The sequence below is a fragment of the Anastrepha obliqua genome, chromosome 4 (genome assembly GCF_027943255.1).
Source record: "Anastrepha obliqua isolate idAnaObli1 chromosome 4, idAnaObli1_1.0, whole genome shotgun sequence".
NCBI classification, from domain to species: Eukaryota; Metazoa; Arthropoda; class Insecta; order Diptera; family Tephritidae; genus Anastrepha; species Anastrepha obliqua.
The window spans coordinates 24,504,799-24,761,911 of record NC_072895.1 but is presented as its reverse complement, the minus strand read 5'-3'; the positions used below and the strand labels follow the sequence as shown (position 1 = coordinate 24,761,911).

The 257,113-nt window shown below is 38.0% G+C and overlaps 1 protein-coding gene across 9 annotated transcripts; it reads left to right on the top strand.

Moving 5' to 3' along the window:
* The first annotated feature begins 131,999 nt into the window (after positions 1-131,999).
* Positions 132,000-254,884, top strand: LOC129246023 (uncharacterized). Of its 9 annotated transcripts, XM_054884517.1 has the most exons (29): positions 132,000-132,117; positions 132,522-133,144; positions 154,269-154,425; positions 157,187-157,353; positions 158,195-158,230; positions 184,980-185,162; positions 185,237-185,380; positions 187,076-187,209; positions 187,282-187,462; positions 187,541-187,855; positions 191,973-192,287; positions 195,713-196,357; positions 196,427-196,609; positions 196,682-196,819; positions 196,890-197,072; positions 224,205-224,336; positions 224,716-225,039; positions 225,111-225,299; positions 229,016-229,153; positions 233,281-233,493; positions 234,063-234,245; positions 238,980-239,111; positions 239,412-239,567; positions 247,044-247,200; positions 249,535-249,701; positions 249,922-250,078; positions 254,035-254,201; positions 254,273-254,455; positions 254,561-254,884. In XM_054884517.1, the coding sequence occupies exons 2-29, from the start codon at positions 132,922-132,924 to the stop codon at positions 254,746-254,748; spliced, it is 5,490 nt and encodes a 1,829-aa protein (XP_054740492.1). In that variant the 5' UTR covers positions 132,000-132,117; positions 132,522-132,921; the 3' UTR covers positions 254,749-254,884. The 9 variants fall into 9 exon arrangements, with proteins under 9 accessions (XP_054740492.1, XP_054740494.1, XP_054740493.1 ...); XM_054884519.1 differs by lacking the exon at positions 233,281-233,493; XM_054884518.1 differs by lacking the exon at positions 239,412-239,567.
* The last annotated feature ends 2,229 nt before the right edge of the window (positions 254,885-257,113 follow it).

Below are 257,113 nucleotides of genomic sequence, written 5' to 3'. Positions count from 1 at the left end.
GCCATAATGCAACGAAAGAAGCTCGAGGAAAAAATGTGCGAAAAATAAACTTTCTCTTTCAACCATCGCAGTTATATTAATTTTTGAAGAAATTTTTTTTCACTAGCTCATACTGAAACTATATTCATAAGGAGTAAAATGCCATTTGAATTTTTCCTTTCAGACAACGTGGAGCTGAGTTATCGTGGCGGCCAGCGACCAGGAATTTTCATTGAAATTTCACCTCGAGCGTTGTCAAAGCCACAATTTTCCAGAAAATCGACCAAAAATTGAAGTTGATTTTATATAATGCATAATAAATATGGCTGTAAATTTTCGAAAAGATTCAACTGATAGTTTTACCAATAAAAATTCGTAAAACAACCATATTTTTTGGCGTTTGAAATGGGAATCCCCCTTAACTCAACAATAAGACCCAAATATTTCCCTTTACCTTGGGAAGTTTCTGAAATTCTGAAACTTCAGTTTCTGAAATGCCATAACCCAGCGTAAGATTCTAAAAACATAAGTCGGAAGGCCAAGGATTAGTTTCGCGCAAAAAAAATTGAGTTTATGGAATGGCCAGTTCAGTCACCCGATCTCAAACCTGTAGAAAATCTGTGGGCGGACTTAAAAAGAGCGGTACACAATGTCAAACCGAAAAAACGAATAAACGAATAACAGTCAACAATTTATGGAAATTGTTAAAGATGCATGGCTGAAGATTATGAAGCAGCGATGTGAGCAATTGGTGGACTCAATGACCCGCAGTTTAGTTAGATAGATAGATATAATATTTTATGAGGTTTGCACTTCAATCGTATGGTCTTCTGTGCTCTCTACTCATTACAGTACCTCATCCAGACACAGTTCCTTTATTAAACTCTGGATAGAGCTGGGTTGAATTGAGCGCATGTGACTTTCTTCTGGCTGCAGTTGGCCAAGATGTCTCAACCTTCTTCGCGCTATAGCGCTGCATTCCAGGAGAAGGCTCATTTGAGTCTCCGGAGAATGGTCGCTGAACCGATAGGAGTCCTTAGACCAAATCCCAATCATTTGCAGATGACAGCTTAGTCTACAATGGCCTGTGAAAATGCCCGTGAGCATTCTCAGTATATCCTTGGGGAGGGTTATGAGTTTATTAAACCTCTTTTGGTTGTACCCTCCCAGTAAGAATTCCTCCTATCGTAGCCCCATAGTATGGTGCTACCTAATCTCCTTTAGTCTTAGCTCCGCACTAATAAAATACTCCTTGATGGTGTGTTGTCCCATAGGAAAGAAAGGCTCGGGCCCCATTAAAGACGAGGCAGCAGTCTCTCTCGCCAATGCGTCCGCTATTTCATTCCAGTTATTCCCTGTGTGCTGGAACCGAAATTAGCCGGATGCGATTGTGCGTTTTTAGTAGATTCTATTTCTCGATACACTGAAGCATCAGTGCGGTCATTGAGTACTTGATCTCACAGGACGTTAGGGACGGACATGAGTGCCGTCTGACTGTCGCTCAGAATGGCAATGCGCTCATTCCGGAAATTTCCGTCAAAGTTTATCTCTGCACATAGACAGATGGCATACATCTCCAAGATTTTTGGACCTTTGCACGTTGGCGGGGACGAATATCGCAGGCGATGTAACAATGAGCTGTATGAGCTTTACGACGACATAGACATAGCACAGCGAATAAAGATTCAGCGGCTATTCGAATGGATACAAATACGGATATGGCTCTGAAAGTATTCAATGTTTGTTCAAGTGGTTTAAAACTGTTTTATGGTTGATCTTTAGTTCTTGGATGAAGCTACGATTACTAATATTCCGATCAACTTCGATTATTTCTGTGATTTTATCGATATTTTCGACATTTTCTTGAACATCAAAAATGTCCTAACGGAATCGACGAAACCAAAAATTCCCTTCTTTTGCCGTTATAGTATCATCACCAGAAATACCATTCATAATTTCAGCGGACTGGCCTGATCGATACTTTACGAGATATTGATCACTACAGCCATCCATCCAGAAAATAATGGACATTTTTTCCCCCAAACTAATATTTCAAAATAGGTAGGTAGGTGAAATGGTTGAAGTGCCAGTCTCCCCAAGTAGCACTAAAGCGCCGTTTTGATACCATTACGAGACCTCCAACGGGCAGATATCTACAGCCAGCCAGGGCTGTTGATATAATAGAGAAGATTGATGGGATTTAGGTTGGCGCACTGCCCTAGGCTGTCGAAGAAACGAGCACCCAGTGACCTTAATCGTCTAGCTGCTAAACCCGAACATTTATATTGCTTCTGCAATGGGGGTTAAATGGTAACTCTATCTTTTCCGTGTATGTGCCGATCGTCCAGTGACCGGTAAATACTTTCTAAACTCTGCGTTTACTGTACTGGGGCCAAAGGGTTTTCGAAATAGCACATGAAGAAATGGAGCTCCATCTTTTCTGCGCTTTCCTGAGAAATAATTTGTGGAGTTTCCCTTTAACAACTATCAGGGGGATGCCAATGACCGCGTAGGAGGTCTCTGAGGCCAATTCAGTCCCCTTCTTGCCAAGCTCATCAGCAATTTCATTTCACTCTATGTTCCTATGTCCTGGAACCCAGATCAGAGAAATGTTACCTGCACACCCAAGAGATTTGATCTCCTCCGTACAGGAGTTTACTAATTTCTTTCTGCACCATGGCGTCGTCAGAGCCTTGATCGTGCTTTGACAATCGGAGAAAATGTTCATATCTCCCTCGCTCCCGCGTTCCCTAAGTATTTTGCCAGCTAGCAGGGTCGCAAAGCCGTCTGCTTGAAAAACACTAGCAGTATTCGGCAGTTTAGAGGAGATGGATAAATTGGCTGATTTAGAGAAAATCCCTGCTCCGACTCCCGATTCCATCTTGGAACCGTCAGTGAAGACAGAGGTGCAAACTTTGGTGCAGATTTTCGCCTCGATCCAATCCTGCCTATTTGGAAAGATTGCCCTAGCACGACCCTCAAAATAATAAATAATAAATTCAAAATAATAATAAAAACTTTCTAATCACTTCAGAGATTAAAATTCTTTTGAAAAAATCGAATAGTTTTTTGGTACTCCTATTTTCGTATTTGCGACTGTATATAAAATATGAAGCTAACATTTTACAGAATGCGAGTATAAAAGTTTACAAAAACAAAGTACACTTACCGTACAAAGTTCACTATTGAGATTGAAGACTGTTGCCTTTGGTTAAGTTGTGCTTCCTTTTCCTCACTCGATTTCAGTTTGCAAGAATATTTATCATAAATCAGTTGCCTTTGCTTCGAATCGCTTACAATAAATTTGTTTTCAATTTCGTTTTCACTTTCACTTTTACTTTTACTTTCACTGTTATTTCTATTATTATTATTATTATGATTACAACAACAATTAATTTGATTACAATCACAGTACACTAAATTAGCAATAACAATTTTGAATGTCGCTGGTGTGGAGAAGAAGCCCCCAATTAATTCACCATAAGCGCATAAATCTTCAGTTATTTTCAACTCACTAACACTATCGAAATGGTGTTTATTAATCAAAATTTCTTGATTGCTATTGGCGATTCTTAAACGCGGATCACGTGGTGTATAGTGTAGAAATACTTTGTTCGATTTACTGCCGTTATTGTAGGTACGGTGATTGTTCGACGAGAAGGAGTTCTTATTGAACAGACGCAATGCAACAAGAGCGGCCACCGTGATGTTGTTTTTGCTATTTATTGATGGTAATATTGGAGTGGAGGTCGCCTCGCTGCTGTTGGTGATTTGTGAGGTGGTGATTTTTGTTCTTGTTGATGATGCTGATGCTAATGTTTTGGTTGTTGTTGGTTTTGAAAAAATGGCTAATATTGTTAATTGATTATTATTATTATTGCTATTGTTATTGTTGTTGTTTTTATTGTTATGTAGTTGTTCTATTTGTTTGCTGCCTATCAACACTGTTCTAATAGCTTTCAGCGCTTTTGTTGTTGCTATTTCTGTTAATGCTATTATTTGTTCGATTAGTACTGCAGTTGTTGTTATTAGTATTTTTGTTGGCTTGCGAAGTGATTTTAACCGAATGTCATTCATTAAGAACGCTAACTTTAATGTCACAGCGTAGAGGAGGAAATGATAGGAGCGATGAATAAATCGACCGATAAAAAAAATAAGTACAAGTGCGCACAAGGACACCGATGATGACGACGACGACGACGATGCCACTAAAGAAGACTCGACAAATAATTTGCGACAATGTTGCTTGGAGCTAAACGCTGCAGCTGTTACGGTTTCTTCTGTTTCTATACGGCTAATAATTGGCGCTATTACTGCTACAAATATTATTAATGTTGCTGTTGCTGCTGCTACTACTACAGTTTCTGCTTGCAGTTGAGGTTTGACGATTTTCGTTTTGAATTTAGTTGCACTTTTGCAATGCGGCGTCGTCCACTTCAACAACGTCTTTGGCAGAATTACGAGCACCGATGGAATCCACATGCGGCAAGTAGATTTTTCTAGGCTCTGCGTATTGACAAAAAAAAAATATTTCTCCACTAATGGTTTTATGCAACGATAGTGTTTTTTATAGTTTATAGAGCGCTCTGTTTTTCTTGCAAAAAAAAAAAAAACTTAGAGAAAAAAATATAAAAAAAAAATTCTCAAAGAAAAAAAAACTAAATTATTTCAACTTCTCTCTTCAGTGTCAAGGAGTAAAACTTTGGTAGCGCTAGATCATGCGATTTCACTACTGATTGAGGGCAATACGCCCTATATTTTGTTGTTGTTGTTGTTCTCAGTTCACCACGAATAATTGGTGTATGTCAAATAAGCCGACGATCTCGCTGCGGCGCATACATTGTGATAAGTGAGATTTACTCTAACAGCCAAGAGAAATGGTTAAATATTGTTGGTGGTGGTGACGGCGGCGGCGACGACGTCGATTAATATGAGTCAATGACAAATTGTGAGCAACTGCTGCACTTCTGCTTGTTTGTGTGCTGTTGTGACTGACTGCGACTGTAGTGGCTTGGTGCTGCTACTCTCTCTCTGTTGTTGTTTCAAGACAAATCTGATCACTTCTGCTTGTCTGTGTGCTGTGGTGGTTTACTGCTGCTTCTCTCTCTATTGATGTCTCCAGACAAATCTGTTCACTTGAGGTTTCGTGATGGCGAACTGTAAAGAAACAAAAACCAAAGATAGTTAAAGATTAGATGTATGAACTTCAGATTTAAAAAACTAAAAAAAGACACTTAAACTACTTTTCGAAAGTAAGTATTATAGAAAAACATGGGTACAGTTGTGGATATAAAAATGGGAACAGCGTACATTTGCATTGCTTTGGGGCTTACCAGGTATGAAATTCGACAGGTTGGCTACTTTTAAGCAGAATTATCAAACGTACAAAATCTTTAATTTCTATCAGAGAAATAAGTGAAAATTCATTGTGCTCGCATATTTAAGTCCCATTGTCTTTTGACAATATTCAAATAATTTTTTGTTGTTAATTTTTTTGCGTGAATTTTTGAAAATTTTTCTTAATACGATGCAGCGAATCTTCTTCCATATGTTAAATCGCACTTCTCATGTTTCCCTCGTATATAACCTCCCAATGTACTCAGCTATCCTGAACCCAGTGTGGACATATGGCATACAACTCTGGGCCACCGCAGCTAACTGAAACGTCGAAATACTCCAAAGATTCCAATCGAAAACTAACAGAATGATTACAAATACCCAAATTTACTGTGATCTCAAAGTTCCCAAATTCAAAGCAAATGCGTGCTTTCCATGCAAGTCTCGTAGGGTGTCTTAGTTTTAAGTATAAATATTCTTAAATGTTAGTAAAGAAATTGCAATACATGGATAACATAAAAAAATGTATTTTAATTTTAATATTTAAATTTTTGTTTTAATTAAAGTATAGTTCATTCTCCCACAAAACTAAAATGAATCGAAGTTTCAAAGTTTGTGCAAGTACAAAAAAAAAATTCAATTAAAAAAAATGTATATGTTATATAAAGAGTCGTAAGTGCCGGCTTATCAAGCTGACCTCGTAGTTACAAAGCATTTCAACGCCAACAACAAGAATAAATATTGTGCTCTAAGTAGAGTGCCACTTATAACTGAAGACCACAGAACGTGACGTGAACTCAAGGTAAACTGATATCGAAGTGGATCTAGAATACATACAAATGTGTGAATGTATATGTGACTCTATGCATGCAAGCGCGGCTGAATATTTATTTTGACAGCTACCCTGCAGGGCAATCCACTGATAAGCGCTTCTAGTGCATTCAGAATCATTACTGCCCTTCTATACCTGCGATTGCCGATTGCCTACGAAACAGTCAAGATAAAGAGATAATATTTTCGTGAGCATTTCAGCGGATACCGTTTCATTTTAAATATGTCGTCGAGCAAAGTACTTCGTTGCCTTAATGCAATCAAAGCATTGCAAGACATTTAGACTCGAAAAATGCATGGATCCAAATATCCAAGGAGCTAAATACAGACATCGAGGTAGTGAAGCGCAAAATTAAGCCTGTGCGGAAGGCGTATGCTGCAGAAAAATTTATTCGACAAGGTGAACAATTTTTAACTCGAAAATTATTGCAAATATTACAAAAAAAAAACGAAAAAAAACAATAAATAAAAAATAGTAGAAAATATTTAATATCTAAATGCTGCTAATCTGCGAATTGCACTGTTTCCCGCTTCATCGACTTCAAAGTCAATTTAACGAATTAGCTGTCTAACTTGATATGGTAAACTTTTTTCCATGAACGGCCTACACAAGCGATACATTTCTTACGCCCTTACCAGGTACCGAAGCTACCATTTCAGATTCCTTCTCTTTTCTATATACGCAACTTTTGAATTTTATACGATGTGACCCAGGGTAAATTCATAAAAGTTGGTGTTATTAGAACTGCTGATTTTGGTTTTTGTTTCGCCCAGTTGGACTGAATGTCAAAGCGATTTGTTTTGTTTACAATCTGATTCAAATTCAGGGTATTACTTTTTGATTTTCTTTTCACAAGTAATTCGCCATAGACGCAATCAGCTGATTCTGACATGCAAACCCCCAAATTACTAAAGCAAAATACACGCAAATTTTGTTTTTGTATTGCTGCTATCACCTCGAATGAATTCATCTTTATGATGCTCTTGGAAGAGGGGTATAGAATACGTACAAAACTTCATGGTGAAAATAATTTTAGAGGTGTGATATTTAGCAGACCGTTATTCGACTCTGAGCGATTTTGACAGAATCAGCTGATGGGTTGACGTCAAGAAAAAATAATACAGAAATAGATTGCGCCTTCTGAATTCGGTGTATCGTCAAGCTTCATGAATAAACAAACAAAAGGAAGCGGCATTAGTTGTTTGTGAAGAGGAAGAGTAGGCGAAAGTAATGGAAACAACCAAACGCAAAAAATTATACTCTCATAGGTTAAGTTCGGTTGAAGCGGTTGTCCACTGTGGGACATACTCAGGCTCATGGCCCACTGCGATGCATTTTCAGTGGTTATGTGACCGACTGCATCCTCCAGCCTTCGACGTTCTTGTGTTTTCAACGCCATCTTCGGCGGCATCTCCATATCTGCATGTGGGATGTTCGCATTTTTCAATTTTGAATAGGTATTTCAGAAAATACCCTTGCCCCGAAAGAATTTGGGTTCTATGAAAAAATTGACTTCACCAAAGTCCCTGTTGTTCCATGTGGCGATGCCTTTTATAAGCCTAACCGTCCATCTGCCACGTGCTTCGTTAAAATCCAATCTTAGCGTTTCATCCCTTATTTCGTGCGCTGAAGGTTTCCTAACTCTTTCTTCCATTCGCTCTCAATTTAATACCCATAGGTTTTACCCTTCAAAAGCTAGAAGGTCTATCGGTATTGAAACGCTTATTACTTGAACAGCTGTGCGGTAGGTGGACACAACCCTCAGGGCTGCCGTCCGTTGTACCGAGGCCAAGAGCTTGCATCGATGCTTTAGCGCATTTGCCCACAGTTCACAGTGCCTGTATAAGAGCACGCAGAGCGTTTGTGTCGGACCCCCTATGCTTGCCATCAGTCTACTGAGTAAGGATTTCAGCTCAATTCTTTTCTCTGCTGCTTGCTTTATTTGGGCCCAGAAGGTCCGTCTTGAGTCCAGTCTTAGACGTCAGACTTGTCAAAATCGCGAAAAATACAGTAACTGTTTTGGCAAGGAGGCACAAATGCCATTGCCCTCCAGAAACCCCAGAAAAACAGATGGTAGAAGTTTAGGGGGCGGTGCGGGGCTTTGACGTGACGCCACCAAGACTTCGGAAAGAACAGGGGATTGAGGGGGCAGTTGAGAAACCTTAACCCCTTAACGAAAGAGGCTGTTGTCAGAGCTGCTACACCTTCTTGGCGTGACTGGTACATTGCCAGATCTGTGGGGAATGAAGCCGCCATTCGATTTGCCATCGATTCTTTTGGCGGCAACAAGTCCCCCGGACCAGATGGCATTTATCCCGCCATGCTGGAGGAAGGCATAGAGTCAGTGACTGCAGTCCTGAAGAAACTCTTCACTGCATGCCTGGCACTGGCTTATATACCACGCTCGTGGAGTATGGTGAGGGTCGCTTTCATCCCTAAGGTTGGGAGAGATGACTACACCAGCCCCAAAAGCTTTAGACCTTTTAGCATGACCTCTTACATGCTGAACAGTCTCGACCGGCTAGTGGAGTTGCATATGCGTCAGAGGTCGCTGAAGGTTCACCCACTCTCTCCATTTCAGCATGCCTATCAAAGCGGAAAATCCTGCGAGCCGGCACTGCAAAACCTTGTTGCAAGGATAGAGCGGGCCATCGACAGGAGCGACTACGCTATGGGCATGTTTTTGGATATAGAGGGGGCTTTTGATAATGCACCTTTCGACAGTATGTGCAGCTCTGCCAGTAGACATGGTGTAGACCGGGTGCTGGTGAATTGGATTCGTTCAATGCTAGCCCAACTGCCTACTGCTTTGGAAAGACGCCACCTTCAGTATCCAATTCGACTTGCTACCACATTAGAATTCGTCTTGATGATACTTTGGAAGAGAAAGTATGGAATAATTACAAATACACTGTGGATCCTAAGTTCTGAATGCAGTTTGTGGCAAAAATATTTGAAATTTTTAGTATTTATAAGTAAATTCTTAAGCACTGTCCGATGTTGTAGGCTGTGTCATACTTTGAAAAGAGATATAACTAAGTAATCGCAATCGGTAGGGACGTGGTTGGCTATTCGTGAAGTATTACCGAGTACTAGTTTTGAAGTAGAAATTTCAGTGCAAGTTTTCCTTGCAGGGAATGCATGAATGTGAGTAGTTCAATGTGTAGGTATGTGCTTTTAGTATGCATGAACGTGCTTACATATACATACACATTTGTAAAGTATGCACATCAATGCGGTTTAAGAAATTAGGTTGTTGATTTATTTTAATTAATATTTACAAATACACAGAAAATGATGCTGCATTTTTACATGGGAACTATACTTGTAAACATACGCATGTGTATGCGTGAGCCAGTTTGACTTATGATATTTCCGAATTAAAATCGACCAGGCAAATGATGAGCTCGAAAATCGTTTATGCACAAATTTCAAGATTTTCCCGCTGCTGGCGACGTAATCAGAGGTTGGGTTAAGAAATTTGTATTTGTACGAATTTAGTCTTAAGATTTGGCTCAAGAAGGACAGCTTGAAATAAATAAATTGCGCATGGGTTGCATTATGGGCCAGAAGCTCCTTAAAAGTGGCGAAAATACCGACCTATTGGTAAATTTTAATGAAACTTCGCATGGAAGGGTTTCGAGGTCGCGGACTAAGAATCTGAAGTTAGTTTTTCAAAATTTCCAACAGCGAATAATCCGATGACTCTACAGATCGCATAGAAATCACTGATTTCCATGGTGATTAGTATTGAGAAGGTGAGCTCTATAATATACCGTAATTTAGCTCTGAGCGAATCTGACAGAATCAGCTGATGGGCTGACATCAATTGGGATGTGTTTACAAAAAAACTGCCATTGTGTTGGTCATCATCATCATCATTACTTCGTCTCCGTTGCGGAGCGTACGACCAAAGTAAAATTTTTCCATTTTGTACGATTCCCGGATATATTTTTCATTTGCTGCCAAGGCATTGTTTTGTCCACGGCTTTGTATTCCTCTTCGATGCAGCGTCACCAGTCACCAAGAGCCCCTGGGTCTGCCTCTTCTGCACTGTCCTTGGGGTTTCCAGTCCAGCGGTTGTTTGCTGATTTCAGTGCCACCTTTCCGTAGGGTATGGCCAAGCCATCTTCATTTACGTTCTCTTATTTCAGTTGCGATTGGTTTTTGATGGCATCGTCGGCGCAATTCGGTGTTAGATATCCAGTTGTCTGGCCACCAGATACGTAGAATGCGTCTCAAGCGATTGTGTTGGTGATATACGAAAAAATAAACAACCAACCAGTGACTCTTCTTACCGTTTGAACAGGGACTAACTGGACGATTGTATGAATACGTACGAAATGATCGTGCAGAATTCGGCTGCCGAATCCCCAAGTGACTGCGAAGACGAAGTTCCCCTCAAAATTTTCTTTTTCACCACAGCTAAAGAGCAAATCTTATAAATCGATTATCCGAGACTGATTTCAAATTTTGAGTTAAAAAAAAAAAAAAATTAACTGTTTAAATGACCTTCAAAAAATTAGTTTTCGTGTTTTATTTGTATCTTGTGAATTTAAGGTCAATTTACCAATCAAAGAACAAATTAAATTCCTGCTATTATTTATTTGTCGATATTTCGACTTTGAGTAGAAGTCATTTTCAGGCACAAAAAATATACATAAACACATATTTTCTTTTTTATATAAATTTTTAATTATAAACATAAACACCACTTATTCTCTTAGCTGTGTTTGGCAGGCTAATTACGAGTATACTATGTGGTTCTATAAGTTTTGCGGTTCGATAAGAAAAACACAAACTCAAGGTTTGAAATTTCACTTTATTATTCAGTGTTTCAACGAGATTCCAATTTATGAGTTCCATCCTTGAAGTGAGAATCTGGAAGGGCTGCAAAATACACTTCTGCAGCTATTATGGGATCATTATTTGATGAAAAACGCTTTCCACGCATGAATTTTTTAGGGCTGGTAACAGATAGAAGTCGCTAGGGGTGAATGCAGTTGATGCTCCAACAATTCGAGCTTTAATTCATGGATTTTAGCATTTTTAGTCAAAATGCTCTTGCGACTCGGTGCTTTGTCCTGTTGAAAAATAATTTTTTTCTTTTGCAAACTGGGTCTTTCTCCACGATTTTTTTTCTTTCAGCTGGTCTAAAAGTTTTCAATACCATTCAGAATTTAATTTTTTACCAGTTTACAAGTAAACCACAAAAAAAAATTGATTTCGCATCCCACAAAACTGGTGCTAACACCTTCTTGGCCGATTTCCGATTTCTGGACACGAACTCTTTTCGGAGCCAAAACACCAGATTCACACCACTTTTAGTCTCTTGTCTTGATTTAGGGTCGTGGCGATATACTCAAGTCTCATCCATAGCGATGAATCGACACACAAAGTCCACTTTATCATTTCGAAAATGCTTAAATTTTGCTGAGAAAGTCGCATTCGAATGTGGTTTTGTTCCATTCTTAGCGAAGGCGACACACAGCATTCTGAAATCCAATACTTTAATCAAAATATTGTTTACACTGCCCAATTAGTTGCTTAGGGCTTCTACTAAATCTCTCACAGTCACTTGGAGATTTTCTATTGCGATTTCCTATATTTTTTCTACGATTTCTAGTGTGGTTGCTGTTTTTGGACATCCTTGACGTGGATCGTCTTCAAGGCTTGTACGACCACGTTCAAAGACAGCTACTAATGGATGCCGAAAAGTTCTTAAACACTTTTAACATTCGTTCATAAATTTCCTTTGTTTTTAAATCTTCCAAAAATAAAAACTCAATCACTGCACGATACTTGATTTTTTTCATTGCAGAAAATACTTTAACACAGATTGAAGAGTGTACCAAATTAAGAAGAAAAATATAGGCTAGTAGCAACGCTATCTCTTATCGAACCACAAATCTTATTAAACCACCTAGTACATTTTCCACCTTCGCTTTGCCCAGTTTCACACAGATCTGTCCAGCCGATTGATTAGTATAAAATTTTTCGTGTTGCTAAGTCAGGTCATCGGATTGATTAGGTACACTAATTTCACTTTTTTTACGTGAAAATATGTCAAGGAGAAAATATATTCTAACCGTGACAATACAATTTATTATACTCTTATATGTATGTACATACATATATTCTGTTTGCAAATTACATATTTATTGAAAATTAAATAACTTAACGAACGCTTGTGAATATTTACGCACGTATATTCTTATCTTTTCACACTGTAGGAACTAGTAATTTTTTTTAATTTTTATTTGAACAAAATTTGTATGGCTGATTAACTATTATATATATACAAGGTGGCGCAAAATTAATGGCCCTATCAGAAATTCATAATTTTGATAGTTTCAGGTTGGCGAAGAAAGATCTCTGTTTACTGCAGCTATTGCCATGTTTTAGTAGTACGCCCAGGTGCCTGAAACACTTCTTCAAAAAAACAATTTTTTTTGATGACGTTGTTGCGCATTTTTTTTCTATATAAAAAACCAAAACACTAAAACAAAAAAATGCTGGCTACAAATTCTGCAATTTTGATAAAAATTTAAAAAAATTTTAAATTTCATAAAAAGTTTTAAATTTCATAAAAATTTCAAATTTTTAAATTTCATAAAAATTTAAAATTTTAATACAAATCTTTTAATTTTTTTAAATTTTCTGTATAGTTAAAAATCTGGCGTCACCACACTCTCTTCCTCAAACGCATTCCATACAACCACATACACGATTTTGGCTCTGGTTGATCTATTGTTGCTTGCTTTTGTACGTTTGTTTGTATTTGTATTTGTATGCTTTGTGATTGCTTGCATGCCGATTCCGATGCCATTTGTTGCCGCTGTTATCGAACATTGAACTTCGATAATGCAGATGTTCAAATGCCAAAAATAAATATTTGAATGACTAATATTCGCCTACAGTCAAACCTACTAATTCTAAGCCAGCTGAATGGTACTTTGTTGTGCAGCGCAACTGGTCTGTTTCCTTTCTTTTTTCAACGTCAGCAACGCAATCGCCGGCCTACACATCAGCTAACAAACTACTAAAAGTTCGTAGTAGACAAAATTCACATCCATACAAATGACAGCAATAGGCCCAGTCTCTACTCCAAAAGCAACCGAATGTTTTACAAATAAAAAAAAGAAAAAAAAAAACTTATGGCGCCATTTAATACATATATGAAACTGATATACGAGTCCACTAAAGTCACTAAGTACGGCACGTGGCTGGAAATAATATTTATCAAAGACGATATCGCCAGGATCACCTTTGCCGGGGACAGTACTAGAGAGTCAGAGTTTGTTTTCTTCTTCTTCTTAATTGGCGCGATAACCGCTTACGCGATTTTGGCCGAGATTAACAAAGCGCGCCAGTCGTTTCTTTCTCGTGCTAACCGGCGCCAATTGGACACACCAAGTGAAGCCAAGTCCTTCTCCACCTGATCTTTCCAACGCAGAGGAGGCCTTCCTCTTCCTCTGCTACCACCAGCTGGTACCGCATCGAATACTTTCAAAGCCGGAGCGTTTGTATCCATTCGGACGACATGACCCAGCCAACGAAGCCGCTGGATCTTTATTCGCTGCGCTATGTCTATGTCGTCGTAAAGCTCATACGTTCATCGTTCCACCGTCTGCGATATTCGCCGTTGCCAACGTGCAAAGGTCCAAAAATCTTACGCAGAATCTTTCTCTCGAACACTCCAAGCGAGAGTTTGTTTTACGGAGAATTAAAAATTTCGAGCGAAGGTGCAATTCATACATATATTAAAAACATTGTATATAAAATGACTTCAAATATAATTCAACTCCACAGTCCGCTTAACTAAAATTTAACGAGGAATTTTTTTTGTAGTACATTTTAACCCTCTACCTCCTACGGAAATGGACAGTTTTTAGCCTTTCTCACAATAATGAAGTTCACTAAAAAGGCTTTCAGAGGTTTAAAGTATGTCACCGAAGTAGAAAATTTTACTGGGGTTCACTGAAGACGAAAAACTTAGACGGGTTACGAAGATGGGTTGCTGAATTTAAACGTGGTCGGCCAAGTCTAAGGTATTCCAGGACCATGGTTCTCCGACATTCGAATTCAAACTCTCACACTTCGGCAAACAAGATGGAACTGTGAACAGTCCAGTAGATGGACAGCGAGACTAATACCCGATTTAAAAAAGTGGGTAAAAAGAAAACAGGTGAAGTTAAGATAGTTTTTGTCCGGAGACGGGTTATTTCACAAGTGTTTGTGGGGAATGGGAAAGGTGAACCTACAAAATTTCACTTATGGAGATACGATGACGTGGAGCGCACCTTCATCAAATGTAAGAGATGGAACACAGAGAGAACAACTCTGCCATGAACGATTGGTGTATCTTTACGTGAAGAAATAATCGAGGAACTGATGAGAGGCGAAGAAAACTGGAATGCCGTCGCAAATATCGTTGAGGATGATATCCGAAAAAAGAGGCAAGAAAGGGAAACTTTTGCTGAAGAGAATTAAGCCTATATTTTTCCAAAACAGGCGATCCTGGAGGAAGGGTGAGTAAGCGGACTTGCCTTCTCAGGACGCCGTCGTAGACGAAGAAGAGGAGAGGATGTTTTTAGTAGTAATGACAGTAAAGAGTGAACAGATTGGAAGGTCTTCTTCCAATAGGTTTTTTTTAGCAAATAACGCGTGACTACTGTCAAAGTAAATACATAATTCTTCCCAGCATTCATTGTTTCATTATGGAAAGACCTACGCCTCAACAACGTAATTCGACGCTCTCTGAAAAGTGTTCGTCGCACGATCATTCCAACTTAGCGATTTTCAGCGATGAAGCCCAGTTTAGGCTTAATGGCTACATCAATAACCAAATTGCCGTATTTGGGCCGAAGAGCAACCCGAATCCCTTCAAGAACAGCCAATATATATTGTATATAATTAGCGCGTACACCCTTTTTGGGTGTTTGGGCGAGCTCCTTCTCCTATTTGTGGTGTGCGTCTTGATGTTGTTCCACAAATGGAGGGACCTACAGTTTTAAGCCGACTTCGAACGGCAGATATTTTTTATGAGGAGCTTTCTCATGGCAGCAATAGACTCGGAAGTTTGCCTTTGCCTGCTGAGGGCCGACCGCTATTAGAAAAATGTTTTTCTTAATTTTGGTGTTTCACCGAGATTCGAACCGACGTTCTCTCTGCCAATTGCGAATGGTAATCACGCACCAACCCATTCGGCTACGGTGGCCGAACAGCCAATACATCCATTGAAAGCAACCGTTTGGTGCGGACAATGGGCTACGGGAATCAACGGACCATATTTCTTCAACGACGAGGCTGGTGCCAACGCAACAGTGAATGGCGGTAGCTATAGCGCCATGATAAACGACTTTTCGATGCAGGAAATGGCATCCCGTGATCTTCTCAATATTTTGTTCCAACAAGTCGGCGCTAATTGCCATACAGCCCGAGAAACAATGGAATTACTGCGTCGTTGTTTCGGTGCGCAATTTATCTCTCGTCTAGGACCTTTGGGCTTTTATTTGTAGGGTTGAGTAAAATCTAAATGCTTTGTGGATAAACCAGCTTCTATTGAGTCATTGAAAGCCAAAATTACTAAATTTATTGAGGAGTAACCGACCGAAGTGCTCCAGCGAGACATTAAAAGCTGGTGTTTACGAATGACTGATTGAAAGAGATCACCGGTTCTACACAAAAATATAAAAAGACTGCTCAATCAATTTGAATTTTCATTGCTTTATTTCAATTTAAACTCCGATATCTTTAAATTGATCACCCTTTATATGGTGCCAAGGCACTTTGTGCCATACCTCACCACCAAAAAAGAAAGAAACTGTTGGTCCCTACATCAAGAGGCACCACAACAAATCGGACGAGGAGCTCGGCCAAGCACAAAATTGATTTGTACACGTCAGTTATTTATTTATTTACTTTTAATCAATTTCATTTTTATTGTAAAATTGAGGGAATAGGGACAACCAAGAAGAAAGATTAATATTCTCTGCCATAAAACACATTTTTTTATAAACTTTTACATGAAACACTCAGTAAACACTTTGCTCCCCGCACCATATCGTGGCTTATCTTTTTAACCCAATTAGTTGTGTTTACTACGAAGTGTATACACATACAGATATGAGCAGACAACAAATGTGTGATTGAAACGCTTGACTGAGTAGCAAAAAGGTGGTAAATTAATTTAGTACATACAAGCGGCGCAAGGCCCCCCCACCACCACGACAGACGGTTCTACGTTACCGGAACGACCCGGACTTATATCCGTTCAAGGGTTGGCACTCTGGCAGTATTTCACGTATATGCACGGGGAATGTTTATGCTGTTACAGCAACAACAACAATCATTACCACACACGAAACCGATGACGGAGTTTATTCGACGGAGTTTTGTGCACTTTTTCCGGCCTTTTTGAAGATTTTAATTGGTAATAGATTTTTGTTTTAATTAAAAAATTTCACCTTTTCTTGCTTACATTTGTATATTTTTCATTGCATTGTTCTTTCACATGCGCCAACGCCTCGAACTATGCTACACTATACACCACGTGACGTTTAAGAACACTTGAATTTTTTAAATTATTTTTACATTTAAAACTATCAATGGCGGCAACCACACCGAAAAGTGTCATACAAAATTTAGCGTATCGCCTGCTTGAATTTCGTAGTTCCGGTTATGCGTAGCCCGCGCGTAAGGTTTTTACGCCCGGCCTGCGCCACTTTCGCCGTTCTGACATGTGCATGTCTTAATGCCCGCTGCCATTCTAAACTAACCGTAAAACAAGACTGAAAGAGCTTAGCTCTTCATTGGATCGGCTAAGCGGCACCGCAATCCGTCTGCCATTCATACAAGCCAATAAAAGTCCATGCGTATCTACGGCAGACTATCTCTATGTGTACCTATGTAACTACCTATACGTGTATGGCTTGTGTGTATATGTGTGTGTCCGAGTATGCTTCAAGATGATAATAATGCCCGCACGTTGACCGATTTGTTGGAGGCAACAACGATGACGTTGTGACAGGGTTACTTAGGCTACAAAGCGATATCTGCGCTGATTCTAGTAATGTTTGTATGTATGAAATTTGTCTTTGTTGTATGTACGAGTATTTCGGGTATGTACGAATGCTTCAGAAGATGCTTCAATGGCAAAACGGGGATATGTAGCTATAATTCGGTTATTCCAAAAGTCTGATCTGCCATCTGAATCTACCGGCTGCATGAGGCGATTGCTCGACTTAGTCGCCACTCAATTCCGCCTGCTAGTAAGTCTTTTCCATATATGTACATAAGTATGCGCATATATAATCATATATGTGCGTATGTGTGTGGGCGGCCGCCGTGGCCGAATGGGTTGGTGCGTGACTACTATGCAGAGAGAGAACGTCGGTTCGAATATCGGTGAAAGATCAAAATATTAAGAAACAGTTTTTTCCGAGTGTATTTCTGCCATGAAAAAGCTCCTCATAAAAATATCTGCCGTTCGGAGTCGCCTTGAAACTGTAGGTCCCTCCATTTGTGGAACAACATCAAGACGCACACCACAAATAGGAGGAGGAGCTCGGCCAAACACCCAAAAATGGTGTACGCGCCAATTATACATGTATATATATATATATGTATGTGTGTGTGCATGTGCGCATGCCTGTATATCTGCTTGTATATTTTGTCATAATCGTTGACACTAATCTAATAAATGTTCTTATCATGCAACGTCACTTTATTGTATTGAGTACTAGGCCATAATTGCTCATTTCATTGTTGACTCGTTTGTTGTTGCTTTGCTGCGTACATCAATTTTTTAAAGTAGTTTTGTATGTACGTAAGTACTTAGACAGTTAAGTTTCTGCGCTTTTTTGTGCTTAGCGCTAATTTTAGTTATCAACAGTTGTTACTATTTTTATTAGCTTCCCTTTCTTTGTGCTGTTTTATATGACTTTGATTGCTGCTTTTGTTGTTGTTGTTGTGGCTAATATTGTCGCAAATACGTTTAACATATAATATTTATGTCACAAAGAAAATATGTTTTAGGGCACTCAAACTGGCATTTGATACTTCTTTTAAGATAGCCTAGCGTCGCACGGTGGGGTATTCGACCATGATTTTGCGAATTAATTCATAAAATTAAATTGAAATATATATAATATATATTAATATATTGAGATTAGACACAATTCTATTTGTATTTATTCTTAGTAAATCTAGCCGTTTTCATTTGGCAGGATTTATACGTGGCGGGTCCCAAACCCAGCGCACAACGAACTGTCCTGGGTTGCTTCGCCTTCTCACATTAGCTCGCTCTCGAACGGGTGGTGTTCGGGAGCTACCCAGAGAATAATTGATCTAAGCCAGGAGGTCGAGTCGTGACGTGGCTCAACCGCATTGACTGGGAAAGGAAAGCGCAAAAACGACAGCAGCAGTTGCTACTGCAGCAACAACAGCGGCAGCAGCAGTAGAAGCAGAAAGATAGAATAAGTATTCAATAGTATTAAGATATTAAATTAATTAGGTAGCAAGACCAGCTAGATTATTTCTTATTTAATGTATTTATACCAGCTAAGTCGGCGGCTTACAAAAGGTTTTAAGACCGGGGCGTTGTCCTGTAAGAACAAAGACGGCGATCTGGTGACTGACGTACAGAGTAATCTTAAATTATGGAGGGAACACTTCTCGAACCTGTTAAACGGTGACAGCTGCGCATGTCATAGAGAATGTGAAGATCCCGATACCCCAATCGTTGACGACGGAATTGTCGTTCCGTTATCCGACCATGACGAGGTGAGAATAGCAATATCACGGCTAAAGAACAACAAAGCCGCGGGCGCCGACGGACTGCCGGCTGAGCTATTCAAACATGCAAGGTGCATGCATCAGCTCCTATGCAGAATATGGTCGGATGAAAGCATGCCTGCCGATTGGAATTTAAGTGTGCTCTGCCCAATCCATAAGAAGGGCGATCCTGCAATTTGTGCCAATTACCGCGGGATTAGTCTTCTAAATATCGCCTATAAGGTTCTAGCGAGCGTATTGTGTGAAAGGCTGAAGCCCACCGTCAACCAACTGATTGGACCTTATCAGTGTGGCTTCAGACCTGGAAAGTCTACCATCGACCAGATATTCACAATACGCCAAATCTTGGAAAATACCCATGAAAGGAGAATCGACACACACCATCTTTTCGTCGACTTCAAAGCTGCATTCGACAGTACGGAAAGGAGTTACCTGTATGCCGCTATGTCTGAATTTGGTATCCCCGCAAAACTAATACGGCTATGTAAGATGACGTTGCTCAACACCAGCAGCGCCGTCAGAATTGGGAAGGACCTCTCCGAGCCGTTTGATACCAAACGAGGTTTCAGACAGGGTGACTCGCTGTCGTGTGACTTCTTTAACCTGATGTTGGAGAGCATCGTACGAGCCGCAGAACTTAATCGCTCAGGCATAATTTTTTATAAGAGCGTACAATTGCTGGCGTATGCCGATGATATTGACATCATCGGCCTTAACAACCGCGCTGTTAGTTCTGCCTTCTCCAAACTGGATAAAGAGGCAAAGCGAATAGGTCTGGTGGTGAACGAGGACAAAACGAAGTACCTCCTGTCTTCAAACAAACAGTCGGCGCACTCGCGTATCGGCACCCACGTCACTGTTGACAGTTATAATTTCGAGGTTGTAAAAGACTTCGTCTATTTAGAAACCAGCATTAACACCGATAACAATGTCAGCCTTGAAATCCAACGTAGAATCTCTCTTGCCAACAAGTGCTACTTTGGACTAAGTAGGCAATTGAGCAGTAAAGTCCTCTCTCGTCGAACAAAACTAACACTCTACAAGACTCTCATCATGCCCGTCCTAACGTATGGCGCAGAAGCTTGGACGATGACAACATCCGATGAAGCGACGCTTGGAGTGTTCGAGAGAAAGATTCTGCGTAAGATTTTTGGACCTTTGCACGTTGGCAACGGCGAATATCGTAGACGATGGAACGATGAGCTGTATGAGCTTTACGACGACATAGACATAGCGCAGCGAATAAAGATTCAGCGGCTTCGTTGGCTGGGTCATGTCGTCCGAATGGATACAAACGCTCCGGCTTTGAAAGTATTCGATGCGGTACCAGCTGGTGGTAGCAGAGGAAGAGGAAGGCCTCATCTGCGTTGGAAAGATCAGGTGGAGAAGGACTTGGCTTCACTTGGTGTGTCCAATTGGCGCCGGTTAGCACGAGAAAGAAACGACTGGCGCGCTTTGTTAATCTCGGCCAAAATCGCGTAAGCGGTTATCGGGCCAATTAAGAAGAAGAAAAATACAAAACAACCTTATAAATATATTGCTAGCAGATGGACAGTGGAGATAAATTGTTTTAGACGACAGACACGACGCTTGAGCCAAACACTCACAACAGTACCAAACTGAAGACAAGACAATAGTTTGAGAGTATCGGACTATTGCATATTCTGCAATGTTTCATTCCCCCCACAACCGCTTTCGAAGACAGTGGGAGGAGTGGATACTGTCGATGGCGTAAAATCTCCATACGCCCACAGGAGCGGAACCTGGACGCAGAAACCTGGTGTGTCAATAGACATAAACGCGGCTCCATCTTGAAGAAATGCTAACGCGGTTCCAGGGAGGAAATCAGCCAAGGAGGAGGAATGTTATAGTGTTGGTCGGAGCATGTCCCACATATCATTGGTGTGACGACGGCACCTTTGATGATGTTTCAGACATTTTGATTTACACCTCCTGATTAAAAAACAAAAAAAAAAGCCAGGAAGTCGTGAGCTGCTTGGACCATATACAGCAAAATCCTGTCCACTTCTAACTGAATGGCAATCAGTGACTTTCCTCCCCATGCGCGCACTTCGACATATGGATGAGATTATATTAGATTTGTGGGGAGTTGGACAAGTTCAAGCACTCAGTCAGGAGATCATTGTACAACACACGGATAGATTTCAAAAGAAAGAATAGAGATAGGAAAGATAAAATATGGGTGGTAAGACGGATAAATTAGTTTCAAGTCACTCTTCTACAAATCTCTTGGATTCATTGATGAATCTCAAGAGATCCGGAAGAGGAAGAGTATGAACTTTATCCATACTCAGTATATCGTAACCCAACGTCCTAAGTGTGATTCTGGAAAACGCCGGACAGCTACAAAGAAAATGCTCTGGACACTGCCTCTCTCTCATTACACGATTGGTCGATATTGGGTCGCCAATGATTCCCATGATAGGCGTATGCTGACCACAGGTGTTTTGCTCTGTGATTACACACACCAGTACTCTCAAGTCTTCTCTACTAAGTTTTAGGAGAAAGGTTGCTAATTTTTTGTTTTGTTCTTTCACAAAGCACTTGGCTACTCGGCAGAAGTTCAACTCAGACCAACGTCTTCTATGGGTAGACCTCAAGAAGTCGTCAATCCATAGTTGAATCGATGCGGAATTGACACCTAGAAAGGATTCATAGCCTAGTGGCATACTTGCAGAGCCTTCATTAGCCGGTCTGTCAGCCAACTCGTTCCCAGGCACCCACAAATACGACAAACTTTGTTGTGTTTTGCAACACTGTTCAGTTTTCGTTCACCGACTAATTTCAAAGAGCAGCGTGGGTTACCAAAGGCCTTTAGTGCAACTTGACTGCTTAGTTTCTAGAGCTAATTCGATTTGCTACGAGATCTAATGGTAATCTGAAGGTTCGTTAGAGGTTCGAGTGTGAATGCATAAGTAGTTCCAGTATTAGTAGGTCATTGATCTATTAGCGCGGTATATAAATTTTATTTTATATATATTTTTGTTCGTGCATTTAGAGTAAAAGTCGGAGAGGGAGCGCGTGAAAGTAGAGAGTAAATTTGTTGGAAAATACTTTTTTTTCTTCAGTTTTACGTCCGCTGCCGCAATTCACATATGAATATGGCTGGCTAATCATATCAGCAAAGAATTATAATCGGAAAAAAATGCGTGCAATTTACACAGATATACGCATGTACACACATACACAAGGCACACAAATTTATAAATTCATATTCGCACATAAAAATCATATTCAGAATGTGGAGGCTCAAGAAAAAGATAGTGGTTAGTCAGATATTTGCGGATTAGACCAATTTAATGCAGGTATGAAGTGGATTTTACTAACACAATTTGGTTATTACACAGGGCAATAAATAGATGGTAAAAAATTTGTGCTCAAGCTGTAAAAATATTAGCTAAGATTATAAAATTATTTTCAGCTTTATTGTATCAGTTTTATTGCAGCAAAAATAAAAGAATTCTTATTTTGAAAGTGGAACACTGTTTATTTTTTCGCATTTTTTTGCATTGCTCGATTTATTCATTTATATAAAGGGTGATCAATTCCTTTAGAGCTATCGGATTTTAAATTGAAATAAAACAATGAAAACTCAAATTTATTGGGCATTCTTCATTATTTTTGAGTAGAACCAGTCATCCCTTTCAATCAGTCATCCGTAAACACCAGCTTTTAATGTCTCGCTGGAGCACTTCGGTCGGTTACTCGTCAATAAATTTAGTAATTTTGGCTTTCAATGATTCAATAGAAGCTGGTTTATCCTCAAAGCATTTAGGCTTTAAATAACCCCACGAATAAAAGCCCAAAGGTGTGATATCACACGATCTTGGTGGCCAATCCACTGGTCCTAGACGAGAGATAAATTGCGCATCGAAACGACGACGCAGTAAATCCATTGCTTCACGGGCTGTATGGCAAGTAGCACCGTCCGCCGTCCTGTTGGAACCAAATGTAGTGGAGATCACGAGCTATAATTTCTGGTACCAAAAAGTCGTTTATCATGGCGCGTTCACCATTCACTACAACATTAGCGCCAGCCTCGTCTTTGAAGAAATATGTGCTCTTGAATGGCTTCGAGTTGCTCTGCTGCCCAAATTCTGCAATTTTACGTATGGACGCAGTCATTAAGCCAAAAATGGAACTCATCGCTGACGGTTATGGACGCCATTAGTTGGCCTGAGCGCGCGATTGTCGTAATGCCGTGGTACGATTTGTAAACGTGGTTGAGGCGTAGATCTTTGCATAATGAAAACTCAATTAATACTGGGAAAAATTATGAATTTAGTTTGATGGAAGTCACGCTTGAAAAAAAACCCTTTTGGAAGAAGTACCTCCAATCTGAACACCCTTTATAAATAAAACAATGTTTTTTTTAACTAGTTTTCTTATAATATTGGGTATCTTACAAAATAAATCGAACAATTTTATATTTTTGCAAAAATAAAAAAAATTTTAAACTTTTCAAATAGTACCTCCAATCTGAACACCCTTTATAAATAAAACAATGTTTTTTTTTAACTAGTTTTCTTATAATATTGGGTATCTTACAAAATAAATCGAAAAATTTTATATTTTTGCAAAAAAAAAAAAATTTTAAACTTTTCAAATATTTTTAAAACTTTTAAGTTGAATGAAAAATGTAGCGAATTTCACAAACATTTCAAATTTGTCAAAAAAAAAATCTTTTGGCAGAAGTACCTCCAATCAGATTACCCTTTATAGGTTAGTTTTAAGAAATGAGTAAACAATGTTTTTTTTCAAAATCGTTTTCTTATAAATCGAAAAATTTCATATATTTGCAAGAAAAAATTTTTTTTAATATTTCTAAAACTTTTAAGTTTAGTGAAAAATGTAGCGGAAGATAGCAAATTTCACTAGCTTTAACCTCGGTTTGAACATTGAACGGGTTCTCTAGATAAAGGGTTTTTTAATAAGAGGTGTTATTTTGATATTCAAAGAAAAATACTATTTTTTACAATAAATGATCGGATGTTCATTTCATTATAAAGAGGAAGGTATGCCGTTAATAGTGGCACGACCACGCTTACAGGACAATATCCTTTTCATGAAATGTTCCAATACCGAATTGCAAAGTGGCTGCCCTATGTCCTCGATAGCCTCACGAATTCCATCTTAGAGGTCTTGAATCGATCCTGGGCTGTTGGTTGTTGGCGTAGACCTTCTTTTTCACGTGGCCCCAAAGAAAAAAGTCACAAGATGTCAAATCACAAGATCTCGGTGGCCAATTGTGATCACCTCTACCTCTTCGAGAGATAACACGGTCCGGAAACTTTTCCCGTAAAAGATCAATGGTTTCGTTGCTTGTGTGGCACGTAGCGCCGTCTTGTTGAAAATAAACGTTGTCTAGATCAATACCATCGAATTGCGCCCACAAAAAACCGTTAATCATCTTTCGAAAGCGCAATCCCTTCACCTGTAACACCTGTTCTTGGAAAACCCTTTATTATAAACTTTTATAATCTAAATTTTTTTCTCTACTCCACGACCATGATTTGGCGATATCTCAAAAACTAAATTTGCTCTAATTTTTTGCCAAAATGTTTAAAATTTTCAAACTCAGCGACCGCTTTTACATTTTAGTTGGATGGTTTGATTCTTGAGTACCAGTGGCCGGTGACACAAGCCACGAACTTCGAGATATCTTCTCTTGAGAGTCTTGTTTATTTGCGGCCATAGTAGCCTAGTTGTTACGCATGTATCTTCATCTTCCCATGGGCTATTGGCTTCTTGAGTAATGTTGTTTTTTATTATTAGTTTACTCGTGGCCATTGGTATTCCAATGGTACTTTGATCACGGAACAGTTGAAGAGCAGTACCTTTTTTGGCGAGCTCATCAGTTCTACAGTTTCCCTCAATATCTCTGTGTCCCGGAACCCAAATAAGGCTGACCTTGAATACGACGCTAATATCATTTAGGGTTGCTCGGCATTCCTATGCAACCTTTGATCTTAGTATAGCCGCATTCATTGATTTAATGGCCGCTTGGCTATCCGAGAATATATTTATAGTCGTTTTTGTTACGGCATGCATATTTAGGTATGTAGTCACTTCTTTTATGGCTAGAACCTCTGCCTGATAGACGCTGCAGTAGTCTGGTAGTCGAACGGATAGTTCCAGTTTTAATTCTTTCGGAAATACTCCATAGCCAACTCTATCGTCTAGCTTGGAACCATCTGTATGAAAATTTAATTCCCCTTTTTCCATGGCCTTGGTGTCTGCCACTCCCTTCTTGACGGTACACTTGTCTTGAGAGCTTTTCGAAGGTACATCTAGGAGTAGAATAGTCTATTTCTTGTTTGTGACTGTTTAGAGTGGCGTGGACAAACAGCCGTTCTTTTCATAGCATCCTAAGGGCCCCGCAGATACAATACAAAGACTGGCCATCCTAGGTACATGTTCCATAGTCTTTTTGATATATTTCTTATCTAAAGCCGGCCACCATATTAGTAGGTTAGAATTGGTCTTATTATCACTGTGTAAAGCCAATGTACAATAAAAGGGGAAATACCCCAACTTAATCCGATTAACCTTTCGCAATAGTAGAGTGATATAGTAGCTTTTCTTACTCTATCTTCGACATTATATTTCCATCTGAGTTTTCTGTCTAATATTAGTCCTAAGTAGTGGGCTTCATCACTAAACGAAAGTGAGTAACGTCGGCGTAGTTATTACTGGAATTCTGTGTTTCCTAGTAAATAAGATGAGTTCAGTGTTGTTAGAGTTGACGCTAAACCCATTTGCTTTTTACCAGTTTTTAAGTGTTTTTGGAAATTTCCCTCCTACTGTTATCACAACATCATCCGCATAGGCTACGATGAGCTGCCCACTTCTCTTCGCTTAGGGTAGCCGCCTTTGCCTTGTACCAAAAACGTGTGTTGTACAGTGCAATAGCCTCCATAGATAGCTTTTTGTGTGCACTAAATTAATGGTATATTGCAATAAACGCCATTTAGAATTCTTAGAATCGATGGCACCTAAAGTAAACGAAGAAGATAATGACTTGCAGATATAAAACAAATGCAAGACAATAAAAACCAAAAATGCTGACATTAAGCAAATAAATTAGCAATGCCTACCCAACTCAACTCAGATAAAGGCAGTGGCGGGAGAAAAAAGGTTGACTGTAAAAGTGCAAAGCCAAAGCCACTAATGTTTTATTGGCCCCTTAGCGCTACAAAAATAATAAATTATGTAAATTATTAGTGCAGACACAGATTGGGGAAATGAGCCCATCGATAAGATGACTATTTTAAAATGCTGACACGAGTTCATTATTTACAATTGGATTATTTTATGTATTTTTTATTTTTATTTTTTCATTAACAATTGGACAAACCTCGTTCAAATTTAGCTCGAAATTAAAGTTTGCGTGGCTTCTAATATAAAAAAATGGGAATATTATGCAGCATAAGCGCGAGAATTTAGTGAATTGTTTTCTGTTTTACTGATAAGTAAGTAAAAAATAAAGTATCTGAAGTATTCCTACAGCAATGTACCTTGGATCGTAGTTAAAACGATTCAATAATGTCGAAAGGAAACGAAGAATGCAAAATACCGGATTATCCTAGACGATGATTTTTAATGCTTTGAAATATTTTTCTGAGTATAAAACAGCAGAAAACGTTCCCAGAAAAAAGAATGCGCGAATGACTACTAGCCAGATTGATAAAATGGTCGTTAGATAGGCAAAACAGGTTCCCAGGAAGAGTGCTGCTGACATCCATCGAGAAATTCTTTTTCACCTGGAAAGCCAATAACGAAAAAAACAGCTGCGCTTCGGTTGGCAGAAGCAGGGCTTTACTGTCGACTGGCGCGGAGGAAGCCATTGGTAACAGCAACGCAACGATAAAGCCGATTTGAGTTTGCTCGAGCGCACATATCCTGGATTCAAAATCAGTGGCGTTATATTTTGCTGTTTAACGATGAAATGCAAATAAATAGAGTTGGTCTGGATGGTAGGAAGTAGGTGCGGCGACCAAATCGTACAGCACTCGACTCCAAATTCGTCTCGTCAATCATAAAAGGGAAGGCTCATTAATGGTGTAGGGCTGTTTTTCGTGGAACGGTATCGGGTCAATTCATCGTAATGAAGGTAAAATGGATACGGTGAAGTAGGTTTAGATACTTTAAAATGGAAAGCCCTCTTATGCGGTATTACCAGTGATTTGGAAATTTCAACAGACAATAATCTGAAGCACATTTCTCGTGTGGCAAAAAAATTTTCGCAGACAATTTGATCATTGTTCTGGATTGACCATCTTAGAGTGCCGACTTATTGTAAATACAATAGAACATGCCGAGACCCCGACCCTATTTGATTTCCGAAAATTCCGGTAATATATTTTAAATACCAAAAAAATTTATACTCCGCTTAAGGGGTTACATGGGTTTCGTCGGGTAAAAAAAGGCCTATTTTCAATATTTTTTTCTATGTAAAAAATTATTTATTTAGTTCAAAGTTTTTTCTGTCTTATAGATACATATTTAAAGAATAATTTCTGAAATTTTCCAAAAAAAAAAATTAAAACTCCTCCATTGTGACGTCATTTCCGGTGACCCCTCGAAAAAAAGGTGCGTCCGCGTTGTCAGCATAATTCCTGACAGGATCATCAAAAATGAAAATGTTTTAGTTAAGACCATAAACTCGTGCTTGAACGAAGGAAAGAAAAAAAAGTAAAAATTAGAATTTTGGAAGACATTTTTCCAAAAAATGAAATTTTCGGTCAAATTTGCTTGACATTTTGTTTTTTTTAAATAGTTGTAATTGCAAAAAAAAAAATCCTTCGGTAAAGCACGAGTAATTTGTATCTCGAACACCTGTGTAAAATTTCATCAAGATCGGTTGAGTAGTTTTCGAGAACATTGGACAAACGACTTTGAAAACACGGTTCCGAGAAAAACGCGTTTAAAGTTTTGAGTAACAATAAAAGTGGCTTGGAGCGCACACCTTCCAAAGGCTGTGTCTCTGAAACTATTATTCGGATCGACTAGAAAATTCAGGATAATATTCTTGAGATGTTGTAGAAATTAATAAGCCAATTTGAACCCACGAAACCCATGTAACCCCTTAATGGCGGGCAACGAACGTTAATTTAAGTGACAGACTCTTGGTTATATTCAAATAATTCCGATCCAATCTCAGTTTTTACATAAATGGTTTTAATTTTTATTATTTATTCGAAATAACTTTTTTTATACTTCAGATTTAAATTTATCGGCGAAAAAAAGCACTGCGATCAAAAAACGATTCTCAATCATCTTCATTCAATGAGATTTACCGAAAAATTCGGAGTGCCTCACGAGCTCAATGAAAAAACCAAGAAAGTCTCCTTCAAGCCGCTTCTCAGCACCTCGCCCGCCATCGAGCAACACGCGGTCATAAACCAAACTTTTTGTACCGAATCGTCATGGGAGATGAGAAATGGTGCCTATACATCAACATGAAGCAAAGAAATGAGTAGGTGGCTCCAGGAGATACGCCGCCGAAACCGAGATTCAAGCAGGATCTTCATCCAAAGAAAATCATGATATGTGTTTGGGGAGACTGGGAGGACATTGTGCACTGGCCAAAGCTCGAAAAGAATGTCACGCTCAACAAGGAGCTCTAAATTGCCCAGATACACCGCGTGAATGAGGCTATTCGACTGAAAAGGCCTGATCGACATGGTCAAACAACACTCACTCTCGGCAACGCCAGGCGCCGCATTGCAAAAGTCGTCAAAGCCGCGCTCCAAGAACTCGAGTGGGACGCCCTTGAGTATCGGCTGTATTCTCCGGACCTTGCACCGACCGAGTACCATCTTTTCCGCTCCCTGAAATGCATTCAAACCATATTAAGGGCGTTACCTTCGATAACAAAAAGGTCCTTAAAAACTGGCTCAACAATTTCTTTGGCATCAGAGCAGGCCATTTTTGACGAAACGGCATCAACAAATTGATCGAGAGGTGGAAAGAGGTTGTAAAGAGCATTGGCGAGCGTTGAATTGATTAACTTATTGATATAATTATTGGTTTTTATTTAAATAAAACTCTTCGGTAAAAACGCTATGAACTTATTCCCCAACCTAATATTTCCACGATTCTCAGTTTCGAGACTTCTTCTCATACTTTTCTCTATTCTTTTTGCTTTATTAGCCAATTTCAATATCCATAGTCAATTTAGAATTTTACATAAATTAAGTTATTTGAACTGGTGCAAACTTTGAGGTTTAGCAAAAAAGACAAAATATTGCATGCAACTTTGTCAAATAGTAATTCCCCACGGTGTCATTTCGCGCCGTCACAACGCCATTAATTTCATGTGTAATGCAGTAACGAATTGCAGCTAAGGTGGAGTGGTGGGCAGATATTCATACATACATACACACATACATGCATGCATATAAACATGCTTGTACATACACTTAAAGTGGTGTCTAGTGTTTGTGCTCTCAGCCGCTTAATATGGTTACATTTTTACAACAACAAAAAAGTATATAAACAAACTTATAAATTGCTTTTGTTTGTCTCTTGTTTTATATTTACTTCAAGCCACGTGAAAACTCGCAAACTCTTAAGCTAACCAACAATACATCCAACGGTTGCGCTACCAGCAACTGCAAGGATAATAATAAACTTCCAAGGACTTTCAGCTACAATGATGCGCATGTCATTGCTGTTGACTAAAGTTGTTGTTTGTGATTGTTCTTTGAGTGACACCCTTTTACACTTGCACAGAAGTTCGCTTTTTGTTAAATATAAATATATACAGTTTGGTTCACTTGAATAGAGGCGCTTAGTTAGCCTACATTATTTGTGCATTAAGGGTACCCGGTGGTCTAGAAATTTAAGAAAATCGATTTTTTGTTTTTTCGATATTTCGAAAGTATGATATCTTAAGAGTATACTGTGAAATTTTCATGCGGAAATTCCCAATATTATAGCTTCTACAGCCCATTAACTAGGTAGAGAGCCTTCCGCGCGCTCCTGCACCTCAAACTTTAAAATCGTTTTTCTCGAAACTACTTTTTTCGGCCTGGTGTTGTCAAAAACAAAAAAAAAACAACTTTCAACCTAATCGTCTGAAATTTTAATGTGTTGTTTACAAACTAAATGGCTATCACTCGTACTAAAATCATATTATTTTAATTACTTCTTTTTTTTTATTCATAAACTAAAAAAACCCGCTTTTTAGAGCGCCAAATTCAAAATCGTGCCATTTTGTCAAATTTGTTTTTTTTTATTCTAGTAGCGGGTCGTAGCTACAGTCATACTGATTAATATTATAATTTTTTTGGTTTTTGTGTTTCAGATAAATAGAGGAGCCAAAATGGACAACACCGTCCAGGTCCAATTTTTCGGGAGGGTCAACTTCAGCGCCATTTTTTAAATTATTAACATTAAAAAATTTTTTTTTTTCATTCTTGTATGTAAAAGAAGTTGAAAAAAAGCCTAAAAAATTTAAATATCGTTTTTCATTTTTTTATTTTTTATTGTAAAAAAAAAAATTCTGAAAATATCTAAAATTTTGAAGCTCTAGACCACCGGGACCTCTTAAAGCTGTGAAAAGGGATTGTGTTTTAAGCATTCATTGTGTTTGGTCGAAAACTTCTTAATTCTAATAAAAAAGGAAAGCAGAAAGGTTTAACAAATGGCGAAAAAGGACAAATCGATATCTTGACCTCAGAGGGACTTTGAAATCGCCCTTCAAATTGCCAAAAAGATTAGTGGAATCCAAACGTTGTGGATCTTTACGTGAAAGAAGTTACCTCCTATGATAAGAACTACAGAGGCAAAACTGCAATGTTTTTGACACCGAAGGATATCCGCAAAACCTTAGGAATGCATCAAATTCCGTTCTTCCAACAGCAAAAATTAAAGAAATGGCAGCAAAGAAAACAAGAAATCCAACGTTCGAAGGGCTATTCTAAAAGAGCCAGAACTGAAGCATAAAAAATATAAAAAAAAGGGGAAAAACACCTTTGAATAAATTTTGCAAAGAACGCAGCCTCGATTTTGCAAGTGGCCTCCTGCTTGGCTTGGAGTTCTTTTTCAAATAACGAACCTGGTTAATGGAATGGAAGCCGCAATGGAATGGAGGCGTATTTAGTGATGAAAAGAAGTTCAATCTGGATGACTCAAATGCATACAATTACCATTTCCATGACTCTAAAAAAGAAGGAAAGGTACTTGGGTCGACATCACATCCGCGCAGGTGGTGTTATGGAATGGGCAGCAACTTCGCACTATGGCGCGTTCGTATTGAAAATTGTAGACCACAAAATGACGGGCAACAGTTTTCAAGCTATATTGGAATCATCTTTTCTCGAGATTCGTGAAACATTTATAGCTATCAATTGGATCTTCCAACAGGCTGATGCAGCTGGGCACACTTTAAGTGTAGTCAAAACTTGGCTTGAGTCACAAAACGTTGAAACTTTAGCATGGCCACCGTTATTTTACAGATGTGAATATTATTGGAAATCAATGGCGATGACTTGCTCGTAAGGTTTATGAGAATGGACGACGATTTGAAGACAAAAATGCTTTCATTCGAATCATTAAAAGGGCCTCTTTTGTGATTTCATTAGACTATCTGGAGAATTTGTGCAAATCCATTTATCAACGTATTTACAAAGTAATTTATAAAAAAGGTGGCAGCACAAACACTTAGGTTTTAAATAATAATTGTAAAAAAAAAACAATTTCATAAATTTGTTATTATTTGTATTACTTTTCCGTATTTGGTTAGTGCCTCTATTCAAGTGAACCCATAAATCAAGCGCAGTATCACAGCTTCTTTTTATTTATTTATTTATTTATTCATTTATTGTCTTTGAATGGATACATTCTAGACTATATTAAGCTAATGTACAATAGTTTAGTAATATAGTTACTAAGAAAAGAACAATTTAAGATGATTGACTAAGATGCCATGTAAAATCAGCACCAGAAGAATTGAAAAACATATAATATTTAAATCTGCACATGCCCTAAGAATCGGAGCATTCACCCCATAGTTGGTTCTCGAGAAGCCAATTTTAAAGGTTCCGTACTGTCGGAGCCTCATATTGGGTATATTAAATTGAATTTTACTTAAGAGGGAAGGACAATCAATAGATCCAGAAATGATACGAATAATAAATGAGCACGATAGAATAGATCGTCTGCTATCAAGTGGTTTTAAGTCAATCAACAAACATCGAGAGCGGTACGATGGTACAGGTTCAGAAAAGTTTAAAGATCGGAGCCCAAAACGAAGAAAAACTTTCTGAACTCTCTCAATCCGATTAGACATACCTATTTGGTACGGTCTCCAAATAACAGCGGCATACTCTAATCTTGATCTAACAAAAGCACAATACAATGTTTTGAGAGTGTGTGGGTTGGTAAATGCAGAACAATTTCGGCGTACGAATGCTAGCAACGCATATGATCGTCTTATGACGTGGTTAACATGGCTAGTGAAATTCAGCTTAGAGTCGAAAATTACGCCCAAGTCTTCAATTTCCTCAACGGATAGCAAAGGTAAGCCAGCAATACTATACGAAGTATGCAAAGTATTGTTTGATTTAGCATATTTTGCGTGATAGCATTTGCTTATATCATATTTAGTGACAACGGTTTAAATAGTACCACTTCCGGACATTGTGCAAGTCGGTTTGCAACTTTTCAGAGTCACTAAAACTGGTAATCATAGCAAATATTTTAAGATCATCAGCATACAACAAGTGTTCAGCAAAAGAAAAGCAAGAACCAATATCGTTAATAAAGAGTATAAAGAGAAGGGGTCCTAGAATACTTCCCTGTGGGATACCAGACGACGCAATAAATGCACGGGATGTCGTATTATCAACGGCTACAACGCAGTGCCTGTTGGACAAATATGATTTGATCCACGATAAAAACGTGGAGTGTATACCCAATGACGCAAGCTTCGACAAGAGTATTCGGTGCGATACTTTATCGAACGCTTTAGAAAAGTCTGTATAAATTGTATCAACTTGACATCTGTTCTGGAAGGCTGAAATGCAGTAATCCTTGAAAATAGACAAATTAGTGGCAGTGGAGCGACTTGCAACGAAACCATGCTGGTTGGTAGATATTAGGCCTTTGACAGCAAAATATAACTTATCATTCATTGTTATCTCAAAAAGTTTTGAGACAGACGAAAGCTTCGAAATCGATCTGTAATTCTAACATCGTTTTTATTTCCACTCTTAAACCAATTTGGACTTATGGAATCCAATTGTGGGGAACGGCCAGCAGTTCCAGTATCGATCTTATACAGAGAGCACAGTCGAAAATTTTAAGAACCATAACTGGAGCGCCGTGGTATATAAGAAACGACAACATCCATAGGGACCTAGATGTACCGATGGTGAAGGAAGTATTCAAAAAAGTTCGTGAAAACTATCAGTTGAAATTGCAAGATCACCCGAACCCGTTCGCACGTCAACTCCTGAGTACGCAACATACGACCAGGCTTCGAAGAAATGACCTACCACCCCGATGAGTAGAGGGCCATTTGATAATTATTTATTGTAGAAAATGAGATAAAATAAAATGTTTCTTTTTAGTTCTAAGATTTGAATACTTATTGTGAGGCCTTTGAAAAGGCAGATTCAATAAACAAATAAAAAGTAAAAAAAAAAAAAAAAAAAAATATAGGCGTAACGAAAGTAAATTTCCAGTCGTCAACAAAGATACCGGAGGACAACGATTTATTAAATATAATTGTAAGAGGCTCAGCGAGACACAAGCAGTTCTTCAGCAAGATTCCCGAAAGGCCATCCGAGTCAGTTTTCGATGTAGGCTTGAGCTTCATAATACCCTTCATGACATCAGTAACAGATAGGCACAATTTCCCAAAATTAAGAGGTGAAAAACTATTAGAGGGCAAACTAGAATCGAAGTCTAAGCCGGGTTCAAAATTAGAGCGAAAAAAATCGGCAAATAAATTGTCAGATTCTATGGCAGAATTTGCATATTTACTATTATAAAAAACATTGTTTGGCACAGTTGAGCAAGACTTTTTCGATTTGATGAATTGCCAAAAGACCTTCGAATCCGATATAATATTGTTTTCGAAATTCAAGATGTAATTTCTATATAAGAACTTGTTCAAACAGTTAAATTCTTTTAAATGGCATGGAAATTTTGAGTAGTGCATTGGGTCTCCAGACCTTTTATACAGTTTGGAAAATTTGTTTTTTAGTTTCTTTAGATGCCTAAGCCGTTTGGTATGCCAAGGTGTCCTATATACTTTCTTATGATAAATAGGAATGTGGTTCAAATACAGCTCAGAAACCTCAGTCTTACAATAAAAAAATGAAAACAAGCTTTACTGATGCGAAATATTTATCCTTGGATGGAATAATTTTTTGATGCATGTTTATTTGTGAGCAAAGTACAGTCTTCATTTGGGTTATTAGAAACGCGTGTGTTACCAGATTAAGACCGGTTGCTTTCTTCCATAAAAATTACTGCCTCTCTTCAAGTGTACCGGACTGTTCGTATGTATATGTTTAAGTATATAAGTATACCTAAGTGCCGACTTCTGTGGTAGTACAAGCAATAACTTGAATATGTTTAACAAAACAAGTGGTAACAAGCCAAACCACTGCATCTGGGCACGTGATCGTCGAGAAGCCACTGCATGCTGAGAGAATGTTAGAGAGAGAGTATCATTGGTGGTATCATTGGCTCTTTTTCCTTGAAGGATTGAAATTGTGGCCGGAAATCGCTGACAAGGATTTGTATTGTACAAATTTTCTTGGATTTCTGTAGGCTGGTGCGCCATGCCACAATCGATCTTTTGAGCGCTTAGTTCGGTAATCGACTCAGCCATCTTAGCAAAATATTTGAAGTTCTTAGACTTTTTGTGGGATGCCGTGAAGGAAAGATTTGAAGTTCTTAGGCCTTTTGTGGAGGGCCGTGAAGGATCTAAGTTGTGTGAATAGCGAGCAAACCGTTCGTAAGATAGAGCCAGAAACCGTCACCAAGCCCAAGACCGAAGCCAGCCGAGGTATAAACTATTAACCCTTTGTACTCAAAGTGTGAGCTCGAGCAGCGCCCGATTAATTTGATGTCTTAAATCGAACGACGCTGCTACGGCACTACGGACTTAGTCGAAAAGGCCCAAAAAGGGACCGTAGTACGCCTGGAGGTAGGCGGGAAATTTCGTATCCTGATAAACATAGGATGCATCTTGGCTAGTTTTTCACAAAATATCACACCAAAACTAGTTACAGAGTCCTCCTAGGGTCCATTGAGTTGCCAGTGCTGTGTATTTCGAAGTCGAATTGTTATTTTATGTAATTCTTAATGCACGTTTTCGCGAGTTTTAGCAAGCCGTTCAGCAGTTTGTCCAATATCCTTCAAGGATGAAAAATATGTTGAACCTAGGCACATCTGTCGCGTAATAGAGAGAGCAGGGCAGTGGCAAAGTTGGTGTTCCAAGGTACCCCTTATATTCGTTTCGTTGCATGTGTCACACGCATCGATCTGGGCTAATCCCACTTTGGCTGCGTGATGTCACACCACAACAGTGTCTCGCCAGTTCTCCAACCAATATTTTGCAGTCTTTCCTAGACAGTGATAAAATAAAGTTTGCAGTTTCGGTATTCCAAGTCCCTGCATTATTTTGGCAGTTTTATAAGAGGTTGACTATTCCCATGTCAACTGCGTTGCCAGAGATAGCTCGCGCAAGCGAAAAAGGCGTCGAGTGCAAAAGACTAATATACTAAAAAATTGGTTTTTTATATGTTCCACCCAGCACCTCCATTTTTGGCTGCTAAGTGAACTTCTATAATACATTTAGAATTTCCAAGAATTCAAATTTAAGACTTCTTTAAGACTGAGTTATAACTAGCTGGGCTTTTGTCTCAGAAGTATATTAAATACTAAAATAAATATTGGGTACGGGAATAAGTTTCCGTTCTTTCTTAGCTAAAGTTCGAGTTGTTTTCACTTGATCCATTCGTTGGGCCAGTTTGCGATGCTCTCGTAAGACGTGAATCGCTCTCCAATAAGGGCTGACTGCATTGATCGAAGGTGCAATGTCTGGCGAGTACGGTGGGTGGGGTATGATTTCCCAATTCAGTCCTTCTAAATATTTCTGGACCAATTTAGCAACGTGTGGCCTGGCGTTGTCATGCAGCGAAATCAGTTTGTCATGTCTGCCGTCTCATCCCGGCCGCTTTTCTTTTTTGAGCTCGGTAACGATCGCCAGTGATGGTTTCAGATGGTTTAAGGGGTTTATAATAGATGACACCCTTCTGGTCCCACCAGATGCTCAATATAACCTTTACAGCGTGAATATTTTTCGATGGACTTGGTTCACTTGGCAGGCTCCGTTTCCGAGCGGCAAATGGTTTTTATGAGCAGCTTCTTCATGGCAGAAATACACTCGGAGGTTTACCATTGCCTGCCCAGCGGCGACCGCTATTAGATAAAAAAAGTACATTGAAGAATTTTTAATGGACTTCCTGTATTATTCTCTGGAATGGAAGGTGGAGCCCCAGTGGAACAAATATTGACTCTCTTTTGCACTAAATGCAATCTTATCTAACCCTGATCAAGGCATAATAATCGCATAACAAAATATAGTTCGCTGTGAAAGAGATTTCCTGGGTCGATTTGGGTTCCATGTAAACTTCGTATCCAAAAAAACCCACAATCAACTAGATTTCATTCTACATCGATTCAAAGAGGCTGTATGATAGCAGAACCTTATATTTCTTGGTGAATAAAATAACTTTGAGTTTGTCAGATTTGATGCTAAGACCCAATACCCTTACAAACAGCGTACATCCACCCCAAGAACTTGGCAATGCTTGCACTGTGTGTGTGCCCACATAGTTTTTAAATTTCGCTACAATTTTCCTACATCAAGCGGGTGCGACTGTGCGTATAAGTGACTTAAAAAATCCGTCGAAATAGGCGCTCCCACGTCGCAGACACTTATTTGCTACACCAAACTTTGTTGCATGCGACTTTTCACGCCACTTGGTAACGAAAACAACAAAAATAGAAACTGCAGCTTCCATTCTCATTTCCGTTTCCTGCCAACTAACATCCGTTCGCCACACTTGCAAATGGAAATTTTCTCCAGCCGCGCTTTTTGCTCCACCAAAACCAACTAAAGCCAGAAAAAGTTTAAGTAACAACACAAACATCACCAACAGCAGTAGATAACTTGAAAGCGTTATGTTGTAGTATTTCATTAAGCCCAAAGCTGTCGAGGCTTAACTGCGAGAACCAAAATGTGATTACCGCTAAAATTGCTTTTTGATTGCACTCAAATTGTTGTTTTTATTTTTGCTTTGTACGAGTGTAAGTGTAGATTATTTTAAGGCAAAAGCAACTAAAAGTGTGAACGAACGTTGTTATAAATTGTGAAAGAATTTCACTGAAGATTTGTCAAAAAAAAAAGTTGAGGAGAAGAAATCTTGCTCGAAAATGGAATTGATTTACTAAAAATAGTTTTTTACATCCTTTCGAGTTTTGATAATTCTTTTCTTGCTGATGTAGCGCATTTTCTCCACATAACGAATGTACGACATATTTTTAAATAATATAGAATTTCTAACCATCTCAAATTTGTACTTTGTTCTATTAAAATTTGATGAGCTTTAAAACTGGGTGTGCAAATTTTTATTTCAAATTCTGATTAGAGGCTTGAAATTTTGTCAATTGTTTCTTAATTCTTGTACAAAGTTTGAAGTATGGCTTAATATGGTCTTCGTTATAGAATGAACTATTCATTTTAGACAAATAATTGTAATTAAAAAATAGATAAATAATCAAAATTTGTTAATAAGTGGAGAAAGATTTTTTTTTGATTTTTTTTAATTATTAATTTTTTCTTTATATTTATGTTGATTTCATCCCAAAAAAACCGTATATTTTTTCACAATTTTTTGTTTTATATGTGTACATAATATACATATGTATGCACGAGCTGTGTTCAAAAAATAAGGTGAATCGTAATTTTTCTCGAAAAATATTTATTTCTATTTTTTTCTATTTTATATCCTTCAAAGTAGTCGCCCTCAGATATAATAGATACACTAATGCCAGCGTTTTTTCAATTCTCGAAGCAATTCTGATATGCACCTTTTGGTACGTCCTGGAGTTCGCGCAGCGATTCAGTTTTCATCTCCTCAAACGTCGCAAAACGGCGTCCTTTTATGGGTCTCTTCAATCTTGGGAACAGGAAAAAGGAGCAGGGGGGCAAATCAGATGAATATGTTAAAATTGGCAAAACCACTGCGTTGTACATCCACAGCACGACTGTGGCTTGATTCCCTATTTTTTACTGAACAGGAGTAAAAGCCTATACTGGTCTTCTTACCCGATTTCCAATGCGTAGCTTCCAATGGAGCTTGAAGTCAAGTATCACTCCAAGATACCTAACTTCCGATCAAAGCGGGAGAACGTGGTTGTTTAATTTGTCAAGTCGAAAGGGTGGAGGTTTATATTTTCTGGTAAATAGCACCAACTCCGTTTTGTCAGAGTTGACTCGGAGGCCACAAGTGGTAGCGCAGCGACTGAGTACAGCCAGTGAGTGACCTTTCCAAAATTTCAGCCATGACTGAGGGAAGCGGTCCCGATATCATCAGGACCAAGTCATCGGCGTATGCTACTTAACCCCTTAACGGCGTCGTTATTTAGCATTATCGGAACTTCGTCAATAGCAAGTAGCCGAAGTAGGGGCGAAAGGCGTCCCCCTGTGAACGAATCTAATGACTTTAGCCCCCTTTGCGGCCGCATTAACTTCCCTGCTGCCCAGCAGGGACGAGATTCAGAGAAAAATAGGTCTTTCCACCTGTAGTCTATCCAACGCAGTGCCAATTGACTCAACTCTGATGTTAATAAAATCACCCTCTATATCTATGAAGGCCGCCAAAGTGAATTGTTTGCCTTCTAGAGATTTTTCCACACATAATTTGGACTCGATGTGCTCTCGGATATGATAATCAATCAATCTTTCAGACACCTTTAGGATAAACGAGGAAAGATTTATAGGCCTAAAGTCCCTGTCTTGGGCATAAAAGCAACCCCCGTTTTTTTCCAGTTGGCGGGGGCGTGATTAAGAGCGATACACGCCAAGTGGATTTCTTGAAGGATAGGAACCACCGAGGTACTTGTTTTTTGAAGCATCGCAGGCAAGATATCGTCAGAATCAGGAGATCTAGGGAAAAAACTATTAATTGCCCACGAGATTCTGTCAGCTGACAGGATAGATTTCAGGGAAACATCGAATAGCCTTACCTGTCGACTCTTAAAGAATAATATCTTAAAAATATTGTGTGAAAATTTGAAGTGCCTGATCGAATGATTTTTTGTCGGTTTAATTGTCGGTTTTTTTCTCGAAAATCTGAACAATATTTTCTGAGGTCTCCATGTTGTTAATTTTGAAAAAAAGCTTCGATCATGCAAAAGAACATTATCTATTAATGAAACTAATTTCTCTTGTCCGATTGATTTTAGATGAATCTCCAAAGACTAGTGTTGATCACCGCAAAAGACTTCTGGAGAAACGGGCTCCACATAATTTTTGAAATTTTGCTTAAGTCAAGTCGAAACATGATGTATTAATGCTAAGTTTTTATTTTTGTAAAATAAAACAACTGACTAGACTAACCAAAAAAAATTATTGAAAATCATAATTTTTTCGGGCCTCTGACTACCCCTAACCCTTTAAGCAAATCTGGATCATCGTTGGCGTTCTCATGCGACGTTGGTTTTTGGTAAAAATTCAGGAAATTTGGAACGAACTTCGCTGCCACACGCTTCATGCCCAACATTTCCGAAAAGAGTGCATGGCTTGAGCCAACCGATATGTCGATATCGTCAGCAACTTCTCTAATTGCGATTCAACGATTCTCCATAACAATTTTCTTCACTTTCTAAACATTTTCATGGGTTGTTGATGTGCCGGGGCGTCCAGAGCGAGCTTCGTCAGCTTGTACCACTTGTAAACATTTGTTTTACTCAGATTTTCTCTCCCTCCCCCTCTCTCACCGTATTTCCCCGCCAACATTTCAAGTGTTTTTGAGCACTTAATTCCATTTTTCACACAAAATTTGATACAACTTCTTTGATCCATTTTTGTCGATAGCAGGAAATCAGCGAGCGCGCAAAACACTTTTCTTATTTATGCCTCTCACAAACAAACTAAAATCATATATTGCTAAAACCGTGAAAATATCTTCGAGACGAGTGTACCAACATAAAAAAAAAAATAATAATCGAAGTAGCCCGCGAAATTTGAAACTTCACCTTATTTTTTGAACACACCTCGTATACCATATGTATCCACCTGACACCAGTGCTATTCAAGAGGTTTGGCTAGCTGTACTCTACTTATACAAACATCCTCGTATGTGCATAAATTTTCCATCGCTTATAGGTATGTAATTGCACCAGTTTTGTTCGGTAATTTTTATTACTTGCAATCAATTACATTTTGCGGTTACACGCTTTGGACGCGTAATTAATCGCTGCCAACAAACACTTAGTATTGAAAACAGTTGCAAATATCATACTAGAAGAGCTTTCGATTTCAATTTATTTAGCTGCTCGAAGTCAAGCCGCATTAGCCACAAAGTTAATTGTTTAGAAGAAAGATGAGAAATAAAGCAACGTTTTTTATTTTATTTTTTTATCACTTTTCTGTAAATCGATTAATTATTTGCTTTTTTGTTTTTCCTACACAATGCAATTCACACTACTCGCACAATGCAACTTATTCTTTTGAGTTGAACACTTTGTTGAAAAGGCAGTCAGAAGGAGGGTGCGATGAGTTAGCTGGAAATAATGTAGCCGCACGTGTAGAAGCTTTACAGCTATACAATTTTTGTGAGCAATCGTACGAGTGCTTGTGCTGAATTTGTATGTAGTTGTGAATCGGCACCTTTCTTTTCTTTTTTCTGTACTTCAATCAATAACTCAATTATGGTACTGCATTCTGATATCAGCCAGCATAGTTAGTACCACACAGGTCTAAATAAAAAATGTTGCACAGTAAAATGTTGTAGCACAATTAAGAAATTATGTATTCATATAAAATGTACTCTCTCGGAAGTGGACTTTTTAGGGACTGAAAAATGTGTCCGCTTACGAGAAAAGGGTAAAAAAAGTTAATAATAATATGTTCTGGGAGGGTTGTCCGCCAAGAGAAACGAATTTTTAAAACTTCTTAAGGATTTGTGGTACTTATAAAAGTATCCGGCTAACACAGGTGTCCATCAGGAAAAAGTGCACTGGATACTGGAAGACTGAAGCCATCTTTTTAATGATTTAGTGCGTTGGAAGTTACATCCTTAGCTGCCTTCTAGTGAAAGCTTGGTGGCATTCGGTTCAGGGAGAGCGAAGTTATTGCGTCTAAAGTGGCAGTATGTTTGTGCCAACGGTACAAAAATTAGTTTCGAACAAAGAGCTAATATCAAATTTTGTTTTAAATTCGGTAAAACGTTTACCAAAGTAGCAATTTCGACGTGAGTGATAAAGATCGCGAAGGGGCACCGAAAAAATTCAAAGATACTGACCCAAAACAATTGTCGCATGTCGAACCCTTGATGATATGTGTAAAGAGTTGGATGTTGAAAGATCAACCTTTGGTAAATGTTTGCACGCGATGGGAATGATCCAGAAAGCAGGTAACTGGGTGCCACATCAATTGAAGGAGAGGGATATCGAGAGACTTTTGGTGACGTGTGAAATGTTTCTTAAACGGCAGAAAAGAAAAGGTCAGCTCCAGGTCCATCGACAGCGAAAAAAAAAATGCAAGCTTCAAAGGTTATGTTGTGCATATGGTGGGATCAGAAGGGTGTCATCTGTTATGAACTCCTTAAACCATCTGAAACCATCACTGGCGATCGTTACCGACTACAGCTAATGCGTTTGAATCCAACTCTCACAGAAAAGGGACCGGAATGTGACGGTAGACATGACAAACTGATTTTGCTGCATGACAACGACAAGCCACACGTTACTAAATCGGTCCAGAAATATTTAGAGGGACTGAATTGGGAAATCGTGCCCCACCCGCCGTATTCACCAGACATTGCACCTTCTGATTACCATCTATTCCGATCAAGGCAGTTCGCCCTTATTGGAGAGCAGTTCACTTCTTACGAGAGCATCGCGAACTGGCTCAATGAATGGATTAAGGCAAAAGAACTCGAATGTTTCGTTAGAGGAATCCGTATGCTAGCTGAAAGATGGAGTGAAGTTGTAGCTTCCAATGGCACATATTTCACATAATATTAGGTATTATTTAATAGTTAAAATAAGGGGAAACTTATGCCCATACCCAATATTTCTGCACGTTTTTCAGAAGTAACTAAAACGACTAATTTCATTTCACTGAGGTTTATTATTGAATCACAATCAAGATTTTGGGTGAAAAGAGCTGTCTGTCAGTAACAAAGTAAAATAAATATGATTTAAAGAAATATCTGCATTTGAATCACCCTGTACCTTTGTTCTTTGCGTGGTACTGCAAGTACATTCGGAGTGCATTCTAGGCTTTCCTTTTATTAGGCTTACTTAACTTGTTGACATCCATGGGAATTCAATCCATAGCCAGCTAGAAGCTGTTGCAAAATGTTCCATTTGAGCATTTGCAAATGCATTCGTTTGGTGTTCAGTCATGAAAAGTAATTTTATCACGCCAGAAAATGCACAAACACACATAATTTGTTCGCCCATTGGCGATGCAAAATTCAATTTCACAGTTGGCTAATTATCGCAATTAAATGAGGTACTTATGTATATACATTAGGGTGGGACCAGTCTGCATAACAAAAAATCGTACTTATACAAGTATAAAATTCACTATATTGGAAAGCTTTCGCCAAAATAGTTTGGAAAAATATTAAGATTTACCTGAGTTGGACCGATTCGAAAGAACTTATAAAAATCGAGTTTTTATAAAAAAATTATAAATATGTAAATAATAATATAAAGTTATAATTTAGTATATAATAATAGTAAACATTTTTTTTTTTTCAAAAAATTACTTCAGATGATAGAACAGCTTAAAAGTTCCTAATAAAAATGTTTAACATAATTAAAATACTGATTTTTGTGAAAAAAATAACTACACGTGAATAGGTTAATTTTTAAAGAAATGAAAAGGATGTGAGAATACTTTGGATTGATATCTTAGAAGTAGAAATCAGCCCAGGTTAAGCAGAGTTATTCAAGTATTCCTCAAACCAATATTAAAAAAAGTCAAAAACAGCATAAACAACTCTCATTATTTTGATTCCGTTGATACAATTTTGAAAAATTTGTATGCAAGCCTTTTAAACTCATTTTATTTTATGTTATTTTTTGTAAAAAAAAAAACATTATATATTTTTTTAAAAAACTAATTTCATCTATAAAATTGTCGGTTTTTGGAGGTATTTTCAAATCAGTACAGCTCACGTAAATCTGAGTATATTTACGAAATATTTAGGCGGAAGTCTTAAAGTGTAGCAGATTTTAGAACGCCGATGAAAAAAGTGCAATTTTTTCGGGTGAATCGGGTGTATTTGTCGTGAGTTAACCTGTAGCGACTGACGTAGCCGAATGGGGGGTGCGTGACTACCATTCGGAATTCAGAGAGAACTCGAATCTCGGTGAAACACCTAAATGAAGGAAAAGTTTTTTCCAATAGCGGTCGCCCCTCGGCAGGCAATGGCAAACCTCCGAGTGTATTTCTGCCATAAAAAATGTCTGCCGTTCGCAGTCAGCTTGAAACTGTGGGTACCTCCATTTGTGGAACAACATTAAGACGCACGCCACAAATAGAAGGAGCAGCTCGTCCAAAATTAAAAAAAAAGAACTGTATTTGTATTGCGATAAAATTTAAATAATTCCGACTCTGTGCTATTAAGAAGACCCGGTGGTCTAGAAATTTCAAAAAAATCGATTTTTTGTTTTTTCGATATATCGAAAGTATAATATCTTAAGAATATACTGTGAAAATTTTATGAGGATTTTATTATTGTCTGGATAGAGAGCTGTCCGAGCCCTCCTGTACCTCAAACTTTAAGCTCATTTATCTCGAAACGACCTTTTTCGGCCTGGTGTTGTAAAAAAAACAAACTATTCAACCGAACCTTCGGAATTTTTAGGGGGGAACACCACTGTGATTTTTCAAAAAACTCGATTTTTTTTGTTTTGCATTTTCTTAAGTGGATATATTCAAAAATATGTAAAAAAAAATTAACTTAAAATCTTGAAAATTGACGAAGTTATACCCATTACAATAAGTGCAGGTAGTGAGTCACAACGGCCAATGAAAACTTTAAACGCGTTTTTTTCAAAACGACTTTTCTGAACACGGTGCCCTCGATTTCTCGAAGACTTATGAACCGAATTTTATTATTTTTTTAATTTTTGTGCATGTCTGGCTACAGTCGTATATAGCCGGGTAAAAAAAGGGTAAAAACATAAACTCATTTTTTAAACCTGCACCATTTTCTAAAAAAAAAGATAAAAACAAACCGCCACGCACGACGATAGCCATTGATGTATACATAGATTAAGCATTTTTTTGGTTTTTTGCTTTCAAATGATTTTTCACCGCTGTATCGTGGCCACCAGGGTGCATCAGCTTTTTATGGTGTCATTGCATTAATATTAATTACAATTGTAATTTTTAATATTTTTTAATACAAATTTGTGTCAGTATAGTTGAATATATGCAAAATAAATTATAATTTGTTCAATCCTAAAATAATTATCCCTACTTATAAAAAAAAATTTATGAAAATCACTAAATTTTGACGCGTTCATAGTGGTGTTCCCCCTTAACATGTTGTTCACAACCTAAATGGCTATCGCCCGTACTAGAATCATATTATTGTTTGAATTATTTCATTTTTTTTTATGTAAAAACTGAAAAAACCCCATTTTTAGAGACTCAAATTCTAAACCGCGCCAGTTTGTCAATTTTTTTGTTTTTATTCTAGTAGCGGGGCATAGCTACAGTCATACTGATTAATAATAATTTTTGGTTTTTGTGTTTCAGATAAATAGAAGAGCCAAAATGGACAACACCGTTCAGGTACCCAATTTTAAGGGAGGGTCAACTTTAGCGCCATTTATTAAATTATTAAAATTTAAAAAAAAAAATAAAAATTTCATTTTTGTATGTAAAAGAAGTTAAAAAAAAGCCTAGAAACTTAAATTTTGTTTTCATTTTTTAATCGTAAACAAAAATTCCTGAAAATACCCTACATTTTCGAGCTCTAGACCACCGGAACCCTTTAATTAATTGGATTAATTATGTATTCATGACTTAAACTTAAACTTACGTCAAATATTCTTTTGCAAAAATATTCTATAACCAAATTTCATGACGAAAAAAATTTATACCACAAATTCAATGCTCATTCATTTGTCGTTTTCAGTACCACAAAACTAGCAGGCCGATTGTAATATGATCATTAACTTATTCGGCGAGTTTTCTTCAATAGAATAAAAAAACTCAAATCGTCTTTTTCGAAGTGGCAATTTTTGTATCTGGAGCAAGACCAAAGTAATCTCATTGGTTCCTTTATATACACGACTAAGATAGGTGCGCAAAAAGTGTTGTTGTAAGTATTATTATGTACTTTTTGACTGATCAGTTCATTTTCAAAGCTTCATTTGGTTTATAGTTCCCCTTCACAAATGCCCAACAAATTATTGTCAAAAAAAATGTTCAATATTTTTTATTGGGACTCTGAAGTCATCCAAAAATAAAAAAAAATATTCAAGGCGCATTCATTAATGGTTGTGGCACTAGATCAACTACAATATTTTGTACGTTTGATTGTCAAAGCAAAGTATAGGCAAAGTACAGGGTGGGCCATATAGCATTTGCTTTTTGAACGACTTATTTTTTGAGAATGGTAACTCAAATGACATGTCAAATGTGTTCATAATTTACTTAAAGGTTTGACATTTACGAAATGGGACGCTATACGCTTGAACAAAATTGGGAAATATTGAAAACCTATTTCCAAAGTGTTGAGTCTTCTTCTCCTTTTCTGATTTTCACATCGGTGGCTACGTCAATAAGCAAAATTGTCGGATTTGGGGCTCAGAAGATACACACGTTACTGTAGAGAAGCAAATGCATCCACAACGAGTCACTATTTGGTGTGGTTTTTGGTCTGGCGGCATCATCGGGCCATTTTTTTTCGAAAATGAGCGAGGAGCCGCGGTTACAATAAATGGCGAGCGTTACCGTAACATGCTCAACGAGTTTTTGCTTCCAAAAATTGAAGAGGATAACATGCACGACATTTGGTTTCAATAGGACGGTGCAACTTGTCACACTGCCAAAGTTATACTCGAACTTTTGGCTACCGTTTTTGAATTCCGATATCAATTGGCCGCCTCGGAGCTGTGATTTAAGCCCATTGGACTATTTTTTGTGGGGAGCCGTTAAGGACAAATGCTATGCGAAGCATTCAGAGACGATTGATTCTTTAAAACACGAAATCGAAGTTGCCATTCATGAAATTGGAGCCCAAAGAATAGAAAATGTGCTTAAAAATTGGGTTGATCGAATGGCCTACTGTAAAGCCAGTCGTGGCAATCATTTGAACGATATTATTTTTCATTCATAAATGACAATGTTCAATCTGCAAAATAAAAAAAAAGTTTGAAAAAATATTGATTAGTTTGTAATGTATTTGCCTAGTTTCACTTTGGGCTGACAGCCATATGGAAAGAAAGAAAAAAATAAATCAGCTGATTTACCGAAACCACCCTTAATAGATGCGCCTTGAAAATATTAAAAAAAAAATTAAGAAACAAATATTTTTATTTGATATTTTTGCATTTTTGGCTTACGAAATTTTTAAATAAATAACAAAATAATATAAAAAATTCAATGTTGATGTTTAATAACTTGTTTATCTTACCTAGAAAATTGCATTACTTATACATAAGGAGTATATACACGACAATTTTCGCTTTGACCGGTATGAAATGTGCTATAAATAACCTCCTGGTATTCAATACAAATATACTCGTATTTTATAAATATAATAAGATAAGAGAATCTCGATTGGGTAAATAAATATCTATGGATTTCAATAATAAATATTTGCTTACCAAATTGCTTCACGAGGTCTAAGCTTGTAGAAAGTAACGATGCTTAACGATGAGCTGCAAAAAAGAGAAAAGAGCAAAGGCAAATTAATAAATACTTTTATATGCATTTAAATTCATCGCTGTGAGCTTTGTTAATTACAGATATAAAAAATTTTCATCTTTGCTATGCAAATGTAATGAATGCAAATGATTTTTATTTCGGGTAATCCCAGCATTGCACCTTAATCAACGGGGTTACATACAAAGTAATAACATTTTGACTCATATTAGAAGAAATAAAGTAGTTTCAATCAGTTTCAAAATCTATTCATCTATAATAAATTGTCTGTAATTTAAGGCCGCAGTAATAAAATTGATTAATTTTTTCCATTGAAAATAATTTACACCATTTATCACATGAGCTATTGCGGTATTAATATAGGACGGTCTTTGAAAAGCAAGTAGAGCGATGTTGTTTTAATATTTGGCATCGTCCTAGAAAATGTTGATTGTTTCCTTCTCATTTAAGGGGGAGCCTAATGTAGAAGCCTCAAAATCGGTAATTTTTTAAACATATTTTTAAAGGTGATAAAATAATTATATTATTTTGAAGCTTTCACACAACTTTATTTAACCTTTCGAGAGTACAAACATTTTTTTTTTCATTTTTCTTTTTCGAAAATGGCGGCTCACTCTAAGAGAAAAAAAGAATCAAAATAGTCGGAATGCTGATGTGTTATTATTTTGTCGCGGGGTGAATCTACTTTCAGGCTAAAGAATATACGTGGGCGATTCAATAAGTACCGGTGTTTGATGACAAAGGACGTTCCTGAGGGAAGTTGATGTTAGCATTGTATGTTGCTATCTATCAGACGACGGCAAAACAAATTTCAGACTGATTGATTGGTTAGTTTGGATTTGGCAGCTATTCGAATAAGACGAGTTTCGTGATTTTCGCTAAGATGGAAAAAGTGCAGCATCGTTCGGTAATACGCGTTTTGTTTTTGGATGGGAAAAAATGCGAGGAGATAAAGGCAAAGTTGGATGCTGTGGACGGGGACGCTTCGCCAACTATGACGACAGTTAGACGTGGATGAACATCCGTTTTTGATGAGAGCGACAGGACGCCCGGCAGACGTGGCTACCGAGGAAATCACTCAAAAAGTCCGCTTTGTGATTTTCGCTGATCGGCGAGCGGAAGTGCGCGAAGTAACAGAGGCCATAGGTGTGTCGACCGGAACGGCAATTAATATTTTATAGGATAAGTTGTCGGCCCGATGGGTGCCGCGATTGCTCATGATGGACAATAATGCGGCTGTTAACTTCGAAGCGGCGTTTGGAGCAGTTTAAGCGAGATCCGAAGGATCCGCACATTCATCTGAAGTTGTCGCCGCCAAACTGCATGAATTGCGTTATGAATTGCTGCTGCGCCCCGCGTATTCACCCGATCTGACTGCCTGCGACTTTTTCTTGTTCCCTAACATGAAAAAATGGCTCGTGGGAAAAAAATTTAGTTCAAACGAGGAAGTCATCGTCGAGATAGAAGCGGTTTTTTGGGGGTTCGGAAAATCCTATTTTTTGGAGGGTTGAAAAAATGGTCGGAGCGTTAAGAGGAGTGTATCTTTCTAAACGGGGACTATGTTGAAAAATAAAAATTTTTTTTTTGAAAAAATGGTGTCTTCATTTCTAACACGGGTACTTATTGAACCCCCTCGTATTTCCTGTGTATAACCAAAATCTAATTTTTAATGCATCTCCATCGATATTTCCTTCGAACTTGAACCAATTAGTGTGGACTCCTATACGAGTACGAGTAAATATTTTTTTGTGGCTAATGCTCGTAGGCGATGCCGCCAATTTGTCGAATAGGAGTCGATTTCTCTGCAAAGTATTTGCACAAAAGTTTCTACTACTACTAAGTATGTATGTAAGTAGATGTGCTAAAAATAATACAGAGTGTGCAAATCGTGATTATGCGCTAAATTTTGTAAGTATGTAAGTATATAGCCAAAAATATGTAAGTGCATACGTCGCACACCCCTTGCAGCAGTTCGTGCTCTGACAATTTCAGTCGTTAGCCATAAATGCGGGAAGTCGGTAATTTTCCATTTGTTTGTTGTTTGTCATTTCCTAGCTTAGGCGCATTTTCACGCTATTTTCACATTTTTGTAATTACAATCAGAAAAAATGGCATTAAAAATACACAAAAAAGTTGTTAGAGGGTGTCAAATTGCTTGTAGTTATCAGGTAGCAATGACATAATTTTTCAGTGCTCAGATTTTAAGTTATACATCCATTTTGTTGCATTGTGGCGCACTCTCCCAGAAATATTTAGTCTGATTAATTAATATTTTTGGAAATTTAAACAAAATGAGTTACGCAAAAAATTAAAAAAAAAACTACATTGGAATTCAATTCGGGTTTCAATTCGAATCTTTAGAAAAAATTTTGCTACGAAGTTTTATAGCCCATTAAATGTTAGTACAGAGTTACTTTCTACTAACGGACACCTCTCTTAAGCAGAAACTGTTTCCAGTGCATACCAGAAATTCTTAAGAATTTGCTGATATAGTTTTCTTTTAAGCGGACAACCGTCCCATGACACATTAACTCTAACATACGAGTATTACTAACTTTTTTACACTTTTCTCATAAGCAGACTTTCCAGTGGTGTCTACTTAAGAGAAAGTACACTGTATATAAAAGAGACAGTTTGAAGTTTCTGGAAAATCTCGTTGATTTTTCATAATTTTGTGGAGTTATTCCAATTTTTGTTGTTCTTCTTCTTCTTGATTGGCGCGTTAACTGCTCAGGCGATTTTTAGTCGATATTAACAAAGCGCGCGAGTCGTTTCTTTTTCGCGCTAACCGGCGCCAGTTGGACACATCGACTGAAGACAAGTCCTTCTCCACCTGATCTTTTCATCGCAGAGGAAGCCTTTCTCCTCATCTGCTCCCACCAGCTCGTACCGCATCGAATACTTCCATAGCCGGAGCGTTTGTATCTATTCGGGCGATATGACCCAACCAACGAAGCTGCTGGATTTGTATTCGCTGCATGTCTATGTTGCTATAAAGCTCATACAGCTCACTGCTATATCACCTGCGATACTCACCGTCATCAACGTGCAAAGGTCCAAAAATCTTACGCAGAATCTTTCTCTCAATCACTCCAAGGGACGACTCATCGGATGTTGTCAACGTCCACGCTTTTGCGCCATACATTAGGACGGGCATGATGAGAGCCTTAAGAGTGTTAGTTTGTTCATCGAGAGAGAGGGCTTTACTACTCAGTTGCCTACTTAGTCCAAAGTAGCACTTGTTGGCAAAAGAGATTCTTCGTTGGATTTCAAGGCTGACATTGTTAACGGTGTCAATCCTGGTTCCTAGATGAACGAAGTCTCTTACACCCTCGGCATCATAACTGTCAACAGTGACGTGGGTGCCGATACGCCGGTGCGTCGACTGTTTGTTTGAAGACAGGAGCTACTTCGTTTTGTCCTCGTTCACCACCAGACCTATTCGCTTTACTTCTTTTTCCACTTTGGGAAGGGCAAAACTAACAGGAGGTTGTTAAGGCCGATGATGTCAATTTCATCGGCATACGCCAACAACCGTACGCTCTTATAAAAAATTGTGCCTAAGCGGTTAAGTTCTACGGCTCGCACAATCCTCTCCAATATCAGGTTAAAGAAGTCACAAGTCAGAGAGTCACCCTGCCTGAAACCTCGTTTGGTATCAAACGGCTCGGAGAGGTCCTTACCAATTCTGATGGCGCTGCTGGTATTGAGCAACGTCATCTTGCATAGCCGTATTAGTTTTGCAGGGATATAAAATTCTGACATCGTGGCATACAGGAAACTCCTTTTCGTACTATCGAATGCAGCTTTGAAGTCAACGAAAGGATGGTGTGTGCCGATACTCCTTTCATTGGTCTTTTCCAAGACTTGGCGTATTGTGAATATCTGGGCGATGGTGGACTTTCCAGGTCTAAACCCACACTGATAAGGTCCAATCAGTTGGTTGACGGTGGGCTTCAGTCTTCCACACAATATGCTCGCTAGGACCGCGATATTTGGAGTCAATCCCTTGGAAATTGGTATAGACTTCAGGATCACCCTTTTAATGGATTGGGCAGAGCACACTTAAATTCCAATCGGCATGTATATTCTGAACATCTGGGGATCTTTTTTAGATTTTGGTTTCTCAACTACTGTAGCGCGAGCCGACGGACTGCCAGCTAAGCTATTCAAATGCGGCGTCGAGGAGCTGGTAAGGTGCATGCATCAGCTCCTAAGCAATTAAATTCTGCGCATTCGAAACATTGCTTTGCTCAACGAATGCCAAACTCTTCCTGACTGATTTTCTGACCCGATTTGGGTGCGATTAATCACAACGGAGACCCCAACAGTAGGATGCCATGTTGTAGATAGCACTTTTTGCTTAGCAACTTTTTCGACAGCTTTAATGTCTCGATGAAATTGCTGTAGTTGTTGTAGTAGGAGCATAAACATTTTCGATAAATGTGATACACATCCCGTTCGTATCGGTAAGTTACAACCGACTGCCGTGGGAACGTGAAATTGTTCACTTTGTTTTTAACCAAATTTTTAGTTAAAAAAAAAAAAAACAAAAAAACAGTTAGGCGTTTGGCCGAGTTCCTCCTCCTATTTATGGCGTGCTTTTTGATGTTCTTCCATAAATGAAGGGAGCTACAATTTTAAGCCGACACCGAACAGCAGATATTTTTTATGTGGCATTTGGTAAAAATTCATTCAGAGGTGTGACATCACCTGCCATGGGTGACTGCTATTAGAAAAGACTTTGAATTATTTAATGTTCACGGAGATTCGAATCAAGGGGGCAAGCACATCAATTTATGATCAAGGTCATGTCAGAAAGTTATTCAAAAGAAGCTTTCCATTCATTGAGCAAAAAAACGTCTGTAAATACATTTTCGGATGTTATGATCTCTCTCGCATTTGCAATGGCAGGACAAACTTACGAGTGCATTTCTGCAATAAAAACCAACTGCCGTTCGGAGGCGACATAAAACTGTAGAGCCCAACATTTTCATGGCACAATTTTCTGCCATCTGCACAAGTACCGCTTGGCTGCTGGGTGGTCGTGAATAAATAAATAGAGCCAATATTTTGAAAAACTCTTCAATGTGTGCTCCTCTAAAGTGGCTACTTAACAGAAACATAACTGCCACAAGTGCGAGGATGAAGCGATGGCTCCAAGTAGCAACTTCAGGCGCACGTGACCGGTGACATGTATCGCATATTTCATAAATACATACAAAAAGTAAATGTGCAAAATTTGTAAAAAAAGCTCGCAAAATAAGCTACCCGCCAAAAGTCAGATGGGTGTGCGAGGATATGTGACCATCAATAGCACGAATTGAAAAATTAATGGCATGGCTTTAAAGGTTGCTTTCAAGCGCTTGCCTTTCAGCCTCCATACTTTTTAATTTTAAATAATATTTTAATGCCCCAACGAAGTGGAATGGAACTGGAAATATGTTGTGAAATAATGAATTAATAAATGCTTTTGAGGTCAGAAATAAAATTGAGGCCATTTGCTGTTGACATATTTTAGCTGTTTGGCATGCCAACCGCCCGACGCCGTCATCGGCTGACCAACTGACTGACTTGGAGGCCAAATGGAATTTCTGTGCCAACACCCAGGGAGATGAAAAAATCAATATTATGTGTGACTCAGCAAAATGATGCTAAACGGAAGCTACGAGCAATGAGCTAAGATAAAATTGAGGAGCGGGGAAAAAAATAAAATCTGCGAACAGCATAAATAATCTTTGCAGCAACGCAATGAGGTGTCGAAGAGGAAGAGAGCAAAAGCTTACATAGAGATAAAAGCGCAAATAAATGGTAATAACAGCCCGGGTAAGCTGTGGTTCTTGGCTCACACAGCTGTATGCAAATTTGCCTGTCCATGCAGTGCAGGAAATTCTAGCGACAATTTCTTTTTCCTTCACAAACTGGTGATTCTTGTAAGCTGATTCTCAGGAAAGTAGTCCCGTTATATTATTATTGGCATCCGCCGTTGCCGAATGGGTTGGTGCGTGAATACCATTCGGTAGAGCCCAGGAAAGTACAGGAAAGTAGGTAGGTGAAATGGTTGAAGTGCCAGTCAGGAACTCCTCAAGTAGCACTAAAGCGCCGTTTTGATACCATTACGAGACTTCCAACAGGCAGATATCTACAACCAGCCAGAGCTATTCATGTAATGGAGAAGATTGATGGAATTTAGGTTGGCGCACTGCCCCAAGCTGTCAAAGAAAAGAGCACGTGTTAGTGAACTTAATCGTCCAGCTGTCAAACCCGGGCATTGATAAGTACAGAGAAAGTGCTCTACAGTCTTCCTTCTCCGAAAGGTTCCCACAGCTTCTGCAATGGGCGTTAAATGGTAACCCTAGCTTTTCCGCGTGTGTGCCGATCGTCTAATGACCGGTAAAGCTACGATAAAGCTACGAGTTTGGAAAATGAATGGCGAGGAGTCCAAAGGACTTTCTGAGTCGTCCGTATATTGTACTGAGACCAAAAGGTTTTCGAAATAGCACATGAAGAAATGGAGCTCCATATTTTCTACGCTTTCCAAAGATCAAATTTGTGCAGTTCCCTTTTAACAACTGTCAGGGGGATGCCAATGACCGGCTAGGAGGTCTCTGAGGCCTATTCAGTCCCCTTCCTGGCAAGCTCATTAGCAATTTCATTTCTCTCTATGCTCCTAAATTCTGGAACCCAGATCAGACAAATGTTACCTACGCACCCAAGAGATTTGATCTCCTCCTTACAGGAGTTTACTAGTTTTGCTCTGCACCATGGCGCCGTCAGAGCCTTCACATGTTGGACATTCTGAATAAGTAGGAATTTATTACCTACTACAATATCCAGAACGCAATTGGGCAAATGTTACGCGGATCTGGCGAGGAGGCTGAAGCTCTTCGACTGCAATAGGTGGTGGTTGGATTCCAATAACGGCATTCGGCGGTCGGGGGTCTCTCTATTCTGTCGAATCCAGTAGTTGTAAATCAGTTTTGTCCTCCGCATCTCGTCTGAGTAGTTGAAAACATGCCTCCTGACGTGTCTGGTAGGTGGCTCAGGTTTACGAAGTGCTCAATTTGAAAATTTTCTCGTCAGAAAACACAATGTTCGGAAATTGACCGCTTCCCGGCAAGCAAAGCAACTCCTTCGCTCTCTCAAGTCTGACTTGTTGCTGCTTTCGTGGGAGATCATGCGCCTTTTGGATCTTGTAAGGCTTGACTTTGAGATCATTTTTCAATATGCGGCAGATGATACATCAGGATATTTTCAGTTGTTTTGCCATTTGATTGGCACTCTCGTCGGGGATTTCGCTCAAGTCGCTTCTTCACTTTTTGAACCATTTCACGTGACGTTGCAGTCTTCTGGTGACCACCTCCATAATCTTTCGCGATGCTACCAGCATCTTTGTAACGAGTAATGGTGCGATAAACAAAAACTTTACTTTCTTTAAGGTGCTCGAGCTCACGAACAATGGCTGGTTGTGATTTTCCAGCCAAATATAATGCAATCACTTTATTACGTTTGAAATCCATTACTGATTTTGTTTTTTCGCACCTACGCTTGATTCAGGTAGAGTGGATTAATAAGTACAACAAAGCACTGGTTGGAGACTTTAAAAATCTTACATAATTTCTAGCTCCGCGTTTTTCTACAGGGCATTTTTGTACGTGTGAATATTTTTCTGTATACAGCTCGATTTAATACATTCGAGTGCTCATTTGCCACACGTTAACAATTCCGCCATGCAGTCGATTACAAAAGTTTTTGTTGTTTTTCTGAACCACGAACACAGCCAAAGGGACACAAACTTTGTGTGCGAAATATGTAAATTTATTTATACCTATGTACTTGTACACCTATGAATTTGTGTATGTATGTAAGCACAAAATGCTTTTCATTTTCAATTCTCATTTCATAGGGAAAGGCCTCTGGCCTGATAGTTCTAACAACGCGCCGCTCTAAGCAAATAGAAACAAATAGGAATTTCTTTAGAATTTTTGCTATTCTAATGGAAACAATTACAGTTGTATGAAAATGTGGGCCTGGGGCTATTCATGACATTGCAGAAAGAAAAATATGTATTTGTATGACTTTTTCATATGCGAAAATGTAAAAATGCAAATATTCTTCATGTTGCGAACTTTTACTTTTTCAGTAGCGGTGCCAACGGGTGGCTTTTGCGCCACTGAATGTTCTATTATAATTTTCATTATTTAATATTTTATAATTTGGCGTTCAGCGAAAGTGGTCGCTATCTAGGCTTGATATTTTGGATAGAAAGCTAAATTGGAAATGAAATGCCCAAGAAGACAGAGTTAGGCAAGCCTCAGCAGCACTTGCATGCACGGGTGAAAACCATAGGGTTAAATTGTGGTTTATCTCCGAAAAAGTAATATACACTGGTTGTACTCAGCAGTGGTAAGATAAATATTAGTATGGCGAGCGGCTCTTGATACAAATTTTATTGAGAATAGTTTGGCGCGTATGCAAAGAGCAGCGAGCTTAAGTAACAGCCCCACCAGAAGCACTAAACGAAATTTTATATGTTATTTCGCCATTTTGCAACTAGTCCCATTCCAGTCACTCTCGAACTACTTCGCATGCCTATTCCCACCAAACACCAGTGCATGAACTACTTATAGACTGGCTGCTAAGTAATTGGATTTGTATATCTGTACCTCCAAATGTATGTGTATGTATGCATGTAATTGTGCGTGCGTGTGTATGTAGTTTGTACATCACTGCTAAGTCTACACGTGTAATCTTTCCGTCACACACTAAGTAACTAAGTATAAAGAGCTCTTTGAAATTGTTGTAGACATTAACCGGTAGCTTTTAGTTGTGTACAAAGCATTCTGAGAAAATGTAAGATTGTGAATAGCTTTCCAAACTCTGGGCTAAACAAATCTTTGTGAAAACGCTCGAATGCCTCTAAATGGGTGAAGTAAAAAAAATATTTGCATTGTATTATACGAGTATTTATATGTATTTTGTTTTTGCATAGCAAGAATAAGTTAAGGTTAATGTTTTTTTATTTGATAAGCGAAATTTTGTAATAAATTTTACACTGAGAGTGTGTGTGTAGTGGTTGGAAAGGTACATTGTGAGTAAATGTTCGAGGTTAATAGCATTACACTAGCCACGGAATGGACGTTTTTGGTAGTGGCCGCTGCTGTATTCTAATGGTTGGTGTGTGGCTACCATTCGGTAATTCCCAGGTTCGAAACCTCGAGCATGAAACATCAAAAGAAAGAAAAAGTTTCTTCGGCCGCCGTAGGCGAATGAGTCGGTGCGTGACTACCATTCAGAAGTCATAGAGAGAACGTGGATTCGAATCTCGGTGAAAGTCCAAAATTAAGACAATTTTTTTTCAAATAGCGGTCATGCCTCGGCAGGCAATGGGAAGCCTCCGAGTGTATTTTTGCCATGAAAAAAAAGTTCCTCATAAACATATCTGCCGTTCGGAGTCGGCTAGAAACTGTAGGTCCCTCCATTTGTGGAACAACATCAAGACGCACGCCACAAATAGGAGGAGGAGCTCGGCCAAACACCCAATAAAGGATGCAAGCGCGAATTATAAAAGGTGGCGCAAAATTAATCATCCATTTTTGTTTTTTTAATAACTTGTTTGCTAAATGAAAAAAACATTAATTAGAGTGATGAATATTTTTTTTTTATTTTATTTTTTTTTTTTTGTCGGCCCAACTAGCAAGTGCAGCACTCAGACACAATTCAGTCCATTGTACTACACTCGGATTCCCTTCTAATTTTCTATAAATCTACCCGATCTCCTAAGAAATTGTGGTGCCAAGGTAACGATATCTATTCTCGGCCCGATCTCTGGAATCTGAACTACGATGAGATATGGAGCAAAGAAATGCTAGAAGATACATATCTAGTGGGATATAGTGGCAATCATACCAGCTCGGGACACTGAGGACACGCGAAGGAAGCAGAACCAAATTATGATAAGGACGCAAATATGGCTTGAGGACCACGGCCTGGAACTCGCCAAACATAAAACCGAAATCATGATTATGAAACGAGGTCACATGCCACTCGAGGTCAGCATGCAAATAGGCGACACATCCTTAGTGACCCAAAAAGTAGTGCAATACTTAGGTATTCAACTAGACTGCAGGTTTACTTCCTGCGCCCAGATACGGCATGCGGCTACCAAAGCAGCAAAGGTCACGGGTATGCTAAGTAGATTAATGGCAAACGAAGGAACACGCCATCACTATCATCTCAGAACGGAGATGCCAAACCGAGCTGCGGTGGCAAAGCCGATGGGACACTGAACCGAGTGGCAGATGGACGGCGAAACTTATTCCATCAATTGACAAATGTGTCCAAAGGAACTTCGGGGAAGTGAACTTCTTCTTATTTCAGTTCCTCTCGGGCCACGAATACTTCCGGAGATACCTATACGGTATGGGCAAGGTAACCGATTCCAAGTGTAAATCCTGCGAAGCGTTGAGCGATCACGTTGAACACATGTTTTTTAGTTGTAACAGATGGCTCGCGGAAAGAAATGCTCTGAGCGAGCAGATTGGCGACATCGCACCGAAATACATCGCGAACGTACTACGAAAAAAAAAATATTTACCTCGACACAGTACAACAAAGCGAAGCCGCACAGATAGACACAAGAAGATGAGCTTATAGCATATGCAAGCTGGCTACAAATATGGTGGACCCAGACGTGGGTGAGTGGAATTGTTCCTTTATGGATGCCGTTCTGGGCCCTCTCGAAGTAATATAGAAAGCAGTTCTGGGAAGGGTGTCTCGCCAGAAGTAGAAGAGGGATCGTTTTAGTGGCCACACCACACGACACAGTAGACGACGATCGCTGTAAGTGCGAAGGCAGTTTGAACCCTATTTTGCAACTAGCCTCATTAAAAATGTTTTTTCTTAATTTTGGGGTTTCACCGAGATTCGAATCCACTTCTCTTCGAATTCCGAATGGTAATTACGCACCAACCCATTCGGCTACGGCGGCCGCCATTCCTTCTCTATAATCTTACCTTAATTTATTTCCGCATTAGTAGCTTGCGAGTTAGTAGAATCGGCAAAAGTTTGGTGTTTTTTTCTGAAAAATACAAAAAAGACTATGTTACAAAAAAATTATACAATAAAATCTTGAATAAGTGGTACTTTTACAAATTTAATCTTATTCTTTTAGAATAAATAAATTTACTTCGATTGGTAAAAAAGTAAAAAGTGAAATCAAAACAACTAAACTAAAATAAATCTCGACTGGATGTGACCGGAAGAAAGGCGCATACGCTCAACCTAACCCAGCTCCATCTTAGATTTTTTGAGAGCGCAGGGTTTGGATGCGGTACTGCGATGAGTTAAGGGCACAAAACTCTCGGTCTTTGAAAACTCTCGTTGAAGAACAAACCTCATTTTTTTTCTTTCATTCAAAAAAAAAAAACAAGTTTGAAGATCCAAAAAAAAGTTTAAAGATTTTTCCTTTTGTGGTTTTTTGTTTTTTTCCAAAAAAGAAATTTCAAAAATTTTCTTTTTCTGTTTTTTTTTTTTGTATCTTTCCAAAAAAAATTGAAAGGATTTAATTTTTGTGTTTTTATTAATGGATTTAGTTTTTTTGTTATTTATTCATTATTAATGCCGATAAGTTGCTTTTTATTCCTCCAAGCAGCCACGGATATGGATTCAGGTTTAACTTGCGTATTCAAAAGCTGGCAACCAGTCGGAAATAAAACTCGCGAATCAGTCATCATTAATCGGTGCGCAACTTAGTAACATAGTTGGTGTTGTTGCAAAAGACTCATACACTTTACACATGGACTTCGCCATATACTCAATCTTGCTTGAGCTTAAGCAATCCATATTTTAAGGAGATGAAAAACGAAAGTCTCCCAAATAGTGGGAAAGTCTCAAAAATAGAAGGGCCTATGGCTTTCCGAGCGGCTGATGGCTTTTTATGAGAGACTTTTTCATAGCTTACTACACTCGAGGGACTACCATTGCCGGCCAAGGGATGATTGCTGTTGTGAAAAATGGTTTTCATCATAGCCACTGTCGGCTTTGAATCCGTGAATTGCTGAATGGTTGTCTATGGCGGGATTGATATGCTCTTCAAAGTCTAACGCTTCTCTGGATGTGGATAAAATATATGATATTGCGGCGCTATCAGCGGTCTGAAGCATTACACCGCGTTACATACATTCTGCCCTATGGACCAAATATACTTTTTCCGAAGGGGGATAAAAAATAAAAATACACGTGTATCGGCGATTTTCATGTACACATCACAATTTTTTTCTTTGTATTTTATAACTTTAAACGAGCAATTCTTGTATGCATATCTGTATAGCCACATGATCTCAGGATTAGCTTAACGGATTTGAATGAAATTGGGCACACAGATGGTGTATCACATTTCTAGACTTTTCACCTAGGTGTTGCCACTAACAATGTTTCACAGGGTTGCCACCTGTTCGAAATTAAAAAAAAAATTGCATGAGATATGCCGATGTGGGTATCAAAAGAAAGGTATTTCACTCCACATTACAATAGAGATATAAAACCCCGAATTTTTTTATTAATTTTATTATATTAAAATTAAAAATTGTTACATTAAAAATTTTAATGCTCAAGTTCACTAGGTGTTGGTAGAAATTCCGATACTTCTGGTTCCCCGCATCTCGCATTCGATGCAAGAAATGTTGATAGTATTGTTGGTGCTACTGTTGGTTCTCCATCCCTTAATTCGGGAACATCATCAAAAATCTCCATTGAAGCCGCTATACGTTCTTCTGGTGAGTACAGAATCGCTGGAATAACCGATTCTACATTGGCGTAGCGAATTTTGTTGCGGCGAAAGTATTGGTACCCTTTAGTTTGAGTAAAAGTTACGCAAAAGTAGCACAGTTCACTGCAGTGCTCCGTACGTGGTAGCCAAATTGTTGGTACAGAGTACTTTATTGTTGACCTTCCATCAGTAAACTTGCATAAATTTCTATAGCAATAGTCGCACACGACTTCCGGAGTATACCACAAGTAAGGAACATAAGCAGTCTTGAATATTTTCTGAAACGAATTAACCACTGTTTTCGTAATATTTTTAGTTTTTTTACTTGGTGCGAATAAGCCGTAAGATGAAATATACAGAAAGACGTTTTCACGCAACAGAACTTAAAACAATTGTCAAAGTATACGTCTCCTAGTAGAGCAACTGTCAGATGATCGGAGCTTCCGGAACGGCACAGAGTGTGTTGTATGAAACAATAAATTAAAGGTTAATAAGTTGTTTAAAAATTTGGAGTCCCTTCAAGTTATGCCGAAAATTTAGAAACAAATTTTTTTTTAGAAAAAAAAATTCAAGAAAATCTGAGAATTGATAAAATTTTCTTTTTTTATTTTACATAATAAAAACATTTCCACGAGTCTGCCTGCAGAAATTCAGCGCGATTGGATAACGGAAAAAGGGTTAAAAATGTATCCAAAGTTTTTCATACAGGCGGACTACGAGCTCTATATTTTATACATAAAAAAAAAAAATCTGACGTGTACATGAAAATCGCCGATACACGTGTATTTTTATTTTTTATCCCCTTTCCGAAAAAGTATATTTGGTTCATAGGACAGAAAAAAAGTTCGTTTTTGTAACGCAGTGTTATGAAAGCGATTTCCAAATGTCGCGTGCATTGGGAATGGTAAGGCATATTCCACCCTTTCAAGTTTAGACCTAAACTGCCCATCCATAAACGCACAAGCGAACCGAGTCTACATTGTACATTTTATAATTTGTTTTTTTTTTTTTTTGCGTGTAATTTTTCATATAATCCCATGCATTCATTCAGTCCAGTATATTCAGCACGCTCCGGAATTTCTAATTGAGTTATTCACTCAATTTTATTATACATACATAGTAATTTATTATTCTACTAAGTTTTTTCAAGTTCCCTTCACGGTCCATATTCATACTCATAATTTTTCTTTTCACACATTTCAATTGCAAATGTCTGGAAATTAGCACCGCGAATTGCTAAAAATCACACATTTGACATTTGAAAAATGATGATTACAGAGCACAAGCAAACCCATTCGCTGGCGGCAGCGGGTGGAAGTGCTAAGGTGGCAATTACGTCAGCCAGGCGTCAAAACAACTTAGCTCCGCTGGTTAACTAGTCGGGCCGCCCAAACGAGCCGCACATGTGGCTAATTCAATTTTCGCGCATTCTAATTTGATTTTTCAATATTCCGACCCCACACTGAGATGGAAGGTTGGTTGGCACAAGCATACAAAGTATACCCAAAGTATACATATATTTGTGTGTGTATTAAATATATATGTACGTATATTTGAAGGCCTGTACATTTTTCTTATGCACTGGTGCGGACGCTATGGTCTTTGCCATTTTGCCGACTTTATGTGTTTTGGTGCGACGTGCGAGATGCACCGTGGGTCACTTACAAACGGCCAATAAAGCTGAAAAGAGGAAGAACACTGCACCGCACCATGCTGTGGACTAGCGGTGGGCGCAGTGGGGGGCTAACTTCTAGCACGAGGTTGGTTCAGTCAGCCGCTGAAAATTGAAATAAGGAAGGCTTGATTTAGCAACAAAAGAATTATTTATTTTTAAGTTAAGTTCTTTCAATGTTTCTTAAGCTTTTTGATGCTCCCCAAATAATTCGAACTTCCGAGGACCTGAAAATAGGTATTTTTTTGTTGATAACTTTATCTCCACCATTATGCTGATGTTACAGTCTTTGGCCGGCTATAAATCCGGATCGTTCCGGTTAGGTAGAACCAACTGTCATGGGAACGAGCTCTTTAAGCTTTCAGTTGATGTGCGTCATAATTTTTTTCTCACGCAAAAGTAGTGTTGATTGAGCACAAGAAATTCATTTTTATAGGTTTTTACAAAAAATACGCGTAGGTGTTTGCTTCAAATGGCTGTCACAGCAAAACTATTTGTTTGAAAAGTTAAAAAATTAGCTTGTGTCGCGAATATTTTGTGTGTGACATTGAACTGACCTTGAATTTGAACCCGCAAGGATAAATAGATTACGAATTAGGACTCGGTAGCCCCAAAAACGTTACAATCAATTTTTTTTTTCCTGTGAATAATCCATGTTTGGCCTTGAACTGACCTTCAATTTAACTCCGCAAGGTCAAATGGATAACGAATTCGGATTCAGCGGCCCCAAAAGCGTATATATAAACTTTTTTCCGGTGAATATTCCGTACTTGACATTGAACTGACCTTCAGTTTGATCCCGCAAGGATAAACTAACAATGAATCCGGACTCAGCAGCCCGAAAAACATTAATATCAATTTTTGTTTTTATTTTTCCGGAAAATATTCTGTGTTTGACCTTGAACTGACCTTTAATTTGACCCCTCAACGACAAACTGACAACGAATTCGGACTCAGCAGCGCCAAAATCATTTGTATCAATTTTAGTTTTTAATTTTTCCGGAAAATATTCTATGTTTGACCTTGAAATGACCTTTACTTTGACCCCACAAGGACAAACTAACAACGAATCGTGACTCAGCAGCCCCAAAAACATTGATATCAATGTTTTTTTTTTGTTTTTCGGAAAATATCCCATGTTTGACCTTGAACTGACCTTCACTTTGATCCCGCAAGGATAAACTTACAACGAATCCCGACTCAGCAGCCCCAAAAACGTATATATCAATTTTTTTAAAATGTTCTGATGAATTTTCTAGGTTTGTCCTTGAAAAAAAAAAATGTTTTTAGGTAGTTAGGGGATTATTTCACCTTTTAAGCGGAGTTGGAATTTTGTGTACTTGACGGGATGTATTTACCGTTGATTATAACTGTATTAAAAAATTGCTAAACCGAATTTGAATACATAAATTTTTTTTGGGTTTTTCTGAATTTTTCCTAAAAAATACCACTATTCAAGGGTGTGTTTTGATATAATACAAATATTGTATATATCCCCTATAAATAATAATAATAATAAAAATATAAAAAAAAATTAAAATTCGCACCTAGACAATCTCTTTCATCCTTATTTACGAGCATTAAAAAAAAAATATTAAAATTCGGAAAAACTTGGATTCTGTATCCATTTTTGAATAAAATGTGTAAAGAAACCCCACCGTACGTCTCCTTAAATTGATGCTTTTTCTGACAAACAAAGTGTTGAATTTGATTTGGCACTACGAACATCTCAAAATATTTCGAAGACTTATGGTTCCACCCTCGTAAGTGACCGACTCTTTGAACTTGGCTATGACGTAAGTTTTAGAAATTTAAATTAGAAATTTTGTAATGTGCAAATCGTGTGCATGTGTGTGTGTGTGTAAATCATCATGTCATCATGGTCACCATAATATTTCATTTTCCTCGCACCAGCGAGACGTGCCAATGAGCTGTTCATTTTTCTTTTCTTTAGCTTTCCGTGTGCCACCCACATTCTCACCATATTTTGCTGTACGCCATTTCACTTGCCACTTGCCACTTGAGTACAGATTATGTGTGTATGTATGTATTTCACTTTGACCACAAACACTTAAAGGTGTAGGGCCATACAAAATTATGTGTCCATGTATGTATGATATGTAATCTATCGCATTGACAATTTAAGTCCTGTCGTATTCCTGCGCTGCATTGCTTCCGTATGACACACTTTAAGGACTTCCGTTGTGTGCGTTACGTGGAATTGGAGGAATTACAAGGCACTAAATTTTGTTATGTAATTTTATTGTATAATCCGCCATTTCCCACCTTTGCGTTGTAAGCTTTTATTTTCATCGGTTTATTGTTGTTACTGTCATAAATTTGTATGGACTCAAAAACGTGCGCTTCCTCCGAAGACGCAGCTACTCTAGAATGAGTCGGTTTATTGACGCAGCCGAGTGATCAACAAGGACTAGTTATTTCGAAATCAGTTGTAGAAACCTACTAAATTTTCACAGTGCACGAGTTGTTAAAGTGACTCGATCTTAATGATTTTCAGAAAAAACTGAGGTTGCAATAAACACAGTCTTGAGCAAAATTTTGGCAGAATAGCTTTACAACTGAGGGAGGTATTGGCAAAAATGTTAAAATTGAAACAAATTTGTTAAAACGAAAAAAAAAAAATTAAAAAAAAAAAATAAAAAAAAATTTACAAACATAAAAAGTTATTTTAAAAAAATTGACAAAACCAAAAATTAAAAAAAAAAGATTGACAAAAATAAAAAATAATGAAAAAAACTTATTAATATATACACTAATTAAAAATTATAAAAAAATTTACAAAAATAAAAAAAATATTAAAACAAAATCTACAAAACAAAAATTTAAAAAAAGAGTGACAAAAATAAAAAATTATGAAAAAAATGAAAAAATATAAAAAAATTGACAACAATAAAATATTATTAAAAAAAATTTACAAAAAAAAATTAAAAAAAGATTGACAAAAATAAAAAATAATGAAAAAAAAACTCATTAAAATATAAAAAAAGGACTAAAAAAAATTTACCAGAAAAAAATAAACAAAAAAAATGACTAAAAAAACTAATTAAAAAATTAAAATAATTATATAAAAAAATTGACAAAATTAAAAAATTATTAAAAAAAATTTACAAAAAAAAATTAAAAAAAGATTGACAGAAATAAAAAATAATGAAAAAAAATCATTACAATATAAAAAAGACTAAAAAAAAATTTACCAGAAAAAAATAAACAAAAAAATGACTAAAAACACTAATTAAAAAATTAAAAATTATAAAAAAATTGACAAAAATACAAAATTATTTAAAAAAATTGACAAAAAACAAAAATAAAAAAAAGATTGACAAAAATAAAAAATAATGAAAAAAAACTTATGAAAATATAAAAAAGACTAAAAACAAATTACCAGAAAAAATAAACAAAAAAATTACTAAAAAAACTAATTAAAAAATTAAAAATTATTAAAAAATGGACAAAAATAAAAAACAATAATTTAAAAAAATTTACAAAAACAAAAATTAAAAAAAAGATTAACAAAAATAAAAAACAATAATTTAAAAAAATTTACAAAAATAAAAATTAAAAAAAAGATTGACAAAAATAAACCAAAAATTTACTAAAAACACTAATTAAAAAATTAAAAATTATAAAAAAATTGACAAAATTAACTAATTAAATAATATAAAAAAATTGACAAAAATAAAAATTTATTAAAAAAAAATATACAAAAATATAATTAAAAAAAGATTGACAAAAATAAAAAATTATGAAAAAAACTCATTAAAATATAAAAAAGACTAAAAAAAAAATTTACCAGAAAAAAATAAACAAAAAAATTACTAAAACAACTAATTAAAAAATTAAAAATTATAAAAAAATTGGCAAAAATAAAAAAATAAAAAAAAAACTTTACAAACAAAAAAAACAAATTAAAAAAAAAATTACAATAATAAAAAATAATTAAAAAAAATCATAGAAACGCATTGCAATTTTGTTTTTGTATATCCTATATTATTTAAGTAGGGGAAAATGGGGAGTTGTGAGACACAGGGAGTTGTGAGACATTGTTACCTTTCGGCATTATTCATTTGTTTACATTCGATTTTAAGTGTCAACAAGTGTTCTCGATGCGATCTCACTTTTCAGCTAGCATTGGTCATATTTTCACGCATTCGACGCGTCTCTCCAGTTACTGTGTTTTGGAATTTCTCGGTAAGTTTTTTTCATCATTTGTTTTGCGATACATTCGATCAGTTGTTGAAGCAAATTGCAAATGTTAATATATACAAATTATTAATTGTCCTATTAGCTTTGAATTTACACATTCGCTTGGGCATGAACGTTCGATGTGTTTATGACTACGCGGCCATTTATAAAAAAACGATTTGGGGAGTTGTAAGAAATCATTTTTTTCGACGTTTTAACGCATCTTTCATAAGTACCTCCCAATATTCATGCATTGTTTGTATATATATGATGAAATTTTTGGTTAAATTTGAGTTTTTATTGTTTTTCCGCTTTTTCGTAGATTCCATTCATTGCAATGTATGCGATCGAGCTGTGCACCTAAAGTGTGCCAATTTACGAACTGGTTATTATACATGTTCTCACTGCGAATCATCAGATTGATGGCATTGCATTTTTTATACACTTTTTTATAACAATTGTCTTACCTTTTTTATTTTTCATCTTAATAAAGAACTAACAACTAAAATAAGTCATTTTTATTGATTTAAACCATGGTGTCTCACAACTCCCCACATTTTTATATTTTGTATTATATTTTATATTATTTTATACAATTTAAATTTTAAGGAAAATTGTAGTTTTGTTAAATAGGTCACACCAATAGCTTCCAGTATTCATTGACTAAAGATTCCATCGTTGACATATGCAGAATATTAAGATTTTGAGTAATACGGGTCCAAAAACAAAACCCGTCTCACAACTCCCCATTCTCCCCTACATATTAAGATTTAATCTTTTTCCTAATGAGTAACCGGCGGCCTGAAGAGCATTTTTCAAATACTGTTACGTTGTTGTTATTGTTGTAGCACCATAAACGTTCTCCACACAAGTCCACAGGTCAGGATGATCGATTACCAGATAGGCTATTTAACATAACTATGGTGAATACAAAAAATTGTGAGGGAACTTTGGCTGCCACGGCACTTGGGAGATTCAACAGCCGAATTCACACGATCACTTCACATATATTCACACACTCGACCAATCAGTCGTTGTTGAGATAGCAACGAAGTGCTGTCATTGGTTGATTGTTTTCGTATATCACCAACACAATCATAAACACAGCCACTTCGTGACCCAAGTGACATCGGCCCATCAGGCGATTCCGTGAAATTCGCTTAGAGCCGAGTAACGGCCTGCTACACAGGACACCTCTAAAAATCTTTTCACCACGAAGTACAGGGCATGCTACTGAAGTGACAGTCCGTATCCGGATATAAATTCGGGTCGTTCCGTTAACTTAGCACCAGCTGTCGTGGGAACGACTGCTGCTACTTGCCATTGGTATCAGCTTCTGGATATGGTTTTCCTTCTTATATAATATTTTTTATATTATAAAAATTTTTAAGTGATGATTAAGAGATTTAAAATCTATGAATAATCCATTTTTATTCAATTACGTCTGATATATGAACTTCTATTTATTTTGATTTTAAAGAAGCCTTACAGCGAAATTGAGGACTTTAACTTAGAAAAATTAGCAGGCGGATATTCTTTTCATTTTTATTTCTTATTTTATTTATATAATATTTTATATACGTAATACTGAAATATGAAAACTTTTTAATTATTTTTAGTTTTAAACAATATAAACTTTTTAAATGCAAAATAAAAAAATCTGATGATTTTCGTGACATTTTTGTGAAAAAACCCTGAGCGCCAAATGGTAGGTGAAATGGTTGAAGTACCACTCTGGCACTCCTCAAGTAGCACTAAAACGCCGTTTTGATACCATTAAGAGACCTCCACCAGGCAGATGTCTATAGCCAACCACAGCTTTGATGTAATGGAGAAGATTGATGGAATTTAGGTTGGCGCACTGCTCCAGGCTGTCAAAGAAAAGAGCACCTTTCAGCGACACCTTAATCGTCTAGCTGTCAAGCCCGGACATTTATAAGTACAGAGAAAGTGCTTCTCTGCAAGATTCCTACAGCTTCATCAACGGCTGTTAAATGGCCCGTGTGTCGCTCATCCAATGACCGGTAAACACAGCTACGGGTTTGTAAATTGAATGGTGTGGAGCTCCCACGACTTTTTGAGCACTGCTGTTATTGGTCTAGGGCCAAAGGGTTTTCGAAATTCGAGCCCCATGCAAAGCCCGCAAAAATATCCACGAAGCTTCAGTCGTAATTTTCATCTACACGTCATTTGTTGCACCCGAAGAAATGGAGCTCCATCTGCTCTGTGATTTTCAGATTTTTCTATTGTGCGATTCCCATTTAACAACGGTCGGAAGAATGCCGATGACCGGGTACAAGATGTCTGGAACCAATTGTCAACGCCTTACCGGCAAGTTCATCAGCAATTTCATTTACCTCTATGTTTCGACGTTTTAGAATCGAGATCAAAGACCAGATTACTTGCACACCAAAGTGATTTGGTTTCTCCTTACAGGAGTTGGCCAGTTTGGACTGTACAATGGTCTCGTCAGAGCCTTAATCGCGCCTTGACTATCGGAAACAATGTTCATATCTCTCCCTTGGCCAAAAAACCATGAGGTCGAAGTGCAAACCTCATAAAGAATCTAATACCTTCCTCGCTTCAACGTTCCCTAAGCATTTTGCATGCTTGCAGGATCGCAAAAACTTTTGCCTGCGGAACACTAGCAGTATCCGGAAGTTTTAAGGCTTACGTCAAGGGGTTAATGAATACAGTTGTTGACTAGTGGGATATTGAGTGGGCCGCGAAGTGTCCCAAATAAATTATATTACATTTTAAGTTGTTTATTTTATTTACTGGTTTTTTTACATATTTTTTAAAGATTTGCTTGCGCTTTTTCTTCAAAATATGAGGTTTTTTACTATTTTAAAACTTTAACCTACCAAGTAATTCGCCGGTATTTTCCGCCAGAGTGAATGTTATCAACGCAAGTGTTGTTTTTCCCCCACTACTGCAAGCATTGCAATATTTAGCTTATATTACGAGCTGGTTGGCTAAGATTCTTTAGCGTCTTATTGGCGCGCTTAAGTGGCCGCAAGCGACGGTGTGAATGGGTGAGAAAGCAAACATAAAGGTCGTGTGGTGGAGGATGTGGCACGAATAAGCAGCTACTCAGTGACAAAATGCGATTTGTCAGCGCCACTTGAGCACCTCTTTAGCCACTGAGCGCTTCTGAATCAAAATCTGCGGCGCAACAAAGCAACTGAATGTAATTAACTTGATGGCCATAAATCTTCGGCACGTCCTTGGCGCTTTTATCAAATAACAATTTTTTTCTTCTTTTTAATTTCACTTTAGTCTGGTTTCTCCCTGCCGACCGCAACTGATTTAGTCCTGACTTTATTTACGAAATCTTTGCGAAGATTTATCGTGTAAATAAATCGCTGATACAGTGACAAAATTCTTGTGTGTTTAAGTTAATGTGTCCACAATTCATGAAGTTTGCATTTCTAATATATTTATATTTATAGGTTTTCATGCATGCATACATACACATACACGTGCAAGGAATGAAAAGGAAGGATATCACGTTCCAAGGTTCCATCAAATACATACAAACATACATACATGAACCCAATTTTGTTTAGATCCTAATAGAGCCTTGAAATTCACATTGCCTACATACATCACAGCTTATTTGATGCAGATACGATTTTTTATAAAGCGTTCTGTATTTCATAATATTGTGCGAGCAGAGTGTGCAGATATCTTATTCGTGGTGAAAAGATTTGGCCAATGATGTGGCCAATGTCAGACCGTTAGCCGGCTCTCAGCGAATTTGACAGAATCAGCAGATGGGCTAACGTAGCAGGAGTTATGAATCGGTTTGTTTACGAAAAAACTAAGAATGTGTTAGTGATACGCGAAGAAAGTCGGACGAGGTCTTCCTTGATGACATCATGAGCCAACTAACCCTGCACGGCATCATTTGGAGTTTCACCAGACATCTTGAGGGCCTGGACTTCGCCGATGACATCTGCCTCCTCTCTCACAAACTCTTTGACATGCCAGGGAAAGCGGACAAACTTGTCGCGCTGGCACGCACTGTCGGACTGGAGGTCAACAGCGTCAAGACAAAGGCTAGGAGAATCAACCACAATAAAGTCAGATCTATAGTGATTGACGAGTGTCCGGTGGAATTTGTCGAAAGCTTCTGCTACCTTGGCTGCACTATCACAGTAGAAGGCGGAGCAGATGAAGATGTCAACCGCAGACTAAATAAAGCAAGGGCGGCATTTGGGCGAATGCATACAGAATGGAGAAGTTCACAAATCTCAAGGCGCTCTAAACTACGAATATTCAGCTCATGCGTGAAGTCCCTATTGTTGTACGGTGGCGAAACATGGTTGGTCTCTAACATCATCACACAGAGGCTACAATCCTTCATCAACAAGCGTTTGCTGGCATTATCTGCAGAATATTCTGGCCAAACACCATCGGTAACGACGCACTGTGGAGATGAACGAACGAGGAGCCCACCCTTAGGCAAATCAAACGCAGAAAGTGGCGATGGATAGGTCACACATTGAAAAAACCATCAGATAGCATCACGAGAATGGCACTGGACTAGAACCCGCAAGGGAACAGAATTTGCGGCCGACCAAAAAACACTTGGAGAAGCTCGATGCTGGGCGAACTAGCAGATGCCAACATCTCATGGGACGGTGCAAAAACAAAACCACAGAACCGTGTAGGCTCTATGCTCCCGCGAGGAGTGAACAAGGAAAAAAAAAATGAAGAAAGTCAACCAATGACAGCACTTCATTGCCGTCTAAGCAATGACAGATTTGAAGAATGTGTAAAATGATCGTGCAGATTTCAGCTGGCGATTAGATCATATTAGATAGGTAGGTTTGACGGCCGCTTCGCACATAGGAACAGCGATGCCACTTAGACCACGAAATAGGTCCGTTGTGAGCCGCAGAGGCTGGGGCCCCTTCCAGATTGAACCATCCTGAGCGTTGGCCAAACGTAAAAGGTTGTTGATACCTAAAGGGTATAGATTTTCCATATTCATAAAGGAGTAGGATGGGGGTGGGGTACGGGCTAGACAGGATTAGTTTACTGGGGCGGCAGCCTTTAGTCGGGAAAAAGCTGAGTCATTCTAGTACGTAACGCAGAACCGGCTGCCGATCTTAAATATCGGTCGCTGCTTCTGGCTAGGGCCACCAGGCATGTGAAAAAAAGGTTTTGAATTGTTTCCAGCTCCTCATTCCTGCAACTACGACAGAAATCATGCATGTAAACGCCTAATCACCTTGCACGATTTTCTATGAGAAAATGTCTTGGAGGGCCTTTTTTTTGATTTGTCGGGACAACTAGCAAGTACAGTAAGTCCATTGTACTGCACTCTTATCCCCTTTTAATTTTCTTTAAATCTACCCGACTCCGGAGAAATCTGAGTAGATCTTGTAATGCCAAGGAGCCAAGGTGGTCGCTTCTGAACACATCAGTGCCAAAGATCTCAAGCTTGATTCGAGCGGGGCTGACGCACAGAAAGTGGTCTGCCTTCTCATCCTTCTCTTTACAAGCTGGGCGGAGTACACTGTCTGAGATGCCTACCTTTTCCATGTGCTTTGCACACAGAAAGTGGCCCGTCATCAGTCGAACCAGCTGTCTGGGGTCCCTTCTGCTTAATGACAGACGGATTTGCGACAGTAATGACAGGGCCGCTACTAAGGTCCTAATTTGAAGTCTACTTAATTTTATAATATTTTTGGACAGACGTAGATTTAGCCTTGGCCATGTTTCACAGATATTGGCACTAAGCCATCTTTAATTTACAGAATTGATTAGTGTGCGTAGAAACTTAAAAAGCCCATAAAATTATTTATTTTTGGCATAGAGGTACCTTCTCTTGCAAGTTGATCAGCCCTACAGTTCCCTTGTATGTCTCTCAATATTTATCTGAATATTTTGGACTCGAAGAATGAACTGCTATGCACTGCGTCGCACAAAGGGATACTGCTGGGCTCATGAACTGGCTATACAGGGGACCCTGGAGACAGTTTCATCGCGAAATGGGAAATGGGAATTGGGAATTCCCTTGAAAACCTGTGATCTACTCTTTGCGTCAACCCAGCGAGTGCTAAGATAGTGCGCAAACATGTAAACTCGCGAGATTCTTCTCCCCAAGCGCAGATTGGAGGCATTCGAGGGAACTTCGCATGTGGTTGGCTGGTTGTTGTTATTGTAACAGCATAAGAATTCCCCATACATGTACGGGGAGTGCTGCTAGAGTGGACAGTCATTGGGCGGATATTGATCCAGGTCGTTCCGTTAACGCAAAACCGACTGTCGTGGGAACGCATTTGGTGGGTATCTCTACGGGTCATCGTCCGTTAGGCAGTCATGCGGTGAGACTACGGATTGCTTCAAGTCCTTTCTGCAGAAGCTGTCTGAAGGAAGAGGTGGAATCATGTCACCAACTTCTTCTCAGCTGTCCTGCTCTCGTCGGGCTACGATTCAGATATTCGAGCTCTCATTTTTTTACTACACCTATGCGGATATTGCAGATTTAAATATAACACAGCGGGTGAGTTTCATTAGTAGCTTGAAGCGGTTAATAAAAATGTAATTAGTCACTGCTGCACGTCATCGTCCTCCAATCTTTAGCGCCTTCTCCGTTTTTCTTTACACCTGTTTGGCTCTTTACCCTCTGGTTCCTCGCTGTATGGTATCACAATGGACGAACTTTCATTCCTTGTCCAAATGGGGGGCCCTAGCGTGGGCAGTCAATTATCCTGACCCATCCTACGTACTGAGTAAAACTATACACTATGCATGTATGTAAATATATAGAGAGGTATACATGTCAAAATGTATGTATGTATTTCATATTCGCTTCTTCATCACAGCAATTTGTCATGATTTTTCGTATTACATAGTAAAAAAAGAACAACAAAGCACAAAGAAGAGCAACAAAACAGAAAACAAAACCCCAAATATTTCTTTATTATGGATTATTATGCTTTTCTCGTCCTTGCCACAGCCATTCCACTACAACTAACCGCCCAACCGCTGGCTTCGCTGCATATTCTTTATGGACATGGCAAGGACACGAGCTTTGACTGTGGCGGTTGGCGCAGCCTTGCTTTCTTCTGCCTTCTCAACCACTGCCACTGCCACACTAACTGATTTGTGTTCACCAGCACCGACGCTCCAAGTATTCGCAAGTTCTTTCACGGTTTTTAATGCTTTGTCGTTGTGACGAATCAAGAAGAAGAAATACGCCACTGTAAACCGAATTACATGGTTTTTCTCAAGCTGAAAAGTGCTCAAGTTGCCACACGCTTAAGTTTAGTAACTTTGTATTTACAAACAAAATATGTTTACTTATATTACTTTTGTGAATGTGTGCACACATACATATACGTACATAAGTAAGTGCATACCCAGCAGACATTTTAACTTTTGCGTATCAACTCGTATTGTTTTTCGCTGCAAATTTATGATCCATCCATCGCCCTGAGTCTAGAAAATTTTAACATAACTTCAAAGTGGTAATGACGAGGGTCGTGCAAAGGCGGTGAACGGGAACTACTGGCGTGTATAGAGGTTATGTATGGTTAGTAGTATCTCTTGGAAGAACACACACCGAGTTTCAGCCAGATCCGTCCATTTCTTTGTGTTTGGCATTCGTTTGAGTCGCGGAAGTCGAGTAATTTTTCTTTTCCATCACGACAATCCACCATTCGCACAACAGTCGGTTCCACGTTATACCAGAATGATCTGGATTTATATTCGGCCAAGAACTTGTCACTCTAGCATCATTCCCGGACATACATATATGGGGAGAGTTTATGCTACTACAATAACAACAACCAGCTCAGAACTCAGCAGTTGAGGTCGCAAAATTTATGGTCGCAAAGGGTTCCAACTGCAGAAGGAAAAAACTCTTACTGGAACATTCGTGTCTTTGCCCGTCTTTACTAACTTTACTTTTTCCCACGATGCTCGCCGTCTCCCCAGCACATTCAATGACCCTCACACTTCCTCTCCTAGGTAAGCCCATGCAGCAGCTAGAAACCTACGCCAATTACTACTTCTTCCGTGATTTTAGCCAGAAAAAATGTGTGAACTACGGACAAAGCTGCAATAACGACTTCGCCCACTGCTTATTAAGCAGAGGTACGCAAAGTGCTGCTACTGTTCCAGTCGTCTCTTCCGGCCCTCGCCTCATTTGAAATGGTGTTTTTTGGGTATTTCTTTAGAAACGTGTAAAATGGAAACGAAAAAAGATTTTTTATCTTTGTTTTCAGTATTTTATTTTTTAATCCATTGCTAAAAAAAATAAAATTTTTTTTTGGCCATAGGAGGTTCGTTCAAAAAGTTGTTAGCCTTCAAAAAATGGTCTTCACATGGCAAATGGACACAAATATAGCCGGTTCTACTGAACCGATTTTGCTGAAATAAAATCTAAATGACATAGAATTGATGTCCTTATCATGCGCACTATGATCAATCGGGGAAAAAAATTTTAGTATTTTTTTCGGACCTTTAAAGTAAAAAAAAAGAGTCAAAAAAAGGGTTAAAAAAGGTTCAAAAACGGTTTTTCATCTTTGAACGTCCGCATTTTGTCAAATTTTGTTTTCTTTTTTTTCAAAATCGTAATTTACACCATAACGGTATTCATACTGAACAAGAACCTTTTGGTCTTTTTGATTTCACACACCTGTGAGTCCCGGAATCCGTATCGCCAGCGACATACCTTTTTTGGAAGTCCATTTGTTTGAAGGCTGACCACTTTTTGAACGAACCTCGTATGGCCAAACATTTTTTTTTATTTTTTAACAATGAATCAAGAAATAAAATACTAAACAAAAAAAAAAACTTTTTTCGTTTCCGTTGTGCACGCTTTTAAAGATACACTCAAGAAACACGCTTTCAAATGAGGCAAGGGCCTTCAGCAAGACTAACCTCATTCACCAAACCAATGCGCCATAAAGGGGAATAGGGTTCGACACTGCAGGTATAAAAAATATCCAATGAATTAGTTAAAAGCTGATTTCCCTAAAGCGACCCATAACTACGCTCTCACCTACACACAAATGTCTTTTCGTCAAAAGAGCTGCAAGATACCACATTTCAGTTGGCCATATTTCTCTACGATCCAGCGCCAAAAATTAGAGAAAAATGAGTAAGGAGCAGAATTAAATTGTAAATTTCATCTCGTACAGGCACAGCAACGTACAGCTAGTGGGAAATACTAATATAAGTATGTATGTGTGCATGTATGTGTATTTATGTGCTATGCATTACACTTCGCCGATTTGTTTTCTTGGGTGCACACGCCAAGTTGCGTGCCTTCTTAGTTGGATTCGCTGTATTTGCATTTAAGAGCCGCATTAGCATTTTTCGTGAATAAAAGGCAATCGCCTTTACGCTATCTCGACTTTTTGCCATGTATGTATGTATGTGTGTGTGTTATGTAGATATATTTCAAACACTGATTGACGGACATTGTCGAAGGTCGTTTTAGGGGTGAGAACTGACTTGCAGAAACTACCAAATAAATTCCTGATTTTCCACGCGAACAACTTGGCGGAATAGCAGAACCCTTGAATAGAGTATAAAAGTAATAATAATAAAAATAAGAAAAATAATTAAAAAAAAAACAAAATGTAGACGATTTGAAGCTTTACGCCAGCCAACCAAATCATTTAGAAAACCTCTTGAAATATGTCGAAATCTTTTTCAAAGATATTAAAATGCCCATCGGACTTGACACGAGCCGAAAGATTACAATACCTAACGGGAAAAGTGGTTCCTCGACATGTCCTTGGGGAAATTGGTGGTCTCAACATAGCAGAAATGGAAGCGGCAAAGGTATACAAGGTATCTTAGAATTATGCAAAGCAACAGCAATCAATGCATTTGAGGAAAAACCTGTTGGCAGAGTTTAAAAGGCGTCTTAATGCTGTATGTAAAACCCAGCTAAATGGCAAAAACCAAATAGCTCATGGTAAATTATTTGTTATTCCGGTGCATCGAATAGCTTCGGAATTATACAGGGTCCGGCACTCGAAGTGTAATCAATTAAGAAGTCCATCAATTTAGTTTGGAAAATTAATTTTATTCAGTTCAAAGTAAAAAATTTGTGAAAATAATACAAACGGTACAGAAACGAACCGCAAGGTGCCCGAATGTGACTTACAGGTATTTTGGCTCACTCGCGGCTGGTGAATCTTTTAGTTCGGACTTTACTCTCCAAACCTCATCATGTTGGTCTCCTCGTCGCGGGGATGAGGCTTAAGTGGTGGTTTGACCCCCATATCATGGGGACCAACCCAACACGAACTACGAGGGAAGCTCCATATGAGGATTGGCTAGCCATCCACCCGCTTCACGGCAAAATTGGTGGCCATCCAATCACCATATGAATATCACCGTACCGACGTACGTCATCATCATCCCATCATCTCCTCTCCTACGGAAGGCATCTGCTGACATCAGTATCTCTTCCTTGTTAGATAGACTACTTGATACTACTCTCACTTGAGCGTAACTCGCGCGGAGCAGAGGTTTAAAAATAATAATAATCCTCCTCCTCTGGTTGACAACAGAAATGTGAGTGAGTACGGAAATGGTTTATCTGTTTGTTATTTTGTTTGTCCAGTCAACACCTGAACTACTAATCACTTTGCATTTGGACAATGGAAATTACCACAAAACCGAATAGAAAGGAAAGCTCCAGAGATATTTACACAGAAAAAGACAACAATGCGCGAAAAACTTCACGTGGAGCGGACTTTGTGGGGAAGCAAATTTGTAGTAAGTCGCGCCACAACTGCGAGACAAAATAAACAGAATGAACAAATATGTACCGTTGGAGTTGCTGGTGGTTGCAACACTCTGGATGTACACATATACATGCACACATACATACACATGTTAATATAGAAACAAACTCGTTCAATCTAGTGTATTCCTATGCTTATAGGTTCGAGTGCCTGGGTGCTGCTTACATACATACATATATATGTACATATACACACACAATACTGCCACCGGCAACTATTTAACCACTTTTTAATGTTTTGCTTGGAGTTTGCTTTCGATATGTTTTTTGTTTTGCTTTTCTGTTTGTCATTTCTATCGTTGTCACGTTTGCGTTGGTCGGGTTGGGCATAGTTTTATATTCACTTGTATGCATGTATGTATGTATATGGTTTATATTGCCTACAAATACTTGGGTATATGTAAAGAAATGTATGTATTTCTGGATGCCTTTTGATTTACTCTGTATTGAATGGAAAATTACCAACGTCAGCTGACGGATAAATGCCTACAAACCAACTACTTATATGATAACCCTGCAGGAAATTCCACTAGTTCCGCACTGATGCACTTTTATTGAATTTGGAACTAAAAGTAGTTCATGAACAACCGCTCATTTTCGTCTTCAGCTCTTAATCCACTTGAAATGAACAATCCCTTGACGCGATGACAATCTAACGCCGTTCTGCTTATTTACTTTGCGGATGGTGTGACCAATCCATCTGCATTTCTTCTTCGTAATTGGCGCAATAACCGCTTACGCGATTGTGGCCGAGTTTAACAAAGCGCGCTAGCCGTTTCTTTCTCGTGCTAACCAGTGGACACACCACTTGAACACACCAAGTGAAGCCAAGTCCTTCTCCACCTGATCTTTCCAACGCAGAGGAGGCCTTCCTCTTCCTCTGCTACCACCAACTGATACCGCATCGAATACTTTCAGAGCCGGAGCGTTTGTATCCATTCGGACGACATGACCCAGACAGCGGAGCCGCTGTATCTTTATTCGCTGCACTATGTCTATGTCGTCGTAAAGCTCATAGAGCTCATCTCGTTCCATCGCCTGCGATGTTCACCGTTGCCATTTACGTTCGCGCAATTCAATAGTAATGGGTCTTTGTCCGCATCTTGCGAGGAGTTTTTCGTTCGAAATCCAGTTGTCAGGCCACTTTGTGTGGTAGATGCTGATACAAGCCAAGTTTCACAACCGTAGAGAATAATTGATTTTATATTCGAAGTAAAGTCCTTACTGCGTCCTGTGCCTAAACCGACACGCTCTGTGTGGCTACTAGGTTGGATTAACCTGGTTGGCATTAAGCCACGTATAGACCTTTTGGTCCCTAGCGGTACCAGATGGAGACCGACCTCTATGAATCTAAGCAGAGCTAAGAGATCCTCTTTTGAGACGTCATCCAGACCCTCAAACTGTGGTGCTCCCAGGCATTTTAAACGCGCTTTTAATAATGCCGGACAAACGCACATTGTGTTCTAAAGTTTCCTCAACATCCTCTCTGCATTTCCTGCATTTGTCCGTGTTAACAATCGCTATTCAGCAATCCCTGCCAGCATACCTACATATAATATCTCTGCAGTCCTTTCGTGAAAGCGTAAGCACGAATTGAGTCAGTTTTTTGTACTTTTGCGTGGCTACTAAGATCACCAAGTTTTTTCTGCATGTGTCCGCAATGCTGTGAGGGGAGGACAACATCGTCATTCCACACTAAAATGTGAGTTATTTTACCCGGATTGGAGCGCTTTCTCAAAGTCAATAAAGACACGGCGAAGAGGTGGGTTCTTGCAGTTCGTTTATTTGCTCAGCGTTGATTCTAATACTAAGTTTCCACCGCAGCCGCTATCGTGTTCTCTGCCGCTATCGTGTTCTTAGCGCAAACACGAAACAAAACACCTGTCAAATCCCATACAAAATTAAAACACAACTCCATACCTAAACCCACTTTTCAAAGCGTGTTTTGTTGGGTTTGCGTCTAATCAAAGCGTGTTTTGTTGGGTTTGCGTCTAATTTAATTATTAAGTGGTGGCAATATTGCTCATTTTCCTCATTTATTATTGCATTCTTATCGAAATATGGCAACAATGATTGCAATTTGTCTTTGATTGACGGCCGCCGTAGCCGAGTGGGTTGGTGCTAGATCACCATTCGGAATTCACAGAGAGGTCGTTGGTTCGAATCTCGGTGAAAGCAAAATTAATAAAAACATTTTTCTAATAGCGGTCGCCCCCAATTATTTTTTTTTTTTTTTTTATATATTTTTCTTGTGGTAATCGTTAAGTGGTGCGCGCAAAATATAAAATAAGTCAAATAAGCCAAATAAATCTACAATCTTTCCTCAGGAATACTGAATCAACTCGTTGCGGATAGTATAACAGGTATTTCTTTTATTTATATATGTAATTTTATTTGTACATATTTACATCTAAATACATCCTAAAATATACATGTACATTATACACAAATAATGTATCATAAATCTGTTTACCATACCAAAGACCATACACTTTGCGAACGCATTAAATTGGCAGCAACGCTTAAAATTATTTTATTTTCCCTTAACCTTTTTTTTAAATAATATGTGACCAACTCACTATCAATTATTTTAAAATAAAATGATAAAATCAACATAACAAATTGAATTTTATGCACCATTTTATAATTTTATCAATTTTTATAATTCTCATTTCACAATGTCAACAAAAGACAGTTCAAACACAGTTTCTCCCAAACTTTCGGTGGAAACAGTTGACAGTTCTCCCAAACACAACTCCTGCAAACACGGTGTTTGCTTTTGGTGGAAACGGCATATAAGGCCTACTCTCTGATCTACGCATGCTTTGCGCGGCCTAAACCTAAAGCCAGGCTGCTGTCTGCGCAATGTATGGTCGCTTTTTCCGCTGTGTGGTTAAAGACAATTTTACATAGGATTTTGAGAGATGCACATGAGAACTTAATACCCCTCCAGTTCTTACATTCGGTAGCGGATCCCTGTTTTGGAACTTTTACAAGCATTCCCTGCATCCAGTCTGATGGTAACTCCTCTGCTTCCCATATATAAGTAGTCTGGAATAGAAGGAAACGAATTTGTGCTGATATTTTTGGATCTGCTTTTAACATTTCAGGTGTTCTCCACGCCGCTTGATTGTGCTGATTTCATGCTCCTTACAGCGTGCTCTATTTTGGCCATTGATGAGTGAACAGAGCTAGTGTGGGATATATTTTGAATGCGGCGGGGTGAAACTACTGTGGCTGACAAGGACTTTGCAGTTGCAGGTATATCAAAAACTTCTTCAAAGTACTCATGGCATCGTTTGTGTTCTTCTTGGGGATCAGTTATAAGTTTCCCGTTTATCTTTAATAGGCATTTTCGTAAGACTTTTACCTCCTGTGAGTCTGCGGTAACAATCGTATAGAAATTTTATGTTGCCGATAGCTGCAGCTCTCTCGACTTCCTCGGCTATGTCGCTTGTCCACTAGTGTTTCGTTGCAGTGCTGAATAATGGCGTTTATATATATTTTTTTTATTTTACAACGAATTGTTTTCTGTTTGGCAAAGGGTAAGTATTCTTTCGATAGAACTCTTTCTGCCCTACAAAACTATATTATGTTAATTGTATTTTTGAGTTATTTCATTTTTTATTAGTTTGGAGGCTTAAAAATGGAATACCCAGGAGGCAAAAATCAACATTTTGTACATTTATTCTTCTTTGCTTTTTATCGACGTCATAAAGTTGCCGAAGCATCCCGGGACATTTGCGACGTATATGAAGAAGGTGTCATAGGCGAATCTACAGCACGGAAACGGTTTGCAAAGTTCAAAAATCGCGACTTTGACGTCGCTGACACGCCCCGCAGCGGAAGACCTTCTGAATTCGATGAAGGAGGACGTCGCCAAACCATTCGTGAATTGGTGGACAAAATGAAATGCGATCATAAAACGATTATCCATCACCTCCATTCAATGGGATTTACCGAAAAATTGGGAGCCTGGCAGTCTGGGTGCCTCACGAGCCCAACGAAGAAACAAAGAAAGTCGCCTTCAATGGTTCTCAACATCTCGACCGCCATCGAACAACACGCGGTCATAAGCAGCGCTTTTTCTATCGACTCGTCACGGGAAATGAGAAATGATGCCTATATATCCATATGAAGCAAAGAAAGCAGTGGGTGGCTCCAGGAGATACGCCAAAACCAAGAGTTAAGACGGATCTTCATCCAAAGAAGATCAGATATGTGTTTGGAAGGACTAGGAAGGCATTGTGCACTGGGCAATGCTCGAAAAGAATGTCACGGTCAACAAGGAGCTCCACACTGCCCAGCTTCACCGCGTGAATGAGGCTATTCGACTGAAAAGTCCTGATCGACATGGTCAAACAAAACTCCTTCTCGGCAATGCCAGGCCCCATGTTGCACAAGTCGTCAAAGTCGCACTCCAAGTGCTCGAATGGCAGGTTCGCTGCATTCTCCGAACCTTGCACTGACCGATTAACATCTTTTCCGCTCCCTGAAATGCAATCAAACCACATGAAGGGTGTTACCTTCGAAAACAAAGAGGTCCTTAAGAACTGGCTCAACAACTTCTTTGACACCAGGTCAGGCGATTTCTGGCGGAACGGCATCAACAAATTGGTCGAGAGGTGGGAAGAGGTTGTAAAGAGCAACGGCGAATATATAACACTGTATGAAAAAAAAAAAATTAAATATACTTTTATGGAGACCTAGCACAACTTATGGCTATAGAAAAACTAAACAAAATGGTATAGGAGAAATTTCCAATACACCCCCAAAATCTCGTTTTATGGCCATAAAACCGTTTTCCAGTAGGTTGATGTGAAGAATCACTCCTAACTTCGCCAATTTCCATCCGATTTCGAATTTGTTTTTTCAGTTCGAAAGAACAAAAACAAGCCTTTTTGACAGTGTGTTGACAATTTTTCTGAAATGACAACTGACGAGACTGTAGACGGAAGTATTTGGAATTTTTTATTTTTTCTCTATTTTTTCAACTTTGACATAATTTTTACGATATTATCCGATATTGAGGATTTTTTTTAGTACACTACTGTTATACTAAATTTAATTTTGCGTCGAATGAGCTATATTTGACTGTAATTGAATTAAAATTAATAGAGTTGCATGAGTTTTAAGATTTTATTTTTTTCAAACTTCATGTAAATTCACAACAAGTTACAACAAATTTGCATCAAAATTTTCAACCTTTTAGACATATTTTTTGGGAAAATTTTTAGTAAATGGTTATATTGGCTATTGAATATTGGATAAACTGCATGTTTTAACCGGCTTAATTTTTATAATTTACTTTGCTGACGGTGCTGGGAGTTTTCTTCTACACAAAAAAAAAAAAAAATATCGAACATTTATTAACAGTAGAAAATACAAAAGAGCGAGTAAAGAAATTGTCCAAATGCAGCGCGAGTTTTTACTCACTTCATATGATGTTAGAGGCAGCTTTGAAGATGATGAACACACCTCAATGTTTATGGGCGAGTTGAAATAATGACTGCGCAGGTTAAAAACAAAAAAACACCTGGAGTTGAAGTCTGATCGGCTATGCCAACCAAATGCATTAAGTGGAATATGAAGCAAATCGGTTTATTGCTAAGCAGTAATTGCAATATGGTTTTAGATGGAATTAATAGAATTGTAAAACCAGACACTGCAATGAGATCAAAAAATAAAAATGGCATTTAGAAGGCTACCTGGAGGCCCATGTGACTATGGAATATCGCCTTGCGGCATCGCATTTACATTCCGCTGAATGTGAAGGCCACTAATTTAAGCCTATATTTTTTTAATAAATGTTTGCCGTCAGTAATAAACGGAAATTGTGAAAACGTATCTACGTATGCGGACCATCGTCAGATAAACTAATAAAAAGCTTAATTGTGGAGGCCTACAATTACGAGTATAAATACTTACACATACATACATACGTACAATCTAAAAATAAACAACTTGAGTGCTGATGTAGATATGTATGTACGCATAAAAGAGATAAAAATATCTCGCTGTACACGTGGTTATATGTATATATGTATGTATGTGTGAAATCGTAGGAGTTTTGTAATCTGCACCGTAGGTATAAAAAGAATAAATGAGCGTAATTCTGGAAAAGTCTTTAAAAGAATTTAGCGCTCTTTTAAACTCCCGGGGGAAGATTAGGAAGGCAACAGTCATTTTCGCCTAGAGTTCTATTTGAGCTATGGAGTCACCCTGATGGAGTCACCCTGAAAACAAGAGCCTAAAGAATGGTGTGAAGCTAATTCTGAGACTCCGAAACGAGTTCGTGTCCAGAAATCGGCCAAGAAGGGGTGGCTAGTATCAGTTTTTTGGGATGTGAAAGGAATTTTGCTTGTGAACTACTTGCAAATTCGTAAAACAATCAATTCTGAATATTATTGTAACCTTTTGACCAGCTGGTGGAAAAAAAAATCGTGAAAAAAGACGCAGTTTGAAAAAGCAAAATAATCTTTTTCATCAGGAAAATACACAGAGTCACAACAGCACTTTGACAAAGGCTAAAATCCATGAATTAAGCGGATATATACAGTTAGAAGGCCGAAAAAAGCGAATTTTCCAGATTTTTTTCTGAGAAAACTTTTCAATTTATAGATCTACATACATTATGTTATCTTTTACCTGTATTTGACGACTTAGTATTAGTAAGAATATTTATTTGGAAAGGAGCTACAGCTGATCTCCGAAAGCTTCTCTCAGAAAAGACATTTTGCGGTAACCTCTATATCTCTGAACTGGATCCTCTGAAGAGTAAGAAAACCAAACAGATTTCGTTAAAGTATTGTTAAATCTAGTAATTAATCGAAGGAATGAGCAAAATAAATTTGTTTGGCAAAATGGCGGTTTCTGAAAAGAAAAATCGCTTTTTGACCAAAATTTCGGCCTTAAATTGTTTATAAAAAAAAAAATTTATCAATCTTCGATTAATTACCAAAAAATTTATTTAAGAATCGTGTTAAAATTTGAGACTAATCGGGTTAGAATACCATTTTGAGAAAAACGCGTTTAAAGTTTGAAAAGCCATGCACTGCCGCTCCGGCCTTGTAATTTCAAGCTCTCTCAAACGCCTTTTCAAATTTGCGTGTAACTTCGAAAGTATTCACCGGAATGATATTAAATTTTCTGTGTGCATTCTTAAATATATGTACATTAAGAAAAAGAAATAAAAAAAAATCGAGTTTTTGAAAATTCTAAGTGTATGTAACCCCTTAAAGCTCGAATTGTTGGAGCATCCAGCGCATTCACCAGATTCGACTCCTAGCGACTTCTATCTGTTTCCAGACCTAAAAAATTTCATGCGTGGAAAGCGTTTTTCATCAAATGATGAGGTCATAACAGCAGGGAAAGTGTATTTTGCAGCCCTCACAGAATCTCAGTTGAGAGATTGAACTTGAACTGAATCTCGTTGGAACACTTGATGATATTGATGTTCAGGGAGACTATACTGAATAATAAAGTGAAATTTAAAACCATGAAATTGTGTTTTTCTAGTATATCAGTATGTACAAATGTGTTTGTATATACAGTGACTCACAGCTTATTTGATGCAGGTAATACCTTTTTAGAAAAATGAAAATGACTCGATGTTTATTAAATTTAATAAAAAAAAATTTATATGACTTGTAATGAGATATGTATGTACTGGTTACCACTGCAGAAAGAACAATAACAAAAACAAAGTTTGGTGAAAAAATATAGAAACAAATAGTTTTCTCATCAAAATATGCTCACAGCTTAAATGATGCAGTGTATTTTTTAATTTCTCTGAGAATGCAATAACGGTGAATTGTATGTTTTTTTCTGTTTAGCTTATCGTCTTAAGCCATTCTCAAAAAATTTTTGTAAAAAAAAAGTTGAAAAAATTTAAATTTTTTTAAATGGGAAAACGGACCTCACTTGAAAAAAGGGAAGACGTTATGCGTTATTATAAAGAGGGCAAAAGCCAACGAAAAATTGCAGAAATTGTTGCTATTAGTTCCTCAACTGTCCCGCACATTATAGGAAGGTTTCGCCACGAAAACAGGATAGAATCTAAGGGCAGATCTGCGCCAAATAAAACATTTAATGATGCAGATGAGGTGGATTGTTCGCAAAGTTAAAGAAAAACCCGCCTTAAGCGCTTTAAAATTAACGAACGAAGTGGAAAAATACTTAAGCAAGATCTGTAGCTCTGAAACTGTTCGTAGAGTACAGCGCGAAGAAAATTTTCATGTAAGGATTGCCTGAAATAAGCCGTTGATTAAACAAAGAATAGAGTTTGCAGTCAAAGACATTTCGTTCTGGAAATCCGTTGTGTTTGCGGGTGAAAGCAAATTTAACCTTTTCAAGTCTGATGGGAAGTCCTGCGTTTGGAGAAAACCAAACACTGCGCTTCAACCATGTAATTTGCGCTTTACAGTTAAACACGGCGGGGACAGTGCGATGGTATGGGGCTGCATGTCCTATTCAGGCGTCGAAAATTTAACATTTATCGATGGGAACATGAATGCAGAGATGTATCTCGATCTGCTTAAAAATAATTTAGTACAAAGTGCGCATAAAATGGGCATTAGGGATTCGTTATGTTATACCAAGACAACGATCCGAAGCATTGTAAAAACTTGGCTTATCTGGAACTGCCCGCATGTAGTACAGACACCTGCACAGAGTTCAGATCTCCACGTTATTGAGAATTTGTGGTCAGTTCTAAGAAATAAGAAACCATTATATATCTAATGCTTCTGATCTGAAACGAGCACTGCAGGAAGTATGGGATGGTTCCGATTATCCAGTAAAACTTGTAGAATCTATGAATTCCCGATTAAAAGCAGTTCTGAATCAAAAGGGATACCCCACTAAGTATTAGCCGTAATCATGAAATCGAAATATTAATGTGTTTATGTTTTTTGAATACTTTTAATTTAGTGCATCATTTAAACTGTGACCTCGAAACTGTAACTGAATTATTTTAATTTGCTATAACTTTTTTTATAAAGAAACATTTTTAGTTAGTTATTTTTTGTTATTAAATAAAACATGTTGTTTGACAATAAACAAAAATATAAGATTTTTTTTCAGTAATGGAAATACCATAAAATATATTTGATATTTTAATAATTTTTTTTGGCTGCATTAAGGGGGGAGCCTGGTTTATGAGGTCTAAAAATTGCATCTCCTTGCGATTTTTTTAAGGAAAAAATTTATTTAGCACTGCAAAGTTTTTTCTGTCTTTTAATGAACATTTAAAAAGTATAAAAAATTTTTGTACTGGTTAAAATAAGTTGAAAAAAATGTTTAACATAGAAATTAGTAGAGCGCTGCAAGGCTGGAGTTTCCAACTGGCGTACAAGATACAGCTCGTAATTATTATCTAAAGCAAAAAATTCAAATGGATTTCTAATTATCATGATTTTTTATTCTATATGAACTAAGAAAACTGAGAGAAATTCCAAAATTTCAACTTTTTGGAGGTTTTAAAGAAAAAAATGCCTTTCTATAAAAAAAAATTCACTTCAACTTGGTATAAAAATCTTGAAAATTTTTTTTTAATCTATTTTGTTAGTTCAAATAGAAGAGAATTTAATACTGAAGGGAACAAGCTATGATTCATTTCAAAAGGTTCATTAGTTTTTTTCATTCATGTACGCCAATTCAAAGAAATCATAAAAATGAAAAGTCGAGAAAAGAAGATAAAGTTTGTACTATAGCTGTCCGGTCACAGCGAAATATTGAGAATTAGGCTCTGTAACTTTGTGTGAATATTCTGAAATATTATATATTAGGAATCGCTTAAAACGAAAAAAAAAAATTGATTTTTTTGACCTTATAAACCAGGCTCCCCCCTTAAATATGTAAGCTGTGAGATACTGTATATAGATGAGCGTGCATGTAATCCAATATAGATAGCTCAGTTCTACTCAGCCTTAGACAGCTGGAATGGCCCAAAAAAGAAGTAATTTGAACAATTTTTACTCGCCAAAAAATTAAAAAAAAAAAAAAAAAACGGCACACTGTCTTGGGCATTCCGCGGTAGAGCAACCACTTTCAATTAATTTATATAATTTTCTTAATCTTCAGACGTGCGTAATGCAATAAAAATCAGCTTAAAGTAATCAAATCAAAAAAACAAAAAAAAAAAAAAAAGAAACGACAGTGAATGACTGACAGCCCGAAAAGTAGCGCATCATCAACGTCAGTTAAATGTAAATTTCCTAAAGCAATGTTTGCCGTTCTACCGGCACAAAACGGATTCCAGGCATGTCGTACTGGTTTAGATACATAGGCAAAGATATTTGTATGTACATAAATTTGTGTGTATGTACCAATTTTAGTAGTCACGAGATACAAACAGCAGAAGCAGCAGCAGCAATCAACAGCTCAACATTTTGTGTAGTAGCGGCAACGAGTGGTAGTCCGTAGACAGGTAGAATAGGTTATTAACATGCATACACACATGCACAAAAATACATTCCAAATTATATGCATATGTGAATATCAACAACGCTAATCTACGTATATATTTATATAGGCTATAATGGTTATATCACCTCGAGAGTTGTAATTCACGTGGGCGCCACTATGAAAATTCCACAAAATTGTGCACTTCTTCACGGAGGCAATGAAAGGGCCAGCTGATGGTGGAGACATTACGAGTAGTACAAGTCAACCAACAAGTCAACTTATAACATACAGTTACTTATGTACATACATATGTATATGTATCATACACATACACGTGCAACTTAAATTTATTATAATTGACAAATTATGCCGGTAGCAAAGTGCTTCAACAGCCAAACTTTAAGCCGGAGCTGTTGGTGTAACGAAGTTGTTGGCAACTTTTACTTTTTTTTTTAGGTTTATTTATTTATTTTTTTTGCTTTTTAATTTATACAGTTTTAATCTTTTACATGTCTGGCTGCTCAGGTTCCCATACAAGCGTAATTTATTTCCATACAAGCGAATTTGAAGATTTTCAAGCTAAGCTATTAGTGTAGTGGCGCGACATAAAAATTTTAAAAAGTTTTTTGTATTTAGTTTTTTTTATAAAAGTATAGTGCAATCTACAACAAAAACCATATACCACAAAGCTTCAAACTTTGCACGAAATTCCCAAAAATTAACAAATTTCAAAAAAAAAAAAAGTATCAAAAAAATGTCTAACTTCAAAAAAATAACTGGAAATGTTCATTTAAAAAGCACGTGCAACTTAAATTTATTATAATTGACAAATTATGCCGGTAGCAAAGTGCTTCAACAGCCAAACTTTAAGCCGGAGCTGTTGGTGTAACGAAGTTGTTGGCAACTTTTACTTTTTTTTTTAGGTTTATTTATTTATTTTTTTTGCTTTTTAATTTATACAGTTTTAATCTTTTACATGTCTGGCTGCTCAGGTTCCCATACAAGCGTAATTTATTTCCATACAAGCGAATTTGAAGATTTTCAAGCTAAGCTATTAGTGTAGTGGCGCGACATAAAAATTTTAAAAAGTTTTTTGTATTTAGTTTTTTTTATAAAAGTATAGTGCAATCTACAACAAAAACCATATACCACAAAGCTTCAAACTTTGCACGAAATTCCCAAAAATTAACAAATTTCAAAAAAAAAAAAGTATCAAAAAAATGTCTAACTTCAAAAAAATAACTGGAAATGTTCATTTAAAAAGCGTGCGTTGCCCATACTTGTGTGTCTAAATTTTTTTTTGCTGGAATGTTGGTACAACTGTCCTTTATTGTGTCGCAGAGTTTGAGTGGGATCTGTCAATTAACTTGTTTTTGGCATTTAATTATATCAGTCAACCCCAGGTGTGCGATTTTCACTACAGATAAAAATATCCAATAAAGAATTTGTCTTAAATTTTGTGTTTTGAACGGGATTTCGTGTGCCGAACCGTTGAAAATATGTTGCAAAAGCCTATGGCGAGTCCGCTTTATGAAAAACACGGGTCTACGAGTGGCATACGACTTTTGCAGTGGGCCGAGAAGTCGCGGAAGATTTGCCCCGATCTGGTCGCCCATCAACGGAAGTCTTCAACGGATGAAAACAAAGTCGTCCATAAAGTCAAGGAAACGATGCTGGAAAACCATCATTTAAGTTTCAGGGAGGTAGCTCGTGACCTTAGCCTGTCTCACGAATCAATTCGCAACATTTTACACCATCCATACACCATTGGGAATGAGACGCGTGGCTGCTCGACTCGTTCCAAGAGAGTTGAATTTCTTTCAAAAAATTCATCGGAAGAAGGTGGCTGAAGACATACTTGAGCAAGTGAATTCGACGTTTATTCAGCACAACATAACAGGTGATGAAACGTGGGTATTTGATTTTGACATGCAAACGAGTCAACCAGTCAACAGGTGGCTGAACGGCGCTATCCACATTAGCTGAAACCCAAACAACCACATCAAAGTCGGTCAAAAGTGAGAGCTAGGCTACTCGTTTTCTTTGATTATCTTGGTGCCCCGCTCTGGGAATTCATTCCAAATAGTTCTACGGGAAATAAATAATATTATTTGGAAGTTACGCGACGTTTGAGAGAGAATGTGCGTAGGAAACGGCTCAATTTGTGGAGAGAAAACTCATGAGTCTTGCACCATGATAACGCACCGTCTCACAAGGCTCCTATTCTGAACACTTTTTTGACAAAAAACTCGACAAATATCATTGAACAACCACCGTATTCATCGGATTTAGTCCCTGTGATTTTTTTCTTTTTCCAAAACTTAAATTGCAACTCCGCGCACGCCGCTTTGAGTCGATAGAGGTCATTAAGGAGAATTCGCTGAAGGAGCTGAAGAAGATCTCTTCAAGGGCATGCTTTGATGACTGGACTAATCGTTGGCATCTGTGTATTGCTTCGAATGGAGCCTATTTTGAAGGCGACAAAATAAATTTCGATGATTAAACAATTATTTTATGTTTTATTGAACAATTCCCGGTACTCTTTTCACAGAATGTATTAAATGAGATCTTGAGAGAGAGAAAAGATTTCCGAGCATTTGCTTTGTATGGAAGAAAATTGGCAACATCGCAAAAAAAAGAATGTCAAAAATCAGCGCGCTTTTTAGAGAGACGTCAAATTTATCCTAAGATTGGTCGCAGAAACGACAAGTGTCAGTAGACCATATCCCAATCATGCGCAGATGACTGCGCAGTTTACTATGGCCTGTGAGAATGCCCGGGAGCATTCTCAGTTTATCTTTGGGAAGAGTCATGAGATTTTTAAACCAGTCTTAGTTATACCCTCCCAGTAAGGATTTCGCCTGTCGTAGCCCCATAGTTTGGCGCCAGGATACCTCTCTTAGCCTTAGCTCTTCACTCCTAAGCTTCTCCTTGATAGTGTGTTGTCCCATAGCAAGGAGGGACTTAGGTCCTGTTAATGCCGAGGCCGCAGCCTCTCTAGCCAATGCGTCCGCTACTTCTTTCCTAGTAATACCGCTGTATCCTGGGGCCCAAATCAGCCGGTTGCGATTGTGCGTTCTCAACGGATTTAGTTTTTCGAGACACTCAAGGACCAGGCCACCTGCCACCTGACTGTCGCTCAGAATGGCAATTCGCTTATTCCGCAAGTTCCTGCATAAGTTAATCTCTGCACATAGACAGATGACATACATCTCCGCTTGGAAGATGTTTGAAAAACTACCCATCGGCACAGAATGCTTGGTTCTGTGACTATATATTCCAGCGCCTATGGCTTCTGGTGTTTTCGGGCCAACATGCTGGGTACACTTCTGGAGTTTCCTTTGAAATGCAGGTGTGCTCCAGTTTATCTTGTCGTCCAGTTCAATTCGGAACTTCTTTTCGAATTTGATGATTTTACTGATATTATCTCTGGCAGCTGCAGTCTCAGTAATTCCACTGTCTTAGATCATATCACTTTTTCTTTACCGAAGCCTTCCCTAATAATATTCGAAGAGGTACGCGTAGATGATTCATGAGTAACTATGTCAGCTCGAGCATCACCTCCGCATCCGTGATGCACACGGCGTTGCCCGCACTGTCGAAAGAGCGGCTCTCGATGCCCAAACAACCGCTCCACATTCCATATCATTGGTTTATTATCATGATGTATATCCATCTTAGGATTCTTGTGCTACGACTCCAAGATTTTCCTGCTGGACGTTTGCAGATCATGAGAGCGTTTGTCGCATATTTTGTTATACTAAAACTGATTGGGCAATAAAACTGCATATACAGAAAAATTTTTGAAATTCTGGTTAAAAAATTTAAGCTCTGGAGAAATTCTGAACATTTTCTCAAAATTTGGTACAAAGTTCGAAACATTGCGTTATAAGGTTTTATTGAAAATTGAACTATATTTTTATAAAAAAAATTGTGGTGTGCTTATAATTTTGCAACGTGGTGTATATGAGAAGAATTCATAGGGGCATGAATTAATAGACTTTGGGGCAAGTATTTATAAAGATGCAAATTTGTATGTAAGAACAAAATTGGTTTTGAGTTGCTTGTTCAAATAAAATACCAAAAGCGAGATATAATATAAATAAAAATCCAGTAATGTTAAACGTTCGCGGCGATTGTTGAATAACTTGTTTAAGCTGCTTGATAAGCAAACTCTTACGGACATTGACTTTTATTGGCATTTGGCTTGATTAGGTTTCAATTTCAGCTTGTCTTTAAAAAAACAAAAAGACCGTTGGAGCATTTTTCTAATTCACATACACACAAACATATGCACATTCGAAGTATTCAGCAGGTACCCTTGTTTTTCGGGATGACGCCTGTGAAGAAGAAATTCTCATGAGTACAGCTACACTTGCGTACTAAGCACTTCTCCACTTACCTCTCCTCACCGCTCCTTAGATCATTAAAAATATTTTCTACATGCGCGCAGAGTTCCTTTCTCCGTTTTAGAGTTTAAAGGTTTCAGTAGCATTGCGTACGCTTTTGAACTAGACGTGATCAACATCTTCATCTCTCTCCGTGCAGATTGGGAAGTTAAGGGAACTTTCATGGTCAAATCCCTCCATAGATTTCGAAATATTTTCAACTTTTCCATGTCTTGAAAGTAGTTGATTTAGGTATTAGCTCCACCCGCCAACAGGAACTTGAAAAAGACCAACTGGCATATATACAAACGGGAACTTAAGGAAAGACTTCCAAATTCCCAAAATATTACTATTCAAGACAGAGAATCATTGAACGAACACGTACAAACCCTTACGGAGGTCTGTAGAGCTGCACTAAATAAGGCTTGCCCTTTAATCAGGTATAAGGGGAAGAAAAAGCCGCCCTGGTGGTCAGAAGACCTGTCGACATTAAGAAACGACAGCAGAAAACAGTTTAATAGAGCGAAAGCGACACGTGAGAGTAAAGACTGGGACTGCTACTACAGTAAACTAAAAATTTACAAAAAAGAAGTTAGGAAAGCGAAAAGATCTGGTTGGAGAACGTTCTGTGGAGAAATCGAAGGAACCACAGAGGCTTCCAGACTGCGCAAAATCCTCTCAAAAAAATACAATCCCACCGGATACCTCCAAAAACCGGACAGGAGTTGGACTACTTCGAGTGACGAAACTTTGAAGTTGCTGGTGGACACACACTTTCCCTGCAACGAATCTTCTAACGTAGTAATCGACAATGGTACAGAAAGACCAAACTCTGACATTGAAGAAATAATCACTGAAACTAGGATAACCTGGGCAGTGAACACGTTCAAACCATTTAAATCACCGGGCCCAGATGGATTATTCCCGGCCCAAATACAACATTCACTCAACTACATCATGGAGTGGTTGACGGCCATATTTAAGGCCGCTCTGAAACTGAAAAGTGTCCCATCAACATGGAAAGAGGTAAAAGTGGTCTTTATCCCTAAAGCGGGAAAAAGTTCACACACAACACCTAAGGATTTCAGGCCAATAAGCCTATCCTCCTTTCTGCTAAAGACATTAGAAAGAATTTTAGAAGAGCATATTAGGGCTAACATCAGCCCTAATAAGCTCAGCATCTCACAACATGCGTACTGTAAAGGGAAATCAACTGAAACAGCACTTAACTCACTTGTTACAGAAATCGAGAAGTCAATGTATAATAAAGAATTCACACTGGTAGCCTTCCTAGATATCGAGGGCGCATTCAACAACATCCTACCGGATACCATAATAAAGGCACTGACGGATTTCGGGATCTCTGGCGCTCTGGTTGAGTTCATCAAAAACATGCTCTTGAGCAGATTTGTGATCGCAACCCTAGGGGCCTCAGTGATCAAGAAAAAAGTTAGCAGAGGAACACCTCAAGGCGGCGTGCTGTCTCCTCTCCTATGGGTGCTGGCACTAAACTCATTGCTAAAGAGCCTAGAGGAGAGAGGACAACACGTAGTAGCATATGCGGACGATGTTGCAATGGTAGTAAGGGGGAAATTCCCCAATACACTCATAGAAGTCATGCAGGATTTACTAAATAAGGTTGAAAACTGGTCAAAAGCAAATGGGCTAAGCGTCAACCCCAATAAAACTGAACTAATCCTATTCACCAGGAAACACAAAATACCAAATATAACTCCTCCGACTCTAGGTGGAACGGCACTGTCATTTAGCGATGAGGCCCGCTACCTAGGTCTAATACTAGACCGAAAGCTAACATGGAAGGCAAATGTCGAAGATAGAGTAAAAAGGGCGACAATAGCACTATACTCTTGCAAACAGCTGATAGGACTAAGTTGGGGTCTCTCCCCATCTATCGTATACTGGCTGTACACGGCAATTGTCAGACCTATCCTAACATACGGCATATTAGTATGGTGGCCAGCTTTAGATAAATTGTACATCAAAAGAACCATGGCACACGTACAAAGAATGGCCAGTCTTTGCATCTGTGGGGCCCTCAGAACCACACCCACAGATGCACTAAATATCATGCTTAACATTTTACCAATTGAGCAGTACGGTAAGCAAACAGCTGCCAAAGCAACTCTCAGACTAAGAGAAATCGGCCTACTCAGAACGAACCGAAGAGGACACTCCTCAATTTTAGAACAATTCCCCTGCATTCCCAACACAACGGATTTCTGTAGGACCAAGGACATCAATTTTAATAAATCCTTCGTCACAGTATTTCCTTCCAAAGAGGAATGGGATAACGGGCTCATTGTTAAGATAAATGATTTAAACATCTACACAGATGGCTCAAAACTGGATAATAAAGTAGGTGGAGGGGTCTACTCCGACAAACTCGGAGTAAGCCAATCATTTCGCTTACCTGATCATTGCAGTGTATTTCAGGCGGAAGTCACTGCCATAAAAGAGGGGCTTAAAGAAATAAAAACGAGAGTATTATCCACAAATGAAATCTTCATTTACTCAGACAGTCAAGCAGCAATAAAAGCGCTGGAATCAAAAACGCACTCGTCAAAAACAGTTCTAGAATGTTTTAAACTACTAAATGACGTATCTAAGTGCTACAAGGTGCACCTTATCTGGGTACCAGGCCACAGGGACATTCCAGGAAACTGTAAGGCGGATGAACTTGCAAGAGCCGGTACAACGCTCGATCTCGAACCAGATAAGGCGCTGATACCCATACCTATAGCCACTTGTAAATTACTTATAGACAGGGAAACCATCAAAAAGGTAAATACAATCTGGCAAAACCTCACAACATGCGAACTAAGCAGACAGACATGGCCGAACTGGAATAGCGGTCGATCGAAGATCTTGCTAAGATTCAACAGGGAATCTATAAGAAAAATGATAGGTGTATTAACAGGTCATTGTTTAATAGGCAGCCACGCTAGAAGGTTAGGACTACCTTACTTCGATTTCTGTAGAAGCTGTCTAAATACAGAAGAAGAGGAAACAGTCAGACACCTTTTATGTGAGTGTGAAAGCCTAGCTAGGAGAAGGCTGCGCACCCTCGATACAGCATTTCTAACCGATGTAGCGGATATAGCGCATCTAAAACTAACGAAGCTCTGCTCGTTTATTAAAGCAACCGGATGGTTTGAAAGGGAACACGTAGAGTAAGGATAAGCTCCAGTGGTATCACAATGGACCTGCCGAAGGTCTAAGTGTGTCTCACGACAACCACCCTACCTACCTACCTACCTAGGTATTAGCTCAAATGTCCATCTACCCTTAGGTGATGAGTTCCACCGGTTTTTGTTGTAGGCCTTGCCACTAGGGTGTAGTCACTGATCCTCATCATCTAACTCGTTTAAAGGAAAGCCCGAGAAACATGCTGTTTCGACAGGTTAGGTGCCGAAGGAGGCGAGTGTTAGGTGATTAGGTTCAATAGGGCACATGAAGAGATGGTTGCTATCGTGCCTTCACATGCCTGACATGTATTGAGTATATCGGAGTCGATTCGCGACATTCAGGAGTTTTACCTCAATGTTACGCGGCCTCGCAGGGCAGCTGAAGCACTTCGCCTGCAATAGTTGATGATTGGACTCCGATGTCGTCATTCAGAGGTCGGGAGTTTAGGAAGGTGGTAAGTGTCTCCCGATGAATTTCGTTTAGTGGTTTGTCTCTACTCTGTCCGATCCAGTTGTTATAAATGTGTTTTGTCCTCGGCATCTCGTCTGAGTAGTTAAAGAGATGCCTCCTGACGTGCTTGGGTAGGTGGCTCAGGTTCAAGTAAGTGCGTGCAGGGGTGACACCTGCGGTAGCACCCAAGCAGAAACTACTTGCCTAGCATTTTGTTGTAGTCCTTTACAGGAAGCATCGATGCCTCATTGTGTAGGTGTTGCAGGCCGGACATCAGGACGCGTCCCGTAGCTGTCCTGATTGCAATATTTTGACATGTCTGTAGCTTTATCCAATGCGAGTCACTTATTTATAACCGGCCGGCCAATTGCTTTAAATGTCCCCAGCAACATTTCTTTGTCTTTGTCCCAAGTACTGCCGGATAGTGATTTGTAGACATTTTTCCGGTTTTGGACCTTAGTAACAATTGCGATTGTGTGCGCAGAAAAGGATAGCAAATTATCAAAGATGACGCCCAAAATTTTTAGGTTGTTGACTGTCGGTATTGGTGTGACGTCGACGTTTACCTTTAGCTGTAGTTTGATCTCCTTCTTCAGGTCGTAGTCTCCCAGCAGGCTACAGCTGTTCTAGCATTTTCTTTAATATTTAAATAAAGAAAATCCTAGAGTGGGTCAAGTGTTTCTTCAACATCCATCTTAGACTCTTTTCTTTGCGCAAAAGCCTGGTTTCTCGAAACACTGATATAATACGGAGCACAGCACGCTTTGTCGAAGAGATACTTGTCCTTCGCAAACACTCTCGTTAATTGCATTGCTTTGCCCTATAGTTGACTACAATAAATGGCTGTATAAGAGCCTATCTCTATTTGTCATATGAAATTATGAAAGGTAGGAAATATTTATTCGACAACTGAAGAGACGCCTTGTGCTCCAACTAGGAGGAGGGTACCAAACATAAAGGGTTTTCCAATAACAGGAAACGCTATTTCGGTAGAGGTCACTTTTTGATATTTGACAAGTAGAAATGCTAAACAACGCATTGAAATTATTAAAAGTCACTATAAAAATGGTGAAAATTTGGCAGAGACGGTTCGGAAGACTCGAACATTTTTGGGTCATCGTGAAGCACCTTGTCGGACCGCAATACAGAAATTGGTGAAAAAATTCGAGCTGTTGGGACAAGTTAGTGATGTGAAGAATAAAACCCGTCCACGTCGCTCAAGAACAGCCGAACAGCCGAAAATATTGCTGAAGAAAACCCAGGTTTGTCCATTCCTCGTCGTTCTGTGGAATTAGGCATTCCACAAAGGTCATTACACCGTATTTTGCATAAAGATTTGGGTTTTAAGGCTTATAAAGTCCAGTTAAGCCGGCCGATCACCAACATTGTTGGGTCTTTACTGATTGGGTCGTTGAAATGCATGAAAAAGATCCGGAATTCCATCGAAAAAATCATCTTGAGTGATGAGGCCGGCCCATTTCCACCTCGGTGGCTTCGTCAACAAGCAAAATTGTAGGATCTGGGGCTCAGAAAATCCAAGAGTTATTGTTAAAAAGCCTCTCTATCCTCAACGTGTGACTGTTTGGTGCAGTTTATTGTCCGGCGGAGTCATTGGACCTTACTTTTTCGAAAATGAAGCTGGAGCAACAGTTACGGTGAATGAATTGCGCTATCGAGAGATGATTAACGATTTTTAAGGCCGGAATTGGATGGTATTGATCTGGACAACGTTTATTTTCAACAAGACGGCGCTACGTGACAGATAAGGAACGAAACTATTGATATTTTACGGGAAAAGACCTCCAATAACAATTCTTATTGGAAAACCCTTTATTTAACTGAAAAGAAGACAGAGCCATTTTTCGTGCATCACAGGCACATAACCTCAACTTGAAAGAGCAAACTCTTTGACACGAAATTACCCTTAATTATGGCATCACAACTGAAAGCCAGTGCTGAAACTAACTTGTAAATTAATACAAAAGCCGTTGCCTTTTGGTTTTGGAAGTTCAATAAATAAGGAAAAATAAAGCAAAAACAAAGTAGTTTTTGCTAGCGAATCTAAAGCTGAATATTGGACTTGATAACACACATGTGTGCATGTATGTATGTTTGTATTTCATTACAGTGTTCGACTTTGGTTTGAAGTGGCTGTGCTATCGTATAGACACACTAACAAATATATGTACATATATCATGTGAACAAAAATGTTTATTTTCCAGATGCTTTTCGGCACACGTTAGCTTCTTTGTAGTATTGTCACTATGCATGTACAATTATATATACATACACCTATCGAAAAAAGTATTGACACAGTGTAGATATGAAGGTATTATTTAGCATTGCACATAGATTTATTTATTTTAACAAATTTTATTTTTTATTTTTAGTACAACACAAATTAGTGTTATTTTAATTATTAAAAAACCCGACATCAGTAACTTTTGAGAAAAAAAAAGACTTAATTTCTCAATTAACACATTAAAGCCGGCAGTCGTCGAACTACTATTTATCACGACTGCGGCTTAAAGTCGGGAGTCGCATTAGTACAGTTTGCAACCACATTGCCCACTCTATGCGCCACTTCATATTACATACAGGGTTGGCCATATTAAACTGACCCATTGAGTAACCCTATAACTTTTTACTGTAATTTGAAATCTAAGGTTTACGTCAACAAGCCAAAGACACTAGGCGCACTTAAGGCCAATATCCGACGGGAAATAGCCGCCATATCGGCCGAGACGCTGGCCAAAACTATGGAAAACGCCGAAAAACGGGCACATTACGCTATACGAGCTAAGGGCGACCACTTGCGCGATATCATATTCAAAGAGTGATGTAAACGAATCTCCTTGAACTAAATTAAATGTTTTTCACAATGAAACACAAAAAAATGTTTCTTTTTCCATATTTTTTTAATAATCACATGGGTCAGTTTAAGATGGCCAACCCTGTACATATCCAAATACGTGCTAAGGGCGACCACTTGCGCGATATCATATTCAAAAAGTGATGTAAACGAATCTCCTTGAACTAAATTAAATGTTTTTCACAATGAAACACAAAAAAATGTTTCTTTTTCTATATTTTTTTAATAATCACATGGGTCAGTTTAATATGGCCAACCCTGTATATTTCTATTTGTATGTTTTGCTGTTCGGTTGTTCAAATTCTACTTACAGTAAATTTTGAAATCCTTCAAAATACAATAGTTTCACGCGAAAATAAAAATATATATGCAGACGATTTGTCTGATGTTGATTGCGATGAAAGAGGGTTATATATTGATAGTGATATTGACGATAGTGATAGTTCTATACGACCTATGAGAAGGTCCAGAGTTCTTCCACTACCGATTAGCGATGATGCAAGCGAAAATGATTATGCAGGAGAAATTATACCTCAATGGACTGCAGTCGAAATTCCACCTACTATAGAACCATTTTTGGATCGAACGGGGTTAAATATTATATTTTACCACAGAATGGCGTTAAAGGACGTAGCTAAAACCAATGGAGGTTGAACGTCGTTTTTGCGATGTTTCGCCTGTGAACAACTGCTCCCATGGCAAAAAAGAAAGGGTTTTCTTCATCGCATCGTGACGGGTGATGAAAAATGGATTCATTACAGTAATCCAAAGAAAAGAAAGACATGTGGACTGTCCGATCATGCTTCTACGACGTCGCCTCGGCCGAATATTCACGCTGCGAAGGTTATGCTATGTATTTGGTGGGACCAAGTTGGTGTCATTTATTTTGAACTGTTAAAACCAAGCGAAACCATCACTGGGGTTTGGTATCGACTTCAATTGATGCGATTGAGCTGAGCACTGCGCGAGAAGCGGCCGCAATACGCGCAGAGGCATGAAAAAGTGATTCTACAGCATGACAACGATACAATCCGTTAAAACCCACCTGGAAACACTGAAATGGGACATACCTCACCTGACATTTTCTCCAGATATTGGGCCGTCCGATTATCACCTGTTCCGATCGATGGCACATGGTCTAGCTGACCAGCAGTTCCATTCATATGAAGACATCAAAAAATGGCTTGATCCGTGGATAGCCTCAAAAGAGGAATAGTTTTACCGTGAGGGTATACGAGATCTACCAGAAAGATGGGAACCAGAAGTATTTAGTAGCCAGCGATGGGTAATACTTTCAATGATTCACCTGTAACCATTTCTTCAGAATAACGTTGTATTTTCATCAAAAAAAACAGCGAGAACTTAGTTGCGCACCTAATATATTTTATTATTATCAAAGCAATTTACTGTCATAACCTTTCAAATGCTTTAGGGTGTAGATACTGTGCCAATACTTTTTTCGGTGAGTGTCTGTAGGTATTTGTCGATGTAGTTGAAGCTACTGATTATTTCGAAATCAAGCGCTGCTTCTGGCAAAAAAGCACGCATACTAGCGCATACAAGCGTATGTATGTGCGTGTGTCCATGCGCATGTATTTTTATCGTCAGATATTAGAGTCCATAGCACTTTTGTTGGGGCCTTTGTTGGGTTTGTAAGCTACCATAAACGAGTTCGACTGCTTCGCTTCGACGTATGTATGTATGTATGTTTTTATGTGCAAGCGTAACACATTTGTTATCGTCCAGGCACGCACAATCAGCTGGTAGTGTTGCTCTGGCTCTTCAACTTCAGTTTCAACTTTTGAAATTTATTTTGTTTTGCAATTTGGTTTGTTTGTTTTTGCCTTTCTTGTCGTTTTCTCGTTTCGTGCTTTACTTGCTTCTGTTCATGTCGATAGCTGTTTTTGATTTTTCTGTTTATTTCTCGCTATTCGCGTTGAATTTCAATATTTATTCAATTTAACAATGCATCGAAGTTTATTTATTCTTCACTTTGCTGGCACCACTACTATTACATATGCACACATGTATGTATGTATGTATATATGCGAGCACGTTTTTATGCGGATGGTCGTAGGTGGGTGAGATCTGGTTACTAATTGGTTTTATTTTTAATTAAAATGAAAATATTTTTTCTTAGACTGAGTCAGACCGGACCGGGCCGCAGAAGGATAATAGCTCACCAATGTACATATACATATGTATGTATGTATGCATGTATGTATGTGAGGAGCACTTCAAAACATCTGATGCTACTAAGGCGAAACTAAACTGGTTACAACCAGAAGCAGTTCCAACAACAGAAATACCCAAGATATCTTCGGCTATCTGAAGTGGCCGCCGTAGTTGAATGGATTGATACGTGACTGCCACTCGAAAGTGTGTAGGTTCGAATATCCGAATATGCATGAAACAACAAATGATAGAAAAAGTATTTTCTCATTGTTGTTGTTGTTGTAGCAGCACACTAAACCCAGTCAATGCAATATAAATCACCGATCTTCTTCGTCCAGCTCATCTAACTGTAGGCCCAGGAAACTTGCTGTTTCGACAGGTTGGGTCCAGAGTGAGAGATGGGTGTTAGATGAGTGGGGCATATGAAAAGATGGTTAGCATCATGCGGGGGGGGGGGCCTTCACATGATGGACATATGTTTAGTATGTTGGAGTCAATTCTGGATAGGTAGGAGCTTTACCCCCTCATTCCCAATGGCAACCAATTCTACACTACTGACTTGGGGTTTTCCCGCCCAAGGGCTGCCACCCCAGTAAACTAGCCCTGTCTAGGGCACCGTACCTCCTCATAGTGGTCGCTCTCGGCGGACGATTGCAAACCTCCGAGTGTATCTCTGCCATGAAAAACCTCTTTATAAAAATCATCTGCCATTCGGCCAAGCGGCACAAAACTGTAGGTCGGGCTCTCCTTTTGTGGAAAACCCCCAAGACGCACACCACAGGTAAGAGGAGGAGCTCAGCCAAAACATCCAACAAAGCGTGTAAGCGCACCAAGAACTACCTTCTCGAGGGTAAAATCTTAAGAAGGATATTTGGACCAATAAGGGAAGCTGATGGTGAGATACAATGTTGATATCGAACAGCTGACAACAGGTCAAAACACTGTGCATTCCGCTAAAGCTCCCCGGCTGAGATCGTTTGGACACCTACTCAGGATGGACGACAGCAGAATTACGAATACCTTCAACTTATGGGCAGTAAAAGATCGTGAAAGACAGCCAAGAAGCTGGGCAGACGATGTTGATGTTAACGCAGATTTACGCTTTATAACTGCTAGGAGAAGCAACGTAATGAACCGAGTCGTGTGGAGAGCGATTGTGAAGGAAGCTCGGTGTGAGCCACGAGCGCTGTATTTGCTGTTATGATGGTGACATATCCGAAGATGAATTCAATTGACAATCCACCAGCAATCATTTCTAGAGAGTAGTAATATTACTTGGGACTTGTTGTAGTGAAGAAAAAGTGCAACGATTTTTAAGTTTATTTCATTTGGTCAAGTAAAGTTCGGTACAGGAGCTATAACATAGGGACTTATTGACAATTTAATTATTTCTTATTGAATTTTAGTAATTTTTTTATAAAAATAGAATTCACACATCCATATGTACACGGCCATTTTCATTAAAGAGTGTATAGAAGTTCGAATTGACTTAACTCAAATGTGACGCCGATTATCATTATCAGTCTGGTGAGTCAATTGCGCACCTTAGTTTGCACATGTGTGTGTGTTGAAATTTTCTTTTAGGTTACACACTTATACATTTATATAATTGGCGCGTACACTTCTGTTAGGTGTTTGGCCGTGCTCCCCCTCCTATTTGTGGTGTGCGTTTTGCTGTTATTCCACAAATGGAGGGATCTCGCGGAGTAAATAATCGAATTAGAAATATGGAATGTTATGGAGTTAAAGTGTTCCACACAAAAATGATCCTTCTGAAATTCTACTATAGAACACTGAGGATAAAATTTCTGCCGAAAAACGACTTATAACACTTTTTACACGCAATAAGATGATTAAATCCTGGGTTGTGCTCAAACATTTCACCCGGAATTTGTGAGTTTAATATATTTGAAATTAGACTATGACCAAAGTTTGTAAACTTTGATCCACTGTAAAAACAAAACAGAGACGTGCTGAACTATAACTTTGTTCTACGAAAGTAGTCTCGGCAGTATGCACTTTTAGAATTTTATAGCTGCTTTTTAGTTTTAAAAAATTCAGTTGAAAATTCCACACGAAAAAATTATTAGGCCAACGAAATTTCTTATATTTTTATTATCAGTTTAGCGCATCTAATTTATATTTTTAATATTTAAACTTTTAATGATAAATGTTTAAAAATATCTAAAAATAAACACAAAATATCACGAAACTTCAATTATTTATTAAGAAAAGGAAAAGAAAAAAGAAACGAAAAAAGTGTAAGACCAACGTTATTATATTTAAAATAAATAAATAGAATTTTTGCGGTTACTTTATAAATTTGGAGCTTAGTAATTTGTGTTGGAGTGAACCAGGGAAAAAAAATATTATATAAAAAAAATTTTGTTGAATCTTCCTTTGATTACAACTTGTCGAAGCCGTCGAGGCATCGATTTGATTAAATTTTGTATAATATTGTATTTGGATAAATTTTTGACCATTCGACATTAATCGCACTTATACGGCTTTTAGCGCTATCAAACTGATAGAGAAAGTATTGCCCATAGGGGTACGGTACACTAGACAGCGGTAGTTTACTGGAGAATGGGTTAAGGTCAGCGCTGCATTCAGGGCATTTAAAAATTGGCGTTGTTGTTGTTGTAGCAGCATAAATAATCCCCCTACATATACTAGGAATGCTACTGAGTGAAAGTCCGTAGCTGGATATAAATTCGGGTCGTACCGGTTACGTAGAACCAACCGACTGTCGTGGGAACGTTTCTTTTTTTTGCTGCCAGAAAACTCTTTTGTTGCTTTGGAAGCATGAACGGCTGCGTTGTCATGCTGGAAAATCCACTCCTCTTCGAAATTATTATCAAAAAAGGCAATAAGTACTTCGTCTAAAAGTTCTATATACTGGACACTATTCATTTTTGGTGGATATGAAACATATAACCGTTTTGCCTTCGACACTACCTGACCAGCCATAACAGAACACGCTCCGGAATTATGACCCATCTCTTCTCCTTTTTCCTTCCGTTTGTCTTATCAATACATTTGGGAACCATCTGGTCCATCCAGATTGAATCTTTTTTCATCGAATAAAATTACTTTTTTCCATTTATTTTTCCAAAATTGGTACTTTTTTGCAAATGTCGTATGATTAGCTTCGGCTTAGGCACTCGCTTTGCATATTCTAGACTAGAATCCGCTTGGAAAATTTGTTGCACACGATGGGTAGTAACTTCCAAATTAAGGGTATGTTTAATTTCAGCAGGGCTATTTGATTTACCATAAGGTTCTATAAGCATTTGATAAGCTTGAGAAGCGTTTTTCTTCAATTAATAACAGAAACGAAACGATGTCCGCAAATCGTAGTTTGAAGGCACGAAATTCGACATTTTTAAGAGCGACAAAAATGTATTGTTGTATGAAACGTAGCAAACAATGAACTGAACATTGTTGGCAGATGACAGACGAAAAAGACAAGACATTTGGAAAGGTTTAAAAATACCCCTAGCGACATCTATGGACTAATAGCTGAAAGCCTCATTTCATAGGTATACACCTGGTATTGATAAACTTTGATTTCCCGAACATTTCTAGCCTTAACTTTCGATTTTCTACCACTTTTCTTGGCACATCCGTACTTTTCTTTAAAATGGAAGTAATTTAAAACCCCAGTTTTGCTTCTGTTTAATGTTGATGCTATCTCTCGCATTGTAAAGCCTCTCTCTCTCTTCATGCTAAAATTTCTCGCATGATACGATATTGGAACATTTTTCTATTATTGCTTTAGTAGATATCATCATAATCATCTTGGTCTTATAATTTTATCGGGCGGTGTAGTGTAATTCTAAGTCAATTAAGGGTGCGGAATTTTATTTATTTTCGTTTACTTGCATTTACCTAAAAATGTCATAAATCGAAACAGTGATTGTTGTAAGGCTGAAGTAAAATTTTTATGGATATGCATGGAAATTAGTTTTGCCATAAAAAACATTGACATTGACAAAAGCAAATGACTGCATCCAAACAATATATGTATGCACATAAGCATGTAAAGGGTCTTTCAAAAGATGCGCCGAGATGTTGTTTTAAAATAAAACATGTCACATTTTCATTCAAGATACGGCGCTTAACAATTATGGTATGGCAATTTATGGTATGTGAAAGATGGTATCATTTAAATGTCCATTGTTTTTATTGCGATTAGTTTATAAATATTCTCAAATGACTAGCAACAACTTAAATATGAAAACATTTTACAATTTGCTCTCTACACTACATAAAGCAATTCTATAGAAGTATGAGATCGCTAGGTTTGGAGTGTCTGTGCTGCGATTTCAGTGTTGACCGAGTTTATTTTATGGTCGCGCTCAGTCTCGGAACTTCTGCAGTACTATGGCGCCTTTAGAGAAGAAAGAAGCCATGATAAGATTTATTAAGTATCAACGGCTTAGATGACTGATATGTGGCTAGAATGCCAAGGGCTAGCGATCAACGAGAAAGGCACTAGATCTTCGCCCAATTGGAGAAAGAAAAAGGGGACGCCCGAGGAAAAGGTGGCTAGAAGATGTGGAAGCTGATCTTAGTGGCTGTAAATCGAGAATTATGGCAAGAAACTGTGAAGGCAGCAATTTTTCACCAAGGACTGTGAAGCTAAGAAGAAGAAGAAGATGGCACCTTGACAGAGCACGTAAGGACCGTATTTTGGAACTGTTAGATTCGGTTTTTCGTACTTTGGCTGGCGCACCTCCATAGCTGCGTACCATAACTCTGTACCGATCTTAGTATATCTGTCATGAGCACTTGAACAGGTGGTGAGATCCGCCAAACAGTCGATTCATGAATACCTAACTGTTGACAACGGCGAGATGTTGATGATGAAACTGCTCAGCAGTAGTTTAAGCTACAGCAGCAATATTCTCAACGGAACATCCAGTTTTTGCTCTACCAATCTTTGTATCTAGTCTTGATAGAACAAATTTCTTGTAATTTTTTCAGCAACCTTTGAATTGCGGACTTATTCGGATGTTTATTTCCACCAAAATAAAATAACGAATTTTTCGATGTTTTGATCTTAAAAATCATAACAAATTTCAAAAATTTTGAGGCGCAAAATTGTGCATCTGCCTACTTGAGAGATATCAAAGAAGACATACAAAAGGCACCATCTAAGAATTATTCACTACCGACGTCACTTTTGGAAGACCCTTTATGTACTTTTAAAAGGTTTAAACACTTAAGCCCTATAACCAGACAGACAACCCATCCAACTCGAGACGTTTAGATAAAAAATAAATAGGAAGGTACACTTTACACATACATATACATATGTATGCATGTAAGTATAAGTATCTATGCATGTAAGTATATGTAAATATGCCCGTATGCTCTACGAATGCAATCATTTGGTGAAGTGCGAGTATTGAATGTAAAAAGTTGAAGAGGTGACTGCTGTTTTATTATAAAAGCAATACGCACACACCCACACATCAGTACATGCCTATGCATGTCTATTGTATATTGAATAATTAATTTTTACAACAGACTATTGTTTTTATATATAAGCAAACGTACAGTGTTGAGAAAAAGCTGAAGACCATTAGAGGCGAAATCAAAAAATTCCACTTGGCATAGAAATTTTTAATGAGAGTTTATTTTTTTTTCTCGGTAAAACCAAAATTAATAAAAACATTTTTCTAATAGCGGTCGCCCCTCGGCAGGCAATGGCAAACCTCCGAGTGTATTTCTGCCATGAAAAAGCTACTCATAAAAATATCTGCCGTCCGGAGTCGGTTTGAAACTGTAGGTCCCTCCATTTGTGGAACAACATCAAGACGCACACCACAAGGAGGAGGAGCTCGGCCAAACACCTAGCTGAAGTGTACGCGCCGATTATTTATTATTTTTTTTTTTTAATAAGTATTTTGTATCGAAGAATAAAACTGTAAGAAATCCCTCGCCCAATTAATATTTTCTGATATCCCTTTGGCATAGTTTTATACTTTGCATTATTATTATTATAATTTTTTTCCTTGTTCACTCTACTCGGGAGCATAGGGCCTCGACAAGACATTTATCTTGCATTGGTTTCGTTAATCTGTTTTGATTTTTGACAGGGTAGGTGATTAGCCTGCCGCTACCAGTCCTAAATAGTGGGACCAGCGACCATCTGTCGTTGCTTAGGAACAACACTTTCTTCCTGCTTTGAGCGCCATCTGTGTTTCACATTTTTCTGCCAGAAGGATCGCACAAATGGTTGAGGACTTCGCTAAATTTTGGTGTGCCTGCGCTATTACCGCGGTTGACCGCTTCCTCTTGCTGGCGTTACTGATGCAATGTGTAACTGTATCATTGCATTACTTATTCCGCTCAAATGTTTAAGACCAGTTTGCGTTTTTAACCCTCCATTGGGAACCCGGTTCTGGTCAGACTGGCTTTTTCGAATTCGGACGATAATTTACAACATATTTCTGTTATAGCTAACGACTTGAGCGTCTAGCTTCCTAAAATTTAAGTTTCTATCGATTTATGGACATAACCTTTTAGAAAGGATCCTCGACTAGGACGCAAAAGAGGCCAGACCCGAATGCCCAACTGATGGTTTAAAAAAAGATGGAGAAAGGAGGGTTAACCAAAGCTTCATAGTGGTAACTTGTTGCAGTAGCAAATCACTAGGCCCTGCCAGTGTGCGGTGTAGTCACCGATCGCCATCGTCTAACGGTTGACCCAGGAAACTTGCACTTTCGGCTGGTTGGGCCCATAGAGAGAGATGGGTGTGAGTGAGTTTTAGAGGGCATGTGAACTACCTTGTTTAGTATCCTGTAGTGCGCCCTCACTTCTAATTGAGAATGTCGGGGTCGATTCTGGATAAGAAGGAGTTTCAGTTTTTGTTCGTTGACTTGAAGAAACACGTCGAGTAGAAAGGGAGTTACCGCTAAGATAATCCGCCTCACCAGAGCTCTTTATGAGAACACCGCACTGGCAGTGATTCACAGCGGCAACCTCAGCGACCCATTCACCACCGACGCAGACGTAAAGCAAGGTTGTCCCTTGTCGCCCCTTCTCTTCGCCATCGTCCCAGACGACCTTATGAGCCAATTGACCCCTACGAAAGAGTGGAGTGGAGTTTCACCAGACATCCTGGACTTTGCCTCTGCCTCCTCTCTCCCAAACTCACTGACATATAAGCGAAGGCGAACAGACTAGTCACGCTGGCACGCTTTGTCTGACTGGAGGGCAACATCGCCAAGACAAAGGCTATGAGAATCAACCACAATAAAGCAAGACCTATAACGGTTGAGGGGGGTCCAATGGAATTTGTCCAAAGCTTCTACCTCCTCGGCTGCACTATCACGCCAGACGGCGAAGAGAATGATGATATCAACCGCAGGTTAAACAAAGCAATGGCGACCTTCGGGCGAATGCATACAGAATGGAGGAGTTCGCAAATCTCCAGGCACTCCAAGCTGCGAATACTTAGCTCGTGTGTGAAGTTAGTATTATTGTACGGAAGTGAAACATGGCAGATGCCTACGCATCATATTTAGAATATTCTGGCAGAAGACCATCAGCAACGACACGCTGTGAAGATCAGTGAATGAGTAGTCCATCATACGGCAAATCAAATGCAGAAAGTGGATATGGATAAGTCACACGCTTAAAACACCATGGACCATCACGAGAACTGGCACTGGACTGAAACCTACAAGGGAGCAGAGTTCGCGGTCGGCCAAAGAGTACTTGAAGAAGGTCGAGTTCGATGTTGCGCGAACCGAGCGAGATGCCGACATCACATGGGATGGCACAAAAACAACAGCCCAGAACCGCGTACGTTGGAAGAACCTTGTCGAGGCCATATGATCCCGAGCGGAGTGAACAAAGAAAAAATAAGAAACCGGCTTGGCCTCTGGTGAAGCTTTTTATTAAAGCTGCTAGTCACACAATGTGTTAAAACGAGGCCTTAAACTTTTTCACCGGATCAAACACTCACAATTTTTTTGAGTTATTATGTTCAGTGATCTTAATGATGAGAGAGAGCGTACGAGAGAAAAACTCTCCGAAAAATCGTTGGTCCTTTTCGCGTAGGCGAGAATGAGTTCTGTATCCGCTGGAACAGCGAGCTGTATGAGCTATACAAAGCGCATTAAAATACAGCGGCTACGCTGGCTTGGCCATGCCTCGAGGATGAACGAAAGTGACCCGGCACGGCGGTCCTTCGTGGACGACGAGGAATAGGAAGACCCAATCTGGGGAGATCAAGTAAGGCATAACCTGGCAGCACTCGGCGTCACCAACTGGCGCCAGCAAGCAGCGAACCGAGCTAGATGGCGCAATGTTTTAGATTCGGCCAAAAAAGACACACGTTTGTAGTGCCAGCTAAGTGAGTAAGTAAGATCTTAAATTTTTGCTCAAGACCGTACAATTACAAGTTGTCTTCTTCTTTTTCTTTTATATAGCTATTCAATAAATTTTTTTATCTTATCGCTATTTCGTTGAAGCTATTTGAAGGACTGTTAAAATATTGTCAAGTACATATCTTCTTATACATCGAAGTATGGAGGCACTTGTACACCCAGATACACACAGACAAACACACATCCATAATTACGTTGGCAATCATCTACTACTTCACTGGAAGAATATTAATAACTATAAGCTGTTCACTGTAAGAATTTTTATCAGTAATAAATGGGTTAGGCAGGCGCGACTAGCGGCAGATAAGGCACTTCTGGGGTGACTAGAGCCTATGTTGCCGTTGTCTGTTCAAGTACTCGCTATCTCTGATAAGCCTACTTAGCCTGTTCAAGCCTAAGCTACGTAGCTTCGCTGAGCTCTGAGGAAGCACTTTGCGAGACATTTACAAGACAAATCTTAGAAAATCCAGACACTAACAGAGAAAAGCCTTAAAACTATATTCATCCTTTGTTTCATTAAATCTTTGATTTTTAATTAAGTAGTTGTTAGCGCAAAAAAAAATATTGACTGATTAACAAAATTTCCAGAATTGACTTTCATTTGAAATTTACGGCCGATTTCTCTCAATCAGTGTAAACCTTGAAAATTTCCTGCAAGCATCGTTAGCAGAGTTAGATTTAGCTTAAAAGCTAGGTTAGACTAATGTTAAAGAGGAAGTTTATAGAGATGAGAAGTAAAAGAAAAAAGTGGTTTTTTATCACGAAATATAGTTAGAAAACCTCTACATTTACGTCGGTTCAACCTCTGATTCTGTCAAATAAACTCTCCAGAGGCCCTCTTCTTTGCTTGCGGTACCGTCCGTTGGCTATGATGGGACATAAATGTTAGTTAGGTGACCACAATCAATTTACTCACAATATCTATTTATGGCGTGAGATATGAAATATACATTTAAACAGGAAAGAGATCCAAAAATTTAAGAATTTTAGAATTTATTGCATACCTCATCTTGAACAAAAAGTTCCCGAAACAATCGCTAGGTGGCGCTTTAAGTGAACTGATTTGAGTTCTGTGATTCACATTACTGCCAAAATTTTATCGCCATTGCTTGACACTGCTTGTAAAAGTTAGTTGAGTAGATCTACATACCTCCGTATCTGTTTTCAATTTTTTACAGTTCTAAAACTATGTAAATTTGAATTTGCTACAACGAGTTTGTATTAAATTTCACGTTAAAAATGGATTGGTTGAGAAACTGTTTCGACAATGATACTCTAACGAAAACAGTCGTTTACGAGTGCCATCAATGCTTCAGAAGAGGTCGTGAGTCCATTGAGGATGACGAACATAATGGCAGGTCGTCGACATGAAAAAGTGATGAAAACATCAATAAAGTGAAAGAAAAGTTGATCAGTAACCACAAATTCACCATCAGAGAGCTGGTAGAGGACATGAACATTGTTTATGGACTCATGTGGGGCATGATTTGAGTTTACGCCGTGTTGTTGCAAAGTTGGTTCCAAAGAACTCGAATTTCATGCAAAAAAGGGACCGCGTTGATATCGCCAAAGACTTGATATCCAAAGCAGAATCCGACCCAACATTTAGACGAGACGTGGGTTACGTGGAGACGAGACGTGGGTTTATTACAAGTAGGACGCGCAATCCAGACATCCTACGAGTGAGTAGAGAGCTCCGAATGAGCGAAAACTAAAAAAAACAACTCGTCCTTCTGAGTCAAAAAAGGAAGCCACGGTTTTTATGAATTACAACAGTGTTGTACAGTAAATAAAGGAAGGATATGTGGGAAGACAAATCGGGGATTTTGCTCCATGACAAAGCACCGTCGCACAGTGCCATCAGGGTTCGAAATTTTGGACCACGCACGAAACAAATACCCTAGAACAGCCATTGAATTCACCTGATATGACCGCCTGCCATTTGTTTTCTATATGATCGAGTCCAAAAAACCACTACGACGAACGCGTTTTAACAACCGAAAGGAAAGGCTGTACCGAAAATAAGAGTTCCAGAAATGTTGCGAGAGCTGGATCAAACGCTGGCATAAGTGCGTTACAGTTCATGGGGAGTACCTTGCAGGCGACAAAATAACTTTTGAAGAATAAACTTGTATTTTGAATTTTCTGAATATATTATATTATGGGAGCTTTAGATCCTTTTGGATGTTAGGCCGTTCTCTTTCTCCTATTTGTTGTGAGCGTCTTGATGTAGTTCCACAAATGAAGGGACTTACAATTTTAAGCCGACCCTAAACGGCAGAAATTTTTTATAAGGAGCTTGGCCAGAATTCACTCGGAGCTTTGCCATTGCCTGCCGAGAGGCGAACGCTATTAGAAAAGACTTTCTATTATTTGATGTCCATGCACGGATCTTCGAATTTACGTACTCCCGAATGGTAATCACGCACCAATCCATTCGGCTGCGGCGGTAAGTACTCTTCTTTCAAGTTCATATTTTATCAAAATCTGAAGTTGACCAGCGCTAGTTGGATCCTGGATGAATCACCACTCTAACCAACCAACCAAAGTTGGCCAGCACATCAATTTCTGATTCAAGTCATTGCCTTCAATGAGTCTGAGCACAGAGATTTACTGACAAGTTTTGGCTATTTATTTCTTCATCATTTAAATTTAATAAAAAAATAAAAAAAGTTCTCAAAAATCAACGCGATTTTTGAGTCTCTCGAAACTTGCACTTTTTTATACCAAAATAAAATGACCTATAAAACTGCATACCGGAAATTTAAATGGAAATATTAAAAATGTGAAATTTTCATGCAAATTTATTGATTCTTTTTTTTTTGCACAAACTCTAAAACTTGGTTTTATTTGATTTTTGGAGGAGAGTGAACTATATTTTCATAAAAAAATATTATTAAAACTAACTGAGAAACAAATGAATTTTCAAAACTTGTAAATGTATTTTTAGTCCATTTAGCTGCTGAGAGGGATTACTGTAAAGTATGTACATCAGCTGGCTTCATTTTCACAAAAACACCGATCATTATTTTTGAGATCTAAAGAGTTATCGAGATTCTGATTCTCCTCTCTTTTTAGAATTTTAGATATCGCGTAAAGTCATCTGTCATCTCAAAAAATCATTACCTAGCACAACGTGACCATCATTGCTCTTCACAAAAAGTCACAATCGCAAGAAACCCAATGAAATCAAAATTTTATAAACAGAGTCGCTACTTTGTTGGATGATAGATTTACTGCATGGCTGCATGGTTAATCAGATTTAGGGCCAAATATAGTCAAGGTAAAGTTTGTTGATAAAAATTGGTTGCTCAATCCAAACGCAGTCGGTAGTATCAGCATGCATTGTGCTTTGTTGTTGCTATTGTGCGTGCTTGCAATGTTAATCGGTCAACCAACTAAACAATCAATCGACCAACCAATTAACTCTAGCAATTAACCAAACCACAAATAAAAAAACCAAAGCGTTGGGCAATTCCTGCACATGGAGTGACTTGCGACTCACACATACACATATACAAATATATACAATATGTACATATGTAAGTAGGCAGCGGGTGTTTTTAGCGGTTAAAAGCTGAATATGAAATGGGTTGGTTTCAAAAGGCTACAAGTCTTATGGCATTTAGAGTTTAATGCCTGTAAAGGAAAGGCATTTTAGGAGTTGGTCATGGAGTTTACTGGTTGTCATTAATTCATTATTCAAAAGTGGCAATAAGAAAAATATTGCGAATTATAGACCAAATTATTCAAGGTTTCAAAATTATTTCAACTTTTAGGGAAAGATAAAACTTATTTTGCGGTTCATCGTCGTATCTCTTGTTGACTAACAGGGTTTCATGAAAGGTGGATCCACTGCCCCTGCATTTTAATCTGAATAATACAATATACAAGGTGAAGTCCAAAGTAAACAAGACTGAGCTAAAATAGAAACGACAGGAGCTTTGTTCTGATAACTTCGAGTTTATTTACTCAAAATATTCCCCTCTGACCTCGATACACTGTTTTGCGCGATCTAAAAGCTTTTCGAAAGAGTGTTTCAGGTTATTGACTGGAATGTCCTTCAGGATGTCGGTACAAGACTTTCAGATGGCCTCTACAGACGCAAAACGTTTTCCTTTCATGGCCAAATGCAATTTTCCGAAAACGCAGAAGTTACAGGGAGCTTTATCAGGAGAATACGGTGAGTGATTGATGATTAAAATGCGACTTCTAGTCCAAAACTCAGTCGCAAGAGTGGACCGGTTAATGGTGCATTATCATGCAATAAAAGCCAGCTTCCTCCTTCGCAGAATTCAGGGCGAATTCGTCGGATGCGATGCAACAAACGCTTAAAAACGCTAAGATAGAAAATTGCATTGACGATTTGGCCTATTGGCAAGAACTCCTTGAGGGCAATTCCCTTGGAATCGTAAAACCAAATGAGCATAGACTTGATTTTTGACATCTCCAAACGCGATTTTTTGGGTGGTGGCTTGACTGGGGTCTTCCATTCGGCACTTTGATGCTTAGTTTCAAGGAAACACTAGGTTTCATCACCAGTTAGAATGTTGTAAAGGAAGTTCTCGTCATTTCTCGCCTCTTTAATGAGGTCTTTCGAATGTTGAATTCTGAGCAATTTGTGGTGCTCAGTTAATTTGTGCGGAGTGAAACGTGCACAGACCTTTTGTGGCTCCAAATAATCAGTTAAGGGGTTATATACAGTTATAAGGTCGAAAAAAGCGAATGTTCTAAAAACATTTCTGAGAAATATTTTGAATTTTTTTGATCTAAAAATTTTTACACTTATTGTGTTATCTTTAAACTGTATTTTAAAACTTGGTATTAGTAAAAATATTTATTTGGAAAGGAACTACAGCTGATCTCCGGGAGCTCCTCTCAAAAAAGACGTTTTGCGGTGACCGCTATATCTCTGAACTGGATCTTCTGAAACTAAAATACCAAACAGATTTCGTTAACGTAATGTTAAATGTAGTAATTAATCGAAGTAATAAGCAAAATAAATTTTTGGTAAAATGGCGGTTTAAAGTCCGCCCTTGTACTTTTAAGCACTCTGAAACGCCCTTTCAAATTTGCGTCTAACTTCACCGGAACAATATTAAATTTTCTGTGGTTATTCTTAAATATATGTACAATAAGAGAATAAAATAAAAAAATCGTTTTTTGAAAATTCTAACTATATAGGTATAACCCCTTAAAATGCGATAAATCGAGGTTTTGGAGATACTCAACTCCGATTTCATGAATTTCAACAATGATTTCGGTTAATTTTTGATAAATTTACCAAAAATTTCGATGCAGTTTTCGCTGATTACTGATTTTGAGCGGCCCGTATGTTCATTGTCATTTATGTTCTCACAACCATCTTTGAAACGTGTAAACCACTCATGAACTCTGGCACGATATAGTCAATCATCGCCATAAACTTTTTTCATCAACTCAAATGTTTGGGTACACGTTTTACAGATTTTAAAACAAAATTTGATATTAACTCTTTGTTCGAAACTCATTTTTGTACCGATGACAAAAACAGACTGACACTTTAGATGCCATAACTTCGCTTCTACTAAACAGAATGTCACCAAACTTTTACTCGAAGTTAGCTAGGGATGTAATTTCCAACGCACTAACTCATTTCTCGAAACGTGGTAAACAGAACTAGTCTGCTTCGCAGTTCACGATCAACTGAAGGCTAAGGACTTGTTAGAAAACTTGAACCCTGTGTATAGGCAAAAGGCCACACCTCCTCATCCGCCCCAACAAGGACTTAGAAAGGTCAAAATGAGATTCGAGCAAAAAATGATCAACCTTGGAACGTCAATAGGCCGTACAATGGGAGTTGTTGTTGTTGTAGCAGTACCTTTGCCCTGTCAGTGTAGCGTAGTCACCGATCGCCTTCGTCTAGTTCTTCTAACGGTAGGCCCAGGAAACTAGGTGTTTCAACAGGTTGGGTCCAGAGGGAGAGGGGTGTTAGATGAGTGGGTTTAATGGGGCATGTGAAAAGGTGGTTAGTGTCGTGCAGGGTGCCTTCACATGCTGTAACGGCCAGCTGTGACGGCAGGTCAATTCTGACCTGTGGGCGCTCGGCTTTAATTCTCCGTAACTCATGGATATTTCTCGAAAATTTCTGTCGGAGATTATTCGGAAAGGATTACAGAATTAAATAATTAAAAAAATCGATTTTTTGAACCCGAATCATGGGAATACCCCCTTAAGTGTGGTGATAACTACTCAAACCTAAAGCCAATTACATCAGGTGTGCCGCAGGGCTCTATCCAATTTAGATCCAATTTTATTTTGCATTTTTATTAATGATATTGTGGGGTGTTGCCAAAATTCGTCGATTCATGTCTATGCTAATGACACTCAGATGTACCTGTCAAAGCCAATAGGTCTTATTGAAGATTTGATAGCAAGGCTTAATGAAGACCTCACTCGTTTTACTAACTGGTCCAAATCTAACAACTTGAAATTAAATGAGTCAAAGACGAAGGCGGTTGCTATTTCGCACTCAAAATATGACCTTAGCTCTTTGCCGCCAATATTGCTTAATGAAGTAAATATTAACTTTGATGACATAGTAACTAACCTGGGTTTCAGAATAAATTCAAGATTATCATGCGTTGACCATGCAAACTTTGTTGTAAACAAGGTATATAATATTCTTAGAAAGCTATATTATACTGTCTACTTACTGCGACTGTTTTAAAACTGCAGTTTCTAACTTCACTTCTAACCTTTAATCCCCCTTTCCTTCTCCGGTTCCCACCATCTTTCTCTTTTTCTCATTTATTATACTAAGTTTTAGTCTACAAGTTCAATAGTTCAAACAGTTCTAAATTTTAAGTAGCATTTTTATGTATACCATCCTCGTATTCTAGAATCATAAGAAGATGTACTACCACAAGACCTTGTGTTACTAGTGTCAACGACATAGAAAGAGTAGTATGAAAGAGACCGCGAGAGCGTACGCACGTATACGGAAGATATAGAAGAACCGCATCACTTCATTTCATTTTCATTAAATTCACTAAAATACATTGCAACAATATTCATATTCATTTTCATTAAAAGCTTTTATTAAATATAACCACTTGGAGTTCTGGCCTTTACACTATGTACAAAACAAAACAAATAAATTGAAATTGAAAATTGAAAAAATATTATAAAAATTGAAATTCTATTCGACGCAGTCTATTAAAGCTCTGCTTTATGAAATCAATTAAATTACTTGCAGATATACAAATTTTTTCATGGCTCTGACTACTCTAAACCCCCGCCGCAAAGATGGTTGTAGGCAGATTTCAATTCAGCCATTCGAGATGAGACGCCTTTGTTTTACTGCGGTAGTTAGGCTGTACATACGCACACACACATACATGTATACATATGCACACAAATAAAGATAAAAATTGTGCTTATCCATTGAATTCTTCGTACTGCCGACGACTATTAATTATCGCTGGCAAATAAAGCGAGGGTCAGTTTCAATTAAGAGTATGACATTTGATAAGGTAGTTTCATTTAAGTTTCAACTTCGTATAAAATTCTGCAAAATTGTTAGGTTTTCTGAATTATGCTCTACAAGAAATTGTGTAGTACTCGTTTATTATATACATATGTACATACATACATATACTTACACTAGGGCGGGTCGATTTAAAAATCGCTCATTGCTCTGTGAAAATCGTATTCTAGGGATCAAAATAAGAAACTTTGCCGAAGGAACCATACCTCTAAAACGAATTCTGATATCCCCCAATTTGGGTCGAACGAAAAATTCCACTTAGACCCGTTTAGAGTGCGCCAATTGAGTCCAAATATATGAGCGACCTCCACTAACTTTGGACGGCCGATCCACCCGTGCCAGTGGCGCACCCCCTGGAACTCCCCTGGGGGATTCCCCATACAATCATTTCAAAATATCACCATTTTTGGCCTTTACATGAGAAAAGAAAATAAAAAGTTCGACCCAAATTGGGGGACATCAGAATTCGTTTTAGAGGTATGGTTCCTTCGGCAAAGTTTCTTACCTATTTTGATCCCTAGAATATGATTTTCACAGAGCAATGGGCGATTTTTTTTGCCTCCCCACAAATCGACCCGGCCTAACTTACATATATACATAATTAATACACTTTACCTTTTCCCAATATTCACAATATTTTCCACGCTAAATTTTTTTCGTAAATTTTTTATTACATTATAGCTTATTGTACAACAAAAGTTTTACAAGTCAAAGTGCAAAGCTTTGTAAAAAATTGCCATTAACAAATTTAAGAATTAGATTAAATTAATTCAACGAATTTCAAAAATGTTCATCAAAAATTATTCATTAATTTATTTATTTAATTTATTTATGAATTTTTAGAAAAATTCTGGGTATGCAGTTTTATAGCCCATTCAATTTTATAAAGTGTAAGCTCACAGTAGCGCAAAAATCGCATTGATTTTTGAGAATTGTTGTTTGTGTTTTTTTTGCGTGTGATGTTGACAAATTTCTGCGATATTAAGCACCTGTGAGAAAGTCTTTTATGTGAAAGAAATTTTTTAATAGTGCAGCCAAAAAAAATTGTCGAAAATCAAATTTTGAAATTTTCGAGTCACTTGAAACTTGCACTTTATTATACCAAAATTTAAGTTAGTTATATGATTTTTGCTACAGAATGAACTATACTTTTAAATTTTTTTGCAAATTTATTAGTAAAATATATAAGTATTATTAATAATAATTACTAATGTGGATTAGTGGATGACGACCAACAGTTTCGCATTAACGGTATCAAACTATTGATCAATTTCCTTAGGTGTGTGATATTTAAACCCATTGAGAGAGCCACATGAGAGCCCAAGTGTCTAAATTTTAGCCCGACGAGAGTAGGACAGCTGAGAAGAAGGACCTCGCCCTCCAGACAGCTTCTGTAGAAAGGACTTGAAGCAATCCCAAGTCTCACCGCATGGATACTTAGCAGACAATGTCCGGTAAGGATTCCTACCAAATTCGATAGCTGCGGCTTTGTTAGCCTTAGAAGTTCCCTCGAGCGCCCCCGATATACCTGTGGCCACAAGGATCTCGCGACTTTGCCCGTTTGCGTACTAGCCTAGCGCTCGCTGAGTTGATGCGAGACCTATCTTTTCAGGAGCAGACAGGGCACACAGGTTCTCAAGGGAACCGCAGTCCTCTCGTTTTGCGATGAAACGATTAATAACAATAATAATACTTTTTCCCCGGGCCCGGAGTTTTCAGAGGGGCCCGGACTCGAGAGTAATTCGAATTATATGAATTAGACATAATTTGAAGGGGCCCGCATCTTAAGTTCCCCCGGGCCCGAATACTCTCTTCACGGCCCTGCGTACACGATAACTCCAAAAGTTATTGACCGATCTCCCTGAAAATTTGCCTACATCTTTTTTATGAAATTACTTTCTATGTGTTTCAAGTTTTCGAAAATTTTTCGAAACAAAAATAGTGGGAAAATTCGTCCCAAAATCCTTTTTTTTTAAGCATTTTATTCCGCAACTTTTTTTCATTTATTGTTAATTCATATAGAAATTATGACATTAATAAACGACAAAATTTTGGTTTTTTTGTATTCAGGTCACTGACGCCGATGCTACAATGCCCGCCGATTGAGAAGCCCCGCTGCAACCTTCCTGGAAGAACTGAGTGTACATCCATTTTAAATAATTAAAATAAAAAAAATTTTTATTATTTTATATTATTTTAATGTATAAATAAACTATATGCCAATTTTGAAAAAAATATATATTGACTTCTTCATTTTAAACAATTTTAATGAAAATCAGGGAAAATATGGCCGTTTACAGGTATCTGTTCCCTTGAGACGACTCCTAAAGTACTGAAAAATTTGTCTGCTTCTGAGAAAAGTGTAAAAAAGTTAAAAATACATATCGCACCCTAAATACAAAAGGGTCACAACTCAAAATTTTCCAAAACTGAGTTTTTTGCATAAATTAATTTAGCGTACAGATTTCTAACTGCTGCAAATATTTCGGTCACATAACTATCTTCTTTAACTGGAAAAATACAGTTATGTCTATTTTTATGTCAAGTGTGTTGCTTTCGCACGATCAACTAAAGAGAATTATTTTTAGTTGCGTTAATGGGCTCAAGAACAACTGATTACTTTTATTACACATAAAGAGTTTTATTTTGAGTTCTGCCTGTATAACTGTAAAAAGTAATAAATTTCGTGGTATATTATTGTATTTTGAATTGTGCCTTTTTAGTTGTGAAAAGTGAGTTCAATTAGGTTAGGAAACTTATTAAAATTAAAACATTTTATCAGTTAAAAAGGCACAACTTAAGATAATATCACTAGTTAATCGAAAAAATTTCAGTTAAAGAGTCATAATTCAAAATTTTGTTTTATTTTCGCAAACATATTGTAATATAAAATTGGAAAAAATATAGTAGAACCTTCTTCAATGTTGTATATTTTCATGATGGAACAATATTTTTTTTTAAATTTTACAATAATTTTTACATAAAACGTTTTTCGTCTCTCCTGAAAATCTTAGTATTTTGAGTTGTGACCCTTTTGTATTTAGGGTGCGATATGTTATGGGAGATCTTTCCGTCCAAGAGAAAAAAAAATGTTAAAGGATTTGTGGTACTGAAGACAATGTCCATCAAGAACAACGCAATCATTTCAACGCCGCTCCAACATTTCAATACCATTTTTGCAGAATGATTTATCTTTTGCTCAAAGTAGGCCTCAGTTTCAGCGATAACCTCTTCATTCGAGCGAAATTTCTTACGTGTGCATTTTTTAGGTCTGCGAACAGCCGATTGTCGCTGGGACCCAAATCTGGCGAATACGGTGGATATTAGGGCAGTCCAGTTCCAGTCAACATTGAGCAAACGCGGCATTCACTTTGGACAGAGCTAGTTAAAGACTTGGAAGATAGTTAAAGACTTGGAAGATAGTTAAAGACTTGCTTGTCTTTGGAAAAATATAAAAATATATTTGTATGAATTTAATTTTAGGGTAGTTCTTAGCACTATGTTAATACTGGACTGACTGCCAACATGTTTGACAGTCGTATTTATATATTACTTATACCTCATCTTACTGTTTTAGGTACACGACTTGTATATTAGTGTCTTTGTTTGATGTTTAGGAAAAACATATTCATTATTTGTTTTTCTTAAAATATGTTTATCTTTTGGTATTCTTAAAATATATTTGGATTTGTTCAGCCCTGTATGATTATACTTAGAATTTACCTAACTATTAATTTTTTAGTATTTGTGAATGAAATCATTCCTTAACTAGCTTCCATAGTCAAATACTCATGCAATAGAAAGCCAACGAGTTCTTTTGATACCTTTACGATGTCAGCTAACTCACGCAACTTCACTTTTCGATCTTTCAAAATGATTTTGTGGATTTTTTTGATGTTTTCTGGTGTTATCGCCTCATTTGGATGTCTCATCGGTGTCTCCACGACCACGTTTGAAGTCAGCAAACCAGCGTTATTTCTTATTTGCTTTAGTCCAACGATTTTGTCAAAATGCAATCGCAAAACAATTTTATATAAAAAACAAATTTCATATTTTGTTGTTGTTGTATTAGCATAAACATTCCACATCCATATACGGGAAATGCTGCTAGAGTGACAGTCCTTGACCGGATATAAATCCGGCTCGTTCCGGTAACGTAGAACTGACTGTCGTGGGAACGTTCACATCTCATCTTTAGTAGGTTTTATATGTTAATCCCACTGTGCCTCGATTAAAAAAAAACAATTTTTTGAACACGCAAATCTTCGAACTTAAGAGCAATCCTGATTTGCTGATCCCGCACAGAGTGACTTCTAATGCGGCTAATTTCCGTTACAAAGACTAAAAGTTGAAAGACGAAATGGAAAAAAAATTTTGGATCATAAAAGAAATAAGGCCATTTTCAATGGCACATTTCCGTTTTGTTGTTAATGAAATTTGTATTATGGATGCAGCGTTTCAGATCCAAAGACAAATAACCAGACAGCCAAACTTAAATTTTTGCATGTACATACATACATACATACATTCCATTGTGATAAACAAAATAAGCGCATATCACTAAATGTATGTTTTTTTATCTTATTATTATTATTATTTATTTTTTTTGGTTTTGCTGCATTACTTTGAACCATTTGCACAGTGACGCAACTAAACGCGTCTAAATATTTCAGAGTAAAATACACATTTTCATGTTTGCCATTTTCACAGCTACTAAAAATAACTGAGCGAGTAAACCAAAAAAATAAATATTTGAAAAGCGGAAAATGCGTAAAACGAGTGACAACTGACTTGGCACTAACAAACGGAATTTACTTAAATAAATTCTATATAATACAGCTGCTTTGTATCTACATATACATATATGTATGCGTGTATGTGTAAGTGTACCATAACTGAGTTTGTTTTTTGAATTATTTTACTTAATTTACACGCACACCAAAACGTGTGGAATGCATGCAAATTAATTATTTATAAATAACACACACACGCACACATATTAACATGCAGTGTAAAAATTGTGTACTTTTTGTTGTTAACTTCAGTGCTCGCTCACCTTTACAGCTGTTTTCCGTTTCAATTTTAAAAATTGTGTCAACGAACTGTTTTTTTTTTTTTGTTGTTTATTCTATTCCCGATAGCAAAGCGTATTTGCCTTCTTTTTACGCGTGTTTTTGTCACCGCTCTAATTTGACGACTGTTCGTTTCTGAATTCAATTTTCAAAACAGTCTTTGACAATTCGTGTATGTTATTTTTTCGCTGGGAGGAAATTTTTTTTGACTTACCACTGATTCTTGCCCTTTTAGCGTATTTGCTTTGCTCTATGTGCGCATAAATTGCGCTCTCACTGTCACTTTGTCAACACCTGCGCTCTTTTGCTTAGAATTTATTAGCATTACGCGCTCTCTCTCTTTTTTTTTTGTTAGCCGACTGTAAAAAATGTCGCTCACGCGCTCTTATTGCATTTGAAGTCAATGTATATTTTGTTGCTTCTTTTTACTATTCCACACAGTTGTTTCTTTAATCGTATATTGCATAAATAAATATTAAAAAACACTAACACACACACACACCTTACTTCATGGGGTTTTGTTTAACAGTTTACATTTTAACCGGCTCCAGCGAAGATTTGCGAAAAATGTAAAAATTATTTGTGTATGTTTGTATTCGCGAATTGAAGTATGTAAAGTCCGTTGTTAATTACAACCGTAACGGTACATGTTGTGATGATCAAAGGATTGGCCAGGCATTACGGAAATATGTATCAAAAGCAAAAGGAAAAACACAAACAAATATTTTGGTTTTTAACTCGACGTTTTATATGTAACTTTTTGCACACAAACGCTTGTCTTCTTCTTTCTTTTCCTGTTTTTTCTGTGTTTTGTTTTTTTTTTTTATATTTTAATCACTTTGCATAGATTATTGCTGCTGCTACTTGAAAGGACAAAAAAGCATTACAACATTGGGTTGAATTATGTGGGCTTTGCCTTCGTTTTGACCGATGAGCAGTTTCGATTTTTCCGCAAAATGTGTTTGGCTGGTGCCTTCAAAAACAAAAGGATGAGGAAGCAAGTTTGCTGCCTGCTTTTGCTAGCGCATTTATCTGTTCACAAGGCAAAAATCATTTATACAAATACACTCGCATTAATAAAACTTTTTGAAATGTGCTTTTATTCACTTCTTAGATTATTTCAAAATTCCACTTTTCAATACGACTGGGGACTTGGGTGATGAAACTTGTTGTTTTATAAAATTTACCGCTACGGATACGAATGCAACCAATGTTAAACAAGAACAAAATTTTACTGAACGGGTTCATGCTGCTCAGCTGGGTATTTAAACGGTATGTGAACTGAGCAGCGCTCTCCTTGAAAGAGAATGGCTAAACAAAACTTGTAGGCAACACTGGCGTAATCATCTGTTTAGCGCTCAAATAGCGGCGTTTAGTTGAATGTTAGTGAGATGCGCGAAGAATGTAGTAGAATATTTAAAATAAGGTGCAAACAAAAGGCATACTTTTAGGCGAAATAAGCAGCCAATTGTAGAGTGATGTAATAGAGGCTGAATAAAATGAAATGAAATAAAATAATAAAAAATAAATAAAATAAAAATGCAATGATATGAAATAACTCAAAATAATACAAAACAACAAAAAATAAGTAGGCGATTGAGGACCAAAAATAACACTTTGTTAGGCCCTTCCTAACGCATGGCTCAGAAGCTTGGATGATGACCACAGCGTTCCCACGACAGTCGGTTCTACGTGACCGGAACGACCAGGATTTATATCCGGCAAAGGACTGTCACTTCAGCAGCATTGTATGGAGGATGTTTCTGCTGCTACAACAACAACAACAACAACAACAACAACAACAACAACAACCACATCCGATGAGGCGTCCCATGAAGTGTTTGAGAAAAATATTCTGCAGAAGATTTTTGAACCTTTGCAGGTTCGTGACGGCGAGTATCGTAGCTGTAGGAGCTTTACGACGATATAGCCACAGCGCAGTGAATAAAGATCCAGCGACTACGTTGGCTGGCTTGATAAACGGTTCACTAGGCAGGGCTAGTTTAATGGGGCAGCAGCCCTTGGTCCGGAAAAACCCGTGTCATTCCGGCAACGTAGAACCGACAGCCATGGGAATGTCGTCATGTCATCCGAATAGATACAAACGCTCCGGCTCTGAAAGTATGTTAACCGCCTTATGATGCTAATGAAGTTCATCAGGTGGCTAATATCTGCTATATCAGCAGGCGTAGCAAAGAACTGAGAGCCAAAATGCGTAAATCTTGGTCCCACGAGAACCGAACAACCAAAGAGTAGGTGCTGAGTGAACTTCAGCTCATCCTTCATACAACTAATGCAAAAAGTAACGTCGAGTCGCACAGTCCTGTAAGGGCATCCACGAAAATCGAGAGCTGCAATTTTGTTACCCTTAGAAGATCCCTCGAGCGCCTCCGATCCATACGTGGCCAGATTGATTTCGCGACCTTACAAGTTTGTGTACTTCCCTAGCGCTCGGTCAGTTGACACCAAGTCCACCCTTCCAGGAGTAAACCTCAGGTAGTCAACGGGATGCTAATCCTCTCCGTTTCCGGGAAAATTTACTTGCAGATCCCCTGCCTAGCCAGTTATCTGCCTCGCCGTTTCCTACATTGGCACTATGGCCAGGTACGCAGATGAGCCTTAAATCAAAGAATGCGGATGCGATCGCAAGTGAATTCAGACATTACTCGATCAGCTTCGAGTGCAACATCATTGAGCTTAGTATCCTGATTGTCGTTTTTCTGTTGCAGTAGATATGTACTTTCGTCACAGCTGCTCTGCTGCTCATTTGATTGCGGCTATCTCTGCTTAGAACACGCTGCGGAGGGCCGGTAACCTGAACTTGTATCTGATAGAAAGTGCCTTGTAAAATACTCCTCCATCAACTCTTCCATCCAACTTCTAGCCATCTACGAATTGGTTTACCAGGCTCTGTCTCAATATTATTCATCCCCCACTCTTCCCTTCATGGAATGTAAGTGGAAAATGCCTAACTTGGATTAAGTGAGTGGTTACATTGAGCACGTGCAGTGGCAGTTTTGTCTGCGTTGCCTACAGGAACCATATTTAGCATTCCGTTAAGTGGTAGAGTAGGAGTGGTTCGAAGCGCTCCACTCATTCCAAGGAGTAGACCTTAGAACTCTCTTCAGCTTCGCGACCGACGTTGTCCTCTCCAGTGAGTTTCACCAAACAAGGACCCCATCCAACAGCATCGGCTTTATAATAGTTTATAGAGCCAAAATACAAATCTAGGCGAGAGAACCCATCCCATTTTCTAATAGCGTCCTTGCATCCATACAACAGGTACGTCGGTACGGTGATCTTCATATGGTGATTGGATGGCCACCAATTTTGCCATGAAGCGGGTGGATGGCTAGCCAATCCTCATATGGAGCTTCCCTCTTAGTTCGTGTTGGGTTGGTCCCCATGATATGGGGGTCAAATCAGAACTTAAGCCTCATCCCCGCGACAAGGAGACCAACATGATGAGAGTTCTTACAGTAAGAGTGTTGAGAATACGAAAAGCGCCCGACTGGACAGCAAAAAGAATAAAATACTGATTGACCTGAAATCCTTAGAGGAGACATGAGAGCTCTTACCTGTCCTGGGCTTGAAGATACCCCTCATGGCCCTTTTAACCCTTGGTATATAGCTCCTCGCATAGGTAGGTGTCAAGCAACAGCATCGGGGTGACATCGGGACAAAGAGATTTAAAGGGTTTGAAGGCCTAAGCCAGGCGCCGTTTATCCTGTATACAACTAAGCTTGCGAAAAGGAATTGACGCGCTTGCTCAGCTGGTGTTACTAGATATCGGATTCGTCAGAAAATGAGCGTCGAGCAGTAACTTTAGTGACAGCCCGATTTGTCTCTAAAATACCCCAAGCCCTTATCACTTTAATACTTCTGGGACTATGCTAGTTCATATTCGCTTTCAGTATATTAAAACCTCAGCAAAAGTGTTCTTTGTTCAAAATTTATGACGGCCTGTGTTATTGCTTTCCTATAGACGCTTTTAGGAGTCTATTTGTTCCGTGGGTCTCTATGGATTGATGCAGAATACGAAAGAGTGAAGTGTAACTTCTGCTAAAAAAATAACCGAACTTTCTTATTCAAACGAAACACCTTTGTAATACTTTCAAAATCAAAACATAAACCCACGAGAAGAGTTTAAAGTTGGTCGTACTGGCTTACCTCGTGTCGGCCATCCATCTAATCTGTGATTGACGAAGGCGAAAAGTTAAGAAACTTGTGCTCGAATATCGTCACGAGAGCATCAGGAAGATAGTTCCCAATATCAGAAACGATGATCTTGAAATGAGACGAGTTGGAGCGCAGCTTGGGCGGAGAGTAATGCATTTTTTCAAAAATAAATCCTATTGTAGGCTTCCTTAAAAGATGACAAGAAAGGCATGGGTCCGTAAATATAGTAAAGGAATTTCGGGATTCACAGAATTTACTCGACTTTACTTTTATGAATCAAAACCTCGTGAGAGGCTTTTCAGCCGAACAAGTTCCATTTCGTCTTCTAAAACTTTCTCAAGTATTTTAGGCCGATCTGGTGGCAATGCATGCAACTCTTTACCGCCCACGATTAAATGTTGCCACCAATAATAAGATTGACTTTTAATTAAGCTGCCCTCAAGTTGCTTAACTCCGTCACGATCAATTTGGTAACAGTCGCGACCTGCTCCACATCCTTTACCGTGATGACGAAGCTTTTCGCCTCTCTCATGGTTGGGGTGCCGGGACTCTATAACTTACCAAGTAACGAGACTGCAGGAAAGGCTACTTCGCGACCTTTTGTGATGTTAGATATTCCATGTGCCATCGGGTCACTTTCAAGCCACATTCTTATAGGAAGACGAGCTGAACGACTAGATATCTCAATAAACTATATAACTGCTGCCCACCTTGTAGGAGAAAACTAAACCTTTTGGGTACAACATTTTTAAGTGAATTAAGTATAGCGGCTTAGTCCCAAATAAGGAAGTAGCTCAGATTCGTTGACTCCACGGATTGGTTTTAAGGGGAGAAGTGGCTTTGAATCGACGTTATTTCGCAAATGGTTTATGCGGGCGAAAAAAGTTGGAGAATAAGTTCATAGCGTTTTTATATTTTCTTTTATTTTACAACGATTTGTTTGCTGTTTGGCAAAGGGTAAGCACTCATTCGATAGAACTTTTTCTGCATTAAGTTGTCACCGTTGATGACGCCTGAATTTATCATTACACACCAGAAACTAAGAAAGAATAACAACAGGGGATTTCTCCCTGTAAATCTACTCCAAAGAAGGCGAAGAAAGTTCCATCGGCCGGAAGGGTTATGCTGACGATTTTTTGGGATACGAACGACGTCATCGTCGTGAATTTTTTAAAAAAAGAAGGAACGATCACTGAACAATACTACAATGAGTTATTGGACCGCTTTCACTAAAAATTTAAGGAGACACGGCCGCACTTGGCGAAAAAGAAGGTGCTATTTCACCACAATAACGGCCCGGCACATTTATCCGGAGTTGTCACCGCCAAACTGCATGAATGGCGTTATGAATGACTGTCGCACCCCGCGTATTCATCCGATCTGGCTCCCTATGACAGTTTCTTGTTCCCTAACATGAAGAAATGGCTCGCAGGGGAAAAAATTTAGTTCCAACTAAGAAGTCATTGCGTATTTTGGAGAGTTCGAAAAATCCTATTTTTTTAGGGTTAAAAAATGGCCGGAGCGTTGAGAGAAGTGCATTAAAATAAAACAAAACAAAATAAAATAAAATAAAATAAAGTAAAATAAAATAAAATAAAATAAAATAAATAATATAAATATTTAGGATTTCTGCAACTTAAAGAAATCAACCACACGCTAGTAAAGCAAAACCTCATTAAAAAAGATATTGTCTGTAAAGTCGGTTTACTGACGATAGTTTAACGTGATAACGTCATAAGAAAATACTGATTGAATGGTTGCATTTTTCAAAAGAAAATTTTAATTTTATTTGTTTGATAGATATTTTGTATGGATATAGAGAATGAGTTAACATTAACATAACATAACATAACATAACATAACATAACATAACATAACATAACATAACATAACATAACATAACATAACATAACATAACATAACATAACATAACATAACATAACATAACATAACATAACATAACATAACATAACATAACATAACATAACATAACATAACATAACATAGCATAACATAACATAACATAACATAACATAACATAACATAACATAACATAACATAACATAACATAACATAACATAACATAACATAACATAACATAACATAACATAACATAACATAACATAACATAACATAACATAACATAACATAACATAACATAACATAACATAACATAACATAACATAACATAACATAACATAACATAGCATAACATAACATAACATAACATGCTGTTCAAGCAAGGTAACGACGCATTTTTTGGTGCGTGCAGCCGGCTACATACATAGAATTATAAGACGTTATCACGTCAAAAAATAATAATAACATTAAAACAACAGGTATTATTAACAAACTTGGTTTTATTTTAAATTCTTCAAGTAAATCAAATTAATAATAATCAATAAGAAGGCATAGCAAACACAAATACGTGAATTTATATATGTCCATATGCGCATATACATACACATATACGCTCACTTAAGTAGGAGAGAGCAAGATGTCGAACGTTGCCGTTCGTTTGCTTTGTTTGCTTTGTCGTTCGCTCCGCGCTTTCGCTTGCAGTTCATTCAAGGTAACGGCAATGAGCAAGGTAACGACACATGAGCTAGGTAACGGCAACGAGCAAGGTAACACTAATGAGCAAGGTAACGGCAATGAGCAAGGTAACACTAATGAGCAAGATAACGACACATTTTTTCGTGCGTGCAGCCTGTTAAATCGAATTATAAGACGTTATCACGTTGAATTCCGAATGGTAGTCACGTACCAACCCATTCGGCTACGGCGGCCGCCATAAAGTTACTGAATTTAATAAAAAATGTCCTTGTCATTAGTAGTAGGGCTCAGCAGATTTTCAAAATTAACCTTAATTTCATGCGTTGATATGCCGGAACTTATTTTCAAAGCTTCACCCTTTATCTTCTTAACAAATTACCACCAGCTAGCGCTATCTTTAATGTTGTTGATATTTTCTGTAAGTCATTTCTATAAGCCATATTTTCTGTATTCCTTTTACCAACTTCTTTAAAATTTTATTTGCTTTGAAGTATAACAATTTATTTGTTTCATTATAACTTTCTCTAAGGACTCTTAAGCTTTGAAATGACGAGATTCTTGCTTCTTCACATTCTTTGTTAAACCACTCATTCCTGCCTAACCTTTTTGATTTTCTTTGGTTCCTTATCGACGACTGTTCTATTGCTTCTTGGAGATTTTGAATACTAACTTCTTTTACTCTACTTATAATTCCTATATCCTTATTTAAGTTTTTAAGTGGAGAAGTATCAACAATTTTTTGAACATTTTAACATTTTGCTGGCTCTTCCACCCAACTTCAATTTAATTGGCAATGGTCCAATCAACTTCTATCAACTTCAAAGTTCAATATTAAGCGTTGTAACACATCTTTGTTGACTATACTAAACTATTGTCGATTCCCCCACTTGATTGATGAAAGTTCCTTTGTTCTACCATTTAAAACAATTAATCCGAAATCATTACAAAAATCAAGCAAAATCTTACCTCTACCATTCTCTATCTTATCCTTTGAATATCTTATTTTGAACCATTTTTGAGTATGTCGAGGTCTATTCTGGATAAGCAGGAGTTTACTCTACTATCCAGATCATAATTGAGTCAAAGTCATGCGGACCTCTCGATGCAGCTGAAGCTGAAGCTCTTTGCCTGCACTCCGCTAACGGTAACTAGCCCTGTCTAGTGCGCTGAACTGCACCAAGTGGCGTCACTTGCCTGGCAGTTATGCAGCAAAAATCGTTGAACGGATATTTAAGGGGACAGATTACCTGTAAAATTTCGAAAAAAAATTTTTTTTTTTTTCATAAAATGTTAATATAGTCCTTTAAGAATATGTCAAAAAATTCTTAGAACGTAAATTTAAGTATTTCTTATATTATAGATCGTCAACCGTTCGAGCGCTGGGAGAGGTACAGTTAGTTATGTATTCAAACTTTAGACGCATTTTTCTCAAAACTGTATTTTTCGAATTGGCGTACACGATAGCTCGAAAAGTTATTGACCGATCTCCCTGAAATTTTGCACACATATTTTTTATGATATTACTTTATATGTGTTTTTCCGAAAAATATGATAGTAGGACAATAAACTATATGCCAGTTTTGAAAAATATATATATTGACTTCTTCATACAGTTTTTAATATTTTTTGATGAGGTTTTTTTTTAATATTCGAAAGTTTTTTCTCTGTAGACTTGATTTTTGATATTTTTATTAAACAATTTTCTAACTATTAATAAAGTTTGACATTTATGACGTAAACGCAGAGCTTTTTTTCAAAATGTCGTAAATTGCAAAATCTTTCGAAATTCAAAAATCCGGCTCGACAGACTATAACTACAACTTTATTTTACAAGAATTTGTTTACTTCTTACAGATCCATCAACATTTTAAGGAGAAATGATGCAGACCGTGGATCAACTTTTTCTTCATTGTACTTTGGGTCACGTGATTTTTTATATACTCATTTTTATAAAGAAAAATTAAAATGCATTTTTTTTAAGTACTAAAAATCAATGCACAAAATTTTTTTATATTTATTTCTATTGTTATTCCTTCTAAAAACAGTTTTTCTTTTACCGCATTTTTGACGCTGCTGGACGTATGTATGTAACCCCTTAAACCAGTCATGACGGAGTTGTGGTGAGATGGAGATCTATGATGCTGGTTGGTTGGTTGGTTTAAGTGGTGATTCTTCCAGAATCCAACTAGTGCTTCGGCACCATTTTGTTGCCACATTCCCGTTACCAACTTTTTTAACGGTTATTTACAGCAGATCCCCCTCTTGCCAGTTCATCTGCTTTTTCGTTACCTTCAATATTCCGGTGTCCCGGAACCCACATTAAGGTTACTTTATGGTTTGCACTCAAGGTGGTAAGGCTATTCCTACTTTGCTCCACCACTTTAGATTTTTCAATTCCAAGTCTATGAGAATATATACCAGCTCCACCACCGCAATCCATTTTACTGCCATCTGTATAGACTGCAGTGTGGAAGTTGTTTAGAGAGAATCCCTTATTCCATTCCTCCTTAGGTGGAAAGAGAGTGGCATAATTCCTATTGAATGCCACCGTCGGGACGATGTAGTCAGTCCTCGCCGAGGCTAACTGAGTTTGTCGCAATAGTAGACTAGCGTGACCATAAGTTTTTCCTTTTCAGCGACTCATTTAACCTAAATGCGCTCATGGTTGCCGTCTTCTGAATATGTAGGTCTATTGGAATGCCGTGTGTCAGTGCATTGAGAGCCTCTCTAGAACATGATCTGATCTTTGTATTCTGCCGAGTAATTTGTATTGTACTCTCTCCCTAGAGCTTTCCACCAAACTACCGAACCAAACGATAAAATAGGTCGTATAAAAAAAGATGCTTAGGTTGAAGGTCCCACCTTCTTCCAAGTATACGCTTACAGGCATGTAAAGCACTTCCTGCCTTTCTTACCCGTTCTTCAACGTTTAATTTCCAGCTAAGTTTGGAGTCCAGAATTACCCCTAAGTACTTTGCGCTGGATGAAAGTGAGAGAGTTTGTCCGTTAATATTTGGTAGGGTAAAAGTTGGTACCTTGTATGTGGTGGTGAAAAGCACAAGGATTTAAATTTAGGCCACATCCTGCGACCCAAGAGTTAAGCTCGTCTAATGCCGTTTGCATTGTCCCATTGATCGTATTAAGGCACAGTCCTGACGTCATTAGCACCACATCATCAACGTATCTATGATGCAGTTATGGATAAAAAAAAACAAAAAAATATTTCAACTAATATGAAAGTATTTTTCAAATCAGCATAGATTCAAGTAAGCAACAAATTACTATTACTAAACTGGTAATTTTCTCCTTTTAGACTCAGCTTCTACAAAAAATTTTCTAATTCAAGAACAAATTATATTTGAGGTTACTAATGTGAGGTTAAATATTTTCTAAACAATAAATACGGAAGACACACATCCACACATACAAACAGACGATAGCCTTCCATGTTATACAAAATTATTACTGTGGACGCGCATTGGTCATATTTTTTATGGTTTTTGGCCATAGAAAGCGGAGCAAAGTGAAAAAGATGGAAAGCGCACAGAATATCTGCAGCACACACACGTACTTGCATAGGTGAGTGTGAAAGTGTGAGTGCATGAGTGTGAGATTGAAAGTATGTACAATTTATTTGTTTTTGTTTTTTTGCTTTTGAGATTTTTTAGAACTTTTTAATTTATCGGCCAGCAGTAAAGTCTCGAGCAAGACAAAAACAACAAAACCAGTGTCACGTCCTTCAATGGGGATACAAAGAAAAACATTTTCGCTTTTCAAAATCAAATTTATAGTTGGAGCGCAATGATTTTCCAAATCGTTGCTCGCTTTGTTTTTCCAAATATTTTCGTTGGTTGCGAGCGGAATTGTGCTTGCTACACTACTCTCTGCGCTCTCGGAGCTCCCAACGCTACGAAGCTTTTCCGAGCGTGTCGACCACTGACCGCTAGATTTTCACCAATAATATTTTTTGAACGCTTGAGTATTACTAGCCGACTAGCCGATTTTCCGAGACTTTATTTCATGAAATTTTTGTTTTCTTTTTTTTATTTTTTGGCTTTTGCCTCACCTTGCCAAGCACACACACACACACACGAGGCTCACATGCGGCCCACACTGACAAAAGGCGATTCCGATCATGGCGATCGCAGGAAAATTCACCAAAATCCCACGAAATATATTTCAGTTGCGAGCGGACCTCTGCACGGAGTGGAACTAAAAAATCTAAAAAAATAATAGAAATAATTAGTCCGCGGAAAACGTTGAAGTTCATCTAATTTTCCTACTACTACATACATATATACATAAATATTTTGTACCAAAAATATACTAGAGAAGAGCATAAAAATAATATATATACCTAAAAATATAAATATATCGAAAAATATATAGATATGAAAGCAGCGAAAATTACTTTGAAACGTTAAACGAATTATTAAGAAATCAGATTTTGCAATTAATCGAATTTGAAAATATTAAAAAGAAAAAAAATTAAAAAAAAAACGAGAAAAAGTGTTTGAGCAGAGAAATTGATTTTTAAATTGAAATTTGAAAAGCAATTGCACTATTTTCTAATTTAAATCTAATAAAAAATTACAACAACTTAAGTGACCAGAGCATCAAAAATACTTCTCACTACTTGAGCAACGGCACCAGTTACTTAATCGTTTTTACTTTATTTCATTTTTTTTCATTTTTTTTTTTCTTTTCTGGTTTTAGTTCAAATTTTGCACAGATGAAATTTTTAGTTTTAAGTTAAAGCAAAGCATAGAAAAAAGCTAAAAAGTCTCCGCCTTGTGGAAAATTTCGCAACGAAAAAGTCACAGCTGCATTTTATTGAAAGGAAATTTCGAAAAATCGTAAATCGTTCAAGTTGAGTCGTATCGGAAACGGAGCAAATCGTCGTGTGAGGGGGCACTGCGTATCGTCGGTTAGGAACGGAGTGTAATAGAGTGGTGGTGTGTGTGTAGCGACGGAGTAGATACGAGTAGATCGTGCCGTATCGACCGTAACGGAGCGGAGGCACGCACAAAGCACAAAACGTCTGCTACAACGGAAACGGATTTTGAAAAGGAACGACGGAGGCGCAACGTCAACGACAAGAACGAATTTTAGAAGTATGACTTTTTCGCGGAAAAAAGTGCTAACGTTATGCGTGTGCACGCTATTGGCGCTCATCAGTTTTCCCGGATATGTTGATTGTGCTAATAAGAAGGGATCACAGGCTGCCGCAGCAGCGCCTCCACCTGCACCCATCGAACCCGAGGCCGTAATCGAGGAGGTCAATGCCAAGCAATTGGAAAAACTACTGACCGATAAGGATTATGTTGCTGTCTTTTGGTGTAAGTATACCCAACGGGGGAGTGGGTGGGTGTCATATTTTGCATGCTAGGGACTGAAACGCTTGCTGGCAAATAGCAATGAACTACAAGCACCAGGCTAACAGCCGTAGCAGCAGCAGCGGCAGCCAACACTGAGTGTATGAAAAAAAATATTAAAAATAAAATATAAAACGTGCGTAGAGCAAAAAGGGGATTTAAGAAAAAAAAAAAAAAAACAAATAGAAAAAAATAAAAATTGGAAACAGGCAACAAAAACGCACCCACAGCGCTAAAAACCGAAATAAACTGCTACAGCTACAAAAACAATGCAGCTGAACTAAATAAAAACGAAGCAGCAGCAAAGTGTAGTAAAGTGAACTGAACTAAACTGAATTGATCGGCACTGGGCAGTACTGCAAACCGAAATAGTGTTGAGCATTCCAATTCAGTAACGATATGTATTATATAAAAACCGCAGGAAAAAAGTCACACAAAAAAGAAAAAAATGAACAAAAAAAAAATTAGACAAAAAATAGCAAATACTATGTGCACATACAAGCATAACATGTACAACAACAATGCGCGCAGCAATGTGAAACAAGTAATAAAATAAAATTCAAATAAAATCGAAACAAAGTAAAAGCAAGAAAATTCTAAAATTCTCACACAAAAACGTCTAAGGCAAAAATGTGAAAAATTCTGCGCTCGAAAATTTCTGAAATTGTTTCGCTGTGTTAATAAACTTGTAAGAGTGTTGGTGACTTTTCAAAAAAACAGAAAAAAAAAAACAAAAAAAAAACGTGCGCATGTGTTGGTGGCCATTTTGCTGTTGCCTGCCACCGCTAGCCGTTTGAATTGTTAGCACTTGTTGTTGGGGTGCATGGTGTGGTGAATTATGAGATGTGCTTTTTTTTCAATGTAGTATTCCTGTCAGCTGGCAGTAAATTTTTACATACACAAACTGATTTGCTGGTATTTGTGCGCGCCAAAGCGGGACAAATGCTTGGTGTGCGCCGCGCACCTGTGAAATTCACCTTGCTTCGGTTCAGCTTCATTTGCTTCGCGCGCTCGCACTCGCGCTCGCGCTCTTTGTTACGGGCGAGTACTTGTGTGCTCACACATGCACGCTGGGAACACTAATACACTGGCACGAATTGCATTTCCTCTGCAGCTTTGTCGTTTCACTTACTTTTTGTGCGCTTGAGTGTTCCTTCAAAACATTCAATATATTTTCTTCAGCAGATCCATTTGATTGGAGCCGCGCGGGTTTTATGCAGTTCTATGCATTCAGGCGCGTTATGCGTAAATAAAATATGTAATAAAAATACTCACATACCTACATACATTTTAAAATCCACTATTTAACTCTTCTCTTCATTTGTTGGATGCTTTGGATTTTCGAGTTAAAATTTCAATATTCCAATTGCTGTTGCTTTCACTTGTAAAACTTTGTGTATCTATATATGTATGCGTGCATGTATGTAAGTATGTTTGTATGTATGTATGTGCATTTGTATGCATGAATATTAAACACCTGTTGTGATTTGTTTCAGGCGAAGCCAATATTTTATTTGGGCAAAATTATTTTGTTACTGCAACTTTATGATTTATGGGTGTGCCAGTGAGGCCGTTTGCTTTAGGTTAGATGAGGGTCTGGAGGCCCATTGTTCGGACTCAAGTGCCCCCTCTAATTCCCAATGTGGTGCAATCACTTCACCTTCACCGGATAAATGTTAAAATTCTGTGGATGGCTGACGATTCCGAATCTGTTAGACTTCCAAGGGTAACAGAAAGAGCAAAATATCTAGGACTTGCACTAGATAGGAAGCTAAATTGGGGGCGTAGGCAGTGCACGGAGAGCTATGACCGCGTAGTACTCCTGCGGAAGACTAATTGGGAAGAAATGGGGATTGGAACTCAGAATGATACATTGGCTCTACACAGCAGTGGTTAGGTCAATTCTCTACTGCGGTATTGTAATATGGTGGAATGCCCCTGAGAAGGGTGTGAACATCAAAAAACTTGACAAGGTTCAAAGACTAGCATCTGTTCTAATAACAGGTGCGATGTCAACCACACTATCGTAAGCAATTATGCGACATTAAACTTCCTTCCGGTAGATCTAAGTAAGTGGTCAAACACGGATTATGGTCACGGTAAAATCCTGGCTGGCTCTTCAGAGCTTCTCGGACTGCTGGACTATGCACTCCCGTCTACACTTGCCATTACAGCGTTTACGACCCTCAAGGGAAGAGTGGGAACGGGACGATGTAAGACAGGGCGAGTCCATTCATGCACACAAAGATGGCTCAAAGCTCGAGGGCACGGTGGGCGGAGGTTTATACTCCAAACATCTGGCGATCTCCTTTAGTTTTCGGCTCCCCGACGACTACTGCAGTGTCTTTCACGCTGAACTGCTGGTAATAATGAAAGCCGCGACACTGATAGAGTGTGATGCGATATCCGGAAATTATATCTACATTTTCACTGTTGGCCAAGCGGCGATAAACTACCTCCATCACAAAACAGTCGACAACTTGCAAGGTAGCCATGAAATGCCGCACATCTCTTAACGAGATACCTGAGTCATTTCACCTAAAGGTAACATGGCTTCCTGGCCATCGCGACATTGGAGGTAACTGTCGTGCCGATGAACTAGCGAGACTCGGCACCAAATTGACCGATGAGTACATAGACAATGACACAGGGATACCCTTACAAACATGTAAGCTACTCATCCTTGAAGAAATTTTAAGGGAAGCAAACGAAAGATGGCGTAATGAAGCCACCAGCAAAATCACCTGTCAACTGTGGGCGACCCTCAATGCTAAACGCACAAAATCTCTGCTCAGCCAAAATAAACACAGTCCTAGTCTTAACACACTGATTTCAGTCATAACGGGGGACTGCCTAATAGGCAGACACGCCCAAAGGATGGGTGTGTAAACGCATGACTTTTGTAGAAGTTGTCTGGATGAGGAAGAGGAAGAGACAATCTTGCACTTTCTGTGCCCCTGTCCTGCTCTATCCAGACGCAGCTTTACTATTCTTGGTAAACAATTTTTTAATGAGTTGGAAGATCTCAGTGCTGCAGAAATCAGAGATATTCTAAAATTTCTGAAAAGCACACACTGGTTTTAGGAGAGATAGGGACAAGCTCCCCTCGCGGCATCACAATGGGCTATGAGCCTGAGTGTGGTCCACAGGACAACCGCTTCAACCTAACCTAACTTAGACATCCAAAGAATTAGGAGGTTAGACAGCGATATCGCATTCTGGCTCCCTATCGTTTCTTCCTTCTCCCTTCAATTCTCGTATAGTAAAATTTCAAGGAAAGAAATTTGTGCTTTCGTCCAAATTGGCCCTCGTCTGGACAACCATACAACTGAATCCGAATGATCGAAAAGGTTTTTTCTAATAGCGGTCGCTTCTCGGCAGACAATGGCAAACCTCCATGTCTATTTTTGCCAAGAAAAAGCTCCTCATAAAAAACCATCTGCTGTTCGGAGGCGGCTTACAACTGTAAAACGTACCACCATTTGTGGAACAACATCAAAACGCACACCACAAATAGGAGGAGGAGCTCGGCCAAACACCCAAAAAGGGTGTACGCGCCAATTATACATAAAGGGTGATCAATTTAAAGGTGCCGCATTTTAAATTTAAATAAAACAAAGAAAATTCAAATTGATTGGACAATCTTTATTAGTTTTGTGTAGAACCATTCATTGGATTAATATTTTATAGAAAATCCCCCTTCAAATGTCAGCCATCCGTAAACACCAACTTTGAATGACTCGGTGAAGGACTTCGGTCGGTATCTCGTGAATAACTTTAGTAATGTTGGCTTCCAATGCCTCAATCGAACTTGGTTTTTTCAAAAAGCATTTAGACTTTTCATACCCCCACAAATAAAAGTCCAAAGGTGTGATTTCACATGATCTTGGTGGCCAATCCACTGGTCCGAGGCGAAAGATAAATCTCTCACCGGAACGACGACGCACTAAATCCATTGTTTCACGGGCTGTATGGCAAATAGCCGCAACTGTCGTGTTGTTGGAGCCATCTTGTTGCTGTGGAGATCACGAGCTACAATTTCCGGTATCAAAAAGTCGTTCCCAATGGGGCAATAGCTATCGCTATTTACTTTTACATTGGAGCTAGCTTTCTTATTGATGTAACAAAATGAGCCTCACCGCTGAACATCGCTAAGTTGGCCTGAGCGCGATGTTTGGTCCTCGGATCGTACGTACATCTATAACATCAGAAGCGTGGCTCTTCCATCTATCGCAGGTTGATCGATCAGGTTTCGCATTTTTTGATCAGGAGACAGCCACGTTGCTTGCTGTATTTTCTTATGCTGGAATCTGGTGCTGCAAACTACCATGTTTCGGGCACCGGCGAAGTCGATCAGCCTCTGTCCGTTACCGGATGTTTCGTTGTGCAGGCTGAATTTTCCGACTGTGGAACCAAAAATTCCTTCCTTGCCCACCCTGGCGATGAAGTCGCCAAGCACGATTTTTATGTCGTGGTAGGGGCAGCGCTCATAGGAACGTTCCAGGCGCTCATAGAAGGAATCTTTGGTCGCTTCGTCCTTCTCTTGCGTCGGGGGGTGGGCGCAAATGAGCGATATGTTAAAAAATCGGGCTTTGTTGCAGATTATTGCGACAGTACTTGGCGACGAAGTCTTTCTCCCACAAAAAATCCAACACCGAAAATGCACTCCTTTACATGGCAGCTGTAGTAGACGTCGCAAGGTCCTATGGTTTTTTTTGCCCTGCCCCGTCCATCGCATCTCTTGAATGGCAGTGATGTCAGCCTTTACTCTCACAAGGCACCTTTCCCATTAAGGGACCGAACACTCCAGTTTTTTTTTTTGTTTTTTTGTTTGTCGGGACAACTAGCAAGTGCAGCACTCAGACATTAATTAGGTCCATTGTACTACACTTGCATTCCCTTTTAATTTTCTTTAAATCTACCCAATCTCCAAAGATATCTGAGTATACCTTGTGGAGCCAAGAAGCCACGGTGGTCGCTTACATCAGCCAAAGAGCTTAAGCCGAGCGAAGGCCGGGCAGACCCACAGAAAGTAGCCCGCCGTCTCATCCTCCTCCCCAAATGCTGGGCAAAGTGCGCTGTCTGAGATGCCTATCTTTTCGATTTGCTTCGCCCACAGAAAGTGGCCCGTCATGAGTCCAACCAGCCGTCTGCACTCCCTTCTGCACTTCCTTTTGCTTAATGACAGGAGGATTTGCGACAGTCGATCGGACATGAGGTGCATGCCTTCAAATCGTAGGTCTTAGTTCGTTTGCAGGGGTGTCATGCAGTATAGGAAGTTCTCATCCGAGGCTTTGTACATTTTTTCATTGGGGGGTATTTTTAAGTGGCGGGTCCCAAACCCAGCGCACAACCAGCTATCCTGGGATGTTTCGCCTTCTCACATTGGCTCACTCCTGAATGGGTGTTCGGATGCTACCCAGAGGATACTTGGGCTGATCCTGGGAATTGTGAGCTGCTTGAATCAAATGTAAAAGAATCGTCCTGGCCACTCTCAAGGGAATGGTGATCAGTAACTTTCACCACTTGCGTGGACTTCTACATATGGAACCAGCCTCCCGTATTCTACGTTACGGTCAACATTTAGTAGAAGTTAGAAATAAACTTTCATTATTGGTGATTCCCTTTTAAATTTAGCTTTTAATTCCTAATTCTACTATCGGTTACGCTGTACGATGCGTATTATTGTAAATAATGAAAATAAATTTGTTATTGTTCATTTATTAATGCCTTTTTTATTTTATTCTCTTTCTTTTCTTTGCTCGTTCATTTCGAATTTCATTTCCTGATTTACGCATTTCAAAATATTTTCCAAACAAATGTTTGATTTTATCTTTGCTTTCAAATCTCAAGTGCTTGTGGGAAATCCAATTGAATTTCCTGTTATTCGGGCAATGAAAGAAAATTACTCACAGTCAATTGAAGTTTGATTATTTTTGTTTGTAATGTACAAAGCGAAAATTGATTAATGCAGTGATACTAAAAATTTCTATTTCATTGGGAAATAAGAAAAAAACTGAAATAGAATAATTTGAAGTTACGCGTGCACAGAGTTGTGTCGTAACTGAGTCTGACGTAAGCAAAGAAATGACGTAAATGAAATGAAATCTATTTTTATTTTCATACTGTTTGGAAGTGAAATTTTCGAGTAACGTAAGCACAATGTAAAATTCAGAAATCTCATTACATGGGCATACAAGGGTCTGACTAATGGAATCGTGACTGCCACAACTTAAAAACTATTTGGTCAATTCGAACAATTCGATTCTAACAAACTGAAGAAACTCAAGAAAATTTATAGTCACCACCATTAGCTATAATGGCTTCACATCCTCGAATCATATTTTGTGTTAATTTCTGTACAAGTTTTGGAGACAATCGTCTGCAAATCAGCTTAATTTGTCTTGTAAGCTCTTGAGCGTCCAAATTTGGTGCGGTTTCCTAAACAGTTCGTTGAAGTTTTCGATTATCAGCAGTACATCAGAATAGTGTTTTTGCCGAAGACTTTTATTTAAACCAAAAACAATAATTACATCAATAAGTTAAGCAATTCAACGAGGGCCAATGCTCTTTACAACCCCCCACCTCTCGACCAATTTGTTAATGCCGTTCCGCCAAAAATCGCCTGGTCTGTTGTCAAAGAAGTCTTTGAGCCAGTTTTTAAGCACCTCTTTGTTATCGAAGGTAACACCCTTCATGTGGTTTGACTGGATTTCAGGGAGCGGAAAAGATGGTAATCGGTCGGTGCAAGGTCCGGAGAATACGGCGAATGCTGAAAGACCTCCCATTCGAGCGCTTGGACTGCGGCTTTGACGACTTGTGCAACATGGGACCTGGCGTTGTCGTGAAAGAGTATGATTTGACCATGTTGATCAGGTCTTTTCCGTCAAATAGCCTCATTGGCTCAGTGTAGCTGGGCAACGTAGAGCTCCTTGTTGAGCGTGGCATTCTTTTCGCGCATTTCTCCCATGCGCAATGCGCATGCCTTCCTAGTCTCCCCAAACACATATCATTATTTTCTTTAGATGAAGATCCTGCTTGACTCTCGGCTTTGGAACCCTAGAGCCACCCACTTCTTTCTTTGATTCGTATTGATGTATAATATATGCACCGATTCTCATCTCTCGTGACGATTCGGTACAAAAAGCGCTGTTTATGACCGCGTGTTGCTCGCAATTTGATGGCGACTTTCTCTGTTTTTTTCTTTTCGTTGAGCTCGTGAGTCACTTAGGCTCCCAATTTTTCGGTAAACCCCAGTCAGTGAAAGTGATTGAGAATCGTCTTATGATCGCAGTTCACTTTTTCCTTCAATTCACGACTGGTTTGGCGTCGTTCTCTTTCAAAAGTGATTTGTGACGTTCTTCGTCGCATTCTTAATTCCTTCAGGCCTTCCGCTGCGGGACGTGTCATCGACGTCAAAGTCGCCATTTTTGAACTTTGCAACCATTTCTAGCACAGAAGCACAGACTCGTCTATGACACCTTCTGCATACACGTCGCAAATGTAGCTTTTTGACCTCGATGAAAAGTAAAGAAGAGCAGGTACTGAAAATGTTGATTTTTTCTTCCTGATATTGTGAACTTATTCCGCAACCCAATAACTATTCGTCCAAAAGGAATATTCACCCGTGAATATTACGTTTGCTCAATTCAGTTCCGAATTTGCCTCATCCCATGCAAGTCTTTTTTCAATGTGTGCTAATGAGCGTAGCTGTTTGGTTTTTTCAAAGTGCTCCGGAATTTGAGTTCTATTGCAAGTAAAGGTTCGCGAATCGTGTTTTTGGATTTATCGTGTCTATAATTTATGCAACGACAAGTTCGGCTTTGTCACAAAGAAATTAATGATTTTCTGATCCTGTTTTGGAGAGGTACATATTTCTTTTTGAGCCTCGTCTGGGGAAGTCGTCAACGTTTTAAACTTTGCTGTACCTTTGCACTTATTTGTTTATGAACGTCTTCGACTTCTTCAAATATTTTGCTGCAGTTGCACGTGACATTTTTGGACCTTTAGCGTGTGTACATAGGAGCACTGCTTCAAATTGGCTTTCATACGTGAAACTCATTTTGTAAAAACAGCGTACGCTTTCTAAATTTCTCCCAAAACCGACAAATTAAACAACGAGTATTACGAAAAGGTTACGCCTATTTAGCAGCATTTAAATTTTTTTTATAACGGAACTTTAAGTTTAAATTTTACCGGTCACGCCTCCATTAGACAGGCTGTATTTTTCGCTTTTTCTGATTCCTCTGCTCACTGTGCATCACTACCACCAACCAGAAGGTCAGAAGATTATTTTAAATGGAAGCTGCTGAGGGAAAATATTTCATTTAAAATGTCTTAAATATCATATGGACCTTAGGGTAATAACACTCTACAAGGCTCTCATCATACCCGTCCTAATGTGTGGTGCAGAAGCGTGGACGATGACAACATCCGATGAAGCGTCGCTTGGAGTGTTTGAGAGAAAGATTTTGCGCAAGATTTTAGATGGTAGTACTAGCTGGTGGTAGAAGAGGAAGACCTCCTCTGCGTTGAAAAATCAGGTGGATAAGGACTTGGCTTCACATGGTGTGTCCAACTGGCGCCGGTTAGCACGAAAAAGAAACGACTGGCGCGCTTTGTTAAACTCGGTCAAAATCGCGTAAACGATTATCGCGCCAATTAAGAAGAAGAATAATAGTACAAAGTGACAAAGACATTCAGTTTCAGTACGCAGGCTTGGCAATTAAAGAGTATTTTTTTTTTTCGTTCTTTCTCTATGAAGCGTGTGTTCTACTGTTTCTTCCTGCTGTTGTTGTTGTAGCAGCATAAACGTTCCCCATACATATACGGGGAGTGCTGCTGAAGTGACAGTCCTTGGCCGGATATAAATCCGGGTCGTTCCGGTTACTTAGAACCGACTGTCGTAGGCACTGTTTTTTCCTCTTCCTCGTCTCTACAACTTCTGCAGTATTCATGAGAAAATAAGCCTAGCCTAGAAGAGTGTCTACCTAACAGCCAATGACCGGTGACACAGCCATGACCTTCGAGATGTTCTGGAACACACTGCAGTGGCTCGGTAACCGGAATTTGAGTCTGATGGGGAGCTTCTCACAAAAAACTCCTCCGCCAACCTTTCCTTCCAACTTATTTCGCTGGCTTAAACTCAGTTTAAAAATTCGCATGAAAAACCAAATTTTTATAGGCTGAAGCATAATTTACCCATAACTTTATATTTATTTCCTCGGTGATAAAGTTTTATTAAAAGGATACATTTAGCTGCTTTCCATGGTTTTCGAGGGTTGCTTTTATATTTTGCGCCCACTAATGAAAACACAGTAGAAAAATAATGAAAAGTACTTCATTCAATTCACTTCTGCATTCGCTTAAGCCAATTTTCAAAGCACTTTTGCCTCTCAGAAGTTGATACTTCCAAAACGAGGCTTCACTTTATTTCGCTCTCCCACTAAAATATGTGAATATTCAAAATGTAAATCAAATATACTTAGTGGAATGCCTGCCAAGACAGGTAAAACCAGTCCTCAGTGATTCCAATGGTGCTCATATGCTGTCACCATGGGTTATGTCCTGTAATATCATAATTACCGATCATCAACCGAACATTTTTTCTACCAAGTTTTAAGGGGGGAAACCAGTTTAGGCTTATCAAAAAATCTATTTTTTTTATTGCATAAATTGTTAGTATAACTACTCAAGAATATGTATAAATATATATATATATATAAAGTGTACTTAAAAATATGAGTAAAATACCCTCGATGTTTAAAAATGTTTCTGACTATTCCTTCTTTGTTCAAAAAATTCACGAAAAACACCAAAATTTCAGCCACCTAAACCGGTTTCCCCCCTTAAAGGAAATTTCGCTAGTTTTCTTTTCTCGCTTGTCACAAAATACTTTGAGGTGAAATGGCCCAAATCATTTCAGTAGATCGATAAGAAGAGAATTTCATAAAAAACAAAATGCTCGGTCAAAAGTGCTGAATGACCCGTCAGAAAACAATGAATTCGGTGGGAGTATTCCAAATGTGTTCAAGAGCTTGAATCTCTTCTGGATTGTTGCCATAATGACGATCTTTCACGATCATCCCACAATCAAAAGTCTATCGACTTCAAGTTGCAGCTATCCTGATTACAGGATTATTGAAAAAAAAATCTTTTGCTGCGCAAGTTGTTTGACAAGTAACTTCAATTTTGTGAAGGGGATAGGGGTAGTCAGAGGCCCGAAAAAATTATGACTTTTTTGATAGCCAGTTGCTTTATTTTACAAAACTAAAAACCTAGCACGAATACCTCATGTTTCAACTTGACCTGAGCAAAATTTCAAAAAAATAAATAATAATTGTAAAAGTTTTCGCTGTTTGTGTGGAATCCGTTTCTCCAGAAGTGCCTGGCGGTGATCATCACAAGTCCTTGGAGATTCATCTAAAATCAATCGGACAAAAGAAATTAGTTTTATTAATAGATAATCTTGTGCCTGAACGAAGTTTTTTTTTTTTGAAAATTAACAACATGGCGGCCTCAGGAAATATTTTCCAGATTTTCGAGAAAAAACCGTCAATTATTTGTTAAAAAATTAGAAATTTTTGGAAAAAAATCCTTCGATGAGGAACGAGTTTTTTATGTTTTCCAAAAACAGTATAAATTTTATTGAAATCTACCAAGCGGTTTTTAAGTTACAGTGATCACCAGTTCAAAAAACATGGTTTTGAGAAAAACGCGTTTAAAGTTTTGCTATCGATTCATGTAGAGTTTTACGAATTCTTTAATTACTTACACTGCGTCGCCTATTCCTGGTCCATATAATAGTTCTTCAGCCGTCATAGCAACTTCGAAAATATCGATTTACTGTTGCCTACGTAGCATTCTTCCTTCTCGAGTGTTATCGTTAGCGCGCTTATCTGCCACTTTCATACTTGTACGTGCAGCATCCAGCTTCTTGCTCTCGAACGCTCCGCAGCGTCCGAGCGTCCTTTGTTAATGGTTGAATAACTGGAAAAGTATTTGTCGGATTCCCTTCAAATTTTCACATAATATTTTCAAGATATCATACTTTAAGAAAATGCAAAACCAAAATCGAAATTTTTGAAAATTCTGACTACCTCTAACCCCTGAAACCAGATCTCGCTATCATCCATTTCCACAATGTAAGCAAAACAGAAACACAGAGACTCCTTAGCACACCTCTGTATCCTTCCTATCTGGGCATAACGTTGTTGGCGCTTTTGTTATCGAACTAAAATTATACACAAGCGGATTTGTCGGATTCACTTCAAATTCATTATACCAGAGATTCTGCCACTTTTTTTGTGTGGAGCATAGTTGCCATGGTCAAAACAACAATTCATTAAGTAATAAACCAGCTCACCCTTTTAACGCAGGCATCTAAATAAAATAAGGGAAATGCAACGGTTTTGAATTTTTTTATTTTAATTTAGGGTTCTGCTATTCAATTGTTTAAAAAAAGAAGAAAAATATAAAAACAAAAAATAAAAATAAATAAATAAAAAATTAAAAAAAAAAAACAAAAATAAAAAAAACTATTCTGCACCTGTTGGCAAGAGCGATTCTTCTAGTTTTGGCTTCCGCTCGCCTCGAAAATTTCTTCTGAAAGCGAATTAGCCATCCATTCAATTCAATATTTGTCTAAATTTTGCTAATGGCCAAAACGTGCAATCGAAAGAAATTATTTTGCTAGATTTAGATGTACTAAAACACACATATGTACATATCGAAATATATGCACCATTAAACTCTCCACTACTGAAACATCTGCTTGTTTTCTTCACTGCTTTCTCCACTAAATCGTTTGCTCGTATTAGGATTTTATAAGTGAAAGCGTGGCAATTCATCAATCGTTGTAGATGATAATTTCAATAAATATGTACCTATAATGGCACGTGTGTATACAAGGTGAAATCCAAAATAAACAAGGCCTAGCGTCATAAAAATGTTTTTAATGGCGTCAATTTTTTAATGAGTTAGTGCGTGGAAAGTTACATCTCTAGTTGACTTCCGGTGAAAGCTTGGTAACATTCGGTTCCGTGGAAGCGAAGTTATTGCGTCTAAAGTGTCAGCATCTTTGTGTCATCGGTACAAAAATGAGTTTCGAACAAAGAGCTAATAACAAATTTTGTTTTAAAATCGGTAAAACGAAACGGTACCGAAACATTTGAATTGATGAAAAGAGTTATGGCGATGATTGTCTATATCGTGCCAGAGTTTATGTTTATTGTCGCTTTATTTTAAGTTAAGTGAAAAAAGGAGAAAATAGTGTAATTATGGTTAATAGGACACCAGAAATGTGTAAGGCATTCGGTACAGGCAATTACATTCACAATTCAATATATTTTTTTCGTATTAAAACAAAAAGAACACAAGAGAGAGATGCATGAAATCATTGACGCTGACGAAAATTGTACGCCAGTTGAAATGTTAGTAAAGGGCCTTTTAAAAGACGCACCTGGATATTATTTTAAAGTGTAACACGTACAAATTTAGATTATTTCAGGTGTCGCTATTTTTATTCAAAACAAGGATCACAACATTTATATGTAAAAATTACATAATTCAAATGTCCACCACAAACAGGTGGTGAAACCCGCCAAACAGTCGATTTATGAATGCTTAACTCTTGAGAGCGTCGAAAAATCGATGTTGAAGGTTGTTCAGCAGCACTTTGCGCTACAGCAGCAATACTCTCAACAGAGCATCCAGTTTTTGGTCTGCCTGTCCTTTATCTATCCAAGACAGAACCAGTTTCTTGAAATTTTTGCACCTACCATTGAATTGTGGACTCATTCGGACGAATTTTGCGATATGTTGTTCTTGTAGATTGACCATTTTCATAATAAGTTTCAATAATTTTAATGCCTTAATCTATCGTGTAAAATTGTGCATCTGTCTACTTCACAAATGTTAAAGAAGGCATAAAAAGGCACCATCTATGAATTACTTTCACTTTTGGAAGACCCTTTATGGTACTTTGAAAAGGGTTAAACACTTATTTGTATTGTGTGTTCACTACCCAGTTTTTCAAGAAAATGTATTACTTTTTTTTATAAATATTTAATAAATGTTCATGAAGTATTTCATTAAAGCTATTGTTTCCAATAAAACTCATTTAGTTCTTTATTGATTTAAGGGGACCCGGTTGTCTAGAGCTCAAAAATTTAGGGTATTTTCAGGATTTTTTTTTAAATAAAAAAAATGAAAAACGATATTTAAACTTTTTTTGGCTTTCTTTTGCATACAAAAATGAAAAAAGAATTTGTGAATTTAAAAAATGGCGCTGATCCCCGAAAAATTAGACCTGGACGTTGTTGTCCATTTTGGCTCTTTTATTTATCTGAGACACAAAAATTATTAATCAGTATGACTGTAGCTATGTCCATCCCGTACTAGAATACAAAACAAACAAAAAAATTCCCATCAACCTACGGAAAAGAGCTAACGAAAAAGCTGATTTGGGTAAACGTTAAAAGTTATATTAAAAAAGTGTGTGCTTCCTTCTTGCATAAGATGATGTTAAATGAATCACCCTAGCGGAGTATTGCTAATTTTTGCAATTGGCGTCATACGTCAATCATATTTGTCATTAGTGAACTAGACAGCTGCAGTTCACAAACAGACAAGTCGTGGAGGGCAGGCTGAGAGAGGCTGCAGATGGACAAAACTGAGGTTACCTCTCATGTTCGACCGACTGTCGCAGTTCCTCCTGTCACTAAGCAGAGGAGACTGTAGGAGGCTGGTGGGACTGATGACGGGCCATTTTCTTGAGGCGAGCGAGGCACATGGAAAAGGTGGGCATCTGAGACAGTGCTCTCAGCCCAGCATGTGGAGAGGAGAGGCGCGATGAGATGGCACACCACTTTCTGTGCGTCTGCCCAGCCTTCGCTCGAATCAGGCTTGAGGTTTTCGCCATTGATGTGTTAAAAAGCGACTACCTTGGCTTCTTGGCACCACCAGATCTACTCAGTTTTTTTTCGGAGATGGGGTCGATTTAAAGAAAATTAAAAAGGGAACCCGAGTGCAGTACAATGGACTTAATGTTGGCTGAGGCTGTACTTGCCGACAAAAAAAAGTAGAGCTCGTAAAGGTCAAAATGAAGATTTCCATTACACAAAATATTTTTTTTTTATTTAGTAAAAAGGTTATCCAAAAACCAAATTGAGTAATTAGTTTTGTGCCACCTTGTATTAGGACCACTTTTTCAGTGGTTTTTTTTGCTTTAATTCGCTTTTTTTTACTTTTTTTTTTTTTGTTGGAAAAAAATTATGATTTTTTTTTTTCATTTTTTTTTTATAAAAGCAAAGTTCATTGCCTAACAGAAACTATATAAATCCAAGTTTCAAATTTTATAGAAAAAATATAAAAATTCTATAAACTTTTCAATTTTTCAATTCGACGATTTTGGCTTAAAATTAAAAAAAAATAGAATTTTGGAGATTTATAAATGCTTAGTTAGTAAAAAATTCTTTTGGTATTTTATACATCTTCTTTTTTCATATAACACAATCACAACACAAGACCGAGGGACGAAGACTTTTTGCTTTATGGGGTTAGGGGCCCCAAAAAATGCTGATTTTCAATATTTTATTGCTTTATTTTACAAAAATAAAAATATAGCATTAATACATCAGGTTTCGACTTTACTTTAGCAAAATTAAAAAAAAAATATTAATAATATAATTAATAAAAATCGAAATTTTTGAAAAAAATTCTTCGATCAGTCACGAATTTACTGTGTTTTTCACAAGCAGTATAAATTTTAAGTTACAGTGATGAAATTTAAAAGTTACAGTGATCACCAGTTCAAAAAACGCATTTAAAGTTTTGTTATCTGCTCCGGAGCGCCCGAGCGCCCTTGGTTAATTGTTGAATAACTCAAAAACTATTTGCCGGGTTCACTTGATATTTTCACACAAACCTTCTAAGATGTTATACTTTAAAAAAATGCAAAGAGAAGATCAAATTTTTTGAAAATTCTCACTACTCCTAACCTCTTATTATAAATTCCCTCTGCCAAGGAGAGCAAGAATTATGGGTTTTGTGGTCCAAGATAATAAAAAATTGTGTTTAAAGTTTGCATGCCTTACTTTTCCAAATACTTGCGCTACACTTCCTAGGTTGCAGTGGATTTCCCTGCAGGGGTAAATATTCTTTTAGCAATTTTAAAAAGCTTTTAGTTGACCAAAAATGTAATAAGAAAGCCATTTCCGGTGTAAGTGAGCAAGTCATAAGCTAAGCATGTAATCAGCTTTGCCATCACCGTCACCAGCAGCAGCACCAACGCCATAGCCGATGGCGACTGCACCGCCAGCATCGTTGACTGTCAGCGCCGGTTGATCGATGGCAGGTTTTGTATTGAAATGGTTAAAAATTGTCATCTCTCAGATTTAAATCAGCCGCAGCAATCAAAGCGACTGCAGTTGGTGACATGCATACAAACATATGTACATATGTATGTACGTGTGTGTACGCGCACATGTAATGCTGACGATCTCAGAGGCCCGTCTGTTGGCTCATCGCATTCGCACCATCTTTGTGTGTGTGTACGTAAAAGCGTGTCTACATAAGAACTTAGAAATGATATGCACTTGTAAATATGCAACACAGTGTAGTTGTAATAGTGTGTGTGTGTGTGCATGTAGTACGAACCCAGCCGAATACCCTGAACTACTTACATAGGCGCATGTGATGGTGTGTGTTTGCAAATTTTCGCTAGCCAAAAACTCAACCACCCCATTTACTAGTGCACAACGCCAAAAAACTATATTCATACATACATATATTTGCATGTTAGTGTGGGTGCAAACAAAGGGAACAGCAAAAGGGGTTAGTTGGCGTTGGCTGAGAGCAGCGTGCAGCCACCCAGCCGCATCCCTAATCGTTGTGCATAAATTTTTATGAATTAATTCAACAAATTTTTGGCAGTTTTGTGATCATTAATAATCTGCTTCTGCTAGGAAATGATTTTGCCTCTACCGTTCATTCAAGTTCCTATTTACGTTTGTATTTGTATTGCATAAATACATATTTACAAGCCAACCATTAGAAGGATTCATTGAATTGTTGCAACTGTAATCATGTAGAGACACACGAACACACACACATACATACTTACGTACAGGTGCATATAAATATTTGTAGTTATGAGTAATATAAACAAAGCATTAATATTATATTTAAATGCCAAAAAAAAATTGTGGACACTGTTTGTCATTGGTTGGGTTGGTTATTTTTGCGCTTTCATACTCAGCCTGTGAATGTAGCAGCAATTCTAAGTAATTTCGATTCAGCGCGCTAAAAGTAGCCAATGCATTACTAACTATTTTTCTATTTTTGGGTATTGCATTTATGTAAAATATTTGTAAAAAAAAATTATGAATATTTTTAAAAAGAAAACTTCTCATATTCTGCATTTATTTTCAGTCTCGTGGAGCATCTTCTCGAAATGCAGGGCGGGTTACTTTGCATGGAACGATTTTTTCGACATCGTTCCTAGTAGATTAGTTAGATAAGGAAACACAAGTCTTTTACAGAGCCCGGCACTCGAAGTGTAACCAATTAAAAAGGTCATAAATTTAGTTTGGAAAATTACTTTTATTCAATTCAAAGTAAAAAATGTGTGAAAATAATACAAAATTGGGAATCAATTTACTTTTGCTCGATATGACCACCTTTTGCCTTCACTATGGCCTTGAGACGATCCAGAAACGAACCGCAAGCTGAACACTCGCGGTCAATGGCTTTTTTCAACGCCACGGGACTGGTGAATCGTTTATTTCGGACATTGCTCTCCATTATTTCTCAGTAAAGCGCAGAAATAATGGAACTCCATTCCTTCATGTGCTATTTCGAAAACCCTCTGGCCCCAATACGATATTCGAAGGGCTCAGAAAGTCCTTTGGAGTCCTCGCTATTCAATTTCCAAACTCGTAGCTATGTTTACCGGTCACTGAACCATCGGCACACACGCGGAAAAGCTAGGATTACCGTTTAGCCCCATTGTAGAAGCTATGGGTGCCTTTAAGAGAAGGAGACTGTAGAGTATTTTCTCTGTAAATGTGCGGGCTTGGCAGCTAGACGATTAAGGTCACTGGGCGCTCCTTTCTTCGACAGCCTGAGACAGTGCGCCAACCTGAATTCAATCAATCTCCTCCATTATATCAACAGCTCCGGCTGGCTGTAGATATCTGCCTGTTGGAGGTCCATAATGGTATCAAAACGACACTTCAGTGCTACTTGAGGAGTGCCAAACTGGCACTTCAACCATTTCACCTACCTACTTTGGTCTCCAAAATGACCCAAAGAGAATAATCCATCGAATTCGCGTCTGGTGCATTTGAGAGCCATTGTGTTATGAAGTTCGGAACGTTGTTTTTTAGACATTCTTGGTTCAGTCGAGCTTTGTGAGACGGTGCCGAGGCGGATGTTGAAACGTGCATTGTCTACTACCGAAATGTTTGTCTGCCCACGGCTTCAAAGCAACCTCCAAAATACTTTCCCAATAATATTTCGCATTTACCTTGACGCCAGGCTCGATGAAAACGATTGGAGAGCGCGGTTATGGCCGTCCAACCCATTACCTGTGCCGGGTGCTGCCTCTTGGTGCCCAATCGATGACTCAAATTCTCGTATGAATGGTGGGTCAAATAAACCCTATCGTTTTGAGAGTTTACGAATTGTTCAATTTGTTCGAACTGACTTGTTGCTGCTTTGGTGTGAGATCATGCGCCTTTTGGATCTTATAAGGTTTGACTTTAGATAATTTTTGAGTATGCGGAGGATGCTACGGTCAGATATTTTCAGTTCTTATTCCATTTGGCTTGCACTTCGTTGAGGATTTCGCTAAAGTTGTTTCTTCACTTTTTGAACCATTTCACATGACGTTACAGTCTTTTGATGACGTCTCTATGACGTTTCGCGATGCTACCAGTATCAGTGTAACGGAAAATGGTGCGATAAACAAAAACTTTATTTACTTTAAGGTGCTCGAGGTCACGAAACAGCAGGTAAGCAGCTGGAGAGGGTTAAAGGTCTACCCTCATTGGAATCAGTGGGGCGCTTCGGACCACTAATACTTTAGCATTTAACGCTACGCTGAATGTGGTACTTAAGCTACGGACACTCTAGTATTCTTAAAAACTTTGAGTTCATTCCCATGGTGCTGGATCAATGTAGGCCCTCGCTTGGTGCAAGCGGTACTTTTTCCATTCATATTCCCTCAAGAGAGGAGTGGGCGGGATGCAACATTCGGAGACAGGGCATAGCAAACATGTTTGCGGATGGCTCGAAGTTGGACGGAAGAGTTGGTGGGGAGTATTCTGCAAGGTACTCTCCATCAAGCTCAACTTTAGGCTTCCGGACAACTGTGTGTGTTTTGCAAACCGGGGTAGCCGCAATTAAGAAAGAAGTGCATTGATTGCTTTCTTCTGTTAATAACTGTAAAGAGCGTAAATATATTTTCCGGTAGCCAACCGGCAATAAGAGCCTTGGGCTCGTTTTTTGCGCGTTCGAAATTAGTCGGGGAATGCCTGACTTCTCTCGATTGCGTATGAATACTTCGATATTAGACTTATTGGGATTCCCAGTCACAGCCGCAAACAGGAAAATTATTGGGGACCCTGGAGAAGGTTTCATCTCAAAACGAGAGGATTGCGGTTCCCTTGAGCACCTGTGGTCTACTACTGGAAATATGCACCACGCGTCAACTCAGCGAGCGCTAGGCTAGTGCGCAAACGTGTAATGTCGCGGGATCCCTCTGACTACTTGTAGATCAAGGGTCGCGGATCCGGACATTGTCCGTTAAGTCCCCATGCGGTGAGACTTGGGATTACTTCAAGTCCTTTCTGCAGAAGCTGTCTGGAGAGTGAGGTGGAATTATCTCAGCATATTCTTCTCAGCTGCTCTGCTTTTGTCGAGCAAAGATTTAGTCATCTGGGCTCTCATTTTTCGGCTACACATGCGGATATTGCGGGTACAAATAACACACACCTGGTGAATTTCATCAGTAGCTTGAAGCGGTTAATACAAACGTAATTAGCCACTATTAACCAACATCCTCTAATAAAATACAAAACCCCTTCTTCCTTTTTCCACCCGTTTTGTTCGTTTCCTTTTGTTTTGGTGCGTAATTACCATTCGGAAATGCGCAGGTTCGAAACTTCAGACATATAAAATCTCTGAAGTCTTGATTGTGGGATGAAGCTAATTTAATACCTGAAAGTTTGTTTGCTCCGGCATACCAAGTCAGCCATTTGTTACAGACCCGCAGATAGAGATTGTAGTTATTCAGGCAGGTGCCATTGAATCAATGATAGAAACTGTTTTTGCTAATAGCGGTAGATTAAAAGCAAAGCTGCGAGCGGAATTGTACGGTGAAAAAGCTGTTCATAAAAACCTATCTGCCGTTTGGAGTCGGCTTAAAGTGGAAAGGTTTCTCCAACTAAATAGGAGGAGGAGCTCGGCCAAATACCTAATAAAGGGTGTAAGGCCAATTATATGTATCTACATATAAGATAGTTTCTTTGAAAATGTGGAGGACTCGGTCTTGATTTTAGAGCTAAGCTTTAATGGACTTTTTCTCGTATTTTTTTCGTAGAATTTAAATATTGAAATTGCCTCCCGGAATAAAAAAGGTGGTTTTTGGAATACTAGGTGGTTTGGTCATAGTGTGGTTTTAAACAGCCAAAAGCTTACTAGTCACTCATCAAATTATACTACCGCTACCTGAGACTTGGGCACAGAGCTTAAGGTAAAGAACCCCATGCGAAAGGAATGAGATTTGAATTCAGCGCCGGTGTATATTCGAGAGACCTCGAAACTTCCAAGTATTTGGGGAATTGGAATTTCAAGCAGAAGTTCTCGGGATAAGGGAAGCTTGCAGAGTAATTAAAAACCATCCACAACAACTATCGGAAATATGTATTTTTTCAGATAGTCAAGCAGCCATTTTAGCTTTAAAGTCACCTACAACCAATTCAAAAATCGTCACACAATGCAAAGATGAACTTAATGCTTTAGCACCTGGGTACCTGGCCAAGGGAACATAGAAGAAATGAGGAAGCTGAGAAGCTGGCAAGACAGGGGCATCCTATAACGAATCCGAAGCGGTAGAAATAGGCTGTCCTCAAGGCGTGCGCAAAAGTGATATGTTCTCGCTATTCCAGAAACAGGTCGTTGGCAGATGGACTAACACGGATGCCTGCAAAATAACTAATGAAATATAGCCCAATTTCAACGCATCCAGAATTGACCAGCTATCAAGAAAGCCATGAGCAGACATATTCCGAATTACGTCAACAATAACCGACCACAAACCTTTGGGAGACCACGACTGGCAGATGTGGTGGCTGTACAACGAAAGATGGAAAAGTTGCAAACAAGAAGAATGTAAGGAAGCAGTCTTTCACTACCTACTACGATATAGAATGCTCGGGAGAATTATTGATAGTTAACTTGAAAGAAATTGCAGTCAAATGAAGATGGTTCGACTAATAAAAAACAGCGGTTCTAAAAGTGGTGTATCAAAATGGCATCTTTTGTGCCGATTGGGTCTGGGTTGTGCAGACAGACAACACCTCCACCACTACCACCTAGTATTAATTCGTAACTCTACCATTTCTTCTCATATACACCCTGTTGCACATTTATAAACCCACCATAATTTTTCGCTTTTTCTAAAAATATGGTTGATACTACTTTGCAAAAAAAAATTTTAAAATTCCATCATAACTTTAAATAATTGTGCTTACCTTGGAATTATTAAAGGGGAGAAGGGCTTATAGTAATTTGTGTTCCACTGGTGTAATTTTTTTTTTGTTCTTTTCATGACCAAAAATAAGCCTTGCCGGGTTTCTGAACCTTTTAAGCAATTTGTCTCATGATTTTGAGGAACTTCAGCAGAATAAAATTCTTTATTAGGAGAGGAATTCTATCATGCCAAATGCTGATTATAAAATTTTGCGTTAACTTATTGTGATAAAATTGTTTTCCATATTTAATCTATGCACAAAATCTCATTTTTATTTAAATAAACAACATTTTTTATAACAAATGATAATTAGAGGACATTCTTCAATTTCAGATGCGCGAAGCTGCGTCACCTGTGATAAAGTATTAGCGGAACTCGAAAAAATCGACGATGACACCGATTCGTTCGGTGTTGACTTCGTAAAGATTAACGACAAACGACTAGCAAAACAATACGGAATAAAGAATTTCCCAGCACTTACGTACTTCAGGTAAATAAATATTTAGATATATTATATTTGGATATAAATCATGTAGGTCTAATATCCATACACAGTCCGGTTCCCTTGATTAAAGGCAATAATTTTCATTATTAAATACCGTATTTGATTAGTAATCACTCAGTGACTCTTTCCTTTTCCCAAAACTTAAATATCCACTCTGCGGAAACCGCTTTGAGTCGATAGAGTCTATTGAGGAGAATTCGCTGAAGGAGGTGCTTTAATGACTGGACTAATCGTAGGCATTTGTGCATTGCTTCGAATGGAGCCTATTTTGAAAGCGCTAAGATAAATTTTGATGACTAAACAATTATTTTGCGTTTTATTGAACAGTTTCCAGTACTTTTTTGACAAAATGTAAACACAGGAAATTTTGTTTCTTACATTTATTACTTAAAGCTTAATTGTTTGTGCTGCCGTATTGTTTATAAATTATTTCGTAACTACGTTGATTATTGGATTTGCACAAATTCTCGAGATGGTCTAATGAAATCACATACCAGGCCGTTCTAATGATTCGAATTAAAACATTTTTGTCTTCAAATCATCGTCCATCCTCATAGATTTTCAATAATCTTCAGATCTGAGTAATATGATGGCCTTGTTAAAGTCGCAACGTTTTGAGACGCAATCCAAGTTTTTTAGAGGTGCATCAGCCTATTGAAATATTCAAAGGTCTAAATGTTTCACAAATCTCGAGAAATGATGATTCCAAAAGAACTTTAAAGCTGTTGTTCGTCATTTTGTAGTCTACTACTTTCAATTCGAACGCGCCATAGTACGATGTTGCTCCCCATGCCATAACACAACCTGCACGGTCGACTCAACTATATACCTTTCCTCCTTCCTTAAGTCAGAGTAGAAATAGTAATCGGTTTCATCCGGCCCAGCCAGATTAAACTTCCTTTTGTCTCTAAATACGCCTCTTTTCCATTCCGGGTTCGTTATTTGTAAAAGATCTCCAAGCCATGCAAGAGACCACTTGCGAAACCGGGGACGCGTTCTTTGCGAAATTTATGCAAAGGTGTTTTTTTCTTTTTTTCTTTGCTGTCATTTCTTTGATTTTTGCTATTGGAAAGGCGGAATTTGATAAATTCCTAAGGATTTTGCGAATTTCCTTTGCTGTCAAAGCCAATGCGGTTTGGCCTTTATAGTTCTTACCATACGAGCTAACTTGTTTCACGTAAAGATCCACAACATTTGGATTCGACCAACCTTTTTGGCAATTTGAAAGTCCCTTTGTTAAACCTTTCTGCATTCCTATTTTATTATTATAGAATTAAGAAGTTTTCGACCAAACACCATAAATACTTAAAAAAACGACCACTTTCCACAGCTTTAATGAAAAAATAATGTAGACAAACTGAGTGCCTCTATTCAAGTGAACCAATAAATCAAGCTCAATATTACAACTGCTAAAATTTCACTTCTGCGAAATACCCTTCTTCTCCTCCGAGATTGGTGCGATAACCACTTACGGGATTTAAGCCGAGCGTCAGCCAGGTCTTTCTCATTCATTCTGCCAGTTAGACACACCAAGTAAAGCTAAGTCCTTCTCCACCTGATCTTTCCAACGCAGTGGAGGCCTTCCTCTTTCTCTGATTTGATCTTCATTCGCTTCTTGTCTATGTCGCCGTAAAGCTCATACAGCTCAACGTTCCATCGCCTGCGATATTCGCCGCCACCAACGTGCAAAGGTCCAAAAATCTTACACAGAATTTTTCTCTCAAACACTCCAAGGGACGCCTCACCGGATGATGTCATCGTCCAAGCTTCTGTGCCACACATTTGGACGGACATGATCAGAGCCTTAAAGAGTGTTAGTTTTCTTCGTCGAGAGAGGTTATTACTACTTAATTGCCAAAGTAGCGCTTGTTAGTAAGAGAGATTATCTATTGTATTTCAAGGCTAACTTGGTTATCGGTGTGAATGCTGATTCCCAAATAAATGAAGGCACAGTTCGACCCCCTAATAAAAAATTGTGCCTGAGCGATTAAGTTCTGCGGCTCGCAGGATCTTTTCCAGCATCAGTTTAAAGAAGTCACATGACAGTAAGTCACCCTGTCTGAAACCTCGTTTGGTAACAAACGGCTCGGAGAGGTCCTTTCCAATTCTGATGGCGCTGTTAGATTGAGCAACGTTTTTTTTCTCTAAGTCGTATTCGTTTTGCGGGGAAACCAAATTTAGACATTGCGCCATATAGGCAACTCCTTTTCGTACTGTCGAATGCAGCTTTAAAATCGACAAAAGACATGGTATGTGTCGATACTCCTTTCATGGGACTTTTCCAAGACTTGGCATATGGGAATATCCCATTTGGTCGATCGTGGATTTTCCATGCTGTTTTTGTTGCAAGATTATAATTTGCGTATTTAATTAGAGGTCTAAGAAGAGCAATTATTAAAAGAGTAAAATTCTACCAATTTATTATCACTGCCCAACTAATTCGAAATATAAAAAAAATAGTTTTCAAAGTAAAAATTTATTTATTTGTTTATTCATATAAATTTAGTTTATGAAAGCATAAGTTTCTATAGGCAAATAAAAAGTTTATTATTAAAAGCAATACAAATTGATTACAAAAACAATTCATTTCAAACAATTTCGTCCGCTCTCAACACTCGATGTAGTTGAACTCATGATCCTTCTCATTTATTCGCTAAAGGTCATAAAAACAAAATATTTACACCAAACACAAGTAAACACTTTTAAGGTCAATTAAAAAAAAAAATTATACCACCTTCCATTTCAGGGAAAAGGAACCAATTATCTATGATGGCGATCTCATGGACGAGGAAGGTGTACTCGACTTCCTCACCTCGCTGGAGGCGATGGACTTGCCCGACCGCATCGAAGAGGTCAATGCAAAGATTCTTTTAAAGATTATCGAGGATACCGATTTTGTAGCTGTTTTATTCTGTAAGTTTTTTGTTGTGTTCAAATTCGAATTTCTCTTTATTCATTTTTTCAAAGTTCAATTTATACTTTTTCACGCAGTTATTTCGTGCACATTTAGTAGAAAATTTTTAATGCATTTAGTTTTTAAGTATTTCTTAGTTTGGTTTGCATAAATTTCTCCAGGTTTCTTCTGCGAATTTGGAACAAAAGCCAAGCAGTTGCAGTTTTTAGTAGATATGTACACTTTTTCGTGCAACAAAAACAAAAAAAAAAATGTAACTAATACAAAGGAACACTAGTCACCACTTGTATGTAGAAATTCTAAAAACATTTGAAGTATTTACAAACACAAATTAAAAAAATAAACAAATGTGACTAAAAAAATCTAAAAAACTATTTTACACAAATCTAAAAAAACTATTTTTCACAAAAGTTAGGAAATATCGAAAGCAGGTTATTTGTAGAACAGTAGAATTTGCACTTAGTAGGTTTTCTGGCTAACCTATGCATTTGTGACTAACAAAATAAACAAACAAAAAAAAAACATTTAAAAAAAAAACAAAGTGGAGGCGAACCGAATAAGCGATTTGTAAGCAAAATTAACCAAGTAAAGAAAACACGAAAAATCGCAAATTATTATTGTATAAAATGGACTTATGCGTTTACTTAAAAAAAAAAAATATAAAAATTAAAAAAAAAAATTAAAAAAGAAATTAAAGTAAAAAATAAAAAAAAATAAAAACAGTGGCACCAAATGTGTTTCGTGCTCTGTACGACCTACTTTATACTCTCTGTCCTATGTCTAATAGACTTTTGGAATTCTACTGTACATGAAATTATTCTGAATTGTCAACTACTTCAGGTCCCGATCATGCCACGTGCCCGCCTAGAATAATGGGTAAGTGTATGCGCATTTAAGGTTGGCGTTTTCAAAAAATTTGCCTTCCCTTTTCCAACTTACCACCAGCACCACCACCACCAGTACAACCACAACTACCAAAAACTACCAAAATAAAAAACAAGCAACATAACTCAATTAAAAAAAAATTTAAAAAAATGAATGTAAATATGAATTAATGTTCTTCCTTGCACTCTCATCCTGTACTGAGCTGAATTGAGTGGTCCTTATTTTTTTTAACTCTTTTTGCCTAATAAACTTTTGGTTGTCCGTCCCCCTTGTATCCTCCACTTGTTTGTAAATATGTACATGGATAGGTAGATGGATATGTATATGTATATGTGCTATTAAAATGTATGTGGCATGCAGCTGTTTGAATGCATTTTATTGGGCAGTAAAATTGTCTAGTTGTTATTTTAAAACCAACTTTTGCTGTGCGGCTTTGTATTGCTTTGGCTCTCACGCTTTATTAACCATCGAAATCAGAGTGTATGGATGTATGTGTGTACATACACATATTTATAAAAATGTATGCACTGTGACAATATGCAACTTTAGATATAAATAAGTATATTTTTTAGTACATGCCGATGTATATATGAACTTAAAAATAATTGTGACAATCCACGGCTTGAAAACTCCGCAAAGATTATTTTGTATTAATCTCTGCAATTCATTGAAATGTTATATAGTCAACACACTGTTAGATATTTACATATGGGCGACATGCAGTGAACTAATTTTTTATATGTAATTGTTTGCCTTATAAATTCCCCCATAAAACAGCACGCGATTTTGGTACATAGAGAAAATTATAAGGAAAAAAGTTATGAAAAATCAACGGGATTTTTTAGCCACTTCAATCTGCAGGCAACCAAATGCTTTTGTATGTATGTATGCACACCCGTCAACAAAATTTTTCAACTTTTTTCCTTATAATTTTCTCCCTAAAACAAAATCATCCGTTTCTGGTATATAGAGAAAATTAGATGGAAAAATTATGAAAAATCAACGAGATTTTTTAGCAACTTCAAACTTGCACTTTGTTATACTAAAATTTAATAAGCTATAAAACTGCATACCGGAAATCTTTCTAGCAACTCTAATTAAACTCCGGGAAATTTAGATAAAAAGTTTGTGGAATTTTTCTAATTTTTGCATAAAATTTTAAAATTGGGTTTGTACGGTTTTTATTTGACAATTCTATGCAAGAACTACGACAGGTAGGTAGTTAGGCAGAAGTGGCAGTCGATCTTTAAACCAACTCACTTAGGGCGTTGCCGATCCATTGTGAAACCATAGCAGCAATTAATCTGCTACTCCTCGTTAAATACTATAATTTTGCGTATTTAATTAAAAGTCTAAGAAGATCAATTCTCAAAGGAGAAAAATTCTACCAATTTATTATCACTGCCCAACTAATCCGAAATATATCAGTGCATTCATATTTTTGACTTAACAATTTTTTCTTCATGTTCATACACCTCCTACCATCTGTAAACTAAACCACCTGTGAATACATAAATAGACACTTTTGGTTTTTAAACTCTTCGCAGTCGATTTGTATACACAGGCTGCGCCATCTTTTATGTCGGTATGAAAACAATGAATAACTTTGAAAAAAAGCAACTGATTTGTATAAGTGAGGTATTTTTTTTGGTTTGGTTATTTACAATTTATTGTATTTTTTGAATACAATATCGATCAAGTGGCCACCTTTATTAGCTATCAGAAACTGCGATCTTTTTTCTGCGTTTGTCATAACCTTGTCAAGCATTTCGGACTTTTTATAGCGTCGATTTCGGCACGAATGTTTGCCTTAAGCTGGTCAATAGTCTGCGGCTTGTTGGCGTAAACCTTACTTTTCAGATCTGGGGAGTTGATGTCGCCTCTTTTTGACACTAGACGTCCCGGGAATTTTCGTTGCTGAAATTTAATTGTTGCATTCGCAGTGGAATATGGCACACCGTCTTGTTGAAACCAGTAACCGTCTAAACCTTTCTCACGCATTTGCGGGCAGACATAATGAGCCAACATCCATCGATATCGGTTTCCATCCACCGTTATGTTTTTTCGGTAAAAAATATGGCCCAATGGTTTAACGCAAATGCCAAACAATTACTTTCCGGTCATGCAATGGCGTTTTATGGATCTCGTACGAATTCAGAGTTTCCCAAATGCGGCAATTTCGTTTATGTACGCTGCCAGACAGGTTAAAATGTGCCTCGTCAGTCATTAACATTTGCTCCCAAAAATTGGGGTCAATGTCAACCATTCGAGCTGCTACATTTTCCCTTGACCGAGCGCCTAGTGTCCTATTTTGGCCGAATTCTTTTCATGGCATTATATGTCAGATTATCAACCCATCTTGTGTTGGCTGAGGGGGCAACATTGCACACAGTTTGTAGGTTGAGAGGGGTATATCTACAATCTCCATACCAAACGGGATACGAGTGGTAATGCTCGCTCTCACTGATTTGTCTTCCTTACAATTCCCTGGCATGTCACTATACTCTGGCACCCCTATCAAATGGATCTAGAAATATTCCGCCATCTTGTTAAGAGACGCCCGACATTTGCAAGCAATCATGGAATTAGATGCAACCCCACCAGGAGATTTAATCGCCGCTTGTCACATTTAGTCACATTTTTGCCTAACCAGAATGCCTACAACCTCAGTGATTAGGCAGATGGGCCGAAACGCTTATTTTTTGGCTTTGCGCAATCAGTAAAGAATCGTGGGCAGTTTTTCCAAGCAGGTATATTGTCAAGCCACTCACATCTAGCTGGAGTTCTAGGTCTAAATAACCTATCAAAGTATGGTTCATTCAAAAAATAGTCAACAGGGTTGTTTGGACACAGACCAAGTGTTTTGACCGATTAGTTGCGGCAAGCCAAACAGCAGTCTTACCTGCATTCTGTTTTCCAACTAAATCTAGGGGTGGTAAGAGCATCAGAGAGTCCACCAGGCTATAATCACGTAAAGGAGGATAGGTCTGATAACTGCCCCATACAGCCAGTAAATGTTCAGTGGAGAAAGGTTCCCATACAGAACTACATTTTTATGTAAAAATACCGAACATTAAAAACGGAAATAAAAAAAGAGGTGAGCTGATTAACTTTGCGCCGCCTTGTACTAATTGTGCTTGAAAATTGAAATTGAAATTTGAAAAGGTCGAACCAAGGAGCACCAGGAGATTTGGTGGCTCCTAAAATAGTCAGGCTAAAAAGCCCATTGTATTTAAAGCCCTGGAAAGATGGTAGATAGTAAAGGAGGAAAGAAGAAAAGTATCAGAGAAAGAGATAGGAAAGAATAGAGACAGAGGCAAAGGAGAACTTTCTAGATTCTTTAGCAAATCTGTTGATATACTACAGTTTTAGAGAACGAATTTCACTCATTCTCACGCCATCGGAACCAAAAACTCGTAGCCGTGCTCTAGTAAAGGCAGGCCCCTCACAGAGAAAGTACTCAGTGCTATCCGCATCTCCCAAGCAAGACAGGCACATTGAGTCCTCAATGATTGCAATGGTGGTCCCCATGGATTGTGTCCTTCGGCCATCAACCGAACGTCTTTCCTACCAAGTTTTAGTAGTAGAAAGTTCGACAGTTTTCTGTTCGGACTTGTCACAAAACACTTTGCAGTTCTGCACCGTTCTATACCGGACCATCGCCAGAGGTTGTACTCATAGCACTAATTGTGCTTACTTTTGAGTATTTGTGATTAATTTATTTAATATTTTAATTAATTATTGAAAATAGTGAAGAAGTAATTAAGTTAATCAATGAATGGAAAAATTAAAATTAATCAAATAAACGAGTCTCATTAACTTGATTACTTTGGATTATTTCCAATTATTTGTAATTTTTTTAAGTTTAAATTGAAGAAAAAAAAATTTTATTGCTTATGAACAAAAATAATAAAAAAAAAATTAGATAAAAAAATGTGTATTGCTTATGAACAAAATATAATGAAAAAATTATCTCATAAGCAACATTTATCGCATAACTTTTTGATTATGTCTTGGTTTTTTATAATTATTTTTCCAATGGCAAATATCTCTATATGATATCTCTTCTAATCGATTACTAACCCCTAAGTGAAGAAAAAAAATATTAAAATATAAATAAAATACCCCATGGGATTTGATTACTACTCGTACACAAAATTTAACCACTGGCTTCATACATAAACATTTGTGGGAACAGTGAAGTGAAAATCGCGCTGCTTGAAATAAAAAAAGCTTTTATGCGAAAATACAATATTTCTGCACAACATGAAAAATTCCAACCGAAGCGTAAATATGTGTTTACACAACTCGAAATATTATGGAAAAACTTGAATTATGGATAGGAGGTGAAAGTGAAATTTAGGTGAAGAATTACTATAAAAATACGTACAAGTGTGTTTGTATGTAGGCTGGCACGTGTATGCCTGCGCAATATTATTCAGAATTCTCAGTATTCCGCAACTGAAATCTTAAAAAAAAATCTTTTGAGTGAGTGCTTCTTCAGAAGTTGGCAGGTGCTGTTGTTGTTAACCCTTTGAGGCATACTGATTTGCAGTGGATTTCACTGAAAATCGTACTTTTCATATTTTCTGCAATGTTTGCATTACTTAAGGGACCTCGATGGTCTAGAGCTCGAAAATGTATGGTATTTTCAGGGATTTTTGCTTACAATAATTAAAAACGATATTTAAATTTTTTACGGTTTTTTATTTAACTTCTTTTACATACAAAAATGGGGAAAAAATGGCTACTTTTTATTTTAATAATTTAAAAAATGGCGCTGAAGTTGTATTTTCGTTTTTTTATTGCCTATTAACTTTAAATATGACTACTTACTTACCTGTAAAAATCTATTATATTCAGTGGCTTAATAAATAAATACAGGTATATACCTATGAAATGAGATTTTCAGCTACTAGTCCATAGATGTCGCTGGGAGTATTTTTAAACCTTCCCAAATGTCTTGTTGTTTTCGTCTGTCAGCTGTAAACAATATTCAGTTCATTGTTTGTTACATTTCATACAACAATGCATTTTTGTCGCTCTTAAAAATGTCGAATTTCGTGCCTTCAAACTTGAGAAATGCTGCTCTCCCGGTTCAAAAGGAAGTATTTTTTGCATCGAACCGTTACGGGTGATAAAAAATGGGTGTATTTCTCCAATCCAAAGCCTAAACGAGCCACAAGCCAAAAACAACTGCCAAACCAAATCGCTTCGGCCGCAAGGCAATGCTGTGTGCTTTCTGGGATCAGCGTGGTATGATTTGGTACGAGCTCTTAAAACCAGGTAAAATAGTTGACGGTGCACACTACCAACGACAATTGGCCGATTTGAACAGCGCTCTACACTGAAAACGCCCAGAATATTCCGAGCGGCGTCACGAAGTAATTTTTCTTGATGACAATGTACAATGGTGGAGACTTACGATTGGGAACCGCTGGTGCAAGTCTTACTCACCAGACTTGGCGCCTTCCGATTATCATTTGTTTGTATCGATGGGCCACGAACTTTCCGAGCAGCGCTTCAATTCTCACGAAGAAGTCAAAAAATGGCTCGATTGGTTTGCGGCCAAAGACGGCCAATTTTTTTGGCGCGGCACACACTGGGGATTTTTGTACAGAGATGCGGAAAAAAGTATACATCCCAAAAAATATTTACATTTTTACTACTAACGAAGTTGTATATATTTGTGCATGAAAAGAACATGTTTAAAAACTATTTTTTTTTAATTTAAAAAAACAATGTTTTTTAAAATTCATAAATTTTATTTTTAAAAATATATGGAAAGAACATGATTTAAAACAATGTTTAAAAACTGTTTTAAAAAAATGTTGAAAATCAATGTTTTTTCCATATATTATTGGGAGGTTGAATTAGTTTTAAAGGTTTTTTTCGAAGATTTGGGGCTTTATTGTGAAAAAACGGTACACAATATTTTATTCGAAGTATTGGCCATCGCTAGCTACAACTTTCGCCCATCTTTCGGGCAATTTCCGGATGCCGTTTCTCCAAAATTCTGGCCGCTGCTTGGCTATCCATGACTCAACCCATATTTTGGTAGCCTCGTACGAGGAGAACCGCTGGTCCACCAAATCGAGACTCATATGCCGGAACAAATGATAATCGGAGGGAGCTATGTCTGGACTATACGGCGGGTGGGGTAACATTTCCCAGCCAAGCGTTCCAAGGTATTTTTTAACAGGTTGAGCAACATGCGGCCGAGCGTTGCCATGTTGCAAAATAACCTTGTCGTGCCTTTTTACCGTTTCCGGCCGTTTTTCTTTCAATGCCCGGCTTAAACGCATCAATTGCAGTCGGTAACGATCCCCCGTGATTGTTTCGCCCGGTTGGAGCAGCTCAAAATATACGACGCCGACCTGATTCCACCAAATGCAGAGCATGATTTTCTTGCCGTGAATATTCTGCTTGGCCGTCGACGTTGATGCGTGGCCGGGCAAACCCCATGATTTTTTGCGTTTTGGGTTATCGTAGTAGATCCATTTTTCGTCGCCAGTCACCACCCGATGCAAAAAACCCTTCCGATTTTGTCGCTCGATCAGCAATTCGCACGTAAAAAATCGCCGTTCGACGTCGCGCAGCTTCAACTCGTACGGGACCCAATGTCCTTGCTTTTGGATCATTCCCATCGTTTTTAGACGCTTGCAAACGGTTGATTTATCAACGCCCAATGATTCAGCAAGCTCTTCTTGGGTTTGGCACGTCCTCGTTTACCAATTCCCCCAATTCCGCGTCCTCGAACTTTTTGGGCTGGTCAAGACGCTCCTTGTCTTCGGTGTGAAAATCACCACTTTTGAATCGTCGAAACCAGTACTCACATGTTGAAATCGACGGAAATGGTCTGGGTAGGCCTCCTGCAGCAATTCACGGGCTTGGGCTGTATTTTTTTTTTCAAATTGAAGCAGAAAAGCAAAGCTTCCCGCAAATTGCGTTTCGACGGCACGAAAGTTGACATACTCGGAGTACGAAAACACTGCGTTGTTTATACTTCAGCGAAATGACAGATACTGATAAACAAAGCCTAGGGATGAGGCTTTGTCATGAATATATATTCAGTATTGCCAACGCGATAAAGTGATAATTAGCACCATCTGTGTGTCACCTTTAAAACTAATTCCACCTCCTAATATATATATAAATATATACTACTGCGTTATTTGTAAAAATATGAAAATTTTTATATGGACTGCCGACAAGTGAATAAATAATGAACAAATATTTATTTTTAATGATGTCATACATACACAAATTATACACATTACATATTCATATAAAACATATTTTTTTGCAAATTTTATTCTTGTAAAAGCGCAATTACTTCCTTGCTTAAATCACTGTGCTTTTTCTTATTGAAAGAAGGTCTCAAATGTGATATCAACGGGTCTGATGTCACCATCATTCGGTGCATGATGTCTTGATTCGTGGCAATTCTGCTGCATTTTCTGGAGTGTCTGAGTCTATACTTTTTGTAGTCTTTGTTTCGACATTCCTGAGCCTCTTCAGACAATATACCCACAGGGAAAATACACTTTTCCATTATATCCTTACCGTGTATGAGAATTTTATGGAGAGTAGTTGGCATATTGTACCACTCATACAAAGTAACAAACTTTTTTGCTGTCTCCATACAAAAATCTCCAAATTTTGTTGGGATCACTGGCTCACGTATGGTTATGGCTTCAAGAATAACAGCAAATCTTTTAATTAAATCTTCGTTCAAACCTGTTATTTCAGAAACTAAGGTTGGATTGGCAAAGAATCTTCGTGACGTGTTTCCGGAATATGTTTTTATCATTGCCAAAAAATAATCAGTGGCGCCTGGTGGCACCTGGTGGCACCTGCAATTGATTAAAACTGAAAGGGACGCTATTAAGCAACACGTTGATACTAGTTTCTGACCGTAGGTAAATTTAGCTCAACTTGCAGATCCAAGAATATGAAGGAATATGATTTTTTTTTTTCGTAAAATTAATTATAAATAGATAATTAAAGGCTTTACAGCCTTTGTTCTTCCGGCTAAAATATATAAAAATATCGTACCCTAAATGAAAAATAAAAAATTGGAAGTCGGCTCAAGCAAAAGGAAAAAAAACCACCTAGGGCTTTGAAGTTTTTTCTTAGTCAGTTCAATACTATAAAAAAATTATACTTTTGACATATCTATAAAAAAAACTGTAAGTCGGAGTTTAGTAATTCTTTTTGATTTTATTGTTGGTTCTATTCTGGAATTTAGAAATACCATTAAACATTGCGTAGGTGGTATGTTGCAAATTTGACTTTCTCCCGCTAAATCCCCAGTGTGCGGCATCCACAAATTGCCTGAGAGATGGGAGCAATGTGTCGCTAGCGATGGCTATTATTTTGAAGATTAAATTTCTAACCATTTTTTGTTAATAAACGTAAATAAATAGAGTTTTATAAAATTCCGGTTTCATAGGTATATACCATGCGCTTTGTGAAATATTTAATGCAATATTTACTTTATATTTAGTTATTCTTTCACCGCATCATTTGTCCCAACTAAATCAGTATTTAAAAAATCCAATCGCTCCTAATTTAAAAATCGCCGCGCTTCTGCGGCAAGCATAAAAATCTTCTAAAGTTGTATGATGTAATTTCATTGCATTATTTTTGTTTTTTAAACAACTTTCTTAACTTTTTCGTGCCACCGCTAGACAAGTACAAAAGGAATGGGATAACTAGGAAATGCAATTTTACACGCTATTTTTATAGCAGACTTGCGAACACAACAGATTAGACAAGTTCATATGGCTCGTATGTTTTGTCGACGACAACATGCCCGCCCCACGGGAGGCCAATAGTTTTGGGCAACAAAAAACCGCAACCACATGCGAACCAACCGAATGCACATAAAATTAGAAAAGTAAATTTAACAAGCACACATTTATAGCTAAACAAATTTACATACAAACACACGCGTGTGCGCATTATCGTATTCGTAATGGATTTGCTTAGCCGCAAAGAGCTATGAGAAAATTTTGTGTTTCGCCTGTGGCCGCGTACAGAAAAGTTGCTCAAATGCAGCATCAAACGGCTGGGCTTGTCGCCAGCCAGGTAATGATGTTGGTGGCGGTAGCTGAAGGTGCATCATCACCGAAAATCACATCACAGAGAAAATGTACCATAACAACAGGCGCCTTCTCAGCAGATGTTTTTTTGTTTTGTTTTTGGTTCCTATTACCCAACGTCGTGAGCTCGCTTTTAAAACAAAATTTTGAAATTTGAAAAGTAGTTTTGTAATTTTTAATCTTTGGGATTTGTAGAATTACTGGTGAGGTGATTTATATGTAAATGTTATTCCACGAGTTCACTTATTTTTTGTTAAGCGACACTCCCTACATAATTGTAGGTGCTTTCTCATGAGTTGTAGAATCCACTTAGATATGGTAGCTCATGAAGAGTGCACCAGTTCGAGGTACTTAAAAAAGAATGAATGGCAAATATTTATAGAAATTTTCATTTAGCCATCTTTCTCGTCGGATAATAATTTTTCCGCTTTTCAACTTTGTAAAGCATAGGTAGGTAGGTAGGTAGGTAAAATGGTTGAAGTGCACCTGGCAGTAGCACTAAAGCGCCATTCTGATACCATTATGAGACCTCCAACAGGTGAATATCTACAGCCTGCCAGAGCTGTTGATATAATGGAGAAGATTGATTGGATTTAGGTTGGCGCCCGGCCCCAGGCTGTCGAAGAAAGGAGCTCCCAGGGACCTTAGTCGTCTAGAAGCCAAACCCGGACATTTACAGAGAAAGTGCTCAACACTCTCCATCTCTGAAAAGTCCCCACAGCTTCTGCAATGGGTGTTAAATGGTAACCCTAGCTTGTCCGCGTGTGTGCCGATCGAGTTTGGAAATTGAATGGAGAGGAGTCCAAAGAACTTTCTGAGTCCTTCGTATATCGTATTGAGGTCAAAGGGTTTTCGAAATACCACATGAAGAAATGGAGCTCCATCTTTTCTGCGCTTTCTTGAGAAATAATTTGTGCAGTTCCCCTTTAACAACTGTCAAGGGGATGCCGATGACCGGGTAGGAGGTCTCTGAGGCCAATTCAGTCCCCTTCCTGGCAAGCTCATCAGCAATTTCATTTCCCTCTATGTTCCTGGAACAAAGAGCAGAGTAATGTTACCTGCATACCCAAGATATTTGAACTCCTCCTTACAGGAGTTTACTAATTTCGTTCTGCACCATGGTGTCGTCAGAGTCTTAATCGCGGCTTGACTATCGGAGAAAATGTTAATATCTCCCTCGCTCCCTCGTTCCCTAAGCATTTTGCATGTCTGCAAGATCGCAAAGACTTCTGCTTGAAAAACACTAGCAGTGTTTGGCAGTTTAAAGGAGATAGATAAATTGGCTGATTTACAGAAAACCACGCTCCGACTCCCGATTCCATCTCTCAACCGTCAGTGAAGACAGAGCTGCAAGCTTCGGTGCAGGTTTTCCCCTCGATCCAATCCTGCCTATTTGGCAAAAATGCCCTGACACGACCCTCAAACTCTAGTTTGCGGATAGAGAGATCTGTTCGAGATCTGATGATTGGGTTATGGCACATGATCTTAGTCCAATTTTTTATAAGGATTTCAAATCTGTAACTAAAATTTCAGTATCAGCACATGAAACTGAAAAAAACTTTCTTTTGCTTGAATTTCTTTCTGAAGCTGAAGGTAGAGAGCTGTTGTGAATGCTCCAACAATAGTCAGCCATCAAGTGTGCGTTCCAGGAGCCTTGATAGCGTTCCTTCATCGTACGAAGGTCCTAGTGGAACCACTCTCTTTGTTCTTCACTTAGGTCGCCAAGGTTATGAAGAATGTGTTCAAGGTGGTTATGAAAAAAGTGTAACTTGATGCTCATTCAATACATCCAATACCATGAAAGTGACTCAATAGTTTTTCGACATGTTGGGAATAATCAGAACTTTTTTTATTCCCCAAAAAATGTTGTACAAGCCAAACAAACTCATTCAATGCGTTTTTCTCGATCAGTGTCATAATTTCCGCAAAATTTTAGTCTTTTTTTAAAGATCTTATCTGTGTACCATCAAAAATTCCCACTTTTATCTTTTCTGCACTTAGTTTTGGAAACTGTTTTGATAGAAAATGAAAAAAAAGATTTCCGTTTTTGTCAAGACTTTAGATTTCTGTGTAAGGGGGTTAAAATTATATGATCCCTTGATACTAGAGGTGGGTTTATCACGTTCTGTTGACCGGGAACTAGCGCCTCCCGAGTATGCCAATCTTTTTTAATCCAATGCTGTGTTTTAGCTCTACTGTACCACAAACAAAGAAAACAGGGAGACTTTGTGTAACCACTTTGTTGTCGTAGAAGGAAGTTTGTGTTCCACATATTTAATTTTATCTAAAACCAGGGCAACAGTTGTATATTCTTCTTTATTTTTTTAGTAGAATGTGCAATAGGCCACGACACAAATTTATTCCAACAGTGCAAGAGAACGCATTTTAGACTCCATTTAATGTGTCTATGAATAAACGCCACTCATTAGAAACGTAATTTTGTAATCTCGTTGTAGCCATTAAACCGGGTATATCTCTGCAAAATACAAAGTCATCTTCTTCAGCAAAATATTTCAGAAGATTTTATCCTCTTATGCGGTAAAAACAAAATTTAGTTTCCTTTGTTAATACATTTCTTTCTTTTAGCCTAGAAGCCAAAAGTTCAGCAGCAGACTTTGATAGACCCAAATCTCTGATAAGCTCATTTAAATCATCGTAGTTGAATGGCTTTAACGTTTCCAGGTCACATTCAAAGTCACTATCCCTACAGTCAGTATTCGCCTCTAAATGCATAGGCTTCTCCTGTGATGGATCAGTTTGAGGTTCAGATGATATCTTAGGGCTTAAAACACGTCCACATGCCGAACGTATGCAAGGATATTTCCATTTTGCTCGATTTTTCCGGTTAATGCCAGTTATGTTAACCAAACAAAAATAACAGTCGTCGTGATGGTTCACGGGTTCCTTCCAGACCATAGCAGTTTCGTACCTAAATTTATTTATTTTTTTTCTTCTTTGCCCACAAACGTAGGCACTCAAGGTATCTTTTGCATGCCTTTTGAGGAATGCAAGGTTTATTTTTCATTGCCATCGGGTGACCAAAGTAATTTTTGTAAGCCTCAATTACGAGTGGCGTCACTTTTAATCGGCATTCTTTAAACATATACTCCCCGCAAATGAGACAAAATTGATTTAGATCATTTACACAAACTGGTCTTGACGATGCCATATCGAATTATAGTAAAAAACATTGCAGTCAATGCGCTGGATCGTTTAAAACTTTCGTTTCTAAAACTTCATTGATGGTCAGAATCGTCAGATAAAAAACGATTTTAATATATGTCTTTCATAAGTCGAAGCGCCTCGCTAGAGTGATATATTTCAGTTTGGAGGTTCCAACTAGAGCTTCAAGTATGAAAAATGGATTTTGAAACATTTTTGGTAAAACAAAATTTTTTGGTAACTTGTGAAAATTATCCCCTTTTATAATTATATATTTTTTTCATTATAATAGATTAGACGCTGCTCAGTAATCCCTGTAAATTTCATAATGAGCATCCTTTGACTTTTCGTCGTTGTACATATGTGGGGCCTACAGTTGTTTTTTATGCTGTCTCCCAACAGCAAATGATTTTTTATGAGCAGCTTTTTCCTGACAGAAATAAACTCAGAAGTTTGCCATTGCCTGCCCCAGGGCGACCGTTATTAGAAACTACTTTTTCTATCATTCGTTCAATAGCCTCGATGAATACCCACAATTTCTCTGCGGGTCTGTAAGAAATGGCTGACTTGGTATGTCGTAACAAATCGTATGGGCTCATTTTTGAACGTCGTCTGGTAGTCCACATAGCCTCAAACAGAGATGGTTATCTGATTGCTTAGCACTGGCTTTTAATAGACTTTCACGGAGACTCTGGAAGTTTTATTAAGCTCTTTCTTTTTGTTAGGACAGACTAGCAAGTACTGCACTCAGACACTATTAAGTCCATCGTACTACACTTGGGACTTAATAGTGTTTGGGAATTTTCTTGAAATCTACTTGACCTCCGAAGAAATCTGAATAGATCTTGTGGTGCCAAGGAGCCAAGGTGGTCGGTTCTTAACACATCAGTGAAAGTGGTGCGCCATCTCATCGCGCCTCTTCTCTCCACATGCTGGACAGAGTGCACCATCTGTGATATGCCCGACTTTTCCATGTTCTTCGCTCGCCCCTAGAAAGTGGCCGTCATCAGTCCAACCAGCTGACTACAGTACCCTCTGCTTAGTGACAGGAGGAACTGCGACAGTCGATCGGACATGACAGGTAACCCCAGTTTTGTCCATCTGCAGCCTGTCACAGCCTGCCAAACTCCCTTGTGGGTTAGAGTAACCCGTTTATTAACCGTGGCTTTGATTGTTGTAGAAGGGAGAGGCAGAACGGGCTCCGGGCCAAGTAAATTGGCCTCATTGATTGGATTTACAGGACTCAACTACCCTTGAAGTGGTTGGGGGGCTGTCTAAAGCCATGAGCACAGCTTTGCTGTCGCTGCAGATACATACAGATCTGCCTCACCACCTGTTTTCCACAACAAAGTTCATTGCTTCTTGAATTAAGCTCAGGTAAATATTTTTTCGATACCAGACTCTCAATATAACCACTAAAAGGATAGTAACTCTGTAGCCATCTCATATTAACTGGTCATTCTTCCAACTGCCGCTAAAAGCGATTTCAACTCCGCCTAGCAAACGTTTGTAAGTGACAAATAAAAGCTACTTTAAATGCATTTTTGCCACTCTTAAAAGCAAAATTCGAAATGAAATTTATTTCCTAAAAATCTTTTTTTTTTGCTAAGCATTTTTGACGAGCCAATATTGCTGATTTTCGAGGAAGTTTCAAATCTAATACTACACTAAAAGATCGGCCCCCTTTAATTTACTTATTCATAGGCACATTTTTCCCTACCCACTGCGGGCGTAGCTGTATTTGAGAAATATTTTCTGTAACACAACAAAGGATTTAAATTTAAAAATTTAATAAACACTCGCATTTGTAGCATAAATAAATGTGGCGCGTATCTGTATCTAAATATCCGTATCAATTGTACCAACAATCCGCATGAGCTGTGTGCACGAACAAAGGCAGCACACGCATTCGTGCGACAGATACAATCGAAAGATGAACAACAAAGGAAGCCCACACGATTTTATGAACCAACTTTTTGTGAATGTATTTGTTTGTAACGTCTGGTGTTTATATTCTGGTGTGATTATAAAATTTGTATTTCGGGGCTTCGAGCGCAGAAAAAAAAGTTGTACAATAAACTGAAAACCCAAGAACATGCCATAGCCACGCTGATGTCCACCTACAATCGTTGTTAAAAATAGCATTCAAGCGATTTCGCGCCAACGGCAAGGCAACAGCAGCAGCGATGACAAATACAGGCAAACGTAAAGACTTTCCGATTTTTGGTTTCTTCTTTTTGTCAATACAACTGAATGATTCAAATATAAATGTAGAATACCACCATAGGTGTGCAGCATGTATAGGTATGTGTTAGTGCATGCTTACAAGCGCGCACACACACACATGCGTACTCACATGTATACCCTACAGAAGTATAATTAGATTTTAAATTTACAAGCAATGAACTCGCAATGAAAAATATTTTCATGGTCAAGTTTTATGGATTTTTTGAGTTTTTTTTCTTCTTTTTCTTTTAAATTTATTTTTAATTGCAAATCATTTTTAAATATGTTTTTTTAATTTGAAATTCTTAATTTATGTATTTACACCAAAAATTTCCAACTTTAATTTTGAAAGCAATTAATGCCTTTTTTTAGTTTTTATAGTGATTTTAATAGTGAAGACAGCAACCGCAGTAGCCGAATGTGTGGGTGCGTGACTACCATTCGTTGGTGCTCAGGTTCGAAACGTCGAACATGAAACGCCAATTGATAGGAAGTAGATTGAAAAATCTTTTTTTATAGCGGTCGCATCTCGGCAGACAACGACAAACCTCCAGGTGTATTTGTGCTCTGAAAAAGCGGCTCATAAAAGTCCATCTGCCGTTCGGAAGCGGCTTAAAATGATGGAAAATATTAAGGCGTGCGCCACTAATCGGAGGAGAAACCCGCCCAATAAAGCCAATAAAGGGTGTAAGCGCCAATTATATACAGGGTGACCCGTAATTAATCATTTATTAATTTTTTTACTGAATAAAAAAATGGTTTGAATTAAGATAAAAATGCAGTCTACAAGTTGCAAAGTTAATCATTAAATTTTATTTTTGTTTAACTTTTCTACGAAATAAAAAAACTTAGGAAGAAATAAAGGAGAACTTTTCTCTCAATTTTGGTTCTGATAGACTTTTTTACTAAATAAATAAAAAAATAATTTTTAGTAATGGAAGTCTTTATTTTTTTTTTAATAAGAATAAAAGTGCATAAATTTTGGTTTTGATTAGTTTTTTACAAAACAGAAAACAAAAAATTACTTTAAGTGATGAAAGTCTTTATTTTTCTTAAATAAAAATAAAAATGCAGTCCAAAAGTCGTAAAATTAATTTTTGTATTCTGGTTTTAATTAACTTTTTCACTAAAAAAAAAAGGTGTATCATTTTTAGTGAATAAAAAAGTTTTTTGGAAAAAACAAAAAAAAAATTTTTTAAATAATTTTTTTAAATAAAATGTTTTTTTGTTTTCTCTAAAAATTTTTTAATTCACCCAAAATCCTACATTTTTGCCATACAAATATTTCTTTTTTAAATTTTTAGAAATTTTTTGTTTTTGATTAAATTTTTTTTTAAATCTAAATTTTTTTTTAAATTTAAATTAAAATATTTTTAAATTTTTAGAAAAACAAATTTTTTTAATACATAAATCATAGAATACACATTTTTTTTCTAAATTTTTTTTTTAAATGTGAATTAAATTTTAGAAAAAACTAAATTTTTTTTAATTAAAAAATCATTTAAGAAGAAATTAAGAAAGAAAATTTTGTCCCAGATTAACTTTTTTACAAAAAAGAAAAACTTTTTTTGAGTGAAGGAAAAATTTATTACGAACTTTGCGAGCTCCATTGCTTGCCAGTCCTACTGCAGCTGTAAAAATTATAAATTTTCGATAAAGTGAATTAAAATTAAATTACACAAATTACAAATTTTTAGAACAAACAAAAATATTAAATTTTTTTTTGAATTTTTAGAAAATTTTTTTTTTTAATTAAAATTTTTTTGAAAATTAAAATTAAAAAGTTTTTTTTAAAGTCTTTTAAGTTTTTGAAAAAAAAATGTTGTTATGTTTTTGTTTTTTCTAATTTTTTTTCTTCACTCAAAATCATACAATGAAAATTTTTTTTTTCTAAATTTTTTTTTTTTAATTTAAATTAGGTTTTAGAAAAAAAAAATTTTTTTTTAATTAAAAAAACATTTAAGAAGACATTTAGAAAGAAAATTATTTTTAAATTTTGTTTTTGATTAACTTTTTTAAAACGAAAAACGGTGTAGAGTAGCCACAATTGATCGAGTCCAAAGATCAGCCTGCCTCCTGATAACAGGATGCTTAAGTAGAACACCTACTAAGGCTCTAAATACGTTGCTTCACTTGTTCCCTATCGATCTGACTGGCAAAGCGATTGCAGCGAAAGCAGCGACACGCATGAATGCTATATCGAAATGGAATAAGTATCTTAGCCATTCGGCCATACTGAACAGGAACACTGTTATCTCTTCCGACATAGACTATCATGTAAGTCTTCCATCACCACCCTTGCTATTCTCCTGTTCACTCCCAACTAGGGAAGAATGGAAGACAAATCTTACCGAAATCGATGGCCCTCTGATTATATATACAGATGGTTCAAAACAAGACGGTAAAGTGGGATTTGGAATCTTTTCCAATTCCCCTCACATCAATCTATCATTTAGATTACCCGACTACTGTAGCGTATTCCAAACGGAAGTATGCGCTATCTGGTATGCTGCGAAAACTCTCTTAGAAAATAGAATATCACTAGAGGATATCTGCTTTTTCACCGACAGTCAAGCGGCCGTTCGAGCACTCAGCTCCTCTTATACCCACTCAGATGTGGTTCGATCCTGTCTCTTATCTCTTAACGAGATAAGTGTTCAGAATTCTGTCCAAGTTATCTGGATACCGGGTCACAGTGGATTCGAAGGTAACTGCAAAACTGATGAGCTCGCAAGAGCTGGAGCTGCGCAATCAAATGTTAGTAACTTACCCACAGTCCACATTCCGCTCTCAACATGTAAAATGCTCATCGATCGAGAATTTCACAGCATTGCTGATCGGAGGTGGCGAGTGGAAACTACTTGCGTTACGACCAGACAAATCTGGCCATCCTACAATCTGAAACAGACAAAAACCCTTATAAGTCTTTCGAAACACGAACTAAGGCATATAATATCTCTTATCACCGGCCACTGCCTTTTGGGCACTCACGCACGTCGGCTCGGGGTTCCTCAAAACGACCTGTGCAGATACTGCGAGGACGAAGATGAGGAAGTATCGAGCAGGCATTTGCTGTGCAGTTGTCCAGGCCTAGCCAGAAGTCGACTCGCTCTTCTAGGCTCTTCAACAATTGACAATCTTTCAGTACTCTCGGACCTGAAAATCGAATCTCTCATTAAATTCTCGAAACGAATTAATATCTTTGACCAAAATCAACAATAAAAATCTCGGTTAGGTGGGGAAATCATATAACATAATGAGCTCTAGGGCAACACAACGGACCCAACTTGCGGTCTATGTGGCACTCCGATGCGGGGTCACCCTTAAACCAACCAACCAACCAACTTTTTTAATAAATAAAAAAAATCCTTTTGGGTGATGGTAATATTTATTTCCACCTCTGCGCGCTCCCTTGCTTTGCCTGTCTTATTGCAGGTGCCTGGCTCACAAGTGCCAAATATGATTTCAAAAAATTAAAAATTTTTCGATAAAGTGATTTAAAATTAAATTAAAAATTTTTAGAAAAATCGAATATATTAAAATTTTTTTTTTAACTTTTAGAAAAAAATGTTTTTTTAATTAAAAATTTTTTACAAATTAAAATAATTTTTTTTTTAAAGTGTTTTAAGTTTTTGGAAAAAAAAATTTTTTGTTTTTTCTAAATCTTTTTTTATTCACTGAAAATCATACAATACAAATTTACAACTAAATTTTTTTTTATTTAAAATTAATATAATTGTAGAAAAAAAAATTTTTTTAATTAAACACACATTTGTGAAAAAATTTAGGAAGAAAATTATTTTTAAATTTTGTTTTTGATTAACTTTTTTACTAAATAAAAAACATCTATTGAGTGATGGAAGTATTTATTTCGACCTTTGCGCGCTCCATTGCTTGCCTGTTTTACTGCAGCTGCCTAGTTCACAAGTGCCAAATACGATTGAGGTACGACGCCATTTGCAAAAATTATAAATTTTTCGATATGGTGAGGGTATAAGTAAAATAATAAATTAATTTCAATTTTTTATTGCTAAGCCACATTTTAGTAATGGGGGTGGGTTGATCGCTTTTCTTCTCTATTCACTCATCGGCTGTATGCCAATGAAACTGGACGCAATTATATGATTTCGATCGCTGCTTAAAATATTCAGCTCAGCATCTTTCAACAGTCGCGAAATTGCTCCTCGATAAGAAGAATTTGCATCCCGCCATTTAAATTATAATTAAAAAAAACAAGAACCTTCAAGTTTCTCAAAACATTGCATTTTTTTCCCCTGCTAATTGCGAATTCATACCGAACTTTGTGCCTCTTCACTACCAGCAGCGTTCAGTATCTGCTTTTGTATTTTGGTAGTTGTGAGCCTAATTTCAGAAGCTATTACTTCAGGTTGTAACAGTCGGTCACCTAATTTTGACAGTGCTAAGGCAGTCAACTAATTTCACCGTATTTTGTACTAAAAATTATCCGAAAGTGAACGGATGCAACATTTTCTTATTCCTTAAGGGAAATGAAATTTTCTTGAAAGCAACGTGCGACAAAATTCAACTTTTTTTTGTTGTTTAGCAAAAATTTCATTTGCACGTGAAGCCATAAATTTTATCGAGTAATGCTGCATACCTAATTTTTAGTTGTCTGATAACTTAAATCGTTTAAAGCGCTTTAAACTTTCAAAGGAAAAAGTAAATTTTACAGAGGTGTACATGGCGTATACTTTACCTCATAGTAGGAAAGTTCCTTTTTAATTATTAATTATTATATTTTTTTATTTATTATATATATATTTTTTAATTTTTCTGGCCCTTAACCGAAAATAAACCATTTCCTTATTACAGCATCGCGGACACCTTATGTTTTTTGTCAAATTTTCTACTCTTAAATTGCATTTGGAAAACGGCGGATTGCCACTGCCTGCGCTCCCCCCGCTATGTATACACAGTTTGACAATTGCAAAGTAGATAACAATTTTGAGTAGAATGTCGTTGAAGCGCCCACCCAATAGTTTACAGAAATTGGGTGAAAATCGTGTTGGGTAGGTAACGGCACATGTCTCTATTGTTTAAACTGACTCGCTTGTTCTCGTTGCTATTGTTGTTTCTGCTGTTTGCTGGCGATTTTTTGGCGATATTCGCGGTGGCCTACAAGTGTCTCGTATGGGTGAAGGTGAACATCGGCAGCGCGTGTGTGGCCGTTAAACGCTCCTCAAACGATAATACTGTTGGTGTTGTTGTTGTTGTTGTGGGCAATATTGCATACCTGCATACACATGAAGAATATCGTTTGGCTAGTGTCACTCGTTCGTCGTTTGTAGCCGTTTTGTGAAAATGGCTTACGAATTGACAGTCGAACATTAATTTTTGCGCTTGGACGGGCTAACAGAATTTTTAATTGCATTTGCAGTAAAACACATAATTTAGTTTTGCAGCAATTCGGCGGCTATGTGCATAAGTGCATACACACATACACATGCATACCTACACACATACGTACATACCAGGTTGGTATACACACATTTTTTTAGTGCTGAGTGAAATTTAAATGTAAAAACATTTCATTTTGAAGGAAATGCAAATGGCCTGAATGGCTGTCAGTTGCTAAAATGCATTTTTAAATTGAAATACCTGAATTTGTTTTATATTTTCTAACATTTCCTCTTAACATTCGTTTTGTTCAATAAAATAGGGGGCGTATACGTGACCACTCAGTTAGTTAACGTAACCATGCGTAGCCATGTGTGTGTGTGCGCTCATTGTGGCATATTTTGTAGGCAAATAATTTTGGCATGGCAAATCTATTTGAATAAATAGCAAACGATTTAATGTCAATCAATTCACAGATCAAATTTGATCAGTTCTACGCAGCCTGACAAACGAAATTTATGTTTTTGTTAACCAAATAAGAAAAAGGGCAAAATTACCGAAAATAAATGCAATAAAAAAACTAAGAAAATCCTTCGTTGATCAATAACATATTTTATTACGAATATAACAGGCCTTTTTTCCATAAAGAAACCACGTTTGGTTTTTTTTGTTCAAAATTAGTTTTATTCATCAACGTAATTTCCATCAAGAACAAGGCCAGCTCTAACATTCCAGCGCCGCTCTAACATTTCAAAACCACTTTTGTAGAACGATTTATTTTTTGCCTCTAGGTAGGCCTCGGTTTCAGCGATAACCTCTTCATTCGAGCAAATTTTCTTACCGGAGAGCATTTTTTTGCGAGATCTGCGAACAGCCATGAATCGCTGAGAGCCAAATCTAGCGAATACAGTGGATATGGGAGCAATTCGAAATTCAATTCATGCTCAGAATCATCGGCACGTTGTTGTTTTCGATCAACAATGAGCAAACGCAGCACTCATTTTGAACAGAGCTTTTTCATAGTCAAGTGCTCACGCAATAGCAAGCCAACGAGTTCTTTTGATATCTTTACGATGTCAGCTAACTCACGCAACTTCACTTTTTGATCTTTGAAAACGATTTTTTGGATATCTTTAATGTTTTCTGGTGTTACTGCCTCATTTGGATGTTTAATCAGCGTCTCTACGACCACGTTTGAAGTCGGCAAACCATCGTTTTATTGTGGTTTCTGATGGAGCGAAGTTGCCATAACACTTTTGAAGTCATTGCTTCACTTGAGCGGTATCTTTCCCATCAAAAAGTAGCATAAAATTAAAACACGAAATTCTTCTTGATCCAGGGTTTTGAAAAAAAAGGGCGTTACCTTTTTTTAGCACAATAACTTACGAACTAATAAACAGAATATCATGAGATTTTAGCAGCTGTCATTTTGAGGTCGGTGACTATACAAATCTCACAGGGCAGTTGCTACAGAAAGTGCTCAATGTTAGCTTCTCAATAACTGAGTACAAAAAGTTTTTCTTGTGAACTATAGGAAGTAACCCTGGCTTCAAAAAGAGATCTTGACATGGCAAAATCGAAATCTAGTTTTCTGTAGATTTCATGAATTTCATCAACTTCTTTAGTAAGGGGAGCGCAATAAAAATAACTGGGTTTAACTGCTACAACTGCTTGGTACATTGAAAGGTATCTCCTCAAGTGGTCCATCATTACTGCTCAAGTAGTCCATCTTTACTTGAGCAGATACGTCAATTAAGGCATCCCTTAGCAACGAAAATAATCATTAATCATGCTTCGTCTATTTGCAAGAGATTTTTAATTTATCAGCAAGCAGCAACCAGTGTAAGATGGATATGGATCATCAAAAAGAAGCGCTTGGTGGGCGAAAAGAGTGTATTTGCTCAATTCTATCAAAGTATGAGGCATAAAGTGGATTACGGATAAAAGAAGTATTTTCCTACTGGGAAGGGACTAGAGAATTAAGGAGCAATTTTCTACTATAAGAACGACCGATAAAATCTCTTGCACGCCATTAAAGAAAAGCTAGATTGGAGTAAGCCTCGAGAATAACAATAACAATTTATATGGTGTCATGATGAGGGATTTTTAGAGGATGAATTTTATTCATTAAGAGAGCACTTAACCGTTCCTTTGCCTACTCAATCCAAAAAAGCACTAATTGACAAGCTTGACTTCTCAGCGTATTTCAAAGTTTACCTTATTCGCGCTGCCTCGTTCACCCTCATTGACCTCCATAAACATTTGCTTCGTTTCTTTCGAAACTTATTTTCAATTCAGAAGTCGCGCGCAGTTTTTGTTGCTATTGATATCAGTAAAGAGAGTTCACAATTGTTAGTGTTCAACTAGGAGCTACTCTTTTAAGTTGACCAGTCAATTTCTCTAGTCTCCCGCCTGCGGTTGCAACACAACCACACATACTAGAGCAAATGCCTAGCAGATTTGGTTGTGTAAAAGAACAGTGACGGGTGGAATATTCAAATACATAGTCTTCCAGTCGCGTACACTTACACACATACATATATTTGTATGTGTTTATCTATTCGGAGAGTAGAAATAGTTTATTACTAAATACACTTCATAGTTACAATTGCAACAAGTTGACCTCTCTCGCTCAACTGAGCGTGGGTCATAATGTTTTTGCTATTGTTCAAGTGTTGGTTTTATCGTAGGAATCTGTTGTTGTCAAGAGCTTTGCATGAATTATTGTAGTTTTTACAGTGGAAAAGAGAAAAAAAAATTAAATTTATTTTATTACTTAAAATCGTCGCCATCTAAATTCAAATAAATTACATACACACAACAATGCTTAGCATATACCTATACACGCACACACAAAACACACATATAAATATGTGTTGTAATGAGTAATTTCATGAAATTTATGCGTTAAAAACATTTTAATAAAATATACAATAAAATTTGAAATTGGCAACGGTCCAATTGAATTTCACTTAAGACTTAGTAAGAAAGATGATAGCGATAGGCACAAATAAATACAAACAATAGGCACAAAAGCGCACACACATGCATACATACATGCATACATACATACATACATACATACGTACATACATATGTAGGTACTCGGTTAACTTGAGTGCAAATATTGACGAAATCTAGCGAATGCATCGAAGTTTGTGACTAGGAAAAAAAAAATGCAATAAAATAAATCAGAAAATCCTATACAATTGCAATTAAATTCAACAATAGCAAACACAAACATCAAAAGCATTTAATGCATTTGACATGAAACTCACCACACCTTGCATTCGCTGTGAGTGCATAATGCATGCTCACAATTTGTATGAGCAAGCGCATTAGAAGGAATACGAAATAGAGAAGAATCCCAAGAGAAGCCAAAAGCTTTTATTTTGTTCGTGTTTTTTTTTTTTCTTTTGTTGTGAGAGAACTGTGTGACTCTGCCGGCCTAATTTGTTTACATGTTTACCACTCGTAATGAAAAGTTGTACTTGTAAGTAGTGGTGTGATGTGAAGTGACAACAAAATTTATCAAATACTTGATTGATGACTTGTTTTTTCAACTGGAAGTAGATTTTGAAATATTGGCACTATTTTACTGCTAGAAAGTTGGTAGATATCACAATCAATTATTAGTTATATTCTTCTTCTTCTTGATTGGTGCAATAAGCGCTTGCGCGATTTTGATGGAGTTTAACAAAGCGCGCCAGTCATTTCTTTCTCGTGCGCAAATTGGTCACACCACGTGAAGCCAAGTTCTTCTCCAGCTGATCTTTCCAAAGCAGATGAGGACTTCCTTCAAGGCTCTTAATCAAAGGATTACAAAGCTAAGAAGAAAATTTTCAAGCATTGTTTTTTTTTTCAGAGGTATTTGTGTATTTTTTTGGCGTTAAGGATAGTTTTAGTTTATGCTGCCAATATAATAATGGAACATTTTTAACAATAATTTCCTAAATTTTCATAGCAAATTATTGAAAATTAAGCGAGTGAGTGTAAATCTGTGGGAGTGCTTCGAAAAAGGTGTAAAGACCTAAAGCCTAGAGCAACGGAGACTCAAATATCACTCGGATCGATTTGAAATGTTAACACAATATTTTTGAAATATTATCAATTTATTTAAAGAAAATAACTTAAAAAAAACTATTTTACTTAGTGGCAGACCACTTTCAAAATTATGTACACATATGTCATAAAGCTGCCGCCGTAGCCATTCAGTAATCTCTGCCATGAAAATGATAGAAAAGGGTCACTTCTCGACACGCAATGGCAAACCTTCGGGCGCATTTCTGTTGTAAAAAAGCTCAGTATAAAAAACCATCTGCCGTTCGGTATAAAAGGCGGCATGGAATTGTAGGCTCCTCCATTTGTGGAACAGCACCAAGACGCAAACCACAAATTGGAGGAAGAGCTCGAACAAACACACAAATTACAATAAAAAAATACACGCTTAAAAAGTTCAAAATTTGAAAAATAATTGGAAAATTAAAAAAAAAACGAAAAAATACAACCCTATAATATATCGCACAAATCATTTTTTAACTTTTATGCGGAATTTAATTGAGAATAATAGTTAAATGGTCAAGACTTTTTTGAGTTATGAATCCGGGCATGATGAAAAATTAAGTCTTCTTCTTCTTACTTCTGGCTTTTAAGTTAAATATTGAGCTGTGGTGTATGAAGAGACGTAGAGTAGAATTTTATAGGAAATATTTTTATGGTACATTTTAACCCGTTATCGCCCTCTGTTATGAGTATTTTTTGGCCTTTCTCACAAAAGAAACAAAAATGACTTAGGAGTTACAGAGTTAAAATATTCTACAAACATTATTTATTTCCACAGAACTGTTGCGCACATCATATATATAAAATATAATTCGAAATTAACAAAAAAAAAAAAAGAACAAAATGTAGAGAGCCGACGCAAAAATTCAAAATAGAAGAATTTAGACACTTTTACGCACCTCAGTCTTTTGATTATGTCATTGTTGAAAAAAATACAAGAAAAATCATTTGTTTGAAATTCAACACAACGTACACTTAATTCGTATTTATCTCAGGAATTGACTGCAACTAATACAAATTGACAACTAGACTTAATTCTCATCATATAAGCGGATTAGGAGAATTTTCGGTGGCAACATTGCCGAATGTAATTGAAAAATAATGAAACTTTTAAAGAGAAGAATAAGAAAGACTTGATGCAATGCTAATTTTCACTAATACGTTCGAAATTACATTTGTTGTTCTGATATTACGGGGCAGTTTGAGAAATAGCAATTTAAGATTTTTTAAAATAAATAATTATTTCTTAATATCAGGGCAGCTAATGCCCGTATTTGTTGCCCGTGGTCCATCTTTTACTAACCAAACTACCAAATTGGCAAATCAGCTGTTCACTAATCCGCATAACACCCGTCTGTCACGGGTAATGAGAATCAACTGAGCCGGTAATCTCGATTAACACCGCCGTCTGTCTTGGCTATAAGCCATTTGTGGAGATTGTTGTTAAGTATTGATTTTTTGTGAATAAGTAAATATTATAAGTCTATTTTTAATTAAATTGAAATTTTAAAAATTGTCTTACTTACGCAAATTGTAATACTTTAACAGAAGTCAGTTGCATAGAGTCACTCAAATTTTACAAAAAACAGGCGTATCTGTAACAAATAAGGTATAAGTGACTGTATTTGCATAACGCGTTCAATTTAAACGATGCAATTCAAAAACAGTCACTTCAAATATGGTAACTAATAATCAGATGATGTGCCAATTGTATTGCATACCTCAAGGCGCACTGTAAATAACTTCCGAGTTTTGGGGCCAGTTCTTCAGTGAACGTTTAGCGCTGCTTTCCAGCTAAACTAAGTTTAAATGCAGACTTTCGCAGTATTAAGCTTAGTTTGGAAATTCACCACCGCTCAACCGGCACTGAAAAGCCGGACCTTAGTGATGGCGAATTTCAAAGAGTTCTATTGCATTCAAAGCATAGAGTTTATGTTGAAATTAGCGTGTGATTTATTTAAAAGCATATGAGTGTATGAAATACAATTTCAAACCGTTAAACAGTACCTCGCCAGCAATGGTAATCCACAAGAAAATACATCTCAAGCCATTAAAAATGAAAACAGCCCAATAAAACAAATTAGTTTTTATTGCAATACTAGTCCCCCTTATTTAATGTAAAACCAAATATCCAGGTGGATGCACGAGTTTCGCTTGGAGCTACTGTATTTCTATTATATTCGTATACCGTATACATGTAGCGATACTAACTGTAATGAATCAAAGAACCGCTTACGTTAAGAAACAAATTTAGTTTATTTTAATTAATATTGTAATACAAAACTAAGTATCCAATAATTATTACCGCGAACGCGTGTGAGCACTTTAACGTGTCAACTGAGAAGAAAGCTCATACCTTCGCAATAGCATTGCTTGACCTCTCAATAGCTAAATCTCGAGACTCGACTCGATAGCGGTAGATCTAGCGGAAGTTTATTGCATACAAACAATGTAGGTACTGGAAACAGAGAAAGAGAGAGAGAGAGAGGGAGGCTTTGACTCTCTATGTTATAAGCTAGTGGCACGGTTGCCACATACATATGTATATGCACATACATACACACTCGAACGCATGTGTCCTGTAACCGCAAAAGCACACGCACATTTACACATGCACACACCAGCCTGCAGTAATACCATATTGTACTTGTAATTGCACCAGTTCGTACCGCCTACTTGTTATGAAAGCCCTACGCTGCTCCATGCCTGTTTAAAAATGCATCCAATTCCCGATCGAAAGCCACGATCTACCACCTACCAAATATCTTATACGATTTTTTTCATAAATATCTGTTCAACATCCTCCCTATATCCACCCTGAACAGATAAACCGCAATGCCGCAAATGTGCCAAAGCTCTGCAAGAATTGGAAAATATCGACGATGAAGCCGATCAATTGGGCATCGGTTTTGTCAAAATACACGATGAGGAATTGGCTGAGGAATACAATTTGGGCAATCTTCCGGTATTGGTCTACTATCGCCATCAGACGCCGATCATATACGAAGGTAAAAGAACAGTAGCAACTGCCAAAAAACAAAATATGGTTAACCCAAATACTCCTACTCGTTCATCAACCCAGGTGAATTATCACGTGAAGAAGATGTCTTAGAGTGGTTGGTGCAAAATAAATCGACTGGCGATGAGGATGACGTGATAGAGGATGTTACGGCTAAGACACTGTCCACGCTGATCAGCAACATCGATAATCTGGTTGTATTATTCTGTACGTTTAAGTAGAGTAGTTATGAAAGTAGTAATAGTAGATATGGAATTAATATTAACAGGGTGGTGCAAACACAAGTTTCATATTGAATCTTTAGTTTTTTGACTATAAAAAAAGGGACTTTCCTGTTCACTCTTGCTTTTGGCTGGCAATCAATAAAAAATATGCGTACATTTTTTTTTTCAAAGTGAGTGCAGTGTTGAAAGCGAGCTTGGCACCCACTGCCCCTGCAAGTTATGCAATGAGTTCGCGAGAATGGTTTCCTCATGGGTCTGTGGCTGCTATGGCTAAGGCTAAGGGTACGCATTCAGCTCGATTAGTTCGCATTTCCCACAAAATTCTCGAACAACTGAAGGCTCAATTGACTCAGCAATTGAAAACTAAATATCTTCCACTTGCCAATCGGGAACATAGAAGAAATCATAATTTCTATTTACGCTTCTTTTCATATCAGTGATGCCAATTTTGTACGAAAATTGCGAGCTATTTACAGCTCAACTGGCTCAGCAAGACTCTTAGTTAGAGAGATACTTTAGAAGGTCGACCACTTCGACCTCGCGGACTTTTGTGCCCTTTGCTCATCACAATATGACACATTCAGACCCAGTTCCCTTACTAAACTCAGGATAGAGCTGGGTTGGACTGAGCGTAGGTGCCTCTCTTCTGACTGCAGTTGGCCGAGATGTCTCAACCTTCTTTAGCATTCCAGGAGAAGATGCATTGAAGTCTCCTGAGAATGGTTGGGGAAACGACAAGAGTCCGTAGATCAAATCTCGATCATGTGCAGATGACTATGCAGTCCACAGTGGCCTGCGAGTAGGCCTTAATGACTCTTAAAAAGATCGAAGTGGTTTAAGCAACTCAGTTAGACTATGGAAATCAAATGCAGGTATTAAATTAGGCCTTGGGGCCACCGATTGTCTTGTATTAAACAAGCAACTTGGCTAATCTAACCGAAGCTGACTCAGCAATTGACAACAAATACCTATCCGCCTTTCAGTTTAAGGCTTTAGCCAAATCATAACTTCTAACGGTCCATATTTTCATACGGCGGTTCTTTTAAGCAACAAAATTAGCATTTTCGAGGGCACGGAAAGCTCACACGTGATTTCCGAGAAGTCAATGTATCCACAGAGAGTTGAAGTTTGGAGTTAATTGTGAAGTGTTGGTATAATTTTTGTTAGAAATCTTTGGACTCCCTTCAGTTGCAGCAAAAACCAACTCAACAAATATTCGAGCTTTGGTGCACCAGGTTTAGCCATATAGTTAAGAGTCGTCTTAACGTTGCCAAGTGTCTGACTTCGGTTTTTTTTTTCCTCCTTGTTCACTCCTCTCGGGAGCATAGAGCCTCGACAAGACTCTTTCATCGTACACGGTTCTGTGCTGTTGTTTTTGCACCGTCCCATGAGATTTCGGCATCTGCTAGTACGCGCAACATCGACCTTCTCCAAGTGTTTTTTGGTCGATATTCCATTCCAATTGGCTCCGTTTGACTTCTCTTTTGGAGCTTTGAAAGGTTGATACTAAGGCGACAATGGGTTTTTGTATCCAGACCCGTCCGCGTCTCAGAACAGAGAAGTTTGAATACAGAAATGCTGTAACTCTTAGAGTTCTAAAGTGAAACTTGTATTTGGGCCACCCTTTAGTTACTAAGCAAATGACTTTTGAATGAATTTTCATGCCTTTCACAACTAGATGATCATGGCAATGATGATTCAATGACCGTATTGGAAGAGCTAGAACAAATTGACGACGACTGCGATAAACATGGCATTCAATTCGTAAAGATTGATGATCCCAAGTCCGCAGCGGAATATGGAATCGATACGGTAATGTGCCATTACAAACTGAAGCGCGTTCCAAATTAATTGTTAAACACACACACCCATACACACATACAGATTCCGGCAATAGTATATTTCGAAAAACAAATTCCAAATATTTATGATGGCGATCTTATGGCGGAGGAGCAGATACTGCACTGGCTGGTAGGTCAACTGGAGCACGACGAAATCGAAGATGTTACCGATGAGATGCTCGACAAAATGGTGAAGGAAGGCCGCGTTATGGCGGTGCTATTCTGTAACTATACCTTATCCCCCAACCAACCATCCACACGGACATAGGTGTATTGTTGTAATTGAAATTTTCATATTTTAGATGATAACAATGACAAAAAATCACAGAAAGTTCTCGAAGAATTGGAGAATATCGACGATGAGTGCGATGCGTTGGGCATCACTTTTGTGAAAATCGACAATCCTGAAGAGGCCATCGAATACGGCATAAACAAAGTTCCTAAATTAATTTACTTTGAAAAAGGCATTCCAACCATTTACGAAGGCAATCTTGAGGATGAGGAAAAATTGCTAAAATGGCTCGAAGAGCAAACAACTTCCGATCAAATTGAGGACATCACCGATGAGATGATGGATTTGATAATTGAAAAAATGCCTTATGTCGCTGTACTCTACTGTAAGTTAACGGCACAATTTAAACGGCAAATCGGCTACAGCTATGCCAAATTATAGAGTGCATAGTAGTGGCCGCATTTGCAATAGATTTGTTTTAAGAGAGAAAAAAACAACAAGAACAATTTGTACTTAATGTAAAGTAGCTTATGAATCTATGTACATATGTATATATGTGTAGGTACGTAATTGATGTGTGTGCGTGTAGTGTGTAAAAGTTGTTGTAAAATCACTGAAAATATTGGAAATTTATTTCGATGGGTTGTTGTTGTAAAAGTGTGTATTTAGGTGTTACGCGCTCAGCCTCAAAGTATGCTTTCTATGCTTGCAAATACAATGCAAATTATAAAAAGAAATCGTTTAACAAACTAGTAAAGACCTAAATGAACGACTCAGATGTTTGCACTTTTTCCATATATTTTTAAGTAAGTTACAGTGTGTAGATTCGAATCTTCGTGCATGAAACGACAAAGTGAAGAGAAAAGTTGTTTCTAATAGACAATTTTTCTAGCAGACAATGGCAGGCCTGCGCGTGTATTTCTGCCCTGAAAAAGCTTCTCATAAAAAATCATTTAAAAACTTATCAGAGTCGGCTTGAAACTGTAGGTCCCTCCATTTGTGGAAAAACATCAAGAGGCAAGCCACAAATAGGACGAAGAACTCAGCCAAATAACTAACAGAAGTCTATGCGCCAACTATTTTTTATTTTTTATTTATTTATTTATTTTTTTTAAGTAAGTTACAGCACAACTTTTGCTTATTGATATAGGTATTTCTGGCGTTTAAGTTGAATCTTTGTCTAGGAAAACACTTTTTCAATTCTCTGGCAGTACTATCTGGCGCGGCGATTAGACCAATCCTTCGCTTCATAAGAGCCTCAAAATGGTTTCATGAGAATAAATAAACAAGGTTCCCGTGTCGAACAGCGGTATCACAACGGACCTGTACGGTCTAAGTGAGTTGATCATACGGACCGACTACCACCATAACCTAACCTAACCTAAGTTGAATATTGCGACCTGGGTTATGGCAAATATTTTTGTGGTACATTTTAACCCGTTATAGCCCTCTTTTATGGGTATTTTTTGCACTTTCTCACAAAAGTGACTAAAAAGAGCCATTTATTGAGGAGTTAGCGCGTTAAAATGCCTCCACAAAAATGTTTCTCGTTGCTTTTTTCACTGAATTGTTGCACAAAATTAGCTAATTATATTAAAATTAGATAAAATATAAGACTTAGTTCACTAAGTCAATTTGTCCCATGAATGTTCAAGAAGCGGTACTTTGACCTCCCTAAAAAAATTCAGATGGAACCTTTCAAATTGTCGATACACGTATATTTTTTATCCCCTCTATGAGAGGCCATTGCCGACGCCCTTTTATTTTGGAAAAAGTTAGATTTTTTCGTACAGTATAATTTGCGCTGTGGCACTTAAGTTGAGGCAAAAAGTAGAGTGACCTACAGTCTACCTATGAATTAATAGAACAAAATATCGGGTGTTTTTTTAGTTGCATGAGAACTATTCAATAACGATGATTATGGTTTGACGGCTAAGAATGGCAAAATTTCTTGAAATTTCTGTTCAGTAAGGTTTGACAAGTCATCATGAATCATTTGACGACAGAAAAACGCTTCCAAATTGTGGATACTTACTGCGAAAAAAAAAAATTGTTCGCGAAGTTCATAAAGCACAGGCGGCATTATCGGTGCTTGTTTTTCTCGCAATGAGGAATAAAGGAGCTGCCGTTACGATGAAAGCCGTGCACTATCCAGCCATACCGACTAAATTTTTGTTTACAAAAATCAATCGAATCGACGACATTTGGTTTCAATAAGACGGCGCAACTTGCCAAACTGTGCGCTTCGCAATCGCTTTATGGCAATAATCAAGCCACCATTGACGCCATGTGGCCAGATTTTTTGGAAAAGCATGGTGCTCATACGATGAAACCAATGAGAGCCCCATGTAAACGAATTCTCACCACCGTTCCGTCCCGCAGTATCGTAGATCGTTGTTTCATCATATTAGCTGATACGTACGTTTATGTTGCTGAGTGTGAGCACTAGCAGTCAAAAATTGCACTGATCGAATGGACCATTTAACTCGTAGTCACGACGGACATATGCCGAATGTTATATTCCAAAAATAAATGCCATGAAATTATCTACCAGATTACAAAAAACAAAGTCATTTCAACAATACTTCTGTTCTGTATTATCATTTTAAGTTCTCAAGCTCTTAAAAAACACCCGATATAAAATAACCATTCTTGTGAACACAAAAGAAAAGTTTTAGTTAGGTTAATCCATATAAAGGGACCGAATAGAAAGAAAATCATGGTGAAAAAATTTTTAGAAGTGTACTACCTAGCAGACCGTTATTCGGCTCTGAGGGAATTTGACAGATATGCCGACGTCATTCGTTTTGTGTTTCACAAAATTTAGCTTTAGCTTTGAGGGGAACTTTGGATTCTACGTTCCCCTCAAAAAAAATTTTTTTTTTCACCATACCTAACGAGCAAACGTGGTATCTATTACCCTTGAAATAAAATAGTTGTTTGTGAACAAAAATTTAAATAAACCTCCCAAATGATGCCATACGAACTATTGATCTTAAATCAAATTCGCTGTGCAGCGGTAATGCGACATGCATTGCCAACTATCTGTATTCTCTCAACTATCTCTTTGCTCTCCAAATAGCAAATTGTTTCTGCGAAGCCGTTTCATGAGAGTAATGCTTTGAGTTTGGAACTTTTAAGTTAATGGAGCTACTTTCAAGCCACCAGAAAAGCAAAAAAAAAAAACAAAAGAACAAACAAATACAGAGTTTTTTAAATATCTCCAGTGGCTTAGTTAACTAACAGCCTAACCTAACTCAACCTAAACCAAGCCATATGGACATTTTTTTCTAAAGCGAAGCAAATGTCAAGAGTCCATTTGTAGTTAGTTTGAATTATTACAATTATTATTACTTTATCGAAAGCCAGTTACATGTTTGCACAGTTTTTATAAAATTTCAAAATATAAATAGATCAACGGAATTGACGCGAAAAAACGCAATGTCGGTATCATCACCCCCCCCAGCTGTTTTTTGAGAAGCCTTTTCAAGGCGGTAATGCACCTTAGAATTTATTGCCTGCATTTGGGTGATCGCTAAAACATAATTATTATTTTTCTAGCATTTGAGTTGCATTAGTGGACAAGAATCCCATGGCCAACCGGAGGGTTGAAAAGAGAGCCTTAGATTTAAAAGCTTAATAGTTTGTGGGTATTTTAGCGTACATTTTTTCTCCAATATAGGAGGAAGGTATTACAGGTACCTAATATAAAATAAATACACTTCAAATTAAAGCCCAGAAAAAGTAATATTTTTTGACTAAACAAATTTAGTAATATTTGTTAAGAATAATCAAGGAAAAGGTGGCCGCGTAGACGAATGGGTTGATGCGTGATTAACTTTCGGTGGCGCTCAGGTTCGAAACGTCGGACATGAAACGCCATTGATAGGAAGTAGATTGAAAAAGTTTTTTCTACTAGCGCTCGCCCCTCAACAGGCCATGGCAAACCTCGAAGTCTATTTCTGCTATGAAAAAGCTCCTCATAGAAAATATCTGCCGTTCGGAGTCGGCTTAAAACTGTAGGTCACACTCTCCTTCTAACTGAGGTTGATAAAAAAAGCGAACTGATTCCCATTGAGACGTGAATAAAATAAAATAAATAAAAAATTTAATAAATAGTTCACGCGTTAACGAAAAGTATAAGTTGCCTTTAATGCATTTGGCAACGGTCCAAAAATTAAAGAATGAGTGTGCAAGCATCTGTGTCGTCTGTTTGGCCTTAAATCTTGGCCTTTGCGCGGTGTAAATCGTTATTTAGCATCTAACCACTAATTCGTTCTTCGCCAACAGCAGCTGAAAGATGGTATGAAAACTGAATTCCACAAGTAGTGATAGGCATTCGAGTTTCTTAGTAGGCAATTAGCGAAATGAAATTTTTAATAGTTCAACTAAAATGTAAAGTCTCTTCGGGACAGGAATAGTAATGTGCACTTTAACAAAGCTCTTTCCATATTTATTTATAAAAATATTTTAACTCTTATATTCTCCAAATTCCACTTCAGACGACAAAGATCAGAAGAAATCGCAAAAGGTGCTCGCCGAACTGGAGAATATCGACGATGAATGCGATCAAAACGACATTGCTTTCGTGAAGATCGATGACGATAGTGAGGCCAAGGAATGGGGTATCGATGAGATACCATCGATTGTCTTCTTCGAGCGTGGCATACCGCACATTTACGAAGGCGACTTGATGAAGGAGGACGAACTCTTGGGTTGGTTGGTACATCAGAAGCGGCACTCGGAGATTCCGGAAGTTACCGATGAGATGAAGGACAAATTGGTTGAAAATACTGAACATTTGGCTGTTATTTTTTGTAAGTTTAGAACAATTTTTGCCTTTTATGAACATCTTTTTTCACTTTTTCACAATTTTCGATATAACTGCCATAAAATATTTGATTGGAACTGGGATTTGAACTTGGTATCTCCAGCGATTAAAATAAGACGTAAAATAAAGTGATTCATTTTAAGAGTTGCAGTGTAAAATTTTAGTTAAAGAATTGTTTGGGGAAAAAGAAAACCATTACTTTACCAAAAAATTCAAAAGTTTATTTAAGATAATTTTCCGATTATCCGATTGGGGTAAAATATGCACCGTTTTGTAGTCAAATTTGTTGCCATTTTAAAGGTAGCTTCATAATGCCTCTCTCATAGAAGTCTTGGCTCTTATAGGCAATATACTGATTTCTCATCACTCAGGAAGTTTTTCAATGAAAGGAAAAGGTGGTAATCGCTTGGTGCTGGGTCCAGACTATATGGTGGATGCATTAAAACTTCCCAACCACGCTCCTTTCAAGTCCCACCAAATACACCGTAGCACTTTTCTGACTGTTGTTGTTGTTGTTGTATAGTCATAAACATTCGCCGTACATATATGGGGAATGCTGCTGGAGTGACAGTTCTTGGCCGGATATAAGTCAGGGTCGTTCCGGTAACGTAAAGCCGACTGTCGTGGGAACGAACTTTTCTGGCCGTTAACCCTGGTTTGACCACCGTTTGAGCTGCTTCATCACGATTTGACCACGATCGTTTTCGCATAGTATTATCGTATGTAACCCATTTTTCATGCCCAGTCACCATCCGTTTAAGAAGTGCGTCGATTTCATTCCCTTTGGCCAAAGCTTCGCAGATATAAATTCGATAAGTAATGTTTTTTGGTGTTCATTGGTGTGGCACCCAAACATCGAGCATCTTTTTGAATTCGGCTTGGCGCAAATGATTTAAAACTGTTTTATAGTCAATCTTTAGCTTCTGGGTGATGCTAGCCTAGCGGTGCAGATTCAAATAACAAATTTCCTAGGATTTCCTCAGTAATATTTTACCCGGAACCGCGTTTAAGTTTTATCGAGCTTAGACACGTTCACTTCATTTTGATCTCAGGCCTTTTCTTGTTGTTGTTGTTGTAGCAGCAATACTAAGCCCTGTCAGCGCAATGTAAATCACCGGTCGTCTTCATCTAGCTCAGCTAACGGTAATCACAGGAAACTTGCTGTTTCGACAGGTTGGGTCCAGAGGGAGAGGGGTGTTAGATGAAAAGGGCATTTGAAAAGGTGGTTAGTGTCGTGCGGGGTGCCTTCACATGCCGGACATAAGTTAGGAATGTCGGGGACGATTCTGGATATGTAGGAGTTTAACCTGCTACAGTCTCCAGAACGTAGTTGTGCCAAGGTTACGCGGATCTCTCAGGGTAGCTGGAGCTCTTCATCTGCTGTGGGTAGTGGTTGGACTTCGATTACGGCATTTGAAGGTCGGGAGCTTAAGAAGTGGGTAAGGGTCTCGTCGTTTATTGTCTGTCTAAACACTGTCCAGTCCAGTCCGGTCGTTCTGTCCTGGATTACGTCCGCGTAATTGACATGCCTGTGACGCGGATCTGGCTCAAGCAGATGCCTATAGTAAAGCCTATGGTAAAACCTGCGGTAGCCCCCTAGTAGAAATTGTTTTCTGAGCAGTTTGTTCTGCTCCTTTACAGGTAGCATCTGTGCCTTGTCACGTATGTGTTGTAAAGGGGACATCATTGGCTTTAGTTTTGGGACAATATCCCCATCTTAATATCTGTCGCGATACAAACCTCTGCCACTAAAGCGCTGTTCGGGCCACTAAGTCTACTACCGACGGGCCTTAAGAACCAAAATATCAGGCAATATAAATATGGACGCAGCCATAAGTGAGCTCTTTAATCTATGAGTGGTTTCCCATCGTAGCATGGTTCCGTGAGGAACCCACTTGCAAAGTGGCTCTGCAACTTCGACCCACAATAAGTGATCACCTCAAGACATTCGTCTAAAAACCGCGGCCAGTAGTGGAAGTAGTTTGATTGGCTTACCCGTAGTCAGGCAGGACATGCCCTTTAAAGAACCCCCGTACATGTGATGTGGAGGAGTGAAGAAGGAGGAAACGGTACAACGTTTTCTCTATCACTGTCTGACACCAAGAATATCACGTATCTTATTGCTGTGATGGTGATGATATGTGTCACAGCGCTCGGATTCCTGAACATAGAGAACGATTAATTCGTTTTAGAGTACTTTTTGGCTAAATAACCATGGAGGTATACAGAAACTATCATATGTAAGAGGTGTTGTCAACCACTTGTGTCCTGAAGACACGTAAAATGCGACTAGTGCTAGTTGGTATCTGGAGGGAAACTTCAGATCCTCTCATGGCTTCGGTATTATGCTAAACGTTTGTCTCAATCGCTGGTTTTTACAATTTCAAAGAATGGATAGTTCAGAAGAGATGGCGCTGTTACTAGGTTACAAACTGGGAAATTCATATGCAGGCTGCTTCAAGGATTCTGGAGCTTGCTGCTTCTCAAAATGTTCCGGTAGTGGAAGTACAGGCTGTATTCTATTAGGAGTTCGCAAATCTCCAGGCGCTCTAAACTGGAATATTGAGCTCATTTGTGAAGTCAGTATTGTTGTACGGAAGTGAAACAAGGCTGGTCTCTAACGAAATCACACAGAGGCGACAATGTTTTGTGAACAAAAGCCTACGCATCATCTGTATAATATTCTGGCCCAAGACCATCAGCAACGACGCGCTGTGGAGATCAGCGAATGAAGAACCCATCCTTAGGCAAATCAAACGCAGAAAGTGGCGATGGATAGATCACACATTGAGAAAACCACCAGATAGCATCACAAGAATGGCTCTGGACTGGAACCCGCAAGGGAGCAGAGGTCGCAGTCAGCCAAAGAATAGTTGGAGAAGGTCGAGGTCGATGTTTCGCGAGCTAACAGATGCCAACATCACATGGGATGGCACAAAAGAAATAACCCAGAACAGAGTACGATGGAAGAGCCTTGTCGCGGCGCTATGCTCCCGACCAAAGTAATCAAGGAAAAACAATTCCTTTAAGCATTAAGAAAGAGTAGAATACAAGCATGGTTAAGAGTTGATGGATGACTTCTACGTTACTTCTTAGCAACAGTAATGCGCAATTTTATATGTCGGATACCTAATGAATGAGAAAATCAGTCTTTGAAAAGCACTCCTAGCTCAAACACCCGGTAGCAAATGTGCTTCTGTAATGCAGCTGGGTCTTAGCATTGTCTTCTATCCCTTGTATTATTTTATGGAGTAGAGAAATGTGTGTTCAAGAATTGACTTTTTTTAATCATAAGAACTCTAATTTTTCATTAGGACATTCTGAATTTCATAAAAGGTACCCAGGTACCCAGAAATGTACCTCAAGCAATTAAGTCCAGCCAAATAATAACATATTTTAATTTCTTACTAGACGACAAGGACGATAAACAAGACATTCGCGTACTCAACGAACTGGAGAACATCGATGATGAACTTGAAAAGGAGGGCATCGTAATCGTGCGTATTGATAACGCGGCCGAAGCTAAAGAATACGGCTTGGATCACTTGCCCGCACTCATTTACTTCGAGAACAAAATACCAGCTCTGTACGAGGGTGACTTGATGAATGAAGATGAAGTATTGGAATGGTTGATTTTACAAAAACGTACCGCTACCATTGAAGAAGTTACCGATGAGATCCTCGTCGGTCTGATCAACGATCACGAATATGTAGTGGTCTTCTTCACTGGCCCATGTGAGCCTGGCGAAAAATGCGACAAAACTTTGGGCGCATTGGAGAGTATTGACGACGAACTGGATGAGGCGGGCATCATTTTTGTCACCACTGAGGACACAAACATCGCTAAGAAGCATAACATCAAAAACTATCCACAATTGGTATTCTTTAGAAATCGTGATCCCTTAGTATTTACTGGTGATTTGGATGATGAGGACGAGGTGTTGGCATGGATCACCGACGAAGATACGCTAGAGATTCCTGGTAAAATTGAAGAAGTAAACACCAAAATGTTGGATAAGATTCTATCGGAAAACGATCATGTCGTAGTGTTCTTCTGTAAGTAACAGCCGAATTGGTCGGTATTTGAATAGCTAGAAACTCACAACGCTTTCTTATCGCTTGCAGATCGTGAAGGTGATAAGCGCGCACAAAAAATCCTGAACGAATTGGAAAATATTGATGATGAATGCGAAGAGAAAGACATTGATTTCGTGAAGACTTCCGATCCTGATGTTGACAAGGAATACGATTTGGCTAATTTGCCAGCGTTGGCATTCTACAGACACAAATTCCGCACAATCTACGATGGTAAGCACTCAGTAGCTCTACATAAACAAAAATTTGTGTAATCTTCAATTCTTGCACTTTCACTCCTTGCAGGCGATCTCATGAAGGAGGAGGAAATTCTGGATTGGGTAATTGATCTGCATGAATCGACGGCTGATGTTATCGAATCTGTGGATCGTAAAACTTTACAAGTTTTAATCAATGACGTCGAGCACTTGGCTGTATTTTTCTGTAATATAAATTTTGCAAATTCGCAATTTCGCTTTTTCGTTTTTACTAAAATTTTACTACATTTTTGCAGATGATGACAAATGTGAATCGTGCCCGCAAATCTTGGAGGAATTAGAGACCATTGACGATGATACGGACAAACAGGGCATACAATTTGTCAAATCGAATGATGTGAAGTTGGCGCATGAAATCGGAATTTTCGCATTCCCCGCCTTGGTCTACTACGAGACAGGCGTGCCAATCATGTATGATGGTGAGTGGGCCAACTATGATTGCGGCAAGCTCAACTAAGAGTCCTACTAACAACTGATGTGTTTTTGTTTTCTCTCTCTCTAACAGGTAATCTCAAAAATGAAAATCGTGTGTTGCAGTGGTTGATCAATCAAAAGAGTGAGTGTTCTTTGTTCGATATTAGTTTTTGTTTTACTTTGAGAACATACATACAATTCTGTTCCCACTCCTCTCACACTCTACACTCAAACATACAAGCTACAAGGCATTTTTACCACTCAGTACATTTAGCAGGAAATTCCATGAGAACCTCCATTCATTTAACTGATTTATTACCAATTACACAAAACTCAGTCTATCTACCATAGTGAATACACCTATTGAACATTGATAAAACATAACTTTGTTGACTTTGTTAGCGCCATACATTGAACGTATGGCTAAGAGAATTATCAAAGCAATTCTGCCAGTCTAGGCCATGGGCAAGAGGTGCGTATAGTTGAATACCCAAAATGAAATTTAAATTTGAAGTTTACTCACACACCCTTCTATTCATGTGCATTTTACTCTAAACTCTAAACCAACTCTACTTACTTTTGAATAAAATCCCGCACAGTGTTTTAAACCCTAATTGCATACAAAAAAAAACTTTGAAATTGAACGACTTTTTCAATGGTTTTACGAAAATGTTGATCAAACCAACTGTTGTTGATACAGGCGAGGATGATGATGAGGATGATGAGGATGAGGATGAGGACGATGATGATGATGACAATGACGAAGATGAAGACGATGATGAAGATAATGATGATGATGACGAAAACGACATAAAAATAAAACGAAGAGCCAAAAAGGCACAACGAAAAAGATACAACGAAAACGACGACGAAGACGACGACGAGGACGAGGACGACGACGAGGAGGACGACGAAGATGAGGATGAGGACGAAGATGAGAACGATGACGAAGACGATGACGACGACGACGACGACGACGAGGATAAAGATGAAGATGATGAAATTAGAAAATTAACTTATCCAAAAACCGATAAAAGTAAAGAGGAAAGACTTAAACGTTTAAAGAAAAGCATAAGGAAACACAAATCTGACGATGATGACGATGATGCAGACGAAGACGATGACGATGACAAGATCAATAAAAAATATAAATTGATCAGGCGTAGAGTTTCACACGATGATAACGGGGACGATGAAGAGGATGATGATGGTGATGATGATGATGATAAAGATGATGATGATGATGGGGAGCCTAACATGCGTGTGCGATATCGTAAGCCGGGGTCGAGAAGGTTGAGATTTAGGAAAATTGTATTTAAAAGTCGACTTATTGAGAAAGAGGATGATGATGACGATGATGATGCTAATGGAAATGATGAGGATGACGATGATGAAGATGAAGATGATCATCCAAAATACAAGAGAAAACATAAAACGCAGAAAACAAGAAGCAAGAAGAGAAAATTGGATAGAGATAACGATGAGGATGACGACGATGAGGATGATGACGATGAGGATGAGGATGATGATGATGATGATGATGAGGATGATGATGATGAGGATAATGATGACGACGATGACGACGATGATGATGATGAAGACGATAAAGAGAAGGATATTAAACAAGCACACAAATCAAGAAGCAAACGCAAGCTGCACAGAAAGAAAATCAATAACGAGGATGACGAAGATGACGAAGACGAGGATGAAGATGAAGACGAGGATGAAGATGAAGACGAGGATGAAGATGAAGACGAGGATGATGATGAAGATGACGATAATGATGAAAACGAAGATGAAGATGAGGATGAAGATGAAGATGATGATGACGATGAAGATGAAGACGAAGACGAAGACGGAAATGAAGATGATGACGAAGATGAGGATGATGAGGATGATGATAATGAAAGAAAGTCTACTTCAAAATCTCGGCGAAAAGACAAGCAGCGCAAATCAAAACACGATGATGATGATGACGCTGACGACGACGAAGAAGATGATGACGACGAAGAAGACGATGACGATGACGATGATGAAGCCGATGACGACGACGAAGAAGACGATGACGATGATAATGTAAAAAAAAGAAAAACAGTAAAGCAACATAAAAAATCAAAAAGAAACAAAAATGACAAAGACGACGATGATGATGATGACGACGACGAAGAAGACGATGACGATGACGATGACGATGATGAAGACGATGACGACGACGAAGAAGACGATGACGATGATGATGTGAAAAAAAGAAAAAGAAAAACAGTAAAGCAACATAAAAAATCAAAAAGAAACAAAAATGACAAAGACGACGATGATGATGATGACGACGACGAAGAAGACGATGACGATGACGATGATGAAGACGATGACGACGACGAAGAAGACGATGACGATGATGATGTAAAAAAAAGAAAAAGAAAAACAGTAAAGCAACATAAAAAATCAAAAAGAAACAAAAATGACAAAGACGACGACGATGATGATGATAATGATGACGACGATGACGATGACGATGACGACGACGATGATAACAATGACGATGACAACGACAATGACGATGACGACGACGATGACAAGAAAGCTAAAAGATCTCGAAAATCGCAAAAATCCATAAAGCCTCAAAAAATCCATCAGGCTAATGAACTTTGCAACGAACGATTCATAGATAAATTAGGTAAATCTTTAAAAATATTGTTGCCAACCGAAGATTTAGTCTTGTGGCATTCCCCACCCCTTCCTCTATTTTTGTAATCTATGTACTTATGTATGTATATAAATTTCCAATTCACTACTCAATTGCAATAAAATTATACAACATCATCATAAATAAATATGTATGTGTGTTTCTTAACCGATACAGGGTACTTAGTGTCCAAGCATAATCGTGCAATGCCGAAAAGCGCAATACACAATCGTTTTTTACCGAAGGCTGAAGGTAAAACAAACGACATTCTCATGTTTTGGCACAAATCAGCAACAGTAAATGCTTTTGGTGTGCGAGAGTAAATACATAATGCATACATACTTGTAATTACAAAAACAAAAATTGTGTCTAAATAAAGCCATGCACCAGCTGCTTTGCACGACTGCGCACGACGCCTCCCAAAAGTAGTCTACGTTCAAATCGTTCGAACTACGTACATACATTTCAACGGGTGATTTTCAAGAATTTTCGCCGTGAAATCGAACAAATCTAATTCTCAAATTTGGCACACTTCATAGGCTGGACAAGAACTGACTGACGGATTTTTTAAAATGCTACGCGAATTAGAACATTAGTAGAAATCCGCTCCAGCTTTGAAACGTAATCATAAGGGGAGGGCTGCCGTGAATATTTCCGCGTCTCAACATTTTATTACACTTTGGGCAACCAGAGCAACCTGCGTAATTCACTCCTGAATGACTTGGCCTAATATATATCGACGTACTATTAAAATATTTCGACAAAGTTGCCTAAATCTCAGCTAGCGAGCGCAGGACTATTCGAGGAGAAGGTGCTGAGATCATTCCACTTTATCCTCCAGAAAACTGCTGTAGAAAGGACTCGAAGTAGTACCAAATCTCACCGCGTAGGTTGTAATTTTAATGGTTGTACGGGCCTTTATGCACTGCGACCTAATTACTTAATTATAATTATTTAGTATACCAAGGAATCGAACCAGCTCCTTAGGAGGGAGCAATTGTACGTCTTCCTCCTCTAGTAGGTACGGGGCCAGGGTTCTGTGTCTCCTGTGGCCTAATGCCTTTAAAACTTTTTGGAGGGATTAAGGCCGCTTATGCCGTTCCAGAGTTCCCTGGTTTTAGTTTGGATTCATTTTTTAGTTTCCTGTTTTATACTACATAGAAAAGACGCGCCCGCCCACTCCGTCATGACCGTTCTGTCATGTTACTCCATTTTAAGAGGCGTAACTAAGAGTGGTGATGGAGGTGTTTTCTGAGCGACACAGCGCAGACCCAATTAGCACAAAAGATGACATTTTGAGACACCACTCTGGCCATTTGACTATGCATCTGCCTATGTCGTCTATTTGCTTTTCTGCAATTTCTTTTAAGTTAACCATCGATAATTCTCCCGAGCATTCTATGTCGTTGCGCACCCAAACTTGGGCACTCACGCAGGTAGTGAAAGACTGTTTCCTTACATTCTTCTTGCTTGCAGCTTCTACATTTGTGATTGTACAGCCGCCTCATCTGTCTGTCGTGGTCTCCCAAAGGCCTGTGGTCGGTTATTGTTGACACAATTCGGAATATGTCTGCCCGTGGTCTTCTTAACAACTCGTCAGTTCCGGATTCGTTGAAATTGGCCCACTTTTATTTTGTCCTTTTGCAGGCATCCGTATTAGTCCATCTGTCAATGACCTGTTTCTGGAATAGCAAGACAATCTCCCTTTTGCGCATGCCATGGGGACAGCCTATTTCTACCGCTTCGGATTCGCTATAGGATCCACCGTCTTGCCAGTTCATCAGCTTTCTCATTTCCTTCTATGTTCCTATGTACCCAGGTGATGGCTCAGCGAGTGATGTCTGTCGTGAGCGCTAAAGCATTAAATTCCTTTTTGCATTGTCTGATGATTTTTGGATTGGTTGTTGGTGACTTTAAAGCTAAAATGGCTGCATGGCTATCTGGAAAAGCTCTGTGAAGTTAACTATTCATAGCAAGCCATGAGGAGCTTTTTCATGGCAGAAATACACTCGAAGGTTTCCCATTGCCTGCCGAAGGGCGACCGCTATTAGAAAAATGTTTTTCTTAACTTTGGTGTTTTCCCCGAGATTCGAACCGACGTTCTCTCTGTGAATTCCGAATGGTAGTCGCGCACCAACCCATTCGGCTACGGCGGCCGCCTTTTTTTTATTTTTTATTTATTGATTCGAAATATAATTATGAAGACTACTAGGCAATTTAGATCTTTTTTGATCAGCCAGTTAGTCAGCCCAACCTATTCGAGTCGGCCCAACCAATCCAATTTTTTTTTTTTTGTTGCATAACTCCAGTTTTGTTCAGTCTATAGGTGTGCCCCATGCGTATCAGCCAATACTGAAAATACCAAATAATTTACCAATTAATTGAACTACGAAAACTCATGAAATAGCCTCATAGGTATGTATGAGCCACGCTGCGAACGTACACTTCTGGCAGGAAAAGAGAATTTTGGAAATTTTGAAAACTTTGAGTGAACTTTGCATTCCACCTTTGATATCTACACTAACAAAATCTATGTTTTCGTTATTTACCCCGCTCCCTTCATCCTAGTATTGTTGTTGTTGTTGTTGTTTGCATTAACTCTACTTAGATGTGTTGAAGTTTGCCAAGTTATCCGATCCCCTCTTTAGTACCTGAAATTTCCCCTTTTGCCTAACTGCACCACACAATAGTTATCGAGATGCATACATAAATAAATGGAAATAAAGAAATGCAATTTTCGCATTTTATCAATTAATATTTGCTACAAGTAATCAATGGTCCTAAGAAAAATAACAACTACATTGATCAAAAAAAACATAGCTGACACAATGTTTTTATGAAAAAACCTTTACTTGATTTTTCGAGCGTATAAAATTATGAAAAAAAAAAAATTTAAGTATTAAAAAGATTTTTAAAATCAATGAAAATACATTTTTTTATATAAAAATAATAATAATATGTAACTCTTGCGTTGACGTTTGTGGAAGATTTATTTGAGTTCATTATTTTATAAGTAATTGTTTTATTTGTTTATTAATAATACTTATTTCTTATGTCTAAAACTAAAGCAAATCAATAATTTTTCTATAACACAAATTATGGTCATGTGAAAGCTGCAAAAACAAAAGAATGCATTTCAAAAGCCATTCAAGCCAAAATCAACAGAAAAAAATTAAAACATGAAAAAAAAAAAATTATAAAACAATGTGATATAGAATTACATACAATTTGTGAACAACAAAATTAGCTACTCGTACATGAATTGAATTCGATTGACTCGCTTAGCATACTTAGTTTTTAGAAGAATGTCAGCATCAAAAGCATTTTGTCAGTTATACGTTTTATTTGAAGCAATTTCGAGATGTATGTGTGAGCATACAACACAACGTGTACTGTGCAGTAGTAGTAGTAGTAGTAGTAGTAGTCGTAGAGTAGTAGGTGAAGCACGCTTTGCGCCAAAATCTATTTTTCAAAATTTTAACTTGAAAAAGCACAAAACATGCAAACGAGGAAAACAAAATAAAATTTAAAAAATATATATAAATTAAACTGAATTTTCTAAGTAAGATTTTACTAACTTTCTGTGGTTCTTGATTACTATTAAATATTACTTTAGAACATTTATGTTGCGAATTAATTACAAAAAAAAAAAAATAAGAGAAAAAAAAAATAAAATTTTTAAATAATGTGCCTTTGTTTGTACGTGTGTACAAACTGTTACTTTTTAGTAATATAAAGAAACAAAAAAAACAAAATTTTAAACTAAAAGAAATAAACAAAAATTGCATTTTAGACAAACTCTGGTCGACAAGCCAACATTTCTGAACTGTTTCGTTTGACTTTCGTGTACTTTTTCTACTACTTTTTGCGCTCTCTCTTATTTTACTTTACTTAGTAACATTTTTGGATTGCATATACTTTGTTTTGTCATTAAAAGATCTTTAAGTAATAACCGATCAATTTTCTATGGCAGTTATGTAGAGAAGTGCTTTGTTGGAAGCCTTGCCAATGTTTTTTTTTTTGGTTTTTTTTTTTTTTTGTTTGTTCTTTAGAAGCCACTACTATTTTTGAGAAACAATCTGACAAAATGTTTTTGTTTGTTTGCACACAGATGACGAATGTTTCTATGTTGGATTGGGTCACGACGGCAGTTCAGCACGACGTGGCATTAATTACGCACCAAACGTTTACAAACCATTCCAATGTTGTCCTACTAAACTGGAAAAATCTACAAAAGTTCCTAAAATGACCGCACAGCGCATCGGCCATAGCAGCAGCGATGCAACAGCCAAACGTAGTGGCAATTTCCAATTTGGGCCAGCAGCAACCACCAAAAACGACGCAGGCGCAGCCAGTAAGTCAGCAAAAGTCAGCTATAAGAAGGATAAAGAGCAGAAGAAACCACTGAAGCGTACCGTCGTCGACGATGATGATGATGATGATGATGAGGATGACGACGATGATGACGATGACGACGATGATGATGACGCAGTGCCAATGGGCAAGGTCTCCTACACTAGTCCACGAAAAAGCGGCGGTGCATCAGCTAAAAAATCGAGCAGCAGCAACAAACAAGTAGCTAACGATAAATCCTATGACAATGGAAAATCGGCGAAAAAGGCTCATGCTAAAGATGGCGATAAATTGAATGTGAAAAGCGGTATGTTCGGCTTTGGCAGATACATTATCTGGTAGATGTGTGTATGTAAAGCCAGATTTGTGTCGTATTGAATTGTTTCGTATACTACATATGTATGTATATATACCTACATGCATATACATATACATGTACATATATACATATACATATACATATACATCTACATATACATATATACATATATAACATATGTCAAATGCACATGCATGCATGTATGTAATGTCGTCGCCGTGTATATGAGCGTATGCATGCACGTATTTAGACCACACACACACACACACATATACATACATACATATATGTATATGCATTTGTGGAGAATGTTCGTGGAGACATTTTTTCCTGTTTTTATGTGTTTGTTTTTCTTCTTCTCTTTTCTTCTGTATTTTGCAGGCCTTAATTATTTGCATAAACGACTAAAAAATCTATATGACCTTTTTCAGGATATCTCTCTATGGGAATAAGGAAGCAATATAATTGAAAAGAAATTAAAATTAAATAATTAACTCATACACACACACACACATATACACCCTCATATGTATACAATGAGAAAATAGAAGGAACAATTGCAAAAAAATGTCACACTAATAATAACTAAAAATCGCAAACGACAGCCTAATAAATTCAATAGCCAAACCCCCAAGCACAAGAACATCAATTAAAAATGTAAAAAAAACAAATTCCTTATTGTCTGGAAAAATACTGAACAATAAAATAGTTCCTAATTAATAAAACTATTGTATAAATAGCGCTAATACTACCCAAAAATTAATTTAAAAAAAATTTTAGCAAGAAAAATTACGCAAATACTATATAAGAAACATTTTGTATAAAAAGTGACCCAAAAACACAGTTCCTTAGTTCCTTAACTCTTTTGCATCACTCAACGGAATAATACGCGAACAAACACTCTTATCACTGAGAGGGGGAATAGGTCGCGCGAACAAAAACGCTCTCTTATCAGCATGAGCGTACGCGTGAACAAACACTCTCTCCCGTATCACATATGGCCTCGGGAGACGGTCCAGCATGCTTGACTGAGCTTTGTGTGTGTTAGTACAGTCGGGTGTCGTCGTGTCACACATACTTGTTGTCGGCTTTTGAATGATGAAAATCAAAAATTTTAGATATTAGCGTCAATCAGCCGACACGCACACATATAAAGTTCTTGTCAAACAATGCTTGCCCGTTACCAGAGGCCAATAGAACGGAATAGTCCGCGCGAACAAAAACGCGCTCTCGTATCATCAAGTACGAAATAGTCGGCGCGAGCAAAGACTCTCTCTTATCAGCAAGAACGGAATAATCAGCAATAAATTTATTTTTTGTTTTTGTTAAAGTTTAAGGAAAATTAATAATTTTGGTAATTCTGTAATATTCTTTTTCATTAGAACAAACAGTAAAAGTCTTGCCGACGCAATGTATTTTGAGTACATCGTGCATTTCGTTAGGTGATGCAAAAGGGTTAAAAATTAGCGCACCTACTCTAGGAGTTAAAGCATTAATGTTGAGTTGTATAAAAAACAGTGCTCCTAGATTAATTAATGGACTAAAAAAATTCATGCAAAACCAAAATTGGCATAAAACCCGGCTAACTAAACTAAAATTATACTTTTCATAAAAATTATACAAAAGAAATTCACACAAAACATAATTGGCATAAAATAGTTGAACTGCTGCGGCTTGTAGAATACAAGCCCCAAAATTATATTAATTTCCTTAAAAACGTATATAAAAAAAAACGAGCGCAAATACTTATAAATTTTCCTCATTGAGCACTGGAAATGTTTATATGTATGTATGTACGCACTTTTAAACACTAAGAAAAAAAACACATCTTGCGCGAAGAGAGAAAATAAATCTATTTCCCATTGAGAAAACCTTAAAAAGGAGGCAAACAGCTCAACAAAGTCAAAATTTCAAATAATTTTATGTGGCTGTAGAACAGAACTGCAATTCAAGCCGCGCAAAAGTTAGGTTAGAAAAAAATTCAAATAAAATCAAATAATGAAATCTAAAAAACGTTTCAGGAAATTTTTAAGAGCAAACATGCACGCCAATAAACTCCAAAGTGGTATTCACTATATGGCGCCAAAAATGTAACCAGAAATAATCAAAAAATCATTACAAAATAACCAAAGTAAAGATTTTTTCAAAATTATTTATCCAAACCAAAGTCAAAACTATAAACTAACAAAGTAAAGATTTTTGAAATGTATTTATCAAATTGTTAGACACACTCCAACAGTACTACCATAAACTATAAAATATAAAACTTGAAAGTAAAACTTTATGACTCTTAATTCACTACAATAGATTTCACAAGAAAAATCGACGTGTTCTTGCACGTAAAATTTTATAACTGTTAATTCACTACAATAGATTCCATAAGAAAAATCGACATGTTCTTGCACGTCCAATTTTATTTCACAAACTATTCACATATAGCGAATACCACTACGAGTTAAGTAAATATATAAATATGAGTGTTATTGCAAACACAAAAAGAGGAGTTTCAAAACGGGTGAGAAAAAACAGGATAAAATGAGCAACGTTAAATATTTTTCGTTTCAATTGAGCTGTAGAGCCATCACTAGCAAGAGCTTTTTTTAAAGAAACACTTAAGTACGTTAAAATACAAATATACATATGTACATAAATACGTGTCAAAACGTACACATGAAGCTGTAAAATAAGATTGTCCGAAAAAGAAAAAAAAAAACAAAAAACAACACTACTGCCTTGAGAGACCACTTGCAGTGAGCGCAATGCTCGCCAAATTAACGAAGAGTGCAGTAGCGCTCACATATTCACAGCCAACTTAACTGCATATGCATGTATGTGTTATCAAATGCGCTTCATTGAGGCGCTGTAAACATACATACATACAAGAAGTAGGGAAACAAAATAACTGTTATGTTTATCAGTTAGAAAAAAAATGAATTATCAAACATATACCGACCGCAGTTGTCTAAATGATGAACAATCAAACGCATATCATAACAACAACAATGAAAACAAAAGAAAAACCGCAAATTCGCAATACTATACAACAACACTTATTGCATACATATGTTCCACTGCATTGCAGAGATTGTTCGTTCAACAGACAACTCAACTTTTAAATCCTCAAAAAAAGCCTACATTTTTACTTGCACCTGTTTTTTATGAACTTAAAGCGTATTCACGGCGAGTTTTTTAAGTGAAAATTTATTATTTGTGAATTTGTAGTTAGTAATTGGTTTTTGTAAAACTAAAAAATATACATACTTATATCTGCTTAAGTGTATGTATATTCGAAATAAATTGCAGCTAATACATTTTTGCTCTCTTGACTGCGCTGTGAATAACGCTAACTTTGTATGTAACTTTGATTTCGCCTATTTTCAATTGTTTTTAATGTAAGCAAATCGTTTGATAGATTTCATTAAGAAGAATTCTCTCTCAACTTCATACATATTTATGTGCATTCTTTTTTTTACTTTTGCCGTTACTCTTTTGTATTGTACTCAGCTTGTCCTCTCATTTGTTTGTATGCACCTTCACCTACGCCTAATTTAAGCAATATTTTGTTGTTCTTTTTTTCACCGATCCGATTATAATTCAATGAAAAAGCGAAAATAAATTAAAACTTTGTTCAAAGTGAAGGCAATTTGCAATTAAGTAAAGAAAATTAAAAAAAAAACAAAACCAAATATATTTTAGCGATACTCGTTGTCAGTTAACTATTTTAATTTTTTATACTGTTTTACTACAAACGTAACTATTTACAGACTATTATTGTTAATGAAGAGAAAAAAATACTTATGTACTACTTGTTGAGAAATTTATTTTACAACTACAACACAATACTTTTGTAACTGTACTTAACACTTTTGATACTATTCATATACACATTTTGTGCCTTTTTGTGTACACTTTACAATGTAGGGGACTTGAAAATTTTATTTTTTTACAATTTAGCAATTTAATGTATTTACAATACAAAAATCAGTTAACTATTTTTTGCGCCAATAAGTGAGAAAACGAAAAATGCATTGAAATACTATGTATAAACAAAAGCAACAACATTGTAAGAAAAGCACATTGCAACAACACAATGCAATTGCTGGTATACCCAATTTTCAAAACTTTTTTTCTGTTGCATACCGTTAAGCGTAGCGCAATAGCATGTAAAGCCAAGTTTTTGTTTTTGTTTTTGTATTTTTTGTTTGTTTTTGGTTGAAAATAAAACTTAAAATTTGTTTTGTGTAAAAGAGCTGTCAAATGCAAACGCATTGCTTATAAAGCAAAAACTTGTCCAACGGTAGTTTGCATGCAACTACCGCTAGTTTTTTGCCAATTTATTTATTGTTGTGCCGGTATTCAAAATACCGTTAAACTCGCCATCTACCCATACTACTACATACATATGTATGTATGTAGGTATGTGTAGACGCGTTGTTATGTTTTACAAAGTTTAAGCACTTGTTATAAACACATTTTTCTTAATTAATTTTAATTATGAGTAAAAAAAAAGATTAACTAATGTATTTTTTCTAAAATGATAAAATTGTAATATTATTTAATACAATGTTGAACAATAGCGAGAAATTAAATATACAATAGAATATTTTAAACTATGGACCAAACGGTAGTCATTTCAAATGTCAAAATGTTAATTAATTTTACGCAACTTTATTAGTAAAATTGTAATCAAAACTGAGATTTGTAGAACTTTAATAAACAGATTTATATAAAAAAAACTAAACCACAAACGCATTCAAACGCAATTTTGTTATAAAATCATTAAAAAATTTTGTTATAAAATCATTAAAAAAATTTCGTTTCCACGTCAACTGCAATTATTTATTTCGGTGCTCATTCGTGATAAAAAAAATTAATGCAACAAAAAAATAAAAAAAAATAAAAAAAAATAAAAAAAAAATAAAAAAAAAATAAAATAAAAAAAAAATAAAAAAAAATAAAATAAAAAAGAAACAAATAAAAATAAATAAAAAAATAAATTAATAAAAAAAAAAAAATAAAAAAAATAAAATAAAACACATAAATAATTGGCGCGTACACTTTTGTTAGGTCTTTGGCCGTGTTTCCCCTCCCATTTGTGGTGTGCGTCTTGCTGTTGTTCCATAAAAGGCGGCACCTACAGTTTTAAGCCGACTCCGAAAGAGAGAAATTTTTTATGAGAAGCTTTTTCATGGCAGAAATACATGGAGAAAAGATTTTTAGAGGTGCACTACTTAGCAAACCGTTATTCGACTCTAAGCGAACTCGACCGATATACCGACTTCATTCGCTTTCTGTTTTAGCTCCTGGTGACGCTCAAGCATGCATGTTCTGCAGCTTATATGTGTGCGTGTCGGGTGCTTGACGCTAATATCTAAAATGTTTGATTTTCATCATGCAAAAGCCGACAACAAGTATGTGTGACACGAAGCAAGTACGAGTGTCGCCCGACACGCACACATATAAGCCTGCTGGACATGCATGCTTGAGCGTCACCAGGGGCTATTTCACTAAGCTAAAGCTAAATTTTGTAAAGCACAAAACGAATGACGTAGAATGCAAAGCTCCACTCAAAAAAAATGTTTTTCCACCATACCTAACGAGCATGTGAAGGCACCCCGCACGACACTAACCACCTTTTCACATGCCCTTTAAAACCTACTCATCTAACACCCCTCTCCCTCTGGAACCAACCTGTCGAAACAGCATGTTTCCTGGGCCTACCTTTAGATGAATCTGACGAAGACAATCGATGATATACTCTACACTGACGGGGCTTTTCTACTGCTACAACAACAACAGTAAACCTAATATCTATCATCCTGGACAAAAGTACACTCGGTGGCTTTCCATTGTCTGCGGCGGGGCGACCGCTATTGGAAAAACCTTTTTTCTACCATTTTGTTGTTGGCTCATTCGTGATGTGGCATACAATATTTGACAGCCGATTTATAATAGTTTTAAATGTCATACGAGTTAAATTTTTTGTTCTTTGTCGGGACAGCTAGCCAGTACAGCACTCAGACAACATTAAGTCCATTGTACTGCACTTGCGTTCGCTTTTAATTTTCTAAATATTTAAAAATCTTTAAATTTACCCAGCCTCCGAAGAAAACCGGGTAGATCTTGGGGCGCCAAGGAGCCAAGGTGGTCGCACAACTTAACACATCAATGGCAAAAACCTCAAGCCTGATTCGAGCGAAGGCCGGGCAGATGTATAGAAAGTGATGCGCCATCTCATCGCGCCTCTCTTCTCCACATGCTGGGCAGAGTGCACTCTCTGTGAGATGCCCACCTTTACCATGTGCGCGTCATCAGTCCAACCATCTGCCTAAAGTCCCCAATCGTATGAACCAGATGATCTCGACTAACAACGACAGTCGGTCGGACATGACAGGTGACATCAGTTTAGTCCATCTGCACCCTCTCTCAGCCTGCCTAACTCGCTTGTGCGTTGAAGTAACCCGTGAGCTAACCATGGCTTTGACGGAGTGGCATAACGGGCCAAAGAAGTTGGCCTCAAAGCCCATTCTAGCTAAAGAGTCATAGGTTCCATTGCCCGCGATACCCACGTGTCCCGAGACCCATGTTAGGATCAAGATATTATGTATACCGACATAGTTCAGCTTGGAATTGCAGAACTCAACTACTCTTGAAGTGGTTGAAGGGTTGTCTAAGAACATTGCTGTCGCTGCAGATACATACAGATCTGCCTCTCCATCTGTTTTCCACAATAGAGTTCATTGCTTCTTGAACAGCACACACCTTGCTTGAAACACAGATGCGTATACTCCAAGAGCGAAGTATAGTTTTGTCCCGCTGGATTCCACGTAGGCACCAAAGCCGAAACCATGATCGGTCCTGGAGGCAGCAGCCGTGAAAATGCGAAAACAGTGTTTGCCGCGCTCATTTTCAGAGTTTGACCGCAATTCAGCCTCTGGCACACCACACGAGTTGCATACAAATCCTTGTATTTTCTATTTTTTTTTTATATTGAAAACCTATCCAAATCAGCAGATCATCGCACAGGTCTAGTGGATATCTCATAAATGGATCTTCCAGCGCTGCCTTGTTGTTGTTGAAGTGGTTGAGTATTTTAGTTGAAATAATGCTACGTAATTGGCGTCGTTATACTACCACTGTTCAAAAAAAAAATAAAAATTTAAAATTTACCAAGACCCTACGGTAAATTTTAAATTTTTATTTTTTTTTGTTAGAGTCAGATCCATTTCGTGATATTCAAGTATAGCAGTAAACCTTTTATCTCAATGTCCGAGATTTCATTGATTAGCTGCAAGAAAGGCTTACCTAGACCTGCATAGGTAGTGCATAGGTAGTGAAAAAGATTTGCTTTCACCCCTTCCTACTGACGGCTTCTGCAGATGGGATTGAAAGGAAGGCTTAACCTGGGTGCATGGTCCCCTACTTTCTAATGACCTGCAAGATTTGCAGTGATACGCAAGATGCTTGGGCGAGGATGCTCCTAACAGTTACTTCGTCCTCTGGATGTTGTAAGACGGCCATGATTTTTTGGTATGGTCATCCTTCTTTCGGCTAAAGCTAAAGTAGCTTAGCATAGATTTGCTAAACGCGTTGACATTCTACGTAGTATCTACTTTAAATCTTAATATAAGTCAGTCTCCACCTGCTATCGCTAGAGACCAAGGTGCCTATGAGTGGTTTAATGCCATCCGCGTTTAACCTAACCTATCGAAATCAGCTGCGGAATAAATTAAAATAAATAAAAGTAGCTGTCGGCTTTTAGCTGATAACAGTGAAACAAGAATTTATTGTTGTTTTTGTTGTTATGTTTATGTTGGCGCCAGTTGGTACCTCCCTTCATTTCCCCAACGTAGACAAGGTCTTCCTCTTTCTCGTCGTCCAGCAATTTATAGAACTAAGATTGCCTTGCCGGAGCATTTTCGTTTATCCTCTAGACATGACCAAGCCAGCGCAGCTGCTGTATTTTAATAAGCTCCACTATGTCCATATCCCAGTATAGCTCATACAACTCGCTGTTCTGTCGAATACGGCACTCATTCTCGTCTACGCGAAGAGCGCCAAGATTACTGTGAATAAATTAGACAATTTACAACCATCATTCACAGCGCTGAATTAAGTAATTGGAGTTGACGTGGAAACGCACTTTTAGGATTTACTAAAATTTAAAATTCCTAAAATAAAAAACTCGATAACTTCAACTAGTGATGCCATTAACTAACAGAACCTGACCTAAGCAACATACCCTGAAAATTTGCCAGAATTTTGCGTTGAAGAACTCAATAATTTGTCAAAATTTTCATCAACATCGTCAAGAATTCTATCGGCGTAAAATTATAAAATCAGAAGCATGCATGCCGTATATCTTTGCTGGATTAGATGCGTGTATTAACATTTTTTTTACATGTGAGGATTACACTAGTTTACAGCCAAAACCTCTCTTCTGCAGACCATCCAAATCCTATGTGCAATCGACCGCTGAGCCCGAAAATCCATGTTTTCTAAAGGTTTTCATTAATGCCATATAACTTTTGGAAATACATTGGATTTAAAAAAATAAGCAAGAATAAAATTTTAAGTAATTTTTCTTATCCTTCTTGGAATTTTCAAGGGATATGGTTAGTTTTCCTTTTTGATGGGTACATCCTTGCCCTAACTAATTTGTTACTGGAAAAGCCAACTAATGATATCACAAAAATCGATTCTGTGTTGGCCACTCATTTAACTTGATTTAAGGGGTAATACGTATACGAGTATAACCCCTTAAATCAAGTTGAATGAGTGGCCAACACAGAATCGATTTTGGTGATTTCGAAGGCCGAAAAAAGCGAATTTTCCAGTTTTTTTTCTGAGAAAACTTTTAAATTTATTGATCTAAAAATTTTTATACTTTTATGCTATCTTTTAACTGTATTTTAAGACTCAGTATTAGTAAAAATATTTATTTGGAAAGGAGCTACAGCTGATCTCCGGGGGCTTCTCTCAAAAAAGACGTTTTGCGGTGACCACTATATCTCTGAACTGGATCCTCTGAAATTGAAAAACCAAACAGATTTCGTTAAAGTAATGTTAAATCTAGTAACTAATCGAAATAATAAGCAATTTTTTTTTTAATTTTTTTCAAAAAATGGCAGTTTCTCAAAAAAAATCGGTTTTTGACTAAAATTTCGACCTTAAATTGCTTATACAAAATATTTATCGGTCAGAAAATTAATTACTAAAAAATATATTTAAGAGGCTCGTGTTAAAATCTGAGACTAATCGGCTTAGCCGTTTTCGAGTAATGTTGCTCACCTTCAAAGTCGGCCATCATTTTGAGAAAAACGCGTTTAAAGTTTGAAAAACACTGCACTGCCGCTCTGGCCTTGTACTTTCAAGCACTATGAAACGCCTTTTCAAATTTTCGTGTAACTTCGAAAATATTCGCCGGAATGATATTACATTTTCTGTGTGTATTCTTAATTATATGTACATTAAGAAAAAAATACAAAAAAACGATTTTTTGAAAATTTCAACTGTATATAACTTCTTAAGTATGGTCAATGCTAAAAGGCCCAAATCGCGTACGTATAAGGTCTGTTTATGTAAAAATTATCCAGTAACTTGCCAGTAACTTAATTTTCAAGAACTCTCTCTCTCAAATAGCAAAATATCAAAAAAATTACAGAAACGCAAAACCAGTAACAATCTGCAAGTTTTACGAACAACTGATGAAATTATTGGCAGGAAAAATCACAAAAATTAAAAATTGTTTCACTAGAGTTACCTCGTATTAAACTTAAAAAAAATTCATGATTTCATTTAGTCCACAATAATTTCTTCCATTTCATCATCGCTGTCATATGAAGAAGATTCCATTAGCAATTGCAATTCGCAAATTTTAATTCCTGTTTATTTTTACTTTGCGATCAGCTGTATAATTCGTGTTTATTTTTACCTTCCAACCAGCTTTTTTTTGCACTTGCAATTTCTCACAAGTACAATAAAAATTTATCCAGTAAAAACTTGCAGCTTCCCCTCAAAACGAAATGTCATTTTGCTCTCTCACTTTCCCTACTTTGCTTAGTTTTTTGGGTACATGAACACCAAAACGTGATAATTTGTTACAAACTATTTGATTCATGAACAAACCAATAATAACCACGAATTCAGAAAGCAGCTGTGAGTTTGTGTTCTCTTCTGAGCTGCATTGCAAAGGCATTAACTCGCGATTGTTTTTTGTGAGACCCTCGTGTATGCGTAATTTCCCTTGTGATTTGAGTTCAAGCATCGCAGAATTATAGTGGCCGCTTTTTAGCTTTGCAATAGTAAGCCACTGATTTGAATACTCTTGAGCGATCAGCAGAAGATGATAACTGAAACATAACAGCAGACGCAGTAGAGCTGCTCTGCTTGCGCAGTCGAAAGGCAGAGCAAACTTGTGGCGCAGGTATATTGAGAGAATGACACAGGCTACCAAAAATATTTTTAATACTCTCAGTATGATCGGTGGAGACAGCTTCCTTTTGGCACGCATCCAGCGCAGAGGCTTAAGTAGCGCAATTCCACTATGTAGTTGATCTCAGCTCAATTTATGCTTCAGCGTTCCGCATTTTATGCTTCAGCTTTCCCCACACGTTCTTCCATTATTTTCATCGCTTTTTTCACGCTTCGCTATCTCAGCCGTTATTTCGCCAAACCGCTGCATCACTCGAAAGCTTCCACTCGTTCCGAAATCTCATCGAAGATACTTCTTTTCTGCAACTCGAGTTGTTTCTCTATCCAGTTGTTCTTCTATGTAGTTGTTCCTCTATCAAGCCAGAAAGGAGCTGGCGAGCTCCCTCTTTCTTCCGCTTTATTTAGAGTGCTAAGATTGCGGAGTAGAATACCGTTTAGCGTGAGATTTTGCATGTTGTTGGCATTTTTTGCTTGTTGTAATTTGCAAAAAATGAGTGTTCAAAGGGACTCGTATTTATTAAAAATAATACAAATAAGCTGGTGCAACAAAACAACAAAATGAAAATAGTTGTAATAAGACGACGCGTATGCTACCAAATGTTTGCACCATTATTATTATTATTTTTTTTGTTTTTTTTTTACAGTTTTTATTTATGTATATGAAATTTGAAATATCATTGTTTTTTCCGGCTGGCCGAAATCCAATTTTTTCTTCAGCGGTGGTACGTAAAGAACGCGAACTGTTGCTCCATTGCTCTTGCATGCCGCATTGGTGGGCAGTTCTCTCTGAGAGCAGTGATGAGAGTCGAGTGGCGAAACTTCGGGCTGTCTGTTGTGAATGCAGCTTTCCGATGTCGTACATTCTTTGGGTAGTTAGATGTACATTTTTTGCTGCAGAGAGGCATGTGCGTATTTTGGCTACACGAAGGTAATAATCTGAGTCGATGTTGGGTCCTCGCATCGTGCGTACTTACATCTAAAACACCAGAAGTGTGGGTCTTCCATCTATCGCAACATGATCGATCTAGTTTCGCGTTTTTCGATCAGGAGGCAGCCACGTCGCTTGGTGTATTTTCTTATGCTGGAATCTGGTGCTGCATACTACCATGTTTCGGGCCCAGGCGAAGTCGATCAGCCTCTGTCCATTACTGCATGTTTCGTTGAGCAGGCTGAATTTTCCGACTGTGAGACCAAAAATTACCTCCTTGCGCACCCTGGCATTGAAGTCGCTAATCACGATTTGGTCGCATCATCCTTCTTTTTCGTCGGAGGGGGGGCGCGAATGAGCAAATGTTGAAAAATCTCGCTCCGATGCGAATTTTTGCGAGACGCTCCCCCACCGGAGTGAATGAAAGTACTTGGCGACTAAGTCTCTTCCCCACTATAAATTCAATACCGAATTTGCGCTCCTTTAAATGACAGCTGTGGTACACGTCGCAAGGTCCAATGCTCTTCTTGCCTTGCCCCGTCCATCACATCTCTTGGACGGCAGTGATGTCAGCCTTTGCTCTTACGAGGCCATGAACCAGCCGAGTAGAGGCACCTTCCTTCATTAAGGGACCGGGTATTCCAAGTGACATGACTTCTCATCGGATGTTGTACGATGTTCAGATGCGGATTTAGTACTGCAAAAATCTTTGAAAAACGTGCTCAGTTCAAAATTTATGTCAGCTTTTACTATCGCAATGAATCCGCCATTCACAATATAACGCAAAAACCATTCCTGTGTTCTCGTTCAAAGAGTTAATCGCAAGCGAATAAATTGTCGCTTCACCTCCCTTGGTTTCAAATCATATGAATGACGATTTTTTTATGCTTTGATCATTCCCACAGCTTTCAATTGGTAGGCATTAATTACTGAGTTCCTTTTGTTTTAATTGGCGCAGTAACCGCATGAACAGTTTTCAATAAAGCGAGCCTCTCATTTCTTCCTTGTGCTAAACGGAACCAATTAGAAACAGCAACTAAAGGGAATCCCTTCTTCACTTGACCTCTATAATGTAGAGAGAGCATTTTTTTTTTCACTACCATCAGCAGCAGGTACCGTAGGTAGCAACTGAAGCGAATATCTTTATCTCCTTTTGATCTCTCTAACGCAGAGAGAGCATTTCTTTTTCTCTACCACCAATAGCAGTTTTCGCACCAAAAACCTTCCGGGCTGGAGCAATGTCGGCTATATTCGCAATCACGAATCCGTGTCAATCTTTCTCTTGAACACTCCAAGGGCCGCCTCATAGGACATCGTCATCGTCTAAGCTATGGCGCCACACAACAGAATGGGCATGATGAGAGACTTATAAGTTGTGATTTTTGTTCGTCGAGAGAGGACTTTACTACTTCGAGAGAGGATTTTACTACTTCGAAAGAGAACTTTGCTACTCAATTGCCAAAGTAGCACTTGTTGGCAAGCGAGATTCTACGTTAGATTTCAAGGTAGATCCTTTCAATCGTGTTAGTGCTGGTTTTCAAGTAAGCAAAGTTCGCTACTACTTCAAAAATATAACTGCCAACAGTGACTGTTTGCTGGATTAGCGGAGATATATCGTTTCGGTACTCGTTCACCTTCAGACCCATTCGCTTAACTTATTTATTAAGTCAGTCAAGAAAAGGCCGAAGTAATGACGCAATTCTAATGTCGATATTTTCGGTAAGCAGAAGCTGGATGTGCATTATTTTTCCCAGGCATCTTGCAAGTATTGGCGTATTGCGATTATCTGGTCGATGGTAGATTCCTCACTTCAAAAGCCACACTGATACGGCTCAGTCAGTCGGCTGACTAAATCAGCAAGTTTTAATCCTCACTGCATTTTTCTAGCTGTACAGGTCGATGTTTCACTTCTTCATCAAAATAACCGCTTTTGAAAAGCTAAAACCAACCGCGACACGTGTTTTCATTGACTGAAGTCGCGCTAAGAGTTTCCATAATAATTCTGCGTACCTCAGCTGCAGAGTTGTTTGCATTCAAAGAGAGCATCATTTTGTAGTTGGTATATTTCGCTCGCATGCTGATATTTTTACGCACAAAAAATGGATGGCGCCAACAAAAATTCACAAATAGAATGATGCAGAGTTGTTTACAGTTGCCAAGGCCTACCACGAGTCGTTCCTAATCTGACACTTTTGACGCAAAGATCATAGAAAAAGTGTGTAATCTATTTTGGGGAGACACCTTCATAGCCATAGACACTGACAATGGCCAATTTTTCCATTATATTTATTTTGCCGCTATTCTCTATTTCGATAGCGAAACATTTTAAATATTTGCATAGTTTCGACGCAATAAAATAATTTTTTTTTTTTTTTTTGAAAAATTTTTTTTAAATAACTTTGATGACAATTAACATTGCAAATTTATGGGATAACTACAAATACATGCACGTATTTATGTACTTGGAATGCTGTAAAACTAAAAAAATTTTCCCGTAGAAATTTGAAAAATTGTAATATCTCTTTTTGCTTTTCGAATGCCAAATGCGCTCGTAAATAATTTTCTCCTACTCAACCCCACCCACGCTTTTAGTTATGTTTCCAGCCATTCAAAAAATTAACATGCATTTGTAAATTTTAATTTTGAAATAAACAAAAACTATTTTTTTGAAACATTGCCAAAATTTTAGCTGAGATAAACAAACTAATTCTGAACAGCTCAAGGCGTACTGCGAGTTGCTACTTTATGCTGGAAATTTGATATACTAAAAATTGCTTTCATTAGCCGCGCATAAATACTAATAATAATACTAATACATAACAGCTGTCCCTACAAGACAGTGCTGAGCACTTTCGACAAAAATTCCAACACATTTACAAGTATTTTATTAGTCTCTAATACATGCGCATTATCAGAAAAGCATATACAATTTTTTTAATGGGGAAATCAAATATCTCATTTGATATTCCTTTCCCCTGTTCGGTGTGAATTCTATCTCTCTTTTACCAATAGCAATTTCATATAAGTGCAAAATATATCTACTGTACTTTAAGCGCCAATGCAACTCTTTTGTATGCTTTTAATGTGGCTTCTCTGAAAAAAGTTCTTGTGAGAAATTTGACTGTGTTTGTTGTATGGTCACCATAGCCAAATGAGTAGATGCTTGACTGAAACTTGAAAAATGAATCGTGAGTTCGAATCTCCGTGGATGAAACACCGAATTGATTTGTAAAAGTTTTCTAATGAAAACAAAAAAATATAAATTTTATATATGTATGTATTTCTAAATAAAACCTTTTATGATGACAAAAACTCCTCAGTCTGATTACTTTTTATGAAAATGAGGAGTTTGTCCTGATTACTTTTTGAGAACAAAAATGAGAAATATATCTATTAGTGCTGAGAAGTTTGTGATGACGACAATGAGGAGTTTAGTAGTCAGCAGTTATTACATTGTAAGAATAAAAATGATTAGTTGCCTTGTCTTTACAGCATAGTGGATATATTTTTTAATTATAAGAAATAGCTATTGGTAAAAGAGAAATAGAATATCACACCGACAAGGGGAAACTATCAGAACTTTCCGATGCCTAGAACGAAAATGTGTAGTTGGATGAGGATAGTGATGATGATAATATGAGTGCTTATATGATTGTCAGCTAACTTGTAGGGGTACAGCATGTACATATGGCACACACACATATAAACATAGCGAGTACCCTGTAGGCAAATTCACTAGAGCCGAACTGGGCAGTTTCTCAGAGAGCGCAGTTGGTGCTCCTTCGTCTTTCCATACAACCCATTATGGAAAGATTTTTAAAGGTGTTCTACCTTGCAGACCGTTATTCGTCTCTGAGCGAATTGCCGACGTTAATCGTTTTGTCTTTCACGAAGCAAAGCTAAATTTTGTAAAACACAAAACAAATGACGAAGAATCCAAAGTTCTCCTCAAAATTTTTTTTTCACCATACCTAACGAGCAAACCTGGTATCTATCACCCTTCCATACAAGCAGCTGGTGATTTTTATGCAGCGATGCTCAGAAGGTTTTAAATACGCTCTGTTGTCGATCGGAACAAGGAATATTCAGCAAAGTAGATATATTTGACGATGCCAACTGCAGCTGGCTTCCAACTAACTGAAATGCAAAAAACAAAAAATTACGAAGGTAAACTAAAAGTTAGTAGTTGACTTCTTAAAACTGATGCTAGAAAAGATCGTGCGAGCCGCAGAACATAATCGCTCAGGCACAAATTTTTATAGGAGCGTACAATTGTTGGCGTATGCCGATGATATCGACATCATCGGCCTTAACAACCGCGCTGTTAGTTCTGCCTTCTCCAAACTGGATAAAGAGGCAAAGCGATTGGGTCTAATGCTGAACGAGGATTAATCGAATCAGCAAATAAACAGTCGGCGCACTTGCGTATCGGCACCCACGTCACTTTTGACAGTTATGATTTCGAGGTTGTAAGCGACTTCATTTATCTAGGAACCAACATTAACACCGATAACAGTGACAGCCTTGAAATCCAACGAAGAATCTCTCTTGCCAACAAGTGCTACTTTGGACTGAGTAGGCAATCGAGTAGTAAAGTCTTCTCTCGATGAAGAAAACTAACACTCTATAAGGCTCTTTTCATGCCCGTCCTAACGTATGGTGCAGAAGCGTGAAATATGACAACATCTGATGAGGCGTCCCTAGCACAGGGACCGGCACTCGAAGTGTAACCAATTAAAAAGGCCATAAATTCAGCTCGGAAGATTATTTTTATTCAATTCAAAGTAAAAAATGTGTGAAAATAATACAAAATTAAGAATCTACTTTTGCTCGACATGATCACCTTTTGCCTTGACTATGGCCTTGAGACGGTCCAGAAACGAATCGCAAGCTGCCCGAATGTGACTTGCAGGTATTTTGGCCCACTCGCGGACAATGGCTTTTTTCAGCGTCTCGAGACTGGTGAATCTTTTAGGTCGGACGTTCGGACCATGCTCTCCAAAATGGCCCAAAGAGAATAATCGATCGGATTCGCGTTCGCGTCTGGTGAATTTGAGAGCCATTGTGCTCTCAGGCGCACTGGGCGTCAACAACTCCTCTTGGCCATCGAACGTGCCATCAGCAAGGACGCTAAGTCCATTCCCAGTCTTATTCTTCGCAGACCGCACTTCAGCCTCCATTGAACGGCGCTAGATGTTTCGTGGTTTGTCTTGTCTGTTGGAAGGGATTCGATAGCAGCGTCTCTTTGGCGATGTATGTAATTGTCACTCTTCCTCAGGATGTGGCCGATTCGTTGCCATTCCCTGCTGCCGATTTCAGTCGGCCCATTGGATTGTTTGGCGTTCCTCAGTAGTTCGGTGTTTGATATAGATAGTTTGAGACCAAAAAACTCGCGTTATGCAGCGCAAGCAGCGATTAGTGAACGTTTGGAGACGCCTCTTGATCATTGCGGTGACCTTCCACGTTGTACAGTCATATGGCTGTGGTTAGGGCAAGCACAATGCTATGGATAGCTTTAAAAAGTATCGATGGTATGCCGACAGTCAAACCATTGCGAGTCCACCAAAATGTGAAGATTCTCATTGCAGCTGATCTTCTGATCATCCGATGAATTATGCACACGAGCACTTCCTTCACGGTTTTCATACAGAATACATTTTTGATTGATGCAAACTGGTGTCACTAAAAGATAATAACAATATATATAAGTTCCTATGGTTCTGCGAGGGCACAAAGGCGTACAAGGGCCACATCAAGCTTCCTCCATTCACTTCTGTCGGACGCCAGCCACTTTAGTTTGTTCTAATTTTTGTTTGTCCCTTCTATTTCCCTTTCTAAGTTCTTCTCCAGGTTAGTGATGGTCTCCCTCTGCGTCGGCTACTTTGCGGGTTCCAATCAATCGCATTACGGATGCTATCGTTTGGTATCTTCTTAAAATGTGTCCAAGCCACTCCCACTTTCTTTTGAGTATTTACATTCGCATTGTAGTTTGATTCCTCACATCCCATAAGTTTTGATTGGATATGGTGTTGGGCCAGAAGATGCGAATTACTGTACAGAGAGGCAGATCTGTATGTGTCTGTAGCGACAGCAAACTTGTGCTCATGGCCTCAGACAGTCCTTCAACCACTTAAAGGGTAGTCGAGAAATGTAAATACAGGTTAAATTATGTCGGCAGGCATAATATCCTGATGTTAACGTGGGTCTCGGGACACGTGGGTATCGCGGGTAAAGAGATTTCCGACTCATTAGCCAGAATGGACTCTGAAGCCTACTTCCTTCACCCGTAGCCCGTTCTGCCACTCCCTCCTGCAACCATCAAAGCCACGGTTAACAAACGGGTTACTCTAGCCCGCAAGCGAGCTTAGCAGGCTGAGAGAGGCTGCAGATGGACAAAACTGATGTTATCTGTCATATCCGACCGACTGTCGCAATAAAGCAGAATGGACTGTAGGCAGCTGGTTGGATTGATGACAGGCCACTTTCTATAGGCAAAGCACATCCAAAAGGTGGGCATCTCAGACAGTGCACTCTGCCCAGCATGTGAAGAGGAGTGGCGCGATGAGCTGGCGCACCACTTTCTGTGCATCTACCCGTCCTTCGCTAGAATCAGGCTTGAAGTTTTAGCCATAGATGAGAAGCCATAAGAAGCGACCACCTTGGCTCCTTGATACCACAAGATCTACTCAGACTTCTTTCGGAGGTCGAGCAAATTTAAAGGAAATTAAAAAGGGAACCCGAGTGCAGTACAATAGACTTAATTGTGTCTGAGTGCTGTACTGGCTAATCTGTCCCGACAAAGTAAAAATTAAAATAAACAGAGGGGACGGTTCACAAATACTCGTATGCGCTACAAGTCTATGGCTGTAAGATTCCAAGTTTCGCAGCCGCTCAATTGGGTGGACTTAACATAAGAGTTTAATATTTCAATTTTGGTGTTACGATCACAGATCACAGAGGATTTCTAGACATCTTTAAGAGTGCGAAAAATGCCTGTTTCGCTTTACTTATGCGATTGGCAATAATTTTTTTTGAGCCTCCGCTTGAAGGTATAATGCAACCCAAATAGCAAAAGGAGCTAACTTCTTCAAGCTCAGTACCTGTCCAACAAAGCTGGGAGCAGGTCTGAGGGCTAAAGCCGACCGCTCGGCATTAGACTAATAACCTGTCCATTTTAAACTCAAATACATCAACGCGACCACAACAAATAAGCAATAACAAGGGAATTATGAAATTGCAAGCTGTTAAAGCTTGCCTGGAGGGGTTATATACAGTTAGAAGGCCGAAAAAAGGGAATTTTCCAGAAAACTTTTAAATTTTTTGGTCTAAAAATTTTTATACTTTTATGTTATCTTTTAACTGTATTTTATGACTTAGTATTAGTAAAAATATTTATTTGGAAAGGAGCTACAGCTGATCTCCGTGAGCTCCTGTCAAAAAAGACGTTTGCGATGGCCACTATATCTCTGAACTGGATCCTCTGAAAATAAAACACCACACATATTTCGTTAAAGTAATGTTAAATGTAGTAATTAATCGAAGGAATAAGCAAAATAATTATATTACATTTTTTTTTTTTGACAAAATGGAGGTTTCTCAAAACAAAATCGGTTTTTGTCCATAATTTAGGCCTTAAATTGTTTATAAAAAAAACATATTTATCGGTGAGAAAAATTCTTCAATTAATTGCTAAAAAATATATTTAAGAAGCTCCTGTTAAAATTTGAGACTAATCGGTTGGCGGCCGCCGTAGCCGAATGAGTTGGTGCGTGACTACCATTCGGAATTCACAGAGAGAAAGTAGGTTTGGATCTCGGTGAAGCACCAAAATTAAGAAAAACATTTTCCTAATAGCGGTCGCCCCTCGGCAGGCAATGGCAAACCTCTGAGTTTATTTCTGCCATGAAAAAGCTCCTCATAAAAAATATTTGCCGTTCAAAGTCGGTAGGTCCCTCCATTTGTGGAACAACATCAAGACGCACACCACAAATACGAGGAGGAGCTCGGCCAAACACCCAAAAAGGGTGTACGCGCCAATTATATAGGTATATATAACTATATATAGCCCTTTGGGTCTGTTAAGAAATAATCCCCAAATTCTTCACTATCCGATTTTTGCGATGCTTCGTGGTGGTACCCAATAATTCACATCAGCTGTTATGTTCAATAGAATTCTGCATAGTAAAGTAGTAGGAAATGTGCCAAAATATATTACAACAACACTTTATAAACCTAGTCTTTGTATGATTTGTGCAAAATTAATTTTTTCTTCAACATCGCCGACGTCGCAATGACTCTTTTGAATTGATCAGCGCACTGCAGCAAACAGGTAAAAAGTATCGAAATATCTACTTCTAAAGTCTTCTAAATATTTAGCAAAAATTAATCAAATTTTTAAATTTTACACTCAAAACCTATAGGCAATATTGAGGATCCACAAATAGTCTTCAAATGGATATTGGAGCAAAAAGCCGACGAAAGCATACAGCTGATCGATCGCGACACACTGAATGATTACATTGGCACCAAAGATTTCCTAGCTGTCGTTTTTTGTAAGTAAAATGCATAAACAATAAAAAGCAGTAGCAACAACAAAGTAAGCCAGATTGATGGTTAAATATATTTTTTTTTGCGGTAATAACAACAACTGTATAATATGAAAGCGTGTAGCGCGTCGTAGCAATATTAGTCTAGCTCTAGTCAGCCCACTAAAAACTGTAACTGCTTGATATAAAAAAAAAAAACAAAAAATAGCAAAATTAGTTAAATACATGCACAATATTCATTGAAAAGCTTTTTCTCATATTTGAATAATTATTCGATTTACCCAAATATGCATCCATTGTGTAGATAGTCACATAAACATTTTCCATTTATTATTATACTTTTTATTAATTGTTCCATTTCCATATTCTTTGCTTATCCATGCAGACAAAGAGGACGATCCGGATGCGCCACGTGTCTTGCGTCACATCGAATTGATCGACGATGAGGCGCTGGAATATGGCATTTATATTGTGAAAATGAACGACAAGCTGATGGCCAAGAAATATGGCTACCGCAATCCACCTGGCATAACATATTTCCGCAAAGGCAAGCCCATCAACTATGACGGTGATATTGACGATGAGGAGGAGGTACTGGATTGGCTAACGAGTCCGGCCAATATGGAGATGACCGACCACATTGAGAAAGTGAATCGCAAAATGTTTGAGAAAATACGCAAATCATCCGATTATTTGGCTGTGATTTTCTGTAAGCAGCAGCGACATTTCGTCGATTCTATGCAAGTTTGTGTTATGGCGGTTGAAAATGTCTTTTTGTAGATAGCGAAGAATGCAAGCAGTGTCCGCGAGTACTCGCGGAGGTGGAACATATCGATGATGATGCCGATAAGGCGGGCATTGATTTCGTGAAGATCGATGACAAGCAGATGGCGAAGGAGTTTGGTGTCTTCGCGCTGCCCGCAATTGTGTTCTTTAAGCCAACATCGAAGGAACCAGTTATCTACGCCGGTAAGTAGTGAGTGGGGACATTAACTAGGTCAAACGCACATATTTGGTCAAGCAAAAAGCCGTAGTTGCCGGCCGCCGTAGCCTAATGGGAATTCAGAGAGAACGCAGATTAGAATCTCGGTGAAAGACCGCAATGAGGAAAAATGTTTTTCGAATAGCGGTCGCCCCTCGGCAGGCAATGGCAAAGCTCCGAGTGTATTTCTGCCATGAAAAAGCTCCTCATAAAAAATATCTGCCGTTCGGAATCGGCTTGAAACTGTAGGTCCCTCCATTTGTGGAACAACATCAAGACGCACACCACAAATACGAGGAGGTGCTCGGCCAAACACCCATAAAGGGTGTACCCACCAATCATATATGAATTAGGGCGGGTCGATTTAAAAATCGCTCATTGCTCTGTGAAAATCGTATTCTAGGGATCAAAATAAGAAACTTTCCCGAAGGAACCATACGTCTAAAACGAATTCTGATGTCCCCCAATTTGGGTCGAACGAAAAATCCCACTTTGACCCATTTAGAGTGCTCCAATCGAGTCCAAATGTATGACTGACCCCACTAACTTTGGACGGCCGATCCACCCATGCCAGTGGCACACCCCCTGGAACTCCCCTGGGGCGTTCCCCATACAATCATTTCAAAATATCACCATTTTTGGCCTTTACATGAGAAAAGAAATTAAAAAGTTCGACCCAAATTGGGGGACATCAGAATTCGTTTTAGAGGTATGGTTCCTTCGGCAAATTTTCTTATTTTGATCCCTAGAATACGATTTTCACAGAGCAATGGGCGATTTTTTTGCCTCCCCACAAATCGACCCGGCCTAATATATATATATTTGTTTGTTGTTTTGCTGTTTTTACAGTGGACCCAAAACAAGTTAGGTTAGGTAGAGTCGGCTGATCTGTTAAAGATGTAACTTAGACCTCTACCGTCCATTGTGTTACCAGTGCCGTGTATTTAAAATCAGCCTTTTGTCAGCAATATCCTTAAAGGACCTCGGTAGTCTACCCCAGAGTCCCAGAGGTTGTGTGTTCGAATCCCACGTGAAGCACTTTTCCAAATTTACCTACTTTCCCTCCTTCTAATAATTTTCCATTCCAAAAAACATTTTCAAACTCACTCTTCAAACCCAAACTTATCCTTTCCATTCTCACTCCCGCACAATAGTCAGCGCATTATTTGCATTGTGGCTAGTAAAATAAGCAAAAACAAAGATCAACACACAGTTACACATAGCATCAGCGGCGCCAGCAGGAGGAAGCGGGCAACCGCGGTAATAGCGCAGACACATCAATTTTAGCGAAGTCCTCAATCATCTGTGCGATCCTTCTGGCAGAAAAATGTGAAACACAGGTGGCGCTCCAAGGAGTAAGAAGGCGTTGCTCCTAAGTTTAGGACTGGTAGCGGCAGGCTAATTCCCTACCCTGCTAAACATCAAATAGATTTACGTAACCAACAAAAGACAAATGTCTTGTCGAGACCCTATACTCCCGAGGGGGGTGAACAAGGAAAAAAAATCCACAAAGGATGCAAAATATGTTGATCCTAGGCACGTTAGCCGAGTCCTACAAAAAGTTAGGATTGTATGATTTCATCCAATAAGTGTATTTTCTCCTTTTTTTTTTTTTGAAGGAAAACAATCCTATTCGCTCATTGTGATCAATCGCCCTGTTTAATCTGATCAGTTGTTGATAGTAGAGATCCAACTTGAATGTTTAGCTCATAGTAGATGATTCCCTTCACTCCCTCTAAGCACAGCACACCAGGAAAAATATTATTGGCTGTTTATTCGAGCTTGGCGAACATTTAAGGTAGGTAGGCGAGTAAAATGGTTGAAGTCGCACTCTGGCACTCTCCAAATTGCACTAAGGTGTCGTTTTGATACTATTGCGAAACTTCCAACAGGCAGATATCTACACCCAGCTAGAGCTGTTGATGTACTGCAGAAGATTGATGGAATTTAGGCTGGCGCACTGTCTCAATCTTTCGAAGAAAGCGGCACCCAGTGCCCTCAATCGTTTAGCTGCCAAACCCGAACATTTACAGATAAACTGCTCTACAGTCTCCTTCTCTGAAAGGCCCCCATAGCTTCTGCAATGGCGCTGAAATAGTAAATCTAGCTTTTCCGCGTGTGTGCCGATGGTTCAGTGATCATCAGCAATTTCATTTCCCTTTATGCTCGTATGTTCTGGAACTCAGATCAGAGAAACGTTACCTGCACACCCAAGAGATTTTATCTGTTCCTTACAGTAGTTGACCAATTTGGATCTGTGCCTGGTGTTGTCAGAGCCTTGATCGCGACTGGACTATCGGAGAAAATGTTAATATCGCCCTCGCTCCCGTGCTCTCTAAGCACTTTGCATGCCTGCAAGATCGCAAAGACTTCTGCCTGAAAAACTCTAGCAGTATTCGGCAATTTTAAGGAAATATATAAATTGATTTATTTAGAGAAAACCTCTACTCTGACTACCGTTTCTATCTTGGAGCCTTCAGTGAAGACACAGGTACCAGCTTCTGTGCAGATTTTCCCCTCATTAACCAATCTGGATAAATTGCTTTGGCTTTACCCTCAAACTTCAATTTGTGGATAGAGAGATGTGTAGGAAGTTCAAAATGCTACCATGTCCCTTGAGTGTTTGCCTCCAGAGACCAACCTCCCTTAACCTGATTGCACTTAGAGCAGCGATGGAAATATAGTAAAAGTCGATGGGAGGCAAGAGTCGAATGGAAGACATTCAGGACAGCACTGGGACAAGTTCTCCATGACTACAATGCATGCAGTTCTCTGCACCCTTCCCAGTGTAGTGATATAATAGCCCTTCCGAATAGTTTTCCACTAAGTCACTACGTTAAAAATGGCAGAAAGCTTGGTGACATTCGGTTCAGTGGAAGTGAAGTTATTGCGACTGAAGTGTCAATATGTTTGTGTCATCGGTACTAAAATGAGTTCCGAACAAAGAGCTAATATCAAATTTTGTTTTAAAATCTCGATGGCGAATGTATCATTGCGTTCATACATCTCGGCGGCGCGCGGAATTTTCAATCCTCCGGCTGACGGTCTTTCCACCGCTATAAACGCAGCTGGCCATCATTATTATATTTTCATATGTGTCCAAAATTATGTAAAAAAATTTCAATCGGCATAGAGTAGTTTTACTTTTTAATTTATTTTACAAGTTCGCCTGTTCAGCTGACATATTTTCCCCCCTCTACGGCCCTTTTTTTATTCTGCTAAATGTTAAAAAATACACACAAAAAATTTCAGCCGGTATAAAATGAGTTGAGAGGAATTTTTTTTCGACACGTTTCGTACCCTCCCACAATCACACCCACCGCGGGTGCGCCAGCTGACGTTCACTTTCGTTATTCATGAAAGCTAAATCACAAGTAGAGTCAAGAATTTAACGGTATAAAAACGCAGTCCAAAATCGACCCCTGGCTCCCGGACTATTAGTGATTTCAAATGTCTCTTCTACCATTTAACTGAACAAATCTCTCCTTACGGCTCTCAAAGTTCTACCGTTTCTTATCCAAATCACAATGTGTTCCCCGCCAAGCCAGTGTGTGGTGCACTCAGGTGAGGATATGAGGGCTTAGGATGTAATAGAAATCATTACTTATGTTTATTATAACAATATTTTATTTATTATAAAAATATTTTATTTTAAAAGTGCATTATTACATATTTTATCATTCTTTTCTTATGCGCATTTTAGGTGATCTTTATGAAGAAGAACAAATTCTTGCTTGGTTACTAACGCAAAAGGACCCAAGCGGAGATGTTATTGAAGATCTTGAAGGCGAGAGACTGGTTCAATTGATCGAGGAATCTGGTTCGATTGCGGTCTATTTCTGTAAGTTAACAATTAGCATAAAATCTGTAGAATTTGCTGTAAAAGCAAAGACGCTGCAATCGGTTTGGTGACGTGAATGCGCAATGTTGCAGAACTAGGAAAACTAATACAGCACTCGAAGTGTAACCAATTAAAAAGGCCATAAATTCAGTTTGGAAAATAACTTTTATTCAATTCAAAGTAAAAAATGTGTGAAAATAATACTAAATTAAGAATCACTTTACTTTTGCTTGCTACGACAATCTTTTACCTTGACTATGGCCTTGAGAAACGAATCGCCAGCTGCCCGAATGTGACTAGCAGGTATTTTGACCCACTCACGGACAATGGCTTTTTTCAGCGCCTCGAGACTGGTGAATCTTTTAGTTTGGACCTTACTTTCCAAAATGGCCCAAAGAGAATAATCCTTCGGATTCGCGTCTGGAGAATTTAAGAGCCATTGTGTGGACGTTATGAAGTTCGGAACGTTGTTTTTTAGTCTTTCGTGGTTCACTCGAGCTTTGTTAGACGGTGCCGAGTTCTGTTGAAACGTCCATGGTCCGCCACCAAACTATTTGTCTGTCCACGACTTGAAAGCAACGTCCAGAATACTTTCGCATTTACCTTGACGCCAGGCTCGATGAAAACTATTGGAGAGCGCCCATCTGCGGCTAGAGCGGACCAAACCATTACCTGTGGCGGGTGCTGCCTCCTGGTGCCCAATTGATGACTCAAATTCTCGTATGAACGGTCGGTCAAATAAACCCTATCGTTTTGGGCGTTTACGAATTGCTCAGTTTGAAAAGTTTTCTCGTCAGAAAACACAATGTTCGGAAATTGACCGCTTTCAGCCAAGCGAAGCAACTTCTTCGCTCTCTCAAGTCTGACTTGTTATTGCTTTAGTGTGAAACCATGCGCCTTTTGGATCTTATAAGGCTTGACTTTGAGATCATTTTTCAGTATGCGGCGAATGCTGCGGTCAGATATTTTCAATTCTTTCGACATTTGATTGGCACTTCGTCGGAGATTTCGCTCAAGTCGCTCGTTCATTTTTTGGACCATTCCACGTGACGTTGCAGACTTTAGATGACCACCTCTGAAGTTGGTTACACTTCGAGTGCCGGAGCCTGTATTTAACTGAAGTTTACAAATACATAAACTAGAGCCGCGGTTGGTGAAATATTTTTAGTTAGCACTTCAACTCAAGATTCAACTGAATTCAAACTAGAATTCAAGTAGTGACGTCCGGCCGCTAAAAGAGCGATTCCATGTCAAGTGAGCCAAGTATTTTGGGCAGTGGTATAGGATTTTAGCATAAAATGTTTTTTTTTTCTTTTTATTTTTTACAATGAAAAATAATCTTTATGAAAATTTTTTTTGAAAAAAATTTAATTTGAATAAATCACAAAATTATACATAATTTCATAATCACAATTTTCAAAATTTTTTCAGCATACTTCTAATCATACTCTAAACTACAAATAAGCCAATTTTCACAAAATTGACGACAATGTCCAAAATACTAGGATACAGAGTCTCATCGGAATGTGCGCAAAAGATATCGCCCTTCCGATCGCTATTCCACTAGCAGGCCGTCTACAGATAGAATGAATTTTCGGTTGCTATTGGATAGCCTTGGAGTTCCTCAGTTTGTCAGCTCATCAGCCAGTTTGTTGCTTTAAATTCGATTTTAGTATTCACAAAAGTTAAAATGTATTTGATTTCGCGATGAAATTAGGCTTCAACTTAAATTTCGGAAAAACTTTTAGTTTATATGAGCATCTTCCAGGGGTTTTAGAGCAATCTGGCTCTCAAGACTCAGTTACCCCTTACAATTATTCATTCCGATTATCTCACTCCGATTGAAAAAAGCCATTCGTCGAATTCACCCTGAATACCGCGAAGGAGGAAGCCGACGCTTATTGCATAATAATGCACTAGCTCATCGATCCACTCTTGTGACTGATTTTTTGACTAGAAATCGCATTTTAACCATCAATCACTCACCGTATTCGCCTGATATGGATCCCTGTGACTTCTTCATATTCGGAAAATGACCTGAAACACTATTTCGAAAAGGGTTTCAAGGCTAGAGGGGACTATTTTGAATAAATACCTTCACCTTGTAGTTGCTTTGGTTAAAATGAAAACATAAAATTTATTTGCAGGGTTTAAAAAAAATTTCGATTTACTCTTGGCTAATCTGTGGTTCTTCGGCCACAGCCACAATTTAATCCTGTGGCCAGCCAGTTTCTTAACTTTTTAGCGTTTTTCTCCCCCATACGTGAATTGCCCATTTTAAAATAAGCCATGATAGGCTGGCTATGTCGATGTCCTGTAATGTCGATGGCATCTCTCCAAAATTAAAGTTTTTTTCAGTATTTCCTTTTGGGTTTTCATAATTGGGTTTAAAGTTGATCTAAATTATTTGAGAAAGCTGTTAAAGAGTCTATAATAAAATATAATTGCGAAAATTTTTGGCAAACGTTTTCAGCCAATATTTCGAACCCGTGTGGGTCATTTTGACACTTATTTTTGAGAATCTGAAAATATTAAGTTTATAGGTTCAATGGAGGGTTAAAATGTTACACAAAAATATTGCCCGAAAAATTTAAGCAGGGGTATTCTCGAATGTGCGTCGATATAGAAACAAATTAAACGGTGTAATTTTATCCGTTATCCCACATTTTTCTGGATTGAGAAGACCCCTACGGAAATTTAATGAAATTCAGTCGGCATAGTTGGTGTTTGCTGTGTGAGGTTTAACTGATTTCTGAATAAAACAAAAAAATCACGTATTTGTATTGACACTAAGCACCTGCCTATCCGACTACTTCAGGCCCTGCATTAGATGCTCTGGTTGGTTTACCACCACGTGATGCTTTTATCCAAGGAGAGGCCTTGAAGGCCACCTGCAGGCTGAAACACAATGGGAACTGTTACGGCTCCTATCCGGCATTGGAAAACAGAGAAGGTATGGACTTCGATCCAACGAATCTCTTCATGCCCCTTTACTCCAAAAGAGATACAGTATGGTCCGCCAGACCATCAATTGTGGTTAAACTCTGAAAATGAGCCCAGCAAACACTGTTTTCGCATTATCACGGATGGCTCCAGGACCGAGCACGGCTCCGGCTCTGAGGTCTACGTGGAGTCCAGCGAAGCAGAAAGAACTGCACACAGCCGGTTGGACTGATGACGGGCCACTTTCTGAGGGCGAAGGACATAGAAAATGTGGGCATCTCAGACAGTGTACTTTGCCCAGCACGTGGAGAGGAGTATGAGGCGGCGGACCACTTTCTGTGCCTCAGCCCCGCCTTCGCTCGAATCAGGCTTGAGGTCTTTGGCACTGATGTGTTCAGAAGCGATCTCCTTGGCTCCTTAGCACCACAAGATCTACTCAGTTTTTTTCGGAGGCCGGGTAGATTTAAAGAAAATTAAAAGGGAGTCCGAGTGCAGTACAATTGACTTAATTGTGCCTGAGTGCTGTACTTGCTAGTTGTCCTGACAAAAAAAAACAACAAAAAAGTACGAAATGTTCAGTCTTTGCTAACTTCGAGTATCTTATTATAGACACGAATTAGTTTAGAATTTTTATTTCATAAACTTTGTTTTTAAAATATTTGAACTGAGGAGTATCTGATTTTTATGAAAATATTTGAGCCTAGGAAATGTTCGTGGAAAATCAACTATCCCCCGTATTCCTATGCAACTTGCAGCATTCAATGTTACACTTTTGCGCAAAAAGATTGCAGCTTTAAAAAATGAATTTGAATTTTGTATTTAATATAATTTTTAATTAACTTTAAGCTTATTTTTATACATAGAAAAATGTGTAATTAACCAAATATTTGAAACTAATTTTTCTAATCTTTTCAAGTAGTTGCAGTTCATTGGCGACAAAGAACTTCTCTTCTGTAACTAACCATAGGCTTAGACAATAATTCTCTTATTCTATTTTTCATTATATTTAATTATAATTTCAAACTTCAAATTCTTTTCAATTTCCAATTAATATAAAAACAAAACAACAACAACAACATATAATGTTGTTAAAAACGAAAACAACTTTTAATTCTGCACACAAAAAAACAAATAACAAATATAAAAAAACAAAAAAAATCAATCCAAACCTACTATGAACTTAGGGAATAAAACGCAGTGCGACATTTGCACCTCGAAGGCAGCACGCAAGGCACGTCTGAAGAAGGAACGCGAGGCGCAGCAGCAGGAAGGCGGTGCGGGCGCAGCAGCAACGTTTGGCGGTGAAGGTGAAACGGCTGCAGCTGAAGCGGAAGCGACGGCCACGGGAGCCACAACAACTTCCTCCTCCTCCTCCGCGGGCGGCAAGCACGACGATGGTAGCGAACTAATAGCGTAGCAAAGAGATACCCCTCCCCCCGAACACCAATTGTGTAAAAATACAATTTTTTGACTTCCCCTGTCACGTTGCGTGAACATTTTGATTTTTGTAAATTAGATTATAGAGTTTACCAGTTTTGAGCAACCTGAATTTTTGGTCATTTTTTTCTGCATTAATTCAACCCTAATAAAAAAATTCGAAACGTAAAACCAGCGGTTCCTCACAGACGTCCTACAACCGGCTACATTTTCTACCATTACCTTGCATACCTACAACGACAACAAACATATTTTTAACACCACTTACTCCGATTTATTTTGAACCCTTTCCACTATCTCTAAAAACGTTTTTTTGTTGGAGATTTCTTTAACGAACAAAAATAATTAAAAACCCCATCAAAAGCAGCCCAACAACTCGAGGGTCGCGAAGTGCCTTGTGCTAACTTTCTTGCTTTTTTAACCGATCAGTGTCCTATTATCCGCTTTCTCTGTACCCCTTTGCATGTATTAGTCATTTTTCATTTGCTTCGTTTTTTTTTATTCATCTTCTTCCCCCGCATTCTGTTAGATGCCGACGGTTGCGAGCAGTGCACCAAAGTGCTGGAAGAATTGGAGAACATCGACGACGACTGCGATAAGCACGGCATTACGTTCGTGAAGACTCGTGACTTTTCGGTTGCCGATGGCTATGGCGTGCATGAGTATCCAGCGCTGGTGTACTTTGAAGGCGGCATTCCAAATGTCTTTGAAGGTAAGAGAATTTCATTAGAATTTAACGAAAGAGTAGAGACGGGAATAAGTTCTTGCCTTCTTTCGGAAAATGCGCGTCACTATAAAGGGTGCTTTGGTATACGGCACCAAGTTGAACATTAAAGAACATATTTTCTTAGGTGATGATTGTGAAGGATTATACTTAATAGAAAATTGTTTGTGTTTTACTGATGAATTAACAATATACGAATACCCGACAGAAAGGATTAGTAGACCACAGTCACATCCGATGATAGTGGTCGCCATATCTACCCGACTAGAATTACAGTGAGGCATGCCGAAGAATCAGTTAGGCACGAATTAGGCAGGCCTTACTGAGGCACGGCTCACTATTACCTTACCAGGCCCACGTTTGGCAAGGCAAAGATTGGCATGCCAGAACAATACCAAATTTGGTTGTGGTCACGAAAATCTGTGGCAGTGTCTCACTTAGGCATAAATTGGAATCCCTAACTGATTTATAGAAGGACATCCGGAGTATTACCGAAGTTCGGTTTTTCGAACCTGCGCCTAATGAGGCAGATGTGTGGCGATACCTTTCGGGACTTTGGCCTAGTTTGGCTGCCTTATGAGGCGCAAATTTGGAATGCGGTCTACCTTATTTGCGCCTAATCACCGCCTTACCAAAATTTCTAGTCGGGTATACGGTCAGCTAAAAGATGGACAATGGCACTGGATCGGCAGTGTACTCGGCACAATTCAATCCTTAAATTGCTCATTTAGAATCCCCGACCGGTGAGGCGTCATCTACGCTATAGACAAAACAGCAAAAACGATAAGACTAAGAGAGGTGTAAGGTACAGTGCACAGTAGACAGGACTACTTTAGTGGGGAGACAGCTCTTGATCGGGAAAAACCCGAGTCATTCCGGTAACGTGAATGCGGTAAACAACTCCAAAATTTTGGGAGTAACTTTCTATAGTTTGCTCTCCTTCTCTGCGCACTCAACCGCAATTGCTACTAAAGACCAAAACCGCAACAAGGTCCTCAAATCGCTAGCCGGGACAGTACTTGGGGCAAAGACAAAGAAATGTTGCTGGCGTCATTTAAAGCAAAGGACCGATCGGTTCTAAATTACGCTGCGCCTGTCTGGTCGCCTGTGTATGGTGATACGCAGGGGACAAAGCTGCAGACATGCCAAAATATTGCTATTCGGATAGCGATGGGATGCCTCCTGGGAGGGGACCCTCTACAACACCTTCACAACGAGTCACAGATGCTTCCTGTAAAGGAGCGCAACAAACTGCTCAACAAATAGGTTTCAGACATAGACAACTTCTTGAACCAGGGCCGTCTCCCAGACATGTCAGGAGGCATCTCTTCAACTACTCTGACGAGATCCAGGACAAAACGAATCGACAACTGCTGGACCGGACAGTGTTTAGACATACACTTAAGGACATTCATCGGGAGACACTTACCACCTTCTTTAGCTCCCGACTCCCAAATGCCGTAATCGGAGTCCAACCACCACCCACCACCCACAGCAGTTAAAGAGCTCCAGCTAACTCTAGAGACCCGCGTAACTTTGGCACAATTACGTTCTGCAGACTGTAGTAGCTTAAACTCCTACTTATCGAGAATTGACTCAGACATACCAAACATATGTCGAGCATGTAAAGGCCTCCGCACCATACCAACCACCTTTTCACATGCCCCACCAAACCCACTCATCTAACATCCCTCTCGCTCTGGACCCAACCTGTCGAAACAGCAAGTTTCCTGTGCCTACCGTTAGATGAGCTAGATGAAGACGACCGGTAATCTACACTGCACTGAGAGGGTTTAGTTAGCTGCTATAACAACATTAGACTAAGGGACTTACCTTCGGCAAACCTTACCACTTTTGTTGATAGTCAAGCAGTGATGAGAGCACTGGCCTCAGCACGCATCAATTCAAGATGTGTTAACGAATGCAGGAGGTCGCTCTCGCTTATCCAACAACACAACACCTCATTTTGTTAGCTCCCCGGCCACTTTGAGGGAAATGAAAGAACGAATGAGTGTGCAAGAAAAGGCTCTGAGCTTGACCTACAGCGAGTGGTAGAGGACTTAAGCATTCCTGTAAAGGAAATGTACACTGCAAATGACTTGAGCGTAATCGCGGAAACCAATAGAAGGCGGAATCTGAGTACTAACTGCAGAGTTTCCAAAGCGCTCTGGCCCAAACTCAATCTTGAAAGGACAAAATGTCTGCTTGGATTTAACAGATCAACTACCAGTGTCCTGATCAAGTGTTAAAACGGGTCACTGCACTCTAGCCAGTAGAATGGGTGTACTTCGCAATGACTTCTGCAGGAGTTGTGGAGATGAAGAAGAAATTCAGTCGGTACAACACCTGCTCTGTGAATATTCTGCACTTCAAAGAAACCGTGCCACATATCTTGGCGATTATTTCTTTGAAGATCGGGGAATCTTGCAAAGTGTCTCACTGGAGGGACTAGTTACCTTCTTAAAAAGATCTAAGTGGCTTAAGCAACTGAGTTAGGGGATAGACATCAAATGTAGGTACCACAATGGCCCTTAGGTCCACCGAGCGTCTTGTCTTGGACAAGCAACCTAGCTAACCCAACTAACCTTGCTAGTATTTCATAAATTCGAAACCAAAGCAAATCAAACAAAGTAATATCGATTCTACAATACAAATAAAGCAAATTGGTGGGCTATTGTCGAGTTTCAGCTGAAGGAAGAAGAGCGAAAGAAAATACAAATACTCCCACTTTGACATTCAGACAGCAATCAGCTGATGAAGCAACACCATCCTGGTCCGAACAATGCGCGCTCATGACAATAATGTCAAACTTGAATGATGTTTTAACTTTGTCAGGCCATAAAAAGGGATGTGCTTGCATTTGAATGCCTGACAAAATTTTGTATATACTTATATTGGATATGGGAATAAGTTCCCGCCCTCGTAAAAGATGTGTCGCTGCTGATACTATTTTTGTGTTCGCTCTAGTAATATACTGGTGATTTGAAGGTATATATGTGAGGGAGGTCTCGATCCCAGTAATTGACATTCGTTTGAAGCATAAAGATCCTTTTTATCTAATGTCCCAAATGTCTATGTTCGTCTCGAAAAACAGCATTTGCGGGAAGTAAGGCTTCATCATTACATTTTAAAGAAAAGTGCAGCTGATGTTGACAGATCAACCGCCGGTAAACGTTTGCACGCGATGAAAATGGCCCAGAAAGCAGGTAACTGGGTGCCACATCAATTGAGGGAGAGGGGGATATCGATAGAGGTTTGGTGACGTGTGAGATGCGTCTTGAAGGGCAGAAAAGAAAAGGTTTTCTGCATCGCATCGCCACTGATGAAAAATGGATCTATTATGATAACCCTAACTGTCAGAGCCTGCCAGGAGAACCAGGCCCATCGACAGCGAAAAAAAGATATTCTTGCCTCAAAGATTATGTTATGCATCTGGTGGGATCAGAAGAGTGTCATCTATTATGAACTCCTTAAACCATCTGAGACCATCACTGGCGATCGTTACCGACTGCAGCTAATGCGTTTGAATCGAGCTCTCAAAGAAAAACGGCCGGAATGAGACGGTAGACATGACAAACTGATTGTGCTGCATGAAAACGCCAGGCCACACGTTACTAAATCGGTCCAGAAATATTTAGAGGGGCTGAATTGGGAAATCTTGCTCCACCCACCGTACTCCCCAGACATTGCGGTTGACTTCTTACGAGAGCATCGCAAACAGGCTCAATGAATGGATCAAGTCAAAAGAACTCGAATTCTTCGTCAGAGGAATCCGTATGCTGCCTGAAAGATGGAGTAAATTTTTAGCTTCCAATGGCACATACTTCACGTAATATCATTTATTATTCCATTTTTTAAATAATTCGTAACTTGGGCTAAGAAAGTATGGAAACTTATTCCAATACCCAATATAAAAAAACAAAATCAAATAAAGGGTTTTCCAATAACAGGTGTTATTTAGATTAGGTTAGAGATGATTAACGATTGTTTATGGCCGGAATTGGATGGTATATATTAATCTGGACACACAAGCAACGAAACCATTGATCTTTTACGGGAAAAGTTTCCGGATCGTGTTATCTCTCGAAGAGGTACAGGTGATCACAATTGGCCGACGAGATCTTGTAATTTAACACCTTGTGACTTTTTTTTTGGGGGGCCACGTGAAAGAGAAGGGTCGCCAATAGCCCAGGGTCGATTCAAGACCTCAAAGATGGAGTTCGTGAGGCTATCGAGGACATAGGGCAGCCACTTTGCAATTCGGTTATGGAAAATTTCATGAAAAGGATATTGTCCTGTAAGCGTGGTCGTGATGGTCATTTTCCTGATGTTATTTTCCACTATTAACGGCATACCTTCCTCTTTATAATGAAATAAACATCCGTTCATTTATATTAAATAATAGCATTTTTCTGTGATCATCAAAATAACACCTCTGTTTGGAAAACCCTTTATAATTTATTATTTAATTATTTAAATAATTCGTAACTTTGGGTAAGAGGCGGTGGAAACTTATTCTTATTCCCAATATAAAAATATTAAATCAAATATAAAAAAAGCAATATAAAAAAAATTATTTTTTTCTTTGCTAGCTTTCTCAATATTTTTTTTTTTGTTCCAAGTCCTGATTACCACAGCAAGAACTTATTCCAGTTCCAAAATTATCTTCTTTTCTGTGTCAGAAAAAGTAACTAAACTATTTTAATGTTAACCCACCCATAGGCGAATTGAACGAAGAGGAAGAGGTCTTACAGTGGCTCATCACGCAAAAGACTGAGGATCGCATCGAGCTAATCACTCGTCAGATGCTGGAGACCATGGTTGAGGAGACACAATATTTGGCTGTTTATTTCTGTAAGTTTTTACAAAGCATATTTGAATCTGAATCCCTTTAGTTGATCGTTGAAATATTTTTTTTTCATATTTGTTGCTTACGAGATTCTAATACTCTCTATATTGTATATTTACATTTATCATGAACTTCCACACTATCCCACACCAACAACACTGCCAATCCAAATAAAAATAATATATCTGCATATGTATATTACATTTATGCAACAACAAAAAAAATGTAAAAAAATAATAAATTATTACACAATCCAATTTAACAAAAACCAAAAACAAAAAAACAAAAAAAAAACCAATCCCCAGTACCTTCCGATCGTCATGGAAAACCACCTGCTTATTGCCGCAGTTTCTGTTCACCTGCCTCTTTAAATGGAAGCATGAACAACGCCACGAAACACGCATCCAAACAATTCATAAAGAATTACATTTCACGCAAAAGAAAACGTATCGAAAATCAAGGTATTCAAAAAATACAACATAACCTACAAAACTTGTACATAATCCATTAATCTGCGTAAACTCATAACTAAGTATCCCGCACTAAATATCGAAATTAAGCGAAAAAAATATGCAAAATGTAATTTGCTTACACTCTGACATTTTTGAAGTATTTTGCTATTCTACGTATTTCGAAACTAATTGGGCGCTGCTGGATATTCCATTATCCGTTCTAGTTGAAATCGACTTCAAAAATAATTTCGATCTTTCTGAAAAGTTCACGCAAAGAAATTCAAATTATTTTTAAAATCGACCACTTCAACTGCGAATACGCGCCAATGTTTCAATGTCAATAATGCCTTTCTTGCTGGAACTAAACTGAAGAATAGTATTTAGTATTTTTTCCAAACTAAATGTCAGAAAGGGACATAATTAAAATTAAAAAAAAAAATGTGTGGTCTTTCGTTAAACCAAATATAATAAAATGAAGCAATTTTTAAAATAATAAAATTTTTAAAGCAATAAAAACGGAAAAGAAAAGTTATGTATTGATAGAGAGAGACGCTGACAGGAGATCAATTTATAGGTCAGGAGACTGATTTGAAAATTTCTGCGAAAATGTGTTTAATTCCCGATAGTGCCACACATTTCCGATCTGATTAGCTTAGGAAGAAGAGCGGCCGATTGAAATTGGTAGCCTAGTTAAACTCGACGCTGTTGGAGAGCTTTCTGCGACTGTCTGATAGGCTGATTTTAGGGTAGAGAAGGACGCAGATCAAGGTTGTTCGCGCTCATTATAGTATACGGGTATCAATTCATAAATCTTGACAGGGCTTTAGAATAAAGTTGGGAAAGGAATAAGATTTGAATTCAGTAGTCATAGGGAATACAACTACACTTTACACTGACGGAGCCAGGATGGATTGCGGCTTCAGCGCCGGTGTAGTTAGGTAGGTAGGTAGGCAAGATGGCAAAAGTACCCCAGGTATACTTCAAGTAGCACTTACGTGCCGTTTAGATACCACAATGTGGACCACTACCTGTGAAAAGATTTAGGGAAGAGAAAAACCCGTCTACAGCCATCCAGTGCTGTTGATGTAGTGGAGGAGAGAAAAGGGATCTAGGCTGGAGCATTTCTTCAAGTCATCCCCAAAGGGCACGCTAAGAAATCTCAAGCGCCTAGCCGCCAGAGCCGGACATTTACAGAGAAAATGCTCTAGAGTCTCCTTCTCTGCAGAATCCCCACAGCTTCTGCAATAGGGGTTATACGGAATTCCAAGCTTCTCCGCATGAGTACCGATCCAGTACCCAGTGACCAGTGAACGCCACAATGAGTTTGGAAATTGAATGGCGGGGGATTTTCATCACCTTAAGCGTTCTGTTTCTATCGTATTGAGGCCATAGTGTTTTCGAAATAGATGAGACAGACCTCCATCTGTCTTGCGCGTTTTTTAGAAAGAAATTGTGTAGTTTCCCTTTAACAAGGGGACACCGATGTCTGAGAGGGGAACAGCTGAAACCGGTTCTGTCGACCCCTTCCTGACAAGCTCATCGGCCATTTCATTTCCCTCTATATTCCTGTGTCCAGGAACCCAGATAAGGGAAATGTTTCCTGTACGTTCGAGACGTTTGAGTTGCTCCTTAAATAAAAAAATATTAATGTCTCCCTACCAACAGCGATCCCGAAGCATTTTGGAGTTTAAAGGAGACCGAAATGCTGGCTGATTTAGAGTAAACCCCCGCTCCCACTCCAGACTCCATCTTAGATCCGTCAGTGAAAGCAAAGGTCCGTGCCGACTCTCCCCTCTTTCCAATCTTGCCTGCTCGGAAGGATAGCCCTAGCACAACCCTCAAAACTCCAGGCGCCCTCTATGTCTATAAAGGCCGCTAAAGTGAATTGTTTCCCCTCCAGAGATTTCTCTACAGTCCCTACTACCTCATGTAAGGCTGTCTTGGTAGATTTCCCTTTGAGGTAAGCGTGTTGGGCTGGAGAAAGTCTGGTTTCCAAGTGCTCTCATCCGTAGTGATGAATCAACGCACAAAATGCACTCTATCCACTTTTGAAAACGCTTTAAATGTTGCTGAGATAATCGCATTCGAATGTGTTTTTGTTGCATTCTTAGCGAATGCGGCATCCATTGTTCACACAGCTTTGAGAAACCCAATTCTGCAGTAGAAATATTGCTTATACTGCCCAATGAGATGCCCATGACTTCTTCTAAATCTCTTTCAGTCACTCCACGATTTTCCAATATGATTTCCTGTATTTTTTTCTACGTATTCTGATGATAGTCAAATTTTTTCTGCAGATAGTCAAGCAGATAACGAAGTCTCAAATCATTCAAATTCAAAAGTTTTGCATAAATGAATGGGGAAGAAATGAGGAGAAAACAGAAACTATTTAACATTTTTTGAATATCTGAAGTGTGCGAAAATTGCCTTAAATGCGACGATCCATCGGCCTTATATCATTGATCACTCATAGACTGGAATCACTGGAAACACTATACCGCTTATCAAACCTCGCAAAGAATTTAGAGCAAAGACTGCGCTTCTAATAAAACAACAAAAGCATGATGAAAATAATTCAGAAGGTGTGGCCAAGATCAGACCCTTAACCGGCTCTCATCGATTATGAAAGAATCAGCGATTGGCTGAAAAACTGCGAATGTGTTGGCGATATACGAAAAAAATTAACACACTCTACGCTCATGTTGTTTTGTTGCCGTCTAAATAACGACTGATTGGACAAGTGTATGAATTCGTGTAAAATGAGCGGAAGAATTCGGCTGGCGAGTACCTGATGACGTGGCAGCCGAAGTTGCTCACACAATTTCGGTTTTCACCATAGCAGATTGGTCAAACCTATCATCCTAACAACAAAAGGAAGCCTTGGCCGGAGTAGGCAGTCAATAAATTCGGCGCTCGACACTACTGCTCTCAGAGAGCATTCTTCAACAACACTCTTCAACTTCACGACATTGCGGAGGCAATAAAATAGTGTTTTGGGAAAGTCAAATGGAGAAAAATTTGGTCACACTTGGTGTTTCAAATTCGAGTCAGTTATCCAGGAAAAGGAAATACGTTCGAGGCGCATTTTTAGAGTTTAGGTTGTTTTTTATGAGGTTTGCACTTCGATCCCATGGCCTTTTGTGCCGTAGAGCTTCGATAGTGAAAGTATCCGTTAAGAAGTGGACTTTCCGATAACTTAAACAATCTAAGTGCCACTTCTGTGGATTGGGTTCGGCAAAAAATCATGCTTTAGAGGTAAGCAAATCCATTCGTACTATGGATCCTCTATCGTCTAAATTTTCTTTGAAATAGGTATATGCTGGAGGATGCGGAGAAGATCTTTAAACATTTTCATATGCGATATAATTGAATAATTGAAGTGTGTCAAGTTACGGTCACGATCACGATTCCACACTTTTTTTTACAACCAAAAGCTCGAGAAACTTAAATTTCGCGCATATTGAAAAGATCAGTCGAATTAAATTGTAATTGGATCAGCCTGTATTTATTTTTTAAATTGAAATTTAAAGTCGCGCATATAATTGGATATAATTTGATCACCCTGTATTCCTTGTATTTAGTTTGGAAACGAATACCTTCATTTTTGGCGTTTTCTTTTTTTTCTATCTTTTTCTTTTAACTCGAATGACTTGCTAAACTTTCTTTGAGCTTTCTAATTTATTTTGCTTTATGATTTTTTATGTTGTAAGTACAGTCGGAACTCGATTATTCAAGGTGATAAGGAGAAGGCGATTAATCTATTTGGCGGATGAATAAAGGAGCGATCCGTGGCGAGTTAGCCAAGTATTTTGAAACTTTGTCGTTAATTCTAATTTTTCTAAAAATTTGCCATCTGTCGGCTTGGGTATAATAAGAACTGAATTGAAAACCTTTTGAAAAATATTTACAAATTTTGAGATTTGATCAATGCTGAAAATCTTGGCATAAAGTTGTTTAATGTGAAATACCTCCAGTTTTTTGTAACGCTTTTAACTTTTTTGGTTTTGATTAAATATGCACACGTAGCTTTCAAAAACAAAACTTTTTATCTTTTTTGGAATTTTTTTGTATATTGTTTTTTTTATATACATACATGCATACATACTTTGGAATATTTTTTTTTGGAAATCTTTTGCTAGTTTTTTTTTGTTTAACATACTTTTCTAACAAATTTTCCTTTTTGGAAATTTTTTACAATTTTTTTTTATAAAAAACATAACATACTTTTCATATAAAATTTTTTAGATAAAAAGTTTTTGTTTTGGAAATTTTGTGCAATTTGTTTTCTCTTTTTGTTGCAAAAAAATTTTTTTTTTGGAAATTGAAAAATTTTCTTTTTATATTTTTTTGATAAAATACACACACATACTTTTCTAACAAACAAATTTAATGGAGATTTTTGTTCTTTTATATAAAATAACACATACTTTTCAAAGAAAATTTTTTGGAAATTTTTTTTTTTTTTTTTTTTTTTTTTTTTTATATAAAATACACATACATGTGTACTTTGCAAAAAACAAGTTTTTTTAATCTTTTGCAATTTTTTGTTTTTGATAGAACACGCATACTTTCCAAAAAAGAGAATGAAAATTTGGGAAAAAAGTTTGTTTTAGGGAATTTTTAGCAGTTTCCAAACTTTTAAAACAAATTTTTCGTAAAAAAAAATTTTTTTTGGAATTTTTGGTTTTGTTTATGATAAAAATACACATACATACTTTTCAAAGAAATTTTTTGGGAAAAAAAAATTATTGTTTTGAGAATTTTTTGCAATGGTTTTTTTGTTTTTGATAAAATCCACATACTTTTCAAACTAAATTTTTGGGAAAAACATTTTTTTTTTTGTTTTGGGAATTTCTTGCAATTTTTCTTTTTGTTTTTGATAAATTACATATACTTTCGAAAAAAAAATTTGTTTGGAAATTTTTTAGAATTTTCCATTACTTTTTGCATTTTGTTGCAATTCTTTCTTTTATGATAAAATAGTCATACTTTTCAAACAAATTTTTTTGGGAAAAAATTTGTTTCCCAAAAAATTTTTTTAAAAAGTATGTGTATTTTATCAAACAAAAAAAGAATTCCAAAAAATTTTCATAAAAAAAAATTTTTTCTTCACGAAAAATTTGTTTTAAAAGTTTGAAAACTGCTGAAAATTCCCAAAAAATTTTGTTCCCAAATAATTTGTTTGAAAAGTATGCGTATTTTATCATAAAAAAATTTGGGAAAAAATTTTTTTGTGGGAATTTTCAGCAGTTTTCAAACTCTTGAAACAAATTTTTCGGGAAAAAAATTTTTTTTTTTGGAATTTTTTTGAATTTCCTTTTTTTTTGTTTGATAAAATACACATACTTTTTAAACAAATTTTTTGGGACTTTTTTTTGTTTTTGAAAAATTGCGGATACTTTTGAAAAAAATTTTTTTTTGGAAATTTTTTAGAATTTTACAAAACTTTTTGCATTTTTCTGGAATTTTTTCTTTTATGATAAAATACGCATACTTTTCAAACAAATTATTTGGGAACAAAATTTTTTTGGGAATTTTCAGCAGTTTTCAAACTTTTAAAACAAATTTTTCGTGAAGAAAAATTTTTTTTTTATGAAAATTTTTTGGAATTGTTTTTTTGTTTGATAAAATACACATACTTTTTAAAAAAAATTTTTGGGAAACAAATTTTTTGCATTTTTTTTTGTTTTTTAAAAATTGCGGATACTTTTGAAAAAAATTTTTTTTTGGGAATTGCTTAGAATTTTTCATTACTTTCTGCATTTTTTTGCAATTCTTTCTTTTATGTTAAAATACGCATACTTTTCAAAGAAATTTTTATGGAATTTTCATTAGTTTTCAAACTTTTAAAACAAATTTTTCGTGGAAAAAATTATTTTTGGAAATTTTTTGCAATTTATTTTATTTTAACAAAAATGCAACATACTTTTTAAACAAATTTATTGGGAAAAAGACATTTTTTAAATTTTGTTTTATAAAATACGCATACTTTGCAAAAAAAATTTTTGGGTAAAATTTTTTTTCGAAAATTGTTTTCGTTTTTATTTTAAAAATTTTGTTTTTTTGATTTAATATTTTGTTTTTTTAGAAATTTTTCCTTTAAATAGCTGAGTAATCTCTGTAAGCGTCATAAGGGATTCACAAAACTTTTCGGGTTATATTCCGTATTTATACGCACAGCGAATCAGCGTAAAATACCGCGTTTCTGCTTATCAATGAACGTAGCGACGCGACGCTTTGATTGATTTGCAAGCGGATGGAGCAGCATTTTGCACTATTTCGCTGAACCTATTTGAATATAACTCGCAAGGTCGTGGAATCTCATTATGAAACTTGCAGGGATTACTCAGCCTAATGTAATTATTAATAAAAAATTTAAAAAAAATCTGTCATGGGATGTATTCGAAAAATAAAAAAACCGAATTATTTCTCAAAAAAGTAACAAATTTTGCTTTTCCAATTATATATAAACTAAAAAATTAAAAAAATTATATTATAAGCTAAAATATGAAAAAACAAAAATTTTCAAGAAAAAAAATTGGAAAATTTCTGAAAAACTTTTTATATGTATATTTAGCCTAAAAAATTTATAGAACAATTTTTTTCTAAAAACAAAAAACATTCAAACATTTTTGAAAAAATTAAAATAAAAAAAATTAAAAAAAGAAAAACATTATGGAAAAAAATGTTTAAAAAGTGTATTTTAGCCTAAAAATAGAAAAAAAAAATTTTTAAGAAAAAATTCCAAAATTTTTAGAAAAAATTGAAATTTTTTAGAAAAAAATTATTTAAATGTAAAAAAATGTAAAAATGTAAATGTGTAATGTTTTAATGTTAAAAAGAACCAAAGATATTTCACTTTCAAAAACTCTATGCCAAGATTTGCAACATTGAGTAAATTTCAAAATTATTAAATATTTTTCAAAATTTGATCAGTCTACTATTAATTGTACTCAAGCCTGCAAATAAATTAATAATTTTTAGAAGCATTAACGACGAAGTCCAAAATACTTGGATCACTTGGTTTGAAATTGCTCAGCGTAAAAATTTCTTTTTCTTTCCTCTTCAGTTAAGGCATTGGTAGTCGCAGTCAATAACAGGTGGTTAATGGAGCCACTTAATTGAGTCACGCATAACGAGTTCCGACTGTAGGTTTCTGAATATTTTTGTACAAAAATTAAAAATTTTAATACAGACGAGCAAATACTAATTTCTTGCATGTGAATTAATTGAGAGTATGAGTAATTCACTTTTATACTAATCTTAAAATTTTGAGAAGAATTTGCATGGAAAAGCCTTGCCTGTTTATGATTTATATAATTCTTATATCTTAATTCTCAATCTTAATAATCAATTAAAATATTAACAGCTATAAAATTACTCAAGCGCATTTCTATTGATTTCCATTTTAAAATTATATTTTTAGATTTTTTTTTTAATAAATGTCTTTTCAATAATTATGTTTTAAATATTTTCTTCATGCAGACAAAATCAACTGTAATATTTGCGATCAAATTCTCGAGGGCCTTGAACTGATCGACGATGAATGTGACGTCTTTGGCATTCATATGGTTAAGATACAGGATCCACAATTGGCTAAACGCTATTCGATCAAGACATTCCCAGCGCTCGTGTATTTCCGGTAATGTACCACACGCGTAAAGGGTGCCTCTTCATTAAGTGTAGTTATTTTATAAATTGAAGTAAACAGCTCAATTGTAAGGGAAATCAGAACTTTTTTTGTAAGCGATAGGTTAGGTTAGGTTAGTCTGGTTGGCATTAAGCCACCTTTTGGTCCTAGGAATATTAGATGGAGACCGACCTCTATGAATACTGAAAGCAGACATCATGTAGGATGTCAGCGCTTTTGGCGAATCTAAGCAAAGCTGGGAGATCCGCATGTGAGACGTCCTCCATACCCAAAAACAATGGGGCTCCCAGGCATTTTAAACGCGTTTTTAGTAATGCCGGATAGACGCACAGAAGGTGTTCTAAAGTTTCCTCAACATCCTCTCTGCATTTCCTGCATGTGTCCGTGTTACCAATCCCTGTCTTGTACGCATGTGCAGCCAATAGATTATGACCTTTCAGCATACCTATGATAATTCTGCAGTCCTTTCGCGAGAGTGTAAGTACGAATTGAGTCAGTTCTTTGTCGTTAGTTCTACACATAGCTTTTGCTGTTTGACGTGTGGTCAGATTAGTCCACCTGCCTTCCACTCGCTTTTTCATTAGGTCGACCATTTCGATATATATAGTATTTAGCGGTATATCTTTCTCTTGTTCAAATGGTAGTCTAACAGCACTTTTTGCTTTCATTCCCCATAGCCTTTGTGACCAGGTACCCAATATATATGGAGCCTACTGTTTGCGGCTAGCCTTTCTATAGCCTCCCTGCTCCGTCGAACAATTTTGGACTCAATACAATATGAGCTTATTGCTATTATTGCTGCTTGACTCTCCACGTATATATATTAATTGTTGAGTTCTTTCTTGATCTAGTGTAGGCTAGCTCCACGGTTTTCCTCACAGCAAAAACTTCCGCTTGGAAAATACTGCTCTAGTCTGGCACCTTAATAAGCTACCTAATCCCTAGTTTTGAGCACTCCCACTCCGTCTAAAGTTTTAGAGCCGTCTGTATAGATGTGAAAAGTCCTAGGGCCAGGCTTCATGCCTTTGTGCCATCCCTCCTCTTCAATTGTAGTGCGAAACCATCTCTCCCAACTAAAATACGGAGTCATGTATTCTGTGCAACCTGAGCTCCACTTTCCTATTGAGCTGTGTCCGAAGGTTCTACAGGTGGATACCCCAGCAGCCACTAAGCTCCTCGCGGATTTCGCTGCCAGATTTTCCGCCATAAGGTGGCATGCTGAGTATCATTTCCAGCGCCGCCGTTGGAGTGGTTTTCATCGTTCCTGTTATGCACAGAGCAGCGAGTGTTGAATCCTTTCCAGTGGCATTAAGTATGTCAGTTTTTTTGTCGCAGTCCATACTCTGGCGGCATAAATAACGGAAAATGATGTCGCTGTAATCGCCACGAGAGCATTTGAGACCGGATCTAACCTAGTGAACTGTCTCATGCTATCCTCAAAAGGCACACCAAGGAACCTCAAGCGCCAGAGCCGGATATTTGCAAAGAAATGGTTCAACAGTATCTTTATCTACAGGATCTCTACAGCTTCTGCAATGGGGGTTGTACGGAAGTCCAAGCTTCTCCGCATGAGTTCCGATCACCCAGTGACCGGTGAACGCCGCTAATGGTTTGGAATTTGCATGCCGGGGGATTATCAGCACTTTTAGCATCCGGCTTCTGTCGTACTCAGGCCAAAGTGGTTTTGAGATAGCACACAATAAGATAGAACTCAATCTGTCTTGCCCTTTTTAAGAAAGAAATTATGCAGTTCTCCTTTAATAGCGTTCAAAGGGGCGCCGATGTCTGAGATAGAGACAACTGAAACCGGTTCTGTACACAGATTGAAGTGGATAAAAGAGCGTAACTCTGCCTTTGCGTAAATGAAGTTAAGATGCGTGAGTTAACTAAGAAAAGAGTGTTCGAATGGGCAGCTTTTGTAACTAAATCAAAATACAAATTTGATTAGATTGAACGAAACAGCGAAAGATAATAGAAATGAAATAGAAAATGGTTAGTGAACAAACCTCTACAACTACGTCAGCTCAAGTTCTGATTCTGTTATAATAGCCGAGACTTACCGCGCCGAGCGTAGTAACAGAACCAAGATATGCGTAGCCGTCCGTATTCTCTCAACCGAAATGATTGAAATAGGATTTAGCTGAAAATGAGATCTAGCGATTTTAGGCAGCAGAAAGAGAAAAGCACTAAATGTCGTTCTAATAACAAAGGGTTCCGCTTAAAAAGAGGCCCAGCAATCAATAGGAACTTTTAACTTCTTAGTGTATTCACGTCGAACAACAGAGCTTCGTTGCTAATTAATTTATTTTATTGTCACCTTCTTAGAAACGGCAATCCCTTACTCTTCGAGGGCGATCTACAAAACGAGCAGTCGGTTTTGGAATGGCTTATCGATGATGACAATCGTGAATTGGCAGACGAAATTGAAGAAGTAAATGAACGTATGTTGGAACGCTTGATGGTGGATTCCACACTCTTAGTGGTATTCTTTTGTGAGTATTGATATTTTAAAAAAATTTAAAATGCATGAATTAAACAAAACAAAAATTGATTCATTACTTAGAAAGCAAAAATGCGAAAGAATTTTCTGTGCTTTAAAATAACTTAATTTTTTTTTGTGTATTTATTTTTTGATAAATGTTTATATATTATACAATATTTTATTTTCATTACTTATACATTTCAATAAATTGCTTTTCTACTCACTCACAGACGATGAAGATTGCGCCGAGTGTGAAGAGATTTTGGAAGAACTTGAAGAGATCGATGGCGAAGCTGATATGTTTGGCATTGACTTTGTGAAAATCGCCAGCGTAGAAGCGGCTAAAAAATATGATGTTGTGAATATACCCTCACTGGTATACTTCAGGTGAGTACACAAAGCACACAAAGAGTTTGGTTGGTCAGGCATAGGTTAGTCGTTATTTATGAGTGCGATTATCAAGTCTGTGAGGAGCTTTTTCATGGCTATGTATTTATATAGCTCAAGTCCGTGCGGCAATCTCCTGTAGGACATGGTAGCATTTTCCGGCAGATTTTTCCTTCCTTCTCTGTACTTCGTTCAGATCTCTCCATCCGCAAACTAGATTTTGAGGCTTGTGCTAGGAGTATCTTCCCAAGCAGGCTGGATTGGGAGGAGGCGAGAGTGCGCACGAACATAGGCACCTCTGTTTTCACCGATGTATCCAAGATGGAAATTGGTGTTGGAGCGAGGGTTTTCCTGCCAATCCTTTAAACTACCAAAAGCAAGTACTGTTTTTCAAGCAGAGGCCTTCGCGATGCTTAGGGATCGCTATTGGGAGTTAGACATAAATATTTTTTCAGATGGTCAAGCTGCGATAAAGGCCCTGTCGTCACCATGTTACAGCTCCTTTCAACTCCTATAAGAAGGAGATCAAACATCCCGAACTCCCATCTAGGTTCCAGCACTTAGGAACATGCAGGGTTTGATTGAAAAGTAATGAGCCTTCCCGCGCGGAGCGTCTGCCAAGCGATCAACCGAATCGGCTGGTGGGGGAAAATGATCGTTGGACCTTCCCCTTCCACTAGAAACCGGTCCCAGTTCGCTGACAACAACAGTGCAGTCAACATCGCTCCGCGCGTGAAAGCTGTTTTAAAAGTGTGTTAGAATTTTGCAGTAGCGAACTCATACGAGAAGCGTGAACTTCCATGCAACCCCCATACAGAAGCTATAGAGATCCTGCAGATAAAGATACTGTCAAACACTTTCTTTACAAATGTCCGGGTCTGGTGGCTAGGCGCTTGAGGTTCCTTAGGGTGCCTTTTGGGGATAACTTGAGGCAGTTATCCAGCCTAGATCCCTTAACTCTCCTCCTCTACATCGACAGCACTGGATGCTTGCAGAAGGTTTTTTTTCCTTTACGTTTTGTAATCTTTCGCAGGCAGTGGTCTACAAAAGGGCTACTTGCAGTGTATCCGTGGTACTCTTGCCATCTAACCTACATACCTACCCACCTGCAAGGCTACTCAAACCATTTTTGAATATTATCGCATGCACACAACTTCTTTCAACTCATTGATTCGACTTTCACAAAATTAGGCCGTGTTTGTAGACAAAAGTGGGATTGTTGTTTTTGAAACAGCATTGAAAATTTCGCTTACTTATTTTGAAGATTATTGCTGAGGTGGCTGGCACATGTCGGATACAAATTGGGGTATGTCCCACATCCGGCAAAAGAGTTTATCAGCCTCTTCAAGTTCCATCTGCTCGGAGACGTGCGACCTCTGGACGAAAAACGCTTACTCCAGCGAAAGATTGCGACGCATCACCTAAATACGTGTCCTATCATACGAATTGATCATTTTTTAAATGTAATCAACAAATATGTTATTAAAAGTTCAATTGATAACAAAGGGTGATCAATTTTGAGGTATTAAATTGAAATAAAAAACCGAAAATTCAAATTGATTGAGCAATCTGTATTATATTTAAATAGAACCATTCATGACATCCATTTCTTAAAGATAAAATGGGCCTCTGAAATGTTGGCCCAACTGCGTGTAATTCGGCCATCCGTAAACACCAATATTGAATGACTCGCTGGAGGACTTGTGGTATCTCGTGGATAACTTAAGTAATGTGGGCTTCCAATGCCTCAATCGAATCTGGTTTATTCGCAAAGCATTTAGACTTTAGATACCCTTCATTGTTTCACGGGTCTGTGTGGCAAGTAGCACCGTCCGCCGTCTTGTTGGAACCAAATGCGGTGGATATCACGGGCTTCAATTTCCGGTATTGTTTATCATGGAGCGATAGCGTTCGCCATTCACTGTTATATTGGCGCCAGCCTCGTCTTTAAAGAAATATGGACCGATGATTCAAGCACAATTTTTTCAAGATAGTCCCTTTCAAATGTTGGCATCAAACGGTTGCTTTCACTGAATATAATGGCTATTCTTGAATGGCCTCGGGTTGCTCTTCAGCCCGAATACGGCAATTTTGCTTATCGACGTAGCAGTGCTTCATCGCTGAACAAAATTCGGGTGCTGAAATGCGGATCTTCTTTTTCAAGAGCCAACGATTTAAATTATGACGCTTTGGAAAATCGGCTGGCGTCAAATCTTGTACCAGAGGGTCCGGCACTCGAAGTGTAAAAAGGTCATAAATTTAGTTTGGAAACTCACTTTTATTCAATTCAAAGTAAAAAATGTGTGAAAATAATACAAAATTAAGAATAAATTTACTTCTGCTCGATATGGCCACCTTTTGCCTTAACTATGGCCTTGGGACGGTCCAGAAACGAATCGCCAGCTGTCTGAATGTGACTTGCAGGTGTTTTGGCCCACTCGTGGGCAATGGCTTTTTTCAGCATCTCCAGATCGGTGAATCTTTTGGTTCGAACTTTGCTTTCCAAAATTACCCAAAGAGAATAATCCATTGGATTCGCGTCTGGTGAATTTGAGAACCATTGTGTGGACGTTATGAAGTTCGGAACGTTGTTTTTTAGCCATTTTTGGTTCACTCGAGCTCTGTGAGACGGTGCCGAGTCCTGTTGAAGTGTCTATGGTGTGCCACCGAAATGTTTGTCTGCCCACGCCTTCAAAGCAACCCCCAGAATACTTTCCCGATAATATTTCGCATTTACCTTGACGCCAGGCTCGATGAAAACGATTGGACTGCGACCATCTGCGGTTACAGCGGACCAAACCATTACCTGTGGCCAATCGATGACTCAAAGTCTCGTATGAACGGTCGGTCCAATAAACCCTATCGTTTTGGGAGTTTACTAATTGCTCAATTTGAACAATTTTCTCATCAGAAAACACAATGTTCGGAAATTGACCGCTTTCGGTCAAGCGAAGCAACTCCTTCGCTCTCTTAAGTGTGACTTGTTGCTGCTTTGGTGTGAGATATGCGCCGTTTGGATCTTGTGAGGCTTGACTTTGAGATAATTTTTCAGTATGCGGCGGATGCTATGGTCACATATTTTCAGTTCTTTCGCCATTTGATTGTCACTTCATCGGGAATTTCGCTCAAGTCGCTTCTTCACTTTTTGAACCATTTCACGTGACGTTACAGTCTTCTGATGACCACCTCCTTGACGTTTCGCAATGCTACCAGTATCATTATAATGAGTAAGCTCTCGAACAATCGCTGGTTGTGATTTCCCAGCCAAATATAACACAATCACAACATTACGTTTGAAATCCATTACTAATTTTCTTTTTTCTCGTTTACTCTCGGCGAAATGCATTCACGCGCTTTTAAACAATACTCTATACTGTCATTTAGAAAACTTACAGACAGCTGATGCACTGCGCAAGCAGTCTGAAGTTGATTACACTTCGAGTGCCGGACCCTGTAGCTATATTTTATACGCTTTTAAATCAAGATCTTTGCGTAAAATCACCCGAGTAGTGTCATAAAATAGGCCAACTTGCTGAGATTGGCGCCGAATTGAATCTTCCGGGTATTCGGCAAAACTCTCATTTACAGCCGCAATATTCTCTTCACTTCAGGTTGTACGTGGTCTAATCGGTCGAGTATCATCCACATGTTTAAAATTACTCTCAATTTTGCCGATGGTTTGCCGAATAGGGCATTCGGTAGGACGGTTATACCATAAGTTCGTCTGAGCGCGCGTTGGGCACTTTTCGAAGAGCGTTGATTTTCATAATAGAGTTGTACGATTTGTAAACTTTGTTGAGGCGAAAGCCTTTCCATGAAGAAATGTCAATGAATACTGAAAAAAAACGATGTATTTAGTTTGACAGTAGTCACGCGTGATCTGTTAAAAAACCCATATTGGAAATAGTTCCTCCAATCTCATAATATTCGTTTTCTTCTGTTTTTTTTTTTTTCAGAAAACAAGTTCCTGTATTGTATGATGGTGACTTACACCAACACGACAAGATTATCACCTGGCTAACATCGCAAGATGTTTTCGAAATTAAAAATGAAATTGAGGAGGTCAATCGCAAAATGTTGGATAAACTACTGGAAGAAAATGAATTTATAACGGTGTTCTTTTGTAAGACTTTGCATACTTTAATGAAGCAAATTGATGCAAAAATATATACTGCCATAACCTCACTTTTGCAGATGAACACAATCAGCAAGACAGCACTGCCGCACTAGAAAAACTGGAGAATATCGACAGTGAAACAGATAATTTGGACATAACATTTGTGAAGATGGCCGATTCGCGTTATGCCAAAAAATGGGGCGTTACAAAACTGCCAGCTATGGTCTATTTCCGACGAAGGTTCCCCAGCATTTATCGAGGTCAGTTGCTGTGCATTGCTCACACATACATACAAACATGCATGCATACGTTTATTAGTTAGTAGTTGAAAACTGCATTTAATTGATTTCGTATTTTCCCCTTAGGTGATCTTCTCTCCGAAGATGAGGTTTTGGAATGGTTGCGCAAGAATCGTTTCCGTCAACCCGAACTGAATATATTCATGTATGCGCTCATAGCATTGGCTGTTTGTTTCTTATTATACACTGCCTTCCTACTGCAATGCTTCAAGCCAGCGCCACCGCCACCACCGCAACACCCCAAACAGTCGTGATAAGTTGAGCTACTTACTAGTGGGTGTTAGTTGAATTTACACTACGAAAACCAAACAAAGAAAAAACACTGGAACAAAACCACCTATTAGAGGAAACTATTCAAACATTTTAATGAATGAGACGACAAAAACAAAATGAAAAAATGTGAAATATATAGGAATGAAAATTGTGACGAATTATCATCCAATGCCAACGATCGTCTAAATTAGACGTGAGAAAACTGAATATAATTATTTTTGAAGAAACAACAATAACAAAAACAAAAAAACGAAGAGCCGAAAGCGAACCCATATTACAATTTAAAAGAGAGAGAGAGAGACATAAAAACAATCGAAGAATGTAACTTGGGGAAAAGCTCTTTGTTATGGGGAAATGTTTAACTGTAACCGAACTATTTTTAGAAGAAACAAAAAACGTAAAAAATCAAAACCACAAAATCCTAAACGGTTGAACCGCCGCAACTTGAATTCAATCGAAACTGAGGTTTTATTTTAAAAATAAACAGATACAAAATTATTTATTCGCTACCCAACGATTTTCGAGAAAATTTAAAAAAATTTATTAGACAAACAGTGACGAATCATTTAAAAAAGTGCAAATGCACATAAATATGCCTACTTACATATACTTGTATATATGTTTTAAGACGAATGTATTCGCGATTGTGAATTTAATGCAAAAATTTTGCTATAAAATACAAATAAAATAAACATAAATTTTGGATGATAAAATTGGCGTTGTTGTTTTTGATTATATTGTCATTGCTGGGCTGCAATAAGTTTATGAAACCCGCCAAGGTGCATCACTAAAGGTGGTGGCACTACACCAACAGCAATGTTCTGTACGTTTGATTGTCAAAGCAAAGTATTGAACAACTAGAAAGCAAAAAATGAATTCGCCTTGTTTCATTCTGAGCTGACAGCCACATGGACACGGCGAAGGTACAAAAAAAAGCAAACAGCTGATTTGTCGATACCACCTTTAATAGGATTCGCCTTGAAACCCGCCTTGAAATATAAAATGCTAGGACCTTTTGACAAAACAACCTAATTTGGTGACAGCTAACCTTCCATAAGACTTTCTGGCTGCCGCCTTAGCCGAATGGGTTGGTGCGTGGCTACCATTCGGAATTTAGAGAGAACGTAGGTTCGAATCTCGGTGAAGCACCAAAATTAAGAAAAAACATTTTTGTAATAGCGGTCGCTCTCGGCAGGCAATGGCAAACCTTCGAATGTATTTCTGCCATGAAAAAGCTCTTCAAAAAAATATCTGCCGTTCGGAGTCGGAAACTGTAGGTCCCTCCATTTGTGAAACAACATCAACACGCACACCACAAATAGGAGGAGGAGCTCGGCCAAACACTCAAAAATGGTGTACGCGCCATTTATATATGTATATATGTAACCTTCCTTCGCCTTGTGGATTCCTGAGCTTCGCCATCCATCTACCACTCGGTTCAGTGTCGCATCGGCTTTGCCACAGCTGCATAGTTTGACTTTGCTGTTTTGCGGCGTTATCGGTGGCGTGTCGTTTTTCTGGAATCCCACGCATCCACTCGTTTCCGACTCATGAGCTCGATAGATATCTGTCCGCTGATCACAAAAACTGCTGCGCCTGAGACATTGCGATAGGCTGGAGCAACTAGGAGTCCCGCTGTTCGTTGTACAGTCTCCAGTGCTTTGCGCTTGGTGTTGCAATTTACCACATCTCCCCATATTTCGCTGCCGTACAGAATTATTGCGTTTGTGATCGCCATGATCAGCCATTTTTTACTCTGTGTTGGTCGATCGGTATTTGCTGATTCTAACAATAAGCAAATGGGTTAAACGGAACTTCGGGGGATTGAGCTATTTCATAACTCTCGGTTCCTCTCGGGCCACGGATACTTCATGAAATACCTTACCTACCGCATGGGTAAGGTAAGCGACCCCAGGTGCATATACCGCAAGGCACCGAGGGATGAAGCCGAACACACGTTCTTTAGTTAGTATAGATGCCTCTGGGAAAGAGAGGCTCTGAGTGAGCAGATTGGCGACATCCCAATGGGCGAATGTAAGCGCAAGACGCATGAACCCGCTGATAACTGAAATACGTTCAAGACGTATTACGGAGAAGAAAGATAAACCTCGACGCAGCACAAGAAAGCGAAGCTTCACAGGCAGAGACATAAGAAGTCGATCCCAAGGCATGAAGTTGGTTACATGCAGGGTGGATCCAAACATGAGCGAATAGAACTGGTCCATTTTATGGGCGTCGTTCTGGTAATTCCGGGAAGGGAGTCTCCCCAGAAAAGGAGGAGAGGAGCGATTGTTTTAGTGGTCACCCCACTTGATGTAGTAGATGACGGTCACTGTCGGTGCGAAT

Bases quoted from the DNA above. Each gene is read 5' to 3' on its own strand.
- LOC129246023 (XM_054884517.1), top strand. From the start codon at position 132,922: ATGACTTTTTCGCGGAAAAAAGTGCTAACGTTATGCGTGTGCACGCTA. The intron at 157,354-158,194 runs GTAAGTTTTTTG...CAACTACTTCAG, and splicing joins TTTTGTAGCTGTTTTATTCT to GTCCCGATCATGCCACGTGC. The intron at 185,381-187,075 runs GTACGTTTAAGT...TTTCACAACTAG, and splicing joins TAATCTGGTTGTATTATTCT to ATGATCATGGCAATGATGAT.